At 45.0% G+C, this 288,358-nt stretch overlaps 5 protein-coding genes, 1 long non-coding RNA gene, 5 other non-coding genes and 1 pseudogene across 24 annotated transcripts; 5 read left to right on the top strand and 7 right to left on the bottom strand.

Moving 5' to 3' along the window:
- Positions 1-21,976: 21,976 nt before the first annotated feature.
- ARHGAP40 (Rho GTPase activating protein 40) lies at positions 21,977-69,142 on the bottom strand. Its single transcript, XM_010346865.3, has 15 exons — positions 68,970-69,142; positions 47,553-47,755; positions 43,899-44,119; positions 42,308-42,383; positions 41,624-41,772; positions 36,861-37,026; positions 36,141-36,232; positions 35,495-35,572; positions 34,279-34,438; positions 31,410-31,492; positions 29,389-29,595; positions 27,157-27,297; positions 25,898-26,067; positions 24,370-24,419; positions 21,977-23,351 (listed from the first exon to the last, which is right to left on the bottom strand). Exons 1-15 carry the CDS (start codon positions 69,104-69,106, stop codon positions 23,260-23,262), a joined length of 2,025 nt encoding a protein of 674 aa, XP_010345167.1. The 5' UTR covers positions 69,107-69,142; the 3' UTR covers positions 21,977-23,259.
- A 5,370-nt stretch (positions 69,143-74,512) lies between these two features.
- Positions 74,513-84,658, bottom strand: ADIG (adipogenin). Its single transcript, XM_074406529.1, is given in 3 exon segments — positions 74,513-77,382; positions 79,584-79,698; positions 82,302-84,658. Coding segments are annotated over 3 exon segments (675 nt in total). The 5' UTR covers positions 82,507-84,658; the 3' UTR covers positions 74,513-77,027.
- Positions 84,659-84,752: 94 nt separating this feature from the next.
- RALGAPB (Ral GTPase activating protein non-catalytic subunit beta) lies at positions 84,753-182,730 on the bottom strand. Of its 13 annotated transcripts, none has more exons than XR_012519353.1 (31): positions 170,713-170,928; positions 166,873-167,075; positions 161,944-162,107; positions 159,323-159,509; positions 153,992-154,123; positions 147,819-147,997; positions 146,209-146,357; positions 145,867-146,083; positions 143,587-143,622; positions 142,165-142,366; positions 138,694-138,861; positions 138,113-138,227; positions 137,589-137,736; positions 132,325-132,389; positions 131,030-131,168; positions 128,735-128,868; positions 123,927-124,109; positions 122,758-122,909; positions 117,353-117,540; positions 115,074-115,180; positions 113,120-113,272; positions 110,259-110,468; positions 105,632-105,790; positions 101,722-101,887; positions 99,010-99,132; positions 97,235-97,371; positions 94,425-94,533; positions 93,607-93,685; positions 89,301-89,449; positions 88,152-88,838; positions 84,753-88,044 (listed from the first exon to the last, which is right to left on the bottom strand). XR_012519353.1 is itself a non-coding variant. In XM_074406521.1 (31 exons), exons 2-31 carry the CDS (start codon positions 170,896-170,898, stop codon positions 88,645-88,647), a joined length of 4,533 nt encoding a protein of 1,510 aa, XP_074262622.1. In that variant the 5' UTR covers positions 170,899-170,928; positions 182,486-182,730; the 3' UTR covers positions 84,753-88,644. The 13 variants fall into 13 exon arrangements, 12 of the variants coding, with proteins under 12 accessions (XP_074262622.1, XP_039335419.1, XP_039335420.1 ...); XM_074406521.1 differs by adding an exon at positions 182,486-182,730 and having other exon boundaries at positions 84,753-88,838; XM_039479485.2 differs by lacking the exon at positions 143,587-143,622 and adding an exon at positions 182,486-182,729 and having other exon boundaries at positions 84,753-88,838; positions 99,010-99,129; positions 131,039-131,168.
- A 15,231-nt stretch (positions 182,731-197,961) lies between these two features.
- Positions 197,962-203,462, bottom strand: LOC101046040 (uncharacterized; the record flags this gene model as incomplete). Its single annotated transcript, XM_074406528.1, has 4 exons — positions 197,962-198,368; positions 198,454-201,300; positions 202,639-202,801; positions 203,247-203,462. Coding segments are annotated over 3 exons (450 nt in total), but the record flags the coding sequence as incomplete, so codon positions are not given.
- On the bottom strand, positions 200,127-200,260 carry LOC120367980 (small nucleolar RNA SNORA71). Its single transcript, XR_005582212.1, has one exon. It is a non-coding gene; the product is annotated as a small nucleolar RNA SNORA71 (small nucleolar RNA).
- On the bottom strand, positions 202,030-202,162 carry LOC120367981 (small nucleolar RNA SNORA71). The gene has a single exon (XR_005582213.1). It is a non-coding gene; the product is annotated as a small nucleolar RNA SNORA71 (small nucleolar RNA).
- Positions 203,463-203,491: 29 nt separating the features above from the next.
- Positions 203,492-214,898, top strand: LOC141585561 (uncharacterized; annotated as a pseudogene). Its single transcript, XR_012519093.1, has 3 exons — positions 203,492-203,769; positions 211,886-212,130; positions 213,106-214,898. The product of XR_012519093.1 is annotated as an uncharacterized LOC141585561 (transcript).
- Positions 213,700-213,833, top strand: LOC120367977 (small nucleolar RNA SNORA71). Its single transcript, XR_005582210.1, has one exon. It is a non-coding gene; the product is annotated as a small nucleolar RNA SNORA71 (small nucleolar RNA).
- Positions 214,899-215,913: 1,015 nt separating the features above from the next.
- On the top strand, positions 215,914-216,047 carry LOC120367979 (small nucleolar RNA SNORA71). Its single transcript, XR_005582211.1, has one exon. It is a non-coding gene; the product is annotated as a small nucleolar RNA SNORA71 (small nucleolar RNA).
- A 1,016-nt stretch (positions 216,048-217,063) lies between these two features.
- On the top strand, positions 217,064-222,249 carry LOC101030555 (uncharacterized). Its single transcript, XR_005582148.2, has 4 exons — positions 217,064-217,157; positions 219,484-219,561; positions 220,935-221,014; positions 221,120-222,249. It is a non-coding gene; the product is annotated as an uncharacterized LOC101030555 (long non-coding RNA).
- Positions 217,620-217,753, top strand: LOC120367976 (small nucleolar RNA SNORA71). The gene has a single exon (XR_005582209.1). It is a non-coding gene; the product is annotated as a small nucleolar RNA SNORA71 (small nucleolar RNA).
- A 30,139-nt stretch (positions 222,250-252,388) lies between the features above and the next one.
- Positions 252,389-284,038, bottom strand: LBP (lipopolysaccharide binding protein). Its single transcript, XM_003936375.4, has 15 exons — positions 283,831-284,038; positions 281,413-281,527; positions 280,527-280,655; positions 276,214-276,369; positions 275,016-275,079; positions 269,971-270,034; positions 266,729-266,820; positions 265,733-265,909; positions 263,692-263,751; positions 260,744-260,911; positions 258,828-258,895; positions 258,307-258,349; positions 256,212-256,275; positions 255,348-255,424; positions 252,389-252,778 (listed from the first exon to the last, which is right to left on the bottom strand). The coding sequence occupies exons 1-15, from the start codon at positions 283,952-283,954 to the stop codon at positions 252,734-252,736; spliced, it is 1,446 nt and encodes a 481-aa protein (XP_003936424.2). The 5' UTR covers positions 283,955-284,038; the 3' UTR covers positions 252,389-252,733.
- Positions 284,039-288,358: the final 4,320 nt, after the last annotated feature.

Below are 288,358 nucleotides of genomic sequence, written 5' to 3'. Positions count from 1 at the left end.
TTTCTTTCTTTAAGGTTTCACTCTGTTGCCCACACTGAGGTACACTGCCACAATCATTGATCATTGCAGCCTCAAACTCTTGGGCTCAAGGGATCCTCCCACCTTAGCCTCCTGAGTAGCTGGGACTACAGGCACACACCACCATGCCCAGCTAATTTTTTTTTTTTAAATTGTAGATACAGGTGTCTCAGTATGTTGTTGCCCAGGCTGGTCTTCAACTCTTAGCCTCATGTGATCCTCCCACCTTGGCCTCCCAGAGTACTGGAATTACAGATATGAGTCACCATACCTGGACTCAGAAAAGGTTTTTACAGATCCATTTATTGGAGCGGAGTTTCTCAAACTTGAAAGTGCTCATTAATCGCCTGGAGATCGGTTAAAGCGCAAATGGTGATTCAGTTGGTCTGGAGTGAACCTGAGCTTCTGCACCTCTCACCAGCTCCCATGTGGTGCCAAGCCTGCTGGTCTGATGCTGGTCCAGTGCAGCCCTTCTCACCAGCCTTGTCATGAGCTGTGGCTGTGCCTGCCTCTGGTGATGTGGTGTGCCCACTGTGCCTCTCATTATGTCGAGTTGATGGCTTGAAATTAGCTATAATGAAAGTATTTACATCACAGAAATCAGCAAATGCTAGAAATTAGGCTTCTTTTCCATGAACAGAGAAACATTTATCAGCACACAACTGCCTCCTACTTACCCCCGACTCCCCACCCCAAACCTAGACTGCTTCTTGAGAATCAAAACTTTCCTTTTCTCAGCTGTGTGTCTCCAAAGGTTAGGCAGCTATTTTCTCCACTGTGGCTGCATGTTAGAATCACCTGAGGAGCTGTAAAATAGTGACGCCTAGGCGCAAAGGGGGTGGGTGGATAGATCCCAAACATCAGTATTAAAACAAAAATTTAAAACAAAAAGAGGCTGGGTATGGCTCACGCCTGTAATCCCAACACTTTGGGAGGCCGAGGTGGGCGGATCACCTGAGGTCAGGAGTTCGAGACCAGCCTAGCCAACATGGTGAAACCCTGTTTCTAACAAAAATACAAAAATTAGCTGGGTATGGTGGTAAGCACCTGTATTCCTAGCTACTCGGGAGGCTGAGGCTGGAGAATCGCTTGAACCCGGGAGGTGGAGGTTGTGGTGAACGAGATTGTGCCATTAGGTGCAAGGGCAAGTCTCAAAACTCCGTCTCAAAAAAAAAAGAGCCAGGTGAAAGTCTGACCCAAGAACACAGAACAAGATGATGGAATTTTTAACTAAATTGATTAGGAGACATTAAAAAAAAAAAACGGAACTAAACTAAACTCAAAACAAACCCTCTGCAGCTGTCCTGCAGGTCTATAAGGAGGTCTGTAACTCCGGTTTGAAAAGTGTGAATACCTGCCTAGGGTCCTCTCTGCTCCAGCCCCTACGAAGCCTGCCTGAACAACCTGTTTCCAGCCTCTTTCCTTGTCTAAACAGGTTGTGGGAAGTAGAAAAGCTCCTTTTTAAAGTTTCCTTTCTTGTTAAGAATAAGTGTTTTGATAATTCTTTGTTAAGCCCTATTCTACGTAGCTGTTAAACATGCCATGCTTACAGGCGTGTAGTACATTCTATGTCCTTGTACTTTAACCAAGATATCTGTGCTGGACGTGCTCACAGGCATGTCCCAGCTCTCCAGTGCTTTTAACTGTTTAGAAAAGTTTTAAGTTGTTAGCCAATGGGGTTTTAGTTTGGATTGTAAGGTCTGGCTCCAGCCAACGGAGAACAGATACAGCAGTAAGGACAACCCCAAATGGGTAAGGGATAAATTTGTGTGTTTTCCTTTGTTCATGTACTCTCATGGCATGATGGCTAGTGAGAGTGCCCTTCTTGCAGTACAGGAAGTAAAAATTGCATTGCTGAAAGATCCTTTGTCTCCGTGCTAATTTTTCTTTGCAGCACCGAGCATCTATTTCCGACATCTATTTCCAATACAGTTGCAGAAGAGTTAGTCCCAGAGGCAAGCAGACAGCATGAGCTCAAGAAGCACGGGTGTGACACAAGTCCCTGCATTCTCCTCTCCCCACCCACTGTCGACACCATGAATCCATCACCCCAGAGCTAGGACTTCACCTCAGAATCCTTCACATGTGGCCCAGGCACCCATTTCCAAATATGCAGAGTTGATACCTAAATTTAACACTGTGTGGTCTGAGCAGCAACTGAAACTGCCTTCCCCACCTTCATTTGTGACCCCTTTAACTGTAGGTGGTTTCCATTTAATTGTCTGCTCTTATCTCTGGGCTCTGGGTTCTGCTCTCTGCCTCTGGGCCATCTCCCGATGCCTTCAGCTCCCCAGTGTGAGTGGCCTTCTGCTTTGGAGCTTGGCACGGGACCTAGCATACATTAGGTACACCATGTGTGTTGATATTTGAGACTCTATGAATGAAACCTAAGCTCTCTTGGTGTTTTGGTTATCTGTTATCATATAATAAGCTACTCCAAAGTTTGCTCATGATTCTGTGGGTCAAGGACTTGGTCAGGGTTCAGCTGGAGGATTCTCCTGCTTCATATGATATCATATGGCCTTACTCAAGTGACTGGTAAATGATACAGACTTACAGAGGGCCACTCCACGTGGCTGCTTAGACTTCTTCACATCATGGTGATTGGGTTCCAAGAAGGAGCATTTCAAGCTGTAAAGGTAGAATCTGCTAATTTCTTACGGCTCAGTCTCGGAGTTATACTGTGTCACTACTGTCACATTCCACTGGCCAGACCAACCACAGAACCAGCCCCAATTTAAGAAGAAGGGAAACAGACTCCACTTCTCCATGGAGCGGGTGGCAAAGAATTGGCAGCCATCTTTAACCCACCAAATCTGGGTATAGGACCCAGTAGGTGCTCAATAAACATTTCTTAATGGTTGAATAAGTAAATTGCATTGCCAGGACTGGCTGGGCCCCGCTAGTTCATGCCCTGTTACCCAGATCCCAGGCCTGTCCATATCCTCCTGAACAAACTGAGACTTCACCTCTGACCCAGCTTCACACTGCTGCAGTAGGGTAATGGATGAACTCCTACCCCCAGCCTGGTATGGGTGAGGCAAGAGGGGGATGAAGGCCTTAAGCATGGGGAATCCCACAGCAGGGTATGGGTTGGGGCTTCCTACAAATGAGCCACACTTGGGGGAAGGGAACCTGGACTGCCCACGGCCCATTTCCATTTCATGGAGTTGGAGAAAATGCATTTTTTTTTTTTTTTTTGGAGCACTAAAGGCAGAGAGCAATCTGGGTTGCTATGCAACCAGAGCCTGTGCCCAGCTGATAACACCAGAGGAATTAACTGTCCTTGTCCTGCTCTGGCTCTGGAGGAGGGGCTGACAGCTTCCCAGTGCCTCTGCCTCTGCCCTGCCAGCTGAACCTCTGGCCCTGTTATAAATGGGGGAGCCTGGAACCAGGTCCCAGCCCCCTCTCCTTGCTTCACAAAGAGCAGCCAGGGGGATCCCCTTGTCTCCTGCCAAGGGGGCACCTTGTTGCAGTGTGAGGAGGGGGCTGCCTGAGGGTCCCTTAGACTCAGGGTGTCTTTGTCCTCTTTGATCTGCTAATGAGCTGTGAATTAAAGACAAACCTGAACTCAGAGGGAGTGTTTAAGAAGGGGCGGGCCTGGAGTGAGGACAAGATGGCAGAATGAGGACAACTCCTGGGGCAATGGAGACACACAAGTATAGCTTCAGCAGGAACCAGCCAGCATCGACCACACAACCCCCGAGGTCTGGGGAGAAGCAGGCCTGGAGAAGGCAAGACGTCCTGGTGGGTTGGGAGCTGTTTGCAGGGCGGCAGGACTTTGGCATCATTGGAAGACCAAGGACACTCACGTCCAGTGTCTGAACAGCTGAGGGCAGCCTGTTGGGGAGGATTCAGGGAGCGAGTGGGTGAGTCCCTGGGGCCATATTGAATGTGTTTATCCCTACACTAGACCGGTACACCTTAAAGACAAGAAACATGTAACATATGGGATTCAGAGTCAGACCTGTGTTCAAATCCAACCACTCGCAGCTGTGTGGCCTTGGGCCAGGCGCTTCACCTCTGTGAACTTCATCTTCTCAGCCACAAAATGGGAATAATCATATCTACTCTACAGACTTGCCATAACGATGAAAAAGATGATGTATCAGGTTGAACTGTAGTAAGCTGTGTTCTGTGGGTAAAAACTGTGGAATCTCAGCTCTTTCATTTGGTTCAGCCTAAAATGGCCAGCACTGAGTACAGAAGATGCATTCAGTAAACAGAAACAGTTATTGATGGCTTTTGTTGTGCTAGGTGGTGGTCCAGTGTGCATGTTCAGTGAAGGAACGAATGGAAAAACAAAACGAAACAAAACAGGATCAGGGCTGAGCAGAGGCTAAGTTGCAGGTGGCTGCCCCCAGGACCCAAAAGACGCTGATAGGCATTATGGGAATCCTCCCCTGGGCCGGGAGAGTGACCCACTGACTCCAGGAGGCTGAGATCACAGCCCCCACCGATCTGCTCTGGGCCTGGAAGAAGCATCACTCCCCACCCCTTGCCCTCTGTGTTTCTTTTTCTTGCCCCGCTCACTGGGCGAAAGTCTTGTTTTCAGGTCACCATGGTTACCATTTGCTTGCACACGTACACAGGCCAGGCTCCGAGCTAAGCACTTTGCAGGCATTGACTCCTTTACTCCTAACAGCCACCTAACTTGAGTCTTATTTTTTAACCCTTTGAGGTAGGGTTTTTGATTCTATTTTAGCAAAGAATAATTTACATATTATTTTCAGCATCCAGTTCAATGAGTTCTGGCAAATGCATATTTCCATGCGAACACGACCACAATCAAGAGGCAACATTTTCATCACCCCCAGAAAGTCCCGTTGGAGTTAGTCCTCCCACAGACTGCCCCAAGAATCCTCCCCTCCCCCAGCCCCAGGCAACCACAGCTGCGCTTTCTGTCACTGTAGATTCGTTCTGACTTTTCCAGCATTTCATATAAATGGAATCAGACAGTGTCTACGTTTCATGTCTGGCTTCTCTTGCTCATTGATGGCTTGTTCCTTTTAATTGCTGAGTAGTTATAGACTGAATTGTGTCTTCCTCACCCCCTCAGAATTTGTAGGTTGAAGCCTAACCCCCAAGGTGAGTGCATTTGGAGATAGGACCTTTAACGAGGTAACTAGCTGAAAAAGGAACATCGTAAGTTTTGGGCCCTGGTTCATAGGACAGGTGTCCTTATAAGAAGAGGCGGGGGACAGCAGGAATGCATGCACACAGAGAAAAAGCCATGTGAAGACACATCTGCAGGCCCAGGTGAGAGATCTCAGGAGAAACCAGCCCTGCCGGCACCTTGACCTTGGACTTCCAGCCTTCACAACCGGGAGGAAATACATTTTCTGTTGCATAAGCCACTCAGGCTGTGGTGTTTTGTTATGGCAGCCTGAGTTGGTGAATGCAGCAGTGTTCCACCAGGTGAGCACAGTTTCTTTATCCACCAGAGGGAGTGGTTTTATAGGCAAGGACAATGAGACTTAGAGACCCCCCAGCTAAGGTCTCACAGATCAGCTAAGAGCTAAGCCCAGGTCTGTGGGACTCTGGGACCTGTGCTCCAACTGGACAGAGTGCAACACGGGCAGGGAACTCGTTTGAAGGCTGGGGAAGCGGAGTGCCCTGGAGGGCAAACTTCTGCCTGCCCCCGCTAGAGCCCAGGGAGGACACAGGTAAAAAGGAGTTGCCCTGGGAGGGTCCTGCCTGACCTCTAGTCTTTGCCCTCAGACACCAGGACATATTGACTGGCACTCGGTAGGAGCCCAGCTGGAGGGGTGGCAGTGCCCCCAGCCTGGGGAGGCAGATCTAGTGACTTAGTGAGGGACAGAGACCATCCTGGGAAAGATGCTGGCAAAGACTCTGCCCTGTCTTCCTGATCTTCAGTCTACTCATCTGCAAAATTGTGTTGAAAATTTGCCTTTGCTGGTCTCACAGAGGAGGGAGGGAAGAAGAGGGTGAGAGGAACAGAGAACCCCATCCTGCCACACTAAGAGGTTGAGGGAGAGTGATCACTCCCATTTGACAGATGAAAAAACCAAGGCTCAGAAAAGCAAAGGGACACTGGGATCTGGGCCAGCCCACCAAGAAGCATCCCCACTGCCGATTGAAATGCTGCTTCCCAGGATGGGCTGCTGGGCCTTTAGTGCCTCAATACAGAGATGCCATGATCGATCTCTGCCACCCCTATGGGCAGGAAGGGCATGAAGGCTGGGGTTCTGTCCAGTTTTGTTCATCTTCATATTATCTAGTAGAGTTCCTGGCACATAGCAGATAGCCAGCCAATATTTGTGGAATGAATGAATGATAGCCATACTTTTCAAAGAGGTATGTCAGTGACCTGGCAGAGTACCAGAAAGTGCCAGAAGCCACAGGTGCCCCTTCCTGGAATGTCCACATTATTCAAAGAAATGTACAGGAAAAAAACATGTGATAGTTAATGTTGGACTTAAATATTTTTTGTGGTAAAATGTATAGTATAACGGTGGTATTTTCTGAAAAAAATTAATCATAGACTAACCATGTGATTCAGCAATTTCACTTTTGGGTATCTACCCAAACGAATGGAAAGCAGCCATTTAAACAGACATTTGTACACCTACATTCATAGCAGCATTACTCACAATAGACAAAATGTGGAAATGACCTACATGTCTACAGAGACTGAGTGGATAAAACGAAAATTGGGATATACGTACAATGGAGTATTATGCAGCCATAAAATGGGGTGACGTTCTGTTACATGCTACAACATGGATGAAACGTGAAGACAGTACAGTTTACTAAAGGAAATAAGCCACACACAAAAGGACACATTTTATATGATTCCACTTATATGAGATACCTAGAAACAGAAAGTACAGGCTGGGCATGATGGCTCCCACCCATAATCTCAGCACTTTGGGAGGCCGAGGTGGGCAGATCACTTGAGGTCAGGAGTTCAAGACCAGCCTGGCCAATATGGTGAGACCTCATCTCTACTAAAAATACAAAAAACTAGCTGGGTATGGTGGCACGAACCTGTAGTCCCAGCTACTTAGGAGGCTGAGGCAGGAGAATTTCTTGAACCCAGGAGGCGGAGGTTGCAGTGAGCCAAGATTGTGCCACTGCACTCCAGCCTGGGAAATACAGCGAGACTCCTTCTCGAAAAAATTAAAAAAAGAACAAAAGAAAAAAAGAACAGAAAGTACAATGATGGTTCCCGGGGGTGGGAGCAGGGAGGGAAGCAGAATTCGAGTTTAATGGGTACAGAGTTTCTGTTTGGGAAGATGAAAACGTTTTGGAGGTGGTGATGGTTGCACAACAATGTGAATAGACTTAATGCCACTGAACTGTGCACTCGGAAATGGTTAAAATGGTACGGTTCTTGTTATGCATATTTTACCACAATTAAAATATACATACCATAACATTTGCTGTTTGAGCCATTTCAACTGGGCAATCCAGTAGTGACATTAATTCCATTCATATTGTTGTGAAAAACATCATTTTAAAATTACAAAACCCAGCACAGCTACAGAGGGAAGTAAAATGTCAATTTCATCTGAATATTTAAGAGGAAATCATGAAATTTCAAAAAAGAGCAACTTGTGTGGCTATCTTGGAAGCTCTGAAGGGCAGCTAGTTCTGTCTGGTTTATGGCAGTATCCCCAGGTAGACAGAGGACACCATGAGAACATTTCATTTTAAATTTCAACTTGTATTTTTTAATTGGTTTATTTTATTTATTTATTTATTTTGATATGGAGTCTTGTTCTGTCGCCAGGCTGGAGTACAGTGGCGTGATCTCTGCTCACTGCAACCTCCAACTCCCTGGTTCATGTGATTCTCCTGCCTCAGCCTCCCAAGTAGCTGAGATTACAGGCACCCACCACCACCATGCCCAGCTAATTTTTATATTTTTAGTATAAGGTGGGGTTTCACCACATTGGTCAGGCTGGTCTTGAATTCCTGACCTCAGATGATCCACCCCCGTCGGCTTCCCAAAGTGCTGAGATTACAGGCATAAGCCACCTCGCCCAGCCATACCTCTAGGTATTTACCCCAGAAAAAATCGAAAACATACTTATATATAAAGATTTTTATACAGATATTCATAGAAATTTTATTTTTGATAGCCCCAAACTGAAAACAACTCAAATGTCACCAACAAGACTAATGAATAAACATTCACATCCAAATAACAAAATACTACTCAACCATAAAAAGTTGGCTACTGTTACATAACAGTGTGGATGAATCACAAATGCATTTTGCTGAGTGAAAGAAGCCAGAACAAAGAAGAGTGCGTCTACATTCTTTAATGTATAGAAAATTCTAGAAAATGCGAGCAAATCTCCAGTGACAAATAGCACATCAGTGGTTTCCTGGGGACCAGGGTGGAACACTGGCCTCCTTACTCAGGGAGAAAGACATATCAGGAGCCACCACATGGCCCCTGTGTTTCTCTGTTCCTGGGGACAGGAAGAGAGAAAGAGATGAATTGCAAAAGGGCATGAGGAAATTTTCTGGAGGTGATAGAATTATTCCATATCTTGATTATGATGAAGGTTTCATGAGTGTGTACTTATGGACCCAAATATATGTCATTTATCATATATAAGTTATGCCCAGTAAAATAGTAAAATATGTATCATTACATGCTGAAGTGTTTACGGGCGAATAACTTACTTTGAACTTAACGGCAAGTTACCTTTAAAATGTATTTTTGAAAGATGGATGGATAGATGGTCAGGTGTGTTTTAAGGCAAAAATAATAAAGTGTTAATTGTAGAATCAAGGTCGTGGGTGTAGAGGTGTTTATAATGCTTTTAACTTTTGTTTGAAATTTTTCATAATAAAGAGTTTCAAAGTATGTTATGAGTATCTTTCTGTACCACTGCTTTTTTGTCGTTTTATCGGGTTTAATGACCATTAACAGCATACATAATTCTATCACATAGGTGAACCATACTTTTCTCAATGGATCTTTAATTTTTTAATATTTACATTGCTTTGAACTTTACACTATTTTTTTTTTTGAGGCAGGGTCTCATTTTGTCACTCAGGCTGGAGTGCAGTGGCACGATCATGGCTCACTGCAGCCTTGACCTCCTGGGCTCAAGGGATCCTCCCACCTCAGCCTCCTGAATAGCTAGGACCACAGTTGGGTACCAACTATACCATGTGAGGCCAATTTTTAAATTTTTTTGGTAGAGATGGGGTTCCCACTTTGTTGCCCAGCTGATTTCAAACTCCTGAGCTCAAGTGATCCTCCTGCCTAGGCCTCCCAAAGTGCTGGGATTACAGGCATGAGCCACCACACTCAGTCTCAGCTTTTCACTATTAAAACAGCGTTACAGTCCAGGCATGGTGACACCAGCCTATAATCCCAGCACTTTGGGAGGCTGAGGTGGGAAAATCCCTTGAGGCCAGGATTTTAAGAACACCCTGGGCAAAATAGCAAGACCCTGTCTCTACAATAGGAAATTTTTGTTTTAAATAGTGGGGCATGGTGGTGTATACCTGTAGTCCTAGCTACTTGGGAGGCTGAAGCAGGAGGATCCCTTGAGCGCAAGAGTTTGAGTTTACAGTGAACTATGATCACACCACTGCACTCATGCCTAGGTGACAGAGCAAGACACTGTCTCCAAAAAAATTAAAATATGTAAAATAAAAAATTTAAAACCAGCATTATTGGCTGGGTATGATTGCTTATACCTGTAATCCCAGCACTTTGGGAGGCCGAGATGGGAGGATCACATGAGCCCAGGAGTTCAAGACCAGCCTGGGCAACAGAAGGAGACCCCATCTCTATGAAAAATTTAAAAATTAGCTGGGTGTGGTGGTGCATGCCTGTAGTCCCAGCTACTCAGGGGGCTAAGGCAGGAGGATCACTTGAGCCCAGGAGTTCGAGGCTGCAGTGAGCAGTGATCGCACTACTGTACTCCAGGCTGGGCAATAGAGTGAGACCCTGTCTTAAAACAAAAAACAGGCCGGGCGCGGTGGCTCAAGCCTGTAATCCCAGCACTTTGGGAGGCCGAGGCGGGTGGATCACGAGGTCGAGAGATCGAGACCATCCTGGTCAACATGGTGAAACCCCGTCTCTACTAAAGGTGCAAAAAATTAGCTGGGCATGGTGGCGTGTGCCTGTAATCCCAGCTACTTAGGAGGCTGAGGCAGGAGAATTGCCTGAGCCCAGGTTGAATTGCCTGAGCGGAGGTTGCGGTGAGCCGAGATCGCGCCATTGCACTCCAGCCTGGGTAACAAGAGCGAAACTCCGTCTCAAAAAAAAAAAAAAAAAAAAAAAAAAAAAAAAAAAAAAAAAAACAGCATTACAGTAAACATTCTATTGTAATTTCCCAGGTTTCAAAGGAATATTTTTACTCATTATTTTAAAAGCCTGCACAAAATTTCATCGATTCAGCCAGTCTATGTTTTGTTTTATTTTCTTTTCGTTCTTTTTCCATTCTTTTTTGAGATAGGGTTTCACTCTGCCACCCAGGCTGGAGTGTAGTGGCACAATTATAGCTCCCTGTATCCTAAAACTCATGGATTCAAGCGATCCTCCTTCCACCTCCTGAGTAGCTGGGACTGCAGGTGCACACCACCACGCCAGACTTAACTTTCTGACTTTTGGTAGAGACGAGGTCTCACTGTGTTGCCCAGGCTGGTCTCAAACTCCTGAGCTCAAGCCATCCTCCCAACTAGCCTCCCAAAGTGCTAGGATTACAGGCATGAGCCACCACGCTGGCCCCTATGTTTTGACATTAAATTGTTTCGTGGTTTTCCATGTTAACCATATTAGTTATGATGAGTTAGGAAGCAATTTGGCCTGGACCCTGACATCCTAAATCCTAGACCAACACTTATAAGCCCTGCAGAGTCACCTTGGAGATACAGGCACCAAGGACAAGCCAGGTCACAGTTAAATTTTATAACTCGTGGAGGCTTTGGTCCCAGTGTCTTATATGGAAACCCAGATCTGCCTCCCAGCTCTGGTCTAAGTCTACTTCTGCCAAGGGGATCTCTCTCTTTCTTCTACTCTTGGGGTCCTGCAGACACCACTCTTCCTGGCAATGGAGTACAGAGACGTTGGCAGCCTGGGCCTTCTCTTAAACTGTGCAGCCAGCAATAAACAATGCTGAAAGAATTATCTTCATGATCTAGCCTTTCCACAATTAGAGATTATTTCCTTAGACTACAAATCCAGATCAACTGAGAGGGAGAATCTGAATGTTTTAACTGCCCTTTGAATGTAGTGAAATTCTAATAGAAATGAAAAGAAGAGACATGTCTTGTCAGTTGCTTTTCCCAATAACCCACCTAATCCGCCAGCCTTGTACTTCACTTCCTTTACCAAGCATGGTGAAGAAGACAGAAGCCAACCAGGCCCAGGGGCTGGTCTCTGAAGCACCCAGGTTAAGAAGAAATGTGGGCACCCAGGTCTGTGAAACTCACTTCATGAAGTTGAAAGGGAGGAAAACTGAAAAGCTCTTCCCGCAGTTCCTGGTCCATGCTGGGACGCAGGAGATGCTAGCCATTGCTCCTTGCTCTTGAATTTTTAGCTCTCTTTAGAGGCTAAAGCGGGTCTAAGTCAGGGGGCCATAGAGTGTAGGGTTCTTTTGATTTTTTTAGAGGCAGAGTCCTGTTCTGTTGCCCAGGCTGGAGTGCAGTGGTGCGATCATAGCTCACTGCAGCTTTGAACTCCTGGGCTCTAGTGACCCTCCCACCTCAGCCTCCGGAGTAGCTGGGACTATAGCTATATATGTGCCACCACGCCACACTGATTTTTAAATTTCTTGAAGAAGTGGGGTCTCCCTCTGTTGCCCAGGCTGGTATCAAAGTCCTGGCCTCAAGCCATCCTTCCATCTCAGCTTCCCAAAGTGCTGGGATTACTGGTGTGAGTCACGATACCCAACCAGGGTGCAGGATTCTGTGAAAGGAAAAGGCGGACAGAATTTCGGGTATTTTTTTCTTTCCAATGGAGAAGAAAAGTCTCATTGATGGAGGAAAGTGGGGTCTTGGCTAATCATAACCTCTCTGCCTTTCCCCATCCCCACCCATGGTTTAACATCAGCTGCCGCCCCCACTCCCCCTCATCTCATGTGCTTTGTGCCCCCACCCCCGTGACTCATACTCCTCATATCCATCAGGGCCCAATTGTTCTCCAGGCCTCCAGTCCAAAGCTCTTGATGGATTTAGTAATTGGGGTAATTACGGTAATTTTACCTTAAAGACAGACAGCTGCAGATTTTCTATTGGGGACCCCCCTCCCTGGGCCTCCTGCCAGCCAGTATTCAGGAACAATGACTGGTGGCTCCCACTCCCCTCCCCTAGAATGCAAAGTGGTTGGGGATGGGGGTGGGGAGTTCTCAACAGAAGGCATCTCCCACTGTCTCAGCAGCCCTGGGAAGGAGGCAGGGGACAGCAGCATGGGTTTGCCAGGAATCATTTTTCCTTTCTATCACCCCAGCCTTGAAACACCAAGACAAGAGGACCCCATAGCCCCCTCACCATCATTCCCTGCAAGTCTGTGGATGAAGTCCCTTATGGATCCCTAAAAGCTTCAGTTTGACATATCCTGTGATCTCCAAGTGTGAGAGGCAGGCAAAAATGATGGGCCCTTGGAGGTGGTGGCCCACACCTGCCCACAGCCAGGTACCAGGCAGCGTCCTCCACTGTACCTGGAGCCAGAGCCTAGGCTGCCCTTGTACTTCACTTCCTTTACCAAGCATGGTGAGGAAGACAGAAGCCAGCCAGGCCCAGGGGCTGGTCTCCGCGGCACCCAGGCCAAGAGGAAGTGGGGCACTCAGGTCTGAAGAACCCACTTCATGGAGTTGAAAGGAAGGATGCCTGAAAAGCCCTTCCCACAGTTCCCGGTCTACGCTGGGACACAGGAGATGCTAGCCATTGCTCTCGGCTCTTTAACTTTTAGCTCTTCTTAGGGGCTAATGCAGATCTAAGTCAGGAGGCCATAGAGTGTAGGGTTCTTTTGATTTTTTTTTTTTTTTTGAGACGGAGTCTCGCTCTTGTTACCCAGGCTGGAGTGCAATGGCGCGATCTCGGCTCACCGCAACCTCCGCCTCCTGGGTTCAGGCAATTCTCCTGCCTCAGCCTCCTGAGTAGCTGGGATTACAGGCACGCGCCACCATGCCCAGCTAATTTTTTTTGTATTTTTAGCAGAGACGGGGTTTCACCATGTTGACCAGGATGGTCTCGATCTCTCGACCTCGTGATCCACCCGCCTCGGCCTCCCAAAGTGCTGGGATTACAGGCTTGAGCCACCGCGCCCAGCCTTTTTTTTTTTTTTTTAAGACTCAGAGTCCTGTTCTGTCGCCCAGGGTGGAGGGCAGTGATGTGATCATAGCTCACTGCAGCTTTGAACTCCTGGCTCAAAGTGGCAGAATAAGGCATATTCACCCCCATCCCCGGGCTCTCAGATGACAAAGAGCCAAGAGCTAAGGAGGACTTGGAAGGTGGAGGTCTCTTCTGACTTCAGCTTAGAAAGCTTCTCGGAGAGAAGGAACCTGAATTAGGCCTTGAAGAATGTATGAGACCCCTTTGGAGTGCCTGGGGCAGTGAGTCCCAAGCCAGTCTCTGGAGCAGATGAGCAACACAGTCTCCTAAAGGAGGATTTGGGGGCTGGATTTAGGCGAGCTGAGGGTAAACCTAGGGTGACCTCAGAATTCCCAGGCAGGGAGGCTTGGTAGATTGAAACCTTTCCTGTTTCCCAAATCTCTCAGGGTCCATTTGCAGCCCCTGCCCATCTGCCCTCTCTCAACTCCAGCCACCCCAGCTGTGCAGGGTTCATCGCAGCGCCAACATGCTGTCCCTTCTGTCCGGAATGCCCTTCCACCTGCTCGCCTCTTAAGTCTCAGCTGGATGTCACTGCCCCAGAAACATCCTGGGAAACTCCAGACCCAGTCCAGTCCCCGCCTGTGTATTTGTGGCTCCCTGTCCTTCATCGCATTTACTGTATTGTAAGTATAGAAACATTTGTGTGACGACTGATTTCTTTTTCTACCCGAGTGCAAACTCCGAAAGGAAGGTCTGTGTTGTGTTGATTCAATGCTTCCATCCCCAGTACCTGGCTCTCAATAGACGTTTTCGTTGATTGCACGGTGAAACTTTTCAACAGGCAGAAACTGGAGAGGTGGGAGTGTGTTCTAAGAAGAGGGGCCAACGCACGCAGAGGCTCTGATGCAGGAGCAGACAGCACATTCAGAGGACGCTGGGGCCAAAGAGGGGAGGGGAGGAGGAGGAAGGAGGCAGGCAGAATGGCTGGGAGGGGCTGTCTCTGCTTCATGGGAGTTAGGGCTGGGCTTCTGGGTGGCCCCTGCTAGTGATGAGGGGCCGTGGTGGGCGTGAATCCCCTTCGACAGTGCCTCCTGGGGACATGGCGCCTTGCAGCAAAGGGAGGCTGGAGTTGGGGAGCTAGGGGCTGGGAGAAGGGCTGAGGGATCAAAGGTCAAATGAGGGACATGGCACCCTACATTAACCTCATGGGTTTGTGGAAATTACTGAGAATGCAACTCTAGTTAATTGAATTTCTAAATTAGTGACATAATACTGTCCACCTGATCCAAATCTCTCAAGCTTGTGACTTAAGTGTGCTCCAGCAAGTTCCAAGGAGGGGGTCTTCCCTCCAACACACACAGGCTGGATATGCAGGGGAATGACCACCCCCAAAGCAGCCTTGAGCAGTAACTGACCATAGCGCTTTTTTTTTTTTTTTTTTTTGACAGTATCTCACTCTGTCACCCAGGCTGGAGTGCAATGGTGTGACCATGACTCACTGAAACCTTGACCTCCTGGGCTCAAATGATCCTCCACCTCAGCCTCCTGAGTAACGGGGACCACAGGCATGTACCACCACATTCAGCTAATTTTTAATTTTTTTTAATTGTAGAGACGGGGTCTTCTATATTGCCCTGGCTGGTCTTGAACTTCTGGACTCAAGTGATTCTCTCACCTCGGACTCCCAAAGTGCTAGGATTACAGGCATGAACCATTATGCTCAGTCCAGAGTGGGGTTTTCAGTACTCCTGCTTCCCTGCTTCCCCGGGGTGACCAACCCCGAGAAGTGTCTCCACTGTCTCCCTGAGTTCCCAGTGGAATTCAGCTCCAGTCACCCATGCAGTAGCTGGTGTGATGCAGTAGGTAGTGTGACATCGTAGGCGGTATGACACTGTAGCTGGTGTGAGGCGGTAGCTGGTGTGAGGTGGTAGCTGGTGTGATGATGCTGCAGCTGGTGTGAGGTGGTAGCTGGTGTGAGGCGGTAGCTGATGTAAGGTGGTAGCTGGTGTGACGCAATAGCTGGTGTGAGGTGGTAGCTGGTGTGACGTGGTAGCTGGTGTGATGATGCTGTAGCTGGTGTGAGGTGGTAGCTGGTGTGACGTGGTAGCTGGTGAGAGGCAGTAGCTGGTGTGAGGCAGCAGCTGGTGTGATGATACTGTAGCTGGTGAGAGGTGGTAGCTGGTGTGTCGTGGTAGCTGGTATGATGATACTGTAGCTGGTGTGAGGTGGTAGCTGCTGTGACATGGTAGCTGGTGTGATGATGTGGTAGCTGGTGGTCCCTGTGTCCTGGGGCTAACTGGAGTTGCTGGGGACAGGCCACTTTGGGCCACAAGGAGGCACGACCAGCATGACATGGGAGCATCACTGAACGGCCAGGGAGGGCGCAGCCCTGTCCTCCAGCACTGGGGAAGTGAGGGCAGTCATCGCTGCAGAATTTGTCGACTTGTCCTGCTTCTCACCTCCCTCAGGAGCGTCCCATTTTCCACCTCGCCCCTCCCACAGGGGCCAATGAATGGCCCGGATCCTCCTGGGATTGGACCCCAAAGGCCCACACACCAGGCCAGCCAATCACTGCCTCCATTGAAGATGGGTACAAAGGTCTGGGTGGAAATAAGGAGACAGAGTGGGAATAGAGAGCTCCTGGGGAACCTGATCCACCCTGCAGCCCACACTGTCCCGACAGCCTCTCTGACCTGCACACAACGAAAGCGTTGATAAGGGCTTTAATCAAGATTTTCTGTTCTCTTCATCTGTAGATCTCCTCTCCCAGCTCAACCTGTGCCTGGGCCCCTTCTCATCATTTTGGTGTCAGTTCAAGGGTTGCCTCCTCAGAGGGATCACATCTGCCCTGCCCCATCCCCTCGGCACCCATGGCTGCTGTCTGTGCTGGTGGCTTTCTATTGCCAGCACGTGGGACTCTGCTTAGGGTCTTCCTCTGGCACAGGAGGGTGCTGAGCCTGCCTGGGGGACCAATTAGAAATGCCGAGGGACAAACACCCCTGGGAGCAGCCCTCCACCAGTAAGAGGTGGGAGGTGGTGGTTAACACTCTCCCTTCTTTACTCCTCGGTTGGCACACATCAGAGGCATATTCTACACAGCTTCCTGGGAACCCCTGCAGCGTGGAGCCTCCGTTGTCTGAAGCCGTAAACTGCTCTTTAGCACATCTTCACTGACTTCTCCTCTCCCCACCTCATGTCCCCATTCCTCCACTGGGTCTTTCTGGGATCACCTCCCAACCAAGCAATTTGCCCTCTGGTTCCTGGTTCAGGGTCTGATTCTGAGGGCCCTCAATCCAAGACCCTTCCCTAGGCCCTCAAAGCAAAGATTCGCCCACATTCCCCACATCCTCTTCTGTTTTATTTTTCTCAGCAGAACTGTATCACAATATGAAATCTTTTCATTTCTAGGTTAGTATATCTCTCACTCCACCAGGGCTGGAACCTTCCCTGTTACGCTCATCACAGTGGCCCCAGCCTAGCCCAGTGCCAGCCACACAGTAGGTGCTTGAGAGAATTGTTGAGTGACTGTAGGTTCTCTCATTTCATCCTCACCATCCTCTTTGGTGGTGTAGAAACAGCAAACTGAATCTCTAGGAGTATAGAGATTCAGTCTGCAAATTACCTGCAAATTTCAGTTTGGGCAAATCACCTGCAGCCTCACTTAATGCAGCCTCTCCCCAGAAAGCACTCACCTGAGGGCCAGGTGAGACACTGCCTCTGCTGAGGCTTATTTCTACTCTTCGTCCAAGGAAACACTCCTGTTTGAAGAAATCTTTACAAATTCCACCCTCTTTCCTCCCAGAAGATAAAGGCAGCAAGGAGCTGGTATTAGTTTGCTGACACTCCTATATCAAACACCACAGGATGGCTTAAACAATGGAAACCTATTTTCTCGCAGTTCTGGAAGTAGGAAACCCAAGATCAAGGTGTCAGAAAATGTGGGTTTTGCAAGGCTTCTCCTGGCTCGCAGACGGCCGCTGCCTCACTGTGTCCTCACACCGCCTATCCTCTGTGCTCTTGTGGGGACAGAGAGAGACCTCTGGTGTCTCTTCCTCTTCTTGTAAAGACACCAGTCCTATTGGATTGGGGTACTACCCTTAGGACGTCATTTGACCTTCATTACTTCTTAAAGGCCTTATTGCCAAACACAGTCACCTTGAGGATGAGGGATTCAACATATGAATTTTGGGAGGACAGGATTCAGTTAATAACAGAGCTCCTTAAGAGAAACATGATGCCAGCCCATGCTGGCCCAGACTGCAAAGAGCCCGGAGGAGCTGGGCACCAACTGTGAGCTATGCTATCCCGACAGTGGAGCTGGTGCAGGATCATCAATCATGATGATGCCACAGAGTAGAAAAAGATGAGCCCTCAGATAGCACCGAAGATGAATGGGGAAACTGACATGTGATTAAACTGGGATCCTCTGCTGGTGGCTGACAGACCACTCTGGGTACGAAGTCAGCACAGCCAGGCCTGGGCTCTCAGCACCCACAGAGGCACCTGCCTCACCTCCTGCCATAGGTAAAGGATTTTCCCTCCAGCCACACAGCATCCCGTCATCCTGACCCTGGGAATGAGTGAATGAGGTGTGCAAGGGGACCAGCGCAGGCGCTGGGAGGCACAGGGGGATAACACCAGTAGTCACTATTTTAGGCCGTCTGGCCTTTGTTAATGATAATAATAATGAGAGCACTGGCTGAGCACTGGCTATAAGTACTTTAGATGCATTTTTTCCATTTTCATGTATCAGCCCAGGGAAGTGAGAATTAAATCAAGTGGTGAGGGCAACAGTTTCTGGAGCAAACAAAGGGACAGAGAGGGATCCATCCATCCATCCATCCATCCATCCATCCATCCATCCATCCAATTATCCAGCCAGTTTTTATTGAGCACCTACTAGTACCATTATAGCCGCATCCTATCCATCATGTCCATAGAAGTGAGAAAAGCTCACATGGTCTCTGCCTTCATGGGGCTGCATCCTAGTCAGGGAGGCGGACAATAAAAAACTGACTCGATAAGATAATTTAGGATAGTAACAAATGCTAGGAAGAAAATGAATTAAGGTGATGCCAGAGAGCGCGATGGAAGAAGCAACTTCAGATAGGGTGGTCAGAGAAGGCCTCTCGAAGGAAGGGGCATCCCACAGTAAAAGGGGATGGCCATGGAAGTAGCTGGGGGAAGAGTGTTGTGCACAGAGAGGACAACAGGTGCAAATGCTCAAGGCAAGAAGGAACTCGGGATGTATGAGGAATTGGAAGGAGGCTCATGCGGCTGGCTCTGCACAGTGAGGGGAGGGGGAGTGGTGTCGGAGACACGGGGCTTCATAGGCCAGGGTAAAGAGTTGGAATATTGGTTTCATGAGATCCTTCTCAAAGGTTTTCAGTAGGAGGGCTTTCAGTAAGATTGATTTTATATTTTTAAAGGCTAACAGTGGCTGGTATATGGAGAGTAGAGAGGAAGGCAAGAAGGGAGAGCAGCTGAAAGGCATTGAGGCCATCAAGGCTTTGCACCATCTGGTGTCAAGATGTAAGCTCTTAACTGTTTTAGACAATTATCATTCTTTTTTTTTTTTTTTTTTTTTTTTTTTTTGAGATGGAGTTTCGCTCTTTCCAGGCTGGAGTGCAATGGCGCTATCTCGGCTCACCGCAACCTCCGCCTCCTGGGTTCAGGCAATTCTCCTGCCTCAGCCTCCTGAGTAGCTGGGATTGCAGGCACGCGCCACCACGCCCAGCTAATTTTTGTATTTTTAGTAGAGACGGGGTTTCACCATGTTGACCAGGATGGTCTCGATCTCTCGACCTTGTGATCCACCCGCCTCGGCCTCCCAAAGTGCTGGGATTACAGGCTTGAGCCACCGCGCCCGGCCCCCAGACAATTATCATTTTTATCAGTCACCACCACCACCAACCATCATCATTACCATCATCATCTCCATTACCATCACCACCACCACTACCATCATCCTCACCATTATTACCACCACCACCATCACCACCATCATCACCACCATCACCAGCACCATCATCCCACCACCATCATAAAAATCACAATCACCAGTCAGATGCTGTGGCTCACACCTGTAATCCCAGCACTTTGGGAGGCCCAGGTGGGCAGATCATGAGGCCAGGAGTTCGAGACCAGCCTGACCAAGATAGTGACACCCTGTCTCTACTGAAAATACAAAAAAATTAGCTCGGTGTGGTGGTGCATGTCTGTAATCCCAGCTACTCAGAGGTTGAGGCAAGAAAATTGCTTGAATCTGGGAGTTGGAGGTTGCAGTGAGCCGAGATGACATCATTGCACTCCAGCCTGGGCGACACAGCAAGACTCCATCTCAAAAAAAAAAAAAAAAAAAAAAAAAATCATAATCGCCATTATCACCACGGCCACCACCACCAAAATCATGATCACTACTATCCAAGGCATCGAGATGACAGTTGTTTGATTAGGATGGTGGTAGGAACAAAGGAGTGAAGTGAGTGAATCGGAGTATATTTTGGAGGGAGGTCCAAAAGGCTTGTAGATAGACCATGGAGGTAGGGAGGACATTGGTGAACAGAAGTGGCAACTCTAGCTGAATCCCTTGGTATCTCCCCAACTGGAATAATTTGTCCAATTTTCCTACCGCTCTTCTTGACTCTTCTTACTGTCACCTACCAGGCACTTGATCCTGCTTCAGGAAATCATGGTACGACTCAAAAAGCCCTGGATCTGGAATCAGGCATCCAAGTTTCTCATCCTGTGTGTGACTTTGAATTCATGGTTTAACTTGTCTGAAACTCAGTTTCATCTGTAAAGTGGAACTATGGTAACACTCACCTCAGGATTGTGGGGCTAGTGCTGGGCTAAATACATGCTTCATTATGTCCTGATTCTTCACATGGGGTTGCTGGGGAAACTGAGGCCACTTGGAGCCTCTTAACCAGCTACAAGCTTCAAATGCCCTATTGAGGAATTCTAGGTCAAACATCAACCCTCCTTACTAGGTCTTCTTGGTTTAAGAGAAGTATCTTCTCTCTGATTCTGAGATTATTCATGTTGTGGGATGGGGGAGGGAAGAAGGGACATTGAGGAAGATGACTATTACCAGAACACTTTTAAATCTGGGTATTTAAGGCAAAACCATTCAGATTTATGGTATAAAATAGTAGAGCTTGCATCTTGACACCAGACTAACCTGTCACTTATCAGCCATGCAGACAAGTAATGTTAACTTTCTGAGCCTTGGTTTTTCCTCTCCTATCAAAAGGGAATAATAATGTGTCACATAGGGTTGCTGTGAGAATCACAGGAATTAGTCTGTAAAATGCCTGATGCATAGTAACTGCTCAGTGACAGCTGCCATCATCACCACCATTGCCCAAACGAAGACACTGGATTATTGTGAAGATTAAATTTGTCAAGCTCTTGGCATCATCACCATCAGCAACAGCAGCATCACCATCATCACCATCATTATCATCACCGTCAGCATCATCATTATCAGCATCATCACCATCAGCAGCATCACTATCGTTATAGCCATCAAAACCATCAGCAGGATCACGACCAGCAGCAGCAGCATCACCATCAAAATCACCATCATCACCATCAGCAGCATCACCATCATCATCATTATCACCATCAGCATCATCATTATCACCATCATCACCATCAGCAGCATCACTATCGTTATAGCCATCAAAACCATCAGCAGGATCAACAGAAGCAGCAGCAGCAGCATCACCATCATAATCACCATCATCACCATCAGCGGCATCACCATCATTATCCCCACCATCGTCACCATAGCAGCATCACCATCACCACCGTCAGCAGCACCACCATCGTCATCTCCATTATCCCCAACATCAGCAGCATCACCATCATCATCATTACCATCACCAGCACCACAGCAGCATCAGCATCAGCATCACCATCATCACCTTCAGGAGCAGCAGCAGCAGTACCTCACCATCACTGTCTCACAGGCCATGTCGATGCCCACCCATATCCCTTCAGCACTGCCATCTCAGAGTACTGTGGCCAATGTCCAGTTGCCAGCATCCACATCTCTTCTTGAGGGCTTTCTGTGAGTATTGGAGCACACTGTGCCTGTGCTCTGGCAGGCGGAAGTACCAGGAAAGAAATACCTATGCTCCTCAGGAGGAGCCCTCAACCAACGACTCACAGGAGTTGAATAAACACACCGGCTCCTGTGCCACTTGGGTAGGGTAACTCTAAGGGGCATCTTGCACATTGTTTCTCAGAGTGCTCCAGTGGAATTAAACTTGAGTTGCCCCCAGCGGGAGTTTGCTTGATTGGGCACCATTTTATAGGCTGCCTCCCCTCTTCCTCTCATCTCCCCACTCTTGCCTTTCTTAGGACCGCTATTTACGCTTGAATCTTTGCCTCACATTCTGCTTCTGGAGGAACCCAAACCTAACACACCGGATTACTGTGAAGATTAAATTTGTGAACCTCTTGGCACATATTAAATGCTCAGTAAACTCACTGTCACGTGAACAAATAAGCGAAGCCTCACCTGCCCTGAGGATACAGACCCAAGGCAGAGGAAAGGAGGAAGGGAGAGACCTGGACTGCAGCAGATGAGAGTTTTCCCAGAGAGGTGGTCCCTGCAGTGCCCCTACCTGTCAGCAACTGGTGTCATTCCTCCATGCCTCCCCATTCTCAGTTCTCTTCCTGCCCTTCCAGTGGTTGCAGGTTCAAGGTGTGGCTGGACCACACTGGCCAGAGTCCTTTGAGCAGCTCAGCAAGATGCTCTCATCACCAAGCTCCCGTGTCGGCTCTCTGGAAGGACAACATCCACCGAGCACTGGACTGGAGAGAAAAACACTTAAGCAAAGTAAACGTGACATTGAACTTGTTGTGCCTTTAATGTTTAAACAATTTAAATATCGTATTACAAAATGACAAGGTTGTACACATCAACGTTTAAAACATGACAGCCTTGAAGAGTCTTCCTCTGTCCAGTTCTCCCAGGGCTGATCATGGCTACTGTGCCGGCTCCCCGTCCCTGAGGCCCCAGCCCCTCTTCCTTGAAGGACTCTGAGAGGCCAAGGGACGTGTCCAAGGTCACAGAGCTCTCCTGGTTTTGTCTCTAGTGCTGCTGCCACTACACATTGTAGGGCCACTTTCAAACCAATTTTCCCTGGGGAAATAAAACCCAACTACCTCTTGATAGAGGTGCTGCATTTTAAATTTTCCTCCAGTCTGGAAGCCATGGAGAGAAGTCCACGGAGATCCAAGTGCCCCAAGTGGTGTTGTCATGCAGCAAGCCTGGTGTCCTGTCGGAGGCGACTCTCTGGATGGCCAGGGGGTGGAGGGGAGTGAAGGCTTTGTGTGTGTGGTTAAAACCTGAAAGCTGTGAAGTGGCTCACATCTGCAATCCCAGCACCTCGGGAGGCCAAGGTGGGCAGATCACCTGAGGTCGGGAGTTTGAGACCAGCCTGACCCACATGGAGAAACCTCCATCTCTACTAAAAACACAAAATTAGCCAGGCATGGTGGCACGTGCCTGTAATCTCAGCTACTCAGGAGGCTGAGACAGGAGAATCACTTGAACCCGGGAGGCAGAGGTTGCTGTGAGCCGAGATCAAGCCATTGCACTCCACCCTGGGCAACAGGGGCAAAATTCCATATCAAACAAACAAACAAACAAAACAAAACAAAACAAAAAAACCATGAGAGCTGTGAAGGGAAGTCTTCCTCTGTCCGGTCCTCCCAGGGCTGATCGTGGCTATGGTGCTGGCTTCCCCTCCCTAAGGCCCTAGCCACTCTGAGTGCAGAGAGCAGTAGCTCCGAGTTCATTTCTGAGGGGCCTAAGAAGCATTTCAGAGAAGGATGCCTTGGAAGAAGACTCAGACCTTCACCCTGAAATAGCTCTGTTCTCATGCTGGGTACATGGAGACAGAGCCAGCAGGGGAGAGTAGGAGGCCTCCGGGCTGCTCCTGAGAGTCGCAGGGTTTAGGTGGGGCTCTGTTTGAGGACCCACTCGCCATGCGGGTTGGCACGGTACAGATCTAAGAGGTAGGCATCTGGGTCCAGGCGATGCTCATCTGTGGGAAGAAGGGGTGAAGGGGTTGAGTGGAGGCTGTGGGCCATGCTGCTGCCCTGCCCAGGGCCCTTCTCCAGGCACCACTGTCCCCTGGCTCTGTGCGTCTTGAGTGCTGCAGCTCACAGCTACCTCTTTCGCTGGAGAACTGACCTCACTGATGGAAGATGCCTTGCCAGAAAAGTGACTCCCCCCTCCCCCGGGGAAGCCCACAGTTGATGACTGACTGACACAGACGTACAAAAGACCAGTCTCCTTGCCTCGACATGGAACAGCTCTGATGTAATTTGCACTCTAGAGCCCCCTTGTGGATCAGGCCAGGCTCCAGGATGTGGACACTCCCAGCCACTGCCCCTGCCTGATGCTCCTTCACTCCTTCCCTTGGAACCCTCTTCCTGAGGGCACCCCCTCAAAGCATCGTGTACTCCTGAAGCCATGTCTTAGCCTCTGCTTCTTGGCCAGTGGCCCTCAAAGTGTGGCCCCTCAACTAGCAAAACTGCAACTCCTGGGAACTCATCAGAAACGTACATTCTCAGTCCCCACCATCTGTGTCTTAGCCTTCCAGAGGATTCTGAGGTTCTGCTAAAGTCTGAGGATCACTGCTCTAGAGAATGCAAAGGGAAACAGCTTTCCATCAGAGCCAGGGACCTCCCAGAGCCAGACATTGTTTGCAGAATTCCTTAAGGACTCCTTGGCCCCTGGGCCAGGGATGAGTTCCATCTCGGTTAGGGTGTCCCAGAGGCGTTGGTTTCACTGCTGGTACTGCCAGGCTTCACACTAAACAACATCCTGCCTCTCTCTGCAAGCCTGAGGTCAGTTCTAGGCAAAATCCAAACTCCAGGATAGATTCCTAAGACTTGCACAGGCTGGACCCCACCTGGTTTCACTGGAGACAGAGGCCTGAGGGGAAGGCTTGTCTCCAGGCAGACTCTGGCCTCCCGCTGAAGGGGCCAGTGAGTCTCTGAGGTGGAAGAACTCCCAGGGACCCAGGCTCTGCTGCCATTTCCCACAGCGGAACTTACTGATATTCCCTCCAACTTCATAGAGAAGGACTCCGGCTGACTCCATGCACCTGTGGCACAAGACAGAGAGAGGAAAAAAACTGCTTCCTTTTTCTTCTGGAAACAGTAAAAGCAACAACCATGCATGGCCCCCAGGCCTGGAAAGGGCAGTCCTCACTGATTTTTGGTCCCACTGGGGAGAAGAAGCATAAGGACCCTCCTGAAAGAGCCGGAGCCAGTGACAGAGTCCAGCACCCAGGGTCTGGGGAGAGGCAACTGGAGGGCACGTGGTGAGGCGCAGCCAGGGCGCACCCCGCTGCGAGGCCCCTTCCTTCCGGGCATCAGAATGGAGACTGTGAGGGCAGGGAAATGAGTGGTGACAGATGGGGACAGGAGCCTACTGTGAGGGGCAGCTTTTGAGTCAAGATGGATTATGGACGTTGTATGATTACATATGATAATTATGCGTATCATGTAAGAATCATAATTGTTACATGATCATTATGAGTATCCTGAGTTCAATTCCATGGCTTCTTATCTGCCATGTGGCCTGAGGCAAGCACCTTCTCGTTTCTGAGTCTTAGCGCTCCCATCTGTTCAAGGAGGACCTGGACCAGACACTTGCTGAAGATGACAGTCTGAGGGCCCCTTGTGCCAATGCCAAGACGGAAGCTCTTGAAGGCTCAGGCTGTTTCCTGTACCCTGGGAATGACGGCTGCACATCAGCCCCGACCTTCTTCCAGCTCCTTGGCCAGGCTCTGCTCCTTGCTGCAGGACCTCGGCCTGGAAGCCTCACCTCGGCCCCAGACTACACCAACCTCGTCTTCCAGGCACACTGTTCCCCGCATTTCTTATGAAACAATACAGTTTGTAACTTGAGCTTTGATTCATAACTATGTACTTTTTGTCTAGCTCTTCCATCAGGTCTGTGAGCTCTTAAGAGCAGGGCCTCTGTCTGTTCTTTCCATGACTAGTCTACAATTCTATTAATACACTATGGGCCAGGTGCAGTGGCTCACACCTGTAATCCCAGCACTTTGGGAGGCCGAGGTGGGCAGATTACTTGAGGTCAGGAGTTTGACACCAGCCTGGCCAACATGGTGAAACCCTGTCTCTACTAAAAATACTAAAAAATTAGCAGGGCATGGTGTTGGGCGCCTGTAATACCAGCTACTTAGGAGGCTGAGGTAGGAAAATCACTTGAACCTGGGAGGAGGTTGCAGTGAGCCAAGATTGCACCACTGCACTCCAGCCTGGGCGACAGAGCAAAACTCCGTCTCAAAACAAAACCAACCAAACAAAAAATGGTGCCTGGTGGTGGGCGTTCATTAAATATCTATTAAAATGAATCAAGGAATGAGCAAGTGGTGGTCATGATGATGATTACTTGGAGCCAAGTTCTCTAAGGTTGGAGAACCCATCTGACCACCCCAGAAAGGGAAGGCCAGGCCAACAGCATGTGTAACTCCCTGGCAGCCTTCAGCTCTGGGATGCAGAACCCTCCCTGCAGGGCAGAGGCTCCCGCCTCCAGGAAGTAAGTGCTCCTTACTGTAGAAGGAGGCTGTCCGTGTCCTCACTGCCTTCTTGACCCTTGGAACCAGGGCTGAGGTGCTCTGTGAACTGCCTCAGGACGTGGGCCACTTTGGTGCTGGGGGTGAGAGGCACCTTCAAGGGGTCCTTGATAGGCCAGACCACCTGGATCTTTGCCACCTTGAGAGTCTGCAGAGAGAGAGAAAGTCCATATACACAGGCGCCAGCATGCCTGGAGCTCAAACATGGATGCATAAACACAAACATGGCACTTACACAAATGCCCACACTAAAAATTACAAGATGCATACATGTGCACACACACACACGCAGGCCACTTGGGCACAGATCACAGACACACACATTTCAGATGTGTGCACACACGAACACATAGAAACATGCCTGTGTCTCTACGCCTGTTTTGCATTCGTACACATAGCAGGAGTACATGCAACGCACCCACAAACAGATATGTAGGTTTGTATAAAGACCCATCACTCACACACCGTGCACGGTGCAGACTCGATGCTGATCAGTTTCTCTGATGGGGACTTTGATAAGGAACCGTATTCAGGACCTCTCCCAGGAATACTCAGTATTTTTAGAAGGCTCTTCCCTTCTTTTTTTTTTTTTTTTGAGACGGAGTTTCGCTCTTGTTACCCAGGCTGGAGTGCAATGGCACGATCTCGGCTCACTGCAACCTCCGCCTCCTGGGTTCAGGCAATTCTCCTGCCTCAGCCTCCTGAGTAGCTGGGATTACAGGCATGCACCACCATGCCCAGCTAATTTTTTGTATTTTTAGTAGAGACGGGGTTTCACCATGTTGACCAGGATGGTCTCGATCTCTTGACCTTGTGATCCACCCGCCTCGGCCTCCCAAAGTGCTGGGATTACAAGCTTGAGCCACCGCGCCCGGCCTGGCTCTTCCTTTCTACTATCGCCCTCCCAGCCCCAATCACCTCACACCCCTCAGAGCGATCCCCATTTTCCCAACCCCTGGCCAGGGTCTGCCTAAAAATGGGGCAGAGCTGATGGCGCCTGGGAGAAGTCTCCGCGTCACACCGTTTCCCTCCCCAACCCCCTTCTAAGCCCTGGTTTCTCAGCCACGCCACCTCGCTCCCCGTGATGGCGCTGCAGCGCCCCCTCGTGGCTCCACTGAGCCGTTGCTGGCAGGCCGGTAGCAGGGACCTAGAGGAAGGGATGCACCGCGCTCCAGGCTCCAGGTGCCCTCCTGTCGCCTCGGCCCTTCTCTACCTGTCTGGGGTCGGGGGCACTCACCGCCTCGAGGCCGTCCCCCGCCTTGTCCTTGTCTGTGTGCATCCTCCGCAGCCAAGTCTTGAGGCCTGCGTCGCAGAGCTGGGGGCGCCTGCCTCTGCTGTCGTTCAGTTTTCGCACCTGGGCGACCAGGAAAGAGGCGACCTGGCCAGAAAGGATCAAGTCTGGGCAGGGAGACAGGACTGCTGGGGTCGAGAGGCAGAACCCCCTCCACGGTCATCGTGGACTCTTCCCTGCCCCAGCGTCCCACAGGGCTTGGAAATCTGCGTTTTTTGGGCTTGGGACTGAAGCACTGGTTTGGCGGGATGAGGAGGGGGCATTCAGCCCCTAAAGTGGGCCTTGGAGTAGGGGACCCTGAGAGTGGAGCCCATCCTGAGGCTTAGTGGACAGTGGTCCCCCCGACAGAGGCTGGAGGGTCCTGCGCCTGCTAAGGGGTAGCTGCTCACTGACACACTCAGACAGGTGTGTCCCCAAAACACACCTGGAGCAGGCTCTGCTCTGAGAACTCCCAAGCAGACCACACTGGAGGATTCCTACAGAGACCTCCAGATCAACCCATACCCCTCTGTGGGATCCAAACCCAGCAGACAGAGTCAGAGAACCCAGGCTCCATGGACCCTGATAATAACACGTCTGTCTCCAAGGGTCTGATGGAACTGGGGTGGATTCTGAGCTTCCCTCTTTGCTACGTGTGTGCTATCTAAAGGTGACACACACAGGGAAGGACAAGGGTGATGGGGGCTCTCCCCTTTCACTTTTTCTACATCTATGTTGTCTGAAGATTTTCTAACAAAACATGCAGGCATTTCTTGAATTTTTAAAGCTCCCTCCAATAAAAAATGTATTACAATTCAATGTGTTCTAGTAGCAGCATTATCTTAAAGAGCTGAGTGCAGAGAAGAAAGGAACTATGGGAGTGTGAGGGGTGTATGAGAGAGGAGTAGAGGACTTTTGACAGAGGAGTTGACTCTTGAACTAGGAGGTCTTAAAGAATAAGCAGAGGGTATCAGGCTTCTGCTCTTTAAAAAAAGGTGGGGGAGGGAATTCCAGGCAGAGTGAACTGCATAAGCAAAGATTCAGAAGTGTGAAGTACAAGATGAGTTTGGAGTGCCAGCTGGCACTTGATGTGTTTAGAACACAGAAGAGTGCCCAGGCAGGGTCAGAGAGAAACTGGGAACAGTGAGAGAGGGCTTCACTTGCTGGTTTCTGGAATAGGAAATCTAACTTAATGACTTCATGGAAGGAGAGAAGGATAGGAGGAAGGACTGTGGGTGGATGGATGAGTGGATAGTTGGATAGATGCATAGTGGGTAGATGGGTGGGTGGATGAATGAGTGGATAGCTGGATAGATGCATAGTGGGTAGATGGGTGGGTGGACGGATAGATAGTTGGATAGATGCATGGTTGGGTGGATGGGTGGATGCATAGGTGAATGGTGGATGGATGGATTGGTAGATAAGTTGAAGGAGTTGATCGATGGATGGGTGGGTAGGTAGATGGGTTCGGGGACAGGTGGGTGGGTGAGTGGGTGGGTGATGGACAGTTGCATAAATGGATGGGTGGGTGGGTGAGTGGGTGGACGGATGGATGGGTGGGTGGATGGGAGACTGAATGGGAGGATGAATGAACAGGTGGAGGGAAGAGGCTACACATCTCTAGGTGAGAAAGTAGCCTGGTCAGCAGTGGTAGGTGACGCTACCTTGTGTTCACAGCAGTCTCAAGAGCTGGAGGGGTCTCAGCGCTGGGGGCACCATGCATGCTGACACTGCAGAGGGGGCCTCGCTCCTCCTCTGGCTCCTCCCCTTGCTGTCACTTGTCACTCAATGCAAAGCTTACGGTGGGGGCGGGAGGCAGGGGTATCTGCTATCTGGCTCCGGGCTCCGTGTTAGGCAGACCCTGGGATCCTGAACCTCAGGGATGGGGCTTTCTCAGCAGCATAAAAGCTTTGATGTGAAGGAATTATTTGCGCAAGTTGGGAGAACTCTTACAATCTGGGGTAGACCAGATGGCAGTAGATTGACTGAGAGATGTGGCAGCAGAGACAGAAAGTGAAGATGCTTCTTCTTGGTCACTAAAGCAGGGGGAAGAAGAGATCACAGGCCTGTGCAGAGCCCAACGAAGGTCCTGGCAGGGGCACACGAGGGAACCGAAAGGACAATGGCCAGGTTCCTGGAGGGCAGGGCGGCAGGGCAGCTTTACACAGAGGAGGGGTGCCAGCACCCAGCAGCACTCACCGTCCACAGCAGATCCTGGTAGTGCACCATTATCTGCACCACCTCAGCTGCCCCCTCTGCCAGCTGCTTCTCCTTGCCTTTGGGGAGCTTGGGCGGCCGCCCTTGGTGCAGAAAGAGGTTAGGGGCCATCACAGTGGAGACATTCCACAGAGTCATCTTGTTGTGCTGTTCCCGGGCCACCACCTTCCTGAGGAATTCCAGCAGTGCCTGGGGAAGGGTGCAAAACATCCCTCAAGTCTCAGCCTGTCCCTGGCGCCTCCCATCCCTATCCCCAGGACATCCTGATGCATGCCGAAGGGATGCTAGGAAAAAGCCAGGAGCTGTGAAGGCAGCGAGAGGGGCTCCCGTTCCAGCTGCACCACCAGCCCACTCTGTGATCTCTACGTGTCTCCGTTTCCTGCTCTGCAGTGTGTCCAATACTGTTTCCCTCCCCTGCTCCTTCAGAGACTAATGAGACATCTGGGTCAGACTTGAACTTCCCGGTAGAAAAGGGCCACAGGTCTGGAATACAGGCCATTTCCTGGTGAGGCCCAGGACAACTCCTTCTTTCTGGAGTCTGGATCTACCCAAAAACAAAGGAAAGAATAGGGAAGCAGAGATGGTGGGAAGAGCAGGAAGGTGATGAGAGCTACCATTTACTATATATTCTTTGTGTTCCTGGGCATTTAGTTGGTACATCTCATTTAATCCTCACAGCAACTCTATAAGGTAGCTCTTTTTTTTTTTTTTTTTTTTTTTTTTTGAGTCAGAGTGGCATGATGTCGGCTCAGCTCAGTAACCTCTGACTCCTAGGTTCAAGCGACATTCTCGCCTCAGCCTCCCAAGTAGTCGGGATTACAAGTGTATACCACCATACCCAGCTAATTTTCATATTTTTAGTAAAGACAAGGTTTCACCATGTTGGCCAGGCTGGTCCTGAACTCCTGACCTCAAGTGATCCTCCTGCCTTGGCCTCCCAAAGTGCTGAGATTACAGGCGTGGGCCACTGCACCTGGCCACGGTAGCTCTTACTATTATACAGAGAAGGAGACAAGCTTGGAGAATGTGCCAAGGGTCACACAGTCAGTAAGGACAAAGAGATGGAGGGAAGAAGGGAGGGAAGGAGGGATGGATGAAGAACGAAAAGATGAATACGTGAATGGATGAAGATACCTGGGTAGAGGAAGGAAGAATAAATGGAAGGGAGGAGGGAGGGAGGGAGGGAAGGAGGGAGGGAGGGAGGGAGGGAGGGAGGGAGGGAGGGAAGGAGGGAGAAAGGATAGGAAGAGAAGACGCACTGAGTATCTGGCAAAGCATCTTCTACCCCATGATTCCTCATAGATTAGCTTTTATAATTTCCAAAAAAATTAGACAAGATGCTATTAAAGCTATTGTCATCCTCTGTTTACTGAAAAGGAAGCAGAAACTCAAACAGGAGGCCCCAGGGCTCCTCACAGGCTGACCCTGGAGGCTCATCTTGAGTCTGAGGAAGGACAGCCAAGAGGATCCAGGGAGCTGGGCCAAGGCCAAGCATCCGCTCCCATACGACAAGGGGAATTTGGTAAGGGTTTGTTTCCCAAACTGGTTCCACAAGGAACACCAGTTCAATGCTTTCCACAACGAAAGAGGTCCGTGATCAACTGCGTTTGGAGAGCGCTGCATACGCTAATCCCACTTGGAGATTCTCTCAAAGCCTCCGTATACCAAAGGCTCCGAGAGGTCCTGGCGACGAAAATATTCTTTTTTTTTTTTTGTGGGGAGGGGACGGAGTTTCACTCTTGCTGCCCAGGCTGGAGTGCAATGGCACAATCTTGGCTCACCACAACCTCCAACTCCCGGGTTCAAGAGTCGCTGAATGAATGAATGAATGAGCACATTTGGAGCATGACTGTGGCTGTGGGCTGAGGTGGCAGAGTGGCTGAATGAATGAGCACATTTGGAGGCTGAGGTGGAGAGTGGCTGAATGAATGAATGAATGAATGAGCACATTTGGAGGCTGTGGGCTGAGGTGGAGAGTGGCGGTGGTGCATGGTAACTCTTACCTTCAAGGCATTTCTGTTGGGTTCTGGGAGGATGAGGATGAGCAGGTGAAGAACCTGTAGGCGCTGCTTCAGGTTGGGGATGTCTGCGGGAAGGGAGGGGCGTCAGTTTCCATGGGAGGCTCAGGGAACTCTCCCTCCCTCAGTCTGGTCTCTTCCTGGGGAAATTCCAGAGCTGGAAAGTCAGGGGACAGCCAGGAACCCTTTTTTATAAGGTATGGGACTGTTTCCTTGTCTAATGTTGGTTCAGACAGAGCCCTGCACAGTGCTGGTGGAGAGGGTCACTTGCTATACTTTGTGTAATGACATAAACACGCAAATGCTGCACACACCCAGATATGCAGTCCAAGGCTACAGCCCAAGGTCAGAAATGCAATCAACCAGCAAATCACCCTTAGGAGGGGAGACAGATAGCTCAAAGGGCTGAGATAGAAGGTTTCTTGAAACCCTCTGTGTTGTGAGGGTTGAAAAGGAAAAGCTGTCTCACACCTGGTGTTTGGATCTCCGGGGAGAGGACGTGGGTAAGAGGAGGTAGTAGTTATAGATTCAGAGAAGGAGTTCACCAGAGCCAGACAACACCCAGCAGCCGAGAGATGGCTGGAACCTGGAGAGGAGTGGCATAGGAGACACGGCGGCTGAGCACCCTGGGCACCAAGCCTACGATCCATCCTTCCTTCCTTCCTTCCTTCCTTCCTTCCTTCCTTTCCTCCCTCCCTCCCTCCCTCCTTCCTTCCTTCCTTCCTACAAATATCCATCAAGTACCTATCAGGTGCCTATGATCCCGTATGACTTTTTTCCTTCCTTCTTTCCTTCCTTCTTTCCTTCCTTCCTTCCTTCCTTCCTTCCTTCCTTCCCTCCCTCCCTCCTTCCTTCCTTTCTTCCTACAAATATCTATCAAGTACCTATCAGGTGCCGATGATCCCGTATGACTAACCTTTTTTCCTTCCTTCCTTCCTTCCTTCCTTCCTTCCTTCCTTCCTTCCTTCTTTCCTTCTTTCCTTCCTTTCCTCCCTCCCTCCCTCCCTCCCTCCCTTCTCAACACATATCTATCAAGTACCTAGCAAGTGCTGTGCTCAAGTCCAGAAACCAGAAACACAATAGTGCAGGAAGGAAAGTCGCAGGCTTGTGGAGCTTACATTTCCGAGAGGAGACACAATATACAGCAAAGAAAAAATCAGAGGAGTGACGGGCATCCTTGTGTCATTGCAGAGGCTGGTAGGCAGCAAGGTGGCACATGGGGTCACGGATGGCCCCTCGCAGGCACTGACAGCCCGCTGAAACTTGAATGGCAGGAAGCAGCCAAATGAGGGCGGAGGGAGGTTCCACTCCGAGGCAGCAGCAAGGAAAAAGGAGCGGAAGAGCAAAGCAGGCAAGCCTGGCTGACAGCGGGGAAGAAGGGGGCCAGGAGGGAAGGGGGCCAGAAATAGGCAGGACGTCAGCCAGAGCAGGTGAGCCCAGTAAGGAGTGGGAGTTTATTACAAGAGTGTTGTGGAGGGCGGGAAACAGTGCAGCGAAGGGATCTGATTTATGTTTTACAATGAGGTTGAGGCCGGACCTGATGGTTTACGCCTGTAATCTCATCCCTTTGGGAGGCCGAAGTGGGAGGACTGCTTGAGGCCAGGAGTTTGACACTAGCCTGGCCAACATAGCGTGACCCCCATCTCTATAAAAAAAAAAAAATGTGAACAAGTATGTCAGGCATGGTCTCATGTGCCTATATTCTTAGCTACTTGGGAGGTTGAGGCAGGAGAATCACTTGAATCCAAGAGTTCAAGGATGCAGTGAGCTAGGATCATGCCACTACACTCCAGCCTGGGTGACAGAGCAAGACCCTGTCTCCAAAAACAAACAAACAAAATGAAACACTGAGGTTGTCGGAATCAAAGGACATTGAGGACCTCTCAGGATCCCTGTCCCTAGCTTGGGGGTGTAAACCAGACTGCCAGAGCCTTGAGGTTTTTGGAGAATTCAGAGAGACAGGGAGAACCTCACAGTCATGAGTGAGATCTCAGGACAGTTGCTTTACTTTTTTGAGAAAAATAGAAGTGACTATGTTTGCACACTGTGGGTTGTGAAGAAGTCCAGACAGGAACATATATATGCAGACTACAAATGCAGCAAGGTCCATGCAATACACGCTGATCTGCAGACATGCACACAGGTGGACATCCACGTACATGTGCGCCCACAGATACACAGGTAGACGACACTGATAAGCTCAACCCTCTGGATATCAAGATGTGAAGGAGCCGGGCGCGGTGGCTCAAGCCTGTAATCCCAGCACTTTGGGAGGCCGAGGCGGGTGGATCACGAGGTCAAGAGATCGACACCATCCTGGTCAACATAGTGAAACCCCGTCTCTACTAAAAATACAAAAAATTAGCTGGGCATGGTGGCACGTGCCTGTAATCCCAGCTACTCAGGAGGCTGAGGCAGGAGAATTGCTTGAACCCAGGAGGCAGAGGTTGCGGTGAGCCGAGATCGCACCATTGCACTCCAGCCTGGGTAACAAGAGTGAAACTCCGTCTCAAAAAAAAAAAAAAAAAAAAAAAAAAGATGTGAAGGAAACTGATCCGCTCATCCATGTGGGAACTAATAGGGACTCGGTATGCAAAACCATAGCCTCCTCTCCTCATACACATGCACTTGCACACATGCCATGCAACTCACACAGGACACGCATGCACATGCGTATGCACACACACTGGGCGCACATGCTCAGACCTGTTTCTTCCCCATCAGTTGGACATTTCTGGAACAGACGTTTCCAGGAACACGGAGTCCTCCCTTTGCACGGCTTCCCCTCTCTAACCAAGGCCAGTGACATCCAACCCTCCATCCCCGCACTGGCTAAGGGCTCGGGCACACTCACTGGACACCACGGCGAAGGCCGGGAGGTACTCAGCTGTGAGCAAAGGCGTCGGCAGCTTCCGGATGAACCTTTTGAGCAAATCAGAGGCGTCGTTGTGATGAACCTCGTCCCAGCTAAAAAGGCCAGCGTAGAAATCTCTCTCCAGCTTCTGTTCCAGCCCCTACAGGAAGGAGGGGCATGAAAACACAGTTGACCCAGGGCTTCCATAGAATAGGAACACTTTTACACTGTTGGTGGGAGTGTAAATTAGTTCAACCATTGTGGAAGACAGTGTGATGATTCCTCAAGGATCTAGAAATAGAAATTCCATTTGACCCAGCAATCTCATTACTGGGTATACACCCAAAGGATTATAAATCGTTCTTTTAGAAAGACACATGCACATGTATGTTCATTGCGGCACTGTTTACAATAGCAAAGACCTGGAACCAACCCAAATGCCCATCAGTGATAGACTGGACAAGGAAAATATGGCACATATACACCATGGAGTACTATGCAGCCACAAAAAAGGATGAGTTCGTGTCCTTTGTAGGACATGGATGAATCTGGAAACCATCATTCCCAGCAAACTGACACAAGAACAGAAAATCAAACACCACATGTTCTCACTCATAGCTGGGTGTTGAACAATGAGAACACATGGACACAGGGAGCGAAGCATCACACACTGGGGTCTGTTGCAGGGAGGGCTAGGGGAGGGACAGCAAGGGGTGGGGAGGTAGGAGAGGGATAACATGGGGAGAAAATTCAGATATAGGTGACAGGGGGATGGAGGCAGCAAACCACCTTGCCATGTATGTACCTATGCAACAATCCTGCATGATCTGCATGGACCTCAGAACCTAAAGTACAAAAATAAAATAAAATAAAAAGAAGTTGCTCTGCCGCTTTTCTAGGGCTCGGTTTCCTCATCCGCAAAGTGGGGACAACCAGAGCACCTCCCTCATGGGGTTGATGTGAGGACGAAATGGCCTAATGTGTGTGCCACTGAGCATGGAGCTCTGCTCATTAAATGCTGGTGGTCTGACTCCAGGGCCCACAGTCTCTGCCACCATGCTAATCCTACCACCTTCAGCCTCTCAAACCCTCAACCCACACAGAGACCAAAGACAGATCACTGGCAAGCCAGGGACTGGATTCTCTCCCGGCTTAACACACATATGAGGATCGGGGAGACACAGCCTCGGTGAAGCGGGGAAAGCCAAATCATTACCTTGACCCTGGCCTGGGATCCGGGCACCCTGAGAATGCCTTCCATGTCCAGTCCTCTCTTTTCCAAACAGGACAGCAGCTGTCAGAGAGAGAGAGAAACCAGCATTTAAACCAGGAACTGCAGGTGTGTTTGTCTCCCATGAAAATCGGAAAGGGGAGTACCAGGAGAAGGGTTTCCCTCAAAATAATAATATTTTCGTGACCACTTCCATGAGCCAGAGAGCTTTATATGCATTTTTCTCATTTGGAGGAGGATACTGTTATTATCATCCCAATTTACAGATGTTGAAAGGGAGGCTCATGAAAGTTCAAAAATCCACCCTTGACTTTAAGATTCAGAAGTTAAAAAGAAAAGAAAAGAAAAATCCACTCTAAGGATTACTTGAGACCAGGAGTTCGAGACCAGCTTGGGCGACATAGTGAACCCCGTCTCTACAAAAAAGTTAAGACAAAAATTTATCAAATAAAAACAACAACAAAAATCCACTCTAGGTCTCTGAGCTAGCAAGTAACAGAGCCAGAATTTGAACCCAGGTCTTCCTGATTCTAAAGCCCATCCTCTCACCCCTTTGCTAGCTGTCTCCTGACAATGTCCCCCAGAGCCAGCCTCTGATGGATTAAATAAACCCAAGCTGGGGACGACTTACGGCTTGAAGGACCAGCGGGACCTGCACGCTGGGGAGGACTTTGTGGTCAGCTTCCAGCAGGCTGTCAAGGGACACGCCAAAGAGGCGAGTTTCTGCAGGAAGTCAAAGAGCAGAAGGTGTATTTCACTTCCTGGAACCGCCATTGGGCTCTGACCTGCAAGACCTTCTGGGCAACTAGAATCAGACCTCTTTTCCTGTGAAAGGACTGAGCTCTCTAGAGAATGGCTGGACCCAAACCTCTCCTCTTGAGCAGAACATCTGGCCTCAGCAGTAACGAAAACACTACTGCTGAGGAGATATGTCTCAGAGCAGAAAATCTCAGCTGGATAACGAAGTATTGAAAAGGTTGGGCATCATGGCTCACGCCTGTAATCCCAGCACTTTGGGAGGCCGAGGCGGGCAGATCACGAGGTCAAGAGATCAAGACAATCCTGGCCAACACAGTGAAATCCCATCTCTACTAAAAGCACAAAAAATTATCTGGGCCTGGTGGTGTGTGCCTGTAGTCCCAGCTACTCGGGAGGCTGAGGCAGGAGAACTGCTTGAACCTGGGAGGCAGAGGTTGCCTTGAGCCGAGATCTCACCACTGGCGGCAGAGCGAGACTCTGTCTCAAGACAAAAAACAAGCTGAGCATGTCTTGGTGGGAGAGTCCGGGTGCAGCTCCCTATGAGAAACCAGGACTGCGGCCACAAGGCTTTCCCCGGGCGGGGGCCGCTCACCTGCCGCTTTCCACTTCCCAGCCTTGCTCCTCTTCAGGTCCAAGCCAAGGACGTCACACAGCGCGGTCAGCTCTATGAGGGCCAGAGAAGGCACCTTCCTCATATCCTGCAGGGACAAGTCCCCTATCCTCGTCACACCAAGTCTGCCTTTGGGGATGGTGAACTTCTATTAACAGAGAGGGAAGTTAAAGACAACTTGTCAGGCCACATGTCTGATGTGTATTTTGGGGCTCCCTCATTTCCCCTGGGCATTTAGGCAGAAGGAAGAGCAGCGTGGATAAGAATGGGTGCTCAGGAGTCCATCCTCAAGTCAAGTCCAAACTTCACCTCTTGCAAACGAGCTCAGACATTCTGAGCCTTTGATTCTTCGTCCATAATCATGAAATAGAGCCTACCTCAGGAGGTTTTTGCGTGTTTGTTTGTTTGTTTGGAGACATAGTCTTGCTGTGTTGCCCAAGCTGGAGTACAGTGGCATGAACATTGCTCACTGCAGCCTCAATCTTCTGGCATCAATCGATCCCCCTGCCTCCACCTCCTGAGTAGCTGGGACAACAGGTGTACATCACGACACCTGGCTAATCTTTGTATATTTTGTAGAGACAAGGTTTCCCTATGTTGCCCAGGCTGGTCTCAAACACCTAGGCTCAAGCATTTCTCCCAGTCTCCCAAAGTGCTGGAATTACAAGTGTGAGCCACTGCAATGGCCTCATAAGATTTTTGTGGGACCAAATGAGCTAATGGATATAAAGTGTTTAGCACAGTCCCAAGCACGTGGCAAAGCCCCAGGAAATGGAGGCGGTTTTCACTGCCTGCCCTCCCACAAGAGGGCCTGGAGGAGAGGGATCACTCCAGGGGCCTCTTATTATTATTGTGTCTACTCTTGCCTCTGTTCCTCTCCCTCACCGGGTCTGTCCCCATCCTTAGCCATGCCACCCGCAGAAATAAAGAGTGCTCAACTGTGCCATCTAGAGGCCACCTTGGGAATCGGCAGGCAGGTCCAGGCTTTCCTCCACCCAAGGTGAGAGCGAAAAAGCAGGAGGGCAGGGCTCGCTCAGCACTGCTTGGAGGGCGTGATCAGACCACTTCCCAGCGCTCAAAGGGAGAGGAATAGTAATTGATACTTATAATACAGCCTAGTGCTTGGGGCATGGGTTACCAAGTCATACCTCCTGGGTTCAAATCCTGACTTTACCTCAATGTGGGCAAATAATTTTACCTGTGTGTTCATCTGCAAAATGGAACTGATAACAGTATCTACTTCACAAGACTGTTGGTGAGATTAAATTCAATAAACCATATGAAACATGGTGCCTGGCACGTAGTGAGTACTCAATACTTATTATTACCACTTTTTCGTTTATTTACACAACTATCACCAACTTAATAGAATGAAATTAAATCAAACATGTGAAGTAGTTGGCATAATGCCTAATGTGTGGTAAAAGATCAATATGTGATGTCTTTAGTATTATTATTACTCAGAGAAGGGTCTTGCTCTGCCGTCCAGGCCGAAATGCAGGGGCACGATCACAGCTCACTGTAACCTTGAACTCCTGGGCTCAAGCAATCCTCCTGCCCCAGCCTCCTGAGTAGCTAAGATTATAGGCACACATCGCCAAACCCAACGTTTTTTTTTTTTTTTGAGACAGAGTCTCACTCTGCTGCCCAGGCTGGAGTGCAGTGGCATGATCTCCGCTCACTGCAACCTCTGTCTCCCAGGTTCAAGTAATTCTCCTGCCTCCACCTCCCAAGTAGCTGGGATTATAGGTGTGCACTACCACACCCAGCTAATTTTTGTGTTTTTAGTAGAGATGGGTTTTAACCATGTTGGCCCAGCAGGTCTCAAACTCCTGATCTCAAGTCATCCACCCGCCTTGGCCTCCCAAAGTGCTAGGATTATAGGCATGAGCCACCGTGCCTGGCCCACACACAATTATTTTTTAAACTTTTTTGTAGAGATGGGGTCTTGCTATGCTGTCCAGGTTGGTCTCAAACTTCTGGCCTTAAGCGATCTTCCCACCTCAGCCTTCCAAAGTGCCAGGATTACAGGTGTATACCATCATGCCTGGCCCTTTAGCATGAGTAATTATCATCATTCATAATTTAATGGAGAAAAATTACCAAGGAAGAGACAAGGTAATTTGGAATATTAATTATCTCTGATGTTTTAGAAATAGAAACTCGTTATTTAAAAATTTTAGACTGGGTGAGTTGGCTCACACCTGTAATCCTAACACTTTGGGAGGCTGAGGTGAGTGGACCACCTGAGGTCAGGAGTTCAAGACCAGCCTGGCCAACATGGTGAAATCCCTTCTCTACTAAAAGTACAAAAATTAGTTGGGCATGGTGGCATGTGCCTGCAATCACAGCTACTCAGGAGGCAGAGGCATGAGAATCACTTGAACATGGGAGGTGGAGGTTGTGGTGAGCCGAGGTTTCGCCACTGCACTCCAGCCTGGGCAACGGAGTGTGATTGTCTCAAAAATAAACAAATTAATTAAATAAATAAAAGTGTTATTTGGTGTACTATGATTATGGAAGATATTATCACTGAGATAAACTAGGTGTAGAGTATGTGGGAGCTCTGTTTTTGCAACTTCTTGTGGGCCTAAAAGTATTTAAAAGTAAAAAGTTTAAAAGGAAATTCACAAATTCAAATTCAATTTGAATGAGTGAAAGTACTCTTACACTGGAACAGGGGCTACTGCAGGGGGTGGGGCCTATTTCCTAAGCAGTAGAGAGTAGTGATCATTTGGGAAGGCTCTGGGGTCAGGCTGCCAGGTGTTCCAGTTCTGGTCTTTGCATGACAATTCTGTCATTTCCCTCTCTGGGAGCCATGATATTGTTTGGCTCTGTCACCCACCAAATCTCATCTTGAATTCCCCTGTGTTGTGGGAGGGACCATGTGGGAGGTAATTGAATTATGGGGGCAGGTGTTTCCTGGGCTGTTCTTGTGATATTGAATAAGTCTCACAAGATCGGATGGTTTTAAAAAGGGGAGTTCCCCTGCACAAGCTCTCTTTTCTTGTCTGCCACCATTTGAGACATACCTTTCATCTTCCACCATGATTGTGAGGCCTCCCTTGCCACGTGGAACTGTAAGTCCATTAAACCTCTTTCATGCCTTTATCACAGCATGAAAACAGACTAATAGATGCCACTTCTCTTTTTGTTTTCTTTTTTTTTTTTTTAAGAGACAGGATCTTGCTCTGTGGCCTAGGCTGGAGAGCAGTGGTGCAACCATAGCTCACTGCAGCTTCAACCTCCAGGTACAAGTGATCCTCCTGCCTCCCGAGCAGCTAAGACTACAGACCTAAACCATCAAGCCCAGCTACTTCAAAAATTTCTTGTAGATATATGTATTGTTATGTTTCTCAGGCTAGTCTCAAACTCCTAGACTCAAGCAATCCTCTCACCACGGCCTCCCAAAGTGCTGGGATTACAGTTGTGAGCCACTGTGCCTGGCCCTGCTTCTCTTTTTTTTCTATCATACAGTCAGGGAGAAATGAGGGCACTGGAAGCCTTGGAAACAATGCCCTGGGTCAGGGCAGCCCTCAGTAAAATGTGACCTAAGATTACATCAACCACATCAGCGCGTAGTCAACGAGAAAACGCTTCCTTTAGTAACAGTGGGACTGCGAGAGACGATTTTCACTCCGTGAGAGAAGTCAGAATGGTGGTTATTCTGTGGAGAAAGGGATTACCTGGGAAGGGCATGGGGGAGCTCATGGGGTGGTGGGGCAGGAAGTTTCTTTCTTTTTTTTCCGTATTACAAGTCATCAAGCAAGGAGGGAAGTTTCTGTGCTGATTTGGTGGTATTTACACAGGGATGCCTGCCAAACTGTACATGGTAATTATCTGAACTATAACTCAGTTAACCGTGAGTTATAGTCCAATCTTTAAAAACCTATCAATGATTACATCCTGTTTGGAAGGAACTATGCTGGAATAGTTGAATATTTGGGGGAAATAAAACAGCCAGGTGCAGTGGATCACACCTATAATCCCAGCACTTTGGGAGGCTAAGGCTGGAGGATTGCTTGAGCCTAGGAGTTTGAGACCAGCCTGGGCAATGTAGGATGAACCTAACTCTAAAAAATTTTTTTTAATTAGCTGGGCATGGTGGCACGCAACTGCAGTCCTAGCTACTTGGAAAACAGATGTGAGGATAGCTTGAGCCTGGGAGGTTGAGGCTGCAGTGAGCTGAGATGGCACCGCTGCACTCCGCATGTGTGACAGAGTGAGACTTTGTCTCAAAGAATAAAGAAAGAAGGAAAAAAGGAGAGGGAAGGAAGGAAGGGAGGGAGGGAGGGAAGAGAGAGAGAGAGAAAGAAAGAAAAGAATGCAAAAGAAGGAAAGAAAGGAAGAGAAAGAAAGAAGGAAGGAAGGAAAGAAAGAAAGAACAAATGAACTAAAATGTTAGGTCCCTCTCTGTCACTCCAGGCACTAAAACTAATTTTAAAAGTATCTTGAAAACCATACGTTGATGGACAGTTATAAGCTTGCTGGAGGGAGGGCTTTCTAAGGTTAAAAACAAGAGCATGGAGACAATCCTGACAGGCCTGCCAGACTATAAGCACCCTGCTCCCCAATCCTTCACACCCAGCAGTCACTCAGTAAATATTTGTGGTACAAATTAAATGAATGAATGATTCAACGACTTCTGTGCTGGGTGCCTGTCAGTGTGGAAGGTGTGAAGAGATGGGTGCTGGTGACTGAGCACAGGTGGACCTAGCCACCAGCCCTCTGGACAGCGTCCTCACCGGCAGGGAACACTTGCCCCAGGCAGAGGCGCCTCCCGGCGATGAGCCGCTCCTCTGCAGGAGCACCGCAGCTTGTTCTGAGTAGGCAGAGTCCATGTTGAAGGCTTCTTCCCTCCCAGCCTGCTCCAGCAGCCCCCCAGGCTCTGCTGCTGCAGGGGAAACAAAGCAGAAAGGCAGTGAGAACTGGCTACCAGGAAGCAAGTGCTGGGGTTTGGGACTTAGGCCCTTAGTCCTAAGAAGTGATCTCCCAGGCTCAAGTTCAAAGCCCCAGGATCAAATCGTTAGGTTTAGGGCTCAGGCTTATTGCCGGGGAAGTGATTTCCTAGCTAAGACCCTCCCTGCTCCAGGAAGGGATTTCCTAGCTAAGGCCCATTGCCCCCAGGAAGTGACTTCCCAGCTAAGACCCCCCCCCCCACTGCCCCCAGGAAGTGATTTCCTACTTAAGGCCAATTGCCCAGGAAGAGATTTTCCCCATCTTGAGGCCCATGGGCCTGATGGCAACAGCTTACTTAAGGGCCCAACCTGTCCCCTCAGGGCTCCTCCCTACCGCCCTTGAGCAGGGAAGGCAGGCAGTCAGCAGGAAGAGGGAAATGCTGGGAGGTGCGCACCTTCTCTTACTTCACAGAGCAGCCCTTTGTGCAGCCTAGAAGATTCTCAGGGCCCTGGAAAATGAAGATCACTTACCTGGAAGAGATTTAGAGGTCCCGAAACTGAGCTGGGCCCATTTCATACTGGAGTCCCCATTCTCTGATGACATTTTCTATGCAAATTACAGACAGTACCCAATTAGTCGTGTGGGAAGCAGACAATGCTCACATAATCCTGGGAGATAGGAGCCACTCACAACCCCTTTACACAGATGGAGCCACTGAAGGCCAGAAGCTGAGTCACCTGCCCAAGGTCCCATAGCTGCTAAGTGGGGGAATGGGCACTGGGGCCCGAGTCTGGCTCACTCCAATGCCTGTATCTTTAATCACTGTGTTATGCCACTTCAGAGCTGCTCCTAGAAAGATGATGCCCACAACCTATCATCAGGCTTCAAGTGTCAGCAGGGCACATAGTGACAATAAAAAAGTATTTTGTACTGATAATGAGGTAAGCGGTGGGACTTTGTCTAAAACAGAGAAGAAGCAAAAACACCTCTCCATAAGACATGCTCATAGTGCCATGACAGTTTACCATTGCCATGGCAACGCTTGGAAATTACCGCCCCCTTTCTCGAAATTTCTGAATAACTCACCCCTTAATTTGCATATAATTAAAAGGCAGAACTGCTCCTGCCCTTCCACTCCAGACACACTGCTACAGGGTGGCCCTGCTCTGCAGGAGCAGTCACGGCCCTATATCACTGCCGCCTCCGTAAGTTGTTTTCTTCTACCACCAGCCCACTCTTGAATTCTTTCCTGAGCGAAACCAAAACCTTCCAGAGCTAAACCCCAATTTGGGGGCTTGCCTGCCCTGCATCAATAACAATGATACAGGAGGAACCTAGGCTTTCAGGCTCACCCAAGCACACACAGTGGCAAGAGGCATATATATATGCAGGGGCGTGCATGGCAGATGAAGACCTATGTCCCTAGGGCAGGAAGACATATATGTGCAAACCCATGCACTCTAAATATACACACACATACCAACACACACACCAACACACACATATACTAACACACACACCAACACACACATATACCAACATACACAGCTACATATGCACCAACACACACACACCAAGCACACACATCCCAACACACACACCCCAACACCAACACACACACCCCAACACGCACATCCCAACATACACACCCCAACACATGCACACACACCCCAATGCACACTCACCCCAACACATACACACCCCAACACCAATACACACATGCCAACACACACCCAACACACACATACACACTCCAACACACACACACACCCAACACCAACACATATACCCCAACACACAGCCAACACACACCCCAACACATGCACACACCCCAACACACACACAAACCTCCAACACACACCCCAACACACACACACCCAACACACACCGCAACGCATGCACACACACACCCCAACACACACACACACAACACACACCCCAACATACGCACACATCCAACACACACACACACCCCAACACACACACACCCAACACATGCACACACCCCAACACACACACTGCGACACAGCCCTGCGGCAGAATCACTGCATCTCTCAGGCTGCAGTGGCAGCACAGAGAGCCCAGTCAGACAGGGTCTGCAGCAACTCATATGCCACTCACCGTTGAATTGAAGACCCCAAAGACATCCCTGACATCTCTGACAGGTGCCTTTTGTCGTTTTCGCAGTGAGCGAGTATAGATGTCCAGCCGGCGACACACAGCAGCCACCTGGGTCTGTGTCAGGGTGGATAGGAGCTCCTGGTGATCACCGTCCAAGCCCAGGCCACCAAGGAGGCCCAACAGGCCTGTGTCCTGCAGCCACTGGGATTCAGCTTCCCCTTCTGCCAATGGAAGTGAAACCCAGATGAACACACACAGCTCTGCACTCGGCCACACATGCTAACCAAAGCTCCGCGTGGAAGCACACACTCACCTGGACACAGGAGTTCCTGCATATGATTGTGAGACCTATGAACACCAACCAGGCTCTTTGGGGAAGAAGATCTAATGAGCCACGTGGGAACTGGGGGTGTGGTGGTGGGGTACTGATGGCATTAGCCAGTGTGTGGATGTCAACCCATAACATAGCAATCCCGGGAAAACAGAGCTGGCTGAAGAAGGGCGCCACATGTTCTGATTTTGGACCCACTTCTCTCCAAAGTAATGAATCCACTTCTCCAAAATCTGGCAGAGACCACCACAGGGTCACATCGTGTCCCCTTGGGAAGTTGGTGCTGGGAGCCGATGTCCCCTTGGGAAGTCCTCCATTTCAAGACCTTGTTGGTGTTGGAATTGTCCCTTCAGCTGTGCTTCCTAAGGAAACTGTCATAGTCCCATAGCAAAACCATAATTGGAATGGGAGGATATGTTGAGACTGCAGGATCTCGGATCCTGCCTCCAGGGATTCTGCTCCAGGAATTCAGACCTCGAGCCTGAGAATCTGCACTTGGAATATCTTCCTCAGATTATTCTAACACAATAGGGTCTTCAGATCACACTTGAGAAACACTGGCCTTATCGTGGAAGAAATGGACCAGGGCTCGTACGAGAGTTCAACCGGAAGCTGAACACATGCGCAAGAGGATTGGTAGTTGCACCCAGTGCTGACCAAGTTAATCAACAAGGTCATAGTTGTTTTTAAAAACCCAAACAAAATGGCTTTTATGGCAGCCCAGGGTGTGCAAATAAGCCAAGTCTTCCCCCGACATGTTCCCTGCACTTGGGAACCAGAACAGACGCCTCCAGGGCAGCCACAGTGTTGCGGGTCCGTTCCTGACTTGTGCTTGCTGGAGGTACTGATTCTATCACGATACCAGACATTTTTTTGTTTGTACAGGATCCTTTCAATGAGCCACTGTTTCTTGAAATTCACCTACCACCTTTGTAATTTTTATCTGTATCTAATTATCCCTGTAAAATTCCTTACAAAATATATACCCTTAATCGGGGGCTACATTTTTCACTTAAAAAATCTATTTTAAAAGGAAACAAGATCCCCACCATAAATGGAGCATCTATCATCACCTGCCGTGAGTAGACATTGATGGGAAAAATAAATTATTAACAATCCTTCTGGTTCAAGTTGGTGTCTAAATAAAAAGAAAAGACGGTCGGGCATGGTGGCTCACTCATGCCTATAATCCCAGCATTCTGGGAGCCAAGGTGGGCAGATCACTCAAGATTAGGAGTTCGAGACCAGCCTGGCCAGCATGGCAAAACCTCACCTTTACTAAAAATACAAAAATTAGCTGGGTGTGGTGGTGAATGCCAGTAGTCCCAAGTACTTGGGAGGGTAAGGCCGGAGAATCACTTGAACCCAGGAGGTGGAGGTTGCAGTGAGCCAAGACTGCTCCACTGCACTCAATCCTGGGCGACAGAGTGAAACTCCGTCTCAAAAATCAAACAAATAAATAAATAAATAGGAAAGAAAGGGTGAAGAAAAACAATCTGGGCTCCATGCTACTCAGGATCCCTCTGCCCTGTGAGTCTAAAAAAGCTCCTGTGTTTATTTAATTGCCCAAAGTGGCTTCTCTCTGACCCACTCTGACTCAACTCCCTCCGTGTTGTTGGAAATTAGATTGCTGGCCACATCATGACACCAGACAGGTCACATGGAGGCCGTCTAACACAGGGCATCTCCTGAAACCACTTCTAGTGTCACCGTGGATATTTTTACATTCCACACTTGGCGGCTCTGCTTGTGGCTATTAGGCCCCTAGGAGGTCTGCATCACCACATGGTCTTTTTGCCAACCAGGGGCAAGCCCAACCGAGTTCATTATATGCCAAACCACGTGAGGGTTCCACGTGAGCCCTTTCATTCCCTCATGTGCTGAACAAGTGAGGATGGAGGACGGGAATGTGCTTGGCTCTGTTCTAGGCACTGTGGACACAGCAATGAAAAGGGCTGATGATGTCCCTGGCCTCATGGAAGTTACATTCTAGCGGGGGTCACAGATGCATGTACAGTGAAGTGCACTAGGTAATGTCAGGCAGTGATCATTGCTGTAGCGATGAATAAAGTAGGGGAGGGGCTACAGAATGATGGGCAGGGGTGCTATTTTATGTAGGGAAGCTTGTGAAGACCTCTCTGAGGAGGTGACATTTGAGCCCAGTCCTGATGGGAGAGAACAAGCCCTGCAGATGCCTGGGCAAGACCATTTTAGGCCAAGGGAACAGTGAAGACAAAGGACTTAAGGCAGGAAAGTGCTTTTATGGTCAACGACCGGCAAGGAGGCCTGAGGGCAGAAGTAGAGTGACAGCTAGCCGGGGTGGAAGGAGAAGAGGCTGAGAGGAGGTGTGAAGCCAATTTTGTAAAGCCTGGTAAGTTACAATCTGGTGGCTTTATTACACGTCCCCAAATTCTTTGACTCTCGCTCCATCAAAAGGTGGAGTCTAATTCCCATCCCCTTGAACCTAGCTACATGCAGGGCAATAGAATGCAGCAGAAGCAATGATGTCTTTCTTCTAAAACTGGGTCATAAACAGCAAGACAGCTTCTACCCAGCTCTCTCTCTTGGGCTTGTGCTTGGAACACAGCTGCCATGCTGTGAGGAAGCCCAGGCCACATGTGGAGGCCTCATGCAGGTATTCTAGATGATAATCCCAGACGAGGCCCCCTGATGATCACATCCACCACCAGACACATAGATGAGAAATCTTCTGAGATGACTCCAGCCCCAGCCACCATTTGATTGTAACTGCATGAGAGACCCTGAGCCAGAACTGCCTAGCTGAGCCCAGTCAACCCTCCAACAGTGAGGTTTAGTAATAGTCATAACAATTAATTATTGTTGCATTATGCTGCTAGGTTTGAGGTGGTTTGCTACATAGTAGTAGATCATAGGGGCACATAATTTTCCATTACTCTGAGATAGATGGAGAGATAGTTGAGGATTTTGAGCAGATGGCTTAGAATTTCCCTAGAATGTGAGCCCCATAGACGGGAAACTGTTTTGTGTCCATTGTTATATCCCCAGTGCTTAAACAGTGCCTGACACATAATAGGCACTCAATAAATATTTCTTGAAGGACTCACTCTAAGGAGGGACATAATCTAATTTGCATTACTGAAAGATTGTCTTGACTGTGGCATGGAGGACAGGCCGTGAGGAGCACAGGTGAAGTCGGGAGAGCAGTGAAGAGGATACTGCACCAGTCCAGGCAACAGAGAAAATGCTGTCATGTTCTGGTTCATGTCTGGATCCTCTCACATTTCTTTGCCTGGAATCAAGCCCTCACACTACCCCTATAGGCCCCAGCCAGGGTCCCTCACCCTCTGGAAGCTGGCCTTCATATCCGCCGCTGTCCTCTTCCCTCAGCTCATCCCTCTGTTGGATCCGTTCCACCTCCATCCAAAAGCTGTCCATGCTGGAGCTCTCCGCTGAGGACATCCGGGAGTGGGAACAGCCAGCAGGGCGTGGTTGCAGGGGATTCTTCTGGGGAAGCTGATTCATTCGGCCTGAGGAGGGGCCAGAGCTGTAGCAAGTGGGGAAGGTGCAGGGAGATCAGGTCTGTGCTGAGGCTTGTGGCTTTCCAGAAGTCAGCCTGGGGCCCCTGGGGGCTGAGAAAGCTTCCCAGGCATGTTTTTCAGGGTGATCTCAGCCAATTGACTGGTGACCCCTCACCCCTGCGGGATCCTTGGAAACCAGCGATGCTGCAGGGGACAGAGACCACTGCTTGCTTCTACCTTCTTGGTCAAGGCAAACAGGCTCGAACATACATATGGTAGAGGCAGCATTCACAAGAGGACACTAAACACCAGACCAGGCGAGGAAACAACAGGGCAGTGCCTCATGATCAAACTGAATTTTTACCCAGAGCGTCTCCTGTCTTCCTCCCTCACACCTCCTCCTTTGTGAGTCTGGCTGCCAAGCCCTGCTTGTATCACGGGAGCACCTCATCTCCTCCCCTTTCCCAGCCAGCTCTGATTAGAGCAAGTACCTGATCACAGAGGCACTATATATCACTGAGCCAATCTCATTCCCTCAAGGTGTTGAACCAAGGACAGAGGAGTCAGTATCAGGCACATGAACCAGAAGCTGGGTGCGGCTGGAGGGGCTGGAGTGGCCAGTCTTCCAAGAGAAGCAGAGAGGGGCCCCTCTGCAGCCATGGAGGGATGTGGGGTGAACTAAGCTTGATTTTCTAGGTCCCAGTTGCAGCCTCTCATGATCCAGGCTATGTGGTTTACCCCTAGAGCCCCAACTCCTACATCCTTCCCTTTAATCCCCCTCTTCTTCCCAAGCTACACTGAATGAATTTCTGCCTCGTGCAATCAAAAAGTCTCAAGAGCAAGACACTGCAGGTTTCCTGGTCCATATAAATGAAGTCCAGGACTTCAGAAGAGCTTAGGAACAAAATGTCTCTGCTGCCGGTCCAAATCCTTGAGAACTGGTGGGGTTGGTCATAATGACAAAAATACTAGACTGGAATCTCCTAGACCTTGCTTGACACGTTAGCAAATAGACCGCAAACTACCCCTGCCAGAAAAAAGGGAAGAAATCCATTTTCCCAGTATATGCAAATAGGAAAAATGTATATTCTACAAGTTCTATAGGTATTTAAGTGCCCACGTGGAAACAAACCAAAGGCAAAGGAAACCAATAAATACAGGTGGTTTGAACTGTCCTATTAGAAAAGAAGATTCGGCTGGGTGTGGTGGCTCACACCTGTAATCCCAGCACTTTGGGAGGCCAAGGTGGGTGGATCACCTGCGGTCAGGAGTTTGAGACCAGCCTGGTCAACATGGTGAGCCCACAAAAAATTAACCAGGTGCAATGGTGGACACGTGTAATTCCAGCTACTTGGGAGGCTGAGGCAGGAGAATCGCTTGAACCCAGGAGGCAGAGGTTGCAGTGAGCCGAGATTGCACCATTGCACTCCAGCCTGGGCAACAAAGAGCAAAACTCCATCTCAAAAATAAAATAAAATAAAAATAAATAAAAAAGAAGACTCATTGGATTAAAAAGGGAAAGGCATCCACATGCTGTTTTTTTTTTAAATTATGCTTTTCTGTTTTTGTTTTGTTTCTTCATTTTTGTTTTTTTGAGACAAGGTCTGCTTCTGTGGCCCAGGCTGGAGTGCAGTGGCATGATACGATTCACTGCAACCTCCGCCTCCCAGGCTCAAGCCATCCTCCCACTTCAGACTCCTGAGTAGCTGGAACTACAGGCACATGCCACCATGCCTGGCTAATTTTTGTATTTCTCATAGAGACAGGGGTTTTGCCCTGTTACCCAGGCTGGTCTCAACATCCTAGGCTCAAGCAATCCACCTGCCTTTGCTTCCTAAAGTACTGGGACTACAGGAGTGAGCCATTGAGCCCAGCCTTAAAACATACCTTTGTTAGCTTTATTTTCCATTATAAAATCAATATGCAGTAACTGTAAAAACTCCCAGCAATGCAGAAGTGAGGAAAGTAGAAAATCAATCATTCTCCTGTGACTACGACCGCATTTTCCATGCTAACGCTTTGGTGTGCAGACATCTCATATTTCTCCCCAGGCATACTTCACCTAAAGGCATACATATGGTAGAGGCAGCATTCACAAGAGGAGATTAAACACCAGGACAGGTATGGAAATGGCAAGGCAGTCCCTCACAGATCCCACTGAATTTTCACTGGAGCATCTCCTGTCTCCTTCCCTCACACCTCCACCTCCACCTTTGTGAGTCTCGCTGCCAAGCCCTGGTTTTCCTGTTGGTATTACAGGGGCACCTCGTCTTTTACCCCCTCCCAACCAGCTTTGAACAGAGCACGTACCCGAGCACAGAGGCGTCATGCATCACTGAGCCAATCTCATTCTCTCAAGGTATTGAACCAAAGGCAGAGGGGTCAGTATCAAGCACGTGAACTGGAAGCCGTGTGGGGCTGGAGGGGCTGGAGCGGCCCCTCAGTGGACGTTGTTTTAGGCTCATGTCAGCCAAGACACCAAACTCAAGTCCTCCACCAGCCCCACAAACATCCCATGCACGCTAAGCATTTGATAGCTCTTTGCTGAGGAGCTGGATGCTCACAGGAGGGTCCCCACACAGTGCGTTTACTTGAAATCCCCGTCTCCTTTTGATGGCCGTTTGGGTTGTTTCTATTCGTCAATATCACAAGTAATACCATCTGGTACCTTTGCTCCTTTGTACAGTAGAAGAGAATCGTAGAAGTAGAATTGCTGAATCGAAGGGTTTGTGAAATCTTGTCACAATGCCTCTAAAAAAGGGCTATTTTACTGGATTTTTGTTTGTTTGTTTTGACTCTACCCCTGCTGTCTGCTTAGCCCCCCTTGTGGATCCCATGCCCTGGAGTCCCTGAGGCTGTATTTTGCCCTCTGCCTATGACCTCACTTTTGTCTCCCAACTTTCCGGAGGTGTAACCCAGGACTTAGGGGCGGCTCCATGGCTGTGTGACCTGTGCAGTCACACAGGGCCCGGGTGTAGAAGCAGGCCGCACTTGGTTCAGGGCTTGACTGTCACCATCTCAAAATTCTTCACAACGTTTGAGTGAGGGGCCCATGTTCTCTTTGCGCATGGCCTGTCCCAGGATTTTACCATAGACCCTGGCTTATGGCTTCCTCCCAAGCACCCTGCCCACACGGAGCTCAACTCTACATCGTAAACAATTCCATCCCAAAACAGACTCAAAATGTAGGAAAGCAAAGACACCTCCGATCAGCCAAAGCCGGAAAAAAGGGACAGGGCACGACCTCCTGGCAACATCTCGAGCATCTGCAGAAGCTTCCCTGGAGACCAAGTCTCAGTTAATTATAAAATTGGCTGTTCCGCTCTACTTACGCTTTTCTTCGAGAAAACTGCTAGTCACTGCCTCCTGCGAATTTGTTTGGCACCCCATGCTGGGGGCACAGCTCTGTTTCTTTGGTTGCTTTGTGATTCGCTTTGAAATTACCGGCACCTGTGTGTTTTCATGACAATTTGAAAACTGCTGCAACTAAACCAAAGCCAAATTGTCAACACTATCACCATTTGACAGCTAAGCAGTGAGGGGGCAGCAATTATTTCTTTGGATGAACATTTCGAGGAGGTCAGAGAGGGGCACCAGAAAGAACAGAAACAAAATGAAACGCCCACAGTGCTGAAGGTGTAATTGCTCCAGCATCACACTTTGCAGCGTGGTGGTGAGCATTCCCCTTTTAGGAAAAGAATGATAGGAAGAGAACACATCCACAAAACGTGTTCAGAGCCTCACAAATACAGCTGACATTTTGTTGTTTTGTTTCCAGCGCTTTGTTGATGTGTAGTATATGCAAAGAAGTATACACGTCCTAAGTATACAGTGGGGTCAATTGTCTCCAGTTGTAATTTGGTTTTTAAAGCTTTACTGAGTACTTACTACACACCCAGCAGCAAACATTTCCAAGCATCAGTTTCCTGATTATTACTTTTTTTGAAAAAGGTCTTGCTCTGTCTGGAGTGCAATGGCGCGATCATAGCTCACTGCAGCCTCAAAGCCTTAGGCTCAAGTGATGTTCCCGCCTCAACCTCCCAGGTAGCTAGAGTTACAGATACATGCCACCATGCCCAGTTAATATTTTGTTTTGGTAGAGGCGAGGTCTTGCTATGCTTCTCAGGCTGCTCTCAAATGCCTTGACTCAAGTGATCCTCCCAAAGTGCTGAGATTCCACATGTAAGCCATCAAGCCTGGCCAAGCATCAGTTTAATATGTCAGTTTCATGAGGGGGTGCTATTGTCTCCAATTCACAGACAAAGAAACAGACCCAATAGGATTGGGGGACCCACCCAGACTTTTCCCACTGGCAAGTGGCAGAGCCTGGATTTGAACCCAGGTTGCAAGCTCCAGTGCCAGGGTGCTGAACTGCCACACTAGATGATTTAGGGAGCCCCCAGGTGTAAGTGAAGTAATCTGAATGCATTTCCTTCCTCACTGCAGACACTGTGCCCATCTCAGATGGCACCATCAAGCACTCTGAGAGCCACTCCTCACACCCGTTCTGGTGTCTCCACATCCCATGAACCCCTAATGAATTTTATGTTTCATACAACTCTTATATCCACTAACTTCCAACCATCACTCTAGTCCAAGCCACCATCGCTTCTCAGCCTGGACCACCTCGTTGCAGTCTTCCTGTGTTTCTTCTAGATATCCTTCTCTGGTTCAGAAAGATCTACCAAGCTCACAAAACTGGCCTGTCACCCCCTCTAGGAATCCTCATGGTATCCCAGGACGCTGAGGATAAAATCCAAATGCCTTCCGAAGGCACTGGATCGACCAGCCTGCACTTCTGGGGTGTCATCTCCCATCCCTCCTTCTTCCCTCTGCCTGGAACGTCCTTCCCTTGTTTGCCAAATATCCTTCAGGTTTCAGATGCAAAGTCACTTCCTCAAACACAACTTTTCTCATCCCTAACCTGGATTAGGTCCCTGCTATGTGCTTTTGTATAACACATTCATTGCAACTGGGACTATTTCTTTCTTGGCTTCTCTACTCACTGTTGCCTCCCCAGTGTCTCGAACACTGCCTGGAAGATAGTAGTTGTAAGCCGATATCATGTATGGTCCAAAAATCCTTTGATAGTTCTCCTGTGGGGAGGTGGGGCCTGTGTCTCCTCCCGCTGAATCTGGCAGGTTGTGACAACTTCAGCCGAGAGAACACAGCGGAGGTCAAGTGATGGGACTTCTTTGTCTTGTCATAGTGACCAAGCTGATCCCACCTGGCTCTCACTCTCTGCTTGCTCCTTGGAATGGGTGGCTACGCTGAGAAGTCCAGGCCAAGTGTAAGGTCACATGCAGGTGCTCCAGTCACCAGCCCTAGCCGAACCTCACCCTTGAATCATTTTCGTGTAGGTGTCAGACACATGAGTGGAGAAACTTCCAGACAGACGACTCCAGTTCCCCGCATGAAGTCACCCCGAGCCATTCAGTCTTCCCAGGTGACAGCCCAGACATCATGGAGCAGACAGCAGGTATCCCTGCCCCCTCTGTCCCAATTCCTCACCCATCAAATCACTGAGTAGAATAAAATGATGTTGTTATGTGCCACTCAGCAATAGATAAACAGATTTGTAAGTTTAGAAGTCAAGAACTTTGGCTCTAGTGTCAAACAGGTCTGAATTTGAATCCCAGATTTGTTGTTTATTAGCAAAGTCACCTTGGAGAGTCCTCAAACCTGCCTGGACCTCAGCTTCCACATTTTAATATGAAGCTAACAGAGACTTCCTGGGGCAGCGTAGCATAAAAGTCAATTCACTCATTCAGCAAATGCTTGCTGAGACAGTTACTAGGAAGCTAATGCACATAAGGGGCTTAGCATAGGAGGTCCTCAGTCAACGTTAGTTTGATCAATATATGTTGCTTCTGGGATCTTCCTATCTAAGATTCAGACAGGGCAAGCGACTCACCCAAGACTGCCCAGCCAGTCAGTGGCCTCTAGTTCCTGTCCTGCAGAGAGTGGTCAGGGGCTTGCAAGCACAGACCATGGAAGAAATATATTCCCCCCAGTGAATCAAAAGGCCAGAGCCCTCACAGTGGCTTAGAGCCTTCCTGAATGCAAAGCCCTTTTCTCCACACACATGAACTTCCCCCCGTTTCCCCAATTTCCAGGCGTCCTGGAAGATGAGGCAGGGCCTAGATGTCTTCAGCTCAGTCCAAGCTCCCTCACTCATGCTCTGTGCAGCTGTGGACATGTCCCTTTTCCTCTATGGACCTCAGTTTCCAAATCTGTAAAATGGGAAAACAGGAGTAGAGAAGGGGGCTTTGCAAGATGATCTTAGTGAGATCGTTGCCCCTGAGGTCACAGCAGGCACTGAGAATCATATGACAGTACAGCAAAGGCCTTTGCCAAAGGGCAGGGCTACAGAAACCCATACAAGGCTGACAGCCACAGAAGCAAGAGCCTTCGAAACCGAAAGCCAGCTTGACTGAGGGAGCAAGAATGTGAGCCGTCAGGATGAACTGGTGGAGGCGTGGCCAAGCCTCCTCTCCAGCAGCCAAACCAGGTGAGCTCAGCCTAGACCTGCTGGGGCAGGGAGGTGGCCTGGCTTCAGCAACCCAGCCAAGGGCTTCCCTCAAAAGTGGCAATTAGGGCTTTGGGGGCAGCCCTCGATTCCACTGAGACAGCCTGCCCTTGACTTCGTCACTCTCACTCTGATGAAACTCTGACAGCAGAGGGTGTGGCTCTACGTGTGGCATTCCAGAGTTTAACAGGCTGAGCTCCATCCGTCCGGACACCATGGCATCTTGGGTGAGATGTTTCACCTCTCTGAATTTCAGTTTCCTCTGCAAAGCGGGGGCCAATCAGAGCTATCCTCACTGTGAGGATCATAGGAAATGTAAAAAAGATGTCTGACAAAATATGTGGCGTAGGCCTGGCGCGGTGGCTCATGCCTGTAATCACAACACTATGGAGGCCGAGGCGGGTGGATCACCTGAGGTCGGGAGTTCGAGACCAGCCTGACCAACATGGAGAAACCCTGTCTCTACTGAAAATACAAAATTAGCCTGGCGTGGTGGCAGGTGCCTGTAATCCCAGCTACTCAGGAGGCTGAGACAGGAGAATGGCTTGAACCCAGGAGGCAGAGGTTGTGGTAAGCTGTGATCAAGCCATTGCACTCCAGCCTGGGCAACAAGAGCAAAACTCTGTCTCAAAAAAAAAAAAAAAAAAACAAAATCTGAACAAGAAATGGGAATTGTTATAATAATAGTACTTATTATGATCATCAGCAGCAGCATCACCATTATCCTCATCATAAATATTATCAGCTACAGTGAATGAAGGAAAAGGCTTTAGTCACAAGCTCAGATTCTGTGGCCAGAGGGACAAGTGACTCCAACACAGGCCCTGGAGTAAGCTGGCATTGACCATTCTAAGCAATAGGCATTAACACTGACTAGGTGCAAGGTAGTGCTCGGAACACCGCATTAAAGTTCCCCAGGCTCAGCACTAACAGCATTTCAGGTGGCTGATTCTTGGCTGTGAAGGCGGGCTGTCCTGTGTATTGCAGTAAGCTTAGCAGCATCGCTGGCCTCTACCCACTAAATGCCAATGCACCCCTCTCAGTTGTAACAACGACACATGTCTCCAGTCATTGCCAGATGTTCCCTGGGGAACACCATCACCCTGGCTGAGAAACACTGCTTAGCATGGATTAACTCATTTACTCTTCACAACTTATTATTATCCCATTTTACAGATGGGAAAACAGAGGTACAGCGATAAAGCAACTTCTGCAAGGTTACCTGACGAGTAAATGGCAGGACTGGTGTTGACCCCAGGAAGTCTGGCTCTGTAGTCCCTGCTCTCAACCACTGTGCAATAAGCCGCCTGTACAACTGTCTTTCCTCCATTGTGAATGTTTTCTTTTCTTTCGCTGGCTGGATGCAGCCTGTGATTGGTGAGGGAATACGACCGGCCGGATGTGGCTCCAGCTCTGCCTCTGATCAGCTGAGCTCCTGCTATCCCTAACACCTGAGCCCCAGGGTTGCTGCACTCTTTTGAACATGTCCCTTGTTCCAAAATTATTGTTGGGTAATGGTATGTTGTGGTGCGATGGACCGAGATCATCCCCAGGGGCGTGCTGGAGGAGCAATAGACAGCCACGGTTGGGCAGTGCCAAGCTTTACTTTGCTGAGCCGGGAGTCTGGGGGAAGATGAGAAGCTGGGGGTGAAGAGAAAGGAGGGAGAGAGGTGGTGAGAGAGCTGGCCACCATGGGCGAGTGGCTGTGTGGAATGCCGTGTGCCTTTGGCTCTGGGCAAGCCCGGGTATGCAGTGTGGCCGGGTGGTGAGGTGGCCCTCTCACACCTCTATCAACACCGTGAGAAGAACCATCCCTGGACAGCTGCCGCCTGGATCCCAGAATGAGCACATATGGCACAGACCATAGCCCGGTCCACAGGGAGAAATAAGTTCAGCCGGACCCATGGCTAGAAATGGAGCCCCCCAGCAGAGCCTAGGGTAGAGCAGCTAATCCCCAACCTCCTTCAGACACAGGAGCAGGAGTACATGACGTCACCTCAGGAAATGATAACTGCTGGGTTTGGGGATCATTTGTCACACGGTGATAGCTGACAGGGACAGCACGCTATTGCACAACCCCAGCAGCTCTGCCAGAGGAGCGGTGAGCCCACTCTCTGCCGCTCACATACATTCCCGGATGCCAGGTGCACATGCCACTGGCTGTGCGCACACTCCATGTTCCATGCTATCTCCAACCCCCAGATAAAGTGACACATCCGGTCCTGAGTCAGGAATCAATGAGAGTTAGGAATTGGGCCCCTTAGAGCAGAGATTGAAAGGCAATCTCAGGGCACAGCCATGTGTATACGGGTATGCCAGGGAACCGTGGGTGCACAGTCACTCAGGAATATGTACATAGCCATGTGTGCCTATGAAGAGGGTCTCTCCTCTGTTGCCTCAGGACTTGCCAGGAGGTTCGGATTCTTCATGCCCACCCATATAACTCACATAACTTAGCACATGACAATGATGTAAATGGTACCCCTCTGAGTGTAACACTCTGGTGCAGTGCACAACCTGAACATCAGGACACAGCAACACTTACATCTATGAAGCAACCCCTGTGGGGACAGAGTTGGGATGGGTGGGAATAAGATGTTACAAAAGACAAATCTGACCTTTACATTTTTGCGCATCATCTTAACTGAGCTCCTAAAATCCCTCTGTGGCTACAACTTTCCCATGAAGACAAAGAAGACTGGCTCATTCTGGCCAGTGTGACCATCCTCTGAATTGTTGAACCATGCTCGCCATATCTCTTTCACGTAACAATTTTGCTAGAGCTGATCTGCGAGTTATGAAAGTCACAAGCACGGCTATTTTGTGTTATAGACAACAAGAATAAAACATTCTGAAATGTAATTAATGCAATTTAGCTTCCCGAATCACACGGGAGGCTAGGCTGGGAGACAGGGAAAGGCAGAGCTATGGGTGCCCCCTTCGGCTGTTCAAGGTGGCACAAATCCGAAGAACAGAGGATTCATGCTGGGCCCAAGAAGGCCAGGCCCAGAGACGTGTGCTTCTCCACCCTGCCCATGGGCTGGAGTCCCCCAGGGAGCTTTGTCAGCCCATTATGCCCAAGTAATGCCCCGGCCAGACCAATGACACTGAAACTGCTGGGAATGGGATCTGGGCACAGTATTGTTGATTCCGTTGTGCAACCAGGGTTGGGAAGCCAGGAGTATCACCATGTTGCTGAGGTTCAGAGAATGACACAGATTTCAAGAGTTGGGTGGGAACTGATGAATTGCATCAAAATTCCCACATAGCACTTCTGGGAGGGGCAGCCTGCATTTCTGAGATGGCTGGAGGAGATTAAGGTACTGCTCATGAACTCCGAGATGACAAATATTCCCAACAGAACATCAGGATCTACCAATCTCCATCTGAGATAGCAAACTGCGTCCCCTCCACCACGTCCTCAGCACACACACTGGATTTTCACACCTTTTAAATAGCTTGCCATCATCTGAAAATGAGGAGGTCTCGCATTTTTAAATCCTCTAGTTTCAATTTCTCTCAGGAAAGAATAATCAGTGGAGATGATCATCTTGGGTCTCTCTGTAAGTGACAATTGGCTGAAGCCAAGTGGTGGCTGCCTCTGAAAATGGGCTCCAGCCAGCAGCGTGGCCCCGTGGTACCTGCCAGAGAAGCTTTGAAGGTCTTCGAGTTGTTTAGGCTTGCCCTCATCCTTCCTTCCAACAAGGTTATAGACCCTTGTGTGTCCCTTCCTGAGTCACTTACATTATCATCTTGATTTGTACTGCCCAGTATGGTAGCCACTAGCCACCTGAGCCCTTAAAATATGGTATTTAGTATGAATGAGGAGCTAAATTTTTAACTCACTCACTCACTCTTTCTTTTCTTTCTTTTTTTCTTCCTTCCTTCCTCCCTCCCGCCCTCTCTTTCTCTTCCTTTTTCTTTTTTCTTTCTCTTTCTTTCTTTCTTCTTTTCTTTCTTTCCTTCCTTCTTTTCTTTTCTTTTTCTTTTTCTTTTCTTTTATCTCATCTTGAGAGAGTCTCACTCTTTTGCCCAGGCTGCAGTGAAGTGGTGTAATCTTGGCTCTCTGCAACTTCCACCTCTCAGATTCAAGCGATTCTCTCTATTGCCTCAGGGCAGAAGAGTGAAAACCAGAGAGATGGTAGCTTGAGAAGGACTGAGCCTCTCAAGTAGCTGGGATTACAAGCATGTACCACCACACCCGGCTAATTTTTTTTTTTTTTTTTTGAGACGGAGTTTCGCTTTTGTTACCCAGGCTGGAGTGCAATGGCGCGATCTCGGCTCACCGCAACCTCCGCCTCCTGGGTTCAGGCAATTCTCCTGCCTCAGCCTCCTGAGTAGCTGGGATTACAGGCATGAGCCACCATGCCCAGCTAATTTTTTGTATTTTTAGTAGAGACGGGGTTTCACCATGTTGACCAGGATGGTCTCAATCTCTCGACCTCGTGATCCACCCGCCTCGGCCTCCCAAAGTGCTGGGATTACAGGCTTGAGCCACCGCGCCCGGCCTAATTTTTGTATTTTTAGTACAGACAGGGTTTCTCCATGATGGCCAGGCTGTCTCGAACTCCCAACCTCAGGTGATCTGCTTGCCTTGGCCTCCCAAAGTGCTGGGATTGCAGGCGTGAGCCACCATGCCCGGCCAACTTTATTTTAACTAATTTAAATTTAAAACTAGATACTTGTTTCAGTTACTGGAAAAGGTATAAATATGTTTAGAACAACTTGGATACAGAAATCTACTTTACCAACTGTAAATCGTATGAAATCTAAATACGCATTAAGGATTTCTGATGAAAATTTAGCATCCTATTGGAGATTGCTGGAAATGTAAAATACACACTGGATTTTGAAGACTTCACATTTGAAAATGTAAACTATTTCTTTCATGTTTTATACTGATTACGTGTGAAAATATTCTGGACACATTGGGTTAAATAAAATGCTGTTTTTATTAAAATAACATTAAGTATTAATGTTGTTAATCTGATCATATTAAAAGTTTTAGACCAGACACAGTGACTCATGCCTGTAATCCCAGGATTTTGGGAGGCCAAGGCAGGAGGATCATCTGAGCCTAGGAGTTGAAAATCAGCCTGGGCAATACAGCAACACCCTATCTCTACAAAAAGAAAAAAAAAATTAGCTGGGTGTGGTGGTGCATAACTGGAGTCCTAGTCATTCAAGAGGCCTAGGCAGGAGGATTGCTGGAGTCCAGGAGTTTGAGGCTGCAGTGAGCTATGATTGTGTTACTGTACTCCAGCTCAGGTAAAACAGTGAGACTCTGTCTCAAAAAAAGCAAGTTTTAAATAGGCTTAGTGTCCTCTGTAAACCAAAAATAAAGTCTTAAGTCCCCCAGCCAATTGAACAGACCCACTCACTTTTGCAGAATCCCAGGGAAATCTGCAAAATTGCATCGGTGGCCATGATGGGATGGGAGGTTGGACACACCTCATTATTCTCTCCTCCCTTTTGTATTTAGGCGCAGCATCTGACCAGCATTAATGTTAAAATGGACATCACAATGGCCAGGCATGGTGGCTCACATCTGTAATCCCAGCACTTTGGGAGGCTGAGGCAGGTGGATTACTTAAGATCAGGAGTTTGAGACCAGTCTGGCCAACATGGTGAAACCCCATCTCTACCAAAAATACAAAAATTAGCCAGGTGTGATAGTGTAGTCCCAGCTACTCAGGATGCTGAGGCAGGAGAATCGCTTGAACCTGGGAGGTAGAGGTTGCAGTGAGCAGATATCTCACCACTACACTTCAGCCTGGGTGACAGCGAGAGACTCGGCAAAAAAAAAAAAAAAAAAAAATTATAAACAGGACCTATTGCCATGCCAGACAAAGGTGAACTCACATATTCCTACGAGTAACTCTGACCCAGGATATTGGTTAATGGACTTCCTTCTCTGAAACATTCCTTTCTGCTGACTTTAAACTTTTAGACAAAGCTTTACTCTAACCAATTGCAAATTAAAGAATCTGTAAATCCACCTATAACCTGTAAGCCCTGGCTTCAAGATATCCCACTTTTTCCAGCCAAACCATTATACAGCTTCCATGCGTTGAGTTATGTCTGCCTGGAACGCCTGTTTACCCTAAAACGCATAAAACCAAACTCTAATCCAACTGCCAAGGACACAGCTTCTCAGGACCTCTTGAGACTGTGTTCCCAGGCCACGGTCACTTATATTGGCTCAGAAGAAACCTTAAAATATTTTACAGAGCTTGTGTAAAAGAGGTTTTCCCATTCACACCTCGGTTCTACCACAATCCTCACCATGCCCTAGATGTTACACTCTACCACGTGCTGGGAAAAGGTCTTGACGTGTGTGTGATGGACTCTATATTGTTGACTGAGAAATGATGGCAAGGAACACCAAGCTGTTCCCAGGCAGAAAACTGCTCAGGGCATTATATAATAGTGAGAAATATATACCGGTCATGCACTAGTTAAACCAGTTCGCAAAACACAGGTTACATGACCTGGTGCCCATTGCTGACTCGCAGAGTGCTTTCTAGCTGATTTTCATTTTGGTAGTGAACAGGCACTATCTGCCTGTTTAGTCCATCTTTATGAATAAACACTGAACATCCACTTATTAAAAATAATCACTTGAGGCCGGGCGCGGTGGCTCAAGCCTGTAATCCCAGCACTTTGGGAGGCCGAGGCAGGTGGATCACGAGGTCGAGAGATCGAGACCATCCTGGTCAACATGGTGAAACCCCGTCTCTACTGAAAATACAAAAAATTAGCTGGGCATGGTGTCGCGTGCCTGTAATCCCAGCTACTCAGGAGGCTGAGGCAGGAGAATTGCCTGAACCCAGGAGGCGGAGGTTGCGGTGAGCCGAGATCGCGCCATTGCACTCCAGCCTGGGCAACAAGAGCGAAACTCCGTCTCAAAAAATAATAATAATAATAATAATCACTTGTTCACAAAGAATAAATACATGGGTCAGAGTGTGCTCTGGGCCTTCAGCTGGGAAGTGCCGTCAGTCTCCAGATGTCCCACTCTGTTTCTCATTTTTGCACATTATCTTTGTGTCTGTTTCTTAATTCCTTCAGCACCACCTGGGTTGGGGTCTCCACGACCAGGCTGATCTCCGCAGCCACATGACTCCCTGAAGGTTCCACTTAACCCTTGCAGGCACCAGAGTTGACAGCTCCTGATCTATAACATCTGCCCAGCTGGTTTTGGGTAGGGAGCGGCACAGTGGGGAGAGCTTTTTAAAATCTTATGAAAGTTGTGGATCCTCTCTCTGGAAAACCGCACACACACACACACAGATGTGCAACATTTAGCAAATAATTTTAGTGGCTCTCGGATCTTTGAAGCTCCATACTTGAGCCCCAGATTAAGAACATCTGGTCTTTAATGCCTTCAGAAAAGACCCGCAGAAAGAGCCTCAGGCTGGTTGCCGTGGTTATACCTCCTCTCAGGCTGGCCTAGGGGTGAGGCACGGCCTCATTATCTCTATCTTTGCTGCACGCACCTTCAGGATCAGCATCACCTGGGAGCCTGTTAGGAATGCACATTTTCAGCCCTCGCCCCAGAACTACAGAATAGAAACTCTGGGGGTGGGGTGCAGCAGCCTGGGTTTGCGCAAGCCCTCCAGGTGACGCCAAGGTGCTGATCTAAGCCCCAGGTTGGAGGGAGGGAGGCAGGATGACACCTGGGGGTGGAAGCAGGTGCTTGAAGTTTAGAAAAGCAATATGGAAGAGAGGCTGCGGGTAGGCAGAATAACCCCCTCACCGCTACCCACACCTCCCTGGAATCGGTAAATGTGTATGTTACATGGCAAAAGTGGGATAAAGGTTGCAGATGGAATTACAGTTGCTAATCAGCTGACTTTGGGGAGATGATACTGGATTGCCTGAGTGGGCCCAGTGAAATCATAGGGTCCTTAAATGGGGAAGAGGGGGGCAGAAGAGTGAAAACCAGAGAGATGGTAGCATAAGAAGGACTCAGCCGGTCACTCTTGGCTTTGCAGATGCAGGCAGGCCACAACTTAAGGAAGACAGGTTGGCTTCTTGAAGCTGGAAAGTTGATTGTCCCCGAGAGCCCCCAGAAAGGATCACAGCCCTGCCCACACCTTGATTTTACACCAGTAAGATCCATGTTGGACTCCTGACTTCCGGAACTCTAAGACAATACATCTGTATTGTTTCAGCCGCCAAATTTGTGGCCATCTGTTATTGCTGCAACAGAAAACATTGACTACAGTGGCTGAGGACCAGGGCCCTGGAGTCGCACTGTCTGGGCCTAGGTCTGTCCTCTTATGTGTGGCTTATAAAATCAGGGTGATGGTGCGATAGTATACAGAAGACAGTCGCGATGAAATGAAGTAAGGGCTGTAAAACATTCAGCCCATAGGAAGTACCCCAAAAACATGAACACACAAGGCTGCTTTCCAACCAATGTGCAGACTATAGTCCACTTAAGACGGGCAAACGGCCTCGGGGGACAGAGCAGTAACTAGAGAACTGGAGGGGCAGTGGGCTGAGGAGAGGCTTCCTGGAGGAGGAAGTGTGGGAACTCAGTTTGAGTTTATTGTTTTTTCTGTTGTTGTTTGAGACGGAGTCTAGCTCTATCACCAGGCGGGAGTTCAGTGGTGCAATCTTGACTCACTGCAACCTCTGCCTCCCAGGTCCAAGCAATTCTCCTGCCTCAGCCTCCCAAGTAGCTGGGATTACAGGCATGTGCCACCACGCCCAGCTAATTTTTGTATTTTTAGTAGAGATGGGGTTTCACCTTGTTGGCCAGGATGGTCTCGATCTCCTGACCTTGTTATCTGCCCACCTCGGCCTCCCAAAGAGCTGGTATTACAGGCGTGAGCCACTGCACCTGGCCAGAACTCAGTTTTAAAGGAACAGTCAGTGAATGTCAGAAAGGAAATGAGATATGCAAATCTCCCAGGAAGGGGAGCAGGTCTTTATGATGGGAACTCCAAAGGAATTTCCCTGGTGGATAGAAATCTATATTAGGGTTTAGTGAGAACAAGGTCAGTAAGAAATAAATGGTAGTGGGGAACGTCTCTCCAAGCAAATTAAAATCCAGAAGCCATCACGGAAGAAAGCTGAGTTGATTACATCAGAACTTAAAACTTTTGTATGACGAAAGACACTATAAAAAATGTCATAAGAGCTTTTTCCTCAACTGAGAGGAAATGTTTGCACCAAATGATAAGGTGTTACTATCCAGTCTATGTAAAGATTTCCTGGAAAGCAACAAGAAAAAAAAATACTTAAAAAAATCTACTAGGAAAGTCGGCAGCAGATAGAAATCAACAAGTCACAGGAGATAAAACGCAAACACCCTATGTGAAAAGATGTGGAGCCTTGCAAGTCAGCAGGGAAATGCAAATTAAAACAAGGATGAACTACATCTATCAGTCTGGCAAACACAGAGGAGACTGCCAACGCCCAGGGCTGGCAAGTGTCGAGAAAAGGCGTACTCACACTTGGATGAGCATCTTCTGGTCAACTTGGGTAGACTTGGTGATGCCTAACAGGAGGGGAGGTGGAGAAGTGGCTTCCACGTTGCAGGCAGGGTGAGGACCCCAGGGTTGCAAAGGACGCAGCCTAACCACTCGTGTAATCACGTTCACCTCTGCTTCCTTGTGCGAAAAAGAGGGAAAATAGGAAGCCCCATCCGGAAGGACCTGCCCTTTGCTGGTTTGTAAGCAGGAGGGGCCTCCAGGGAGACCCCTCTTGCTGGAGGGCCCTGGAGGAAAGCAGCTTGCAAAGGCTTTTTCCTGCAAAGCTGATCAGAAGCTCCCAGCAGCAGCCTGGTTCCCGGAGCTGCGGTCCTCAGGTGGTTGTTCCGGGTTTTGATCCAGGAGGATGTGTGACAGCGAATGGCAACCATAGTCTGAGTGCCACTGATTCTACAAATGAAGCAGGCCCAGAGAAGTGAGGGAAACTTCCCAAGGATGAGTGGAGGATTTAGGACTCAAATGCAAATCTTTCTACCATGCCAGGGAGTCAGTAGTCCTGAATGTACTTGTCCCATGAAAACAAGCCTGTGCTATTTGGAGTCAGCTCAAAGAACTTCACCTTGGACCACTGACATCTGACACAAATTGTTCAGTTCCTACACGGTGGGCACTATACTAAGCCCTCACGCACATGATGCTCAGAGAGATTAAGTAACTTCCCCAGAGGCCCACAGCTGATAAGTGGTGAAGCTGGGCGTTGAGATTCAGGCTGTCCTACCCTTGACACATTTAAACCACGTGTGGGTGATTTATTAGTGCTTGGGTTCACATACAGGGGGGTGTATCTGGAGGTTTAAAGGGACATGATGTCTGGAGAGATCAGCTGGCATTGACAGCTGATCAGAGACTTGAGCTACACATGAGCAAAATATGAGTGAAGGTGAACCTTGTAAAGGTGATTGAGTCTACAAGCTATCTGTGTGCAATCAGCCAAGTCATTTAGCCTATTATTGATTAAGAAAATCTGCCTGATGCACTAGACTCAAAATGCATCTTTCTGCCTCTCTGATCTGCCTTTGAACTCTGCCAGACACTGAGCATGTGAAAAGATGCTCAACCTCGCCACTAATAATAAAAAGGGTGAATTAAAACAACAGATGGGTTTCTCTCAATCCAATTAGCTAAGACTAAAAAGAACAATAATGTCTGGTTAAGAATGTCACATCTACTAGGAAACAAGCTTACACCCCCTTGGCAAGTTTAATTGGGTACAGCCTTCCTGGAAAACCAACTCCCAAAATATGTTTCACAATGTTAAATGTATCCACCTTTAGATGCAATGATTCCTATTCTGAAAATGTATCATAAGGATAAATACGCAAAGATACATGTCCAAGAACATTGCAGTATAGCTTATGACAGCAACCAAAAGAGAAAAATAAACAATCTACAATTCCATCAACAGGAGGCTGGTTAACAAAAGTCCTCTTCAATCATAAAATGAAACATCACACAGTCTTTAAAGAGGACGGTGTAAGGGCAGGTGCGGTGGCATGTGCCTATAGTCCCACCTACTTGGGAGGCTGAGGCAGGAGGATTGTTTGAGTCCAGGAGTTTGAGACCAGCCTGAGCAACACAGCAAGACCCCTTCTCTGCAAAAATTTAAAAAATAGCTAGACGTGGTGGCACATGCCTGTGGTCTCAGCTATTTGGGAGGTTGAGGTGGGAGGATCACCTGAGCCTGGGAAGTTGAGGCTGCAGAGATTTCACCACTGCACTCCTGCCTCAGCATGGTCAACAGAGCAAGACTCTGTCAAAAAAAAAAAGATAATGTTGATTTCTATGTCTTTCCAGGAAAAGATATTATAAAGAGGGAAATGTCATTTATAAAATAGTATACATAATATAAACCAATTCATGTATATAAGTACAATTATGTACATGGATTGGGTTATATGTCTGTTTTACATATACATATATGTAAATATTTATGAAGCACAAATCCTATAGGATGTATACTTAACTTTTCACAATTGCTATTCTTGTGGGTTGGAGGTGGGAGGGGCAGGTGGATTTCACTGGCTACTTTTTTTGCATTTTTATAGCAATCATGAATTAACAGAAAATATATTTCTATTGGGGAGCAGGGATAAGGGGAATCCCAAGTCACCTCACTCCCACTGGGTCTCTGAGGCACCTCCCAAGGTCAGTGTTGCATGGTTTTAAGACTAAGTGACTTAGACATAGTGAATTCTGCATAGACAGTGAATTCTGCACCTCACTCACATTATGGCAAGTTCTGTTTGGTGGCAACACTGACTCTACCCATCCCTGCTCAGACCTTCCCAGTCAGTGTTTAGTGTATTACGTGATAGTGGACCAACGTTATGTCTTCCTCCTGGGCCAGCCTGTGGACACCTTAAGGGCTGAGAGAGCTTCTTATTCATGCTTATGCCCTCATGTCCATCGCGGGACTTCATGTAGAGGCAGTGAGCATTTCATTCATCGAGGAAATATTTTATAAGCACCTACAATGAGCCAGCCCTGTGCCAGTGCTGGAGAGCCGTGGGTAAACAGAACAGACCCAGGTTTGCATACTGAAGGTTGCAGTCCTGCTGAAATTTATTGAATAACGAAATGACTCACAAGTAAGTGAGTGGTGAGATGAACAGACTCAGAGGACTGGGGAAGCTAACCTAGTGACCTATAAGCCCACACACAAGAACACTGACCTGGAGCAAACAGACCAACCCTGTCCCAGGGAAGTGGTTTTCACTTTTTTTTTATTTGACCGTGGAATCTCTTCTCAAAAAACAAGAGTAACAGTGATATTATTATAAGCTGATTTTATAAGTTTAATTTAAAGCACTTACAGCTCATACAATCAAGATAATTTTGGTTGACAAAAAACATTTGGGATACTTGAGTGGAGGTAGTATTTTTACTAGTTGTTTAATACTTGAAAGATATAATAAAAATTAAATTCAAATAAAATATTTGCAGAAACTTCATTAAAAAAAAACACTGTTCTGGAAGGAAGAATGTTGCTTTTGTTGTTTTGTTTTCAGTAATAAAGAGAATGAATGATTCAAATTTTAAACTCTCTTAAGTATTATTCATTTGTTCATTCAACCAGTAGTTATTAAACACATTCAATTGGTCAGGAGCTCTTATAGTGAATTCAATATTAATATCCTCAAAGATCACAAGGAACCAGGAAATTAAGGGAGGGTGGTGGTAGGGTCAGGCGAACAGCCATAACAGATAGGTAGGTAGGTAGATGGATGGATGGATGAATGGATGGACAGACAGATGATTGGAAAGGTGGTGTGATCAGCTGAATCACAGCTCATCACATTAAGATGTTCTCATCCTAATCCTCAGAATTTGTGAACATATGTTATCAGGCAAAAGGGACTCTGCGGATGTGATTAAGCTACGATCTTGAAACTGGGAGATGATCCTGGATTACCCAGTGTGCCCAATGTAATCACAGAATCCTGATCAATGAAAGAGGGAGGCAGAAGAGTGACAGAAGGAGGCATGGTGATGACAGTGGAGGGCCAAGTCAGAGAGAGATGTGAAGGTGTTACAGAGCTGACTTGAAGATGGGAGAGGACCATCAGCCAAGGAATGTGGGCACCGGCAGAAGGTGGAAAAGTCAAGGAGACGGGTTCCTAGAGCCTCCAGACAGAATAGAGCTCTACAGAGTCCGCGATTCGGGACTTCCACCATTCAAAACTGTCAGATAACAAATTTGTGTTGTTTTAAGCTACTAAGCTTATGTGATTTGTTATAGTAACAACAGAAAATTAATACAGGTTAGAGAGAGAGAGAGAGATGATAGATAAGCTTATATAATTTGTTATAGCAGCAATAGGAAACATATAGATAGATACATAGATTAGATATAGATTAGATAGATGATAGATAGATAGATACACAAATTTGTCTTTGGCTTATTAAGGTTGATTCTCATTAAAATCATATCCTGAGTAATTCTGAGTAACTTTTGCCTGGGATAGGGCAGAGCCCCACGCACATGGGAACTCAGGAACATGATGTATGAATGAAATGGTCTCACCAAGCTCCCCCTCCCTTTCCTGAGCCTAGAAGTTGTTCCCTTAAGAGAAACCTAGGACTCAGTTGTCCTACAATCAGGATCACCTCCTCCCTGAATCTCGTCTCTGAGTACAGACCTCATCTAGTCTGCAGGTCCTTGGGTGGCAAATGAATGGGGCAATGGGGGTCTCCTGCTGCAGGTGTGTTCCAAGCTAGAACACTTTTGGAGGGCAGTCTGGCTTAAGATCCTAACATTCCTTTTAAACGTGCAACTACAAGTCTAGGACGTGAATTTTACCCATGCACATCCCCAGAGATGTTCACTGCTGTATTGCTTAGAATTATTAAAAATTGGAACCAACCTAAATGTCCATTAGCCAGGGACTGATTCAAATGAACCAAAGGTATCCACAAAGTTGGATCCTGGCAGGCCATTAAAGTGAATGAATTCCATCTTTAGGTTACTGGCATGTAAAGCTGTTCCAAACATGAATTAAGGGGTTGGGGGGAAAACCTTGCAAGCACATGAATACCATGATCCTATTTGTGTAAAATGATACGAGTGTAGGTTTGTATGTCAAAAAGTTCTCCCAAGGTGTATGTCAAAACTTTAGCAGTAGTAGGTTTTCAAGAATAAGCATGTGTATTCCTGTACTGTCTGACTTTCTATAATAGTCAAGTTGTAATGTGATGTAATCATAGTGGGGGAAATGACTATTTGAAAATTCCGTCTGGCTGTCAGTGGCAGGCTGAGCAGGAATAAGGGGTCACCAGTTCTCAGCGAGGTGACCACACGGCCACACTGACCCAGAATCTTGACCCAGAGACTCCTGAATCTTGAGCCCCTGGGCCCCCCAGTACTCTACATCCAGAGGAAGAGGAAATGGCACATACTGGTGTCATTGTCACTCACGGTCTCTAAGAATCTAAAAGTCAATGGCCCCTGCAGGAGGCCGGCAGCATGAGCCCAGGCAATGCTGTGTCCTAGGAAGGGCCTGGGTGTGGAGTCCCATGGACCACGGCTAGAAGCCGTCACCACTTGACAGACCGGTGACCTTGGGCCAGTCCCTGGACTCTCCAAGCCTCTGTTTCCTCATCTGTATGACAGAGGAAGATTCTTGCTCACAGGGATGTTGTGAAGACAGATGGCACATGTCCTGGCGCACAGTAGGGCCAACCTCCCTCCCGCTCCCGTGACTCCTGTACCTGCAGCCCAGGTCCGCCCAGCGCTGGGCGCAGCGCCTGGCAATGCGAGCCCGCGGGATCCGAGGACACGGTGAGGCTAGGGACGCTGGGGCCAGCCTCTCCATCTGGGCGGCCGGGAGGATGGCAGGCTCGGCCATGGGCTGGCACCTTGAGGATCCTGGGCCGCCGCGGTGCCGCAGCCGTGGGGCTGACTCCTCGGCAATGTGAGAGGGAGGAGGGAGGCAGGGCCCCCGTGGCACACCCACTTCCCAGACACCCTCAAGCAGGACGAATGTCCAGCCTTCTCCTGGGGCGGGGCTGGATTGGCCGGGGCCACCTGCAGGCAGGAACGCGGACGCACATTCACCCCTGAGTGCCGCCCACCGACACTGGAACTCCCAAGTGGAAATGGCGCTGTTCAAAAACTGTCATGAAATATGATCCGCATGCCCACCATTATTACCTACAGCCCTCCCGATTTCAGGGTAAGACCACTTGAATAAAGCACCTGGCCGATATGGGTGGAAGAAGTGCTCAAACCCAGGGGGTTTTATCTGGCAGGACCATTCCCTCTGAGGCTTCTCTGAGTCGCGGTTTCCTCCTCTGTGAAATGGGGATGGTGACATTTGCCAGGAGATGGGAAACTAGCAAGCAGGAAGATGTCAGGGTGTAAACAGAGCGGGACCTCGGCACTGGCCGGGAGGATAGGAAGGGAGCAGGAAACGGGAGTGGGGAAGTGAGGGGTGTCCAGAGACCCTGCCCGTGTTGGCCTTTTGGCTGGGATGTAAAGGAGGAGGAACTAGCTGGGAAAAGGCTGGGGGAGGGGGAAAGCTGGGGAATTTAAACCCCTCATCTGTAAAATGAGAACTCATTCATTCATTCAGCAAATCTTTATGGAGCTCTGTAGGCGCCCTGGGGGAAGCGACCAGAGTGTCTGAGAGCAAAGAGCAGGAGCAAGCGGACTCAGCTGAGAGGAGAGCAGAGGCTGAGCGTCAGGTAGGCATGGGGAGTGGGAAGGAGTTTCCAGGCACCAACAAGGACACATGCTAAGGTGTCGCAGTAGGGCACTTAGGGACATATGAGAAGCACTCCTGCCGGCTACCCTGGCCGTGTCCGGTTCCCCACATCCGTTTCGGACCATGAGCCCCTTCTCTTGTCCTCTGGCCAGGACGGATGCCACAGACTTCCCCAGATTGTTGTGGCCTGCCCTGCCCTCCTCTAAGGCTGCAGGTGTCTGTGAATCTTTCCAGGCAGTATATTTGCCTGTACTCTCAGAAGAGAGGCCTCAAAGTCCTCCTCAAGGAGGGACCCCAATTCTATGGGTCCCCACAGTCTGAAGTTCTGCTCTGGCCTGACGGAGGCAAGCATGGAGGCCAAGAAGCTGGAAACAGGGCCCCGCTGGAGCCACAGTGCCCAGGACTGTGCATGGTTCTTAAAGACGGGAAAGGCCTCGCAGCACACAGGGTCCTGCAAAACCCTGAGTCTCAGGCAGCTGTTGCTGGCTGGAGCTGCAGACTAGGGCTGTGCAGACGACCGCCTATCCACTTCTCCTGAACCTCCTCCCACTGGGAGGCCAAGGAGCTGGGGCTCAATATGTAAGTGAATTACCCATGGAAGTGGGTGCAAAACTACTTTGGGAGCCAGAGGGAGTTTTTGTGTGGGAAACATGGTAGATGTTTAATAAAGTTTGGGTGCGTGGGTGGATGGATGGATGGGTGGATGGATAGATGGGAGGAGAAAGAATGAAAGATTGGTTGGGAAAATGGGGGATAAAAGAAGGAATGCATGGGAAGACAACTGAATGAGAGGATGATGATTGGATGGATGGGTGGATGGGTGGGTGAATGATTAGATGGATGGGTGGATGGGTGGATGGGTAGGTGAATGATTAGATGGATGGGTGGATGGGTGGATGGGTGGATGGGTGGATGGGTGGATGGGTGAATGATTAGATGGATGGGTGGGTGGGTGGATGGGTGGATGGGTGGGTGAATGATTAGATGGATGGGTGGATGGGTGGATGGGTAGGTGGAAGAGTGAATGGCCGTGGACATGAGTATGTGAGAGGGAATGAATGAATCAGTGAGCCACTAGGTAAATGGGTGGAAGAGTAACTGAGTGAATAAATGAATAAACAAATGAAGAGTAAATGAGTGAATGAATTAGTACCTGAGTAAATGAACTTCTAGTCCAGAACTGAAAATCTAGCTCACTGTCATGCTCAGACCAGCTTGGCTGTGGAGACCCCAACCCAGGTGGCGCTGAAGGAATTAAGAAACAGACACAGAGAAAAAAAAAGTAAAGGTGGGTGATCAGAGTGGCGCATCAGGGGTCTCACAGTATTCCCAGCTGAGAGCCCAGAGCAGACTCTGACCCACATATTTATTCTTTTCATTTCAGTGACAACTTTAACAAGTGGATGCTCTGTGTTCTTTCATTGGTTAAAGGTAAACTAACCAGGCAGCTAGTGATGTTTGCCAGAGGTTAAAGATAGACTAGAAAGCCCTCTTTACCAGGGAACGGAGGAGAGTCACATATTCTGTGTTCAACGAACGAATTCATCTGGTGTGAGACATATTCATATTGGTTCCTGTTTTAAAACGCTTTGAGCAGTTTTCCACTTTGGGGAGCCAACTAGGTCTTCCTTGCTGCTGCTCTCAGCAAACAGTATGATATACCACACATGTCAGAATTTGCTCTCAACATTGTCACCTCCCTTAGGTGCGAGGAACCCTTCAGAAGAAAGCAGGAAGGAAGAGAGAGTGGCCTGAATCTTGGATGATCGTACTCTCCAGCCTCTGTAAGGAAGTGCCCTCTTGGCTTCCTGGAGAGCTGCGTGTACTCGGAATGAAGCCTGGAGAAGTGAGTGTACCTGCGTTCAGGGCAACATTCCTCAGCCCCAGCTAAGCCCCGTCCCAGCAACCCTCACCCCCCGGCACCCCCGCAGTATCGGCCAGGCCGGTTAGGTCACAGTGGAGTGGCTCAGACCTGTTGGCCCTGCACCCTGGCAGCCCGCCAGCACCTCCCTGGGCAGCCTGCCGTCAGCTGGGCTTCTCACTATTGAAGAGACTCATCCTAGGTCCCTCAAACCCAGAAAGCCCCCCAGGGCCTGCGTGTCATGTGCTCAGCACTTTTCTCCCTGCCTTTCTGCCCCCTCAAGCAGCCCTCACTTCCCACTACAGCGCAGTCCTATGCAGTGTGATGAGGTGGAGCCTCATAGGCTTGGGTTGATCCTCAGCTCTGCCACTTAGGCTGTGTGACTTCAGCCAAATGCCTTAACCTCACTGAGTCACAGCTTCTGCATCATTTAAATGAAAACCTTGTCTGGCTTGAGGGGTGATTGTGAGGATTTGGGGGCCCTGGCACACAATGTACACTGATCATCTAATTGCCAGGTGCTCAACTTTTGTGTTTTTCTTTTCTTTTCAGAGACTGGGTCTCACTCTGTCACCCAGGCTGGAGTGCAGTGGTGTGATCACAGCTCACGGCAGCCTCGACCTCCTAGGCTCAAGCGATCCTCCAGCCTCAGCCTCTGGATGGAGCTAAGATGTACAGGTGTGCGCCACCACACCCAGCCATTTATTTTATTTTGTTTTTTGTAGGGACAGGGGTCTCACTATGTTGCCCAGGCTGGTCTCAAACTCCTGGCCTCAAGTGATGCTTCCGCCTCTGCTTCCTAAAGTACTGAGATTATAGGCATTAGCTACCATGCCCAGCCAACTTTTTTCTTTGAAAAGCAGTTTATGGAATGAAGTGCCAGCCAAGCACCATGCTCAGGGCTTTACATGCCTTAGCACATGCGATCTGCGTGATAACCTCGCAAGAGAGTGTTATGGGTTGAATTGCTCCACTAAAAACATATGAAAAACATGTGAAGTCCTAACCCCAGTACCTCTGAAAGTGGCTTTATTTCGAAATAGGGTTTTGACAGAGATAATCAAGTAAAAATGTGGTCCGTAGGGTGGGCCCTAACCCAATCAGACTGGTGTCCCTCTGAAAGGGGAAAATCAGTCCCAGACACAGGCATGCATATCAGGAAGGTGACATGAAGATACATTGGGCCGGTGGGAGGGGGGACTCCATGGGAGAGGGCGGAGGCCGGGGCCGGGTGATGCTGCCACAAGCTGAGGCACATTGGAGCCACCAGAAGCTGCCAGAGGCAAGGAAGGCTTTTTCCTCTGCAGGGTTTGGGGGGAGCTTGGCACTGCCAGCACCTTGACCGTGGACTCGCCCCCAGAAGTATCAACCCACACAGGCTTCTGCTGTTCCAAACCACCCAGCTTGTGACACTTTGTCATGGAAGCTCCTGGAAACAAATGCAGAGGAGATTGGCCCTGTTTTGCAGACAACGGCACTGAGGCTGAGGGCCTTGCTCTCAGGAGTCCAGGCCTGCGGCCCCAGGGTCGGGGGTAGAAAATAAGCCTGCACCTAGAACATATGCTGCGACAAGGGGTGTGGCGTTGAGTGAGAGGCACGACAGTCAGATGGGCCCTGCAACGCTGACGCCCCTGTGGTGCTCCCACGTCATGCTGGTGACTGTCCTCGCAGGCTCCCTGTGCTCTGCAGCCTGGGGAGACAGGTTTGCTGTCCCAAGTGCACCTGAGTGTCCTACAAACATCAACCACACAGCCCTAACCTCCATCATTCAGCTCTAGGAAGAGCAAGGGGTATTCCTGTGGATCTGGAGACACGCATCCCAGTTAAGAGTCAGAAAAATGGGCCACCTCATAGCTGTGTGATTTGAGGCAAGTTACTTAACGTCTCTGTACCTGTTTCCTCATCTGAACATGGAACCATGACCTGACTGAGGAGGCTGTTGTGAGGATTCAGTCGGACAGTGAGTGGGGACTCAGTGAGCTGAGGCTGCTACTTGGGGATGTCTGATGTCTCTCAGGAGCCTGTGACCAGAGCGTTACAGGATGTGTTTACCAGTCACACGCCCATCTCCCCTGTGTGAGTGTGCATGCGTGTGCCAGGATGGGGACCTCGCCCGCATCCGCAGAGGCCCAGGGTCTCAGCCCCGACCCAAAGCAGGGAAGGCTCTCCCCGCAATTGCTCTCCAGAGCTGTCACCTGCCCAGGTCCCTGAGGAGAGGCCTCATCTGCCTTCTGCCTCAAAGGCTCCAGGGGGCATGGAAGACGCTCTTCCCAGACCCCAGCACAGCGCTCGCTGCACTCACTCTCCCCAGGTCGGGTCCTCAGCAGGTAGGGCAGGAGGGCAGGGTGTGGGGGGCTCCACTGGCTTTTCAAGGCCAGAAGGGAGGCTAAACAATGGCCCAGCAGCCCCTCACAGCACGGAGGGGCAGGGCTGAGTTACCAGGCAGGGCCGAGTTAGCAGCACACGGAGACTCCAAGGAAGCGAGCCCTTGTCGAAAATGCAGACACCAGGCAGAGGCAGAGGCCACGGGGAGGAGCTGCTGACACGGTTCATTCAATGCCACCCCTGGGGCTCCCAGGAAAACCCTGTGGTGACAAAAGTTCCTCAGTTGGGGCAAAGCTGGTGTGGAGGAGGGAGGGGTGTGTGTGTGTGTGAGTGCGTGTGTCTACACGTGTGAGTGCATGTATGTCTGTGTATGTGTGAGTGCATGTGTGTGAGTGCATGGCTGTGCGTGAGTGCACGTGTGTCCACATGTGAGTGCACGTCTGTGCATGTGAGTGCATGTGCCTGCATGTGTGAGTGCACGTGTCTGTGTATGTGTGAGTGCACGTGTGTGTGCATGTGAGAGTGTATGGGTGTGCATGTGAGAGTGTATGGGTGTGCATGTCTGCATGTGTGTAAGTGCAAGTGTCTGTGCATGTGTGTCTGTCTGCATGTGTATGAGTGCACGTGTCTGCATGAGTGCACGTGTGGGCATGTGAGTGCACATGTCTGCATGCGTGTGAGTGCATGTGTGTGCATGTGAGTGCATGCCTGTGTGTGAGTGCATGTGTCTGTGCATGTGTGTGTGTGTGCATGAGTGCACGTCTGCATGTGTGTGAGTGCATGTGAGTGCACGTGTCTGTGCATGTGTGTGAGTGCACATCTGTCTTATGCGTGTGTCATCTATCCCACATTTCTTCCTCATTCTCATTTAAATGCCACAGCCTGATTGAGAACAAAATATTTAAATGTGTTGAGTGTGTGTGCATGTGTGTCTGTGAGAGTGCATGATAGTGTGTCTGTATGCATGAAGTGGTGTATGTATGTATATGTGTATGTATATATGTGTATGTATGTGTATGAGTGTGTATGCGTAAACCGATATGTAAGGGTGCATAAGTGTATATGTGGTCTGTGTATGTATGCGAGTATGTGTGTGTGTCTGAGATAGTGTATGTTTCTGTGAGTGTATGAGAGTATGTGTGTGTGATAGTGTGTATGTGTGAGGGTGTCAGTGGATGTATGTGTGTGAGGGTATGAGTGTGTGTCTGTGATAGTGTGTGTGTGTGAGGGTGTGAGATTGAGAGCATGTGTGTATGAGTGTGAATGTGTGTGTATATGTGTGAGTGTATGAGCATGTGTGTAGGTGTGAGTGTATATGTGTGTATATGTTTGTGTGAGGATGTGTTTGTGCGTGTGTCTGCATGTGCGTGAATGTGTAAGTGTGTCTGACGGTGTGATAGTGCATGTGTGTGTCTGTATGTAAGAGAGTGTGTTGAGACTGCACAGCCAGGCAAAGGGCTGGGGAAACAGGTACTTCTAATACACCCTTCGGGCCACCTTTTGGTCGAGAAACTTAGCAGTATCTGCAAAATGTAAATGCATGTCTATAGTCTACAATTTCTCCTTTCAGAATGTGTTCTCTGGATAGAAGCACACTTATGTGCAAGGATTTCGGTTCAAGAGTGTTCATTGTTGCCTGTCGGTAAGAATAGAAACCTCATCCAGCAAATTCAGTAGGGCTCAAATCCCAAAGGGTGGCTTTCTGCACCTGACGAGGAGGTCAGACTTTAGCCCAGGGACAACAGAAAGCATGGGAGGCATGAAGATGGGAAGGGACGTGTCCCAATTTGTGCTTTGGGTGGATCATTCCAACAGGGAAGAAAGAGCAGAGACCAAGGCCAGGAGACCAGCTAATAATTTCGGGCTCAATTCTCTCTCCTTCGGACATTTAGAAGTCGTGGTGGCTGGCGAGGTGTGGAGTGAGGGAAAAAGAAGGGATAAAGATGATGCCCAGTTGGCACCTTGGAGGGCCTATCCCTTTATCCCCCCATCCCCAGCATCCTGCAGCCTCTGAAACCTGATGCTTCCCACCATACCTCCCCACAGTGTCCTGCCTGGGGAAGAACTGGAACGGTGGAATGGGACCTGGTTCTGGAGTCATGGGTTCAAATGCCAACCCTCCCAGTATGACTCTGACCAACTTACTTGACCGCCCTGTGCCTGTTTTCCTCGTGTCAAACAGAGGTAATCAAAGACCCTACCTTGCAGAATCCTTAAAGGGCTAAAAGTAATCGTATGTATGTGTTTTTTTTTTTTTATTTGAGACCAAGTCTCACTCTGTTACCCAGGCTGGAGTGCAGTGGTGTGATCTCAGCTCACTGCAACCTCTGCTCCCGGGTTCAAGCCATTCTCATGCCTCAGCCAGCTGAATAGCTGGGACTACAGGCATGTGCCCATTACACCTGGCTGATTTTTGTATTTTTAGTAGAGATGGGGTTTCACTGTATTGGCCAGGCTTCAAACTCCTGACCTCAAGTGATCTGCCTGCCTTGGCCTCGCAAAGTGCTGGGATTATAGGTGTCAGCCACCCTGCCCGGCCAGCAATCCTAAGTATAAAGCTCACAGAAAAGTGCCTGACATGTGTAGTAAGCACTCACTAAATGTGAGCTGCTCCTATAGCTATTCCTATTCCTACCAAACTAGGTACTTCTTAGACACTCTGCAGCTATTTATCAAATACTTTTTATTAAGATCAGCCTGAAATCCAATCAAGGAGTGAGTCTGAAATCAGAGAATGGAAGTTCAGAGCAAGCCCCGCTTCCCCTTGAACAGATAGGCATTTCCAAGAGGGTCCTACAATGGCTTGAATCAGGGCCAGGGCTGAGTCTCAGACCTACGCTAGTTGAATGAATGACTCGGTCAGGCCTGGTAAGTTTGTCAGGGGTCCCTCGGGCATGGGAAGCCCCTTGCTTCTTTAATATGGACCCACACCCTCCGGCTCAGCCCTGCTTTAAGACCTCTCTGAGCTAAATTGGCCAATTTCTCCCCATGGGCCTGCTTGCTGCTCCCAGGCCCTCCCAGCCCCTGGCGACTGCCTGCAGGGCTGGAGGTCATCTGTGATGCTAGAGAAGGGCTGGGTCCTCTGGAGGTTTTCGCAGGTCAGTCTGAAGAGGAGATGAGTTGGGGGTTCCAGGGAGGGACCACATTTGCCAAAGTCCGCTCGCCTCCTTGGCAAGTCTCTCCCATCCACTTCCGCCATTGCTACCGCCCTGCTGACTCCAGGAAAACCAAACTAGAAACAAAAGGAAGGTTGGGACTAGGGATGCCATTGGGATGAAAAGGTAAGAAAGAGGCGGGTCAGGCCGGGCACCGTGGCTCACGCCTACAATCCCAGCACTTTGGGAGGCTAAGGTGGGTGGACTGCCTAAGGTCAGGAGTTTGAGACCAGTCTGACCAATACGGTGAAACCCAGTCTCTAATAAACATATAAAATTAGCCGGGTGTCATGGCGTGCGCCTGTAGGTCCAGCTACTCCAGAGGCTGAGACAGGAGAATTGCTTGAACCTGGGAGGAAGAGATTGCAGTTTGCCAAGATCACACCACTGCACTCCAGCCTAGGCAACAGAGAGAAACCCTGTCTCAAAAAAATAAATAAATAAATAAATAAAAAGAAAAGAAAAAAGAAAAGAAGAGACAGGTAAGTGATCGGGGTGGGAAGCGCTCTGGATAAGTGGGATAGGGTTCTTGGGTAGGGTCTGAAAATCTTTTCTTATGCCACCAATGATATAAAAACAGGCCAGGCTACATGACTCACAAGGCCTAATAGCAAATTAACATGTGGGGCCCCTTGTATTTCAAGACAACAACAGCCAAGCATGAGACCCTTCTGAGCATGGGACCTTGTGGGTCCGCAGGTTACATATCCATGGAGCTGGCCCCGTACACCAACCTCTGAGGTCATGCATAGGAGTGAGTTTTCCTGGGAAAAGGGCCCTCAGTGTTCAAGATCATGACCCAAAAGGCTAAAAATCCCTTCAACTGAGGTAAGGGAGGGGCTTCTTTTCACCACCTCCTCCCTCTACTCAGGCAGGGCAGGGGCTAGTGAACATGCTGCATCAATCACCTTCAGAGCAGGGCAGGCTATGGTGGCCAGGGCGACAGAGAAAGGCGGACACATGAGAGATGGAGATTAGAGTTGGGAGAGAGAGGCGAGAAGGTTGTCGCCCAGGTGTGTGACTCGAGCAATAGAATCAGTCCCGGCTGGTGCTATTCACAGAGATGAAGAAAAGCAGCATAAGATCAGGGTGCTGTTTTGCTTTGCTGGGTGGCAATGGGAATCAAGATTCCCATTCTAGGCACAAGGGTGTCAAGCAGACAGGTAACAAAGCTCGGGAGGAGATTAGATGAGACACACACATTTTGGGGCCATTGGTATAGAGATGGCATCTAACCCCACTGGAATGGCTGAGGTCTCCTGGGTATTCAGTGGGTGTAAGGGCTCTTGGGTATAACATCTGATTGCCCTGACACCTCACGTGAGCTTATGTGTGTGTGTGCCTCATTTGTAAATGTTCTCATTTATAAATGGAGGTGAGAATCATATCCTCATCATAGGATTTCCTAAGTAAGCTTGTGAGAGCGGAATGCTTAAGACAGGCACTGGTACCTATTAAGCCCCCAAGGAATATTAGCCATTTTTTTGGGAATGTCAGCCATTATAACAATAATAATATCATATCATCCCTTCTACAAATATGTATTGAGCCTCCGGTGTATGTCGGGCAGTGTTTTGGGGCTTTGGATGCAGTCACGATCGAACGTGTTAGAAGGTGGTAAGTACGACGGTGAAAGGAAAGCAGAGCATGGTAAGAACAATGCAGAGGATAGGGTGGGGGCTTCAATATCAAATAGGGCGGCCAGGGGAGCCCTACTGAAAAAGCGACATAGGCGTCCCCAAACTTTTTACACAGGGGGCCAGTTCACTGTCCCTCAGACCGTTGGAGGGCCGCCACATACTGTGCTCCTCTCACTGACCACCAATGAAAGAGGTGCCCTTTCCTGAAGTGCGGCGGGGGGCCGGATAAATGGCCTCAGGGGTCCGCATGTGGCCCGCGGGCCGTAGTTTGGGGATGCCTGCATTAGAGCAAGGCCTCAAGGTGAGGGAGTGCCCCGCAGAGGAATGAGGGAACAGCTGGCAGAAGACCGTCAGGAGAGTGGTGGGTGGTGAGGCCTTAGGGTAAAGGGTAGGGGACCTTTGTAAAGGCCTCTTGTGGCACAGGGGGCTGGTCCTCCAACAGGGCAACACCAGATCTCCCCCACAATGAGGCAGAAGGCTGTCACATGCTGGAGAGAGTCGTTGTCCAGCATGGCCAGGGAGCATACCTCCAATATGGTAGAGACAGCCTCTTGCCCACATAGCTGCCCAAGGCTTTGGGTGGGCCCTGAGGCTCCCCCTGGCCCCTGGAAGGGCCTCCCCTGGCACAGCAGGCTCACCAGCAGGGCCTCTCCTTCTCTTGGCCTTGGAGTGTCCCTTTCCAGCAAAACTCGGCCGGGCCTTGGCTCCAGGGCTCCCAATCCAAGCATACATTGGAGTCATTTTCCTCTGAATCTGTGGAGATACAAGGCAAGACCTCCTGGGTGGTCACATCCTGTCTCCTGCCCCTTACCCAGGAAGGAGTCCCCTGGCAGGCCTGGGCATCCCTGCAGCCTTGTCTGAGGCTAGGGCCAAGGCAGAACCCCACGGGCCAGCCTTAAGGCCTCAGGAAGACTTCAGGGCCTTAAAGTGTGACCAGGGATCAAGAAAGAAGGCTGTTCCTGAGACCGGGAAAGTGGCCATATCCATCTATTAAAGGGAAGGACACAGAGGTGAGCCAATGACATACTCTACTGGGCATGGTCCAGGAGGAGGCAGTGAGGCGACAGTCATTGACCCATCCAGCCATTTGTCCACTAGTTGATTCATTAACAAATATCTGAGTACAAAGACACAATGATCTCCACTGCAGCACTGGTTTGTGGTGAAACACATACATACAAACAATAAAACACCTGGAAACTGTCCACATCCACAGCTCATGAGAGGTCTGGGTGACTAAGCTGTGGTGCCATCACACCACATGGAGACCCGGTCCTTCTGTCTGATGGCTTGTCATGAAGCTGTTAAAATGTTTGCATTGGCCAGGCACAGTGGCTCATGCCTGTAATCCCAGCACTTTGGGAGGCCAAGGCAGGCAGATCACCTGCGGTCGGAAGTTCAAGACCAGCCTGACCAACATGGAGAAACCCCGTCTCTGCTAAAAATTACAAAATTAGCTGGGCATGACGGTGGGTGCCTGTAATCCTAGCTACCTGGGAGGCTGAGGCAGAAGAACTGCTTGAAGCCAGGAGGCAGAGTTGCAGTGAGCTGAGATTGTGCAACTGCACTCCAGCCTGGGTGACAAGAGCGAGACCCTATCTCAAAAAAAAAAAAAAAAAAAGAGCAAGGATGAAATCTGAACCCATGTCTTCCAGACTCCAGAGAGACAACTTTTATTGCCAGTATGCAAACAAGTCTGACTCCCTATCAGCTGTGGGGCCCAGTGCCTAAACTGTGCCCGTCAGGGAGGGCTTTGGTCTATGCTGGGACTAGGAGAATACACTTTAAACATTTTCTAGAAACAAGAGGACATCCTAGGCTCTTGTCAGGAACTCCCAATAATTACACACAATGACTAGCCCCTACATTTGAGATCATGGAGCTAGTGGGGGTGTAGGGAGGGACTTCTCACCCTGCCTCAATGACATCTGACTACTGCTGGTAGCATGTGCTGCACCCTCCCTGCCTAGCTGGCCAAAGGTCATGGTGCTCAGCAGCAGCAGGTGGGACGTTAAGTGGTCCCCACAAAGAAGCTTTTTTTTTTTTTTTTTTTTTTTTGACACAGAGTCTCACTCGTCAGCTGCAGTACAGTGATGTGATCTCGACTCACTGCAGCCTCAACCTCCCAGGCTCAAGCAATTCTCCCACCTCAGCCCCCCGAGTAGCTGGGACCACAGATGCACGTGACTACACCTGGCTAATTTTTGTATTTTTTGTAGAGACATTGCCCAGCCTGGTCTCAAACTCCTGAACTCGAGCATTCTAGCCATTGGCTTCCCAAAGTGCTGGGATTACAGGCGTGACCCACTGTGCCAGCAGGATGAGCCCACTGGCTGAAGGGGATGCTGAGGGAGACACATGCCAGAGGAGCAGAAGTACCCCTCTCGTCACACAGCCAGGTCACATCCTGGCCCAGCCATGCCCAGCTTCCTCCACAGCCAGCTTTGTCCCACCTCTTGCTCCTCTTGGTGGCATGCTGAGGTCAGGATGAATGTCAGTTGGCTTCCATGAGCCTGTCTCCCAGAGAAGCCAGATCCTTTCTGATACATGGTCTAGGCAGAAAACAGTGAGTGGTCTGCAGTGCAGGTACCTGAAAAATGCCTAAGGATGCCATATCTCATTGTGCAAGCTGTTTACTGCACAAACACACCTAATTGAGGGAGTGAGTGGGGCTGAAATCCAGCCCACGCTCTGCTGACAGAGCCTCATGCCCAGCTATATCCACAGAAAGGGACACCCTTTTCTAGTTCATCTGCCTGGAGGGATAACCTCTTCCTTTGTTCAAAAGTTCATGCATGCTATAGGCATGCACACACATACTGCTTTGCAGTCAAACTTATGGACTCACTCTTGAACTCTAGGTTAAGAAACTCTTGGCCGGGCGCGGTGGCTCAAGCTTGTAATCCCAGCACTTTGGGAGGCCGAGGCGGGTGGATCACGAGATCGAGAGATCGAGACCATCCTGGTCAACATGGTGAAACCCCGTCTCTACTAAAAATACAAAAAATTAGCTGGGCATGGTGGTGCGTGCCTGTAATCCCAGCTACTCAGGAGGCTGAGGCAGGAGAATTGCCTGAACCCAGGAGGCGGAGGTTGCGGTGAGCCGAGATCGCGCCATTGCACTCCAGCCTGGGTAACAAGAGCGAAACTCCGTCTCAAAAAAAAAAAAAAAAAAAAGAAACTCTAAATAGCCAAACCAGTCCTTTCCACTTAAGAGCTGACTGGTTGTATCTGAGCCAGCAGTTAAAATGACTGAATGAAACTCCTTCTGCATTTGTTTCAGGACACACTGGTCTATTCGGCCCCCTGCCCAGCTCCAGGATTAGGGCCCTGCCTGGGCAGGGTAAGCAGCTCACCTTGGCTAAGTAAGGAGCGTAGCCAGATGATCAGTAATAACAACAGCAAACCCACAGGGAGGCAGAACCAGAAACCCAGGAAAGAAAATGTGAGGTCATTCACCAGTGTCACCAAAGGATACTTCATGGCGCATGTGTGGCTATGCTGGGCCAGCCTGGGCTTGGCTGGCAGGGCTGCCCCAGGAGACCTGGCAGGCTGGGCCATGCTCTGCTCTCAGCCCAATTGTGACCGAGCTGTGACGTAACAAGTACGTCACAGTGTCCTTCAGGCAAAGCATGTATCGGGGGGACACTTTGAGGGAGAGTTGTTCTGGATGAATGGGTGGGAAGTGATGGTCTGGCTAAGAATTTAAAAGCCCAGGCTTCCAGGCAGGCCTGGGTTTGAATCTCAGCCCAGTAGCTATTAGGTTCATGGCACCCCTCTGACCTTCTTTCTTGTAAGATGAGGATAATTCTATGAGTCAGAAAAATAGATGGGCCAAAAACTACTCCTAGGGTCGGTGTTAGATCTGAAGTCACAGACCCCTCCAGGAGCCAGCCAAGTCCCCAGGCCCTGTAATACCAGCTGTGTGTGCCTACATCCACACTTTGTGGGAGTGCTGGGGACTGCAGCAAACTGGATAAAGCTTACTGCATCCTAAGCACGCGGTGGTGGCAGCTCCAGCCAACAAATGCCACGAGTGAAAGGCAGGCCCATTATTGCCAGGACTCCTAACTTTCCCAAGACAGGCAAAAAGTCTGGATTTCTGTGAAATCTCTCAAATTTAAAATGTTGGATCAGACCTTGTTGAAGCACTGTTTGCAAAACAAAACGTCTGCCAGGCTAGATTGGTCACCGGGCTGCCACTTAAAACTTTTAACCTCACACATAGTGATTATTCTAATGATTATTAGAGTAAATGACTATACATGATTATTTCTTAATCTGGAAGCTGTGCCTCTCCTTATTGGGGTTTTCAGTGAGGGGCATCTAACGAGTTTAATCTTCATCTCCTGAGTGGGCAGAACACATCCTTATCTTCTGTCATCCGTTCTCTCATGAAGTATTCAGTAAACCTCCATGTGCCAGACCATGGCAGAAAAGAGGCTTCAGGCTTCCCACTGGAGGACTGGCTGCTGCATGGTATGAGGGTACTTGGGCCATCTGCCTGTGACTGCCAGCAGGTGGGTGGGTGCTGGAGTGTATTTATTAAACATGCCAATTCCCAGGCTCACCTTCTCCTCAAACCTCATGGGGGCAGGGGTGAGGCTTGGGAGTCAACATACTGGTAAGGAACCAGGATTCTGATGCAGGTTTGATTTTGAAACCACAGCATCTCATGACTTAAGAGCACCTGTTGGAAGTAAGGCAAACGCAGGTCCAGGCTGGGGGAGCAGCTGCAGGAAGTGGGTGGTTAACCTAGGGAGAAACACGGGGAAGGACCCCCTTAGAGGAAAAGACACCAATCCAAGGAGAAGGGACATGGGGCCAGCAACTGGAAAAAATGAGCATGGGAGGGGCTGGGAGAGTTGGGGCATGGTTTAAAGAGTCCTAGCCCAGCTCAGGGATGGCCTGAGTTCCTGCAAGAGGAGGTCTGGGAAAACGGGACTAGGATGTGTGTCCAAGAGGAGCAGTGCCCAGGCAGGGTGTGCCAGATGCAGGACCCAGAGGCCAAGAGGAGGAGGAGCAGGTGGTCTGGGATGGGAGTGATTCCCTGGCATTGAGTGCTGAAGAGGTTGGGGTCAGAGAGAGCTAGATAAGCAGCGTAGACGGGAAAGGCTACTGTGCAGTCAGATTTCCTGGCCACTAGGCCCAGTTGGAGGTCCTGTTGTGAGCGGGCAGAGCAGGCAGAGCACACAGTGCCAAGTAGGCAGCTCCCAGGCACAGTTCATAGGGTGGCACACGTCACACTGAGTCTGTGCTAGGTCAGAGGCATAGCTCTTGGCAGAGGCATGCACCACATGGTTCTCACAGTTGTTTCAAGTGGTCCATTCACTCCACTCTGTGATCTAGCCCTGAAGGCACTCATCTGACTCCAAGAAACCCTCTGCTGTCTGCCCTCCACAAAAGGGGGCAGTGGGCGGCAGGGGATGACCTCTGCACCTCCCCGCCTTCCTGTCTAGCCCTGGTAGGGCTCAAATTTTCTGCAAGCAGAGGGCACAGCTGGCACCTTCTTGTTCCTGTAACACGAGCATCTATCTCCTCAGCAATTCCCAGCCTCTGAAGGGTGAGCCTCTATTGGCAGTGTTTTAATGATACAAGCTCCTTCCAGCAGAGAAGGCCAAATATTTTTCTTAAAAATTAATCAAATTTTTGAGCATTTCATGAAATACTCACTTAATGTTCATTTAAACTACAGATCTAAATTATGAAGGGCAGCCAAAGCCCAGCAGACATCCCCTGGAAGGGTCAAATTAGGAGCAGCAGCGTAGGAGTAACCCCCAGTCTGGATCCAAAAGCACACACAGTCATTAGATAAGAATCGCCTTAAAATTTAATTGACTAAATGTATTACATTCAATATTCCATGGGTTTCTTCTGGACAAAGGATCGGCATAAATACAAACAAACCTCTGGACCGTCTTCCCTAACTGACGAAGATGAAACACAGGAGGCAAGGGGCACGGCACGCCTTCATATTTACACTTTGCCTCGACTTTACAGTGCAGCGCCAGGAATATTTACAGAAAATACAGTAAGAAAAAGATCATGTCTTGGCAACATATTGAAATTCATACAAACTGTATATATGATTTTCAAGCAAATAATGATACTGCTTATTTTTTAGCCACAACTGCCAAGCCCTTCGGAGGAGAAAGATGTCTTGGTCACTGTAAGAGATGAGAATTTGGGAAACTCGGTTTGCTTCAACATGTATTTATTGGGCGCCTACTATATGAAAGGCACTGTGGAATCCCAAATTACACCTTTTCCCTCACCATTAAAAAAAGAAAAGCATCTGAAGAACATGAGTTGATATTCGGAGAAAAACACTGTAAGTAATGGCTTCTTTAGCTACTAAGAAACCCACCGTTTGATTCCACATTGTATGGATGGACCACCTCCAATCTCTCCAACTCAGGAAAAGAGGCTGTCATGGAAATCTTTAAAACAGACCATCTGACTCCAATCATCATTTCATGTAAACACAGCAATCAATTTTTTAGGAAGATAGAACCTGAATGGGCTTGAAAATGGTGAATGGAGAACTACTGCCAGCAGGAGTGTCAAATTATCTCCAATAGGTTTTTTTTTTAACCAACTACCACAAAACACATCTTTGAGCAAGGCTAACTTCCGCTGTGGGTAAAGCTCCACCTTCCAGAAGAAATGAGTACTCTTAAAGACTCTGCCTCTCTAGAACCCAGTCTGCAGAGTCTGACAAATACTTCCCTAGTATATGGAGAAAGTAACCATTCACGAAGGCCTCATACACAGAACCTGCAAGGAACCAACATTACTGGCCAAAGGTGTGGGTATCTGTATTTATTAATGAGTCCAGAGGAAAATGGCTGCCCTGAAATAAAGGACTTGGAAATGACAGAAAATGTGCATGAGTATGCATGTGTGTGTGCAGCGTGTGCTGGCTAAAAAAGAGGGTCAACCCAACATGTAATGAGTCCTTTCAAAGGCCCAGTGGATGGAAGAGGGTCTCAAAGAGAAGTCCTAGGCAAAAAGGAAAGCTAGTTAAACAAGGAAAGGGTTAACAAGGTAAAAACCCTCCTCACTAACCTCAGTGCTCCCAATCAGAGAGGAGGACAAAAGCTCCCTCCTCCAATTTAAGGCAGCAGTAGATGGGCAACCTTACTTACCACCTTCCTCTTCACAGAATGCCACACTCATCCACCCTCTGGCATACCCAGCAGACATAGCGACTTAACTGTTTAAGCCACAGACAAAATTGGTCCTGGCTTTGCCCCAAAGGCTAGAACATATGCTGGCAAATTTATCAAACAGACTACTAAATATTAACATTAGGTACTAACTATGTTCCTCTGGTGCTATTTTACTCAAAGTGATTTTTAACACAGACAGGTAGATAAACATAGTGACCATGAACTCAAATCCATACTAGTGAAAGACTGGATCTAAGGGTTCTTACCACACTCCCTCCTTGGGCAGATGTTAGTTTGAGCAGAAGGAACCAGTGCCTGGTAGGTATGCGTATCCCACATTCCACTGGCTCCGTACACATTAGAAGTTTCATGCCTTCAAGGGCTGCACACCTCTCCTTCCCTGGAAGACCAGGGAGTCTCCCAGATCACAAATGCATTCAACATGGTTGTTCATTTATCAAATACATTGGAATTACAATGAGTTGCCAGAAATCAGAGCTAACTCAAGGGTCGGGAAGCCCAACCCTCATACACACACAGCACATTTTTCTGACATTAACTATGCCAAGGTAAAAGTTTGATCCGAAGGATCACACTGAAGAAGTGCATCTACATAGGTTATTTTTAACCTCTGGAATGTTAAGTTACAATCAATTTACAGCCTTCTTTGCTCACTTCAACTAAAACAAGAGCCCATTTTCCCCTCAAAATGTCAATCTACAACTACCTTAAAAGTTGTTAAACCTCATCTTCTTCCTGTGAACCACTAGAACATTTTTAGGGTAGAATTTGCTCATCTTTATCCCATTATGTCCTCTCCCAGGCTACCATCTGGAAACATCAATTTATTGCCCAGCTTAAAAAGAAAATCAACTATTGAATAATACTATAACCTGAATGGAAACTGGAGTCATAGAAAGAAGAGGTTATCTTTACCTGAGCTTAAAACAAACATGAAGAAAAGGTTATGGCAAACTTTAAACCAAGAGCTGCTATGCCCATATTTCTTGCTCATAGATGGCAAAATGCGTATTTCTGGAATAAGAGACATTTGCACAGGGAATTAGGTCCCACACTATCCCCGCCTCCTAAGTAAACTACCAAAACATCAACCCAAACAGATTGTTGTAGCTTTGACCTATAGAGCCTACTGACATCAGAGTTCAAGTGAGGAAGCACCTCTTATACAACTGTGATCATTCCTCTTTGGACTTCAAATATCACTTATTTTCTTAACATAAAATAATCTTACGAAAGAAGAAAGCACATGAGAATAGGGTAAATGAGCAGTGTATACTGTAGCACTGTAACAGGAATCCTTGTAAGGATGTTCTGGGTCTGGCCACCTCAAAAGGTTTATCCCTGCAGAAAAGTAGCAGCGAGGTAACAGAAGTATTTTCAAAACCTGGCAGGGATCTGTTGGCTGGCAAAGTCCAGAAAACATGACAACAACTGTTAGCCATTTCTAACAGTAGCCACCCAAAGAGGCGGTCACTCATGTTTGTCAATTATAAGGAAATCGAGTAGTTCTCTGGGAGAGATCTGAATAAGGAGCGTTGAGAGGCTATTCCTGAACCCCGAACTAGAATCCTTCATAAACTACTGCAGTTTGCTGCTTGGTCCTGAAATAAGAGATAATGGATGAAACCAAGTAATTTTCAACCCCTATTGTGAATTTACATTTCTTTAAATGATATTTAATTAATGAATCACAAATGTTTAACCTGTCATTATGTCACCCTGCTGGACAATAATGGAGAGAGTGGGAGTATCACTGCTGTCTTATAACTTTTAACCCCACAAACTTTATTTGCATCCCCATTAAAGGACAAGGCCATGCGCCATTTCTGATCTGTTGCTGGGTGGCCCAGAAACTGAGGCTTTCAGACAGATCTGTGCAGTGATGACAAGGACAACTTCCTGAAATCTGGAGAAAAAATATGACATATTTTAATGTCAGGCTTCTTATCTGAGAAAAAAACGTCTGCTATTTTCTTTTTGTCAGTTTGACAGCTGGATGACAAGTAGACCTACCAGTGAGTAGAAGGCTGAGACTTCTTTCCTTCTCCTCCATGCTATCAACACGAGTCTTTAAATGTCCTGGAAGATTCTGAGACAGATTTTTTTTTTAATACAACCTCCTAAAAAGTGAGGTATAAAACTAGCTTCAACTTCTATATTGCAAATTTGTTGATACTACCAATGCACGTGTTTAACTGAGATGCAGAAAAGCCTTTCTCCTCAAAAGGCTTCGTTTTAACTAAAATTGTCACTTTTAAAAGAAAGTTTATGGCTAAAATGTATGTCATCATTATCAGCAGGAATATGATTGTGTCTGGGAGGCTATTTCACTAGATAGCCAAAAGTCTTCTATCAAATGGGTTATAATGTGTTTCTTCTATTCTGGTGATTAAACAGTAAGCTCTTGGGAGTGATTTGTTTTTATTTTTACAGTGATCACCTATCAAACTTTCTGCTGTGTTATAGTTCCCAAACTGGGGTTCAACAGTCTTAGAAATTCATTGGTCTAAGAACTGCAGTTCTTGAGTCCAACCTCCTGGAAAAGTGAAGTATAAAACTCGGGCTCCAACTGCTTGTTCCGGTACTTGTTGACAATGTCGGTGATTTTCTGTTTCCGGCGGACATGGGGTGGACTGTAGGAGTCACTCTCCAGTCTCTTTCTTCTACAAATGTTAATTACAGTCTGCCTTACCAGAAAGCCTTGAAAACAGAGAGTTTTAAAATAAATGTTAAAAACTAGTCACTTCAGTAGGTGAACTATTAGTATTCAGGTGAACTATTCACATACTCAAACTATTTCATTCAATTTGCAAACCTCCCAGCCCCAGAGAGACAGACCTAAGATAAACCTGTCAGAAGAAATACAAAATGACAAGGAAAAGGAGAATCAAAACCTAGTCTAACAGCCTATTTTCCTTCCTGAATTACAAATAGCTATCTTCATTTTCTTAATACCAGAAGTTAGTGAGGTTCTACTTATATTTACTAGATTAAAGACAGATTAAAACAGAACAAAACATGCTTCCTTTACAACAGCCATACCATTTCCTACATGTGGAAGCTATTAATTATCATCATTTCCTTATTTTTATTTCTTTTTGGTTCATAAAAATAATAAAGAAAAAGAAAATTTAACTCTTCAGCCACTTTTGAAGACCTTACCAAGAGCTCGCCTGCTGACAATCATCCCATCCACAAGAGGGATGACCATGTTAAATTTTCCAGTGGCTCCTTGAATTTTTATCCGGAATAATCCCGTGTTTAAAGGATGGATGAAGATGACAGGAACTTCTTTTTCAAGAGTCGTAGATCTTAAGGAAAGAAAATTCTTTTTATCCCAGACACCCAAGACTTGAAGTCCCCCACATATGTAGCATAAGATTACTAAAGGGACTTGTTGTCTGGCAGTGGTCTGAGAAAAGCCAAGGGGTCAGTCTGCTCAGAATCTGCCTTCTGGGAGTCCATGTTGCTGCCCCCTATAACACCTGGTCCTAAAGGTCCATTACTGGGTCAGGCTTTCTAAGCCAACAGAAAGGAGCTGAAAAAATATATATACTTGGAAAACCACTAGGGACATGGAGTAGAAGGAGAGGCCAGAGAACTCTACTGCATGGAGTTAAGAATCTAGCAACCAGCTATGGGACTTTTACTTTAGTTCCTTTTCTTATAGGGAACACAAAAGTGTGGCTGGCCAGAGTACAGGGAATACCAGCATAGTCAAGGCTGGTAATACCAGAGCAGAAGCAGGAACACAGCTTAGTTAGGCCCATTACAGGAATCCCTGATATAATTTTTTTTCACGTGGGGGAAGGAGGTTGGGAGAGCCATGAATCTAAGCCAGTTTCAAGTGTCCTTCTCAGCTAAGGTGATAAATGACCACACTGTGGCAGGGCCAAAGCCCTTACAGCCTCTGGCCAGGCAGCAGATGCTAAAGTCAGCAACTGCCTCTATGGAGGGGTGAGTTATTCATTACACACCAGAGATAGGCCAACCCATCTAGAGGGAACTTATGTTATTTATGAGCTACCCGTTGGGGTCTTGCAACCCAGTGAGTGTTCTTTCTATATAGGTAAAGTGACTTTGGCCAAAGCAACAATGAATCAATCTTTCAAGGTATTTAAAAAAAAGAAAAATCAATCCCAGAGTAATTCTCTCCCCAAGGCAAATTATAAACTTTGCTAATCTACCAATAAAATATACATTTTACTGTCAAATTGTATTACAACTTTTGACCTAAAAACATAAAAACTTGAAAGGCTGAGGCAGGAGGACCGCTTGAGCCCAGGAATTGGAGATCAGCCTGGGCAACATGGTGAGACCTTGTCCTAAATTTATTTTTATTATTATTTTTTAAAATGAAAACAACAAAGACAGTAGAAGAGACTTTACCGTAAGTAAAGACTTTACTTACGGTAAAGTCTCTTCTAAACTAGTTCTAGAAAAGTCTACTCATGATGTAATAACCTACACTGGGCTAGCATCACTGACTCCACCTTAGCTGTAAACTCCAACCTGGCTTCCCCCTCCCTACCACAGCCCCTCTGAGTGCATAGCTGGGTCATGCTGCACTTAGAAGTGTTGAAGCACTGTTCCTAACACTTGTAACCACTGTAACCACATCCTGCTTGGCATACCTCCCCCCTGCTATTGTAAGAAAAAAGTTTCCCTTTGATCATTGTGTAGAAGGAGCCTGATGGCCCCCATTGTTGGTAATGGTATAAAAACCACCTGTGCCTGCAGCCCCTTCCTCTAACCTGCTTTTCTGCTTCTGTAAAATTCCACTTCAACTAGATTCCCCCTCCCCAACCTAAATCAAGGTATAAAAGATAATCAAGCCCCTTCCTCAGGGCCAAGAGAATTTTAAAGATTAGCTGTCACTTGGTCGCCGGCAAATCAATAAAGGACTCTTAATTTAGAACTCAGACGATGGCACATTCCTTCTAACTCGCTCAGTTACATCATTGAGTATTCCATACTCTCTTCTTTAGCAAGTTGGTGTCATAAAGAAAAAAGGACTGTTCCAGATTAAAAGAGACTGAAGGAATTAAAACCAGATACACAGTCCCGGAGTGAATTCTTTACCAATTGTAAAGAATCTTTTACTATGAATGAAGAAATTTGAATGTTGGCTATTAGATAATATCAAGAAAGTATTACTAACTTTATAATTGCAATGTTATAATGTTACGTTTAGCTATATGAAAAGTGTTCTTGTTTTTCAGATGCATACTGATATATTTGGAATGTTAAGATATCTGTAACTTGTTTTAAAACACCAAAGCATAGAAAACATGGAAGTTTTAGGAACGACCTGCCCTCTTCTAAAATTTTTTTTAAATGATAATGCTATTAAAATAAATCATTTTTACTGACTTCATTTCAACAACAATCATCTAACAACATTAGAATAAATTCATCTTATACGCAATTTGAACCAGCTCATATAACTAGAAGGAACTTAAAATATCAAATTTGAGGGTAGCTCTGTATGAGAAAGACGCAGGGCCAAAGCATTTGAGGTCAAAGGCCTGGATTCAGGTAGTTTCTCCTGCATTTACTGGATGTGTGATACTGAGGAATAACCTCCTTGAGCCTATTTTATCCTATCCCACTAGTAAAACAGGGAAAACAACTGTTGAACTCTTAAGAGTTATAAACCAAAAACAAGCAAGCAAACCTTGAAAACTACAAATCCTATACAAATACATTGTTACTATTCTTAGTATCAGATTATTCTCTTTTTAACCTTCTTGTATATGGGCAGGTAAAACAGAAATTTTAACCCAATTATAAAGTTAGTATTACATTTTACTTAGAAACACTTTTCCATTAAGTAGCTCATATGGTTTAGGATATTTTAACTGCTACTTTGCCACATTGTTTTGGCCAGTTTAACTCCATTATTTCAATCTAATATTGCTACCCTATTATAATACGGTCTTTATTAATATTTAATTGCCTCTACTCCATTTTTCTTTTTGCTCTAGATAAATGTAAAACAGCAATTAATTATACTATTAAAAATCTTGCTAAAGCACCCAATGTCACTAATTATCAGGGAAATGCAAATCAAAATCTTTTTTTTTTTTTTTTTTTTTGAGACAGAGTTTCGCTCTTGTTACCCAGGCTTGAGTGCAATGGCGCGATCTCGGCTCACCGCAACCTCCACCTCCTGGGTTCAGGCAATTCTCCTGCCTCAGCCTCCTGAGAAGCTGGGATTATAGGTACGCGCTACCATGCCCAGCTAATTTTTTGTATTTTTAGTAGAGACGGGGTTTCACGATGTTGACCAGGATGGTCTCGATCTCCTGACCTCGTGATCCACCCGCCTTGGCCTCCCAAAGGGCTGGGATTATAGGCATGAGCCACCGCGCCCGGCGCAAGTCAAAATCTTGATGAGATAGCACTCATTCCAGGTAGGATGGCCATTTTCAAAAAAAAACCAAAAGAAAACAAGTGTTGGCAAGAAAGTGGAGAAAAGGGAATCCCTTTCTATGCTGTTGGTGGAAATATAAACTGGTGCAGCCACTGTGGAAAACAGTATCGTTCCTCAAAAAATTAAAAACAGAATGTCCATACGATCCAGCAATCCCACTTCAGGGTATATATCCAGAGCAACTAAAGCCAGGATCTCAAAGAGATAGCAGCACTGGCATTTTCACTGCAGCATTATTCACAACAGCTAAGCCATGGAAGCAACCTAAATATCCATCAATGGACGAAGAGATATGGAAAATGTGGTGTACACATACAATGAAATATTATTCAGTCTTAAAATGGAAATCCTGCCATTTGTGACAACATGGATGAGTCTAAAGTACCTTATGCTAAGTTTAAGGCAGGCACAAAAAGACAAATTTCATGTGATATCACTTATATGATGAATCTAAAATAGAGAAGCTGAGAGTAGAATGCTAGCTGTCATGAACTGGAAGGAGGGGAAAATGAGGAGGTATTAGCCAAACGATATAAAGTTTCAGTTATGCAAGATAAGTTCTAGAGAGCAACAGTACAGTATAGTGGCTACAGCTAATAATACAGTATTGTGTACTTACAAATTTGCTAAGAGGGTAGATCTTATGTTAAGTGTTCTTATCACAAAGCAATAATGAATGAAGTGGGCAGGAGGAAACTTTGGAGATGATAGACACGTTCATGGAATAGATTGTTGTGACGGTTTCATGGATATATACTTATCTCAAAACCCATCAAGTTGTATACATTAAATATGTATAGCTTTTAACATGTCGATCAGTCATACGTAAATAAAGTGGCTTTAAAAAAATCCATGCTATAATAATTTGATAACTTTGTACATTACATACAAACTTCTTTCTTTGATCATTTTTCTCTACTTTTATTTCTAATTGTCTACAACTCTTTCATAATTATTTATTAAGCTACAATCAATATATTAAAAAAAAAAAAAAAAGACATGCTGATGAACTTCAAGCAAATAAGAGTGTACCTCAGTGAAGTGCTACTATTTGCAGTAGTTTCCACACCAGTACTGATCTCTGTCATCAGCTCTGAGAGGGGAAAGTTTTCTGGAAGAAAATGACAGCATTACAATTACTATCTCCCCCATTTTCCCAAACAGATAATAGGAAACCTAATTTTCTAATCTCTTTATGTAAATGAGTGGCAAATATATGGACTGTGCTGTCCTGAAATATCATCTTAATTAGTCTCTACAAATTAAAAAATTCTCCTTCAAGACATGTTTTAGCTAATTTCATTTAAAGCAAAGAGTTTTTAGAAAAATATGTTTTGTGGTCTTTGAGGGCTTGGTTGAAAAGTAACTATCACTCTTTCCCACAAACTCTGGGCTGTATGGGATTCTACACAAATTATACATTTCTAATGCTCTAACGTTGCCTACGTAAAAATCATAAAAAACTTACCCAGAGCGTAATTCTTAAGGACAAATTAAGCTTTATACTAAAACACGGCAATAGGTGAAGAGAGGGTAAGTGAAGTGCTTGACTTGCCCTTCCCCTTTCCAAAGGTCCTGGGATGACTGAGACCAAGTGGCAACAAACCACTGATTTTGATTTATATCTATTAGTCTCATCAAATCTTCACAACTATGAAAAAAGTACCAGGATTTAACAGAGGAGTAATCTAAGGCTTAAAGAAACTGACTGGTGGAGCTGGAGTGCAAACCCAGGCTTGCTGAACTCCAGGACTAGCTCCTGGCCACCACACCATGCTTATGTGCCCATTCCTGTAGACATTTAACAAGTCATTGTCATTTTATTTATGGACAGAGTCCTCATACAGTACCTATATCATCATAGCGCTCCACCCAGACTACAGAAACTCTTGTCTCAGGTCCAAGGGGAGGAACAGGGCGACCCTGAGGCAGCTTCCGCAATCTGGAACTGGGACTGAGCTGTATGGAAAGGAAGACGGAAAGCAGGAAAAAATAACAACAACAAAAACAACAAAACTGGCTTAATAAAACTACCCAGTCATTCATTTATCAAGATGCTCAGTGATATGAGTATCAGGTCATGGAAAAATCACTTTAGGAAAAAGTGTACACATTTGCAACAAAGCTCTTCTTTGGCTCCTGTTCATCAGTCTTAACCTAGGACAAGAAAATGAAGGCTTAAAATTGTCAAAGGAAAAAAATGAAAGGAATATTGAATAATTATAATTTGCATTAATAAAAACAGAATTTACACACAGTATCTTAATGAGGGCTTAAAGGATCTAAGTCTGTCTCTACTAGGGCCAGAGAGCAGTATGCTTCCCCATTACAGCAACATCACTACTTGCCTGGGGATCCTAATCTCTAAAATGTCCCTTCAGCAAGTTATTCCTAGTTCCCAGACTAAATGTCTCCTGCTGCAATCTATGCCTAATTCCTTTTTCTCGTCAGTAGAAAGAAAAATAGAGTTGTTTGGGCCTTCGCTATCATGCAGTGTGCTTCTGGCTTCCCGCCACCCTACATCAACTCAAAGTTTCACTGCAAGGCTAACAGGACTATGTGGCTCTTCTTTAGCAAACTGGAACTCTGAGCTGCACCTCTTTAGAGGCATGTAGCAGAGCAAAGTTTATGCTAAAGTCCTAATCAAAGCTCATGTGTACAGAGGGGAGAATCTCATACTTTAGGTGAATTTTAAAATTAAAACTGCTTTATCAGCACAGAAGTAAACATGTCTTTACCAGATGACCAGACTCCATGCCAAGTCCCCAGATGCTTTTATCTACTCTGACAGTCACAGAAAATGGCAGGAGCAAGAGATTTCTTCCAAACTAGTGACAGACGTTGGGCCACATTCACAGCCTACTTTCTTAGCATCAAGACTCCTAATCAGCTTTGACTCTCTGACTTCTTCCATCTCTGACCTCTAACCCTAGATTTAAAGAGCTCCTGTGATTAGGTCAGGTCTACCTGGAAAATCTCCCTTTTGATTAAGTCAAAATGACCTAATTAAACCCACAAAATTCCTTTGCCAAATGCTGTACCATAATCATGGATATCTTATCATAGTCACAGGAGAGGACATTATACACAGGCAAAGGTCACAGGGAATTATCTTAAAATTTTACCCAACACCCTGACTTTTTTCCTACAATCTTGTTAAACTCACCTCAATAGTTCTAGTGGATTTGAAAAAAAAAGATTCCTAAGGTTTTCTACTTACATGATCATGTCATCTGCAAATACATACAGTTTTACTTCTTTGTTTCTAATCTTTATGTACTGCAGCTCATTTTGTCTTATTTCTCCGTGTAGGCCCTCCTCTACCATGCTGAATGGAAGTGGTGAAAATACACATCCTTGCCTTGTCCTCCATCTCGAAGAAATGCATTCAAGAATAATGTATAATGTGTAAGTATAATCCTTAGCTGTAGGTTTTTAGTAGATGCTCTGTATCCACTTGAGAAAGTTCTATTCATAGTTGGCTGAGAACTTTTCTCATAAACGAGTATTAAATTTTTATCAACTGCTTTTTCCCCAATCTATTGAGATAACCATATAATTTTGCTTTTTTTTCTTTTTTAGTTTGTTAGTGTCTGCAAACTATAGTATAAGTGAGAAATAAAAACACGGTGCTTAACCTGGGTTCTGAGGAATAACTATGCCATCATTCAGAAAATGAGTATAAAGGCAGCTAATCACTGAATACTGGATCTGTCCACAAACAAGTCTCAAATAAAAAAAAAAATTTAAGTATTAGATTTAGCTAAAATCTTGCATTGCCATGCAATACTGACTGATCATCTCTAAATTGTATTCTGTAAAAACCTTTTAAAAACTCCTAATTTTCAAATCAGTCTACTCCAGGGACTATTACACCACCTGGCATTTTTTCCTAAATCAATTTTAAAGGTAAAAACTTCCCTGTATTCTCTTTGAAGCATATACTTACATTCAAAATAATTTTCACTGTGGAAGAAAGCCAACCTAAAATCCTGCACAATGGAGGAACATCTTTAATCAAGCTGACACTTCCATCTTTGTTATGATTTGTTCTAAGTCAATCTTCCTACACTTCTGACCTGATCCTGTACTTCTGCTATCACTTATGGGTATCGCTTTTCAGTAAAGATGAAGAGATAACATGAGGGTAAAACACAGATAAAGAAGTAACATAGGCTGATAAGGTCAGAAAAAAGATAAAAGCAAAAAACTCTTCTTGTAGTAGGAGTTGTGTTCCTCAGAATATTTATCCACATACTGAGTTACTCTCCAAAATGTTCCTATTTTTATATGCTCAGACTTGTTTAAGATGAACATTATAATATTAAAGACAAAAAACCCCACATAGTTACTACAGTAACTTTAGCGGATATTCAGAAACAAAATTTAAACCTAGGCTTAAAAAGGAACAGGTGAGAGAGATGGGACCAGAATGGTGAAATCAAAAGAAACTACAAAGGCTGTCTCACAATGAACTATTTGTTGCAGGCTGAAAAAGAGAAAATTGTGAGAATTTTATTTTAAAAAATTACATTACTAAGGAATCAGTACTCTAATATAATTACTCTCTGGGTTAAAGTTAAAAGCTTTTCAGGCAAGATTCTATAATTACCCCCATTCCACTACAAAATTTTGGAGACATATCAACAAAGTAACTTACCCTCTGTGAGGAATTAAGATTGTCTGTATGATTGGGGAAAAGCTCAAGTGTCAGGGATGGCTGTTTCAGAATTCCTGGCATAAGATCCATATTTGAATCACTATCTTGGTCTGAGATGTTACTTTCCAATGAATCAGCTACAGGGTAAATGAAAAAAGCAACTATAATACATACCACTTATTTGGAGCAAGAGTGTTAAAACTATGCTCACCAGTCTCACTGAAGTCACTTAAAGCACTGCTTCTAGAGCAAGAGCTGATGAACTTCAGTATTAAGTATTTTAGGCTTTGCTGGCCATACAGATCTCTTGCATATTCTTCTTTGTATTTTATTTGTAACCTTTTAAGAATGTAAAATCCATTCTTGGCTGCATTTGGCTTGTGCCACTGTAGTTTGCCAGCTCCTGCTCTACAGATAACTAAAATAAGACTAGAAAATATTTGACTTTTTAGATGTAGAATGTAATAAATGCCATTATTACTCTCTGAATTATTTTGATTACACATTCAATCATGTAGCATTGTGCCAAATAGGCACTGAGACATCCAGAAGCTACAGCAGACCTAGTCTCTGTGATTAAGAGCAATCTGGTTGGAGATAAGCACACAGGAAGTTATCCTCTACCCCATCCAATAAAATAAAATAAAATAAAATAAAAAACACCAAACCCCAAGTATCAGAAATAGGAGGAAGTTGAGCTGGAGCTGGAGTGGGCACAGTTGGCACAGGGGATGTTTCACAACAGAAGACAAAGACCCAACTGCAGGAGCTACAGTGAAAGGACAAGGCTCTAGCTCTGGGAGGACTTGTCTGGTACTAACAGGCTAGGCCAGAGAAACCAGGCAGGAATGTCCTCAAAGAGGACGGACAGGTTCTGGCTTCTGGAATTATAGTAGTAAACCAAAACCTTGACAGGAAGCCCAATAGCTGCTATAATACAAATCTAAACCATGGAAGGTCCAACCTTCCAGGGATACAACTGGCCCCAGAGAATAAGACAGGGAGGAGCCTAGAGTGAGAAATCAAGGATCAAAGTACAAAGGTTAGGAAGCTACCAAGGTAGGGCACAACAAAAGTCATTAGTCTGGAGATGAGACTGTGAAATCCTGATGTATAGTATTCCATCCTACAAATGATCTCAAAGAAGCAGCTGAAGTTTTCTACCTACTGCCTTACCACCTACTTGGTCAGACATGAAGAAACAGGCTTAATTTGCAAAAAGCAAAGGTTCTGGGCAAAACAAAACTGTGAGTTCAGACTAAGAAGTAATAATCACTCCCAATCCTTAAAGAGCAAATTCTTGACTACCAACTTTTCTAGACTACTTAAAAGTTTCTCTTGCTCAGTGTTAGAAGAATGGCCAGATGATATCATGAGATCCTTCTAAGTTGTAGGATTCTATGTGGTTCCATGCAAAGGCTGTCATATGGAAATAGAGTAGGTGAGGGATCGCTCGTAATTGGAGAAAGAAATGAACTGGAAAATAAGCCCATGTATTGATTAAACTAATTAGATTAAAGAAAGCAAAATATGGGTTGAAGTGGGATTCCTTCACTATTTAAAGATTATTAGAGGGTCAGTTTGCTTGTCTTTAACTACTTTCCGTAAGAAACTTAAGAGAAGATATCTTGTACTTCTGCGTAATCTGTTATAATGCCTTAGAAGCTAGAGAATGCCTCAGATCACTTCAAAATCTCTTCCAATGCAGTAATATCCCACAACCCAGGAATATAAAAATAGATCATAAAATAGGACCATGCAGAAAATGCTCTTACTTAAGGACTCCACAGGAGAAGGAACCACAAAAGCTATTTCCGTAAGGGCATCAGCATAATACAGCACCTTCTTCTGTCCATTGAAAATGCTAGCTCCAATATCTTCAGAGGAAATCACTTCTTCTAGGAAAAAGAAACACTACATCACTGCTTCAAAAAGTAGAAAAAAACCAGTATCATCTTGCTACATGAAATGTTAACTGGCTAATAAAGTGATAAATAAAACATATGTTTCCAACAAGAACCAATTAGTGTGAAAGAAAATATAATGCTTATTAAATGTCTTTATTTTTAAATAAAAAAAATCTGAATTTCATAATTTCTGAAACAACTATATATCAGACCATTTCTGATTAGCAGGGCTTTTAATTTATGAAGCAGATTAAGGGAGCAGTCCTTTGGATCAGGTAGATAAATAATCAAAAGGAAGACCAGCCGAGTCCCTCAGAAGGAAGCTGGGCCAGAGAGGCAAGCAGGCAGAGGCAGAGAGAGAGAAGAAAGAAGAAAGAATAAAAAAGAAGAAAGAAGCAGCAGCAGCAGAAGTAGCAGGAGGGAGGGGAAGGGGAAGGGAAGGGAGAGAGAGGGAGAATGCGCATGTGTATGTTGTTTCTGGACTCTTGCTTTCAAGACATTTGTATCCCTGGTCTCTCTCTATGGCTCCTCATATTGGCCTATGCTCCACCTTCCTCAATGGTCAGTGACATTGTATAAAACCGTACAGGCAGTTTTGGTAATAGTATCTGCTCTAAGCTAGGAACACTGAATAAACAAAAGAAATGCTCATGACAGCTATATAGTTCTCAATTAAAATGAACTGTGTCCTACCAGTAATACATAAAAGACCAATAATCTGACCAATATTGGGCAGGGAAATCAGCCAGTACTTCTCAGGAAATAAAAATATGATAAGATATGCTCAACCATTATTAAAAATAAAAAATTTCTCACCTAAAAAATGAAGATACTTAATGCTGGTGAAGGTATGGCAAATAGAAAGCTTAAACCAGAGGTTAGCAACCTTTTTCTGTAAAGGACCATACGGTTAATGTTTTAGGCATAGTAGGAAGGTCTTTGCCACAACTACTCAATTCTGCCATTGTAGCGTGAAAGCTGTCATAGACAATGTATAAAATGGAGTGTGATCAAGTTCCAGTAAAACTTTATTTACAAAAACAGGAATGAGCTTTAGTTTTCTGACTCCTAGTGTGGACTCCAGGCAGGCACTTTGTGTCTGCTGTAGCAGATGCTGTTGTTACTATCCCAACAGCCACTCTATCCACCCCTATTCTGCAGCAGGCAAAATGTGCAAGTGGTACTGATCCGATACTAGTTCTATCCTGCCTGTATCTCTCCACCAGAGTCATTCTATCCTTCTTGTCATAAGGACAGGCTTGGGATAGTCCAATTGCTATGTAGTTCTGGATTTGGGGAGTAGGGGGTTCTGAGATCTAGCTCATCTCTCCTCTTCAGGCTGCTGTGGTATGTGAATGTAAAGACTGCAATTGCCTTTCTGCACTATTAGAGAAGCCAAGCTGGGGAAAAGTCAAAATACAGAGAGCAAAGCTAAAGGAAAACTGAAAGAAAGAAAACAGGAATGCTGATCAAATGACACCAAAAACTTAACTAACCTCTGGAATTTTTAGTTACATGGGCAATAAACAACCTTCAAAATCTAAGGCAGTTTGGGTCACGTTTTCTGATACTTGCAACCATAAGTATCCAATTGACATACTTATCAAAATGAAAAATGTGCACTGGACATAGGCATTAACCACTTTAGAGAAGTAATATTAATTTTCCAGTGACCTCAGGAACCCAGGAACAGAAAGCATTAGCCAGGTGGGGCAAAGGTCTTAAGTTTAAATTTATACTTGCTCTGGTATGTGTTATTCTGATTACAGTTTCTCAGAATGGGCAACAATTCTCAGAGATGATTAGCTGTTTACCACAGTTTTTGGTATAATATCCCAAGAACATAACCTTTAAATGTGACTCTTTTGACAGCCACAGTTGATAAAACACACTGGTTAATAGAAAACTACTTATTAGACAAAACGTGCTTGTTAGGAAGCTGCATTGTTTTGTATGAACGACCTATATTTATCGCAGCATTTGTACAGAAAATTGAATCTTACTCATATTATAAAAAAGGAAATTATCAGCATGGTAATAAGCCAGTCATTTTGTGTTAATTAACTCTATCATTACGTATATATATGTATCTTTCATATACACTGAAAATGTCTAGAAGAATATATAAACTATTATTAAGTTACCCTGTCAGAACTGGGATTAGGGTAAGGATCATTTTCCTTTATATACTTCTGTTTGGTTTTTTGTTTTTTAGAGACAGGGAGTTGCTCCGTCACCCAGGGTGGAATGTGGTGGCATGATCATAGCTCCAGCTCCTGGCCCCAAGTGATCTTCCCACCTCAGCTTCCTGAGCAGGCAGGACTACAAGTGCATGCCCCTCAAGACTAGCAAATGTTTCCACTTTTTGCAGAGATGGTGTCTCGCTATATTGCCCAGGCTGCTCTTGAACTCCCAGCCTCAGCTGATCCTCCCACCTTGGCTTTACAAAGACAGGCATGAGCCACTGTACCCAGGCTGGTTTTGTGTTTTTAACAAGACTATAAATCATAGAAAAGGGGGGAAATAATCAAGACTAACAAAACAAGAAACAACTGACATATGAAACATTGTGAGTTTTACCTTGTTGAGATCCTTCACCATCATCACAACAATTAATAGACCAACTGGTGGAAACATGCCCAGTCCAACCAGGGTGTCTGCCCACATCAACTGACCAGCCAAGGGAAAGCAAAAATTCTAGGAAATGGGGCTGAACAGTTCTGGAAGATTCCACATTCTTTAAAATCTGAAATACATACCAATCATCAGCTATAATGAAGGAAACAAAAGAACATATCAAAATAAATCTTCATAAAAATTGGTTAGCCTTTGAAGCTTCTGACAAATCATGTCCAAGCTCAGAATAAACTTAAGGATATATCGCTATAGAGAAAAATGCATTATCCTGATTTAGACAGATTTGGATTGGCTGAGACTTGGGCAAGTTTTTTAACCCCACTGCCTCAGTTTCTTAATTCATAAAGTAGAGATAATAATAATTGTTGTGAAGTAATGCAAGTAAAGCTCTGAGCTCTCTTCCTGGCAAAACAATTACTGAACCAGGCATCTTTACTCACAGACACTGTGTCCCTGCCTTCACAGAGTTTACCGTCTGGTTAGTGAAAAATATTACACAGGTATGCAATTATTTAACTACAGATCTTGACAAATGCTACAAAACCTACTAAAATTCAATAAACATTATGTGTAATTAATAAATGGGTATGAAAATATCCTTTTCTTAGGCCAAAGAAGAGAATTCCAGGAAAAATGGAGTGACCAGAAAGTTCTCTCCTCTTTACTAAGCACTAAATGTAATGTGTGGGCTTTCAACAGGCCTCACAAAGAGTCCCTCATTCTAAAACAGTGATTCTCACGTGGACATCCAACACTTGGAGACATTTTTGGTTGTCATAACTGGTAAGGCACACTACAAGTATCTTGTGGTAGAGGCCAAAGACGCTGCTAAATGTTCTAAAATACACGGGACAGTCCCCATAACAAAGAACTTATCCGGCCCAAGATGGCAATAGTGCTGCTCTTGAAAAAATTCACTTCTAAAGGAAGGAAAACAAGGAATTCCTTTCCAAATTAAAAATGAAAGGGGGAGGGTGGCGAGCAGGGTATATCAAAATCATCTGGGAAATCTCCTAAAAATAAGGTTCTCTTCGCCTGCTCTAGACCTTCTACACTAAAATCAGTGAAGGCAGAATCCTGGAATCACTATTTCTAAAAATTCCTCCAAATGACTGTGATACAACCAGTCCACAGATCACTGATGTCACTCACACAATGCTAATCTATGCCAAGATCCTACAGAGGCCTGTGAAAGTCAAAATATAGGAAGTTACATCCATTGCATCTAAACCCACTGCAAGTCATTGAAAGGTCATTACCTCTTAAACACAAAACCAGTCTTTAGATGTGAACCTATTTAGTTTACCCATATCCCTTCATATTCTTATGAGTGCCAAGAAACTGACTTAACCACTTCTAGTTTTTGCAATTCAAATTTTCATCTAGAAGTAAAACTTTTAAATAAACAATTTCTGAAAATTTAGTCAAGAAGCAATAAGTGAATCAAACGTAACCTGCATGCCATTTGCTGGCAGCCAGAAATTAATATTAATCTACCCTGTGGCTAGGGAAGGCAGGTCTGAGACATTCCAAAGGAGGTCTCAGGAAATCTTCCTTGATTCCTAGTCACCCTCAGCTTCTAAAAACCTAAGGAAACCGAACTGGGTTAGGAAGTGCCTCAAGGGTTTATGTTTTCTTCTTGTACAGGTAGGAGAAAAGTGGCTTCATTATTCTCATACAAACAATGCACTGACTTCCTTCAAAACAGATCCCCAATCTCTATAATTAATCCAGTTTTACTGAGGTTTTTGTAAAACACTTGAGCCCATGGGTCTCATCTCTGGCTACCACCAGTCGACGTTCTCTTAAGCTCCAAGCATATTATATCCCACAATGAATTTCATGAAAATGTAATACTCTCTTTACCCTGATTATTACTTTGTCAGTGACAATCTGCTTCTGCCTCTTTACCTAGAGTTAATGTATACCTTAAACACCAGCTTATAATGTCTTTTCCTCCAGGCCACCTTCTTAAAATCAGATGAGGTTTTCCTGCTATGGCTCCTATAACATGCTTTAATGACCCTATTAGCACCCTTTACTATGGCTGGTTGCTTATTTAATCATCTGTCTTCCCCTCTATACAGTAGTTTTAGGGGGCCAGAAATCTTATAGATTTTGCTCACTACTATAACCCTGGTACCTAACAACAGACACTTATTAACTTTATTGACTCAGTAACATAAAATGAAAATAACTTTCTGATAAATCAATGTTCTTTTCTAGGAGCTCACAAATCATTTGAAACAGTGCTTCTTATAGTGTAAACATTTGGAAACTTTGATAAATTTCTTTACGTATGCTAATTTGATTAGCTGATGGTCTTACAATGACTACAGTAAAATTCCAAGATCAAATGTGAAGTGCCCTTCACATTTGAATACTACATTTTACAAGTCTTCCTTTGGCTCTTTCCTATTTACAGTTGGTAACTGCCTGCCTATTCCATATTTCAATTATTCCTTTCCAAAAACACTTCAAGTCTCCTGCCATTTTGCTCTCAGTTTTCCATTCTCACCGATCTTACACTTTTCTTGGTCCTTCTCCTAGTCACTCTGTTACACATATCCATGTATGTTTTACTTAGTCCTTCGGTTTTTGTTTTGATTTTTTTCTTTTTGAAATAAAATCTCATTTCTTCACCCAGGCTAGAGTACAATGGCACGATCTTGGCTCAATGCAACTTCCATTTCCTGGGTTCAAGCAATTCTCCTGCCTCAGCCTCCCAAGTAGCTGGGACTACAGGCACCTGTCACCACTTCCAGCTAATTTTTGCATTTTTAGTAGAGACAGGGTTCCACCATGTTGCCAGGCTGTTCTCAAACTCCTAACTTCAAGTGATCCCCCTGCCTTGGCCTCCCAAAGTGCTGGGATTACAAGTGGGGGCTACTGCGCCTGGCCAGTCCTTCTGTTTTTATCCTTTATTTCAGGTGTTATTTCCTCCATTGCACACTGCATTCCTCAACTGAAATGATTTGCCTGTGAAATTACTAGGAAGCTGAGCTGCTTCTCAAAAGGGAAACTATTGCTCCCTTCTGTATCCTGGTATGCAGAGCCACAGGGAAGATGTTCAATAAATATTTGTTGCTGTTGTTTTGTTCTTTTGAGCCTTACTTTAACTTTCTTATGACTAACCTTCTTTATTTCAGTTTCTTTTGTCTTATAAATCGAATTCCTTAAGGGGAAGAAAGACATGATAAAGCTCCTATCTAAATCACATTCCTTAAGGGCCAAAAGACTCAGGACTCCTAACATGGTTTTGATTAATTCTGTTTTCAAACTGGTTCGTGACAACTCTTTGGGCATTGAGAACAAAATACTTCTTAACAATGACAAGTGCATACCATGTAAAATTTTGTATACGAGAATGAAACTTTTTAAGAAATGTGAGTCTCCTTCAAATTATCACGCCCATAAAGGCACTGAAATTTGATAGCAGTCATATCTCACTCCTGCTTAAGCTAAGTAATCATTTCGAAGCTGCCTGCTAATATGGACTCCAGATTGAGTGTTGCCACAAATAGTTCATAAACTAATCTAATAGTGCTTGACATCATAGCTCATACCCTACAGTTCAATATTTTTTATCCACTCACTAATCAATGTTATTTCTGTAAACCAATGAGAATTCCTAAAAAACAACTTTTGTTCTGCTCTACTGACTCATTCTTTTTATTTTTAAACACTTGAGCCTCTCCTTTGTTCTTGGAAGCACTCTCCAGCATTTCCCAGGCTGCAGTCCTCAATGTTGGCTCAAATAAACTCTCCATATTAATTTTGCCTCATTTATTTTCTTTAGATGTATAAATTTACAGCACAAAAAATTACCAAAAAATAATTCCATAACTCTTACCTCTTGGTTCGTTTTCTGACCTGGCTTCATATAGAAAATAAAAACTGTGTCAAAAGGACGACATGGCAAGAGATCCAGATACCCAATGTCATCAAAAAATCCAGGTATCGTGGAATCAAGTGCAATAAGGTGAGGAGGTAGACGACTATTCGGAGGTTCCTGCCACCAAAAGTAGAAAGGAGCAATTACTACCTATTTTCACTGTTATAATTATAAAAACAGTACTTGCTCATGGTTTAATAAAAATTAAATTTAAAAATATAGAATGATAGGAATAAACACAACCATAATCTTCAAGAAATTATTTAACATATTTCCTTTTAGTTCTTTTATTTGCCTTTTTTAAAATTAAAGACAACTGAGATTATATTGTATATATAAATTTGAATCCTGTTTTCTCTACAATATTGTGCTCTCCAGAACTTACTTTTTTTTTTTTTTTTGAGATGGAGTTTCAGTCTTGTTACCCAGGCTGGAGTGCAATGGCATGATCTCGGCTCACCGCAACCTCCGCCTCCTGGGTTCAGGCAATTCTCCTGCCTCAGCCTCCTGAGTAACTGGGATTACAGGCACGCGCCACCATGCCCAGCTAATTTTTTGTATTTTCAGTAGAGACAGGGTTTCACCATGTTGACCAGGATGGTCTTGATCTTTTGACCTCGTGATCCACCCGCCTCGGCCTCCCAAAGTGCTGGGATTACAGGCTTGAGCCACCGCGCCCGGCCCCAGAACTTACTTTTAATATACCTTTTTTCTCATTCATTACTGGTGGAACGTGAAATGGGTATAGCTACTTTGGAAGACAGTTTGGCCGTTTCTTACAAAGCCAAACATAGGCTTACCATGCAATGCAGTAACTGCACATCTTGGTATTTCCCCACATACATCAACACAAAAGCATGCACACAAATGTTTATAGCAGTTTTATTTATAATAACCAAAATGTAGAAGCAACCAAGATGTTTTTCAATAGGTGAATGGATAAATCAACTGTGGTACATCCATACAATGGAGTACTATTCAGCAATAAGAAGAAATAAACCATTGAGTCAAAAAGACATATGAAGGAACCTTAAATGCGTATTGATAAAAGTGAAAAAAGCCAGTGTGACAAGACTACATACTGTATGATTCCAAATATATGACATTCTGAAAAAGGTACAACTATAGAGAAACAGTACAAAGACCAGTGGTTGATACGGGTTGAGTCGGGGAGTGAGGAAGGAGGAATGAAGAGGTGGAGTAAGTGGATTTTTAGGGCAGTAAAACTATTTGTATAACACTGTAATGATGAACACATGTCATTACACACTTGTCAAACCCCAGAGACCTGTACAGCACAGAGTGAACCCTATTGTAAATCACCAACCTCAGTGTGCAATGCACCAACATAGGTTCATCAATCATAACAAATACATCTCATCAATGCAAGATGCTGGTAACAGGGGAAACTGGGCTGTGGGGAAGGTGTATGACAGCTCTACCCTTTCTGCCAATTGTTCTGAAAACCTAAATCTTCTCTAAAACAATTAAGTCTACAAATTTTTCAAAAACGCATTTTTGTTTTGTTTTCCTTTTAAACTCGTATCTTCTTTGAGATCTTGATCTTGCCAAACAAGGTTTTGCTAAACACAGTGTCTTTTAGGAAAGCATCCTCCAGAGAAAACAAGAATGATTGTCTTTCACACTGGCAAGGATTGTGAGTCTAGTCTTCTAGTCAATTACATAACATTCCTAGCAAGGTTTATGGCAATATTGTGTAAAAGACATTAATATTTCTGCAGTCCAACAGAAGTGTATTCACACTAAGTGACATAAAATTACAAATAACCTCATGTCAGTTTAGGTCCAACTTTGCCACTAAGTAAATTTACTACAAATATATAAAAAATTTTCCAGTTTTCAGTTTTTACTTTGAAATCATGGATAAGAAATCGTGGACTTCAAGCATGTTGCAATACACCTTATAAGCCAGAATGTCCTCATCTTTTTTTTTTTTTAAATAAGATATTTCCTCACCTTGTTCTTCTGTATGATCTTCTAATCCAGGAATATAACGTACACATATTTTTTATCTCTTAATAATTTTTAAAAGTCTCTTTCTCTAGGTCTTGTACATAGTTTGTTAAGGTAACTTTTGTCAGTATCACAGCTGTACATGGGGCATTTTTGCATTGTATTTTTCAGTGAATATCATAGAGATAATCATTAATTTTTGTACTTTTTTGTATGGCAATCTTAACTCTCATTTATTTTAAATGTTTTATTGATTTTCTTATGGTTGTCTAACTAGAAGTCAGTTACCTACAAACTGCCTTCTAATTTCCAATGATTTTTACCTCTTAGTTTAACATTTCATTGACTTTCCTTATTTTGATACTGTACTATCATTATATAAGAATTTATCATCGTGGGAAGGTTGTCATATCTTTATTTTGCAATTTCCTGCTAATCTATAATTATTTAAAACTAGAAAGTTTAAAAAATTGCATTGGCTAAGAAATTCTCATTGTTAAATAGTCATCAAGGTGGATAACCTTTACCTCTGATTTTAACAAAAGATTCCTCTGGTTTACTCCTGTGTTATTTAGAGAAATCTTTTAAAGTAAGAACCTACACTAGTAGTGCTTAGTTTGTATTTTTAAAAAATCAGAATATATTTTCTAGTAAATACTAACTTACTGTTTCATTGACTGACTTGCTAATGGGAACAAATTATTTTCTTAATAGCTTTATTAATATTTCCCAATAATTAGTTGTTGAGTTCCTGACATAAACCTTACTTGATCATGGTAGACAATTCACTTAACATGCTATTAATTCAGAATCAGTTTGCTTAGCATTCCCTTTAATTCTTTTGTACATATATTCATAAGTAAGACTGGTTTGTGGTTTTGTATGTATGAGCTATCAGGTTTAAGTTATTAGAAATACGCTAAGGTTCATAAAATAAACGTAACTTTCTTTTTCCTATGTTCTCATGCAGATAAGAAAGCATGAGAACTACTTCCTTAAAAGCTTAAAAGTTTCAACTAAAATAGATAACAGAGTGGAAAACTATAATCTCAGGGACAAGGCTATTAGGGCCTTTCTTGTCTCCCTGCGGTCCATAGAAAGCATTAATTTTCTTTTAGTATATTTTTATTTACTGCTTCTACTCTGTTCAATTTTTGCCACTAGAAATATCTCTAATCATTTGCAGGCTGTGTCTTTTTTCTTTGCCTTCCATATTTACCACTAGAGTTCTTATAATTTTCCTCTCTGCTCTTTTATTCTGCATTTTAAGTTTTTATGTTCATATGCTGCATCAAACTCAATTTTCTACAGTGAAAAATATTTTCCCTTTACATGCTGAAATATGAAATCAAACAGCAATGTCTCCCTACTTTCCTACAAAGTTAAATGGCCTGTAACCAGGTAGTTCCTAGGGAGTAAGTGCATGGGACAACTTACAGAGTAAGCAACTTCTTGCTTGGCAATCTTCAGTTGTACTTTTCAAAACAAATAGGGCTTAAAATAAACTCCAAGTCCACCTCCAAACAAGTTATTTCACATTTTTGAGCCTCTATGTTCACATCCATAAAAGAGGAATAGCATCCCTTGTCTTGTATTTTTTTGTTTTCCAAGAGACAGGGTCTCACTCTGTCAACCATACTGGAGTGGAGTGACCATAACTCACTGTAACCTGGAACTCTTGGGCTCAAGCGATCCTCTTGCCTCAGACTCCTGAGGAACTAGGACTACAGGCATGCCACCACACCCAACTAATTTTTAAAAACAAATTTTTGTAGAGATGGGATCTCACTATGTTGCCCAGGCTGGTCTCGAACTCCTGGTTTCAAGTGATCCTCCTGCCTTGGCCTCCCAAAGTGCTGGATTATAGGCATGAGCCACTGCACCTGGCTGTAAAATTGTTTTAAGGCTAATGGAATTAAGAATAATGGCAATATTATAGCCTGTCTTACTCTGTGCTTAATACTATATACCAAGTATCTTCCACAAGTTAACATATTTAATCCTCGCATGATCAATGAGATGAACACTTTTATCATCCTCACTTTATAGATGATAGAGGAACTAAGAGAAGGTAACTAACTCACCAAAGACCACCTAGCTGGCAAGCAGTGATCCCAGGACATAAAGCCAGATAGATAGTTTGATCTCACAAACTGGACAACTTAAGAAGTGCTTGGCTTACAAATACTATAGTATTACTTCATTCCTTTTTAAACGTGGCATGAAAGAGCAAAGTTAATTACAGCTTATATTTTTAGTAATAACACTTACTAAGGGAAGATAGTTAACATTCTTTTTCTAATTACGTATAGATTTCATTTATCTGTATAATATGGGTGCTGCATTATCTAGGAAAATTCAGAGTTAGATGTGTTATCAAAGTAGTCCCCGCAGACAGAAGAACTCTGAATGCATTCATGGGGTGACCTATCCTGTACTACAAACTATAACCTACAGCAGCACAGAGTTTCATTTATTTGCATGCAGGGTAAAATTTTAATCAGTTTTTTTTTTTTTTAATTTGCTTCTATCCTCATAAAAATATTTTAGCTCTTGTCAGCTGCATGTTAACTTGTGAATATATTTATTCATAAAAGTTCATGAAAATTACCTTCAATGCTTCTAAGGACAAAAATCCAAAGTGTGAGAGGAAAAGGCGGGCTGTTTGGAATTCCTGGGCAGGAGGCGGTGGCTTGCAATCCGTAACTGGGTCAGGAAAACTTCTCTTCTGCAATTCCTCCTCACTCTGTTGCTCAAGGTGTATTTCATAAGCAATCTGCTGGGCCATGCCACTCCTTAATTTTTCATGTCTCTCTTCTAACTGAAATAAACCAGATGTTTCATTTCTTGAAACTATTATCAAACTAACAAGGCCAATCTTAATTTTTTTTAATTTTTTTTTATTTTTGAGACAGAGGTCTCTCTCTTTTGACCAAGCTGGTCTTGAACTCTTGGGCTCAAGTGATCCTCCTGCCTTAGGCTCCCAAAGTGCTAAGATTACAGGCATGAGCCCCACTGCACCTAAGTCAATCTTAATTTTAAAATAAAAATAAAGGTACAAGCAACAAAGAAAATGAAGATAATTTTCAGTGATGAATATTGTGATTCAGTCCAATATAGAGTATACAATTAAGCAAACATTGTTCAAGGTTAAAACAAATGCCAAAAGAACTTCCCTATACTATCAACAATTGCTCCTTCATGTCTTCACTGTAAATGAAAACATTCAGTCTCTGTTCCCCTTCAAATAGGCAAGAAAGAGGGCAGGGGCAGAGTTGCTGCTCCCACCCCTCCCTTCCAGATCACTGTCCATCTTTATTCACCCTGACGTGCTCTCTGTGTTTTGAAATCCTCATCTGTATGGATGACATGATTGTACTCTTAGAGACTCCTCCCACCTTTCCTCTTTTCCTTCCATCAATCCTTGTTTAAAATTCCATCCCCTGATAAGTGATGATCCTTCTAACAACCTGGCTCAGAATTCTACAAGCTCCTTAACCTTCACAACTTTGGCCATCCATGAAAACAAACTTGAACCTGAGCTCTGCTCTGCTTTCCAGGGCTGTAAGTCTGAAATTCACTCTCCAATCACAAGTGTCCTTGTGCGGCTCCTATCCCTTCCCTCCCTAAGCTAGTGCTCTACCGTCACTATGGCGTACTCAACCTCTCCCCCTGCTTTCCCACTCCATTAGCATCCTTCTGGCTTCATCTGCTTCCCAACTAAGCCAAAGCCCCCCATATCTAACAGCTAAATACCCTCTCCTTAAGCACATTAAATGGCTGTGTTGAACCTTCTCCTTCCAAACGTACATATCTGTGAATCTCCACACCAAATTCTTTACTTATGCTCCCAGATCCCAAGGACTTTTGAAGAAAGCCAGTAGAGTGAGTTAAATAACTTCACTATAGACAATGATACTTAACCTCAGCTGGACTGCCTGGTAATTCTTAAGAATTGTCTTGGATCCCCAATTACACTACCAGGAACCAGAATTACAATTTTCATAAGATTCTTCAATTACCCTCCTTTCCTCTCTAAATGTCTCTGAACATTCACCTACTCTCTCCTTCTGTCTTAGAAGTTCCTTTTTCTAGACTAGACTTGACCCTACTGCCTCTATTACTTGTAAGTCCCACTGCCCATCTTACAGTGTTAGCCAGACCCCTCTCTACTGGTTCCTTCATTTCAAACTATAATCATGTTCATAATATTCTCATCCTTGAATGTAAAAAAATATTAAAAACTAGCCTTTTCTGGCCAGGTGTGATGGTTCACACCTATAATCTCAGCACTTCGGGAGGCCAAGGCGAGCGGATCACCTCAGGTCAGGAGTTGGGAGACCAGCCTGGCCAACATGGTGAAACTCCATCTCTATTAAAAATACAAAAATTAGCTGGGCATGGTGGGCGCCTATAATCCCAGCCACTTGAGAGGCTGAGGCAGAAGAATTGCTTAAACCTGGGAGGCAGAGGTTGCAGTTAGCCAAAAACGTCCAGTTACACTCCAGCCTAGACAACAATATCGAAACTCTGTCTCAAAAAAAACAACTAGCCTTTCTTTCCTTAATGAGGCCATCTCCTCAAGCTATAGTATTACCCATTATTACCCTTCCCTTTACTGTTAACAGTATAGTTTCTATTAACTGCCTGTCCCTCAGTACATTCACTCCCCAGTCCTTTGAACTCTGCCTCCTACTACACACACCTGTTCTCAAAGGTCACCTACAATTTCATGCCAAAATCCAGGGGACTTTTTCTATTCCTTCTTCTCCCTGATCTCTCCAGCACTGGAGAGTGTAGCCCTTCCTCCATTCCTGCTCTTCTATTCTCTCATGTCCTGACATACCTCTGTCCTCGACTTCTTAAAATTCTTCTCCCCTGACCTAAGAGGCCAATTATCTAATTAACTCTCTAAATTAATCTACAGCCAAATAAATTTTTCCCATCTTCCCAAAACTATCCGCTTCCTAATGTCTGTATTTCTGTAAATGGCACTGATATCTCTTTGTCACTCAAGCTCAAAATCTAAAATTCTTTGGCTCTTTTCCTTACCTCATCAATTCAAGACTGCTTGGATCTACCTCCACAATACATTTTATATATTAAACTTTCATATCAGTGAAACGGTCCTTCCTTTCTTATAAGGACTTGGATTGTCATAATATCATAATAGTCTCTGAACTGGTCTTTCTTCACCAAATAACTATACTACCAGAGTCTGATCATGTCACTACTTTACTGAAACCTACCATGAACAGCCAGGCAGCCCAGTGACACCTCTCTCTAAGAGATGCGCAGTTCCTTTTGATCGGCCACAATCTGTATTTGTCTGAAACATGGTAACCTCCTGGATGACGAAGACCCTTGTTATCTTAAGAATCAACAACACTAAAGGCATTGTCTTGACCATGGAAGTCATTTAAGAATATTTCTATTCATTCCCTTAACAACAGCTAAAAATAATGTACTTACTTCTTCAGTGACTATTTCATGCAAATCTGGAATGCTGAGATCTGCTTTCACAAAAGGAATCTTGTCCACCTCTTCAGGAAATGGCCGATGTTTCACAGAATATTTAAATCCAACATCATTTTTAGGAACCGGGCGAGGTTCAGGCACAAAAAGCTGTTAAAACAAGTAACATTATGTTTATTACATAGGGTCTAAGACTCATCCATAATGACATGTATTTCCCTGGTCTCTTAGATGCCTGTGGTTCCCTAGGATTACATGTCACAAAAACTCACTGAGAATCTGCAAATGCTACAGATAACAGGAAAGGTAAGCAGCCTGTGCCCCTGTATATTTCATTTTTCTAAAAATATTCATCGACTTCTCATAGCTTTCATGACTGAAAAATAGGCTGTGGACCTCTACTGCAACAGATCTGAATCTCTCATATTCAGTGGTAATCCAGTGGGTAAAGCATTTTGGAGCTTTAAGATTCAAACTTTCTTCCCCAGGGGCTCTCTCACACCATTCCATATAATAAAGTACAAGTCAGGTCTCACTGCGCATCTCTACAAAGTGATTTCAACAAGAACTTTAGTATGGTTTAAGAGAGTATGGGCAGCAAATCTAGGTCTTCATAGCTCCAAATCCATGCTTTTAATATGTATATGGGCACACGATGAACCCTGAACAAATTTTAGCTCCTTTCCTGGTCCTCTTCCTCTTCAGTCTTCAGTGCTAACTGACTAGCTTACAAAGTTGCTGACAGAATGTGATCTGTACAACACCCTCAACAGAAAACAGAAGAGTGCTCCTCACTGGGTGATAACACATCTAACAGAGACATCTAGGATATTAAATGGTTTTAGGCACATGCTCCAATTTTGTGGTGTCTCTCAAATGCTGGTGAAATATTAAGTCATATTTTTAATTTTTAGTAGCAGAAGTAAAAGCTTACAATGTTATAAGTGAAAAGAGCAGTATACAAAATGACTCAAATTCTATTCAAGTGTTAGTGTGTATGAATCCATTAAAATATTAGCAGCTGTTATATCCCTCTGGATAGTGAGTACAGGTGATTTAAAATTTCTTCATTATATTCCCAACTTTTCAAGTATTATTCACATAGTTACAAATGTAATAAAGCAAATAAACTGTGCGCCTCAAAAGATTTCATTAAATTATACATAGCATGCGCATATATATATATATATATATATATATATATATTTTTTTTTTAATAAGGCTGGGTGTGGTGGCTCACATCCGTAATCCTAACACTTTGGGAAGCTGAGGTGAGACGATCACTTGAAGACTGGAGTTTGGGACCAGCCTGGAAACAAAGCAAGACCCTACCTATACAAAAACTTTTTTAAATGAGCTGGGTGCCATGGCATGTGCCTACAGTCTCAGCTACTCCTGAGGCTGAGGCAAGAGGATCACTGGAGCCCAGGACTTCGAGGATGCAGTGAGTTATGATCATACCACTGCACTCCAGCCTGGGTAACAGAACAAGACCCTGTCTCTTTAAAAAATAAAAATAAAAAATATACAGCATATTGCCAATTATTATATAAGAACAAATCATAGAAGGTAATTTGAAACTAAGTCCTGTTGCTGGACACATCAAAGGTCTCACCAAATTTTTCATGTATGGTATATATCTAACTTTCATTACATGTAAAATTATATGGAAAAAAACTGGGGCCATTGTCCACACAGTAATTATTCCTAAGTAGATGTCAGAATCACCTGGAAAGCTTTTTGAAAAGATACCTGCCTTGAAGATGTCTTTAAAGAATAATTGAGTAGATCTGGAATTCTAGGTTACTAGATGGTTCTGCTATGAACCCACCGACAGAGAATCTGGCTAGGGATCAAAAATATTGATTTGATCTGTGGTTTTTGTTGGAATAGCATCTAACCTTTAAATTACAAAACACACACACACTTCCCTGTAACTTCTGATGAATACCTTCTGATTTGCTTTTGCTCCTCTGGGTAAAAGACAAAGCTGTTGTGCCCAAGCAAGTCTTCCAGACATCCCCCGGACCAGCACAGTGACAGAGGGGAAAAAATCATCTAGAATAAAATGTGTATATAAAAGTTTTAATTTCAGACAACAACCATTTAAAATAAACTTGATATCAACTGCAGAGCTTCTCATCATCAAAGGTCCAACAGTGCTTCCTAAGCTTTGATCCTTTGTGCACCACCTCTGTGGTTTCTGCCATACCCTTGTACTCTAAGCACTACTACTTTGTATCAACCACTCTTGTGCATCATTTTTCTAAATGGAAAATCATGAATTTTGTCATGTTAATTATATAATTTTAAGGCACATGCTTAAAAATACATAATGTTCGCTAATGTATCAACTAAGATCATCTCACATACCTCCAGTGGTACATGTACACATTTGTGGGAAACACTGCCCTAGTAAATACTCCTAACCTCCCAATGTCGGGCGCAACTTAAGTGCAGAAAGATAGACTGGGTGTTTGCAGTGTTAGGGTTATATCTGCCCATGCCTTTGTGTACCACTGCCCACCACAGGCAGGCACTGCCCCCTCTCAGCGGAAGTTCAGGGGTGCAGTGGGGAGGGGAGTAAAAAAAACTCAGGATGGACTTCCTGAGTGACCCAGATCCTTCTTTTTATTCTTCTGTCTCAGGTGTGGGAATCAAACACCTTCAAACTTCTCTATAATTTCTTCTTCTTATAAACTATTAAAATGTCCTTGTAAATCTATACAATTCCAATTGCTTATATTTTTGGTAAACTTCGTATGCAATGAAATTATTTGGAATGAAAGTAGAAGAGTCTTTAAAAAGCAAGAAAAAGGCCAGGAAGCCTGAAGGGGACATTGGGATTTTGCAGACTCCTCAGCAGATGGCTTGGGAGTAGGAGGCTGGAGGAATCATGAATAGGCACAGGCCAGGAAAGAAAGCCAAGCAAACTCCAGGTACAGGGTAGAGAAGGATGAGATGCCTGTAGAAAAGACTTGGGAGCAGCACTTCTGGAGTTAGGCAATAATAAAAGGCATCATTCTTTTTCATATTAATGTCACGGTATCTCACCACAACACAATGGAAATTTATGATGGTATTCTTTCATCTCAAACTACAGGGAAATGTCTCACTTTTACTTTATGGATTTATGAGCTCCTACTCATATAATCAACAAAATTGGCACAGGATTCTGTTCAACTTTTCAAAAGGGAAAAAGGCAAATCTTTAATCACTCAGCAAATCCTATCACTATGTGACAACAGTAATAGAAAGCAACAATTCAGGGTTTAGAAAATGTGGGTTTTAGTCCCAAGTAACCCCGGGCAAGTCATCTGCCCTCTGTGAGCCTGAGCTTTTCCCCTAATAACTAAGGAAACTGTACACCAGGTGATTACTTGGGTCACTTTATACCCACAAATTCTGTGACCTTCACTTTCCTTCCCCTCTGAGAATATGCTTCTTTTACATACTGGCTGATGCCAATTACCATCAGAAAAAAAATGTACTTTTGAATAGCTTGGGTCGCAGTGATAATCACTTACTGTGAGATGGCTTATAACTGAGGGGGAGGGAAAGGAGGAAAACTGTGTATGTTGTGTTAATGAAAAATCACTGAAGGGTTTTCAGCAGGGCACTGGCATGGTCATTTGTAGTTGAGGATGAATACTATGGTGGCAGCAAGTAGGATAGAAGTAGGGTAAACATATGTTGGAACTGACAAGGGGTCTGGGGGTTGGGGAAATCAGAGTAGGTAGGAAACAACTGTGACAATTTAGGTGAGAAATAATAAGGTCCTGCACTTGGAGATGGAAACTTAGAAACGAATTATATAAGGGAATAACAGGAAGGAGCAAGTAAAGATAACTCCTCAAATTTCTAGCCTGTGTTAAGTAGCACCAACAACTGATACAGAACATGAGGAGTGAGAGGCAGGGGAGTAGAGGGGCAGGATCCAAAGTGCAAGGGGGAAGAAAAAGTGACAAAGGTAAAACAATGTATCCCACTAAAATGCCACCTTTCAGAAAACTACAGAGCTAGTTCAGACGTACATAAAGAGCCTTTAAGAGACTCTACTTAATACGTAGATTCTATTTTTTGGCTCCCTATTTTTCAGGTGCTATTGTCCCACACCTAGAAGTCTTTTTGATCTGCTTAGAATCTGTCCTTCCCTGATCCTAGAAACAGCTTCATGATACTGGTAACACTGATTTAGAAGTAGAGAAGGCTCAAAGTACTAAAACTTACTCTGCTCATTTCCAAGAGGTTGTTCCAGCATTGCCAGGATGACACTGTTATCCAAGACAAAGTACCGGAAACTATGCTTGTTTATGGTTGGCAGCCTGGAGTATTTAATCAAAGTGGTCTCATTCACAAGACTACAAGGAGAGGCAGGACCACTAGGTGAAGGAAATGCGCCAAGCAACTGCATAATGCTATGGAGAATGGAAAAGATAACAGTTAATTCCCAAAGCAAAATCTTCAGTTTACCTCGTGCATCAATGTGTCCTTCCACTCTTCTGAATTTTAATTGATCACAGCCATGCTTCTTGACAGGTCAGATTTACTCCTTGTGGTGAATGCCATGGCATGCTGTCCAGACTCTCCCCTCCAAGATTAAAAGATTACCCCAGATGCATATTTGTATGTCTTTATTTCAGAGACATTTATCTGCCTTTCCAGTCTGGTCAATATCCAGAAAAGAAAATACAGTTAGGCTGGTATAATGCAATCTCAGTGACCTTACCAACAACCTATTTGGTATCTTAGAATCTTGCATGGAACACAACAAACTCATATTCCATATGCTTTGTGACAACATCTCTGTCTCATTTTAGAAAACCAAAGCCATATTTTCTCATTATGGATCTCCTAGTGTTTCTCCTATTTTCTGCAAACCATGAGAGGCCTGAACTTAATGCCAAGTTTTCCTGGTCCCTGTAGTTCTTACACAGTTTTCCTTTAGAGAGAGAGGAAATGGAGAAAAAAAAATAATCTGTTGAGCAATGTTGCTTTCCATTGTTAGATATCTTTGGGTTCAAGCTTTAGAGTGAAAGAGGAGAGGCCACTCAAGTTGAGAGTTGAGAAGATAAATGTGGTGTTGTGGAATACTGGTTTTCCAAATGAGATGCATATGAAGGGTCAGGTGATATTAGAAACACAAGATAAAATCTTTGTTTTAATTGTAAGATACTTTCTTTCTGTGCAAGATAGTCTTCTTTCTTATGAAGATAATCTTTCTTCATTATAAAATGGGAATAAAGGTACCTATCTCACAGGATTGTTATGTGATATAATATCATAACATCACAATTCACATAATATAACAATCCTATGAGATAGGTACCACTATTATTCCCATACACCACTATTATTCCCATTTCACATTATATGAAATGTTATTTCATACAATACATGAACTTGTAGATAGATTTAAAAATCTCTGTGGACCTGAAGGAAATCCTCTGACAATGTGCTTTGTGAGTCTATCTGTTCAGTATTTTTATTAATGTATTTAGAACACATCGGACATGCTCATTAAATGTGCAGCTGACCAAAAGCTGAGTTGCAGAGATAATATACCATAGTAAGAGTTGAGATCCCAAAGAATCTTAAAAGATTAAAAATAATAAGGTAAATCTTAGATGATGAAATTTCAGGTTTAAATGTAAAGTTCTATGCATTGCATTCAAACACTCCCAAATAAGTACAGGATGAGAAAAACAGATGAAAGGTAAATGTGTGAAAAAAAAAAAAAAACTCAAAAATTTTAGCTGATTTAATGCAAATCACCAAGTTCCCAAAAATGCAATGCAGTCTGAATACATTTTAATGAAAACATAATATTATACAGAGTTTAAAGATCATAAAATTACATCTAGAACATTGTATTTAACCGGGTTTGGGTGGCTCACACCTGTAATCCCAGCACTTTGGGAGGCTGAGGCGAGAGGTCTGCTTAAGCTCAGGAGTTTGAGACCAGCCTGGGCAACACAAGGAGACCTCGTTTCTATTTCTTTAAAAAATATAAGGCTGGCCACAGTGGCTCTCACCTGTGATCCCAGCACTTCCGAAGGCTGAGGCAGGTGGATCACCTGAGGTCAGGAGTTTGAGATCAGCCTGGCCAAAATGGCAAAACCCCGTCTACTAAAAATGCAAAAATTAGCCAACGCATGGTGGCACGTGCCTGCAGTCCCAGGTACTCGGAAGGCTGAGGCAAGAGAACAGCTTGAACCTGGGAGGCAGCAGTTGCAGTGAGCCAAGATCATGCCATTGCACTCCAGCCTGAGAGACAGAGTGAGACTCCGCCTCAAGAAAAAAAAATAAAAAATAATAAGAGCATTATTCTCTGTAAACCACCTGTAAGAGGTGAACAGTCAAACCTATGCCAGCTGAGAATAACCAAGATGATAAAGGGACTTGAATCTTTGTAATATTAAAAGAAGAAAAACTGAAGATAATGGCAGAAATGAACCAGAGAGAACATGAGCACTGCTTTTGGATACTGCTACTGCCTGGACAAAAAGGATTTAATGATCAAAAGTATGAATGAGAACCAATGCATAGAAGTGGGAGAGATTTTAGCTCAATGTAAAGTTTCAAGTTTTCAACAATTAAAATAAAATGGGCAATCTTGAGGATTAGAAAATCCCCATATTAGAGGCTAAATAATTTGTTAAACATGTCTTAAAGGTGACAGGCAAAGGGGCTGTTGAAATGACTTCCAAGAGCCCTAATTCTGAATTTGTATTAATACACAAAGGGGAAAAAAAACCTAACCAGCTAATCTGTACTCCATAATTTTCTACTATGTGCTCAGCACTGTGTTGGCAAAAGAGGCAAATGTGCTCTCTACCCAGACCAGGAAGACAACACTAGCATGCAACGCATGTAACCAGGTACAATCATGATAGTATACAATTCCTTGCTGTGCGGTAGGGTCAGACACAATGAGCACAGAAGGGCAGAAAAGAGTCATCTTCAGAAGCAGAAAAACCAAAGGCCCCATGCAGGTAGCCAGATTTGCTCTAGGCACTAAATAGTAGAAGATGTAGCCAAAGGGAGAAAAGAGAGGTCCTGAAACCCAGGGGAAGAGCATAAGCAGGTATAAGCATGGCCAGTTCACAGCCACAGTGGTCTGTCAGGCCTGACAACGGCAGAAGGAACAAGCTGCAAAGCAGTGGTGGAAAAGATCAGATGATGCCCTTGAAAACCAGATGGAGGAGTTTAGACAACAAGGCAGGAAACAGATCTACTCAAGGTTTTCAATCATTCAAGCAGCAGGATCAAAACTGGGCTTAAGGATGATGAGTTTTGCAATAGAATACAAGATGAACAAGAAGGGCTAAGAGATTGAAAATGGGGCAATCGGACAAGAAGTGAGGAGGGCCTGGACTAGGATGCTATCCAGGTTGGAGGGGATGGAGGAAATACTTTACAAAAATAAAGTCTGTTGAACTCAGTCATGGGGAATGACAGAAAGATAAATTAGAGAAACAGCCAAAGTTCTGTTTACATAACCAGCAAACAGCAATGATACTAAAATAAAGCAGCAATTTTGAGAGAACAGAGAAATCTGGTTAGGGACATGTTTCATGATGTCAGTTTAGACTGAAAACTGGAGATACCATTTGCAGAGTTGCCAGCAGAGACAAGACAACTGAAGAGAAACAGATGAGCCATCTAGCTTACTGGCAAGGTTGAGAAGAAGCATCCCAAGACTCTACTCGCCCTGAGCACATATCTGATCCTCATGGCTGGTCATGCTCTCATAAAAACCCCATCCAGGCTAGGATGGAGCAAACTTATTTTTGTATAATAGAGTTTCTAGTAAAAAATGTCCTCTCCTTTCTCTCCATATCCTTCTTACTTTTCAAGGCACACATCGAGTTTTACTTCTATGAAACTTTTTTTTTTTTTTTAGACGAAGTCTTGCCCTGCTTCCAGGATGGTGTGAAGTGGCGCGATCTCGGCTCACTGTAACCTCTGCATCCTGGGTTCAAGCAATTCTCCTGTCTCAGCCTCCTAAGTAGCTGGGACTACAGGTGAACGCCACCATGCCCAGCTACTTTTTGTATTTTTAGTAGAGACAGGGTTTCACCATGTTGGCCAAGATGGTCTCGATCTCTTGACCTCATGATCCACCAGTCTCAGCCTCCCAAAGTGCTGGGATTACAGGCATGAGCCACTGCGCCCGGCCCTATGACATGTTTAAGGTTACTCTGGCCCACACACAGTCTTCTCTCTGAACTTAGATTACTTCTAGTATTCATCATCAGCATTAAGCACATGCTTCAGTAGCTTTATTCACATACATATTTTTTATTTTCTAGCTATTAGCCAAACCTCCATAAAATCACTGAAAGTTCAACATTTGCATAGTAAGCAGGACTAAATGACAGGAAGCACTCTTCTAAAAATTCACTGAATGACTTAAGCCCACAGGAACAGAAACAAATCCAACTTGGTTGTGCGTGTCCCAAGTAAGCAACCGGCCACTGAACTCACAGAAGATGCTGGGATCTTTGTAAGGGCGGACATACACATAAATTTTCAAGTGGCTTTGCCTGCCACTTTATACTAAGACCAAAATGAGCAAGCCCACAGACTTGACACTCCTCCTTGCTGCTTTTCTCTTGGAGCACTTATTTTCCACCATTTTCTGAGGCTTCATCTGCACATGTCCTTTCATAAGCCCCATCTTTCCATGTATACTATGGTTCCACCTAACCTCCACTACCTGTTCCATTCAGTCCAAAAATGTGCCTAGGCTGCCTTCCTTCTGTTTCCCCTATGCTCACTTACAAGTCAAACACAAACTCTCTCAACCTTCTCTGCTACTCTTTTTCAAGGTACCAAACTGTCTTTACTCCTTTACTACACCAAAATGCTCAAAACAGCAGTCTTGGTGCCTTCTTACCCACCCTATAATCTGGCTTGCAGCTCAAACTTGATTCATCCTCACACAATCAGGTTCAATGTCATTTTCCCTAAGAATGTTACTTTGACTTCCCCTTATCTGGAAGTATTCATTTCTTCCTTCCAACTCTCCAGCATTTTATTTATATCTCTTCTCTTGGAGCACTTATTTTCCACCTAATATTATAGTTATTTGTGTTCATATTTCATCTTCCCTAGCACACAAGGTGGTAAAGGTAGTGGTGACTAAATCGGATTTATCTTTATGATTCTATTCTCAGTTCTTCAGAGAGTTCATACATCTTGGTTGAATTAACCTATACTATGTAATATAAATGGTATAGCAGAGAACACAGACCACTGGGCTGGAAAGCAGAGCTCATAGTGTAACCACAGAGAGACAGACACCATCTCTGGACTTAGCTACTGAAGTGAGGGTGTGCAATAAGTCTCTCCAAGATCCATTCTAGCTGTAACACACTATGACTTTAACATCTAACGGTATAGAAAAAGAAGGACTCAAACTCTCAACCCCAAGTTCCTAGTTTCTTTTGGTCTAAAAAACTGGTTAAAAAAAAAAAATACATATATATATGTATTACTTCTGGAGAAAAAGTACCCTAAAGGGGCTGCATCACATAAAGCTGAACAATTGGGAAGGAAATGAAACAATGTGGATCACTGCCAACCCCATCTAATTCCTAGGCACAATTCCTATGCGGTCACTTCCATACCATGTTAGGGTGGCTTCAGCAGCATCCTTTACCCTCATAGATGCAGGGTTTGGCTCCTTATCTCCTTTGTACTTGACCTCTTGCTCGCTGTTCTTGGACTTACTTCCCGAGATACCCAGTTCCACAATCTCCAGTACTTCCTTAAGGCAGTCCTAAAAGCAGAAAAGGCAGATCCATTTTTGTAACACACCTTTCTCATGAGAAGACAAGGAGATCCACCCAAATGCTAACAGTAGATGCATTTTGGTAGAAGGGCTTCCAGTTTCTTGCTAATTTTTTTAATGGGTATATATTAACTTCATAGCAGTATCATAAACTTTACACCCCCGTCCCTCAATTTCTCTTTAAAGAACTCAATTTGGGTGTTTAGAGAGTTAGATAAGTAAATTCAATTCAATTTTCTTGTAAAATTACCAAAGACTGTAAATCAAAGCACAAAGAGATGAAATAGAAATTTAGTGAAACCTGGGCTGGTTTAAGACATGGTATAATATCCAAAGGAAATCTTGTAATTGACATTTTTAGATAATTTCTGGTATTATAACTACAGAAGCCATAATGAAAATGACTAAGATTTAATCAACAATATTATTTCTTAAACTACATAAAGGTTTCTATAAATATCCAATGATCTCTCCTTTTACTTGTGCTGTGAATTCCTTACAACACCTGCTTGCCTGTAAGGAAGACATTACATGAAACAATGGTAGAGAACACACGCAGACTAGTTATCTGCGCCCATTTGAGAGTGAAGAAATTAGTATGAAGTAACATTTTTTGACAGAAGCAACCTTTATGGACAAGCTGTGCTCTAGGTTTGCAGCCTGGCAATCAACTGCCCTTCTTTGTTTGGTGAAGGGTGACCAAAGTGCTTACTAGCTATATCCAGGCTACCATCCTTTCAAGAAAGAACAGTCTTGATAGTTCAGATAAATTAGTCAAGGTCCCATCTTTCTAAAGAATTTCTCTATGAGTTAATCTGCAACCAAATATAAGCAAAATGACAGTTTTCAAGTTGTACCCAAAAGGACAAGTGCTCCATTTTATCTAACATGTATTTTCAGTTTAAAGTGTGCAATACTGTATTTAAATTTAGATATTCTCTTTCAAAAGGCACTTTGCTAGCATACATTGTTTTTACTTAATCGTTTAAAATAAAATAAATTTACCTTTTCATCAAGCATATCAGGGTGCTCTGTCAGCCAGACACAGAGACACTGAAAAGCTGCCACTATCATGGAGTGCAGATCCCTGGAGTGAAGAGGAGCTGGCCGACTACACTGATAAACAATGTAGCTGCACACAGAACTGATGGCTCGCTTCCGGTCTCCTGAGTCAACCATCACCTTTACCTGAGCATATTCATTTGGAAAACAAAAACAATCAGCCAGGAATTACTGTACCTATTTCAAAGCATTTGCACTGAAGCTTGGCCTATTTGACAATGTGATACACTACAGGAAGCCTTGCTTTTTTATATTATTTATATACAGGAACAGAATATTTCAGATGTAGTATAATACTCTACAAAAAATGTGGCATTTTTCAAGTCCTGAAACAGTATTTCATTTTAGCATAGTTTTTTCATGCTCTAAAACCCAAACCCATTATGTATACCTGTTCATCATTGCCGGAGACTGAAAGAACATGGGCACATTTTTAAATCCCTAACCCAGCCTCACAGTGATGCTCTAGGCTCTGCACAAAGTTCTGTGTAGCTGCTCAGAGACATAATCATCATACAGTAAACGACCCAGTATTTCAAGTATACAATTGGTCAATTCTGACATAAGTATGCACCTGTGAACTATCACCACAGTAGACAGTGGACATATTTATCACCTCCAGAATCTCTTCATGCACCTTTGTGATCCTTCCTCCCACCCCTTTTTGCCGCCTCCCTAAGCAACTGCTGATCTGCTGTCACTATAGATTAGCTTGCATTTTCTAGAGTTTATATAAATAAAATCATATAAAATCATACAATATGTACCTTTTTCTGTCCTGGTTTCTTTCACTCAGCATAATTATTTTCAGATTTAACTACACTTTTAGTTGTATCAATTATGCATTCATTTCTATTGCTGAGTAGTAGTCCATTGCATGGATATACCCCAACTTATCTAGTTACCTATTACTGGACACTGGGTTGTTTCCAGCTTCTGGATATTATAAATACAGCTTCTATAAACATTCATGTACAAGGTATTTCTATCAGTTTATGTTCTCTTGTCTCCTAGGAGTAGAATTATTGGGTCATACATAGGTGTATGCTTAGCTTTTTAAGGAACAGCCAAGCTGTTTTCCAAACTGGTGGTTCCATTTAACATTCCTATCAACAGCACATCCTTACCAATATTTGGTGTGGCCAGTCTTTTATATTTCAGCCATTCTAATAGATTTGCAGTGGTATCTTATTGTGGTTTTAATTGCATTTCCCTAATAATTAATAATATTGAGTATTTTTTCATGTGCTTATTTGTCATCTGTATAATCATCTTTAATAAAATGTCTGTTCAAAACTTTTGGCCAATTTTTAATTTGGTTGTTTGTTGTATTAGTACGGGTTTTTGTTGTATTTTGCCTTCTTAAAATATTTTATTAAAGGTCTTTACAAGGCAACATCCAGACTCCAGAACCAGCTGCCAAGGAGACCCTATTATTCAGTTGGAGCTGGGTAGAGCATGGCTTCCAAACCATCTGTCCTGAGATAGGCATGGTGAATAGTATCTCATCTTTAAGGTCCACAGTGCTCACGTGGTCAGGCAGGGGATTAGCCTTAAGAAAGGCCAATCTTACCACTTGGTCCCAGGACACATGATCTTCACTCTGATGCCCAGCACACCTTCTCTGAGAAGCACATGGATGATGGTATCAACATAGTAGCTAATAGGGTCCCTGCTGTGGATCATGAGATCACACTCAAAGTTTATGGATTTAGTTCTCTGTCCTTAAGTATCCCTGACACCATGACCTCGTAGCCCTTGCCCCACTCTCCATAGCGCAGCACACTACCGAAGGATCTCCCCACAGAAAACCTAATAGTAGTTTATAGCACAGAATCTGTCTGGGCAATGGCATAGAGAATTCCTTCAGGCCACCTTTTCAGCATAAAGCTTTACCTGACCTCAGGGAAGCCAAATCTCTTCTGAACTACCTCAGCCAATTCACAGATAAAGTGGTTCTTTTCACCAAGAACATTCTGCATCCTGGATGCTAAGGTAGTGATTTCTATTCCGGCTGGTATAACTTGGACCTCAGCTCCAGAGTAGTCACCTTCTGCAAGTTTCTGAGTGAAGAACTCGCTCAGTTTATTTCTGAAGATGCTATCAAACTTCCTCTTCTTAGAAATTCTCACCATATTGCTGCTGTGCACCACCAAAAGGAAAGGCTCTTATTGAGTTTTGAGAGTTCTTTACGTAATCTAAATACACATCTTTCATCAAACATATGCTTTGTAAACATTTCTTCTCAGTCTGTGATTTGTCACCTCATTCTTTTAACAGTGTTTTCTAAAGAACAGCAGTTTAAAATTTTGAAGTCCAACATATCAGATTGTTCTTCTATAGCATAATATCTAAGAAATCTATCCCAAGGTCACAAAGATATGCTCCTATTTTCTTCTAGAAGTTTTATACTTTAGGTTTTCTATATTTTTTTTATGTAATAGAGATGAAAGGTCACTACGTTGCCCAGACTGGTCTCAAACTCCCGAGCTTAAGTGCTCCTCCTGCCTCAGCCTCCCAAAATGCTGGGATTATAGGCATGAGCCACTGTGCCCAGCCAGTTTGAGTTAATTTTTGTTCACAGTGCAAGATATGAATCAAAACTTTTTGTTTTTATGTATATGAATATCCAATTGTTTTTATAGTACCTCTGGTTGAAAAGACTATCCTTTCTCCTTTGAATTACCTTTGCACCTTTGTCAAAAATCAGATGACCACTTATGTATAGATATACTATTCTCTTCCACTGATCAATTTGTCCAACCCTATGCCAATACCAGGCTATTCTGATTACTGTAGCTTTATAGTAAATCATAAAATCAGGTAGTAAAAAAGATTTTAGAAATCTGTTTAAATGATTTGCCCTTTATGATTTGTAGGTCCAGAGCAGTGCTCCATCTAGGGCTAATTATTCCTTACTACTGAATGTACTAAAGGTCACAGGAAATAGTACCTTACTCTCAAAGACAGTGTGCTCCTGTATGTCTCATAAATGGCTGTTTTTATTTTCTGTACCAGTAACTGCTTCTCGCAAAATCATGATGTCCATCCTGGAGGATCTTTGAGGTAACCTCTAAGTGGCGATAAAACACCTTAGGTTTTATTGCTTATTTTGTTTCTAATAGCTTAGGTAAGTCACAGCCTCTGACACCTATTCCCACAATTGAAAAATCAGGGTCTAAACCATATCATCCCAGACAGTAGCACCTGTTTATCATCTTTTTGTTCACAAAATATTTTATTTATTTCCTCAATTATGTATTATATGTAAGATAATCCTGCTCATCTTACTGACAAGAAAACACTTAGATGTTAGAGAAAATGCAAGGAAAGTGAAACCTTCATACATTGGGAATGTTAAATGATTCAGTTACTATGAAAAACAGTTTGGCAGTTCCTCAAAAAGTTAAACATAGGGTTACTATATAACCCAGTAATTCTGCTCCTATGTGTACACCCAAAAGAACTGAAAAACTGGTATTCAAACAAATACATGTACATACATGTTCACAGCAGCAATACTGACAATAACCTAAAGATGAAAACAACTCAAATGTCCACTGAGTGATAAACGGATAAACTGGGGTATATATATACAATGAAGTATTAACCAGTCATAAAAAGGAATACAGTTCTGACACATTCTACAACGTAAATGAAACTCAAAAACATTACGTTAAGTGAAAGAAACCAGAGACAAAAGGTCACACATTGTATGATTCCATTTATATGAAATGTCCAGAATAGGCAGATCCATTGAGACAAAATGCAGACTGGTGGTTGTCAGAGGAGGAGGGGTGGGGAGGCTGAAGCAAAACTGCTTAATGGGTATGGGTTTCCTTTAGGGGTGATAAAAACTTTTTGAAACTAGAGGTAGAAGTTGCTCAACATTGTGAATGTACCAACAGTCACTGAATTGTTTGCTTTTAAATGGCTAATTTTATATTACGCAAATTTCATCTCCAAAGAAAGAATACGCTTAAGAGAAGCACAAATGACCACCCAGTTCTAAAGTTCCACGAAACTGAAATACCAGCCGTGAAAGAAATCTGTAAACTGTAGCCAAGGCCGGATGCAGTAGCTCACACTTGTAATCCCAGCACTTTGGGAGGCCGAGGTGGGTGGATCACTTGAGGTCAAGACTTTGAGATCAGCCTGGCCAACATGGTGAAACCCCAACTCTACTAAAAATACAAAAATTAGCTGGTCGTGATGATGTACACCTGTAATCCCACCTATCCAGGAGGCTGAGGCAGGGGAATTGCTTGGAAGCAGAGGTTGCAGTGAGCCGAGTTTGTACCACTGCACTACAGCCTAGGCAGCAGAGCAAGACTCCGTCTCAAAAAACAAAACAAACAACAAAAAAAGTGTAGCCAATTTTCACTTATCTCTGATCATAGAAGATGGCAGAGCCACAGGTAATCCCAAATGGCATACATTAAGATAATCACTTTTTACAGAATCAATATGTATTCTATTATATGCAAATAAATAAATGGCAAGTATTGAAATGTTTCCTATAATTTAACAGTAAAAACCTCATTCGTACTCTTTGAACCTATTTTTAAACAGTAAAGTTCATTTCGTAAAACTTCACTTGGAGGCTCAATTTTGCACACTTTGGATATAAACCAAACTAAACCAACACTAGTGATCAACACTGAAATACCCACACAAGGGGTCAAGAGATACAGTAAAAAGAGCCAAGGCCAAAGGCTGTTGGGTTAAAATAAAAGGACTGTCTTCCTCACCTTTGCAAGGCCAGAGAGGAGCTCTAGAGCTGCCAGTGATATGCTCATGTCTTGGCGCCACTGGGAGTTGAGTCTTTGAGTGACGAGATGAATGCTGCGAATCAGGAGCCCAGCAGCTGAATCTGTATTAAGAGCTAGGATATAACCCCAATGCCACATCCCACAGGGAGGGAAAACAACTAAGCATTAGTAACGAGAAGCACAGCATCCACTAGGCACAGACCATAGCAGCCACAGTGAGAATGACGGGCACCCATACAGTGCTACGCTCCCCACCCCAGTGGCCTGAGTGCCAAGTCCGACTAAATGGTACATAGGCACACGTGCTGGACCAGAGCAGCTTCTAGCTCCTGGTTCACGCACTTTCACACAACTGTGGGATTTGGCAGTTTCAGTGTCATTTTTATAACAATGTAAATCTTAAAGTTTATAAATTATCAACTCAGAGAGAGCTACATTTTCAAAAAGTGATGAAAAGGCTATCAATTATTTCCTTAAAACTCTATAGAGGAAAGAATTCAAATTTTATAGCCTCCTCAGATGCTGGGAATTACTCTAAAGCAAGCATCTGTTGAAATTACTTACAGAGTTTAAACCATCAAAACTCACATGCAATGCCTTTTCAAACACACTTTAACATTTAATTCTCTAAGATTACTTTAATGTTTCTTTAAAAAACTAAATAATCAAGCCACTGTATTTTTATTTGGGCTCCAATCTATATTTAAAAGTAATTACTAGTTAGCTAACAGAAAATTAGAAAAAAATTAAACAAGGACAAACTGAATTTATTTAAAAAAAAAAAAAAAAAAAAAGCTTTAGGGACATTATACCTGTCGATCCTATCAGAAAGAGGGCAGTGACAACAGAAAAAGGAATGATCATTAAAGAGAGACACTCATGCGACACTAACACAAATCAGGATTTCTTAGTAAAAAATATTTTACGACATTACAAGCAGAGCTCACTAACACCAGTTCAAAATGCTGAAACGAACAATAATCACTTAAAACATTTATATTAGAACACATGCAGTAATGAAAAACTTTTCTTTTCTTTTTTTTTTTTTTGAGATGGAGTCTCACTCTGTTGCCCAGGCTGGCGTACAGTGGCGCAATCTTGGCTCACTGCAACTTCTGTCTCCCAGATTCAAGCAATTCTCCTGCTTCAGCCTCCCAAGTAGCTGGGATTACAGGCACCCACCATCACCCCAGCTAATTTTTGTATTTTTAGTAGAGATGAGGTTTCACCATATTGGCCAGGCTGGTCTCAAACCCATGACTGCGGGTGATCCGCCCACCTTGGCCTCCCAAAGTGCTGGGATTACAGGTATGAGCCACTGTGCGCAGCCAGTAATGACAAATTTATTTAGCTTAAACATGTTTTAGAAAGCATGAACAATAAATTTTCAATCTATAGAATACCTAAATCTACATACACAGTGAATAAGATAATTTAAATAACTTCTTTACAAATATATTTAAATGTGTTATTCAAATATCCACATAATGGCTTTATATATCTGACATGTTCAAGGATACCTGTTGCAAACTTAAATCATAGAAACATGCCTCATGAATTCATGAATATGGCTCATGAACTCTCTAGGTGATTAAAAAATTAAGCTCACATCTAAGAATCTAGATATCACTCCAATCTAGTTGGATAAATGCTCAACAGATTCAATACACTGTTAATACTTGTGTAGAAAAACATAAAAGGTACTCCGCAAACTCACAGGACCGATAAAACAACTGCCCAAGGTAGGGGAAAACCCTGTATAGGATACTTGGCTGGCAAATGTTTTAGCTGGCAGAGCAAAAAATAAAAATGTTTTGGGACTAAAGAACCTAGTGAGTAGGGTACACAGGTTTTAACATGAAGAAATGCTCTCCTCTGAGTTGCTATCTAATGCATCGCCCATCACCCTCCTTGCCACACTGTAATAACTGGCTTATTGGACACCTCTGCCACTATACTGTGAGCTCTGAGGCAGAGCCCACATCCTATTTGGTTCTCTACCATCACACATAGTAGAGAATTCAGAAATGTTTTCAGATCACCCACTACTATCAATTATAATATCTAATATACTACCCCAAATCTAATATACTACACAAAAGCTATACAGCTAAATTAAAAAGATTTGTTTTCTTTCTCTTAGCTTCTTAGACTGACATCCTCTCTATCACACTTAAGTACATAAAAAAACATGAACATTAAAATTTTAATGTTTTTGTTTTATAAATGTGAGCGTTAAAATCATTGTATTAAACTTTGAATTTCAAAATAAACATGACTTACCATAATCTCTTAAGAGAGCTTGAGCGGGTCTCTCACTATCGGGAGTTGTGGGCTCCGTGCTCCCGCCACTTGCTGAACTAATACCACTATTAGTGCGACTATGACTCTTCAGGTTATTTTCTCCACCACCCTAGTTAAATGAAATGAATCAAGTGTTTGAGGGTTACATCACAGTTTACAAGTATAAATAAAAGTCAATCATTAAAAACCTTGTTGATAAAACAGAATGTGCCAACTGAATAGCACAAACTGATATTAACAGATAAAAACTGACAAAGGATTAAAACCACTGTGGTATTTTTACATAGACACATCTGCTGGAGGGTACGAAGGGTTTGACTACTACAGGTGCTCATACTGGGGGTCTTCTTTGCCTCTATTTACAAAGGGCTGGCCCAGCTTTTTCATCTTCACTAGACTTCACCAGCTACTGATTCTGGGTCCTTAAGGAAAATACCCTAGTGCCTCCTAAGCAAAACTTTAGAACAGAAATATAAGCTTAAAAAACATGAATAAACAAACAACAACAACTTTCAAATATAGTTATATCAGAAAACACAAACAATAAAATACTAGGATTAGTATGAAGATATGTAGAGGTGCTAATAAACCTATTAGACTTGCCTAATTTTTTCCTCATATAAACACAACTCATTATATTCAGATCAGTAAATTATTATTAACCACCTAGAGAGACATGAGTGTAATTTCCTTAATAATAATTTGATCACTCATTCTACCAGCTTATCCTAGTACACCCTATTAACCCACGATTCTCCCTCCTGCCTCTACTCCAAGTATAGGGATCACATAGCTTGAAGACAAAGCAGAGAGCACTGGAAGTCTCTGAGAAGCATTTTTGATTTAGAAGCATTGGTGCTTTGAGGGACCTTCAAACTTAGGTCTAGAGGGGTTAGAAAGAAATGATGAGAAAGAAAAAGTTAAACTAGATGCTTGCTGGCTAGAGCTTTTCCTAGGTTATTCAACCAAGTTCGTCACCACAGCAAAACAAGTAAGAGTTTTAAGTAGATACTGCTCAGGAATAAAGACTGGATTTAGCTGGAGTTTCTCTCATACAGAATCTCTCAGGGACCTGATGCACAGCTTTTACAAGGCACTGAAAAGTGATTCTCAAAATATACGTTATTTTTAAACAGAATCCTTCTAAGTCAATGACCAGGATTTATAAACCAAAGGCCTTTAAAATTCACAAAGATGGACATTTTGGTATATAATTTACATAAAATCCCAAAGTTATATTCTCTGACAGATTATATCTTACTTACCATCTCCATCTGGCAACCAATGGCTTCTAAAAGTGCTGAATCTTGAACAATATTTAACATTGCCCCTGCAACAACAAAAAAAACAGTATTTTATATAAAATATACAAGAACACTAAAATTGATAAGACATTTTATATGATTAATAGTGAGATAAGAATATCATTCTGGTTGAACATTCCTGAAATACCCAGGAAATTACAGTCGGCCCTTGAACAACATGAGCTTGAACTGTATATAACGCAGATTTTTTTCAATAAGTATGTTAGAACATTTTTTGAAGATCTGTGACAATTTGAAAAAACTCCCAAACTGTATAGCACAAAAGTATCCAAAAAATGGCTCGGTGCAGTGGCTCACACCTGTAATCTCAGCACTTTGAGAGGCTGAGGTGGGCAGATCACATGAGGTCAAGAGTTCAAGACTAGCCTGGCCAACATGGTGAAACCCCATCTCTACTAAAAATACAAAAATTAGCCAGGTGTGGTGGCATGCGCCTGTAATCCCAGCTACTCAGGAGGCTGAGGCACAAGAATTGCTTGAACCTGGAAGGTGGAGGTTGTAGTCAGCCAAGATCGTACCCCAGCACTCCAGCCTGGGCAACAAAGGAAGACTGCATCTCAAAAAAAAAAAAAAGAAAGAAAGAAAGAAAGATTTAAAAAATTATAAAAAGTTAAAATTGGCTGGGCAGGGTAGCTCATGCCTGTAATTCTAGCACTTCGGGAGGCCAAGGCAGGAGGATCGCTTGAAGCCCTAGACCAAAGTAGGCAACAAAGCAAGACGCTGTCTCTAAAAATAAATTAAAAATAAAAAGATACAATGTATCGAAACTTACATACACAAACTCTTACAGACCATACGAGATGCCATTTGCAATTCAGAGAAATATAAACAAAGATGTATTATTAAATAACTGCATAAAATTAGCTACAGTACATACTATACTTCTGTAATAATTTTGTTGCCTCCTCCTGTTGTTACTGGGGTGAGCTCAAGTGTTAATGAGTATCCTCCCTGAAATACAATGTGATGCTAACCATCTCCATGTGAGTAGTTCACCTCTCTAGCAGACTGAGTATTGCAGTAAATTGCATATCATGGTTCTCCCATATTTTCATCATGTTTAGTGCAATACCATGAACCCTGACTAACACCGTGGGACCCATACAAAGTGCCACTAGTGATGCTGGAAGTGCTCCCAAGAAGCAGAGGGAAGTCATGACATTACAAAAAAAAGGTGAGTTGCTTGATATGTACCGTAGACCACGGTCTGCACCTGTAACTACCCAACATTTCAGATGATTTATCTTGTAAACAGACAATTTACAGTATCAATAAATATGGTACAGTACTACAAATGTATTTTCTCTCATGATTTTTTTTTTTTCTGAGACAGTGTCCCTCTGTCACCCAGGCTGGAGTGCAGAGGCGTGATCTCGGCTCACTGCAACCTCCCCCTCCTGGGTTCAAGCAATTCTTTGCCTCAGCCTCCCGAGTAGCTGGGATTACAGGCACCTGCCACCATGCCCAGCTGAGAGGGAGAGTGAGAGAGACAAAGAGAGAGAGAAAAAGAGAGAGAGACAGAGAGAGAGAGAGAGAGTGTGTGTGTGTGTGTGTGTGTGTGTGTGTGTGTGTGTGTGTGTGTGTGTGTATTTTTTTTAGTAGAGATGGGGTTTTACCATCTTGGCCAGGCTGAACTCCTGACCTCGTGATCCACCCACCTCAGCCTCCCCAAGTGCTGGGACTACAGTCATAAGCTACCACACCTAGCCTTTTTTTTTTTTTTTTTTTTTTTTTTTTTTGAGATAGAATGACAGAGTTTTGCTCCTGTTGCCCAGGCTGGAGTGCAATGTCACAGTCTGGGCTCACTGCAACCTACACCTCCCAAGTTCAAGCATTCACCTTCCTCAGCCTACCAAGTAGCTGAGATTACAGGAAGGTACCACCACACCAGGCTAATTTTTGTATCTTTCGTAGAAACGGGCTTTCACCATGTTGGCCAGGCCGGACTCATGATCCACCCGCCTTGGCCTCCCAAAGTGCTGGGATTACACCATGTACTTCTTAATAAAATATTCTTTTCTCCAGCATACTTTATTGCAAGAATGTATATATTAATATGCATAAAATATAAAATATGTGTTAGTCAACTGTTGCTGGTAAGGTTTCTGGGCAATAGTAGGCTATTAGCAGTTAAGTTTTCAGGGAATCAAAAAGTTATATGTGGATTTCAACTGCTGAGGGAGTTGGCATCACTAATCCCCATGTTGTTCAAGGGTCAACTCTAATAATAAATCCACTGATTGATCAGAAGAGACTCTTTAAAAATTCCCTAAGTTTGGCTTATGGAATTAAAAAATTCCCTAAGTACATTGGCTCATGCCTGTAATCCCAGCACTTTGGAAGGCTAAGGTAGGCAGATCACTTGCGATCAGGAGTTCAAGACCAGCTTGGCTAACATGGTAAAACCCAGTGTCTACTTAAAAATACAAAAATTTGCAGGGCATGGTGGCGGGTGCCAGTAATCCCAGGTACTTGGGAGGCTGAGGTGGGAAAATCACTTGAACCTGGGAGGCAGAGGCTGCAGTGAGCTGAGATCATGCCACTGCCCTCTAGCGTAGGTGACAGAGCGAGGCTCTGTCTCAAAAAAAAAAAAAAAAATTTCCTAAAATAAATGTGGGCCAGGCACAGTGGCTCACACCTGTAATCCCAGCATTTTTGGAGGCTAAGGTGGGAGGACTCGGGGAGCCCAGAAGTCCAAGACTAGCTTGGGCAAGATAGCAAGACTTCATTTTTTTTTTTTTTTTCCCCTAAAAAAAACAATTAGCCAGGCATGGTGGCACATGCCTGTGGTCCTAGCTACTTCAGAGGCTGTGGTGGGAGGATCACTTGAGTCCATGATTGCACCACTGTGCTCCAGCCTGGGCAACAGAGCAAGAACCTGTCTCAGGGGGAAAAATAAATAAATAAATAAAACCTAAATAAATAAATTCTAAAAAATGAATGCGAGGGTCAAACTTTGCTTTATTTAAAAACATGCTCATCATCAGATTTTAAAACTGGTATAAAAGACCAGATGTAAGCATCTCAATTTCAAGGGTAATATAAACTAAGGAAAATATTATGAAATACTTCAAAAACTAGGTTCTAGTCTTAAAAATAAAACAAATTATCGTTTTTTTCTACAGGTAAAAAGAAAAATAAATAAATAAAATAAAACAAAAATTATAAAATAAAAGTCACAGCAATACTTTTCTGACCACACTGCTTTTTAAGAATGATTAAAGCCACAGTCTGGGGCTTGTCGACACCTGCATACCCTAAAGTAAGCCTCATTTATTTATTATCAAGGAATCCATTGTCCTGGAAAGGCTAGGACAGAAATGAGATGGTGAGCCTAACACACTGCTTCTCATCTCAATGGCAGGTACTCTTGCCCACTGTGGATAAAGAGAAGATGGAAAGAGCTTTGCCACTTTATGGCAGGAGTAACAACTGACTCTTCCTTGGAGAGTACATAGGGAGCGCCTCAGAGCAAGGGTATAACAAAACCAAATATGCTTCAATCGTAGAAATTATAAGATTTCAAGCAAAATTATGTTATTTAAATAACCTAAAACATTGTAACTTGGAAGTTCTCACATATCAAAACATCCCCCTCCACATACACCACCTTCTGTGTTCAGAATGCATCTGAGACCATTATCGAAGCCACTGGTAGACTCCTGTTCCAAACCTTGGTCAGACTGACCACATTAACTTCAGAAGGCCTCTAAAAGCCCAGCCTGAACAAGAATATAGCTATATATCATAACTGGGAATATAAAGAGCAAAAGACTCCATTTCTGAGTCTAGAAAATCGTGTCCACAATTAAATTAATGGCATTTGAGACTTATGGAACCCTGAAATTTTTTTTTTTTGGCCCAGCTACAGACAACACCAGTCAGCTACTAATTGGGTGTCTCCAGATAAATATGGTTTTTGGCCGTTGTGACCCATCTCTTCAGGATCTGCCTCTCTCAGTTTTAGAGGCCTTTCAGAAACCATTCCAAGGACTGTGTTCCTGTTGGAAGGACATATACCCCACCTCCTCTGGGAACATAAGGGCTTAAAGGAAACGTCTGATCCCACTTTTGAAGAGATAAAAATCTGAGATGCTAGGAAGAAGCCTAATCCTTGTCCTGCTAATGAAGAGAAGAAAGTAAGCCTCTAACCACTGCAAGGTCAAGGCATTCTCAGAGATCAACTGCTCCATAAGCAGGGAGTTCTAACTGTTACCCAGGTTTGAGGGCTGGGATGGTATTTGCAGTCACATAGTTCTGTGGGAACTCCTGTTAGGTGCTGTCAAGGGTGGGAATCTCAATACCCAGGGTTGCACTTCAGTGGTACTGAGCCCAGAAACAACAACTGAAACCCCTTTGCTTTCTAATATAATTTGCTGTTTCAAATATAAATATTACCATTTACCCAATTTGAACATCAGATCAGAGGAAGAAAAGAAGAGCTTCTTTGTTCATCAGGGTCTCTCTGAAGATTTTCAGGGAGATAAGACTGTCCATTAGTGCTAACACTAGATTTGTCAATCAACAAATACTTTATATTTTGAAAAACATGTCAAAAAGGGGGAGTTCAAACATTTAAATAAGACAATTTCAGGTTCCGTGCTATGAAAAAAAAAGATGAAATAAGATAATTTTTAGCAAGTTCTGTTAGGAAAGCTCTCTCTAAGAAGATGATGAAGAAAAGCCAAACAAAAATCTAGGGAAAGAACATCCTAGCAGGAGGAATACAAGTAATGCTCTGAAGAAATCATGAGCTGGATGTGTGCAGTGAATGAGAAAAAAAAGGCCAGTGTGAAGGAGGCACAGAGGACTATAAGGAAAATCCAGACCAATGAGACCTGTAAATAATAGGCAGGAGGATAAGAAAGAGGTACGAGGCAGGAGGGTAGAAAGAAAGGAGAAAAGAAGAAAGAGATGGGAAGGACAGGCAGAGTAGAGAAAGGAGAGAAGGGAGGAAGAGAAAGAGCAAGGGAGGAAGAAGCAAAAGCACAAATAAAATGACCAACCAAGACAAACTGTAACATTTTACCTCCCTGATCTCACCCCTTTAAATTTTTTTACATTAAAAAACTAACTGTGCCTCTGACTCAGAAAAGTAGAGCTACACTAGGTTTAGGCTCCCGTCACCGACTGCTGCCTCCTCAGCAGGCCTGCAGTCAACAGTACTTGGGTTTTCACTTGCAAAATAATGTGTGAATACAAACCTAATATCATTTGGGTGTTGTTGGGGTCCGTTTCTGTTTGCAAGGCACCTATTAATATATTCACAAGTCTCAACTTCAGGGACAGAAAAGTTATTGGTTTATCATAAGAAGAGCTTTCATCATTACTAAATTTTCCTTCCAGGACCACCTATGGAAAAAACAAATAATATTTAACATCAGCTGTTGCAGCTCATGATGCCCACGTGGGAACAGCTAGAGTAGAGGAAGAGATCAGTCTAATGAGCAAAGCTTTCAGTCTAGTATTAGCCGCTGTGCTAATTCTGTCACTAACACTATGTTAATAAATGTCCTTAGCCTCTAACTGCTTGAAAACTGGTAGAAAAACTGACAGGAAAAAAAAAAATCACAAATCAATTTTGTTAATTCACTTGAAATAACTTGAGTGAAATAACTTGAGTTTAAAAATAAAAAAGCTCCTGTTCCATTTTTAACATACGATTTGACTTAAATTAGTACACAAAACAGAATAATATACAATATAAAAAACTTTAACAAAACAATACCTCAGATTTGACTGTGCCAAAATGATGAGGGAGGGGCAACAAAGAAAGCAGGATATTAATAGAGGATCTTCTCAATTCTGTTGGATTTACATAGCTTTTGAATTTTGAGAGTTCTCTGCCAAAAAAATAAAAAGCTATTAGTATTTTTAACTAAAGTACATTTTTAGCTACTGCAAAATATATATAATGCCAATTTTTCCAAATCCAAGCATTGTGTATATGTGTATTGTGTATTTCTAAGTTAAACTGTTACCGAACTAAACTAGACACTTACTGATTGATTGATTGATTTCTTCATCTAAAATGTAAGGCCTACTCTACAAAGGTAAGACCTCTGTGCTGGATTTGCCCTTATCCTTCTAGACCAGGCCAGAAAGGATTCAACAACCCCACAGACAAATCAGAACTGAAGGAGTTCAGGGATGAGGTGGGTCTGGACACACTACATTCACTTAATGTGACCTGAGTCCCCTTGGACTATGAAGACAACTGGACAGAACACATTGGGAAACTGGGGAGGAAGCACCAACAGACCAGACCAAATCAGACAGTTGATTTAAAAGCAGAGAATGATAGCTTACCTGTCAGGCAAAATGGTTTCAAGAGCTGAAATAAAGTAAGGAACCACAACATCAATCCCTTTCAAGTCACAGCAGAACAAAGGAGGAGAGTTTAGAATAACGCTGGCCAAGACAGGATGGCACACATAATCATTTATCTGCAAACCTTGAATTAAAAGCATGTAAAATCTAGGAAAGCAAGAAAAAAATTTTAAACAAACTGCTGATCAAAAGTTTTCATAATTATTATTTGCTACATAGTTATCTGAAAGTCTATTTCTACCCTTCACTATTTTTACCCTTTAAAGGGTATTATTATTGGAATTACCGGAATTTACTGGAATTACCTGAATTTTACCCTTTAAAAATTATTACAGGAATTAAAACAATTCTGATTCATATACACTAAGACCCAAATCATCCTTCTTAATGAAGAAAAAAAAAATTCATGTTTATTACACCTTCTTAAAGCTTAAGCCTTGCAACTCAAAGTCACAGGGGGCTGCAAATAAGGCAACAGAACAAAACAAAACAGTAGGCTGCAGTACTTTTCAATAAACTGAAGGAATTGCTGAATTAAATCCCACAACAGAAAAATGTTGCAAAATGTAGCAATTCCTATAGAAAAAAGTATGTTTACATTTTTGTCCCTTCCCTATTATTTCTGGGGGTACAATGAAAGAAAGCAATCTGTATTTGATCCTCTGTATTCATCATGAAGGTCACCTGAATGAGATTCCTTTTAGGAATATACCTAAATAGACCTTAGTTTTAACTCCACTCCCAACCTCTAATTAACTAAACATTCAATCTCCTGTTATTCAAGAGCAACTATACTGTTACACTCCTCTACTGTGAAGTACTTTTCTCTTCTCTGCAAAACTCTTCAGAAACAACTTGCTCACCTACTGGTTACTGCTCAACCCATTTTAATCTATCTTCTCTCCCTAGAACTCAACTAAAACCATACTAGCAAGTAACTAACGGTCTCTTGATTGCCAAATCTAGAAGACATGACTAAGTCTTAACTCAGTGTGCCTTTTGAAAGCATTCAACCCTTTGATGACTCCCTTCTCTCCCTTGTTCTTCCCTGATTTCTATGACCACTTCCTTTAACAGGTCCTTTTACTCTATCTGCCCCAAACAGTGGTGTTCCTCAGGCTGACAACCTCAGTTCTCAACACTCTCTCTTTTACTAGCCTGATTTTAAACACTTCTAACGTCACTGAATACAATCAAATCATTTTAACACATTATCTCTCAACTGAGCTCCGTATCTATTAGCCAAAAGCTTACTGGATATCTGGATGCCTACTGATTACTATGGTACTTCTGTGCACAACATCTGGCACAAAGTAGGACTTAATACATATTTATTAATAAATATCCCACAGGCACTTTAAATTCAATTGATTCGCCAGGCACAGTGGCTCACGCCTGTAATCCCAGCACTTTGGGAGGCCGAGGCGGGTGGATCACCTGAGGCCAGGAGTTCTAGATCAGTCTGACCAACATGGTAAAACTCTGTCTTTAAAAAAAATAAATAAATAAATAATAAAAGAAATTCAATTCAAAACTAAACTGATCACTTGCCCTCTTACAAATCTGTTGTTTCAGTCTGTCCTACTACCACCCATTCAGTCTTATGGCTCAGTCAGAAAGCTCATGATCATAGTCTTCCCTGCTACTACTACAGTACCATTTAGGGTATCTCCCCAGCCCACAGTTCCTGAGAAATGTGCCCCCACAACAAGGGGTGAGCTCCAGCACCCTTATGTGAACCACCTTCACAACTGTAGCTGACTAGACCAGAGACAGGCAGATTAATTAGATCTTCCTTCCCAGGAATCTATAATTAAAATTCAGAGATACTAATTGGCTCTGATGGTCACCTAGACCAAGGCCATGAAAACTGAGAACTTAGAAGCAAACTACAATATAAGAAAATGATCTGCAGAGAATAGAATGAAGCAGTTCTGGGAGACCAGGAAGACAGAAAGAGAGAGGAATAAAACTGTTCTGGTCCTTGAGTACTTGCTCTTCATGAGGCCATGCTGTACTTCCTGATATCAGAATTTAATAAATTCTAGCTCTCACAACTTACTCTACTTTTGCTTAAGTCAGGTTGAAAGCAACAGAAGTTGCTTAAAGCCAAGCGCCTATAGTTAAGATAACCCAGGCTGGGCACAGTGGCTCAAGCCTGTAATCCCAGCACTTTGGGAGGCTGAGGTGGGCAGATCACGTGAGTCAGGAGTTCAAGACCAGCCATGGCCAACATGGTGAAACCCCATCTCTAAAAATACAAAAATCAGCCAGGCATGGTGGTGGGTGCCTGAAGTCCCAGCTACTTGGGTAGGAGACTGAGGCAGGAGAATCGCTTGAGCCCAGGAGGTGGAGACTGCAGTGAGCAGAGATCAAGCCACTGCATTCCAGCCTGGGCAACAGAAGAAGACTCTGTTTCAATTAAAAAAAAAAAAAAGATAACCCTGCCTAGTTGCCTGTATATACCATTCTTTCTCATCTATTAACTTCTGTACTTGATTCCCTCTGATAGAGTCACTTTAATTCTATCTCCTGAGAACCTAGCAAGTATGCAGATATCTAAACACTGTTGATACTAACTTCACTTCTGCACCTGTGTGAATGGTCAGTTAAGGAAGGCAAAACAGTGTCAAGATAAACAGGAGGCCACTATGAGTTGATGTAGGAAAAAAGTGACAAAGTCTAAAGCGTAATGGTGGGGACAGAGTAAAAAGAGAGATCAAAAAGAGGGTTAAGGAGCAGAAAGGCAGGAGTTGGTTGATCAACTAAAGATACAGAAGAGAAGGATTCTAAAATGACCTAGTTTCTGGACTGAGCAACTGAATGGATGGCAGAGGCATTCATAAAGATGGTTGAAGCCAGAGATTTGGAGAAGATGACCCTAACCACCTTCCTAACAGAGTCTAAATACTACCCTAAGTTCAGCATAATCATTCAATCCTCCATAACTCGTAGCCCTGGAGTAAATAAATGTGTGCTGCTTCTTCCCCTGAATGCCAACAGCACATTATCTGTGCCTCTCCCATCAACATCCTATTCCTGTTGGATCATTGTCATGTGTGTACATGGCTTTGTTCATGGCTTTGCCCAGAAAATAAGCTCCTTGGAGGCAGGATTTACAGCTGACTTATTTCTGGACTGCCTGCATGTGAATACTGTGCCAAAAATTTGTTAACAAATTATTGTGGTCCTTTGAAATCTCTCCATATTAAAAAGGTTCAAATAAGATGACATAAATAGCACTTCTAAAACAAAAAGGGTCTTAAGGGGTCTTTACCAAATCTGATGAGGCAGGTAAAATGAAAGATTTCAGACAAATGCCGATCACTTACAGACATCTGTAGGTATTTCAGACCAACATTCACTCATCGGTTCAGTCTGCCAAGCCGTGCTACAATGGCTTCACTATCAAAACTATATAAATGAAAAAACAAACAAAAATTCCAAGACCTGGATAAATAAGCTGGCAGAATCTCTTCTCCAGTCTTCTTGCTACAAAAAATCCTACACAGTGTCCCACAAGCCTCAGCTCTTCCTGCTTCATAGTTATCAGGAAATTCACTTGCATCAAACATAGGATTGGAAACCATGGTGTCTGTGGACATTTGTGACCCTTTCCGTCGAAACTCCATGCTAGCTTGTGTTGTAATGGCTGGGGAGAGAAAAGGAGGGTTTTATTATATTTGCAATATGCCAAGTAGGCTCATGGGACCCTGGACACAAAGATCAAATGTTGGTGTCATTAAATAGCTACTTGAATCCAAATAAGTGCTTTTGTTTAGCAACTATGTCTTAATGTTTTTAAAAAGGGCTCTCTGAAATCTTCTTTGAAAATAAGTTACAATTAATTTACAGTGGCATTGTCAGTTTAACAGTTTGTACAAGAAGCATTTTTTCAACTGAATTTTTGATCAGCAGAGTACATCTGTATATATCTGTATCCACATACAGATATATAATACAAAATTTGGCTTTTCTATTATTTCTTTCCTGTTTTTTCTTCCCCCTACAGAATAATGCTTAAACGTTAAGAAAAATAGCTACTGCAATTTACACATTACCCCGGATGACACCATAATTAAATGGGCAACCCCATGCCAATCTGTATACTTGAGGGAGAGGCCAAACTAAGGATGAGAAGTGGGCAGGGAGAAAAAGAGAGCATTCCCACCATCCACCCAACTCCAAAACACACACCAAAGAATTGCCCAACCAAGCAAAATGAGAATGAATTTTAACAACCACAGACAGCAGCTAACTTGAGGTTGATAAATCAGAAAATTGGATTGATAAGAAAGATTCCATGGTCATTCGTTATCACTGAAACAGAAGCCCTTCGAAAGTTGCTTTTATTTTTAACAAAAGATTTCACAGTGTATTGAAAATCACTCTGAAATCTTTCATTACTCTACATGAAATGCTTATTTTATAATAGATTTAATAGAATGCAGAGTCAAGAGTAAATCTTTATGCAACTTCCCATGAGCCATTTTTAATCCTGAATAAGCTATCCAGCAATAATACATTTGAAAAACACTACATGCAAAATGCATACAAATCAAACACTAAATCTGTATAAAAATAAGCTTAAAGCTTTAAAAAAAAAAAAAAAAAAAAAAAAAGCCAAAACACAGTTAGTGCAAAGTCCTTGAATTCATGACATGACCAGACTAGTATACAGAAATAATGGGACTGATTCAGGCAGATTAATTTGCTTTTGCCAACAATCTTCCCCATTCAAAACACAGAAAAGTATTTTTCTTCCCAAGTGCAAAAACTACAAGAGACAATGACAATCAAATTTTTTAATGGAATTATGAAAAAAATAAAAACATGACTGCAATTAAGGAGAAGCTTCTGGTTCCTACTTACAAGATTTATAAGAAAGAAGAATTTGGATAAAAGATGCTGCAAGATAATAGAAATAAATGGAAACAAATCAAAGGACAGTAGTAATTATAAAATACTTTAAAGATGGTGAAATTTTACAATAAATTAAGAAGCTTTTTAGCTTTTTAAAAGTTAAATTAAAAGCTTTACAATACCACAAGCTAGTTCAAAAACATAGGAAATTGTGCATTCAGGTCCAAAATTATGAGTTTTGTATCATGCAAAACAATGAACGAAGAAAATTACACAACTACAAAGAATTGAGGTTTTGAACTGCCCATAACGTGCATTAAAATTTTAGTTCATTAACCCTTCCCAGCTCAATGTTACTTTTACAAAGCGCAGTGTACTGTCATGTAAATCTAAAGCTAACCAGTTCAAAGAAGCAAACATTTTAAGTTAGAGGTGAACTGCATGGCAGAATTCCTTGATGGCAGCCAGTACTTAAAAAACAGTTAGTATACCCAAGCCTCCCACCAGACCTGAGACCTCAAGATTGGCACCTAGCATTCTAACCCCTTTAACTATTTGGGTATCTCCTGGGTAATGTAACAGCCTTTATCATCTCTGAAGACAATGAGGAGAAAAGGAACTTCTATCCTCTCCTCAGCAAGGAAAAATTTTAAAGACGTTTTTGACATATGATTTGAAGTCTGGTTTTTACCTTCTCGTACAAGAGGGTGAGCAAAGCTGTTACAAACTTCCTGGAGAGCAAAAAGATCTTTAAGTTCCCTTTAAGCAAGTCCACCAACCAAGCAGCAGGTTGAGCCATTCTAGATTCATAGATTTCAGTGTCAATAGCTCTATACCCAAAAGTTACATTGTTAAGAATTACATCTTAATAAAAATAAAAAAGAAAAATAGGACTGATTCATTCTAGAAAATACAAATTAATAAATATAAACATGGTACAGAAAACTCAAAATACAAGGTACATGAACATAAAGACAAGCATAACCCAAAAGTGATTTTTTAAAAGTTTTCACTTGTTTTAAGTAAGCACATTTACCTATACCAGACGCAAACAGTACTTTCAAATTATGAATAAAATTATAATATGAAAATGACAGAATAAAAAGTGTCTGAATTTGAACAAAATAAAGTAAGCAAAGGTATCCCTAAACTCAACCATGGCATTCTCAAATTATATTCCTAAAAGTGTTTATATTCACAACTTCTCTAAATTCTTTTAAAGATTTGTAAGAACATTCAAAATAATTACATGTGTATAATGTTCATATAGACCCTAGTTCTGAGATAATAATAATAATAATAGTTAAAAATGATAATAGCTAAAAATTCATTTCTGAGAGAAAGCAGAGACCCTTCTGGCCATTGTATTAGCTTTATCCTTGGAATTAACAGTCTCCCTAGAGACACATAAACTAATATAATTAGACATCTTTTTGTTATGATCTATTTCCAATCCTAGTAGAAAAGTGCTTTCTTACTAAACAACCAATACACTCATTAATGGATATATCCCAGTACCTGGCCCACAGTAATAGCAGCTCAATAAATGCCAGCCACTGTCATTTTTCAGCTAACACACATTATAAATATTCAAAACACTGTGCACTACCCCATCCATCCATCATGCCCCCATGCCACTACTTTCAAATATAATGGTTGAGATGACCAAAAAAAACACACCAGCTCTTATTTAGACAGTTTCCTTTTTATAATAAAATCTAAATGAAGGTATCAGGGTTGAGTTATTATTTCTCCACCAATCACGCTTATTAAGTTAAAGAGCAAATACTATTTTTGAAAGTGTGCCCCTGAAATAAAGTTCTCCAGACTAAAATCTGAGAGGTTATAGTGTAAAGCAAAACTTTTCTGATTGTTTACATGTACTAATGAGTGAATGGCTGTCAAAATCTAAGAAACCACTTCTTGTAAACTAAATTTCCAGTTCAAATTTTTAATTCTTTATATAAATGTTATTATCCTGGCTGACATGAAGGGAACTTCCAGGTCACCTACCAAAAGAAATATGATTCAACAAAATGTGGCTAACCTTAAGTATGTCTAATAAAACCAGACAAAAGGCCAAACCTCATAGAACATACATAAAAAGAACAGGTAGGAAAACTTGCAAAGTTCTGTTACTTCAGCTGGAAGGGGTTAAGCACAAGACACTGCCTGGTCAGAAACAGAGAGCTTTTTAAGATACATATTAATCTTGCAGGTAGGAAAGTCTAAAAAGAAAAAGAAAAAGGAAAAGGAATAAAATGGTAACATAAAATGAGTAATATTTACCAGTCATGCTGCTGTCTCTGTTTATCCCATTATGAAGTTTACAGTGAACAAATGCTGCATCAAATAACCATGATCCAAAGAGATTCAAGATGCTGTTAACCTTTGGTCTCCGAGGGGCAGGCAATGGCCGGGGTTCTGAACTAGTCTGATTTGGACTTGACAGAGGAGAGGTGGAGGATGCCTGGTGCTGAACTTTTGAGGCATGAGCAGTACTAACCTATTAGAAGAACACAAGAATATACCCATATCCATGAAAAGTTTGAGAAAACAGCAAGACTTTAAAAAACGGCAGATTAAAAAGCCAACCATATATAGCATAACAATGGTGACGTAAACTCTTACTGTGCTTGTCTTCATGGTGGCCTTATTCACAGTAACAGCCCGGTGCCTCCGGTTATGTGGTGGGGTGGTATTGACAGCAGCACTTTGAGGCATACTTAATCTATTCACAGGTGTTGGGGGAGCACTGTCTGATCGGGGTCTAGAAATGCCTTAAAAAAAAAAAAAAGACAAACGAAGTTATTCTTCATAAATCAAAATATATCATCAGAAAATTTTTCCCAGCAACCTAGTGCAGGCTTGGGACACACAGACAATAGCAGAGTGCTAGTTCCCTCTCAATATCCATTCACTGTTTCTTCCTAAGTAACAGAACACAAACTTTAGCTGGACATGGCTACCAAGAAAATAATGACTCAATTTTCAAGCTTCCTTTACAGCTATAAGAGGTCACATTTTAAACATAAGAAAGTTGAGTTGGTCTTCTAAGAAACCTTCTTAAAGGACCAATCATATGCAGACTCTCCTTACTAATTCCTGGACAGGATGTTTGGAACTCATTCAACCATCATGGCCCATGAGGCATTGTGCAAAGAATGGAGAGCCACCAGATGAAAGGGCCTCTGATCCCTGCTGGTGATGGAACCATTATACCAGCCCTGGACTGCCTTGCGCTGGATTTAGCATATGTGAAAATAAACTATCTTGTTTATATTAGGATTTTTGGTTGTTAGGTGGCAGCGAAACATAATCAGCTAATATATTAACTGTGTAATATGTTAATAAGTACACATAAATATTTTAGAAAATGACAGATACTATGTCACTGCCTTTCAACAGGTTAAAAAATTGACTTTTCATATATCTAAAATGTGAAAAGCAGCTTAAAAGAATGGTTCACAAAAGATATAATTTGCTTTTTAAATTATATACATGAGAATGGTCCCAAATGAAATGCACTGCTTTTTCTTTTTTTTTTTTTTAAGATGGAGTTTTGCTCTTGTTGCCCAGGCTAGAGTACAATGACGTATCTCGGCTCACCACAACCTCTGCCTCCCTGGTTCAAGTGATTCTCCTGCCTCAACCTCCCAAGTAGCTGGGATTACAGGCATGTGCCACCACGCCTGACTAATTTTTGTATTTTTAGTAGAGACAGAGTTTCTCCATGTTGGTCAGGCTGATCTTGAACTCCTGACCTCAGGTGATCTGCCCACCTTAGCCTCCCAAAGTGCTGGGATTACAGGCATGAGCCACCACGCCCGGCCTCCAAATGCATTTTTATCTGTATTTTCTTGGATAGCTAGTGTACATGAACACTCTTTTCTTTGCAATCATTTACTCTTATCCTTTGTCCATTTATCTACTAGGCCTAATTCTTGTTCTTAGTACTTTGTTTGATATATTAGGTAGGTGCAAAAGTAATTGCAGTTTTTGCCACATTACTTTTAAATGGCAAAAAATGCAGTAACTTTTGCACCAACTAAATATTTACATAAAAACAACAATAACCCTCTGGCTATTTTATTTGTTGTAAATAATTTTCCCTTGCTTGTTATTTGTCATCAAATCTGTTCATCTTTTCCTCTGGGTGTTTTCTAATAACTCCTAGGGTTAGCCTCTAGAGTTATCTAAATGAAGCTCTTCATACATGTAACAACATACACAAAATTCACCTAAGAATGCATCCACCAGACAGCTGATTCCACGCATGGCACGAAAAAATATTTGAGGCAGATGTTTAAGGCAGGGATACTGATTCAATTCTTGCGGCATTCCGCTCACGGTCAAGAACTGTTCCTGAAATTTGGGAGTAGAGCTTATAATAGCTGGGTTACTCAAATCCACAGGATTACTATCAAAAGAGAGAGAAGAATTAATCACAAATTTAGAAATTTCTATAGCAAAAAAATACATGTAATCTAATTTAAGAACAGGACTGTTCATATCTATTTATTTGATTCAGAGAAGAGACTGATTTGTATTTAATGGGCTAATAATTCAAATATCAACACTTCTTTACAGAAGATCTGCCGTGCGATTACATGAACATTGCCTATTCAGAGCATGAGAATCAAAGTAAGATTAGAAAAAGTTTTAATTTTTAAGAGTATATATAGATATTTTTTCTAATATGTTCAGAATTAAACAATAGAAGATGGACACGGTGGCACGTGTCTATAGTTCCAGCTACTTGGAAGGCTGAGACAGATTACTTGAGCCCAGGAGTTCAAGGCCAAGGTGGCAGTGAGCTATGATTATGCCAATGCACTCCAGCTGGAGTGACAGAGCAACAGGCCATCTCAGGATAAAAAAAAAATTTAAGCAATGGTATGGTAAAGCTATAAATATGTCAATAAGAAATCCAAGGAGAAAATCTTACTTTAATATTAACATTTCCAATTTTCTTTAAAAAAAAAAAACTAATTTGAAAATCAGGATTGGTGTTTTATAGTTTTATGTCATATTCATGTGTATGTACTAAAGCCATACATTTCAAAACAATGTATGTGTCTGAATTACATTTTATGTACAAATAGGTTTAAATATTTCCATTTAAAAACAGATTATGATTTTTCACTCAAATGGTCTGCTTAGCATTCCATTAAAATGCCTCTCCAATTCAAAGTAATATTGATAATCTAAAGCCAGTAAACAGAATTTTCACTAACTACAAGGCAAAAGAACTAGGCTGAGAAATAGAAATCAGTGATCTATGCATGCTCTGCCTTTCGAAACCCTTTTTTTCCACCCACCAAAAGACTTAGTTTCAAGTAACTATAATTGGGGAAAGGGGAATGTGTGCGCATGTATGAAAAATGGGGTTCCAGTGGTAGCGCACTGTTTTCATAGAACTGTAATCCATCACGTGAGGTAGAGGAGGGAAGATTCGTCTCTAGCAACAGTGCCTGCTGGGAGCTGTAGTTCAACTATTCAAAAATTAGAAGACCAAGGAGTAAGTTGAAATGGACTACACCTAAGTCCAGCAGAACTCAGCTAAATTCATGTCTATTATACATCAAAAACTAGAGAGAGAAAGGTTCATATCAGCTTCTCCAGAGGTCAACCAGGAATGATTTTATTGGCACCCAAATATTCAGAGAACAGATTCAAGAACATAAATAAAACTTGAAATGAGAATGGGTAACAAAGGCTACAAGAAACTAAAAGAAACTGCATCCCTGCAGTTCCCAATGCCCTGTGTACCTGACACATGTGGGGAACTTGTTGAAAATCCAGATTCCACTTAAATTTACTGAAACAATCTCCAGGTAGGGCCTAAAGGGCAGGTGGTCGGTCATACACAAGTCCAAATACAAGGATTTGAGAACAGTATGGGAAACAAATGAGAAACATTTTTTGGTTTTCCTGGAAAAAGATAAAGCACTAACATACAAGACAAAATGTTGATGCCTATCTCCCCATCATATTCCACCTTCATCCTAGGAAATCTACCAAAAATCACAAATAATCATAATCATAAATAATCCTCATGACCTGCCTTCTACCCACTCGCAGCTCATTTAAGAAAGGAGGTAAAATTGTCCTAAAGGAGTTATCCAGATGTCTTCCAGAGACATAGTTAACAAAGATAACTTAAAAAAAAACAAACAAACAAAGATAACTTGACCCAATTTTCCCTCTTGAGAAACTAAGCAAAGGGAAAGCCCCCATGAACTGAAAGCACTAAATTCAAACAGTATCACAGCTATTGACACCACTGGGCAGTTACCAAGAGACTGCATGTCCCCCTCTCAAACAGGGACTCAGGAGGAAGCCTGCTGGAAAAACAGAATAGTTGCTGTGTATGCACAAGAGAATCAAAAAAGCAAAGAAAGACAAATGACAGAGTGGCTTATCCTAAGGCTGCCTGGATCCCTCCCCAACATGAGAAAAGGTTGTTCACTGCTTCATGGAGCCTGTAAGAACGCTCTTAACGTCACATAATCTTTTTCGCACCTGCATTTGCTTAAGTAGTCTCCTATTTTAACATCCAAAATGATCCTGAGTAAAGTACCACAGTCGGCTCAACAAGAAAGATTATCTAAGAACTACCTCTAAAAAAGACTCTAGGACTACAGTTTTCTGTTATTTCAAATTCTTGAGAATATAAAACTTTGACACAACAGAGCATTAAAAAAACAAAGTTTTCCTATTCGTCAAAAAATAGAACTATAGACAATTCAGAAAAACATGAAAAGAAAAGCACTCTAAAACCAAGCAAAATTTTTCTTTCAGGAATGATAGATGGTTCAACATTGGGAAATTAATGAATATTTCACATCAACAGATGAAAGAAGAAAAACCACTTAATTGCTTAAATGGATCCAAAAATATTACATGAAACAATTCAGTACTACTTCTGATTTTATTTATATTTTAATTTTTTTTTTTTTTTTTGGATACACTCTTGCTCTATTGCCCAGGCTAGAGTGTAGTGGTGTTATCTTGGCTCACTGTAACTCCACCTCCTGGGCTCAAACAATTCTTGTGCCTCAGCCTCCTGGGTAGCTGGGATTACAGGTGCATCACTATGCTCGGTTAATTTGTGGGTTTTCTTTTGTTGTTGTTGTTGTTGTTTTTTTTGAGATGAAGTCTCACTCTGTGGCCCAGGCTGGAGTACAATGGCACAATCTTGGCTCATTGCAATCTCTCCCTCCCAGGTTCAAGAGATTCTCCTACCTCAGTGTCCCAAGTAGCTGGGACTACAGGCATGTGCCACCACGCCTGGCTAATTTTTGTATCTTTAGTAGAGATGGGGTTTCATCATATTAGCCAGGCTGGTCTCAAATTCCTGACCACAAGGTATCTGCCCATCTCAGCCTCCCAAAGTACTGGGATTACAGGGGTGAGCCACCATGCCTAGCCCAGTTTGCCCAGTTTTTTGTATTTTTAGTAGAGATGAGGTTTCACCATGTTTCCCAGACTGGTCTCAAACTCCTAAGCTTGTGTGATGTGCCCGTCTTGGCCTCTCAAAGTGCTATGATTACAGGTGTGAGCCACCATGCCCAGACTATATTTTTAAAATTTTTTAATTGCTTAGGAAACCAGGAGCATAAAAAAGAACGTCTAGTCAACAACCAACATCCTACTCAAAATTCCATATATTAGAGGCATTCCAATGAAAATCAGAACCAAAAAAGGTGCCAAAACAGTATCATTTTAATTCAACAGCATTCTAGAAATTCCGATGGATGCAGTAAAATAATATACAGACTTAGTTGTAATAATAGCAGCAACTTTTCAAGCACCTACCATGCACTAGGCATCATATCATTTTACATGCTTTTTCTTCTTCAGTTCTTATAACGAGATGGTACTATCATTATTCCCATTATGTAGATTAAAGAAACTGAGGCACAGAGAGAATAAATTGTTTGTTCAAGTTCACAAAGAAAAAACTAGCAGAACTCAAGTCCAAGCCTTACTACATCCAAAGTACTTTTAATTAGTCACCAAAACAGGTATGAATTATTAGAAAAGAGACACTTATTTGCAGATATGTGTCCATATCTCAGAAGAATCAGTGAAATACTCAGAGCTCTTTTAAATGCCATATATAGTATACAAAATAACATAAAGTAAAAAATGTTCTTTACAGCAGTAATAGCCATCTAGAAGACAGAACAGCAGAAAAGAGTTAGCTTTTCACAACATCAGCAATACCTAGAAATAATGGTAAAGAAAATATTAAAATCTTTGTGAAGAAAACTGTAAAACATTTCAATAAGATATACAAAATTCTAAAAAAAAAAAGAAAAAGATATACTCTTAGAAAGGCAGACTCAATATTAGATATAAGCTTTCCCTGAATATAAATACAGGCTTAATACAATTCTCATCTTTGGTAGAGTCTGGCTAACTGTTCACCACTTTCTCTTTTCTTCTCTGTTCTCTTACAATTAAGTGTGGTGTGTGTCTTGACTTCTGGCCAATGGAATATGAGTAGCAGTGATTTATATTACTTCAAAGCCTGACACATAAAACCCTCCTATAAAATTTTCCTTGCTCTCTGTTCCCCATCTGCTAGCCAGATACAAGACTCCTGCTTATAACACTGAGGCCCTAATGGAGTCATCTGTTGAAGATGAAAAAGCCTCTGCCAGCAGGGTCTCTTAAGACTATGTAAGCAGAGCCAGTCCTGCTCCAGACTTTATAAAAGATTTTCAGGTTCATTTGCTAAAGCAGAATGTATTCTTTACCCTAATTAATATACAATCCAAACCCCAGAAGGTTGTGTTGAGGTTTTTCTTTCTGTTTGCTTATGTTTTGTAACTTGAAAAATTAGTTCTAAAATTGATTGGAAATGTTAAACAGGCAAGAAGAGATAAATATTCCAAGAGAAGAAGAAAGAGAAAAACATTAGGCCTACTAAATATTAGTAAAGATTATAAAGTTAAAATAAGTAGAAGTGTGACTCTGATATAAAAGTAAATGAAGAAATTAATAAAGTTACTAAAGACAAATCCCAGGCTGGGCATAGTGGCTCAATGCCTGTAATCCTAGCTCTTTGGGAGGCTGAAGCAGGTGGACTGCTTAAGTTTAGGAGTTTGAGACCAGCCTGGGCAACATAGGAGGACCCCATCTCTACAAATTATGTGTGTGTGTGTGTGTGTGTGTGTGTGTGTGTGTGTGTGTGTGCGCGCGCGCGCGCATATATGTGTGTATATTTGTAAATGTGTATATATGTGTGAGTACGTGTACGTGTGTGTGTGTGTGTGTGTGTGTGTGTATAAAGACAGATCCTGAGGTATATAAAAGAACTTACTATTACAAAGGAAATAAAATTAGAAGAAATCATAGGTGACTACCTATCTGATCAAAGAGCACTATAACTACAAAATAGGAAGAAATAATAAAAAATGATGAACATGCCTAACTTATAAAAAGGTCATAAAGAGTAATTCAGAATAAATGATACACAAATAGAAAAATTAGGCCAGAAAGAGAAGATATGCAAGAAAGAACTTTAAGAATCAGATCATTTACAACAGAATAAATGTCCCACAGAGCACATGGATGGGGTTAGAAGAGGGATAAGAAAAAAGTGATGAAGCTGAACTGAAGAGAATTACTATAAAGACAGGGACAGCAGGAAGTAGTAGTATACTCCTCTATGATATTTTAGGGTGTATCTCTCACTGACACTTTTTTTTTTTGAGATAGAGTTTCACTCTTGTTGCCCAGACTGGAGTGCAATGGCGAAATCTTGGCTCACTGCAACCTCTGCTTCCCAGGTTCAAGTGATTCTCCTGCATCAGCCTCCTGTGTAGCTGGGATTACAGGCATATGCTGCCACACTGGGTTAATTTTGTATTTTCAGTAGAGGAGGGTTTCTCCATATTGGTCAGGCTGGCCTCGAACTCCCGACCTCAGGTGATCCGCCTGTCTCAGCCTCCCGAAGTGCTGGGATTATAGGTGTGAGCCACCATGCCCAGCCTGAAACTTTAAACAGGGTACTGGAGGAGGGCTCTGAGAGGCCGACTGACCAGTCAGTGCTGGACAGAGGAGCAAGGCAATCTCCAGTCCCCATAGAACGTGACAAAAATCCCGAGACAGAGATCATCAGCCAGACTGCAGCAACAGGCAAGAGAAAAGTGCAGCATTTACCACAGGGAAAACATTCCTAGAGAGTGTAAACCAAGGGCAGCTGAGGACAGCCTAACCTTGCTGGGATGGGGCAAGCAGAAGGCACAGGACAGAAATGTGCTTGTCCAACTGGGTTCGATTTGATGAATGGTGCTTAGCATACACATTCTGAATTCAAACAAGAGACTTAGAGTATGGTTCCTGCCCTGAGACACTTACTGGGTAAATAGCACATGAAATAATTAAAAAATAGTAATACCTTAACATATGTAAAAAGCGAAACCATGTCTGTGCAACACACTCATTATCCATTTCTGGAGGGATCAGACTAGCATCTTCATCGGCAACTTTAAATGGAGGAAATGAAGGACCATACGTAAAGCGTAGCAATCTAGAAAATAAATGCACACCAAGTCCATTTCTTAACAGATTGAAAAATACACTCAAGCATAGAAACATGAAAGAGAAAATACATTAAACATGTGTGCCTCACATAAGTGAATAAGATATATGGAAACTCTCATTTATAAAACAGACAAATGGAAAGAGGATTTCTAGTTTTTTATGTTTGGGATGATAGATATGCTAATTACTCTGATCCAATCACCATACATTTTATATATATCAAAACATATCACTATGTACCCCACAAATATGTCCAACTATTATGTGTCCATTAAAAAAAAAGTTTTACATTGAAAACAAATTGGAGACTTTCAAAATGATTTCTAATAAAAAGAAGCTGGGAAGTGGAGAGTATGTTCTGGTATATATATTTTCTATGTTATACACATGTGTTATCAGCATCACACATGAGTTTTTGGATAAAATAAACAAATACACAAAAAAAGAATGTTTTAAATTATTTAAGACACATAATTTAAAATTGTATTTAAATAATTACATATTAGAAATCACATATATATTACATATTACTTATAAAAAATTATACTCTTTATGTAATTATATAATCATACAATATTTAAATTTTTAAAGATTCATCTTACTGCAAATTTCTGCAATATAAGTTATAAGAATTACATGAAGTTTAGAATTTATGACATACCATAAAAATAACTAAATTCAACAACTCAATTACTTAATAGTAATTTTCTAAATGTATTAGTATTCAAAGTCGTTTGACTCAATTATTCTCTATCTAGAGATAATAGAATCAGAATATATATAAAGACTGTGTATAGCCTGGGCGAGGTGGCTCATGCCTGAAATCCCAGCACTTTGGGAGGCTGAGGAGGGTGGACCAGAAGGTCAGGCGTTCGACACCAGCCTGGCCAATATGGTGAAATCCTGTCTCTACCAAAAATACAAAAATTAGCCAGGGTAGTGGTGGGTGCCTGTAATCCCAGCTACTTGGGAGGTTGAGGCAGGAGAACTGCTTGCACCTGGGAGGCAGAGGCTGCAGTGAGCTGAGATCGTGCCATTGCACTCCAGCCTGGGTGACAGAGGGAGACTCCATCTCAAAAAAAAAAAAAAAAAAAAAAAAAAAAAAACTGTGTATAAATCATTCATATTGGCCGGATGCGGTGGCTCACGCCTATAATCCCAGCACTTTGGGAGGCTGAGGCAGGCGGATCACCTGAGATCAGGAGTTCGAGACCAGCCCGGCCAACATGGTAAAACCCTGTCTCTGGAAAAAAAAATAAAAATCATTCATATCACCAATATTTTTTAAATAAAACAACGGGAACAACATAAATGTCAAAACAGCAGCAAGGGAAGATGGAAGGACTGCTTGAAGTCAGGAGTTTAAGTCTGCAATGAGCCATGACTGCACCACTGTATTCCATGCTGGACAACATATCTCAAAAAAATGCTGGAACAGTGGTTCACGCCTATAACCTCAGCACTCTGGGAAACCAAGTCCAGTGGATCACTTGAGTCCAGGAGTTTGAGGTCTTCCTGAGCAATATGGGAAAACCTCGTCTTTATAAAATATACAAAAATTAGCCGGGCATGGTGGCATGCACCTATAGCTCCCAGTTGCTTGGGAGGCTGAGGTGAGTGGATTGTTTGAGCCTGGAAGTTGGGGCTGCTGTGAGCCCTGATCATATCACTGCACTGCAGCCTGGGTAACAGATCAAGACGAGCAAGACACTGCCTTAAAAAAACAAAAATAACAACAAGTAAATTATTAAATGAATAATTCAATTATATAATGGAAAACTACAAAATCATTAAAAATATGATCTCAACAGCTATTTAAGAATGAGAAAAAGTATGTATAACTGAAGTGACAAGAATCAGGCATCAAATGAAAGCAGCAGATAACAATATTATATCGATAATGTTAAACTGGTACTTTTAAAAAGGGAACTAAATGAAAAAATACATTAAAATGTTAACATGGGTTGGCTCTAAATGGTTAAGTATTTGTCCCTACATTTTCCAAATTTTCTATTATAAGCATGTACTATTTTCATAATCAAGATAAATGTTTTATTTTAAAACAGATCCATAATTTTTTAAAGCAATCCTCCGCCTGTGCATCCCATGGTATTATGTATTCCAGGTTTACAGTATTGTATTAAACATGATGAAAAATAAATGAAAACTGTGAGATCACTTTTTATTGAGACACACGATTTACTGGAGAGATTAACTGCTCTAGCAGAGATCATTAGTGTCATATGGAGTTTTAAGTGAATATTCACAACACTTGAGCTCATTGCAATAGCACCAAGAAGTGGCTATAAAATTATTACAGTAGTATAGTATGTCTCTCAGTTAATTTTATGCAATTATGATTTAATACTGCAGCTTTTATGTTTGTTTATATTTCTTTATTGTTTACTGCAAATGGAACCATGTATATAGTCTATAAGCATTTGTATCTATAAGTTTCAATAAATTTTAATTTAGCATAACACACTTGTGTATATTTTATGGTAGTAAATGATACAAAACTAGCATCTACATATATTTTATATGACATACCTAACTTTATTTTTTTTCAATATTTCTAGGCTACACGACTCATCTGCACATTTTTTTTCAAATTGTCTCAAATCTCAAAAAAAAAAAATTCTATTTTTAATTAAGAAAAATCTACATGTAAGTGGACTCACACAGTTTAAATACATGTTATTTAAGGGTCAACTGTATTCATAAATAAAATTTGAAAGTCAGGCCAGGTGCAGTGGCTCATGCCTATAATCTAAGCACTTTGGGAGGCTGAGGTGGGTGGAGTATTTGAGGCCAGGAGTTTGAGACCAGCCTGGCCAACACGGTGAAATTCTGTCTCAACTAAAAATACAAAAATTCACAGGGTGTGGTGGCGCATCTCTGTAATCCCAGCTACTCAGGAGACTGAGGCACAAGAATCTCTTGAACCTGGGAAGTGAGTTCTACAGCCACAAGCCACCACACCTGGCTAATTTTTGTACTTTTTGTAAACAGGGTTTTGCCAAGTTGTCCAGGGTGGACAAGTGATCTGCCCACCCCGACCTCCCAAAAGTGCTGAGATTACAGGCGTGAGCGACTGCACCCAGCCAGAATAAATTTAATATCATTCTTAGTATATATGCTGCCGAGGAGAGCACAATTTTAACAACATTCTTAAGCACTCTAGGATTTTCCAAATGGTAAATCAACACTGGTTTTGGCTTGCCAGGCATTGACTTCTACTCTTTAGCTATAGAAGTCCTAGATTATGTCTTCTCCCAATACAAGACTGTTTAATGCACAGTGAAGATCTGTTGTTTAGTGAAGCCACCTTCATCAACGATCTTAGCTAGATCATCTGGATCACTTGCTGCAGCTTCTCCATCACACTTGCTGCTTCAGCTTGCACTTTCATATTATAGACACACTTCTTTCCTTAAATCTCATGAACCAACCTCGGCCTGTTCCTAACCTTTCTTCTACAGCTTCCTCACCTCTCGAAGCCTTCATAGAACTAAGACAGTTAGGGCTTGATCTGGACTAGGCTTTGGCTTAAGAAAATGTTGTGACTGCTTTGATTTCCTATCTAGACCACTCAAACTTTCTCCATATCATAAATCAGCCTGTTTTGCTTTCTTATCATTCCTGTGTTCAGTGGTGTAGCACTTTTAATTTTCTTCAAGAACTTTTCCTTTGCATTCACAACTTGGCTAACCAATTGGTGTAAGAGGCCTAGCTTTCAGCCTATTTCAGCTTTCAACACACCTTCCTAAATAAACTTAATCATTTATAGCTTTTGATTTAAAGTGAGAGACATGCAATACTGTCAGTGCCATTTTTCCAACAGCATGTGCTCAGTTTGTGCCTTTCACTCGAACACTTTTTTGAGGCCACTGTAGAGTTACTAATTGGCCTAATTTCAGCATCATTGTGCCTCAAGCAGGGGAAAGAGATGGGAACAGCTGGTCAGTGGAGCTGTCAAAACACAAACAACACTGATCGATTAAGTTCACCATCTTATATAGCTGTAGTACATGGCACTCCAAAACAATTACAATGGTAACATCAAAGATCACTGATCCCAGGTCACCATAACAGACAGAATCGTAATAAAAAAGTCTGAAATATTCAAGAATTACCAACATGTGACAGGCACAAAGTGAGCACATGCTGTTAGAAAAATGGCACTGACAGACTTGCTTGGTACAGAGTCACTACAACCCTTCAATTTGTTTAAAAAAACAACAGAAAAATATGCTATCTGTGAAGCTCGACATAGTAAAGTGCAATAAAACAAGATATGGCGGGCCAGGTGCGGTGGCTCACCCCTGTAATCCCAGCACTTTGGGAGGCCGAAGTGGGTGGATGACCAGGTCAAGAGATCGAGACCATCCTGGTCAACATGGTGAAACCCCATCTCTACTAAAAATACAAAACATTAGCTGGGCATGGTGGTGCATGCCTGTAATCCCAGCTACTCGGGAGGCTGAGACAGAAGAATTGCCTGAACCCAGGAGGCAGAGTTTGCGGTGAGCCGAGATCGCGCCATTGCACTCCAGCCTGGGTAACAAGAGCGAAACTCCGTCTCAAAAAAAAAAAAAAAAAAAGATATGGCTACATATTAACATCAGGATGGAAATGAAAAAATAAGTCTGAAAAAAAAATGAACCTAAGAGTATACTTATAGAATAGTGATGGTATTATATGTAAATGGTAAAAGGGTAAAATTATTATTATAAAAAAAACTACCTACTTTGGTTATAAAGTAGCATGTATAGTAGGTTCCCATTTCTGTAAAATTATATCTAAATATACATGGTAGGATTTCAGGAGAACTTAACTTTTCTACTATACCTTTCTATGGTTTGTTTCTTTAAAATAATGATTATGCATGTTTTAATAATCAAAATTAGAATGGAATTTTTTTGTCGGGGAAGTGGGCTATAAAATTTATGTTTCTCAAAAATACTTGATTATTCTGAAAGGTTTTTTAACAGGCATTATCCAAACTGTTATATCTATGTTTAAAAAGTGGCTCATTCATGGAATACATTATTAAAAAGGCTGGGTCTGTATCTAAAGTACAGTAATAACAGACCCAGCCTTTTTAATAATGTACTCCATGAATGCCAGAAAGCTGCCTAAGGTCAGACAGGTGAAGGAGGGCAGAGCGATGACAATAACCTACCTGGAAGTGAGCGCACAAATGACCTTGCTCCACTGCTCCACCACTGCTGGGTGATGCCTCCAGTTAGCCACCATCTCCTTGGCTGTTTTCCAATAAGGAGGTGTTGGGAAGCACCGAGTACAAGCTAGTAACCACACCTCAAAGAGAACACCGATCAACTTCTCTGCTAGATTCTCAGCAATGCCACCTTACCAACGAAAAGAAAACACATCTTTGGCAAACTTGGTTTTAAAGCAGAATCTTTTAGTCACTGATTGGGGAGAACTGGTCAAAAAAATAAAATAAATGCAATGTTAAGTTTTGACTTCCAAATAATCATTTAATAGTAAAAATGAGAAGCAATTCTTAGGAGTTCCTGTGCCCAAAATCATAGATACATCAAAAAACTTTTACTTTGAAAGATTTCAAGTTGCCCTGTTTAATTCTTATTGAAGGCCTTAATCCTCCAGCAAGGGGACAGAGGGACACAGGGAAGAAGGAAAAGGATGACTGTCTATGATAACTGACCACAGAGAGTCAGTTTCTACACCAAATAGTTCATACAAGTGACCTCATAAAATCCTCACATTAATTCTGTAGGATAGGTATCTGTAATACCTAATATTAACTGCCAATTATACCCATTTTGAAGATGAGAAAACTTAGATTCAGAAAGTTTAAGTAACTTCATGCAGCCAGTAAGTGAAGGAATCAGAACAAACACCCATGTCTTTTTACCTCCAAACTTTGCCATACAATGCTCCAAGTATCTGAAAGCCACCCTTCAAGGGAGAGAGAGACCGAGAGAAATAATGGAGCAAAAGGACTGGTGCTGGGAAGGACAGAGCCTTAACCATGAAAATGTGGCTGTTCCCCTGTTCTAAGCCCTGGAACCAGGAGGAAAAACAGCAGTGGTCTTTATACTGCCTAGCTCCAGAAGGTAAAGTTGGGACTCACAGGAAAAGTTCTAAGAATGTGTGTTTCAAATGAGCAAAACCAAAGTTTCAACAACAAAGAGCCCAAGAAGGGGATGAATTGTCTGCCTCATGCTGTTGAGATCCCTGGCATGGGGAATAAGTAGCAGAGAGGTGATGAATCAATGACTGGCCAGCTACTGTCAATACCAGACAGAGTATTCCTATCATGGTGTCCCCTCCCACACTGAAATTCTATGCTTCCTTTTAAATATTTCCCTGAACACTGCATCTGTGTGAGAGCACAAGCACACTCATATGTGTTAGAAAAGAGAGTACACCGATAAATAAGCAAGAGAACTTGGAACTAGATGATCAACTTATAGTTTACATATATTGTGCTATGACATACAAAGCAGGGTTTCTGAAATACACTGTAAAGTCTTATAAAATTGGAGGCATTGTAAGGGCTAGCAAACTGGCACACTTCCAAATAGAAAAAAGACTTTGGAGGTTTCATTTACTGAGTAAAATATCTTCTGTCACTATCAAGTTTTCAGACTCTACTTTGATAACTACTTTGTAATACATGATCTATAGGTTCTAATTTAATTGGTTTTTTTTTTTTTTTGAGACGGAGTCTTGCTCTTGTTACCCAGGCTAGAGTGCAGTGACGCGATCTCGGCTCCCTGCAACCTCCGCCTCCCAGGTTCAAGCGATTCTCCTGCCTCAGCCTCCTGAGTAGCTGGGATTACAGGTGCCTACCACCATGCTCAGTTAATTTTTGTTCTTTTAGTAGAGACTAGATTTCACCATGTTGGCCAGGCTGGTCTCGAACTCCTGACCTCAGGTGATCCACCTGCCTCGGTCTCCCAAACTGCTGGGATTACAGGTGTGAGCCACCATGTCTGGCCAGTTGTTTCTTATATAGGCTCTATCCCAGGCGTCCCCAAACTACGGCACGTGGGCTGCATGCGGCCCCCAGAGGCCATTTATCCGGCCCCCCACCGCACTTTAGGAAAGGGCACCTCTTTCATTGGTGGTCAGTGAGAGGAGCACAGTATGTGGCGGCCCTCCAACGGTCTGAGGGACAGTGAACTGGCCCCCTGTGTAAAAAGTTTGGGGACGCCTGCTTTATCCTAATATTTTGTTTTGTTTTGTTTTGAGAGACAGAGTTTCACTCTTGTTGCCCAGGCTGGACTGTAATGGCATAATCTCGGCACGCTGCAACCTCCACCTCCCAGGTTCAAGCCATTCTCCTGTCTCAGCCTCCTGAGTAGCTGGGATTACAGGCACACACCACAACACCTGGCTAATTTTTGTATTTTTAGTAGAGACAAGGTTTCACCATGTTGGCTAGGCTGGTCTCGAACTCCTGACCTTAGGTAATTCACCTGCCTTGGCCTCCCAAAGTGCTGGGATTACAGGCCTGAGCCACCATGCCCAGCCTATCCTAACATATTAAATAAGCTACTGTTCCCATTATTATTAAACATGCAAAATTCACTAAGTTCTTTCCTACATTAGCAAAATCATTACTAAAGGTAAAATAATTTAATTAGTGCTAAAGTTATATTGTGCCTGAGGGTTTCCATTCTAAGAATTGTTAACCTTCGTTTGTAAACTGTCATGCCAAAATCTAAATCCCCAATGAGTCTACCACTCACTAAGTTTAAAGATGAACTGTATTTGGAGCTCAGAAATAAATCGGAAATAAAATAAACAAACCTTGAACAGTTGGTGGGGCCAGAAGTATGTCATTAATCTGCAGAAGAAACAACAGTAATACTTCCCAGGTTTCTCGGGCCATGAGAGATGACTCACGAGCCAGTTTCTGAATGGCTCTCAGGACCTGTAAGCATAGTCGAATCTGACTGGAACCCTGTTCCTGTCTGAAGAAGACAGACAGATATCACTGACAAGCCTGGAGGAGAGACAGCAACAGCTTTAGGACAGGTGACTCATGGACGTGGCAAGCAGTGGTCCAATGAAGCTCCCTAATAGTATCAGCAGAGAGAGCTAGGCATACTATCTGCAGTTTAAAGCTACTACTTACTCGTTGTACAGTTCAGCACTCCAGGATCTAAACCTACCACTCCTATGAGAACTTGGAAAGCTTCTGGGAGGACAGCAGGAATTCAAACATAACCTTCACTTCTGGATTTTCTATGTCTAGCATGTGCCTAACGCGGATTAGCAGGTACTCAATAGGTTTTTGTTGAATGAAAGAGTAAACATCCACAGCCATCCTTGCTGCTCACACTGAAGCAGAACAGTCTTTGTATTCTTTTAAAATTTTTAAAATACATATTTGTAAGAATTCTGCATGAGATTTTATAGTCTTCACAGTCCCTCTGAAGCTAAGGTCTGCTAGAGAAGGGCCTATGGGATGGACAGAATAGCCTAATAGATCCCCAAAATTGATGAGGTATGTAGGCTTTGCTTCAGAAATAAATACCTGCTACTGCTGCTCTAATTTTAGAAAAAGACACTTAGACAAAGATGGAAACTCCAAGGTTCCCAGGATACCCAGAAACAACAGTTTTAAAACTCACTGCAGGATCGTTTTTTCCAGGGGAAATCTTATAAACAAGAATGATCTATAAAACACAGAAGACCAGATGTGGTGGCTCACGCCTGTAATCCTAGCACTTTGAGAGGCCAAGGCGGGCAGATCACGAGGTCAGGAGTTCGAGACCAGCCTGGCCAACATGGTGAAACCACATCTCTACTAAAAATATAAAAATTAGCCGGGCGTGGTGGTGGGCACCTATAATCCCAGCTACTTGGGAGGCTGAAGCAGGAGAAAGTTTGGCCAGGATTGAAGAGGAAGATAGAAGTCCAGGTCCAGGCCCTACCACCCCTTACCCACCCTTTTCAAAGTAGACCACTGAGAATCTTGAAAACAGCAGGAAACCCAATGTATTAGCAAATGATAAGCTGACCTCCAGACCTCTTACAGAAAACCCATCAGAAGTATCTAATATTACTGAAGTAAGTCTTGAGGTCAAGTTTCTACATATTGTCATTTGTCACAAAGAACTGATAGAAACATATCTGAATCAGATTGGGGAGTTTGCTCAAGAAATTCCAAAAAACAAAGTGGGTTCCCTTAGAACTCTCAACCCAACCTTAGAATAGAGATTATCAGATTCTGGGCTATGATGCAGAGAACTGGACACTTACCCTAGAGTTGCAAGCAAATGACACCACTAAATTTTCCCTAAAGTAGTCAGTTCTAAGGCAAAATGATGAGAAAATTGCCTAGGAAGAGTCAAGCACCCCCAGGAGCAGGGAGATGTTCCACATTCAGCTAACAGTGGATCTAGTCCATGTAAAGCTTTAAGGTTCAAGCTTGTGTCTATTGCTCTGGCTTACTTGAAGAAGAATAAAAAACTACATAATAGCCCCAAATCTAACTAAGTAATATAAGAGGAAGCCCAGAATAAGAAATAAATATACCACTAATGGCCATGGGACTGACACTCTTCTAAGAGTGCATGCCTCCTTCATTGTAACTTAGGCCTACCTACCATTTCCAGGTATTTGCCCAATGGCAGGAAAGGAAATACCTGCTCCTCAGGTACTGAGGCTCCTCCACACTCAGAAGGCCTAAATTCAGGCACAGGGTCCAAAGTTCTAAAGCTAAAAGAAATAAGGTAACCTTTACATAAAAACAAACAGAAGAGCTAAACACCAGGTATTTCCCTGTCAAAAATATCAAGTTACTTTTTTTTTTTTTTGAGACAGAGTTTCGCTCTTATTACCCAGGCTGGAGTGCAATGGTGCTATCTCGGCTCACCACAACCTCCACCTCCTGGGTTCAAGCAATTCTCCTGCCTCAGCCTCCCAAAAAAGTAACTTGAAATCTTCAGAAAAACTGCTTTGGCCGGGCATGGTGGCTCATGCCTATAATCCTAGCACTTTGGGAGGCCGAGGTGAGTGGATCACCAGAGGTTAGGAGTTCAAGACCAGCCTGGCAATCATGGTGAAACCCCATCTTAAAAAAAAACAAACCAACCAAAAAAACTGCTTTAGAAGAGTGATGGTGAATGATGGCCAATGGGTCAAATCTGGCCTGCTATCTATATTGTAAATAAAATTGTATTGGAACATAGTAATGATCATTCATTTACAAATTTTCTATAGCTGCTTTCATGCCATTCTAGCAGAACTGAATAACTACAATACTATATGACCTGCAAGGCCTAAAATGCTACCGGGCTCTTTGTTAACCCTGCTTTAGAACAATATTATGTTTTTTTAAAGTACAGTATAGGCTGGGCATGGTGGCTCACGCCTGTAATCCAAGTACTTTGGAGGCCAAGGCGAGCGGATCAACTGAGGTCAGGAGTTCAAGACCAGCCTGACCAACATGGTGAAATCCCATCTTAAAAAAATAATAATAATAAATAAAGTACAGTATAGTATATGTGAGCAATCAAAACTTTAATCAACTTCAAAAGATGATTTACTCTTCAATCAATTCCAGATAAAAATCAAACTGATGGGCACAAGAGAAAGGTTACATTCATTCTGACATAATCTCTAGCAAAATGGTAAAGGCAGTTCCCTCTAATTTGACTGTCAATTTTTATTAAAAACAACTAATTAATTAAACTTAGATGATAGTTTTGTGAACTATCAGAATCAAATAAATAACTAAAACTTCAAATAATGGGAGATGAGATCATAACACCAATACTTAGCATTGAAAATATTCAGCTAATTTTCCTAAAACATTGGCCAGGAAGAGAACTCTTATTCTCAGTTGAGTACCCTCTCAGAACTTACTAACACTTATGCAGACACAGTTTTGAGAAAACAAGGTAATTATTAAGCAGCAAAACAATTTATAAGGTAGTCATGTTTCTCAAAAGAGTAAAGTAAAGGTGCAGGCCTAATTAACTCAAATGCCATTAATTTTTGCATCTATATAAATTAACTGAGCACTGAGAGGTAGTGGTGTTACAAAGAAGAAAGAGACACAGTGACAATACTACTCATGAGACTGTCCCGGGCACAAAGAAAAGCCCAGTAGTCTGCTATATAAGATAACAAGAAAGCAGTACAACTATTATACCATTTTAGAAGAATCTGCTTATAAACAATATTCTAAGTATTGTCAAACACTTCCTGTTTCATTTGGGTTTTTGTTTTTGTTTTTGAGATGGAGTCTCACTCTGTCACCCAGGCTGGAGTGCAGTGGCACGATCTCAGCTCACTGCAACCTCTGCCTCCTAGATTCAAGCAATTCTCCCTGTCTCAATTTCCCATGTAGCTGGGATCATAGGCACGTGCCACCACGTCCAGCTAATTTTTGTATTTTTAGTAGAAACAAGGTTTCACCATATTGGCCAGGCTGGTCTCGAACTCCTGACCTCAGGTGATCCATGGGACTTGGCTTCCCAGCTTTTTGGGATTACAGGTGTGAGCCACTGTGCCCGGCCCATTTCCTGTTTTTAATTCCATTTGAAATTAATAAATACTAGCAACACGCATTTAATTCACACCTAAGATAAGTACTAAGTACTAAAATACCAATACTGATGCAGGTACTGTGGAAGCCTAAAATATAGACAACACAGTTCCTGCCTTCAAGTTGGTTAGATGGGGAAAGGAGACACACATTTTAAAAGATAATCAACAAAACAGTGAGAGGTACAAGAGTGATGCAGAAAGTATCATACAGGTTCAGAGCCGGTGCAATCACCGTGGGACTGAGTGGTCAGGTAGCACTTCTCACAAGGCAGATTTAAAGAACCAACGAAAATGAGATGTAGTGATGGAGAGAAGAAGGAAGAAGACAAAAAGACATTATGATGGGAAAGATCTTTAAGAGGTCTTAAGGGAATGTTTGATGTGTGAGTCTGACTAAAGAGCAGCACTCATGTGGAATTAAGAACAGTAGTCTGTTCAGGAGCCACACTACAGCAGGCATTTCATGCTGTTTACCCCTAAGCCTACAGACCAGAGTTCTTAATGGAGACTTCTCTTTTAATTCAGATTTTCCAAAGTAATCTTCCTTTTATATTTATAAAGTTAAAAACTTACATAGCTGGTTTTCAAAGTCCCTCACCATATGACAAACCAAAAACCCTAACCAGAACTTTATCAAGAGGAGACATGCCCTACTGCTCCTTAAAGGTATCCTGCATTATGATACTTAAGGCCTTTGCCTCAGAAGATGAAAAAAAAAAATCAGTAACAAACTATCAAGAGGAATCTCTTGGCTTAAAACGAATTTGCCCATAATAATTTCAAGTGTCTTCATTCTCTCATAGGAAAGATGCCTGTTAAGGTAGATGCATTTCCCTCAGTTCTTTAGCCTAAAGAGAGATAAGAATTGTGATAGGCAAAATTATATATTTTTTTTTAGTAGAAGGGAAAGATGTTACAGTATTTTAATACCTAACAGTTAAGAGATTTTAGAAGCAAAGCCGAAAACCTTTAAAGAACCCATACCTGTTAAAAACTCCTAGTAAACATTACGTAAGCCCATCTCTCCTAACATTCACATTAATACAATCTTTAATTGAACACATGGAGTCACTGTTCAGATGATGAACAGTGAAATCAGCTCCTTATACTACAGTAACATTTATGAATATTTTACTATCACCCTGTTAATGGGCAAGATAGACAGGTATAGCTTACCTTGGTACAAAAAGATTTTGCAGGTGTTTTAGTATACTTTGAACATATTGATTAGGCTCTTTAATAACTGGCAATGGAATAGAATCTTTCGGCAACACTAAAGCCATAATCCAGTCTGTATATACATCAACGCAGTATTTTACAGTCTCTCCATCCAATGGAAGGGTCAGTCCATAGCAAATTACTTCCATGGTCCATTTTACCTAGACAAAAGAAAATATCCACATAGAATTATGATGCATGCCTATCTCAGTAGACTGATTTAAAATGTTAACCTCTTTTACTGCGAAAAGCCCCTAAATTGACCGTATATTTGTCTCAATGTAAATATCAGATTTATTCTAGAGAATGCGTTTTTCACATATCAAACATACAATTTCCCAGGCAAAAGATTTAAGAAGAAAATAAATTACTTATTTTTAAATATTAAGCCTATGCTGGTTTTTACCCTTTCGATAATATTATTTGCTCTGTGAACCAAAAAGTAAATACAGGTCATTTCAATTTTCCATAGAGATTAGAGATGCAAAACCAGAAATTTTTTTAGAGTTTTTTTCTCCACGTAATGTGTATGAGTATACGTAGCATTTAGAAAATCATATAAAGTCAGTCACATTCCATCTCCAGATTATACAAATGAACAAATAACAGGAAGAAAGATGAACTGTTTGACTCTAATTTTACAACTGTTTTCTATGCCAAAAAAATACAGCTGAGAAAGGATTCAAGCTGGGTAAGATCCTAACAAGACATTTAGCTGCACTGAATGAGTCTCAGCCTCCTGACCTACCTGAATCAAATCCTAGGGACTGAGAGAACTTGTCTAAGAGACTGCTGAACCACTGCCTGCAGTTGTAAAGAACTGTAGAGATTAAGTAATCTGGCCCAAGTTGCTGGTGTATAAAAGGTGGAGCTGGAAACTTGAACCCTGGTCTTCCAATTAGAAGGTGCCATTGGGCGCCTTTTTCCAAAATGATTTTGGCACATTAGCCTACTATTATTCTGTCATGTAGTATCCTGACCAGTTATAAATCCAGCCATTCTATCATCATCTGAGCTATATGTTTCCATCTATGAGAAACCCTAATTTGCAAAAAAAAAAAAAAAAAAGGAGGAAACTGCATTCCAGACATTGTAAACTGGAAAGCTTAAGTGAATTCCAAACAAAACTTTGAGACAAATTACTAAGCAATCAGTGAACACTTATAAAAGAGAAGCATGAGGCCGGGCTCATGCTTATAATCCCAATACTTTGGAAGGCCGAGACGGGTGGATCACCTGAGGTCGGGAGTTTGAGACTAGCCTGGCCAACATGGAGAAATCCCGTTTCCACTAAAAATACAAAATTAGCCAGGTGTTGTAGTACACGTCTGTAATCCCAGCTACTCGGGAGGCTGAGGCAGAAGAACCACTTGGACCCGGGAGGCGGAGGTTGCAGTGAGCCGAGATCACCCCACTGGACTCCAGCCTGGGCAACAAGAATGAAAACTCTGTCTCAAAAACAACAACAACAAGAAAGAGAAGCATGATCCAAGACCCAACTTGCTCAAAAAGATCAAGTCATGCCAAATGAGCTTCATTCTTTTATTAATAGGGTTACTATTTAAAGGGCTGACAACGATGTAGTCCTTGCAGTTTGCAAGGCACTTTCATAAATATCACCTAGCCATTATAATAACCCTGTGCAGACAGAGTAAACTAGCCTTACTTTATACATAAGAAAACAGAAGCTTAGCAAGATTAAGCAATTTGACACAAGTCACTGGTTTATAAAAAGTGGAGCTGAAAACTTGAACCCTGGTCTTCCAACTAGAAATCTGAAGCTATTCTCACCATGTCATTAACAGAGTTCTCCGGCAAATGGGTATCTGGGTATTGGCAAGAAATCTGAACAGACCTAGGATCTCCTTGTGGACAAGATGGAAACATATGGCCGAGAGAATGGTAGAATGGCTAGATTTACAATAGATCAAGATATCACATGACAGAGTAACAGTAGATTAATGTGCCAAGATCATTTTGGAAAAAGGTGCTCAGTGGCATGCCAAAGGCTCTGCTAAGATTTTAACTTAAGGGAAAAAAAAGAAAAACAGTATATGTTGATCATCTGTAGTCATCACAAAGCTAAAAAGGATGACCAACTTATTGGACAGAAATTCAGGATTCAAAAAGACTTCGACAGCTTAAAACCAAAATCAAATCTAACAAGATAAATATATGCATTAAAATTTTAAGCTCAAAAGCAACTACAAAGGCTAAGGGTAGGAAATATATGGTTTAACTGCATAAATAATAAAGAAGCCTACAACAGCACACTGAAGTTATGACAAATTTGGAGCAGGGTGTAGCAAGATTTAGCCACATAAGAGATTCTAAAAGATACTGCAGGTCCCTAATTATCAGATGAAAAACCAAGGAGAAGATATCTTTGGTGATATCTTCACACAATCGTTTAATTTTATAATTCTAGAGGACACATTAATTCTCATCTCTTTTCAAGGGCAAGAAAGGAGAAAAACAAGGGCTGTACCAGAGCACCTCTATCTACTCATGTACCATCTCATCCCAGGAGAAGGCAATAAGGGATCCCAAATGCACCAGGAGAACCACTAGGGCCTGTGCTAATCCTCAGGGATAAATCTAGGGTCCTCTGAAGAGAGAAAATGCTGAGGACCTTTACTCTTCAGTGACCCATGCCTGAGGGATAACTGCACCTAGAACTACAAGTTTTAGTCTTATATCTAAGTCTAATTTCTCCTTCATAAGAAACCAAAAAGCAAACAGAAAAAAGAGTCTGAGGAATAGGGTACAGGTTTTGCTAAACATGAACTCTGAAGGTTGCATGAGCTTCTTCAACACAAGGGACAAAGTTTTAATCCTGCATCTTAGCCAGAATTTATATTAGCAAGCTCCTCTATCACTCCGTTCTCAGGGCCCCATCACACCTTCCCAATGGCAATCTAACTTCAGCCCAGGCTGCTGAACCCAAGAAAGAACAAAGGGCCAGCTTCAGGGCAAGCCATTCCAAGAGCCCCTACCTTTAGAAACAGCAAACGCCCAGCCTGGGCAACATAGTGAGAACACCACCTCTATAAAAAATTTTGTTTTAATTAGCTGGGTGTGGTGACACATGTCTGTATGTAGTTCCAGCTACTTAGGACTCACTGGCATGGAAGAATCATTTGACCCCATAAAGACTGAGGCTACAGTGAGCTGTGGTCATGCCACTGCATGTCAGCCTGAGTGACAAAGCAAGACTCTGTGTCAAAAAAAAAAGAAACAGCAAACACAACCCCAATTCCAATCACCTAGGCTTAAGCCAGAAGGGTTTGGCTTCTCTGCATCACTCTTAAACCTGGAAGCCAGGAAGGGGTAGGCAGGGACAGGGACAGGGAAAAGCTTAAGCATAGCATACACGTTTTCAACTCGACATAAGATGGTCTTCAGTCAGAGGCCATCTCGAGGTAGGGATGACGTCTTCTAAACACACTCTAAATGGAAATCAGAAGACTGAGGCTAGAGCTTTGGGGAAACGGTTTGACATTGAAGTCTTTGTCTTGGCCTTTAAATCAAGTGGAGAATTAACCATAACTAGTAAAAAGTCCCAGCAGCAACACAGTACAACTCATTTCTCATAACCTCCATAAACTCTGAGTCCCAGCCCTCAATTCAAACAAGATCAAAATTGCAAGTCACACTATATTGGGCAGAAATCCATTAGAAAGCTGATGTTATTCTATTACAGCTCTTTTCAAAGGAAAAAAAAAGTCAACATTAAACAAATTCTTCAAGAACAAATGTGCATTTTCTTATAATAGAATGAAATTTAGAAACACTTACTTCTTTGTCAGTTTTTAACAAACTCTCACTACCAGCCACTGAAGGGGTACCTAACACCTGCCCAAGAGGACGGACTACAGCATTTGCCACCTCTCGCCCAACGTTCTCTGGATAGCTGTGCAGCACACTGGTATGGCCTTTATCATTCTGAATCACCAAATGCAGTGACCTCCACTCAGAGTACATTGTGCCACTAAAGTACAATCCAAATGGCACCTGAAAAGACAAAACAGAAATGCATGTCAAATTATACTACTGGAAATTAACAGAAATAAGTAAAACAGATGTATAGACTTTTGGCCTGATAAAGAATGCTGCAAACATCTTGCCTCTGAAGACAGAAAAAATGTATCTAAATGTTTTGGGAATGTCCCAGAACCTCAGGGTGAGATTAGATAGGAAGGCAGATCCTGAAGCTTTCTGAAGCTACAGGAGCCCTCAGAAGCCCTGGGGCAGAGCTGGAGAAAACTGCAATTGGGCAGGGAAATAACAACATGATCAGACACAGGACATTCATAGCATGAAGGAACCCTTGAATTCAATGGTTTCAAGATAGAAAAACACGGGAGAATGGAATGGCCTAAGTAGGAAGGGGAAGACAGAGGAGAATTTACTGAGACCCAGATTTTCAGTCAACAGTTTCAGAGTACCCACTATCTGCTGGATACATATCCCTGCAATGTCTCAGCACTGTCCTCAAATTGTACTTAAAAATTCTTTGAGACTGTTTCATTCTCCGCAATAGTGGTGCTGAAATGTTCAGTAGTGGAACACTGGGAAGTCACAGTGTTCTTCAGGAAACATATTAAGAGCTGCCACTTATTAAGCATTTACTACATGCTACTCATATCACTAAAACCCTATGAACATTCAGTAACATTATCCCTGTTTCACAGATGAAGATGCTAGAGCACAGAAAGGTTTGCTTCTTACCTAAAGCTTCAAAGTTATAACAGGGTACAGCTAGGGTTTTTTGTTTTTGTTTTCGTTGAGACAGTCTTGCTCTGTTGCCCAGGCACACTGAAGTGCAGTGGTGTAATCTCAGCTCACTGCAACCTCTGCCTTCCAGGTTCAAGCAATTCCCCTGCCTCAGCCTCCCAAGTAGCTGCAATTACAGGTGCATGCCACCATGCCCAGCTAATTTTTGTATTTTCAGAAGAGACAGGGTTTCACTATGTTTGCTAGACTGGTCTCGAATTCCCGACCTGAGGCGGTGATCCATCCACCTCTGCCTCCCAAAGTGGTGGGATTACAGGTGTGAGCCATCGCAACTAGCCAGAGCTGGTTTTCAACCCACATCTGTTAAGCTCCAGGGCATGGTCTTAGCCATGACACATGCTGCCTCTCCCTATTCTATACACCGTCCAGGGCATGTACTGCTCTTGCCTACACTGTACACACTCCATGAAACGATATGCTAAGTCTACTGCACATATGAGGGATGTCAGCAGCAGAAAACATATCTGTATGAATGCAATGTAAATATTACAACCATAAATGCCATACTCGTAAGAAGAATAAATGATGGTTAGCCCTTTCCAATTCACTTCTGTTAACTTCCACTTTCTACTTGTTCTGAAATCTGTTTGCCCAGCAAGCAGTTTAAGCAAACTACACAGTTATTATTAATGTTTAAAAAGTTCTATACTTAGCTGGGCGCAGTAGCTCATGCCTCTAATCCCAGCACTTTGGGAGGCCGAGGCAAGTGGAATGCAAGGTCAGGAGTTCGAGACCAGCCTGGCCAATATGGTGAAATCCTGTCTCTACCAAAAATACAAAAATTAGCCAGGCGTGGTGGAAGGCACCTGTAGTCTCAGCTACTTGGGGCATTGAGGCAGGAGAATCACTTGAACCTGCGAGGTGGAGGTTGCAGTAAGCCAAGATCACACCATTGCACTCCAGCCTGGGCAACAGAGCAAGACTCCATCTCAAAAAAAAAAAAAGTTCTATTCCCAAAAGCTACTTTTTCCTTAAACTGGAAAGAGACTGGCGTTGTTTAATTTTATCCTGAGAAACCTCATCCCAGCTCACCAAACATCAACAGTATATGACATTTTTCTAAGACTAACTCTACTGAAGTATAAAGGAAAACATTTAAAGATTTTTTTTAAAAAAAAGAAGAGCATACAACATTTGAGAATCACAGGCATAAAGAATGAAAATCAAACTCTTTAGTATGAGAGTCAAAGTCATTAACAGTATGGTCCCAAACTATCTTTCTTTCTCCTTTCCATACACAGGAATCCATACATTTTCCCTCCCATCCAATTCAATCTATTTAGCTTCCTTTGGAATCTGAGGGACCTGGGCCCAAGTACCCTTCAGTGACCCTATAAAGATCTTGTAATCTCCCTCCTCCTCCTCCTCCTCCTCTGGATTTTTCCCTGAAAATGGGTAGGCAGGAGGAATGGACCATCATCTAACAAGGCACTCACAATTCAAAGGAAGGACAAATGCATCTGACTACTAAAATTGCCTCAGTTTCCTCATGATTTATAAGGAATTCCCCAAAGGATATCCTGGTGTCCCCCTGAAATAAGTACTCTCAACAATATAAGGGAGAAAAGAGAAAGCTCTGATAGGGAGCCATCACCATCAAAAAACAACTAATTTCCACACATATTTTTTCCTTGCTTTTTAAAATTAACATACATACACATACTTACGTATATACTACATACATATACATATACATATACATATATACACACTGTATGGTCTCTTACACAAATGCATAAGTATATTATGCTACAGGGATTTCTGTTTTAGTGTGGTTTTTCACCCTTTTCATTTTTTGTTAGGTTTCATTCCCTGTCCAAATAATTTACTTCCTTAACAGACAACCCTGTTAACATCTTTTTTTTTTTCTTTTTTTCAGCTTCCTTATGTCATTGTCAGAGAAGTAACCCTATTAACATCTTTTTTTTTTCAGCTTCCTTATGTCATTGTTAGAGAAGTAACCCTGTTAACATCTTTTTTTTTTTAAATTGTAGTTTAGGTTCTGGGGTGCATGTGCAGATCATGCAGGACTGTTGCACAGGTACATATATGACAAGGTAGTTTGCTGACTCCAACCCCCTGTCACCTATATCTGGCATTTCTCCCCATGTTATCTCTCCCCAACCTCTCCACCCCCGCGTCCCTCACCTAGATACCCCCCCAACGGACCCCAGGGTATGATGCTCCCCTCCCAGTGTCCATGTGTTCTGATTGTTCAATACCCGGCTATGAGTGAGAACACGCAGTGTTTGATTTTCTGTTCTTGTGTCAGTGTGCTGACAATGATGGCTTCCAGATTCATCCGTGTCCCTACAAAGGACACGAACTCATTGTTTTTTATGAGTGCATAGTACTCCATGGTGTATATGTGCCACATTCTCCTTGTCCAGTCTATCACTGATGGGCATTTGGGTTGGTTCCAGGTCTTTGCTTTTGTAAACAGTGCCGCAATGAACATATGTGTGCATGTGTCTTTATAACAGAACGATATATAATCCTTTGGGTATATACCCAGTAATGGGATTGCTGGGTCAAATGTGATATTTTTTAAAAACTATAGACAAGATACCATGGAATTTCAAAGGAAAAAGACCACCTTTGATTGAAAAATATGCTGAACTGGAAAACAACAGAGTAAGCCCAGGAAGACTACAGATACAGGGCATATGAACTGTGCACTGAAGGAAGGTTTTGACAGGGGTAAGAAAATTGAGGTGATAAGAGTGAGAGTAAAAAGAGGCAGATAAAAAAGAAAAGAAAATACATTTAAAAAAAAAAAGACACTTGCTTCAGGTAGGAAAAAAAAAGCTAGAAACTGAAAACCCAGAGTGAAAGGATAGAATGTTCTATGTAGAAGGTGGTAAGGTTTCAAAGGTAAGCAGTGACCAATTTTGAAGGACTCTAAACGCCAGGATTGAAAATTTGTAATTAATGAGCAAAAATTTAACCTTATCTTATCCGGGCATGGTGGTGCACACCTGTAATCCCAGCTACTCAGGAGGCTGAGGCTCTAGAATCACTTGAACCCAGGAAGTGGAGGTTGCAGTGAGCCAGGGTCACACCACTGCTCTCCAGCCTGAGCAACAGAGCAAGATGCTGTCTCAAAAAAAAAAAAAAAAAAAAAGACAAGAAAAGAAAAGAAGAAAGTTTAACCTTATCAGAGGAATGACACATCAGGAACTAAATTTCCATTCAAGCAATTTGAGGGAAGTGTTTAAGATACACTGAAGGGATAGCAGAAGGGAAAACTCCAATGTGGCTACCAGTAGGCTGGGGTTGAGGGCAATCAGGGAGGTAACTGGGAGGAGGTGGGCACTGTAGTGAGATATGAAGATATAACTGAGGTTAGATGATAAAGGACTTCAACTGCAAAGTTAGGTATCTTGAGTCTCCTCCTCAGTGGACTGTCTACTACCAACCTGAGCTGCTAGCACAGAAATCTCTATCTTCAATGCTCCAGAAGTAAATATGATGGGAAGAAGGGGAAGAAGTCAACAGTGCTCCCCTGCAGATCCCTTAATTTCCTTCACAACTCTATATGTACTCATTTTCTAGGAATTCTCTCTGGAGGTTCTGTGTGCTGGGTAACAGCTTCTGGCTTGTAAGCTCCACCACAAAATAACATGCAAGTTTGGTTTAAATGACAAATTACCCAAATAATCAATACAATGGTGGACACTCTAAGACCACAGCCGGACATTAATTACATTAATTGATTCAACCTCTATTTATTATATGCCTTCTATGCAACAAGCACAGAAAATAAACATCATCCCTGTTCCCAAGGAGCTTCAAGTCTAATTACAGAGAACAATTCTTTAGAACTTTGTAAAGCATATCCAGACATCAGCTATTTCATGAAACAAACATTAAACACCAGCTACATGTCAAATTTGTCCTAGATTTAGAGATATAAATATAAACAAAACACAATGGCTGCCCAAGAGAAAGTTTCATAGTGAGGAAGACAAGAGAAATCAAAGATGACACCATGGTACAGTAGAATTCGATATGGTAATTCATGAGTTATGACAGCAGCTAATACAACAAAAAAACTACTTGAGGCCAGGCATGGTGGTTCATATCTGTAACCCCAGCACTTTGGGAGGCCAAGGCAGGTGGCTCACTTGAGGTCAGGAGTTTGAGACCAGCCTGGCCAACATAGCAAAGCCTCATCTCCGCTAAAAACACAAAAATTAGCCAGGTGCGGAGGTGGGTGCTTATAATCCCAGCTACAGGGTAGGCTGAGGCAGGAGAACTGCTTGAATCAGGAGGTGGAGGTTGCAGTGAGCCAAGATCATGCAATGCACTCCAGCCTGGGCAACAGAGCAAGACTCCATCTCAAAAAAGAAGGAGGGAAGGAAGGGAGGGAGGGAGGGAGGGAGGGAGGGAATCTACTTGAGATCTTGCTTGGGCACAACATACTTTTGCATAATTGACCATTTTCAAAGAGCTTTCACATGTTACTTCATTTTATTCCAACAACAACCTTAGAAGCTTAAGTAAGACAGACGTCACCAACCACTAGGTAAGGAAACAAAGTAAAGCTATGACTTGCTCAGCATCACATCAAGTAACAGCAGAGCTGGGACAAGAAACTCCACCTCTTGCCTCAAAGTCCAATGCTGCTTCCCTTTGTCCAGACTCCATACCTCACCGTATGACCTTGGATAAGTCAACGGGCATTTATCTTTTTGAGACAAGGTCTCACTCTGTTGCCCAGCGTGGGGTGCACAATGGCACAATCTCGGCTCACAGCAGCCTCCGCCTCCCAGACTTAAGTAATCCTCCCACTCAGCCTCCCAAGTCACTGAGATTACAGGTGCATGTCACCATGCTCTGCTAATTTAAAAAAAAAAATTTTATAGAGACGAAGTCTCATTATGCTGCCCAAACTGGCCTCAAACTCCTGAGCTCAAGCAATCCTGCCACCTCGACCTCAAAAAATGTTGGGATTACAGGTGAGTCACTGCACCAGGCCACCTGGCATTTCTTTGTCATAGTTTCCTCATCTATAAAACAGGGAGAATACCAGCAGTGCCTATCTAGAGTGGCCTGGGAGAAGGATCAAATAAAGGAACCTAAGTTGACATACTTTAAAATGTACCAATGGAAGGTATACATTATAAGGCATACCTATTTCTCTTGGGAAAAATAGGGTACAGGGTGCTAAAACATTGAGCAAATAAATGAACTGTGCTGGACTTTACGGTACACAGGTCCACCAAGTTCATCCATATAACCTCAGGACTAATAAAGGCAAAAGGACTATAGTTCATTTTTCTGTTGCAGTCCTACTGACCCCATAAGGCAAACATCAATAAAGCTGGCAAAAAAAGGAATGTATTCGCCTGTGTACCAGATGCTATTAGAGATCCCATCAAACACCTGAATTACAGGAAAGAAAGACAGGTTCTGCCTGCATCTCTCCCCCACTCAAGAAAATGGAAAGCAGTAGTGTTTGCTAATCTAACCAAAGAATATTTGTTTTGTTTTTTCCCCCGAGACGGAGTCTTGCTCTGTCACCTAGGCTGGAATGCCGTGGCACAATCTTGGCTCATTGCAACCTCTGCTGCCGGGATTCAAGCAATTCTCCCCCTTCAGCCTCCTGAGTAGGTGGGATTACAGGCACGTGCCAACACACCTGGCTAATTTTTGTATTTTTAGTAGAGATGGGGTTTCACCATGTTGGCCAGGCTGGTCTTGAACTCCTGACCTCTGGTGATCTGCCCGCCTCAGACTCCCAAAGTGCTGGCATTACAGGCATGAACCAACGTGCCCGGCCCCAAAGAATATTTGAATACCCTGTTTGTCCCCACCAGCACCACCACAGTTCTCATATTTTATGCCTCAGGCCTCCTTTGTCCAATACAGTAGCTATCACCACATGTAACTATTTAAATTTATTTTTTTAAATTTTAATAGTTTTAATTAAAACAGTTTTAAGTTTAAACTATTTGAATCAAACTCCACTTCTTTAGTTTCACTAGTCAGTTTAAGTACTTACGAGTCACATGTGGCCAGTGGCTACCATATCAGAGCAGATAAGATTTAGTTCCATGATTGCATAAAATTCCATCTCACAGAGCTGCTTCAGATACTACACTATTATTTTTATTTCAACTTTGATTAGACTCCTTGAGGAAAGGGGCTGTGTCTTATTTATCTTTTTATCCCCAGTTTATATAGCTAAGTATGTGAAAACACACCAAGTATTCACTATACTGACAGTCCTCAACTTACGATTTTCAACTGTACCAGGGTGTGAAAGCAATATGCTTTCAGTAAAAACTGTACTTTGAATATCCACATAGCCATTCTGTTTTTCACTTTCAGTACAGTATTCAATCAATTACATGAAATATTCAACACTTTATTATAAAATACACTTTGTGCTAGATAATTTTGCCCAACTGTAGGCTAATGTAAATGTTCTGAGCATGTTTAAGGTAGATGAGGCTAAGCTATTCTGTTCAGTAGGTATATTAAACGCATTGAGCTATTATGTTCAACAGCCATGTTAAATGCATTTTTGGCTTATAATCTTTTCAACTTTGATAGGTTTATTGGAAAGTAATCCCATCATAAGTTGAGGAGCCTCTAGATATTTAATTGAGTTTCTCAAACATAAGCAGATCACTCTCTCCACTTTCCTATCCCATACACACACACAGACGTGCAAACACAAAACAACAATACACAAGACAACCTTTCTCATGGGGCAGGGGGCAGGGGAGAAAGGGGACATTGTCAAGGGGAAGGAGGGCTACATTCTAACACTGGAGGTGCTGGAAGCTAACCATGTAGCCTTGGCCAAGTTATTTTCCACATCTATAAAAAGTTAGAATGAAACTCCATGCAGCTTAATTTTAAAACTTAAATCACCTTGCACCAAAGAAAATCAAGTATTCTGCCCAAAAAGTCTTTGCACATGTCAGGAAACACATCTGCTAACACTGACGAGCACCTTGTATTAAACAGAACCCATTTCTAGGTCCCAAGCTATCATGATTAGAGTCACTTTTGTTCTCTGAGCATGTGGAATTTTTCACCTTTACTTTGGGGCTCAACTAAAGACTTAAACTTTCAGGCTTAAAGATTAAGCTTCTTCCATGTGCTAAAGCAAGAACTGGATACTGTGTCCATAATCAGAGACACAAGGACAAGTTTCTTATCTAAATCTAACATAAATTGTCCCATCAGTTGTTATTAGTGAAAACTGAGCAAATAGTACAAAACAGAACAAAGAAAATTTTTATAAAGAATATTTTATAGGCCAGGCACAGTGGCTCATGCCTGTAATCCCAACACTTTGAGAGCCGAGGTGGGCAGAATACTTGAGGTCAGGAGTTCGACATAAGCCTGGCAATGTGGCAAAATCCTCTCTCAACTAAAAATACAAAAAAATTAGCCAGGCATGGTGGCGGGCACCTGTAGTCCCCGCTACTCAGAAGGCTGAGGCAGGAGAATTGCTTGAACCCAGGAGACAGAGGTTGTAGTGAGCAGAGATCATGCCACCGCACTCAAGCCTGGGGGACAGAGCGAGACTCGGTGTGTCTCAGGAAAAAAAAAAAAAAAAAAAAAAAAAAACAACGGAGGCCGGGCGCGGTGGCTCAAGCCTGTAATCCCAGCACTTTGGGAGGCCGAAGCGGGTGGATCACAAGGTCGAGAGATCGAGACCAACCTGGTCAACATGGTGAAACCCCGTCTCTACTAAAAATACAAAAAATTAGCTAGGCATGGTGGCGCGTGCCTATAATCCCAGCTACTCAGGAGGCTGAGGCAGGAGAATTGCCTGAACCCAGGAGGCGGAGGTTGCGGTGAGCCGAGATCGCGCCATTGCACTCCAGACTGGGTAACAAGAGCGAAACTCCGTCTCAAAAAAAAAAAAAAGGAATATTTTATAAAATGTGTTCTTAATTCAGTCTACATACTTTGTCATGTTTAACTGCTATAAAAATCTGTATTGTCCAAAAACCTCTTCATAATGACCTTCACACACATATTCACTAAGATTTGCAAACCCTTAGATGGTTTTAAGACCAGCCAAGAACAAATCCAATCTGAATTATTGGCCTGCCTTCCTTTAAAACTTGTAAATATGGCCGGGCGCATGGCTCAAGCCTGTAATCCCAGCACTTTGGGAGGCCGAGGCGGGTGGATCACGAGGTCAAGAGATCGAGATCATCCTGGTCAACATGGTGAAACCCCGTCTGTACTAAAAATACAAAAAAAGTAGCTGGCCATGGTGGCACATGCCTGTAATCTGAGCTACTCAGGAGGCTGAGGCAGGAGAATTGCCTGAACCCAGGAGGCGGTGGTTGCGGTGAGCCGAGATTGTGCCATTGCACTCCAGCCTGGGTAACAAGAGCGAAACTCTGTCTCAAAAAAAAAAAAAAAAACTTGTAAATATGGCAAACGGACCAATGGCAGTTCAGGCATTCTGCAATAAATATGTGCTACATCTGTCAATTCCTGTGACATCATGATTTTACCCCTCATTAAGTATTTACATCATCTCTCTCAGTGAACAGAATTAACTATTACCAATGGCAATTCCATCTACTTGTACTTCCCAAATACCAACAAGGCAGTGCCATTTAGTGGATGACAATTAAACACTTTTTTGGACAATGAAGTAGGGAACATATGCAAAGGCCTAACAATAGTAAAAAGACTTTCCCTACAGACATGATTGCATCTGTGATAAAATCAGACACTAAAAATCAAGCAATGTTGATTGCACATGGTTAGTCCTACCAAGTGCCTTGGAATTGGTAAGAACTCAGTGTGTGTGTTCAACTGCTGGACAAATGACTGAACATAACTAAAATGTTCATTCCTAAGCAAAAAGAACAAAACTCTGTAAGCTGGAAACTACCAAACATCTTTTACAAAAATGGAAATAGAGAAGAATCTGTTTCCAACATGATCTATCTATAACATAAAGGGACCCAACCATTCCATCAGTAAAAGCTTTGTGAGTCTGTATGTCAAAGCACTGGAAGGAATACAGAGATGAAGAAAACATGGTCCCTGCCCTAAAGCTTCTCATAATCTAGAAGAACGGACAGAATTACAACCCAGAAAAATAACTGGTAAGTTTCACTATGATGTTGCTAAAGAGCAAACTGAAAGGACTCAAGATGGGTGGGGGTCAGGGACAGAGATACCTTGAAGGGAATATTTAAAGCTATGTAGCCAGAGAAAGGAAGAAAAGGGTATGTAGGCCTGGAACGGTTGCTCACATCTCTAATCTCATCACTACAGCGGGCCAAGGTGGGTTCGGGACCCTTCAGCCCAGGAGTTTGAGACCAGCCGGGGCAACATGGAGGAACCCCAACTCTAAAAAATTTAAAAAAAAAAATAATCAAAAATTAGCCAGGCGTGGTGGCACACAGCTGTAGTCCCAGCTACTTGGGAGGCTGAGGTGGGAGGATTGCTTGAGCTCAGGAGGTGGAAGTTGCAGTGAGCCAAGATCATGCCACTGCATTCCAGCCTGAGAAACAGAGCAACATTCTGTATAAAAAAAGAAAAGAAAAGGGTGTGTATATGTATACAGGAGAGAGCAGAAGTGTAGGCGCTGGGATGGAGTGGCCAGAAAGCTCAGAGGATGGTCTAGGCAGATGAATAGCATATGTAAAAACAACCCAGAGGTTAGAGATGCTACACCAGTAAGTACTGTGTATTTAGGAAAATTGCAAACGAACAGTTTTGCGTAAGATGCATATACTTCAAATGTTCCAGATGACTCTGAATCCCTGCAGAGAAAGTTACTTCCCACCCTCAACAGTCTTTCACCAGGTGTAGTGGTCAGCGGACCTAAAGAAAAGATCTCTGCGGTGGAACCTGCATGTTTAACAAGGTCGCAGACAATACTCCTGCACATTTAAGGTGGAGACGCAGAGATGCATTTCGAGATGCAGAATTATCAAATTATATGCGGTTCTCAAACTTTGCTGCATGCTGGAATCACTTGGGCATCTTTAAAAAATACAATGAAGTCTGGCTTTCACCCGCTAGACATTCTGACTGTATTGGTCTGGGATGCCACATGGGCATCAGAAACCTTCAAAAGTTCCCCCAGGTGATTCTACGGTGTAGCAAAGTAGGAGAGCCACTGCCCTAATTGTTAAGCACTTGGAACTCTGGAGTCGGACTGCTTCGGTTCAAATTACTAGCTATGTGACCTTGGGTAATTAAGTCACCCAACAACCCAGGGACTCAGTCGCCTCATCAGTAAAATGGGGACAATAATCCTACCTCACAGGGTTGCTGTGAAGTTAGACGTGGTTAACGTAATGGCCTGGCATGACGCCTGGCGGATAAGAATCGCTTAATGGGGGTCAGCTGTTTACTCTCATTATCAACTCTTCCTCATCAGCGTCACTGTGCAATGGGCACTATCGTCCCCACTGGGCGGCAGCAACTCGCCTACCCTTTCTGCCGGACCAAATTCTTTGCCAGAGTTGTCTCGCTCCGCTCCAGACCCGCCCCCTCCCCCAGGTTGCCAGGAGAGAGCTTGGCACGGCCGGGCCAGCTCCTAAGGATTAGAACCGGTTCACACAGACTCGACAGCAGCCGCCCATTCCAGGGCCGAGATTTCCCCGCCCCCGTGGGTCTCCCAAAAATTTGGAGATGCGCTTCCAAAGGCCGGGTCCCTGGAGCACCCAGGGTCGTGAAACAAGCCTCAGCCGTCCCCAGACCGCCCGGAGAGGAGGAAAGGAAAGGAGAGGGGAGGGTCCGGCCGCGGCGGGGCCGGCTGCCCAGTTACCTGAGGCTACGGGCGGGGCCCGCATCGCTGGGGCGGGCGCCGCCGCCGCCGCCGGCTGCACTCGGCCTTCCGCCTCACGCGACCCGTACCATAGGGCCGGCGCTTTCAGTGCCCTGGCCGGCCGTCCTCAGGCAGTCCGTCGTCCACTGGTCAGCCACTCTCCCAGGGCGCCAAGGGACGACGAAGGCCAGTCGGGCCAGCCGGCTGGGCTGTGCTCAGGCAACTTCCGACTGCCAGGGGCGGCGGCGTCAAATAACTCCCGAGCCAAGTGGGCCACTACGCGTGCGCGGTGCGCCCGATCAGCGCCTTCTGCGGGGCTGAACCGGTGGCGTCAAATAATTCCCGAGACACGGAGCCGGAAGCTGCGCCTGCGCAGCTATCCCAGATAGCCGCGCGGGGCGCATTCCGTCCTCTCTTTCCGGATCAAATGGCGAGGGAGGAGTGAAGTGACGGATGTACCTACCTCATCGCAGCACAGAGGAGGCACTCCACCTGCGTCTTTAGGAATCTTACGGCAATCCACTCTACCTGTTTTCGGTGCAGGCGGAGTAAGGGGCTTCTCTGCAAGATTCTGGCTCCCACCCAGGCTTTAGGAATTTCTCCCATCCCAAAATTACAGCACCCTTTCTCTGAAATGATGTTCTTTACTCGCCGCCCTCTTATTACATGGGCACATCATTAATTATGAACAGTGCTCTATTCCAGGTCTGGCGTGGGTTACAAAGGTGAATGGAACATAAGATTTAGAGCCTCTCATTAAAGAGCTGAATCTGATAGAGATAAGGCAGTAATAATAATAGTAAGAGATACTACTTTGAGCACCTGCAATGCTCCAGACATTTTGTAAACGGTACCACTTTCAATAACTTGCTTTCACTTCGACGAAGAAAATAATTAGTACCACTGGAGAGGTACAGTTTAAGTGCTTTGAGAGTGTAAAGGAGGAAACTTGGACTGAGCGAGAAGAGGAGGGAGGAATGGTGGAATTCTTCACGAAGGACCTGGCCTTGAGGCTGACCTTGGATATTCAGAGAGGAAGGGGTCAGGGTGTTGAGTAGAGGTGAAGACACAGGTATCTGAAAAGCAGAAAGGAGCAAAGAAGATTCTGACTCCTCACCTCAGAAGTCAGTCTCTTCTAACTGAGGTGAGGAATGGGTGATAAGGGAACTAGTATCCTCATAGAAAGGGTAAAATTGAAGAGTGTTTCATCAAGACCACACCTCAGCCCCCAGGAAAATAGCTACAGGAAGGAAGAGGAAAAAGAAAAGTTAAGAATGTGCTAGCATGGGAACAAGGCTATGTCCAGGACACTGTGGATCCAAGCAATACATTTCAGTTCAACACAGTGTGACGAATTATGTAGCAGGCTAACTCAGTATCTATTTCAACCACTCCCTTGCCTTCCTACACTAAAGGATCTGGAAAGCAAAGCGCACAGTTCTCAACCTTCCTTGCTGCTAAGGGTGGCAGTGAGACAAAGTCCTCGCCAATAAGATGTAGGCAGAAGTATCAAAGGAGACCTTCCCTTCCTTCTTCCCTTGGAGAAGTTTGTATCCTTCACTTCTCCCCTGCTTCATGCTTGGAACTATGCGACACCTGGCACACAGCAGCCTAGGGGTCGTGAGGAGGACTGTGCTAAGGAAGGTGGAGCAGAAAGACAGGAGCCTGCTTGTTTAGGTCATACTCAAGCAGCTACACAAACCCTGTACTACCTTCCTGTTTTATGGGGGTGAGGAATCTTATGTATACCAGAGTTTGTTGAATTTTCTGTTATTTGCAACCAGATGCATTCTAACACAATTAATACTGAACACCTGTCACAGACAGGGAGCGGTGACTAATTGGAAGAACAACAGGTGATGGGAATTAGAAAAGTGACAGGCACAGAGGATGGGAAAGCTGTCCAAAAGCTCTTGGGGAGATGACGAAACATACAGCTATCACCCTCCTAGGGGTTTTATTTCATTCCTGAAATTCTGCTTCTAGGAGGAAAGCTGTTAAATTTTTTCCATTAATTAAAACGGGCAAAATTCTGTTCAATTCCAACCTAAGGCACCTAAATATTTTTAATAGAAAAAAATATATTGATTCAACAGAAAAATATACAAGCAATAAGTAACTTTGCTTAAAATATGGCTTTTACATAAAATGTAAGACATTAGGACTTATTACACTGGCCAGAAAGACAAGATTTAATATTAGGTGCAAGTTGGTGGAGGAGAGATGCAAGTGCGTCATTCTTTAAAAGATGGTTTGTTTTTTAAGAGACAGGGCCTTGCTGTGTTGCCCAGGCTGGCTTCAAACTCCTGGGCCCAAGCCATCCACCTGCCTCAGCCTCCCAAGTAGCTGGAACTAAAGGCACACATCACTGTGCCTGGCATAAATGATACGTTTTTTCTGCGCTCTTTGCTAATTTTTAAAATCTTTTGAGGGCTTCACTTAAACCAACATAAAAATAAAACACACATACACACATATACCTTAAGGGAAAATTAAAGACTAAACATTAGAACACTTTAAAACATATAAGAAAAGCACGCATGTACAATAAACTTAAGAGACACATGAGATGCAAGACAGTAAAACATTTGGGATTCTCCATAGTGCACAATTCAAATTTGTTCCACAGCATGATCTCTGACTAGAAACATTAACTAAATTGGAGAATGTCTTCATCTCAAACCGTAATGTCAAAATATCACTTTGTATAGTGTCTTTGGAAAGGCACAGCATTGGAAAAAGGAGCAGCAGCAGTATAAGCTTTCGTGACAGACTTTTTTCCCAAAGATGACTACACCAGTCTGTTTTGTTTTGTTTACATTGAAAGCATCAACCTGGGAGATGCCACACCAATCTATATGATCCATCCCATGCTTCTCCTTACAAAGTAACTGACGCTTCTCTTACTGAGAAGTGGGATCAATATTCCTTCTCCTTGATTCCGGCTGAGCCTGTGAGCATTCCAACCAATAGGGCCAAAGTGATGCTATGTGATTGCTGAGGCTAGGTCATAAAGAAGACACAGCTTCTACCAGGCTTACTCCCTATTACAATGCTCACTCTTGGACCCCAGCCACCATGCTGGGAGAAAGCCCAAGCCACATAAAGAAAACATGAAGAGATGTTCCAACTACCAGCCCTAGCTAAGGCTCTGCTGACAGTCAGCATCAATAGCCAGACAAACAACTGAGGAAGGATTGCAGCCCCAGCTTCAAGCCTCCACCCTCACCAAGCTAAGCAGGGACAAACTAACCCTATTGAGAGCAGACCGTAAGAGATGTAGATCCATGAAAAATATTTTAAAAAAAAGAAAAAAGAGACTGAGCAGAGTGACTCATGCATATAATCCCAGCACTTTGGGAGGTCAAGGCAGGTGGAACACCTGAGGTCAGGAGTTTGAGACCAGCCTGACCAACATGGAGAAACCCTGTCTCTGCTAAAAATACAAAATTAGCTGGGCATGGTGGCGCGTGCCTGTAATCCCAGCTATTCGGGAGGCTGAGGCAGGAGAATCGCTTGAACCTGAGAGGCGGAAGTTGCAGTGAGCCAAGATTGCACCATTGCACTTCAGCCTGGGCAACAACTCCATCTCAGAGAGAGAGAGAGAGAAAAAGAGAGAGAGAGAGAGAGAGAGAGAGAGAGAGAGAGAGAGAGATCCATATAGCAGATTCATGAATAAAATAAATATTGTCATTTACCCCAACCAAGTTTTGGGGTAAATTGTATACAGTCACAGTAATTGGAACACTTTTCAAGAACTGTAACTGAGAAAAGTTTCTAACTGAACAGCTGTATGTGAAATATATCTATAGCCAATTTTTTTCTTGTTTTATTTTTCCTTCTTTTTTAATTGTGCAGTGCCAGCTTGGGGTAGAAACACTTGGTCAGACCCATTGCTGTTTCTCCTGAACCTAACACCATACTGGCATGGTGTAAGTGCTCAGTGAACATATGTTAGATGAATGGATGGATGGAGGAAGGGTGGGAGGGAAGGAGGGATGGATGGATGGGTGGGTGGATGGATGGATGGAGGGAGGGAGGGATGGATGGATGGATGAGGGGATGGATAGAAGCTTCTTTGAGTCAGTGCTGAACCCACCTTCTTGCTCCTACTGTTAAGTCTTAGTAAACAGTATGCAGCAGATGGTAGTAAACCATTAGATTCAGGAAAATGGGGTCCCTTGTGCCAGACCCTGTGCCTTAAAAGGGTCCTGCACTTTGGGCTGTATTCCTCAAAAGTTTTCAAGTGCCCTTCTGGGACTAGCAATGCCATTTAGGAAGGGTGTCTCCATCGAGATCAGGTCCCATGGAAGTCTTGTTGACCACAATTTTCCACCTTGAAATGTTCTGAGTCTCTCTCCAGTGGTTGGGACTGGCTAGGGTGAGTGGTGCCATCTAAGCAGGGCAACTGAGTCCATTCCCTGTGGGTCCCATTTGCCATTTCTCCTCTTCAGGGTGCCCTCCAACCCTCTCCCTTACTCCTACCCATCTCTCACACATATGTAGGGTGGACCATATGCCCTGAGGAGCTCCAGGACTCATGTTTGTGGAGTCATCATGGCCAGGTCTGGTTCTAAGAGCAGCCTTACAAGCAGCTCACGCCTGCTGGCTGGCCTAGAATTTCTTTCACCAGATTATATGAGATTAGGCTGTGAAAAATGGTGTTGACATGCTGATTTGGGGTAACTCTCACTCACGTTGGACACAGCATGAGTTCAAGGCTCTGGGCTCTGTGAATGCTTGCTCTTGAGCTGCCTGAGTGGGTATATGCTTTGGCTTGTACCTCTGTCTTCAGACCAGAGTGCTACCTCTGGCTTAGCACAGCCAAGGTGATCTTGGGGAGGGGGGTACATGTGGCAGGCATCCTTTACCTGTGCACTCCTTCCCCAGCGGGTTCCAGGGCAGTCACCTCACCACTTTGGCAGACTCCGGATCCCCTGTCAGTCTGTCCTCCTGGATTGGCTGTGCCTGTCTCCTCTGTCTTAGTCTGCTCAGGCTGCTATAACAAAATACTACAGCCTGGGTGGTCTAAACAATGGACATTTATTTCTCACAGTTCTGGAGACTGCGAGGTCCACGATCAAGGTGCTGATCTTTTTGGTTCCCGGTGGGGGTCCTTTTCCCCTCTTGCCTTCTTGTTATGTCCTCTCGTGCTGGAGAGAGGAAGCTTTGGTGTCTCTTCTGCTTCTTATAAAGGCATTAAACCCAGCCAGGCTCAGTGGCTTACGCCTGTAATCACAGCACTTTGGGAGGCCAAGGCAAGAGGATCACTTGAGGTCAGGAGTTTGAGACCAGCCTGCCAACAGGTGAAACCCTGTCGCTACTAAAAAATAAAAAAATTAGCCAGGCATGGGGGTGCACACCTGTAATCCCAGCTACTCAGGAGGCTGAGACAGGAAAATCACTTGAACCCAGGAGGCGGAGGTTGCAGGGAGCCCAGATTGTGCCATTGTACTCCAGCCTGGGTGATAAAGCAAGACTCCATCTCACAAAATAAATAAATAGGCCAGCATGATGGCTCACGCCTGTAATCTCAGCACTTTGGGAGGCCGAGGCAGGTGGATCACAAAGTCAGCAATTCAAGACCGGCCTGGCCAATATGGTGAAACCCCCTCTCTACTAAAAGTACAAAAATTAGCCGGGCATGATGGCAGGTGCCTGTAATCCCAGCTACTCAGGAGGCTGAGGCAGAGAATTGCTTGAACCTAGGGAGGCTGCAGTGAGCCAAGATTGTGCCACTCACTCCAGCCTGGGCGACAGATTGAGACTCTCTCTCAAAATAAATAAATAAATAAATAAACCCATCATGGGGGTTCCACCCTCATGACCTTATCTAAACCTAATTACCTCCAAAGCCCCACCTCCTAATACCATTATAATTGGGGGTTAGGGCTTCAACATATGAATTTGGGGCCGGTAGGTGGGAGGGAACACATATTCAGTTAATAACATCCACCAAAGATTTCTGAGATGTTGCTCCCCAACACCAACATACACTTCCTATTGATGTACTTCCATGCCTCCCATTGATGTGGTGACATTATTCTCTCATTGGTCTTAAGCCATGGAGAACAAGAGATGGAAGTATCTTGCTTAAATGAGCTTCCTCTTCTCACTCTGCTCACAGGCCCCTTGCTGTGCTCCCTGCTAATGGTGGCATGTGGAAGGCAGGGTGCAGTCATCATTGAAAGCAACCACATTATAGGAATGCAGTGATTTGGGCCTAAAAAAGTCAAGACGTGGTTGGAAGAGACATTGTCCTACATTGAAGAAACAAAATTCCAGCTGGGTGCAATGGCTCATGCCTGTAATCCCAGCACTTCGGGAGGCTGAGGAGGGCAGATCACCTGAGGTCAGGAGATAGAGATCATCCTGGCTAACACAGTGAAACCCCATCTCTACTAAAAATATAAAAAATTAGCCAGGTGTAATGGCATGTGCCTGTCCCAGCTACTCAGGTGGCTGAGGCAGGAGAATCGCTTGAACCTGGGAGGCAGAGGCTGCAGTGAGCTGAAGAGGTCGTACCACTGCACTTCAGCCTGGGTGACAGAGTGAGACTCTGTCTCAAAAAAAAAAAAAAAAAAAAGAGAGAAAGAAAGAAAAAGAAAAGAAAAAAATTCCCAATGGTAAATTTAACATGACCAGAAAATAAATTATTCACATTTTCCTGCATACTCTGGGCAACATCTGTATTTGTAGTTCTCATCAGTAAGGTACAGTAACTATCTCTGAGAACAAGTCAGCCACCCATGGATGATACAGCATCATACATAATGATATATCCAGCATTAAATAAATGTATTGGGGAACTACAAAACCAAGATCTTCAATAGTAACAGGTTCCAAATAATATACCTTTTTTTTGTGATGAGAATATAAGAGTAAGCAGGAATGGCACATTTTACATTAAAAAAAAAAAAAAAAAAAAAAAAAAAAAAAAAAAAAAAAAAAAAAAAACCAAAACAAAAACGGTGAAGAGATGGTTCCTGGACTGGAACAGAAAGAGGCAGGGGCCATGCCAAAAATCTGTGTCCCAGGCCTTGCCCACTCTAGGACTGCCTTGGCTGCTGTCCTGTGCTTCCCCCTAGAGCCTCCTCAAGTGCCTTTGAGCCCACTTCCTCCACTCTTGAAAACACCATTTTCCAGGTGTTTTCCAGTCCTAATTGTCAGCCCCAGCCCTCACTGGGCCTTCACTCATACCCCAGAACACCCCCTCCAATTAAAAAAAAAAAGCTCAATTTACACACACATACTTCTCCTTCTTGGAGGGAGTGTGCCTGCTGTTTTATTTTTAATGGCAGGAAATACATTTAGGGACCAAAAAATAAGGGCAAGCCACTGATAATGGATTGTTGTCTGAATACTGTGTGCAGAGGCTATCATAACATGTTTATTTTGAGAACTCAGCATGCCACTCTGTTTGCTGGGATCCCTCATTAGGTAGGCCAGTGTCACAGATGGGAAAGTCAACCTGGATAAGCAAAATACCCGCAGTGCCTCATCCAACGGCCAAACCCTCAGTGGAATTCCATAATAACTGGCCATTTGGGGCAAATTAAGGAAAAGACTCAGGCTTTTTGCCAGAATGCGTTGGTGACAGAAACCTAACTTAAGCTAAAAAGAAATAAATAAAGAGTAATATAGATTGGAAACCTTACATAATCAAATGAGGGGGAGGGCAGAGATCAAGTCAGACTTGCAAGACAACACCAGGGACTGGAATTCCACTGGGACTCCCTATCCTGTGTTTCTCTCCATCTGCGGACTTCTGATTTCACACTCACTCAGCTTTCTTGCATATGTGAGGAATGTGTTCCAGGTTTACCTCAGGACAAATCTCCATCCATCTTCGCTGTATTTTTGTATTTTTAGTAAACGTGTTTTTCACCATGTTACCCCGGATGGTCTCAATCTCCTGACCTCGTAATCCACCCACCTCGGCCTCCCAAAATGCTGGGATTACAGGTGTGAGCCACCAAGCCCTGCTGATGTTTGATTTTTTAAGATGGAGTCTTGCTCTGTCACCCAGGCTGGAGTGCAGTGGCTCAATCTCACTCAGCTCACTGCAACCTCTGCTTCCCGGGTTCAAGCAATTCTCCTGCCTCAGCCTCCCAAGTAGTGGGGATTGCAGGCGTGTGCCATCATGCCTAATTTTTGTATTTTTAGTAGAGATGGTGTTTCACCAGGGTGGTCTCAAACTCCTGACCTCAAGTGGTCCACCCACCTTGGCCTCCCAAATTGCTGAGATTACAGGCGTGAGCCACCACACCCTGCAATGAGCAGCTTTATTTTTAAAAATGAACCTTTTATTTTGGAATAATTTTAGATTTACAGAAAAATTTAAAACCTGGTACATAGAGTTTCCATATCCCCTTCACCCAGCTTCCCCTAATATTAGCATCTTATGTGACCATGATACATTTGTCAAAACTAAGGAATTAACACTGGTACATTAGCATTAAGCCTATCTGGATTTTGCCAGTTTCCCACTGATGTCCATTTTCTCTGCCAAACAGATTGGTATGTTACATATAGTTATGTCTCCTTAATCTCCTCCATCTGGAATGCTTTCTCAGTCTTTCTTTGTTTTCCATGACCTTGACAGTTTTAAAGTGTTGGTAAGATATTTTGTAGACTGTCTCTCAATTTCTCATATGTTAGCTATAAGCTCCTTCATTTGCCTTGTTCAGACCAGAATGCCCATCTGAGAGCAAGGCCCAGCACATAGTGATTGTCCCATAAGTATCTGGAGTGTGAATTCATATAACTCATTATCTATATACATTTTTTTTTTTTTGAGTGATCTCAGCTCACTGCAACCTCCACCTCCTCGGTTCAAGTCATTCTCCTGCCTCAGCCTCCCGAGTAGCTGGGGCTACAGGCATGCGCCACCACGGCCAGCTAATTTTTCTATTTTTAGTAGAGATGGGGTTTCATCATGTTGACCAGGCTGGTCTCAAGCTCCTGACCTCATAATCTGCCCGCCTCTGCCTCCCAAAGTGCTAGGATTATAGGTGTGAGCCACTGCGCCCAGACTATCTACAGATTTTTATGCAATCCTCTTGAGGGCAACAACTTTCTTGCTCATCATGGCATACCTATTCCCAGTACAGTGCCTAATCAGTATTTTTTGGATGGACCAATGAGCCTTCTTTCTGTCCAGCTCTCCATTCTCCTAGCTCAGTTCTGCCATGGAATCTCCCACTCACTGTGTCACTGGGGCTCTGGTGCCAGGCAACAATTTCCTGGTAGGGTCATGGCTCTTTTTGATGCTAATCCTGGGTCTTGGGCCACGTTGGTGATACCCTTCTCAAGTTTCCTCAAGTTCTGGAGGCCTGGGATGACTCCTGCTACAGACACAACAGTAATGGGAAGACTATTTGATATTTTGGTGTTGGCTAAAATGTGGCTATTGTCCCTCTATGTGTCAGGTTCATGGAATTCAATCCACAAAACTACTGATTTAGATGGGGACTATTTCAGAAAGCCTGAATACTAGGCAATAATTTGAAGCAGATGGAACAAATAGTAAAATATCCTAATTTCCAGTTTTCCAGTACAAACAAGCATCTGACAAGCTTGATATGCTTATGCTATTTATGAAATCACCCTGAAACATTTTTCACTATTTAATATACCAGGAAATGGAAAACTAGCTAAGCCCCTCATTAGGTGTGAGACAGGTCTCTCCGTTTTTTTTTTTTTTTTTTTTTTGAGACTTGGTTTCCTTATTTGTAAAAATGGAAGATAATTAAATCTACCTCACTGGGTTGTTGAGAAGATTAAGTGAGGTAATTATATATACAGGCTTAATACAGTGCATGGCATTTAATAGAAGTTCAATCAATGTAGCAGTGATTAACACCAACCCCGCTGGGATGTCTGCAAATTAGCAAACAATAAAGAAGAAAGTATTTGTAGTGCTTTAATAGATGAACCTGTCATAATGACATTTTATATTTGTTCTTCTTTTTAACTATCAATAAGCTATACGTGCTCATCAAATAAAAACAGCAGATATTTGTCGAGCACTCAGTGCAAGGCATTTACTGTGTTATGCATTTAACATGCATCATCTTATTTAATCATGGCTATTTGGGGTAACATCTCTTTTGATGGTCAAATTAGAGAGCTGGAAACTGAGTTCAGGGAGGCAACATAATGTGCTCCAGGCCCCATAGCAATTAAGCGACCACATCAGGTTTTTGTGGTTTTTTTGCTTGTTTGTTTTGTTTTGTTTTTTGAGACAGGGTCTCACCGTCGCCCGGGCTGGTAGCTGGGACTATAGGCACATGCCATCACGCCCAGCTAATTTTTTGTATTTTTTATAGAGATGGGTTTCACCATGTTGCCTAGGCTGGTCTCAAACTCCTGGGCTCAAGCAACAACCCCCTATCTCAGCCTCCCAGTGTGGGGATTACAGGTGTGGGTCATCATGTGAGTCTTTTTTTTTTCTTTAAGAGACAGGGTCTTGCTCTGTTGCCCAGACTGGAGTACAGTGGCATGATCATAGCTCACTGGAGCCTCGAACTGGGCTCAAGGAATCCTCCCTCCTCAGCCTCCAAAGTAGCTGGGACTACATGCATATGCCAATGTGCCCAGCTAATTTTTAAACATTTTTTATGGCCAGGGGCGGTGGCTCATACCTGTAATCCCAGCACTTTGGGGGGCCAAGGCAGGCAGATCACCTGAAGTCAGGAATTCAAGACCAGCCTGACCAACATGGTGAAACCCTGTCTCTAAAAAAAAAAAAAAGAAAAAGAATTTTTAAAAAAAATTTTTTTAGAGACAGGATCTCACTATACTGCCCAGGTTGGTCTCAAACTCCTGGACTCAAGTGATCCTTTCACCTCAGCCTACTGGGTAGCTGGGATTCCAAGTATGAGCCACCTTGCCAGCCACATCAGATTCTTAATGACTTCACCAGGCCCACCCGTCATCAGTTGTGGCCACAGAGGCAGAGGGGTCTGCATGAGTCATTCCTGTGCACACTATTGAGGCATCTGCTGGCCTCATTCCTCATCCCTAAATGTCGACTGAGCACATTCCATCCCTCAGACATTATGTTGGTATGCTTTTTCACTATAATGAGAAAAGGCTCATTTTGCTCCCTTTAGTAATGGGCACAGTAGCAGTGAATGTAAGGTCTTTCAAAAAAAAAAGAGGCCATGTGTAGTGGTTCATACCTGTAATCCCACCACTTTGGGAGGCCAATTTGGGAGGATCAGTTGAGACCAGGATTTTGAGACCAGCCTGGGAAACACTGCAAGACCCCATCTCTGCAATAAATACAAAAACTAGCCTGGCCTGATGGTGCCAGTACTCAGGCGGCTGAGGCAGGAGGATTGCTTGAGCCCAAGAAGTTGAGGCTGTAGTGAGCCCAGATTGCACCACTGCACTCCAGACTGGGGATAGAGTGAAACCTGTCTTAAAATACATAAATAAATAATTAAAAATAGCCTGCCCATTGTGGCTTATGCCTTTAATCCCAGACTCTGGGAGGCAGAGGTGGGAGGATCACTCGAAGTCAGGAGTTTGAGGCCAGCCTGGCCAACATGGTGAAACCCCATCTCTACTAAAATTACAAAAATTAGCTGGGTGTGGTGGTGCATGCCTATAATCCCAGCTCCTTGGGAGGCCAAGGCAGAGGAATCACTTGAACTCAGGAGGCAGAGGTTGCAGTGAGCCAAGATCATGCCACCAAAGTTCTGCTACCGTCTCAAAAAATAAATTAAAAAAAAATTTTCTTAAAAGGAAGAGGAAGGCCAGGCGTGGTGGGTCACACCTGTAATCCCAGCGCATTGGGAGGCCAAGGCGTGTGGATCACCTGCGGTCGAGAGTTCGAGGCCAGCCTGACCAACATGGTGAAGCCCTGCCTCCACTAAAAATACAAAATTAGCCATGCAAGGTGGCGCATGCCTATAATGCCAGCTATTTGGGAGACTGAGGCAGAAGAATTGCTTGAGCCTGGGAGGCAGAGGTTGCGGTGAGCTGAGGTCACGCCATTGCACTCCAGCCCGGGCAGCAAGAGCAAAACTCCACCTCAAAAAAAACAAAAAAGGAAGAGGAATCTTGGTCACATGGCCACACCTTACAAAAATTCAGGAAAAACTGAACACCCGAGCCTCATGGCAAGTCAGAATACTGCTCACAGTCATGCCTGGAGGAGCAGGAATGTGGTTTGGAAACTGGAATATCATTCTCCACCTATGAGTTCTAGAAACAGATCTCTCACTTGCAACAGCGGCTCGATGTTCTGTGCTCCTAGGCGCTGCTGTTAAGGCTTAATTGCTCTGTCTCTTCCTGTTTCTGCAACCAATTTACTCAGTCTCTTGACATGCAGAACTCTCCCACAAGGAAAACTGCAGGGCTGGGTGATCACTGCTATGGGTCCTGAACCAAGGTGATGAGTTAGGCCTCTCAAGCTGTCCTTGGGTGACTGAGCTTCCCTAGACCACTGAGCTGTGTTTGGAGGTGTGGGGGAAAGCAAGCTGACAGGTGCTGACCCTGGCCTCTAGACACACCCAGCCAGGTGCTGACTAGTTAATCCTGGCTTGATTCAGCTGCCACCCTCACAACAGGGTGAGACGTTCATGTGAGACGTTCATAATTAGAAGCAGCATTGTTCTGGGAGAACAACAGATGCCTGTTGTCTCCCCACTTCACTGGGCCTGGTATCCAAGGGAAAAGCTTCTACTGTCCATGGTCCCTGTGGTGATGCCACTCCCTCTGCTGGTCCCCAAACATCCTGTTTCCCCACTTTATGACCTTTTTCCTTAACGTTTCTCAAGCATTCTGCCTATTTTAGTACCTTGTTTTGTTTATGATTTGTCCTTGTCCTCTAAAATGTAAGCACAAAGCAGGGATTTGCTTTTTGCCTGTTTTGTTTAGCAGTTCCTGAATTGTGCCTGCATAGAACTGATACTTGATATGAATGGAAGGAGGGGCGGGGAATCCAGTCTGGGTGGAGGTTCCGCAGGCAAAGGTTTCCTGAAAGAAGTGACCCAGGCTGAGTCAGCCGAGCCTGAAGCAGAGGATGCATTCCAGGCACACGAGCCAGGAAAAGAACATGTTTAGGAGCCTTAAGCAGAAGGGTGGCTGAGGCTTGGGGTGCTTGTGTGAGAAAAGGGTGGACAGGAAGGCCACGGGCAGAGTGAGGAGAGCCTCGCGTGACTGTCTGGAGAATGGGAAGTCTAGGCTAGAGGCTGAAGGCAGGGTCGGGTGAGGGTGGCAGAGGGCAGAAGGACCTAAGAGGCTGGGCCAGCGATGAGGACCACTTTCAATTAGAAAGGAAGTTCCGAAGAGCGAGAAGAGCTGTCCTTATCAGCACTTCCTGTGTGCCAAGTGCTATGCTAAGAGCTTCTAACCCAGAAGTTCACCGACCTTCACATCCAGCCTGCAACCACTAGATGCATGAGAACAGGGTAATAAATGAGGGAACCCTCCACAAATCAACCAGTCTGGCTTAGTAAGGAAATTTTTATCCCAAGGGGCCAGGCCACAGGAAGTGGATATCTCTATAGCTGACACTTTCTTCCCCCAGTGTGGCAATCTCGCCTCTCTCCTTGTTTCTCAGTACTCTATCACCGTCACCTCCTACAGAACAAACTAAACAGGCGTAAGAGACCCCTGGGTTGCAGGATTGATGTAGTGGGTCAAGAAGACCATGAGAGAGAGAGAGAAAGAGAGGTGAGAAATTAAAGAAGGGAGTCGGGTGTAGACACTGCTCCTATTAGCTGACAGGAACCTGCTTAGCAGTGAGAGGGTCAGTCAGTTTGCTAAGACAGGTCTACCAACTCAAGGCACCAACCAGTGTAAAACTTCACTAAAAATAGTGGACTCAGAAAAGGGGAGAACTTTGGCCCCCTTTCCTTTGTGGGGGAATGTGGTCATTTCTCACTAAAGGACAAGGGCCACAGTTGAATAAAACTGGCCAGAGAGGGGCTGAGACAGGTGGGGGGGAATCTTCAAGAGAGAAATGGGAGGTGTCAGGTGGTCCTTGGGTAGGAATTAAGGAGAAGGGCAATGCAGAAATAAGGCCCTCGCCAGAAACGGCTGGCAGAGTGGACTCGTCAGCTCCCCAGAGTGTCTCCTGCTGGCAGAGGTCATCAGAGGTGCCTGACAACCTGGTTTCCCTCAACTCTAGTCAGTGATTTTTCATTTCTTTTTTTTTTTTTTTTTGAGAGAGTCTTACTCTGCTGCCCAGGCTGGAGTGCAGTGGTGCAATCTCTGCTCACTGCAACCTCAGCCTCCTGGGTTCAAGCAATTCTCCTGCTTCAGCCTCCTGAGTAGCTGAGATTATAGGCACCTGCCACCATACCCCACTAATTCTTGTATTTAGTAGAGATGGGGTTTCACGATGTTGGCCAGGCTGGTCTCGAATTCCTGACCTCAAGTGATTCGCCTGCCTCAGCCTCCTAAAGTGCTGGGATTACAGGCGTGAGCCACCATGCCCAGCTTGGTCACAGTGATTTCTATTTCTTTTTTTTTTTTTTTTGAGACGGAGTTTCGCTCTTGTTACCCAGGCTGGAGTGCAATGGCGAGATCTCGGCTCACCACAACCTCCGCCTCCTGGGTTCAAGCAATTCTCCTGCCTCAGCCTCCTGAGTAGCTGGGATTACAGGCACGTGCCACCATGCCCAGCTAATTTTTTGTATTTTTAGTAGAGACGGGGTTTCACCATGTTGACCAAGATGGTCTTGATCTCTTGACCTCGTGATCCACCCGCCTCGGCCTCCCAAAGTGCTGGGATTACAGGCGTGAGCCACCACGCCCGGCCCAGTGATTTCTATTTCAATTGAAGCAGTGGGACCAACTGACTCCAACTTTTTACCATGGCCTTTGGGAGCGTTCCTGTGTGTGAAATACTCCTGAAAAATGAGGAAAGAGTAACATGTGCAGGTGGTGATATACATGCACACTGGGCACATCACTGCGATCTTTGCGACCAAGATAATCTCCAAAGACCAAACCTAACTCATGCTAACAGAAGCCCCAACAGTTGGCATTGCCTGCCACCCACCCCCCATCCCCAGCTCTCCAAAGGCAGCTGTTCCTCATACACTCCACTGTCTCCTCTGCTCAAAACCGACTCCTAAATCCATTCACCTGCAATCCACCAGCTGAACTCAGGGAACTTGCATTTCTCAAGGACTCCAGCCCCTGCCTCCATCTCTAAGTCACTCCATCATAGTTTCTCTCCCAAAGACCTGGCTCAAATGTCCCCTTTTGCTCCTAAACCTGAATCCACCCACCCCCAGATGCACTTCGGATTATGGTTCAACCCCAGTTGAACATTCCCTAGGTGTGTATTAAGGGGAAAAACTCAATGAGTGAGAACCAGAAGACTTGCCCTTGTGACCCACTTTCTCTACACCCAGCCTTGCTGGCACATGGAGATACTGATAAAACACACACACACACACACACACACACACACACACACACACACTCTCACACACAAATCAAAGACCAAGTAGCAGGGCATGTTTCAAGATTTATTAAGTGGGTGAGAGGACAACGGTCCAAAGCACAGAACAAGTCAACAGGACCAAATTCTTGGTTTTCAGAAGTTACACCAGGTGGAGGTGGGAGGACACGGAGGATGGCCACTGGATGGCCTGGCCTGGATGGAAGAAAACCAGTCTTCCTGGGCCATGGGTCTCTATGGCACTGGCAGAGCAGAGCCAGCTGAAGAGGCTTCAACTCTGGACCCCAAGTCCCCAGAGCCACAGGGCTTTTCCTCTGCCCACTCACACTGAGGGAAAAGTCGATCCATGTTGTGCTGGAGGCAACAAGGGCCAGAAGGTCTGGCCGTGCATCACGGGGTGACATCACTCATCACTCTTGGCTATGCCAGTGTCTGCTATCAACCCCAAACAATCTAAAGGAGAAGTCAAATGAAGTCAGCAGTTTGGAATTTCCACTTTGGAAACACAGGCTGACTTAACCTCTTGGCATTCACTTACCATGAGGAGGTCCCTCCAGGGAGCTGGGTCCGCAGGTCACTGTCCTGAGAGGCTCAGTGCCTGCACCTCTTGGGGTTTCCTCCAACAGTCTCCAGCCCAAGGTGACATCCCTAGAGTGAAGAGAGGCCACAGAGCAGGAAGCTACAAGTTCTTTGTCTCCAGTGTTCTGTCATCTTTCCTCAAGCTGATGTCAATGGGAATGCCCCCAGTTAATCAATCAGTTATGAGTTGCCAGCTTTTTCATACCAAACTCATCTCAAAAAGGAATCTCAATGCTCTCAAAGAATAGCCAAAATAAAAACTGTCTTAAGAGTCTCGATGGGCAACCAAGGAGATGTGCAAGTGGCAGAGAGACAGCTGAAGACCTCTCAGGGCCCTCCCATGGTGTCCCACCTCGCCTGCTGGGAGCCAAGGACCGCCCCAGCAGCTGTCCCTCCATGCTCTCATTACTTGTCTGAACATCTGTCTCCCTGGTGGGACTGGACACGCTTGCTCCCCCCAGCCTCAAAGGCCTTCTCACATAGCTACCCCTCCCTGGAATACCTTTCTATTGCCCATCACATCCCACTCCTTGACAGACCTGCCCAGGCCCATCACCTCCAATGGGCCGCTTCTCTTTGAAAATCTTAAGGCAGTGACTATATGCCACCCAACATCACACTTCGTTAAAAATAATTCATGGGCCAGGCGCAGTGGCTAACGCCTATAATCCTAGCACTTTGGGAGGCCAAGGCGGGTGGATCACAAGGTCAAGAGATCGAGACCATCCTGGTCAACATGATGAAACCCGTCTCTACTAAAAAGACAAATATTAGCTGGGCATAGTAGTGCGTGCCTGTAATACCAGCTACTCCGGAGGCTGAGGCAGGAGAATTGCTTGAACCCAGGAGGCGGAGGTTGCGGTGAGCTGAGATTGCGCCATTGCACTCCAGCCTGGGTAACAAGAGTAAAACTCCGTCTCAAAAAAAAAAAAAAAAAAAAAGGCTGGGCGCGGTGGCTCACCCCTGTAATCCTAGCACTTTGGGAGGCCAAGGTGGGTGGATCAGGAGTTCCTGAGGTCAGGAGTTCAAGACCAGCCTGGCCATCATGGTGAAACCCCATCTTTGTATTAAAAAAAAAAAAAAAATTTATAAAAAATAATTAAAAAAAATAAAAAATAATAATAATTCACGGCTGGGCACAGTGGCTCATGCCTGTAACCCCGGCACTTTGGGAGGCCGAGGTGGGTGGATCATAAGATCAGGAGATGGAGACCATCCTGGCCAACAAAGCGAAACCCTGTCTCTACTAAAATGCAGAAAATTAGCCAGGCATGGCAGCTTGCACCTGTATTCCCAGCTACTTGGGAGGCTGAGGCAGGAAAATTGCTTGAACCAAGGAGGCAGAGGTTGCAGTGAGCTGAGATCTCACCACTGCACTCTAGCCTGGGCCACAAAGCGAGATTCTGTCTCAAAAAAAAAAAAAAAAAAAAAAAAAAAAAAAAAAAAAATCAAAACAAAACAAAACAATTCACTCTGGGTCTTTCCACCATCTAGTACCTAACTGACAGAGACTGCTCTCTGATAACAGGAGGCTAAGCTGACAAAAGCCACACTAAAGCGTCTCCCTTCGCTCACTCACACAGCAGCCTGCAATGTTCCTGAGACCAGAAGGTGTTAGCCTGAGAGAAGGAGTGTGTGAAAGCGCCAGCATTTGAAAGGGACAGGTGTGAACCCTCCAAACACGGGAAACGGCTTTCACCAATTCCTCTCCCTGCATTATCGATGACCAGAGCACAGGCAGCCCGTGATCATTTTTGAATGCAGGTATACACAAGGCCAGAGAGAGATCCATGAGGAGAAACGGATGCCAGCAGCCTGTGGACTAGGTCCAGTCCAGGAAAACAATCTAGCCACGCACAGGACCCCAAAAGTAGCCCTGCTTGCCTGCAAAAGCCCCATAGAACCTCCCTGCCAGGAGGAATCAAAGAGAAGTTACATGGGGCAAAAACCATGGGAAAATACTCGTTGGTAATGATAGGTATCATGTGGTCTCAGGTACCACAAACGTCACCTCTATTAGAACGTTATTTTCTGGCCAGACGCGGTGGCTCATCCCTGTAATCCCAGCACTTTGGGAGGCTGAGGCAGGTGGATCACAAGGTCAGGAGATGGAGACCACTCTGGCTAACACGGTGAAACCCTGTCTCTACTAACAATAAAAAAAAATAGCCAGGCATGGTGGCATGTGCCTGTAGTCCCAGCTACTTGGGAGGCTGAGGCAGGAGAATTGCTTTAACCTGGGAGCCGGAGGTTGCAGTGAGCTGAGATCGTGCCACTGTACTACAGCCTGCAAGACAGAGCAAGACCCTGTCTCAAATAATAATAATAATAATAATAAAAGACGTTATTTTCCAAATGAAGAAAGCAAGGTTCTGAATCAGTCCTTGATTGGGTAGTGGCAGAAGGCGATTCAAAGCCAGGGGACCAGAGGCTCTAATGCCTAGGACCATTCATTTTCCATTACAACGTCCTGCTGCCCAGAGAGGAAGAGCAGAGACCTCTTATTACCAAAGTGAGACTCTGGAGGTTTCTCCAGAGTAGCAAGCCCTAAAGCACATGAAGGGCCAGAGGTGATCTGGGTTGGCTGGGTGGATGGCGGATCTGGAGACCCACAGTGCCATTCTTATATCACCTCTTAGCTACCCTACATCAACCCCAAAGCCCCTGGGAACATGTACAGGACTGTACTAAATAGAAGGAACCAACATTTCAGAGAAGGAACCAGAGATCTTACCTCAAGGACACTGAGGTCTGGCATGTTTGCGACATGGCAACTTCCATGATGCCTCTGCATACAGTGGATTATCTGCAACAGGTAAGATGCCATGAATGAGCACCAAGCTTGACCTGCTCAGGGATGGCAGGTGACAGGGAAAGGCTGGGCACAGTAGTCACCAGACAGTAAACATTCCTGAGCAAACATACTATTTCCTCATAAAAGAGAAAACAGTTAACTCTACAGAGGAAGACACTGGATGGTCTATGGCGGGGTGGCCAACACTGACCAACGTGTAGTTAATCAGCAAAAGATGGAAAAGGAAATCTAGCCGGGCGCAGTGGCTCACACCTGTAATCCCAGCACTTTGGGAGGCCGAGGCGGGCGGATCACGAGGTGGAGAGATCGAGACCATTCTGGCCAAAATGGTGAAACCCCGTCTCGACTAAAAATACAAAAATTAGCTGGGCATGGTGGTGCACACCTGTAGTCCCAGCTACTCAGGAGGCTGAGGCAGGAGAATCACTTGAACCCAGGAGGCAGAGATTGCAGTGAGTTGAGATTGCGCCACTGAACTCCAGCCTGGTGACAGAGACACCCTGTCTCAAAAAAAAGAAAAGGAGATCAAAACCAGGTTTACAGGAGTGTGCCAGGGCTGAGCAGCAGTGACTCTACTGGTCATCAAGGGGAGTTTAAGCCACACACATAGCCTGGTTCCCAAAAACAGGGAGCAGGAAGTGAAAGCGTTAATGACATAACACACACAGCAGCCCCCAATCCCCTGGACAGCCAGGTGTGTGCAGCGTTGAGAAGCAGGAGTGCAGGAAACTTCCTGGGACACGAAGGTGACAATGTGGACCCTCCAAACACCGGACAACCTTTCCCACATTTCCTCTGCCTGCACTGTCAATGACCAGGACATGGGCAGCCGTGATCACTTACGCATGCAGGCGCAGAAAACAGCGGAGGGTGATCCAGGAACAGAGGCCAAAGCGAGCTGCCTGGAGGTTGCCGAAGCGCCAAGCCCAAAGGACCTGAGTGCTATCCACTTAAAGCAGTACAAAGCTCTATCTGCCCCCATCAAGAAAGTCACAGAAGACGAATTTCTGGTAAAAATGCCTAAATTGTTAGCTCCTCCTACAAATACTGAATATCTGCAGGTAGCAAGACATCATGGGTTCAAAAGCAAAAAAAAAAAAAACCCAAAAAACAAAAAACGTGCAAGGCCTCTCCCCTCACAAAGCTTTTGCAGTTTCCTTACCTTACAGAAAGCCAAGCTCAGGAAAATGAAAGAACTTAGCTAGGCTGGCCTCTACAACCGGCTTTGCCAGACAGTTCTCGGAATTCATGACCATGCCCTTTGCTGGGGTTCCCCAAGGGAAATCTGAAGTGTCCCTCCATAAGGTGCTCATAAGCAGCAGCACTTACCCAGGGACATCCTCATCCCGCGGACAGAGCCCCTCAGGGCGTGCAGATCAGGGTGCTGCAGGGAAGACGGGGTCGCTGGCTGGTGCAGCTGGTGGGGGACCAGCAAAGCCATCCAAGGGAGAGCTGTCATCTGCCTCCGGGAGAGCCGCACAGCCCACGAGGCCTACGCAGAGAAAAGCGTGGGGCTTTAGTACAAGGACCCGGCAAAGGAGCCTGGAGTTAGCCCTTCTGGAGCCCCGAGAGCGTCCTCCATTTAAACCTCAGCCAACTGGTCTGTAAAATGGAGGTTTAACACCTACTTCTTAAAGGTTATTGAGGGGAAAATGAGTTAACGGCTCCAAGGGCGTGGCACAATGACTGACTCTGCAAGCAACCGACAAACAGCTGTGGGGGCTTCCAACGTCAGGGGTCGGAGTTCGGGGTCGGGGGAGTGAAAATTCCTGGGGTCTCTCGCGCCCCTCAGCCCGCGTGCAAGGCCCCGGGCACAACGTTGCCGAGCCGTTTCTCTAGGGGCACTAGGTCTTCCCGCAGGGACGGTGCGCGGACCAGGGGGTCTGACGTCCGCATGGGGTTGGCTCAGCCCAGCGGCGGCCGAGGGCGCGGCTCACCCGCCAGTCTCTTTCCCGAGGCCACGCGAATCCCGAGGAGCCCACCCGGCGCGGGGGACGGAACACTGCACCAGGGGCTGGGCCTGGCGTCCGGCCGGCTCTCCCCACTTCACTCGGGGCCTCAGTTTCCCCTTTTGTCAGGGAGGAGGTACACAGCACAGGCCTTAGGAGGCCGATGGGGGTTCCTGGAAAGATCACGCCTCGGGAGCGGCCTCTTCAGTGACTCATCCGGGGCGCCAGGACGGATGGCGGCGGGTTCAGAGGTAACCGCGCGGCCGGGGGGAGCCGAAGGGCAGAACGCAGGTTGCAGCTGCAAGACACTCTCCAGCGCTCAGCGCCAGCGGAAACACAGCGGGGCGCGCGGCTGCAGCCTAGAGCGGCGCTTCCGCCGGCCCCCGCCTGCGCAGACGTGCCTGCAGCGCCCCCTGGCCGGACGGAGCTGCAATTATGTCCCTTTGCTAACAATCTTTCCAAGCATTCATTACATAAAGGAGCATCCCTTCCATGAAAACACCCAGCGGTCGTGAAACATCAGCTTCCATTTGAGGACACAGTGAAAAGATGTATAGCCATCAGTCTATAACCCAGGAAGTGGGTTCTAACCACTTCCTGGTTTACCAAATCTGCTGGTGCTTTTGATCTTGGACTGTTAGCCTCCAGAACTGTGAGAAATAAATTTCTGTTGATTATAAGCCACCCAGTTGATGACGGCGCTTTGTTATAGCAGGTCTGCTGGCAAATAGGTCATCCTGGACCATGGCCAACCTGGTGTCAACACACCTTCCTCTCCAAGCAAACAAACAAACATAGAAAAAAATCCTCTTCAAACATACATCCCTTCTAGCATTGGCAAGAGTGTGTCTGCAGTCTTGTTTTGTTTTTGACGTCAGCAGACAAAGGGTTAGCCACTGAGAATATAAAGGATCATCCATTGAGAATAGACTGTTCTTTGAATGCTGTAACAAAGGCTGTCATAACACATGCATTTCAAGAGCTCATCTTGCTGCCCTGTTTGCTGGAATCCCTCACTGTGTAGACCAGTGTCACAGATGGGAAAGTCAACCTGGATAAGCAAAATGCCCACGAGGCTGTATGCAACCGCCAAACCCTCAGTGGAATTTCTTAATAACTGGTCATTGAGGACAAGTTAAGGAAAAGGCTTGGGCTTTCAGATACAATGTGTTGGTGACAGAAACCTAATTTATGCTTCAAAAATAAAATACAAGATTGGAAAATAAGTTTTCTGGCCTAGAGCGGTGCTTCCACCGGCCCCCATCTGCAAAGATGTGCCTGCAGTGACCCCTGGCCAGACAGGGCTGCAATTCTGTCCCTCCACTTATGCCCTTAATCCAAGCGTAATCTAGTGAGGGGAAGGGCAGAGGTCAAACTGGGCCTCCAAGACAGCAAACGCCAGAACTGGAATTCCATCCCTGTCCTGCAACTCTGCCTCTCTTTCTGAGTGGACTTCTGACTTCACATTCGCTCTGGTTTTGGCTTACAATGAGGGACATATGCCACATTGACCCAGGGGAACATCTCCATTCTGCTTGCACTGAGGGTAGGCAGGACTGCCACGTCTGGTTGTGCAGGTCGTGTACTGCACACCTCGTGGGAGCACCATTCACGTCCTAGCCTACGGTTGAGAAGCAGAGATGCCAGGGGTGCTTGGGCAAGCTGATGACACAGAAAACACTTGACTTAAAGGAAAGAAGGTGTTTTCTCTAGCATCTTCTTCTCTGGTGCAGCAGAGTCACCCTATGTTACACCATCTAATCCTTAAATGATGGTCCTTCTAATAAAGGCCCTTGAAAATATCTCTGAAGGGCCACACTTTCGAGGGATTCTTTTTCTCCAAGCTACTTGAGATCAAGTGGAAGACTTTAATTAAAGCTGTGACAGTGAAACCTTCGCAGGCTCATTAGACAAAAAGAAAGGTTTGCAAGCAGTAGGGGGCTTTCTGAGAACTGCTATTCTGAACTCTACCAACTGTTGCCCAGGCTGGAGTGCAGTGGCACGATCTCAGCTCACTGCAACCTCTGCCTCCCAGGTTCAAGAGATTCTCCTGCCTCAGCCTTCTGAGTAGCTGGGATTACAGGCATACATCACCATGCCTCACTAATTTTAGTATTTTTAGTAAATTAGCCAGATTGGTCTCAAACTCTAAACTTTGGGTGATCCACCTGCTTCGGCCTCCCAAGTGCTGGGATTACAGGTATGAGCCACCGCGCCCAGCTTGATTTCTACAACCTTTGAGACTCGAGCTCTCCATTCTCAAAATTGCTTTCTGGGCCAAGGATAGACGCTTTCACCCTTTCTGAAGCTCTGGGAGGAGTCACCCATCTCTGAGGTCCCTCATCTAATTTGTCTTGAGTGTGGGCTAGGACGTGTTGAGGCTATACACCTCTCAGGGTGTCTGTGCTTTGCTTGTTCCTGGGATGCTTGGCCAAGTCCCCACTCCTTCCTGAGTAGGCTCACCGGCAGGCCCTATCCAGCAAGGCTGCGTGTATGGTGGGGGTGGGAGGGCAGGCTGCAACAGAGGTAAAAGAAGGGGGAACAGGTGTCAGGGAGCCTGCAGGTGGTCACATCCAGCTGTCCCCATTGATGAAGATGCAACTGATTTCCACCTGCCCGACTCTCGTGTCCACCTCCCTGCAGTGGTGGGGTCAGAAGGCACTCACTGGGGCCAGGACTTTCCACCTGAAGTCTGTCAATTTTTTTTTTTTTTTGAAACAGGGTCTTGTTCTGTCATCCACTTGCATTGCAGTGGTGCAATTATGGTTCACTGCATCCTCGACCTTCCAGGATCAAGCGATCCTCCTGTCTTAGCCTACTGAGTACCTGGGACTACAGGTGCGTGCCACCAGGCCCTGCTAACTTAAAAAAATTTTTTTTTGTAGAGATGGGAGCATTCTATGTTGCCCAGGCTGGTCTCCAACTCCTGGTTTCAAATGATCCTCCTGCCTTGGTCTCATATTCAGTCCATAACATCTAGCAAAGGATTTTGAGATCCTGCTCCACAGCACCAACGTATACTTCCTATTGATGCACTTTCAGCTGAGATCACAGGTGCAAGCCCCCAGGCCTGGCCCTGTGCTCATGTTCTGCTTTTGGTATTTCATTAATTTTATTTGTTTTGTTTTATTCTGTTTTTTGAGTCAGAGTCTCACTCTGTTGCCCAGGCTGGATTGCAGTGGTGCTATCTCAGCTCACTGCAACCTCCGTCTCCTGGGTTTAAGTGATTCTCCTGCCTCAGCCTCCCAAGTAGCTGGGATTACAGGTGCCCACCACCATGCCCAGCTAATTTTTGTATTTTTAGTAGAGACGGAATTTCACCATGCTGGTCAGACTGGTCTCGAACTCCTGACCTCAAATGATCCACCCACCTCTGCCTCCCAAAGTGCCGAGATTACAGGCATGAGACACTGTGCCTGGCCTGTAATCTCAATTGTCCTGTTTTGTTGTTGTTATTGTTGTTGTTGTTCATTTTTTTAAAGCCCTCAAGAGCCCGCAGCAGACTGGGACACAAGGAATTTTTTTTACATTTCAGAATTAAGCGAGTGCTCTCCTGTTGCTACAATGAGCATTTCTCTTTCTTCTTTTGTATCACATTTAAAGATCATCTATTACAGGCCATGTGATGAGATGGGAAATACTGCCCCATCCGGTTCTTAACTCATCCACATACCAGCGAAGGGGTCCACTCCCCATCCCTGCCGCCTCTTCCTCTTCTTCCTCTTTCTCCCCTAAACCCTTAACAACCTTTCTATTGCAACTGTGAGGGACTTCTATTTGAGCACTTCAAAAACCCACCAACAGCCAGATGCAGTGGCATGCAAATGTAGTCCTAGCTACTGGGGAGGCTGAGGCAGAAGGATCCCTTGAGGCCAGAGAAGCATAGCAAGACCTTGTCTCCAAAAAAAAGAGAAACCCACCAAGGTCCAAGCATGATGACTCACACTGGCAATCTGAGCACTTTGGGAGGTTGAGGTGGGAGGATTGCTTGGGCCCAGGAGTTGGAGACCAGCTTGGACAACATAGTGAGACCTCCTCTCTACAATTTTTTTTAATTAGCCAGGTGTGGTGGCATGTGCTTGTAGATCCAGCTACTTGGGAGGCTGCGGCAGGAGGATCACTTGGGCCCAGAAGGTTGAGGCTGCAGTGAGCTCTGATTGTGCCACTGCATTCCAGCCAGAATAACAGAGCAAGACCATGTCTCAAAAAACAATAACAAACAAACAGAAAACCACCAAAGGACACCACCTCCAAAAAGCCATCTGTCTTTGGAAATCCTATCACCATCACTATACATACCCAATGTTGTATGTATTCATATGCTCAGTTGTTAATTTCTGTGCAATTCACCTGGCTAGTGAAATGTTACCTCTTCTGTGCAGGGCTCATGCTCTGTGAGCCTCAGCCATCCCTTGAGTAATTAACCTTGTCCTGGGGAACAAATAGTCCTAGATACACACAGCCTAATTTTTGCTAAGTCAAGCCAAGGAAGGCCAAACAAAATGACAGCTCATGATGCCCCAGAGGCTTGAAAGTGTTCACAGAAGTCAAATGTGAAAAAAGCACAAGGGTTTCCAAGGATGGAGATGGACCCTCCAAAAACAGGAGTGCTCTGTGCAGTTCCCCACCCTGTGCTATTGATGACCAAGACTCAGGCAGCTGATGATCACTTTCTAATGCAGACACAGAGAGAGAGCCATGTGTGAGACAGGGTGGGAGGCAGATGCCCACGGCCAGCGTAGGAAAGAGCAGCCCAGTGAGCATGGAGCCCAGCAGCAGCCACCCCGACCTCCAAATCCGTCAAATTTCCCTGGTGGGAGGAATGAAAGGGAACACACTTCTGGTAAAAGAGAGGGGAGAATCTTGGCTCTGGAAAAGATCAGGATTGTAGTTATGAGAACAATGGCAACAATGGTGGGAACTCCTTTCCCTCACAGCTTCATTTTTGGGATGATTAAACTGAGGTTAAGAATAGGACACAGAACTAGATCACGGCAGAGGGGATTGGGACCCAAGTGTCTCTAATGCTCCATCATTGTTATTTTATTTTTAAATTTTTATTTTATTTTATTTTATTTTATTTTATTTATTGAGACAGAGTCTTGCTCTGTTGCCAGGCTGGAGCACAGTGGCGCAGTCTCTGCTCACTGCAACCTCCGCCTTCCGGGTTCAAGCGATTCTTCCACCTCAGCCTCCCAAGTAGCTGGGACTACAGGCGCGTGCCAAATGCCCAGCTAATTTTTGTATTTTTAGTAGAGACGGGGTTTCACCGTATTGGCCAGAATGGTCTCCATCTCTTGATGGCGTGATCCACCCACCTTGGCCTCCCAAAGTGCTGGGATTACAGGCATGAGCCACCACGCCCTGCCTAAAATTTTATTATTTTATTTATTTTTAAATTTAATGTACTTTTATTGTTTCATTTATTTCATTTTTTGAGATGAAGTCTCACTCTGCTGCTCAGGCTGGAGTGAAGTGGTGTGATCTCGGCTCACTGTAATCTCTGCCTCCTGGGTTCAATCGATTCTCCTGCCTCAGTCTCCCAAGTAGCTGGGATTACAGGTGCCTGTCACTACACTGGACTAATTTTTGTATTTCCAGTAGAGATGGAGTTTCACCATGTTGGTCAGGCTGATCACAAACTCCTGACCTCAAGTGATCCACTTGCCTCATTTTCCTGCAGTGCTGGGATTACAGTGCTCAGCCACCTTGCCTGGCTCATCTACCTGTTTTCTTTTCCTTTCTTTTCTTTTGAGACAGAGTCTTGCTCTGTCACCCAGGCTTGAATGTTGTGGCACGATCTTGGCTTACTGCAACCTCCACCTCCCAGTAAGTGATTTTGCTGCCTCAGCCTCCTGAGCAGCTGGGACTACAGGCAGGCACCACCAAACCCAGCTAATTTTTGTATTTTTAGTAGAGACAGGGGTTTTACCGTATTGGCCAGGCTGGTCTTGAACTCCTGGCCTCGTGATTCACCCGTCTCAGCCTCCCAAAGTGCTGGGATTACAGGCATGAGCCACCGCGCCCAACCCATCTACCTGTTTTCTAAAACAGCATGCTGCTGCCAAGCTCCATAGATGCCCCCATCGCGCCCCCAGGAAGTGCTCATCACCCACATGGACTCCCGAAAGACACAGTAACAGAGGAGCAGTAGGAAGCTGAGGAGGAGAATGGACAGATACAACAGAATCTGCAGCATGGTGGTCACTGGTAGCCTGGGGGTGGGGTCTGGAGCACCCGCAGGCCTTGCATGGTCAGTTGCTGACTTCCCACCTAGATTTTGGGCGCCAACTCCTTGGAACAAGCTGTCCAGCCAGCCATGACTTCATCTCTTTTGGCAAGGGGCTCCAGGCTCCAGGGATGTCTCAGCAGCCACTATGAGGTCACAGACTTCCCTCAGTGGAATCTTGTCTTCCCAGCTACAGTCCAATCCTCCATTAATGCAACCAGTATGTTGAAAGCAGGACTTCTGATATGTCTGCTTAGACTTGCTAAGTGGAAGTATCTCTCCCCTGCTCCTAGAAAAATATCAGGCCGAGGCCTTAGAATTTTTCTGATCATTCTTAGTAATAAAAAGTCTTGCAATTGCTAAAAATAGAAAACAGTTTCTATTCAACAATTTTATTTTATTTTATTATTTTTTAATAGTGCACCAGGAGGGCCAGGTGCGGTGGCTCACACCTATAATTTCAGCACTTTGGGAGGCCAAGGTGGACAAATCACAAGATCAGGAGTTCGAGACCAGCCTGGCGAATATGGTGAAACCCCGTCTCTACTAAGTAATAAAGAAATTAGCCAGGAGTGGTGGTGCACACCTGTAATTCTAGCTACTTGGCAACAGATCGAGACTCCATCTCAAACAAACAAACAAACAAACAAACAAACAAAAACTAACCCACCAGGATTAGTTCAGGATCTGTTGTTGAATCCATTCAAGTACAAATGTTTAGTCTAGTGCATTGTTATGTTTTCAGTGATCTTTCATAGGCAAGACTTCCCTCCTCTTCACCAGCTTTCTCAGAAACACTGAAACATGGCAACTACTAGGCCTTGGATATTTGTTCTGTGCTACGGTCTTGATAGAAATCATTTTATTTAATTGTCACAGCAACACAATGAGCAGGGAACTATGACTTTGCCTATTTTCCAGAAGGCTGGACGGAGAAGTTAGGTCACTTAGCCAAAGTCACATGGAGAGTGACAGCAAGAGCAGGAGGCAAAGAGGACACCAGGGCTGTGTGACCACAAGTGTGTCACCTGACCCCCTGCCCAGTGTTCTCTTGGTCACAGCATCTGTGTTAGTCCATCCTCACGCTGCTACAAAGAACCTCTCGACACTGGGTAATTTATAAAGGAAAGGGGTTTATTTGACCTACAGTTAAGCATGGCTACGGAGGCCTCAGGAAATTTACAATCATGGCAGAAGGGGCAGCAAACACGTCTTTCTTCACATGGTGGCAGCAAGAAGTATCCAGCAAAAGGGGGAAAGCTCCTTATAAAACCATCAGATCTCATGAGAACTCACTCACTCTCATGAGAACTCACTCACTATCACAAGAACGGCAGCACAGGATAACCGATCCATGATTCAGTTACCTCCCATAATGACAACACGTGGGGATTATGGGAAGCACAGCTCCAGATGAGATTTAGGTGGGGTCACACCAAACCATAGCAGCATCCCACAGCCCCTCCGCATCACAGAGACCCCCAATGTTCTCACAGTCTTGGAATTCCATAGGCTTCTCCCAGGTACAAAATATGGAGCGGATCTCCCCTCACGGACTCCCATTTCCTTCATGATTGCATAGGTCAGGCCTGGATTTCCTCGTTCTTCTGACCTTTTGAGTACCAAGAACCTGACTGCAGGGGTGGGGGCTCCTGCTCAGGCCCGAGGGTAGGCTGCTTGCACTCCAGAACATGGGCAGAGGCAGTAGCAGGGCTGTCTCAGGCGCAAGAGGCTCACCCTGCCCAGGATGCAGGCAGTGCCAGTGCTTATGAGGATCTGTGGGCCATGAGTCCCTTCCCAAGATGGTCTCCAGTACGCTGTAGGGAACATGGGATATCTGTCTATAGTCTCCGTCACTGTGCAAATCTGATCAGGTTCCTCAAATGCAAATCTGGTCAGGTGTCTTCTGCTTCAGAGATTCTTTCCACCCTCCCCGTGTACTTTGAGGCTGGTGTTTAGCAAAGCAATGATCCCCTGTGTACCTCTCTGGGCTCATCTTCTCACCCTCACATTCCAGTCTCAGGCCAAGACTCAGTCATCTCAGTCTGACATTGTTCAGAACAAAAAGGAATGCGAGGGTGGGGGTAGAATTCATTCATTCAACTGTGCCAGCCACTGAAGTAGGTATTGAGTACAGTGGTGAATCAAAGGCAGATGCGTTTGGAACCTTGCAGAAAGAAGTCCAAACTAAGCACAGTCCCCTTATCGTAGTAACAGCGCCTATCATGGGAAATTGGCCATTCCTACAGAATAATAATGAACCAGTAACCGAGGAACATCTTCAGAACAAACAGAAAAGCAAAGCAAGTGAGGGAAGTTTACTTCTAAACTTTCCACACTGCTTTCAGAAATATCCCAAGTCCTCCAGAGTCTGACGTTGAGCTCCTTTGCCCGCCAGGGGACGCTGCAGGGCTGCTCGCGTCGGTTCCGCCCGCTCTAGGCCGCAGTCCGCGCTCTCAGCTGTATTTCCGCCCGCGCTAAATGAGCGTGGTTTCCTAGTCTTGTGGCTGTGGTCCTTCGCTGTCCCGCGCCATCGCACGCCATCGCAAGCTGCCGCACGCCATCTCTCGAAATCTGCAGACATCCTGATTTTTCCCGCGTTGTCTGCCACGCCTCCGCAGCCACTCGACGCCAGGGCGCCGGGTAAGTCAACAGCGGGGCGCGTTGTCTGTGTTACTCTCACCATCGGGGAAACTGAGGCCCCGGGGAAGGCGGCCAGAGAGGTCAGGCCCGGTCCCTGGTGCAGTGCTTCGTCCCCTCTGCCGGAGCGAGCCCCCCGGGATTCGCGTGTCCTCTAGAAAGACACTGGCGGATGAGCCGCGCCCTGGGCCGCAGCTGTGCTGAGCCGGCCACGTGCAGACATCAGACCCCCCTGTCGGCGCAGCCACTCTGCGGGGAGACTTAGTGCCCCTGGGTGGCGGGAAACAGGGCTCGGTGACTTTTCGCTGCCCGCCCCCGACTCCTGGCATTGGAAGCCCCAAAACCACTTGTCGGTTACTTACAGAGTGTTAGTGATTGTGCCGTGTCCTTGGGACCGTTAACTCATTTCCCCCTGAATAACTCTTTTTTGTTGTTGTTGTTTTGTTTTTTGTTTTTTTTTGTTTTTGAGACGGAGTTTCGCTCTTGTTACCCAGGCTGGAGTGCAATGGCGCGATCTCGGCCCACCGCAACCTCCGCCTCCTGGGTTCAGGCAATTCTCCTGCCTCAGCCTCCTGAGTAGCTGGGATTACAGGCACGTGCCACCACGCCCAGCTGATTTTTAGTATTTTTAGTAGAGTCGGGGTTTCACCATGTTGACCAGGATGGTCTCGATCTCTTGACCTCGTGATCCACCCGCCTCTGTCTCCCAAAGTGCTGGGATTACAGGCCTGAGCCACCGCGCCGGGCTCCGTGAATAGCTTTTAAAAGTAGTTGTCAGATGGAGTCAAAGAAGATCACTTCGGAGCTTTAGAAAATAAATAAATAAATAAATAAAAGTAGTTGTTAGAACCTCTGTTTAACAGGCCAGTTAGCTGAGGTTTAAATGGGAGACGCTCCCAGGACCCTAGTGGGACAGTCTGGATTTCTGTCCCTGGGCCTTGTACTAAAAGCCCCTTCCCCGTGCTTTTCCCTACCTAGGCCTTGTGGGCTGTGCGGCTCGTCGGACGGCTTCGCACCAGCCAGCGCCCCGTTCTCTCCTGCAACACTTTGGTCTGCACCCCCTCAGGGGCTTCCAGTGTCCCTGCATACATGATGCAGCTTATGCACACCTTCGGGGCCCAGTAGAGGGGATAGTCAGAGCTCAGCCAATTCTGGGTTCTGAGAACTGTCTGCCAAAGCGGATGCAGAGCAAAGCTGATGTAGGAGATAGGGGCTGGGCTTGGGGGTCATATCCTGGCTAAGTTCCTTCATTCTCCTGAGGTTGGTTTTCCGTAAAGTAGAGAAACTGCAAAAGCTCTCTGAGGGCAGAGGCTTGGCTATTTTTCTTGATTTTGAACCCATGGTGCCTGGCCATGTGTAGCTAACTCAGAATTGGTGGGCTGAATGTACAGCCGAGGCATTATTACTGGAAGTCGGTTTTCCTTTGGACTCTGGGTGGGGACACATGGTATCTGTCTGTAAAGTAATGATGGCTCTCAGGGTCCTGGGTACCTTTCTCTTCCCTGGGGGTGACCCCCCCTCTGGAGATCTGGCAATTAACACGCTAAGGTGGGCTCACCTCCCCTTTACTGCCCCTGTATTCGAAAGTGATCGTGGGCTGCCGGTGCCCTGGTCATTGATAGTGCAGGGAGAGAAATCGCTGAAAGCACTTCCCCGTGTTTGGAGGGTCCACTCCTGTCCCTTCCAAACTCTGGAGTTTTCTCACATCTCTTTCTCACCATCTTTCAGATGCCTCCTGGCACTTGGTGTCTGATTATTATTGAGTGCTCAGTGCAAGGCTGAGCAGGGCCCATTGCAGGGGTCTGGGAGGCACTCACCAAGTTGTATGGGGGTGAGTCCCTGCCTCAGGGAACGAATGATCGGTGGTGGAGCCACAGCCCCTGCGCCCCTGTGCCCGTCTCCCCCCCCCCCCCACTAGTCACACCCTGTGGCAATTACTGGTTTGATTGTCTTTGGTTCTTTCTATTGTGACCTTGAGGGCAGTATCTGAGTTTTTGTTTAATATTTTATTGTATTTTATTAGAGACAGGGTCTCACTCTGTTGTCCAGGCTGGGGTGCAGTGGTGTGATCATAGCTTGAACTCCTGGACTCAAGTGATCCTTCCACCTCAGCCTCCTGAGTAGCTGGGACAGACAGGGTCTTGCTCTGTTGCCCAGGCTGGTCTTGAACTCCTGGCCGCAAGTGATCCTCCCTCAGTCTCCCAAAGTGCTGGAATTACAGGTGTGAACCACCTCGCCTGTCTCAGTATCTGAGTCTTGGTCTCTTGACTTAACTGGTGCTTGGCAGATGGTTGATTTTCAGCAGTTACGGAACAAATGGAAATCAGGAGTTGGGCCAGGTGTGGTGGCTCACGCCTGTAATCTGGGAGGCAGAGGCGGATGGATCACTTGAGGCCGGGAGTTCGAGACCAGCCTGGCCAACATGGTGAAACCCCATCTCTACTGAAAAATAGAAAAATTAGCTGGGTGTGGTGGCAGGTGCTTGTAATTCCAGCTATTCTGCAAAGTGATGACAGGCTGCTTGTGTCTTGGTTATTAAAGGAAAAGTTGGTAATAAAGGAAAAGTTATAAGGTTTTCCTCTTGTGTAGAAGAGCTGTTGTCCATTTCAGACGGGGTGGCGTTGGGGCACTGTGTCAGTGACCCAGGGTGGGCTAGACAAGCTGTCAGCACGTTCACCTCCTGACACCCTGATTCCCCAGGTATGATTTCTGTGGGTGAATGCAGTGGGTTCCTGGACTTGTCATAAGTAGTGCTGCATGCATCAGTCACATGTTGGCTTTTTCTTCTCTCAGGAGTGTCACACGACTGCTGCCCCATGCATGTGAGATAAGTCCTCTGGCATGTCATGGATCCTGAGGTTCCAGGTAAGTGGGGTCCTGACTGGTTCTCTAGAGCTCAAGTTCTCTGCAGGCTGTGAGGCCAGAGGTATTTGGGTGCTGGGGAGTAGGGGGTAAGGACACAGGTGAAGGTGGCTTCCCTTTACCATCCCCCCACCCCCGTCTTTCCCCCCTCAGCAGGCAGGGACAAGTCTGGGCCTTCTTCTGCCTTCATGGGGTTGCTGCTGAGAAGGTGCTCCCTGAACTTGATTTGAGAGTCCTCGAGAAAGACGCTGTGATGTTGAGAGGAAAACTGTTGGAAGGGACAGAAGGAGCTGCATTTCAGATTCAAGCCTGGAATCCAGTGGCTGGCTGAGTGGGCTTCTGTGAGCCTCAGTGGAAACAATGTCAGATAGTCAATATTGGTACCCCTCCAACCCACTCTTTTATTTATTTTTGAGACAGTCTTGCTGTGTCGCCGAGGCTGGAGTGCAATGGCGCAATCTCAGCTCACTGCAACCTCCGCCTCCTGGGTTCAAGTGATTCTCCCCTCCTCAGCCTCCCGAGTAGCTAGGATGACAGGTCCCTGGCACCATGCCTGGCTAATTTTTGTATTTTTAGTAGAGATGGAGTTTGCCATGTTGGCCAGGCTGGTTTCAAACTCCTGACCTCAGGTGATCTGCCTGCCTTGGCCTCCCAAAGTGCTGGGATTATAGGCGTGAGCCTCTGCACCCGGCCAGCCCAGTCTTCTAGAAGAACCCCAGGATTCTCAATATCTCTACCCATGTTTGCCTCCCTTTCAGCTCCTGGCAGGGAGTGGTAAATGATATCTGGGAATCATTAGCAGCTCCTATAATCTTAGGCTGTAAGTCTGGTCATTGCCCTCTTAACTGTTCTGTTCCAGGTAAGTCCATTGCCCAGAATACTGGCATTGCCCTTCTTTCTGGGCTTGGCCTCTGCCCTTTCTGCTCCTGCATTCGAAAGTGAGCATGGGCTGCCCGTGCCCTGGTCATTGGTAGTGCAGGGAGAGGAACTGCCGAGAGCATTTCCCTGTGTTTGGAGGGTCCACTCCTGTCTCTCCCAAACCCTGGGGCTTTCCCACACCTCCTCCCTCCCACCGCCTCTTAGATGCCTCCTGGTGCCTGGTATCATCTAGTGGGTTGTGTTGCTCTTCTCCCTGGCTCAGGGCAGCTTACTGTGAGACATGAGGGAAGGGTGTGGGGTGATGGGTTTGGCTTCAAGGAGTGGAACGGCTGGGTGTGGAGCTGAGGCTGGGCTGCCCTGCGCCTTCCTCCCAGAAACGTTTTCCGCCTCCACGCGTCTCCTTCTGCATCCTTAGCCAACCCCCTCTACACCGCGCTGACCCCGTGGAAGTTGTGGCCTGACTTGTCTCCTGGCTGTCTTTGCTGTGGTCTTAAGAGCAGGGTCTGAATTTTGTTCCCTGCTTTGTTCTGTCTGCCAGATGGTCAGTGCTCTGACAGTGTGGGACAGGAAACACAGCAGCCTGGGCAACCTCGCCTCCATAAGAACTAAACAATTGGCCAGGCATGGCTGTGCTGCATGCCCCTGTAGTCCCAGCTACTCAGGAGGCTAAGGCAGGAGGCTCTCCTGAGCCCTGGAGGTCAAGGCTGCAGTGAGCCGTGGTCACGCCACTGTCCTCAGCCTGGGCAACAGAGTGAGACCCTGTCTCAAGTAAGAAACACAAGAAAGGGAGAGCCCCTCCATTGTAAGGTGATTGGGTTCACTGCATTTCGGGGTGTTGGAGGGAAAAGCGGAGTCAGCACCTGTGTGGGATTGGCGGGAGCAGATTTGGTGTTTTCTGCCCCTTAGAGAATTCTGAGGAAATGCATTGGCGTGAGTTCCCAGCTCTTAATTCCTCTGCCTTTTGTGCTGGCCTTCATGCCTCCCCTGAGGATGACTGGTTCTCAGGTTTCCCCTGGAGGCCTGGGGAGAGTTGTAAGATCAGGAACGAAGCTGGAGAGGGAGGGCCAAAAGGAAGTCACTGAGGCAGCTGCCTTCCAGCTGGTCTACCCTAGTGAGAGGTCGTTATCTTCCTGCTGAACGTTGGTTAGTGGGATGTGTTACAACAAGTAATGTGTGCGGCTTCTTGTCATTGCAGGATTGTCAGCTGACCTCTGTCCTGTGTGCCCAGCGGCCCCAGCGGCCCCAGGTGATGTGTCTTCAAGAAAAGGCTGAACTGTGGTGCTTGTAAGGTCTGACTCCTGGGTGCTTCTCTGGAGAATGCATGATGCATGGATGTTCAGGCTGCAAGGACAAAGGCTTTGAGGTCACTGGAGGGGAGGCAGGGGCTGCTTCCCATTGCTTGCCCCTCCACTGAGGCCTCCGGGGACATGTGGCCCTCCCGTCTTTTCCTCCCCTGGCACTCTACCGCTAGATTGTGCCACTGCACTCCAGCCTGGACGACAGAGTGAGACTCCATTAAAAAAAAAGGTGCAAGTTCTTAGACCCTGTCCCGGGCCTACTAAATCAGAAGTTTCGGGGCTGCAGCCAGCAATCTGGCTTAACATGGTCTCCAGGTGTGAGAATCAGAAGCAGCTGCTCCAATTCTAGGCTGCAAATCTGGTCACTGGCTTATTTCCAGGTCTCTTAGTTTGGGCCCTTCCTTAGCTGCTGGCAGTGCCTCCCCTCTCAGCTCACTCACTGCCCTGTTTTGCCCCTGTATTCGAAAGTGATCATGGGCTGCCCGTGCCCTGGTCATTGATAGTGCAGGGAGAGGAGTCAATGAAAGCGCTTCCCCGTGTTTGGAGGGTCCACTCCTGTCCCTTGCAAACTCTGGAGCTTTCGTACATGTGTTTATTCTCACCAGTGATGTTACCTCTTGGTACCTGGTTGTCATGCTAGACCCCTGTTGAGACGGAGTCTTGCTCTTGCCCAGGCTGGAGTGCAGTGGTGCAAACGTGGCTGACTGCAACCTCTGCTTCCTGGGTTCAAGTGATTCTCGTGCCTCAGCCTCCTGAGTAGTTGGAATTAAAGATGTGTACCACCACGCCTGGCTAATTTTTATACTTTTAGTAGAGATGGGGTTCCACCATGTTGGCCATGCTGGTTTTGAACTCCTGGCCTCATGTGATGCACCTGCCTCAGCCTCCCAAAGTTTTGAGATTACAGGCGTGAGCCACTGTGCCCAACCTGTTTTAAAATTTTTTATTGTCTATATTTGAAGTTTACAACATGTTACAGAATAATGGGACAGATAGAGATAGCACAGTGGTTACTGTGGTAAAGCAGATGAACGTTATCTGTCATCTCACGGTCACCGTTTTTAGTATGTGTGAGGAGCAGCTGAAATCTACCTGACAGAAATCCCTGATGTTGTGCATGAGACCTCCAGGCTTACACATCCTGTGTATCTGCTACTTGGTGTCCTTTAACCTACATCTCCCTATTTCCTCCCACTCCTGCCCATGGTAATCACCATTTTATTCTCTATCTTTGTATATTTGACCTTTTTTTAAAAAAAAAAAAAAAACATCGTACACATAAGTGAGATGTGCACTGTTTGTCTTTCTGTGTCTAGTTTATTTCATTTAACATCATATTCTCCAGGTACATCCACGTTGTGGCACATGACATGATCTTTCTCTCTCTCTTTTTTTTTTTGAGACAAGGTCTCCTGTCACCCAGGCTGAAGTGCAATGGTGCGATCACAGCTCACTGCAGTCTCGGTCTCCTGGGCTTAAGTGATCCTCCCACCTCAGCCTCCTGAGCGGCCGGGACTGCAGGTGCATGCCACCATGCCTGGCTAATTTTTGTATTTTTTGTAGAGATTGGGGTTTTGCAGTGTTGCCCAGGGCAGTCTCCAACTCCTGGGTTCAATCCATCTCCTTCTGCCTTGGCCTCCAAAAGTGCTGGAATTACAGGCAGGAGCCGCTGTCCAGCCAGGCTGGAGTGCAGTGGCGTGATCTTGGCTCACTGCAGCCTCCACCTCCCAGGTTCAAGTCATTCTCCTGCCTCAGCCTCCTGAGTAGCTGGGATTATAGGTGTGTGCTACTATGCATGGCTCATTTTTTGTATTTTTAGAGATGGAGTTTCACCATGTTGGTCAGGCTGGTCTTGAATTCCTGACCTCAGGTGATCCACCCACCTCAGCTTCCCAAAGACATGCCCAGCCAAGGGTCTTCTTTTTAAGGCTGAGTAACACACAAGGTTCTGGGTGTGTGTGTGCACGCGCATGTCACATTTTCTTTTTCCATTCATCTGTTGATGGACACTTAGATTGTTTCTGTGTCTTAGTGTTTGGGAGTAATGCCACAGTGAATATTGGAGTGCAGATATCTTTATTAGGTGTGATTCGACCTTCTTTAAGTATGTGTCCAGAAGTGGCTGGGTCTATTCAATATACACTGATAAGCAGCACACAGTGGGCACATAGGATAGCATAGATGCCATTTCTGTCACAGATTGTCTGCAGACCCCTTCCTAGAGTTACGTTTTTCTTGTTCCTGAGACAGTAAGTACTAATTGAGGCAGCTGTGTTTGTGGGATGCTTAAGTGTTAAGTGTTCTCTGTCTGTTGCAGATGGGCCTGCTGTGTGCAGAGGCTCCGTGGGATGTGTTGTCTTCATAGCAGCAGGGCGCTGGACCATGGGTCCCTGAGGTGAGATTTTTGGACTGTTGTCTGAAAGACGTTTTTTTGCATCCTACAAAGTCATGTGCTTGTTCCCTGGGGCTTGGATGATGTAGGGCAGGCGTCCCCAAACTTTTTACACAGGGGGCCATTTCACTGTCCGTCAGACCCTTGGAGGGCTGCCACATACTGTGCTCCTCTCACTGACCACCAATGAAAGAGGTGCCTCTTCCCGAAGTGCGGCGGGGGGCCGGATAAATGGCCTCAGGGGGCCGCAGTTTGGGGACGCCTGATGTAGGGGAATCAAGGTGAAAGTGGTATCCTATGGTTTCCCGTTCTGTCCTGCTGCGGGGCAGTCCCTCACATGCCTTCAGTGGCTGCTGCAGAAGAAGGGCCTCCAGAAATCTGCATGGGTAAAGTGAGCTCCCTGGGGGGGACCCTTCCTTCCCCGAGCGCTGGTGTGTCTGCAGTGTGCTGTGATCTGGATTAACAGTGAGTTTTTATTTCGGTGTGTGTGTGTATGATGTTAGGACCACATGCTCCTGACCTTTACCAATCCAAAAGCATTTCCATTTTTTTTAAATGCTGGAAGTGTCTTTTGATTCCTTTTGGGGTCTTAGAAGGACACGGTGGCTGGGGCTCTGCTCAGCTGGGCTGCTCTCCCTGCCTCAGGCCACCTCCCAGGCTCCTGGTGCCAGCCTTCCTCCCTTGCTGTCTTTCTGTCCTTCCCTGCTCTTGTGTTGGAAAGTGCCCGTGGGTCGTGCCCCGAGGATTGATGGTGCAGGGCTGGGAGAGCTGAGAGACATCTTCCCTGCGTTGGGCCAGCCTTTCCTTCCAAACCGTGGAGTGTTCCCACACTGCAGCCTTTCTCCTGTTAGCGCGTCAGAGTGTGGGCCTTTGTGGGCCCACGTGATGTGATGGCTAGACCCGCCCCCTGACTACTGAGGGTTCGCTTTGTCTTTCATGTTAAGGATTCTCCTACCAGAAACCAGTCTGCATTTCTCTGTGGGCCCCACACTGGAATGGATTCAGGTAGCAGTGAAGGGCACACGTGAGAACTGTGAATCATGGGCTCTGCTTCACGGAATGTGAAATGTGCATTCCTTCAGGAGCCGTCGTAACGTCGAATAGATGGAGAAAGTTGTAGGTGGGGCTAGGAAGGCTGTATGCCTGTGGATTACTCTAGCTGGTCAGTTGCCCTGATTGTGAACTGCTTGAAAGAAAAATGGAACTTCTAAGAGGTTTGTCCTTTGGTGCCCTTTCTGTTGGTATTGCAGTTGGGTGTGCGTGGATGAGGCGCGTCAGCCGGCCTGCTTGTAGGGGACCCGTCTCAGCGGTGGCAGCTTGGGGAGGAGGAGATGGCCTTGGAGACTAAATACTTGTATGTTTTCTTACCCTCTTAGGTCTCAGCCGTAGATCCAAGGATGGTCCAAGGAAGTCCTAAGACCCTGGAGTTCTGGGTTTGCTGATACTTCTCACCATGGTCAGTTGAGGCCAAGAGCCAGAACCCACAGCCAGAGGCTCAGCCGGTCTGTGTTTATGCAGTTGGGAACCTCAAATCACTGGTCTCACCTGTCCTTTGTTTCAGAATCTCTTGGTGGTGTTTGTGGACACCAGAGGGGCAGAGACTAGTGAGACCACCACATGAAGCATTTCCAGAGCTGCTCCCTGCTGCCTGCTCAGAGCAGCCTGGATCCACTATTCACTTTGCACAAGATTCCAGGTCCAGACATGGAAGACTTCAGCTGCCTCAGAGGACTGTGGACAGGGAAGGCCTGCCCCGCATCCCCCTGTCCATTCCTGGAGATCTACCTGCCTCAGCCTCCCAAAGTGTTGGGATTACAGATGTGAGCCACCTTGCCTGGCTGCTAATTTTTCTTTTAATTAAGAGACAGGGTCTTGCTACGTTGCCCAGGCTGCTCTCAGACTCCTGGGCTCAAGCTATCCTTTCCCCTTGTCCTCCCGAGTACTGGGATTGCGGGTATCAGCTACCACGCCTGGTCCTGTTTCTGGAATTTTAATGTCTCTAGTCCTTTGCCTCCAAAGCTCTCTGATGCCTTTAAAATGATGGTTTTATATTTTATCTACCCTTTCTAATTCTCAGCAGGAACATTGGCTTGTCAACTACTCCCTTCTACTTAGAAGCAGAAGTCTTGACATTAGCAGATTTTATTTAAAACTTTTTTTTTCTTTCTGTTTGGAGAACGGATTATAACGGCAAGCAGGGTGGAAGCAGGGTGACCAGTTGGAAGATTATGGCAGTTGTCTAGGTGAGATATTGGTGACTTGGACTAGGCAGGTAGAAATCTATCTTGGACTAGACAGACAGCAAGATGGATTCCAATATGTCAAGATAGAAAGGTGATCATACAGTTTTAGGTGAATGAAGCTCAGAACAGGGAAGTATGTAAAACGTGACACCAGTTTTTTTTTTGTTTTTTTGTTTTTAAAGACTTATTTGAAACCAGTCTGGCCAACATGGTGAAACCTCATTTCTACTAAAAATACAAAAATTAGCTGGGTGTGGTGGCAGGCCCCTGTAATCCCAGCTATTCAGGAGGCTGAGGCAGAAGTGCTTGAACCTGAGAGGCGGTGGTTCCAGTGAGCAGAGATCACACCATCACACTCCATCCTGGGCAACAGGAGCAAAACTCTTGTCTTAAAAAAAAAAAAAAAAAAAAAAAATTTTATATAAATATATATATACACACACACAAATTGGGGTGATGTATTTTTTATTTTAACGTGCTTTTCTCTTGTTCCTTTCCCAGAACATCATAGTTTCTCTAATAAACCCCAGGCGTCCTTTTGGCTAGGGGCAAATTCGAATGCCAAAGAAGACCACAGTGTCGGTCAGCCCTGACTTTCAAAAATAGGATTATGCAATAGGACAACAGCCTTGCAAGGCGGGATTCTTCCATTTTTTTTGTTGTTGTTCCTTTATACCAATAAGCAAACTTGGAGAATCTGTTTCCATAAAATTATTCAGGGATACGAAGTAGACACTTTTGTCTACCATTAAGGCTTAGCTGAAGTCAGAAAGAATAAAGGTATAATTAGGGGTCACAAAAGGTTTTTACCTGCTGCTGTTTTTTGACCTTGAGCGATTGAGCAAGAAGGGGAACAGAAGCAGATGACAAGAGGCTAACATGGGTGTCCCCATTTCCTTTCTCTGGACTTGGAGAGGGTGCAAGTACATTAGAACACTGAGAACAAGAGAGGAGACATTAACTTTGCTTCCCATTTACCACTGCAAGAGGCCACCTCTTAAATTGCCCCCTACCCTAAACTGTTGTATAGCCATGGCAACTGGACAGCTTGGCATCATCGGGCAGAGGGAGGTATCTTAGGTATCTTAGCTTGGGCTGCTATATGACAAAATGCCATAGATTGGGTGATTTAAACAGAAAATTTTTTCAAAGCCTTGGGGGCCGGGAAGTCCAAGATCAAGGTGCTGGCTGATTCAATTTCTGGTGAGAGCTCTCTTCCTGGCTTGCAGATGGCCACCTTGCTGTTTCTCTTCTTATAAGGGCACTAATTCTATCAGATTATGGTTCCACTTTTATGACCTCATTTGACCTTAATTACCTCCCTAAAGACACTGTCTATAAATGCAGTTACGCTGGGGGTTAGGCTTTGTATTAGTCTGTTCTCATGCTGCTAATAAAGACATACCTGGACTGGGTAATTTATAAAGGAAAGAGGTTTAATAGAATCACAGTTCCACATGGCTGGTGAGGCCTCACAATTATGGCAGAAGGCGAATGAGGAGTAAAGTCATGTCTTACATGGTGGCAGGCAAGCGAGCTTTTTCAGGGGAACTCCTATTTATAAAACTGTCTGATCTGAGACTACCACAAGAACCCCGATGGAGGAAACCGCCCCATGACTCAATTATCTACATCTGGCCCTGCCCTTGACACATGGGAATGATTACAGTTGAAGGTGAGATTTGGGTGGGGACACAGACAAACCATATCGGGCTTCAATATGTGACTCGGGAGTACAAAGTTGAGAGCTGCACTGGGATCCTGAATGGTCTACAGCAGCCCAGAGGTGGCTGAGGATGTGGCTGAAGCACTTCCTTGCAGGGGCCACAATACCAGAGTGAGATACCAGATCTGCACCCTGCTTAAAAATCCAGCATGTGCCATGGTGGATTGCTGGCACGTGGCAAATGTTTATTGAAACGAGCTGTTGTGCGTCTTCCTTTTGCGTGTGTAATAGGAGTGTCCTTTGTTCTCCAGTCTTCAGAAGTCACCCTTGAACATTCTCTGAATATCAGCTCCAGGTCTGTAGTAAGTCCATTTGAGTCTTCGGTAAATGCTGATACGTTTGTTCTCTTTTTCTTTCAGATGGAGTCTCACTCTCAATGCCCAGGCTGGAGTACTCTGGCTCAATCTCAGCCCAGTGCAACCTCCACCACCCAGGTTCAAGTGATTCTCCTTCCTCAGCCTCCTGAGTAGCTGGGATTACAGGCATGCGCCCCCCACACCTGGCTAATTGTTTTGTTTTTAGTAGAGAGAGGGTTTCACCATGTTAGCCATGCTGGTCTTGAACTCCTGACCTCAGATGATCTGCCCACTTTAGCCTCCCAAGGTGCTGGGATTATAGGCATGAGCCACCGCACCCAGCCAATGCTGATGTGTTCTGACAAATCCATCCTGGTGGCTGTTTGTGGTGTTTTTCTCTGAATAGCTCCATTGCTTCAGGCCTCTCTGTGGTTACCTATGGCTTCCACCTTTTCTCCCACTGCTGTTCTTTTCCTACGCTTTTTTGCTCCAAACATTCTTATGATCAACTAAAGCTGGCTCCAGGACAGCACAGGCTCCAAACTCTGGCCCGGATTTGTCTCTGCCTCAGAAGTATGTGCTGTTATGGCCATAGATGGTCATCAAGATGTCTCCTAGCTCATACAGGCAGGTCTGCTGTCAGAGGTTCCACTGGGAGAATGTAACGGTGTTCTGGAGCTTGGTCATCTCCTATCTTAGCGATCTCTCAAAAGGTCTTGCTACTCACCTGAGCACTTAGATCAAATCCTCCAGTGGCCTGAGAAGGTGTTGCTGCTTTGTGAAGGAGAAGCGATGAGAGAGAATGGGGAGAAAGAGAAGATGCTAGGAAGTGAAATAAGAAGGAAAGAGGAAAAGATGCTACAATTTAATTTAACTCGGCGCCGGGCATGGTGGCTCATGCCTGTAATCCTAGCATTTTGGGAGGCCACAGTGGGTGAATTGACTGATGAGACCAGCCTGGCCAACATATGAAACCCCGTCTCTACTAAAAATACAAAAAATTAGCCGTGCGCCTGTAATCTCAGCTACTCGGAAGGCTGAGGCCTGAGAATCTCTTAAATCCAGAGGCAGAGGTTGCAGTGAGTCACGGTCACACCACTTCACTCCAGGCTGGGTGACAGAGTGAGACTCTGTCTCCAAAAAAAAAAAAAAAAAAAAAAATTTAATTCAACTCAAGCTCGAGCGTGTATCTGAATCACCTACGTTTGTTACACACAGATTGCTGGGCCCCTCCCCTGAGTTTTTGTTTTGTTTTGTTTTTTTGAGACAGAGTCTCTTCCTGTCTCCCAGGCTGGAGTTCAGTGGCTTGATCTCGGCTCAACCTCTGCCTCCCGGTTCAAGGGATTCTCCTGCCTCAGCCTCCTGAGTAGCTGGGACTAGAGGTGCGTGCCACCAGGCCTGGCTAATTTTTTGTATTTTTAGTAGAGACGGGGTTTCACTGTGTTAGCCAGGACGGTCTCGATCTTCTGACTTCGTGATTCATCTGCCTCAGCCTCCCAAAGTGCTTAGATTGCAGGCGTGAGCCACCACGCTCGGCCTCCACTGAGATTTTGATTCAGTAGATTTGGGATGGGGACCAAGCACCCTCACTTCTTCTTTTTTGTTTTTTGAGATAGAGTCTCACTCTGTCACCCATGCTGGAGTGCAGTGGCAAGATCTCAGCTCACTGCAACCTCTGTCTCTTGGGTTGAAGCAATTCTTCTGCCTCAGCCTCCTGGGTAGCTGGGATTATAGGCACTTGCCACCACACCCAAGTAATTTTTGCATTTTTAGTAGAGATGGGGTTTTACCATGTTGGCCAGGCTGGTCTCAAACTCCTGACCTTAAGTGATCCACCTGTCTCAGCCTCTCAAAATGCTGGGATTGCAGGCATGAGCCACTGCGCTGGGGCATATTCTCATATCTAACAAATTTCCAGGTGATGCTGATACTGCTGGTCAGAGGACCACACTTTGAGAACCACTGATCTCACCCCCAAACCGGTTGAGGATGATGCACCCCATCCCAGTATAATATTTTCCTCTTCATGATGGGTAGGCAGACCTTCTCTTTCCAAAATATCCTTGCAGCCAGCAGCCAGATCCATCTGTTTGTTCATACAGTAGCAAGATGTCCAACAACTCCCTAAGGAACTTAATGAGCAACTTGGATCCAATTCTTCATTGTCTGTCAGAGGAAAGGCATCCATGCTTGGTAATGAGCCTCTGGTCGCTCTAACAGGCTCTGTGGCCAGAACAAAGCGCCTTGTCATCTCCATGACAAGGGGCCTTTTTTGTGGTGTCGGACAGAAAACCTACCGAGTCACATTCTCCCAAATAGCGCAAACTCATACCCAATGAAACAGGGGGAGCAATGGGGGGTTTTTCTACTCTCAGAAGCCTGTTTGTTTCCATCTTGGTGGTGTGGAGAGGGTGTGTGTCCCACAGGGTGCAAAGGCCTGGGACATGATGGCCACTGCTCCCTCTCACACCTCTCATCAGCACGTCGTGGACACCTGCAGAGTCCTAGACTGAACCGAGCATGCTGAGGAGTGGGGGGCCTCAGTGATGAAATGCATCCAGAACCTGCTTCAAAGCCAAGCCTGTGACACAGCTCCAGTCTACTTGCAGAGTGAAGGCTCAGGAAATGTCAGCCATGATTTTTTTTTTTTTTTTTTTTTTTTTTTTTTTGAGACAAAGTCTCACTCTGTCACCCAGGCTGGAGTGCAGTGGAGCAATCTCAGCTCACTGCAACTTCTGCCTCCAGGGTTCAAGCCATTCTCGTGCCTTAGCCTCCCCAGTAGTTGGGATTACAGGAGTACTTCACCTCACCCAGCTGATTTTTGTATTTTTAAATTCTTTTATTTAGTAGAGATGGGGTTTCACCATGTTGGCCAGGCTGATCTTGAACTTCTGGCTTCAAGTGATCTTCCTGCCTCGGTGTTGCAAGGTGCTGGTATTACAGGTGTGAGGCACGGTGCTCTGCCAATTCTTATGGGTCTGATTAAGAAGAGCGTCCCATTCATAGCCTGGGATAGAACTCTTTCGTGATACAATTCACAACCTCCTTCTGGGAGGATATTAGCATTCCTGATAAATGCTTAAGCAATGTTCTGATAAACTTTAACAAGATTAAAACCTCTTTGGGGAAATTAGCTACCCAAACACTTGGGTGATTATCGCACTTTCTTTGTCTTGTATTCAGTTTAATAATGATTATCCAACCATTCTCTTTTCCTTTGAAATATCCTTAACGAAAGGGAACTATTGACTTGGCTTTGTGACAAGCTTAAAGTAAAACTTCAACACGTGCTTATAACTAATTTTTGTGGAAAAAATGTAAAACAGTCATTATGGAGACAGGACATAAAAATAGTAGCTAACACTTATTAAGTACTTGCTGCTTGTCAGATGTCATATTAAATGCCCAACAACTCTTTATAATGAATTGGGTTAAAATGCCTCTTTTTTTTTTTTTTTTTTCTTGAGATGGAGTCTGGCTCTGTCACCCAGGCTGGAGTGCAGTGGTGCGATCTCTGCTCACTGCAACCTCCGCCTCCCAGGTTCAAGCGATTCTCCTGCCTCAGCCTCCTGAGTAGCTGTGATTACAGGTGCCTGCCACCACACCTGGCTAATTTTTAGTGGAGACAGGGTTTCACCACGTTGGCCAGGCTGGTCTCGAACTCCTGACCTCATGATCCACTCGTCCTGGCCTCCCAAAGTGCTGGGATTACAGGTGCGAGCCACCGCGCTCAGCCAATACTTCTGTTTGACTTAAAAGATGCTGATACGGTTTGGGTATTTGTCCCCTCCAAGTCTCACGGTGAAATGTGGTCCTGAATGTTGGACATGGAGCCTGGTGGGAGGTGTCTGGGTCATAGGGATGGATCCCTCTGTAGTGGCTTGATGCCCTCTGCATGGTAACGAGTGAGTTCTTGCTCTGTTAGTTCACAAGAGAGCCGGTTGTTTAAAGGAGGCTGCACCTCCTCCTCTCCCTCTTTGCTCCCTCTCTTGCTATGTGATGCACCTGCTATTTTTTTTTTTTTTTTTTTTGCTTTCTGCAATGATCGGAAGCTTCTGAGGCCTCACCAGAAGCCAAGCAGATGCTGGTGCCTGCTTGTACAGCCTGCAGAACTGTCCAAAGAAACCTCTTTTCTTTACAGATTGCCCAGTCTCAGGTAGTTCTTTATAGGAAAGCACAATGGACTAATACAGATGCTAAGAGAGGCTGAGTGACTTGCCCAAGATCAGAAAGCCAGTGATGGGAAGAGCCAGGTTTTGGATCCAGGCCTGGCTGAGTCCCCAGCGGAGCTAGCTACAGCTGCACTCTTCTGCTTTGCTGGGGGAATTGCAGCAGGAGATGAAGAGTGAGATAATCTGCCGGGCACGGTGGCTCGCACCTGTAATCCCAGCATTTTGGGAGGCCAAGGCGGGCGGATCATCGGAGGTCAGGAGTTTGAGACTAGCCTGGCCAACATGGCAAAACCCTGTCTCTACTAAAAATACAAAAATTAGCCAAGTGTGGTGGCACACGCCTGTAATCCCAGCTACTTGGGATGCTGAGGCAGGAGAATTGCTTGAACCTGGGAGGCGGAGGTTGTGGTAAACTGAGATTGCACCATTGCACTCCAGCCTGGGCAATAGAGTGAGACTCTGTCCCCACCTCTCCAAAAAAGTGGAATAGTCCTTGAGAAAGGGACAGGTATAGGGCTGAACCGCAGAGCAGGGAGAATGTTCTTCCAGGTAGAGCACTTGGGAACGGGTCATGGGGGAAAAGATAGTTTAACGCAGAAGAGGAAGTAGGAGAGGGACCGATGGAGACAGTGAGCAGGACATGCCAGGAGCAGCTGGAGGGTGGGCAGAGGCACAGCAAAGGCCCAGGCACATGTGAAGGTGCTTGTAGAGTTCAATTGCAGCCATGGGGTCAGTCCTCGGTCCTCTGAACAGTGCAAGCCCTGCCATCCAGTGTTGTGGACCCTACGTGCTGCTACTTGGACTTTTAAAATTACTCTGGATTCAGAGAGCACAGCAGCCCAGTTTCATCACTTACTGGCTGTGTGACCCTGAGCAAATCACTTCACACCTCTGAGCCAGAGGGTTCCTCATCTGAAAATTGGGGGTAATGATAGCATCTCCCTCATAGGATTGCTGTGAGGATTCAATGAGATAAACCTGAAATTAGCACATGCCTGACAACTCCCAAGGGCTCCATGGAAAGGTAAGATATTACTGCTTTACTGTGTAATTGAATTCATGGTGGCATTATAACATTATTTTTTCAGGAGACTTGTGAAAAAAATCAACTTTTCATAAAAAAATACTTTTAGACTTTAAAAAGTCACAAAAGTAGCACAAAGAATTCCTTAAAAGCTTTCCCTAATGTTACAAATATACACATAAAGAAAAAACCCAAATATATACATAGACATATACGTGCACACATAAAGATCTAACAGGAATATACATATTCCCCCTGAACTCTTTGTGAGTCAAATGCAGACTTGTTGGCCCTTTACCCCTAAATACTTCAGTGTGCATTCTTTAAAAGCAAGGACATTCTCCTATATATAATTATAGCATCATTGTACAAATATAGTACAATTGGTATAAATTAGTACAAATATACAAACATAGTACAATTATCAAAATCCTGAAATTAACATCCGTATAATACTGTTATCTAATGATCAGACCATATTCAGATTTTGTCAATTTTCCCACAATGTCCTATATAGCAAAAGTGAGTCTCCACTCACCTCTTGCATTAGTTTGCTCTGACTCTGAAGTCTCCTTAAGTTGGTAACATTTCCCCAGCCTTTCTGTGTATCTCACAACCTTGACATTTTTTAAGAGTGAAGGCTAATCACGTTGTAGAAAGTTCCTCTTTGGGTTTGACTGGTGTTTCCTCATGGTTAGATCCAGGCCAGGCATTTTGGGCAGGAGCACCACAGTGACCTATTCAGTACATCACAGCCTCATGCACATTTTTTGTTGACAACTTTATTTTTTAATTTTATTTATTTACTTACTTTCTTTTTTTTTAAAAGATGGGGTTTCACCATGTTGGTCTGGCTGGTCTTGAACTCCCGACCTCAGGTGACCCGCCCGCCTTGGCCTCCAAAGTGCTTGGATTACAGGCGTGAGCCACTATGCCTGGCCTATTTATTTATTTTTGAGATGGAGTCTCACTCTGTTGCCCAGGCTGGAGTGCCATGGCATGATCTCGGCTCACTGCAACCTCCACCTCCAAGTGATTCTCCTGCCTCAGCCTCCTGAGAAGCTGGAAGTACAGGTGCCTGCCACCACGTCCAGCTAATTTTTGTATTTTTAGTAGAGTCGGGGTTTCACTATGTTGGCCAGGCTGGGCTTGAGCTCCTGAGCTCGAGTGATCCAACTGCCTCGGCCTCCCAAAGTGCTGGGATTACAGGTGTGAGACACTGCTCCCGGCCCTTTAACAACTTTAAAATACGGTGTCCAGATGGGAGGAGGAAGGTAATTACTGAACCACCTTCACGTGGTATCAAGTCCCTCAGGTATAAGCAATCTACTATCTCTGCATTAACCTTGCACTTATTTAGTAACTTAAATGTCCCTTGCATGTGTGTTTATCAGTATACCCTGTGTGTTTATCAATACCCTGATGGACTTGATAAACATGTGAATTCCCCAAACCGTCTGAGTCAGTACCTCAGCGTGCCTAGGAACTTCTAGGGTTCATGTGACATTCCCAGGCGTGGCCAAAAGATGGCGCTGCAGGCTGCACTTTCAACGCGGTTTACTTTCTGGAGAAACAGCTGGGCTTTGGTGAATTCAAGATCACTTCTACGAGGAGCACTTGGTACCGCCTCTTTCCTCCTTCCACTTCATGGTGGACTTTTCTGGATGCCCTAGGACCTCCTAGGAGTTAGAATTCACTTTGTGATGAAAAAGTAATTGTGGTTTTGGAAAAAAAAAAAAAAAGAAAGAAAGATTCACTTTGCGATTCCTAAGCCAGAGATGATTCACTCCTTGAGGTAAAGAGAAAACCCCTCCCCAGTTTTCTGAAGAGCAAACCAAGAACTATGAAAGTAGTAATAGGCCTGGCACAGTGGCTCATGCCTGTAATCTCAGCACTTTAGGAGCTGAAGCAGGAGGATCACGAGCCCAGGAGTTCCAGACCAGCCTGGGCAACATAGCAAGACCCCATTTCTACAAAAAATAAAATTAGCTGGGTATGGTGTGTGCCTGTAGTCCAAGCTACCTGGGAGGCTGAGGTGGGAGGATCGCTTGAGCCCAGCAGGCAGAGGTTGCAGTGAGCCAAGACTGTGCCATTGCATTCCAGCCTAGGTGGCAGAGAGAGCCCCTGCCTAAAAAACAAAAGAAAAAAATAAAGAGCAGCCACCATTTTTAGGGCTAAGATAAAGTCCCCCACCAAGTCCCTACCCCCATTCTTGCAAGGCTGAGATCCAGACTTTGTTGCAGAGGGCACAGCTGTGGTTCCCTGGATGGCAGAGAAGCCACTGTGGTCTTTGATGGTAGGCTCTGCTAGAGATCTGTTCTCTGGAACTTGTAAGAAGACTGTCCTCTATGGTGTGAGAGAAAGTCATTCACAGAGAGGTGTCTTACCAGAGGCACTCTGCTACAAAATCGCCAAAGGCGGGGACACTGGGGGAAGTTGCTGGCCTTGTGGTGCTGCTGGCTGCTGTGCACCACCAGACCGACGTCCTGGAGCAGCTGCCGGCATGGCAGGAGGCTGCTGAGCGACCACACCTGAATCAGGAAAAGGTGGGCTCCTGGAAAAACCCTTTAAAAGGGATTAGACTTGTCTAACTTGTCCATTTTGCACTTTGATCTTCTCTTTTTCTTTTCTCCTGGAATGTCATAATGACTGGAGTGCAGCATCCCTCTTGTGAGCATGAGGAAAAAGGCCACATTCTCAGGATGGTGGAGGGAGAAACTAGGAGACTGGATATGTGATGTCCCACTGGGGCTCCCCTGTTAACTCTGATCTGCCTTTCTTCAGATTCCTCATTAAGAAAAACAATCTCTGTCTTGACTGGGACACTTCTATTTATTTATTTTTGGTTTTCTGCAGTTGAATTTAATTCCCACTGATAGAACTATGTTTAGTGCAAAGACTCATCTGGGTATGATTGTCATGAGATTGCTTTAGCCAATAAACAGAAATTATGTGAAATCTTTTTTTTGTGTGTGTAACAGTCTCACTCTATTGCTCAGGCTGGAGTGCAGTAGTACAGTCATAGCTCACTGCAGCCTCAAACTCCTGGGTTCAAGCCATCCTTTCACCTCAGCCTCCCGAAGTGCTGGGATTACAGAAGTGAGGCACCACGTCCAGCCAAAAATCGCTTTTCATAGTTCACACACATTGACTTTCTTAGATGACAGGCAAGTAATGATTGTAAAAACAGTATTTCTGAGCACTTTTTTTTTTTTTTTTTTTTGAGACGGAGTTTCGCTCTTGTTACCCAGGCTGGAGTGCAATGGCGCGATCTCGGCTCACCGCAACCTCCGCCTCCTGGGTTCAGGCAATTCTCCTGCCTCAGCCTCCTGAGTAGCTGGGATTACAGGCACAAGCCACCATGCCCAGCTAATTTTTTATATTTTTAGTAGAGACGGGGTTTCACCGTGTTGGCCTGGATGGTCTTGATCTCTTGACCTCGTGATCCACCCGCCTCGGCCTCCCAAAGTGCTGGGATTACAGGCTTGAGCCACCACGCCCGGCCTTTCTGAGCACTTTTTACCCAATATGTTTTTAAAAAGTTTAACTGATATCTAACACCTGTACAAAAATGGACAGTCATATGTTGTAGAACTGAAAGAATTTTCACAAGATGGACACAAACATGTAACCACCCAGATCAAGAAATGACATTACTCACACCCTGGAAGCACCCCCTCACTCCCCCATTCAGTCAGCACTTCTGCAAAGGAAACTGCTAACTGACTTTTAACGACATAGATTAGTTTTGCCTATTTTTTTTTTTTTTTTTTTTTTTTTTTTTGAGACGGAGTTTCGCTCTTGTTACCCAGGCTGGAGTACAATGGCGCGATCTCGGCTCACCGCAACCTCCGCCTCCTGGGTTCAGGCAATTCTCCTGCTTCAGCCTCCTGAGTAGCTGGGATTACAGGCATGCGCCACCATGCCCAGGTAATGTTTTTTTTTTAGTAGAGATGGGGTTTCACCATGTTGACCAGGATGGTCTTGATCTCTCGACCTCGTGATCCCCCAGCCTCGGCCTCTCAAAGTGCTGGGATTACGGGCGTGAGCCACCGCCTAGTTTTGCCTATTTTTGAGTGTTACATTAAGTGGCATCATATAGCACGTGGTTTTGGTGTCTGCCCTCTGTCAACATGTTTGTGAATTCCTTCATGTCATTGCCCTGGGAAGACACCGGCCAAGCTCAAATCCTGAGGAACAGCGAGGGAAATGATGCATGTGAGATGAACAGGCATTGCTTTTCACTGGTGCACGCTGGGAGGAAGCAGTCCGTGGCCAGGTTGAGTAGCTGCCAGCCCGTCACATTCATCAGGAAGCTCATCTGCAACTCTGATACACAGAGCCGAGGTTCTGCGGCCAGAAGGACGGCTGAGATTCTCTAGACAATAACTATCGTTTGGACTCACAAACCTCCTGAATCATTGTAATGTTCCTTTGGCACTTTGCAGAAAATAAGTTCTATCCTCTGTACATAAAAAGGCCAGGTGCGGTGGTTCACCCCTGTAATCCCAGGGCTTTGGGAGGCCAAGGCAGGCAGATCACCTGAGGTCGGGAGTTTGAGACCAGCCTAGTCAACATGGAGAAACCCTGTTTCTACTAAAAATACAGAAATTAGCCTGGCATGGTGGCACTCACCTGTAATCCCAGCTACTCGGGAGGCTGAGGCAGGAGAATTGCTTGAACTCAGGAGGCAGAGGTTGCAGTGAGCTGAGATTGCACCACTGCACCACTGCACTCTGCCCTGAGTAACAGCAAGACTTTGTCTCAAAAAAAAAAAAAAAAAAAAGAAGAGAAAAGAAAAAAAAATGTTGTGTTCAGCACCTTGAGAGGCTGAGGCAGGCGGATCACCTGAGGTTGGGAGTTCAAGACCAGCCTGGCCAGAATGGTGAAACCCCATCTCTACTAGAAATACAAAATTAGCTGGACATGGTGGCAGGTGCCTGTAATCCCAGCCACTTGGGAAGCTGAGTCAGGAGAATCACTTGAACCTGGGAGGTAGAGCCGAGATCACAACGTTGCACTCTAGCCTGGGCAACAGAGCGAGACTCTGTCTCAAAAAAAAAAAAAGACGAAATAATTTTAAAAAATAGATATTTTTGTAAAAGACACACTGTGAGGAGGAGATAAGAATTATAACAAAAGAGCTAATAAGGTCTTGTTCAAGGGAAAGTGGAGTCATAAAATACCTCCTGGACATTAGAAATACTGGTGCTTACAAATTTGTTACAGAATCAGGAGACAGAATAAAAAGAACAAAATGGAAAGGAGAAAGTGAAATGTAAAACATTAAAGGAAAAGCAAGGAAATTTTGAAAACACTGTGTTTACTTTTTAAATTTTTAAGTTAAAAAAATTTAAATTATTTTGTAGAGATGGGATCTCACTATGTTGCCCAGGCTGTTCTTAGACTCCTGTGTTCAAATGATCCACCACCTTGGCCTCTCAAAGTGCTGGGACTACAGGCATGAGGTACCTCGCACAGTGAGAATACTGTATTTATATACAACTCGATAAACTGCCTGGTGTTTCAGAGGAAGTGAAAAACAACATCATTAAACCAGTAAAGCCTGGTTGCTGCTCACCTGGAGGCCACACAGAGTCACCCACGTGAGACAGGACTGGCAGCATCTCTCTATCCTTGTAACTTATGATTTGGAGCCACTGTGTTCTCTCCTCACCACACCTTTTTTTTTTTTTTTGAGATGGAGTCTTGCTGTCACCCAGGCTGGAGTGCAGTGGTACGATCTAGGCTCACTGCAGTCTCTGTCACCTGGGTTCCAGCAATTCTCCTGCCTCAGCCTCCCAAGTAGCTGGGGTTACTGGCATGTACCACCACATCCAACTAATTTTGTATGTTTAGTAGAGATGGGGTTTCTCTATGTTGGTCAGGCTGCTCTCGAACTTCCAACCTCAGTTGATTCTCCCCCCTTGGCCTCCCAAAATGCTGAGATTACAGGCGTGAGCCACTGCCTTTTTTTTTTTTTTTTTTTTTTTGAGGCAGTTTCGCTCTAGTTGCCCAGGCTAGAATGCAATGGCATTATCTCTGCTCAATGCAACCTCTGCCTCCCAGTTCAAGCAATTCTTCTGCCTCAGCCTCCCAAGTAGCTGGGATCTGAGCTCACTGCAACCTCCGCCTCTTGGGTTCAAACGATTCTCCTGCCTCTGCTTCCCCAGTAGCTGGGACTACAGGTGCATGCCACCTGGCCAGCTAATTTTCGTATTTTTAATAGAGACAGGATTTCACAATGTTGGCCAGGATGATCTCTATGCCTTGACCTCATGATCCTCCCGTCTTGACCTCCCAAAGTGCTGAGATTACAGGCGTGAGCCACTGCGCCAGGCAAATGTTATTTCTTAATTACATAAATAATGCATGGATATATGTGCATAAGAAACAAAAGTCAACTAAGAAAGAATAGATCAAAAAGCTTAAGTCCTCTGTATTAGTTTGCTAGGACAGACCTAACAAAATACCAGATGGGTGGCTTAAACAAGGGAAATATATATTCTCAGAGTCCTAGAGCCTTGAGGTCTGTGATCAAGAGCTTGACAGGTTGGGCTTTTTCTGAGGCCTCTCGCCTTGGTTTGTGGATGGCCACTCTCTTGCTGCCTCTTCACAAGACTGTACCTCTGTACACAAGTGCCCTGATGTCTCTGTGTGTGCCCAGATGTCCTCTTCTTATAAGGACATTATGTCCAGGCATGGTGGCTCATGCCTGTAATCCCAGCACGTTGGGAGGGAGGCAGGGGTTGGAGTGAGCCGAGATTGCATTTGGACCTACCGTCGTGGCCTCATTTTCACTTAATCACCCCTTTAAAGGCCATAACTCCAAATACAATCACATTTGGAGGTACTGGGATCTAGGGATTTGACATGTGAATTTGGGGTTACATAATTCAACCCGTAACACCCCTTTTCTCCTGTTTCCCCTCAAGTCCCAACCTCTCCCTGGAAGTAACATGATGAACAAGATGTGCTTGTAACAGTGGTGGGGTAATCAAATAGAAGTTGGGAAGGTTTCTGCAAACCGAACTGACGGACAGTTGAATAAAAATGTTCTATCCTCCTATCTGGACAAATATACCTTTATAATGACCTGGAAAGTCAGATTTGGATTTAGAGTATCTGGACTCTCCCCCCGTTCCTTGCCAGAATGTGGCAGTAAGGCCTCCCTTTCCTTCCCATGCCCAGCTCTGTCTGCATCACAAAGGCCTCCTTATGCATAAGTATATGGAGACTCCAACCTGCACATTCAAATTCCTCCGCACCCTCCTCAAACAGCCACCTATTAGTTATTGGTCGGGCCTAGCAGTGGTCATGATAGTGGTACGCTCCGTCCCCAAGAGGACATACCTGGGGTGAGCCCCTCACAGGCCTGGGAAAGAAATTCTAGGGTTCCAGGCATATGAAGCCTGTTCTGGGAGGAGGGTGGGGCTCTAGACAGGCATGTTCCTCTGGCATATCCCCTGTGGGATATGGTGCCTCTGGAGGGAAACTGGAGTGGGTTTCTTCAAAATCAAAGCCCAAGGCAGGGATCCTCCTGACTTCTGTCTAAAGACGGTACTGCTATCAAGTAGTTATTCGTGGGTACATTTCAGACTCCTTTACATCAATTTCGTATAAAAATTAGAGTTCTAACTTCAAAATAAGATTTTCTGTTAAAAAATGGATTCTCTATTTTCCTGAAATGTGCTTTTAAAAATTACGTCTTGTAGATCTTTCTGTGTCAGCATATATAGTTCCACTTTTTCTTTTTTAACTATTGCATGATATTATACAGTATAAAGGGGAGAAAAAGAATTATGAAAACATATTGAACACAATTCAGTGTTAGTCCCCTTGAAAAGTATAACTTGATTTAAAACCGAAGTAAGCTTAAAAAATGCAAATTAGCAAAATTGACTCAAGAAGAAATAGAAAACCTAAACAGATTGATAACTATGGAATTAGTCGAGGAAGCCATCCAAGAGGACTTTCTAGTTTCTTTCAATAAGGTGATTCCAAAGCTCATCAAACTTCCAGAGCACAGAGAGAAATAAGATAAATTGCCTAGTTATTTTTATGAAGCTACAAATATGCAAACCTGACAAGATAGCATAAAGAAATTCACAGGCTAGTTTCATCTATTGAAGCAAAGCTTTTCTATAAAATATTAATAAACGGAATCTAGATGCATAGTAAGAGAATAACAAATTATAGTCAGATGGTGAGAGGTTGATGTATAAAAATCAGTCATATTTCTGTAAACTAGCAACGAACAATTGGAAACTGAACTTGATAATGCAGTGCCATGTATAATAGCTCCAAAAGATGCAGTACTTAGGTATAACCCTAACAAAACATATGCAACATCTGTATGCTGAAAACTATAACATGCTGTGAGATCAAAGACCCAAATAAAAAGAGAGACAACCTACATTCACAGATCGGATGACCAACACAGCAAAGATGACAGTCCTCTCAAATTTATTTATATGTTTCATATAATTCTTATGAAAGCTCCTGCAGGATATTTTGTAAATGAAGACAGTGGCATAGGAGGAACAGACTCACAAATCCAGGTAACAGAGGAGAGAGTCCAGAAATAGATCCACACAAATATGTCTGCCAGGAACTCTTGACCAGCAAGAGGGTTCCAACCTGAATGAAGAGTGGGCATAATAAAGAAGACAGAAAGTGGAGTTAGGAGGGGTGAGGAAAAACCTCATCCCATTTATTTTTCAAGGCTCAGAATATATACATTTTCAGGGTCTGATTGACGTCATGGTAAGGAGAAATCAAGTAGCTAAATCATCAATTCTATACAATAAATTGACAGCTAAGCAATGAGTGGTTATAGAAGATAGTAATATCTTTGGTGCTCATAAGCAAGTTTCTGTAGCAAAAAATACTGTTCCTCATGACTGAGGGGCCGTCTAGTTTTGCCCATCTGGTTATCTTTTAACTAGATTCTCCTTTTTTCTTTGTCCCCAGCTTCCCTATCTCGACTTCCCTCTGCCTGGGGCTCTGCTCCTGGGCTCAGCCTCCCATATAGTGAACAACTGCTCTGAGGTGCTCACACAGAAGGGCTCCCAACAAGTATGGGCAACTGATTCTTGAAAAAGTTTCAAAGGCGACTCCACAGAGAAAGAATAGTGCTCTTGACAAATATTGGTGGCACAATTGGACATCCGTAGGTCAAAAAATAAACCTTCACCCAAACTGTACACTTATGCAAACATTAACTCAAAATGAATCACAGATCTAAATATAAAATGCAAAACTATAAAACTTTTAGAAGAAAATACAAAAGAAAACCTAGGTTTTGGTAAAGATTTCTTAGATATCACACCAAAAGCACAAGCCATGAAAGAAAAATAACTAGTAAGTTGGACTTTATCAAAATAAAAAACATGTAGTCTGTGGAAGGCCTTATTAAGGGAATGAAATAGCCACAAACTGGGAGAAAACATTTGCCAATTCACGTATCTGACAAAAGACTTGTATTGGAATATATATGCGCGTGCGTGCACACGCACACACACACAAACACACACACACAAAATCTCTCTAGAGTCAACATTAATATAATAAATAATTCAATCAGAAAATGTGTAAAAGACTTGATTAGATAACTCACCAAAGATGCTCAACATAATTAGCCCTTAGGATAATATAGATTAAAGCTACAATGAGATACACTCCATTTAGGATGGCTAAAATTTAAAAAGAAAAAATGTAATACCAAATGTGCTGGTGACTACACTTTTGTACAGCCTTGACTGTCAGAACCATCATAATGTTTCACAGACCCAGTAAACAAATAAATCATCAAAACCAACCAGGATATGTGGGAGAAATCCCAAATGGCATATAAGCTATAGTGAATGAACCTGTGTTACAAATGAATGAGACAATCCCACTGAAGGGTGTGAGGAATAAAAGAACTAACCTCGGCAACTTTGGAAGACACCGTTTTGGCTGTATACTGTAAGGCTAAAGATAAAACAGAATTGCATGCAAATATTGTGCTCTATTTAGTCAATATGCGTGTACTAGGATTAAACAGAAAGGAAAGCAGATTGTGGATGAGAGCCAGGGTTCTCCTTGTTTGGAAAAAAGTTAGAAATAAGGAAAGAGCTAGAATGGACCCTGTGTGGTGCTGGATGAGAATCAAAAATATCAATATGAACCTATGGTTTTAAACATATATACAGATGCAAAAATACAGAAATAAATATGGCTGTATGTGTATGCTCGTTGGTGTACACAGATATTGGTTTCCAAATACCATTTTCCAATAAAAAGAACTAGAGCTCCTTGGAGATGGCAAGTCCTGGGCAGGGGAAGTAAAAAATACAACTGGCACATATTATGATGCTAGAATGAGGAAGTGCTCAGAAAATAATGGGGCCTGATACGGTTAGGCTTTGTGTCTCCACTCAAATCTCATCTTGAATTGTAACCCCCATAATCCCCACGTGTCAAGGGAGAGACCAGGTGGAGGTACGTGAATGATGGGGGCAGTTTCCCGCATGCTGTTCTCATGATAGTGAGTGAGTTCTCACAAGATAAGATGGTTTTATAAGGAGTGCTTCCCCCTTCGCCCAGCACTTCCCCTTCCTGCCACCTTGTGAAGAGGTGCCTTGCTTCCTCTTCGCCTTCTGCCATGATTGTAAGATTCTGGAGGCTTCCCCAGCCATGCCAAACTGTGAGTCAATTAAACCTCTTTCCTTTATAAATTATCCAGTTTTGGGCAGTTCTTCATAGCAGTACGAAAACAGACTAATACAGGGACATAGCCAAAGGATGCAGGGGCCATTCTGAAGTCATTTCTAATGACGAAGTTAGGACTATTTGAGGAACAAAATGGAAAAAGATTGGATTATAACCCTGTTCTATTTTCTCCCATAACCATTATTATCTCTTAACCTACTATCTAATTAACTTTTGTTCTCATTTATTGCCTGTCTCTTCCCACACTAGAATGTAGGGTTTACAAAGCTGGGAATATTTTAGGTCTGTTTTGTTTACTGATAAATCCCGAGCACAATGACAGCACTTGGCATACAGTGATGGCTCAATAAATATTTGTGGAATGAATGGATTTTCTCTCCCCACCCCCAAGGGCACACAGATTGGGGAAACTGAATGTTCTAATGGAAACAAAAAGAATTTCTGCAGACCATTGGGCACCAAACATCAGCAGCCACTGCCGTCTGATTCTCTGCTTCGGCACATCCGAGACTCATATACAGGCGCAGGAAAAGTCCCAGGGGAGCGTAGTCTGGAACATTCCCTCAAGAAAAGGGCTTGGCAACCTGGGAGCCCATCTCCCAGGGAACACTTTTAAAGGTTTTCCTCTCAAAGGGATACTTGAAGCAGTTGCAGTTATTTTGGAAACTCAGGGAGAAGCTGAATTCTACACGGCGAACTTCAATCTTTATTTCAGCTAAAACCCTCCCGCTCTTGAGACATTGACATTAGGTGTCCCTTTGTGAATATGGGAAAGGATGCGTGGATAAAGGGAAAGTAGGTGTATTCATTTTCTTGGGCTTCCATAAAAAATACCACAAACTAGACCAGGCACAGTAGCTCACGTCTGTAATCCCAGCACTTTGGGAGGCCGAGGTAGGAGGATAGCTTGAGCTCAGCAGTTTGAGACCAGCCTGGGCAATACAGGAAGATGCTATCTCTACAAAACACTAAAAAATTAGCTGGATGTGATGGCACATGCCTGTGGTCCCAGCTACTTGGGAGGCTGAGGTGGGAGGACCACTTCAATCCAGGAGGTTGAGGCTGCTGTGAGTCATGATTGCACCAGTGTACTCCAGCCTGCTGGTCGGCAGGGTGAGACCCTTTCTTTACTGTGCCCCTATCCCCACAAACTGGGTTACTTAAAACAACAAAAATGGATTGTCTCCCAGTCCTGAAGGCTAGAAGTCGGAAATCAAGGTGCCCACAGACCATGCTCCCTTTGGGACTGGGTGGAATCCTTCCTCGCCTCCTCCCAGCTTCCAGCAGCCTCACACATCCCTGGGGTGGAAGCCGCATCAGCCCAGTCTCCGCCTCCAGCATCTCACAGTTGACTTCACATCATCTCCCCTCTGTGTATAGCTTGTCTGAGTCCACATTTTCCCTTTTTGTAAGGACACAAATCATACTGGATTAGCGCCCACCTTAATGATCTTATTGTTATTTCATTACCTCTGTCAAGAGCCTATTCCAAATAAGATCACATTTTGAGTCCTGGGGGTTAAGGCTTCAGCTTTATTTTATTTATTTATTTATTTGTTTATTTATTTATTGAGTCTTGCTCTGTTACCCAGGCTGGAGCGCAGTGGTATGATCTCAGTTCACTGCAACCTCCACCTCCCGGGTTCAAGCGATTCTCCTGCCTCAGCATCTGGCGTAGTTTGGATTTCAGGTACCCGCCACCATGCCTGGCTAATTTTTATATTTTTAGAAGAGAGAAGGTTTCACCATATTGACTAGCTGGTCTCAAACTCCTGACCTCAAATGATCCACTTGTCTCAGCCTCCCAAAGTACTGGGATTACAGGCATGAGCCACTGCTCCTGGCCAGCATATCTTTTTTGGGGGTACCACAACTGAATGCATAGCGAGAAGTAATTACAAATATTGGACTGTTAGATCGACAGGGACTATTTCAGTTGAAACCACCCCACTCTCTACTCGCTCTCTGCAAGACCTCGTCCATGCCCAGGTTCTTCAGAAATGGGAAATTGTTAGGGAAACTCACCAAAATGTTAACTACAGTAAAGGTCACCTCAACCTGCCAGGGACTCCCTTCCCTTCGGCCCTGGATCACCCTGTGAAATGTAGACTCTCAAGGTCCTCTCTTACTTCCTGCTGCCCCGTGTTTCCGCCCTCCTGAGTTATCATTTCATGGCTCATTTACCTCCCAAGTACCTTTCGAAGCCCCAGTGGATAGCTTAGAACCATCAGCCGTGAGAACAGGGAGAGATATCCTTTGTGGGCAGCTCTGCGATCTGAACAGGAGAAATTAAAGTGAAACGTGGGGACAGCTGAGCATGCACAGAAGCGCAGCAGCAAGGATCTGGAGATAACTACAACTGGCTACAAATTGAAGGAGCTATATGATAAAGGCCTAGGGCGGCCCATAACTGGGGAAAAGATTGGAGCACTAGGTTAAGTGACAAGAGACTTCAAATCAAATCACTGAATGCATATTAAGTGCCCAACTCAGTACTGCATTGAGCCGTGGGTGATACAAAGACATGCAATAACTGTTTCCTGCCTTCAAGGCAATTATAATCTACTTAGGGAGGTTAGACATAAAAGTAGGAGAAGTTAGATAGCAAAATATTTAAATGGCACTTCAAAATATCACATGATCAGTTGCCAATTGAACTATGGAGCTGAATTCTGAACAAGGAGAGATTATTTGGTTATTTACGGTGTTAGATAGGCACATATTTTCTTGCTGCAGGAAAGGAGGAGTTAACTGAACAGGGCAAACTAGAAAGGCTCTCGAAGGGAAAGCAGGCGAGAAGCCTGATGTCTAGGGAGTGTGTTACTACTAATAATAGCTTCCATTTGTTGAGCATTTACTGTAGATTCAGCAACTTACAAACCTTAATATACTTACATACATGTATTCAACAGTCTTGTGGGTTGCTCTACTTTCTGTGCCAGTTAAAACCAATACTAGCTCCTGTTTCATGTTTAAATCCCCAAATCTTAGTGACTGTGACAGGTTTATTTCTGCTCTTGTAAAGTTCAAATGCCGGAGTTGGGATTTGTATGGGAAAAGCTCTGCTCCATACAATCATTCAGGGGCCAAGGCTGCTGCTGGAGGCTCTGCCATCTTCAATACATTTATCCCAAGTCACCTTGGGTGTCAACATATTGACATCCAGCTGGTCAATGGGGAGCTGAGGTGGGGGGAGGGGGATCATACAGGTGATGTTTATGGCTTTGTCAGAACTTAGTCACATAGCTAACAATTAATTGCAAGGGGTGCTGGGAAATGCAGTTCAACCATGTGTCTGCGTGGAAAGAGAAATAGTTGGTTTTTTTTTTTTTTTTTTTTTTTTTTTTTTTTTTTTTTGAGATGGAGTTTCGCTCTTGTTGCCCAGGCTGGAGTGCAATGACGCAATCTCGGCTCACCGCAACCTCCGCCTCCTGGGTTCAGGCAATTCTCCTGCCTCAGCCTCCTGAGTAGCTGGGATTACAGGCACGCACCACCATGCCCAGTTAATTTTTTGTATTTTTAGTAGAGACGGGGTTTCACCATGTTGACCGGGATGGTCTCGATCTCTTGACCTCGTGATCCACCCGCCTCAGCATCCCAAGCCTCTAGAACTGTCAGAAATAAATGTTGGTTGTTTAAGCCACCCAGTCTATGGCAATTTGTTGTAAGCAGCCCAAAATGATGGAGACACACTCCCACCAACAGGGCACACGGTTTCCATTTATTCCATGTTCTTGCCAACACTTTGTGTTTTTTATTTCAGCCATTTGACATTGACTCTCAACCGGGCACTGTGCAGGGGCAGTTCTTAGAGAAGTCATTTTTTTTCTTTTCTTTTTTTTTTTTGCAGATGGAGTCTTGCTCTGTCGCCCAGGCTGCAGTGCAGTGGTGCGATCTCAGCGCGCTGCAACCTCTGCCTCCCGGGTGAGAACTACTTTTGATTGAACTGCAGGTCCTAGAAGGCTAGCTGGGGGGCGGAAGCGTGGGACTGAAAGCTGGGCTTGATGGGGTCTGGAGGATGCAGGTGATTGCTCTGGGCCGAACGCTCCACCCTAAGGTGAGATGGTGAGAACGTTCTTTTAAAAACAGCCTACCTGGCCCTGGGATTTCTCTGCTCTGTCTGTATTAATGGCCCCATGAGATCACTTGAGACAGAAGGAAAGCCTTCTCTAAGGGAAAGTAGAGAATTGAGCCCTAGATTCTATAGTGGCCCCAGGTGGGAAATCATTTTCTTCTGGCCCATAAAGCAGCCGTCTGTTCTGCTGTGTTTGATTACCAGCGTTCCTCTGCGGACTGGGAGAAGCAGGCCCAGGTGGATGTGCTGTGGGGGAATTTATGCACCAGACTCTAGGAGCAAACCCCAGGATGCCTCTACCTTTTCCCTGGCACACCAGCTGGGTACAGTGCCCCAAATCCAGTTAGCCTGACAGGGACATCAAGCATGCAGTTAGGGGATAGGCCGGCATCTCACGAGAGAAGGCTGGACTGGAAACAGGACAATCGGGGGTAGTCTTCAAAGTTTTGCAGGCTGACATCCCCTAGGAATGTGAGAACATATATCCTTTTAGAAATAGCCAGATGGCAGAAAAAGAGAAGAGGGCCCAGGTTTGAGCCTGAGAGACCTTCACGGAGCCCTGCATCAGGAGCAGAGAGATGTCTGGAAGCCAGGAAGCAGCCTTCTGGAGCATAGCGGGAGGCCTGTGGGGACCAGCCCTGGTGTTATTTTTACTAGGTGAGGAGTCTGAGCTGGGGACTTGCTTCCCTGATGGGGATTTTTTTTTTTTTTTTTTTTTTAAGAGACGGATTTTGCTGTGTTGCTCAGGCTGGTCTTGAACTCCTGGGCTCAAGCAATCCTCCTGCCTCAGCCTCCCAAAGTGCTGGGATTATAGGTGTGAGCCACTGCTCCTGGGCCTGATGAGGACTTTAAATTCTTCAATGACAGCATTCTGAGGCTGTTCATCAAATACCAGTCACCCACCAAGGTGTCAGACAATGAGGATTTCATTCCTAGAGAAGACACACTGAAGAGGAAAACCTAAACCCTCTTCCTGCATCTGTGATACAAGATCCATTCTGAAAGGCATTTGAAATCCTATTATGTAGATTCTGTTGGCTCCCGAGTTCAAAGTAGCCACCAACAAATCGACTGCTATTGCCATCTACTGAGGAGGACTGCGCTGATGGCCTTTCTGGCCCACGATTTCCTCTGTAGATAATTGGTGACTTCTGATCATCAACATTCGCCAGTGGATGAAAATTTTTTCTAAGTTTAAAAGAATTTTTTTTTTTTTTTTTTGAGACGGAATCTCCCTCTGTCTCCCAGGCTGGAGTGCAGTGGTGTGACCTTGGCTTACCGCAACCTCTGCCTCTTCAAGCACATCTCCTGCTTCAGTCTCCCAAGTAGCTGGGATTACAGGTGCCCACCACCGCACCCAGCAAATTTTTGAATTTTTTTTTAGTACAGACAAGGTTTCACCATGTTGGCCAGGCTGGCCTTGAACTACTGACCTTAGGTGATCCACTCACCTTGGCCTCCCAAAGTGCTGGGGTTACAGGCATGAGCCACCATGCCCAGCCTAAAAAAAAATTTAAATGAACTTTTTATTTTGGAATAGTTTTAGATTTACAGAAAACGATTTTATAGTTTTAGATTTAAAAATGAAACCGAACCAGCACTTTGGGAAGCCAAGGCATATGGATTGCTTGAGCCCAGGAGTTCGAGACCAGCCTGAGCAATATGCTGAAACCCAGCCTCTGCAGAGAGCTCAAAAACTAGCTGGGCGTGGTGGCAAGCATCTGTGGTCCTAGCTACTCAGGAGGCTGAGGTGGAAGGATTGCTTGAGCCCGGGAGGTGGAGGTTGCAGTGAGCTGTGATCATACTATTGCACTCCAGCCTGGGTGACAGAGCAAGACCTTCTCTCAGTAAATAAATAAAACACAATTTTTGATTTCTTTACAAAAAAATTTTAAAAAATAATTTTAGATTTATAAAGATTATAAAGAGAATTCCCATATATCCTGTCCCCAGTTCTCCTACTATTGGCATCTTATATTAATATTACGTTTATTGTAACTAATGATTGACATGTTCTTATTAACTCCGTAACTTTATCCAAATTTTATTATTTTTCTCCCTAATGTCTTTTTCATTTTCCAGGGTCCCACCCAGGATGCCACACTGAATTTAACCCTCGAGGCTCCTGAGGCTCCCCTGGCCTGTGCTAGTTTCTCACACTGTCCTTGCTTTTGATGACCTTGACAGTTTTGAGGGGAACTGGCCTGGAGTTTTTGTAGAATGCCATTGCATTTGGGTTTGTCTGATGTTTTTCACTTTGAGTGTAGGAGGAAGACCATTGAGTGCCATTCTCATCTCACCACGTCAGGGACACCTCCTGCACTGAATATTTGTGTCCTGCCCAAATTCATATGTTGATATCTATATAGGATACCATCAGGAGGTAGGGCCTGTGGGAGGTAATTAGGTCACTAAGGTGGAGCCCTCAAGAATAGAATTAGCACTATTAAAATAAAAACTTTATTTTATTCATTTATTTACTTTTATTTTTATTTTATTTCATTTTATTTTTTTGAGATGGAGTCTTGCTCTGTTGCCCAGGTTGGAGTGCTGTGGTGTGATCTCTTCTCATTCTGACTGCAACCTCTGCCTCCCGAGTTCAAGTGATTTTCCTGCTTCAGCCTCCTGAGTAGCTGGGATTACAGAGGCACGCCACCATGCCCGGCTAATTTTTGTATTTTTAATAGAGACCAGGTTTTGCCATGTTGGCCAGGCTGGTCTCCGACTCCTGACCTCAAGTGATCTGCCCGCCTTGGCCTTCCAAAGTGTTAGGATTACAGGCGTGAGCCATGGCATGCAGCCAAAAGAAGAAACTTAAGCAGAATTAAATTTAGAAGAGTTTAACTGAATTAGCTAATTGGCAGCCTCCAGAGCCACAGCAGGCCCAGAGAGTCCAGTGCAGCCATGTGGTGGTAGAAGATTTACGGACAGAAAAAGGAAAGTGATGTACAGAAAATGGAAGTAAGGTACGTTTGCCTTATTTGAATGATTTGAACAGTTGGCCACCTTTGATTGGCCAGAACTCGGTGATTGGCACAAGAGTTACAACTCCATTTGGGTTACAGTTCACAATATACAGAGGAATCTTTAGGTTGAGCTTCAAAATAATGTAAGGCAACTTTAGGTTAACCTGGATGAAACAGTGCCATGAGAAGACAAGACCTGAGAGAGTTTGCTTCCCTCTCTTTGCTCTCCCCCATGTGAGGAGACAGTGGGAAGTCAGCAGCCTGCTACGCAGAGGAGAGCCCTCGCTGGCCATGCTGGCATCCCAGTCCCAGACTTCCAGCCTCTGGAACTGTGAGAACAAAGGTTTGTGGTTTAAGTCCCTCCGTCTGTGGTAATTTGTTATAGCAGCCTGAACTGAGATGCCTACTATCAACATGACTTGTCTCTGAGGATTTTAACCTTGATCAGCTGGCTAATGGAGTGTTTGTCAGGTTTCTCGATAAGTCTACTCCCCCACCACTCTTCCATACTCTTTTCTTTGGAAGCAAAGCCCATACATAAGGGGTAGAAAGTTGTGCTCCCCATTTCTTGCGGGGCAGTATTTACATACATTACTCAGAATTTTTCTATATGGGAAATTTGCGCCTTCTCCCTGCAAGGGGGTTTTTCATTGAGACCTCACATGATCTAGCAATATTGCAAAAATTGGCCACTTGACCTCAGCAAGGTGACTGTATTAGTCTGTTTTCACAGTGCTATGAAGACACACCCAAGCCTGGGTCATTTATAAATGAAATAGGTTTAATTGACTCACAGTTTGGCATGGCTGGGAAGGCTTCAGGAAGCTTACAATCATCACAGAAGGAGAAGGGGAAGAAAGTTACCTTCTTCACAGGGTGGCAGTTAGGAGAAGTGCTGAGCACAGCGGCAAAAGCCCCTTATGAAACTGTCAAATCTCAGCCGGGTGTGGTGGCTCATGCTTATAATCCCAGCACTTTGGGAGGCTGAGGCAGGTGGATCACTTGAGGTCGGGAGATCAAGAGCAGCCTGACTGACATGGTGAAACCCCATCTCTACTAAAAATACAAATAGCTGGCCGTGGTGGTAGATGTCTGTAATCCCAGCTACCCTGGAGGCTGAGGCAGGAGAACTGCTTGAAGCCTGGGAGGCCCAGGTTGCAGTGAGCCAAGACTGCACCACTGCATTCCAGCCTGGACAACAGAGCAAGACTCCATCTCAAAAAAACAGACAAAAAAATCCCATCAAATCTCATGAGAACTGACTCACTGTTGCAAGAACAGCATGAGGGTAACCACCCCCATGATTTAATTACTTCCAACTGGGTCTCACCTACAATACGTGGGGATTATGGGAACTACAATTCAAAATGAGATTTGGGTGGGGATATAGCCAAACTATGTCAGTGATTGAATCATTTTGTCATGACTTGGCTTTTGAGAAATTTCCAGTTTTCTCTTCTGGGCTCCTGATTACTGGAGATTCTGAGGACCAACAATTCACATAGTGCTAGATGGAGGGGGAAGCTGGGCCACGTGTGATCTATGGGCTAAATCCATTCATGTGTGACAAGTGTTTAACTGTGCACCTACAATGTGCCAGGTGCTGTTCTAGGGGGTTACATGGCAGTGAGAAAATTCTTATTACCACAGAGTTTACTTGATCTTGCTGCTCGAGGACCAGCAGCATTGGAATGCCCTGGGAGATGGTTAGATTCTCAGCTCCTCCCCAGACCTGCTGCATCAGAATCTGCATTTTAATAAGATGCTCAGGGGATTCATAGGCACATTAAAGTTTGAGAAGCACTGGGCTAAGAGGTATTTCACAAACAGATAGTTGAACATTAACTGAGTGTTGCAGTCTCAGATAGTTAAGACAAGGGGACCTTATAAGTATATGTTGATCCTGGTGTATGATAGAATACCTTAAAAATCAGTGGGGTTAATGAGAAAGTGAGATATGTCCTGGTGTGGTCTGCATCTGATTACCCCGTGACCAGTTTGGAAGCTCAGCCTCAACTCTGTTTATCCTCCCAACCATTTGTGAACAATCTAAGTCTTTTAACAACCCCCCTTTCTGCCTATACTAACCAGAGTGGATGCTAAAGTTTGCAAGTAGGAAGGCTGATCAATCAGGGTCTGTAGCACCAAGAGCAGATTTGAGAATGAAGCAGCTGGGGGCAGGAGGTGAGGGACCTTCAGTGAACAGGCCTCTGTGTCAATGGCCTCACGCTCAGGCAGCATCTCTGGCCGGTGAGTGAGGGAACTGGGGAGGAGAAGACTCCCTGTGTGAAGTTAGAGGCAGCACTGTCCACAAGGCCACTCGCACTTCTGACGGCAATTGCAAGTTCAGGAGAGGGCAAGACCACCCTTAAGTTTGAAAAATTGCCAGAAAGATTCACAGAACTCACTTAAAGCTGTTATACTCATGATTTCATTTTATTACGGCAAAAAGACACAAATTAAAATCAGCCAAGGGGCCGGGTGCAGTGGCCCAAGCCTGTAATCCCAACACTTTGGGAGCCTGAGGCGGGTGGATCACCTGAGGTTGGGAGTTTGAGACCAGCCTGACCAACATGGAGAAACCCCCATCTCTACTAAAAATACAAAATTAGCTGGACGTGGTGATGCCATGCTCTTAATCCCAGCTACTCGGGGGGCCGAGGCAGGAGAATCATTTGAACCTGGAAGGCAAAAGTTGTGGTGAGCCAAGATCGAGCCATTGCACTCCAGCTTGGGCAACAAGAATGAAACTCTCTCAAAAAAAAAAAAAAAAAAAAAAAAAAAAAAAAAATTCAGCCAAGGGAAGAGTAACACAGGGCAGAGTCCAAGAAAATTCCAACACAGAGCTTCCAGCTGCCCTCTCACCCTGGAGTTGTGGACAGCATCATTTTTCTAGCATTGATGTGTGACAATACGCATGAAGTATTGCCAACTGGGGGCACGCAACCGAACCTTCTTTCCAAAATAAATGCAGTTATCTTAAGACCCCCTTCCTAATCTCATCAAATAGCTAGGAAATATTAAGCAGACGAAAGACTTGGAGTAATCACCATGCCCAAACTTCTCCACCTATGCTTTGGGTGCAGCTCAGAGATTAGCTGGGGGACTTCATCTGCATAATAAGACAACCTTTGTTCATCGTGAAGTTCTGTCCCTCACCTTCCCACCATCTCCCACAGCACTCATAGGAACTTCCTTCCAGGCTAATTGTTCTTTGAACTCAGGCATTTCCCCTGAGAATCATCTGGAAATCCCCAGAGTCTTTCTGGGGCTTGATCATGCCATCCTAGTTTGGCTGTCCATGTGGCTGGGCTCGGTCTTCAGCATCTTCAGAGGTTAAGCTGATTTGATATGACCAAAAGCCCTACCATGGCTTCCCACGTTAGACTATCTCTCATGGACCAAAGTCCCAGATAAACAAAGACACTCTTACCAGGCAAGCATTCCAAGGACTTAGAGATGACCTTCCGGGGCCGTGGACAAAAGCCAGGTCTCTCTATGAGCAAGGTTAAATTCTTTACTATGCCCTGCTTCACTCCACTGCCACGATGCCATGTGGACCCCTTAACATCCCTGTATGCCTAGGCACCACCTCAGGAGAAGGGGAAAGTCTGGAAAGAGGAGAAAGTGAGCAAATGCCAGTTTGCCAAATTAACTGAAGAGTCAGTTACTGGATTTGATTTCTGGGCATTTATCCTAAAATGTACCTGCACATATATGAATTGGCATATGAATATAGCTATTCATTGACACATTATTTATAAAAGCAGAAGTTTTAAAACAACCTGAAGACTCGTAAGTAGGGATTGGTTAAATAAATTGTATATCTCACCAGGAGATGCTATGCATCTTTAAATGCATGAATGACAAATCTTTAATCTTTTGTACATACACAAATGTGGAATATTACATAGCTGTGTTAAATCCTAAAAATCAAATGCAGAAGATCTCTGTGTACTAACAGGGAAATGTCTTTTGGACTTTTCCAGTGAAAAAAGCGAAGTGCATTGGCTGTGCTAGCCCCTGCCTGACTGTCTGATGGCTGGGGCCCAGTGCTATACTTAGTGTTGGTTTGTTTCGTTTTCTTCTCCTGCCCTTCCCACACACGAAGACTTATTGATGGTATTGTTTGCCTAACCCCTTGATACTATACCTTGCAACTCTCATCTTTCCACCTGCTCAGACCTGTGGCTGCCCCTGACCTTGTTACCTACATTGCCGGGATTTCTCCATGCTGTTGTCACTTACAGCACAATATGGACGATCCTGGCATGCTAATGTCTTTTCTTCTAAGCTACCTCTTGGGATCCTTAAAAAGAAGAAATGCAGGTGGGACAAGGTGGCTCACGCCTGTAATCCCAGCACTTTGGGAGGCCAAAGAGGGTGGATCACCTGAGGTCAGGAGTTCAAGACCAGCCTGGTCAACATGGTAAAACTCGGTCTTTACTAAAAATACAAAAATTACATGGGTGTGGTGGAGGATGCCTGTAATTCCAGCTACTCGGGAGGCTGAAGCTGGAGAATCACTTGAACCTGGAAGGCGGAGGTTGCAGTGAGCTGAGATCAGGCCATTGTACTCCATCCAGCGTGGGCAACAAGAGCAAAACTCTGTCTTGGAAACAAAAAAAGGCTAAACCGTAAACCTAAAATTATCATGTGACCCAGCAGTTCCATTCCTAGGTATAAATCCTAAAGAATTGAAAGCAGGGACTCAAACAGATGCTTGTATATCAGTGTTCACTGCAGCCCCAGGAAGTGACTACTACAATCATCATTTCGTAGATGAGGACCCCAGGGGAAAGTGATCTGCCCAAGCTAGTACCGGATGAAGTCTGAGCCCTTTGCCAGTCTGCCGTAGGGATGGACAAAGGTGGCAAACAAATGAACAAAAGCAGAGAGGAGAGAGGAGGTGGGGCCATAGCTTCCCCTTCCACCAGCTGGGTGACACACATCGTCCCATCTTGGAACACATCTCTGTCACACACAGGGTAAATGGGACTATTCCCTGTGAATTAACTGCTAGCCTGAAGCGCCATCCATCTGCTCATTAACACGATTAAAAAAAAAATACATCAAAGGAGTCTTCTGACTCCCAGTCCCTGGGAGCCCAACTACATAACTTGGAAACAACTCTTTATTAAGTCTGATCAAAGTCTCATTGTTCAGTAATTAGAAATCATGGCCTCTCCCTCCAGGCTTGGGACTCATAAACAACAGTTGGATGAGCTTTTTATTGGGGTTGGACCAAAAACCTAGACAGATCCATTTCCTCCTAATTTACACCTGCTTCAATGGGGGAAAGCAGTGGGAGGCTGAGTTTTTGCTCCCGGAGATCACTGGCTCCCCTGGCAGGCAAGAAATGAGGGAGGGAGAGATGCTGAAGTGAGCCCCTGCCTGAGACAGGACAAGGGCCTTAGGGACGGAGCATCAGCACCAGGTCCAGGGCTAAGTGACATACAGAATCCCTACTTCTCTCATTGAGGCTCCTATAGCAGCAGCGACGAGAAAGGGGCCTTGGAGACCACAGATGGGGCTGAGTATCCAAAGACCCCTGAGGCCAGAAGAGGGCGGGCAGTGATGAGGTTCAGCTAGAATACCAGGTGATTCCTTCATCTCATCATTTAATAAATATTTATTGAGGACCTACTAAGTGCCAGCACTCTGCTAGGCATGGAGATCAGATTGCAAATAAAAAATACAGTGCCTGCTTGTAAAGATATCCCAGGTCAGTGGGGAGGGTGGTCCCTCCTGGAGGGGAAAGCAAAGTCCAGACTCAGAGAGGGCACGCATGCATCTGGTGAAGAGCGGGAGGGTGGAGGCGGAGGCCAGGCGGACCTCACCCCCAGAGCTGAGAACAGAAATGTCGTCCTTTTCCAAGAATCTCCGAGATGTGCCGCACAGCTGGAAATGCAACATGCAGACCCAGCTGTAGCCTCCAAGCTTCATCTTTCTTGTCCTCAATCTCTCATGTAATGGACGTTGGCACCCAAGAACAGGAAGTTCTAGGAAAAACAGGACAGGACAGGATGGTGAAGGGCATTCTCTATTCCGAAAAGATGCATCTGCGATTGAAAGGGAACCCACGTCTTGGGAAACACAAGCTCTGCCAGAATCCAGGTCAGTGCATAAATTGCGGGTATGCCTCGGTCCTCAAGGTCTCCATAAAGCACAGCTTTTCCCGACTGCCTTCTCTAAGGCAGGGATTGATCTGTCATTCCCCGAGCTGCTGCTGCCTGACAGGCCTCTCAGTGTCCTTTGTGTCACCTAAATTTTCTCTTCTTAGCAAATAACGAAAAATTGCGAACTGCTAGGGTATACTCTCCTGCTCTTCTTATGCTTCTGTCACCCAGAGGGGCAGGAATTCTGAACCAAAGACCAAGTGCAGTTCTTTCCCACAGTGATCCATCCTTTGTTTTTGGTGGTTTGACACCTGGGCAGAGTTGACCTCAAAATTCTAATGAATATGATAATATATAACAAATCTAATTACTTTTCACGTGTCAGACATTGAGCTAGAAGCGATTGCACTTGCCCTTTAATCATCACAAAAGCCCAGTGACGTTTCTAGGTTCCTAGTCACCCCCCCCGCCCCGTCCTTCATTCCCTTTAATGCCTATTATTTTCTGATGTTAACGATGTACCAGCCACAGCGAAGCATGCCCTTCCTGCTAACGAGTCTGCCAACCCAGTACATTTCACCTCAAAAGATAACCTGAAAACTGGGAGCACAGATAGATCACAAAACGCTTGGTCGGAATAATAGTTTGAGCAGTGAAAAATCAGACATATTTCTTGATATTAAAATAGTTTTTAAGTTAAGCTTAAAAAAGAACCTTAAGTTAAAAAAGTTTTTAAGTTTAAAAAAAAGGGAAAGAAAAAACCATTTATGAGCGCTAGTAATGCAACTGGGCAAAACAAACAAACTTAAAATCCTGAAAAAAAAAAAAAGCACTAGAAGCACACCAGAATTCGAACTGTGGTTGTAGCGGAGCGATAGGTTTACAAATAACTTTTTCTTTTATTTTTTGGAGACGAAGTCTCACTCGGCTGCCCAGGCTTGAGTGCAGTGGCGTGATCTCGGCTCACTGCAATCTCTGCTGCCCAGGTTTGAGCAATTCTCTTGCCTCAGCCTCCTGAGTAACTGGGATTACAGGCACCTGCCACCGTACCTGGCTTTTTTTTTTTTTTTCTGAGACAGAGTTTCACTCTGTCACCAGGCGCCAGGCTGGAGTGCAGTGGCACTACCTCGGCTCACTGCAACCTCCACGTCCCGGGTTCAAGCAATTCTCCTGCCTCAGCCTCCTGAGTAGCTGGGACTGCAGGCGTACACCACCACACCCAGCTAATTTTTTGTATTTTTAGTAGAGATGGGGTTTTACCATCTTGGCCAGGCTGGTCTTGAACTCCTGACCTTATGATCCACCCGCCTTGGCCTCCCAAAGTTCTGGGATTACAGACGTGAACCACTGTGCCTGGCCTATGAATAATTTTTTAAAGTGTATATAGTGTTGGCTGGACACGGTGGCTCATGCCTGTAATCCCAGCACTTTGGGAGGCCGAGGCAATCGGATCACTTGAAGCCAGGAGTTTGAGACCAGCTTGGCCAGCATTGTGAAGCCTCATCTCTACCAAAAATACATACAAAAAAAAAAAAAATAGTTGGGAGTGGTGGCAGGAGCCTGTAGTTCCAGCTAACCCAGAGGCTCAAGCACAAGAATCTCTTGAACCCGAGAGGCAGAGGTTGCAGTGAGCCAAGATTGTGCCACTGCACTCCAGCCTGGGTGACAGAGCGAGACTCTGTCTTAAAATATATATATATATATATATATATATATATATATGGTAGTAGTACTTGTTTAAATGGGGAAGCATGCCAAACATATATTTATAATAACGTCTTCAACCTAAAAATTTAGAAGAAAAACTTAAAACTTACAAATGGCTTTCAGAACCTGACCTAATGCTATGTCTAGGACTTACGGTATTTTCTTTTTGATGGAGTCTTGCTCTGTTGCCCAGGCTGGAGTGCAGTCGTGCCATCTCAGCTCACTGCAACCTCCACCTCCCAGATTTAAGCAATTCTCCTGTTTCAGCCTCCCAAGTAGCTGGGATTATAGTTGCCCACCACCACACCTAATTTTTGCAGTTTTAGTAGAGACAGGTTTCACCATGTTTGGCCAGGCTGGTCTTGAACTCCTGACCTCAGGTGACCCGCCTCCTCAGCCTCCCAAAGTGCTGGGATTACAGGCGTGAGCCACTGCTCCCAAGCTGCAGTATTTTCAAAATGAGCTGGTCTTGAGCTTCCCTCACGCCCCTCATGGTGGGGGTGAGAGGTGGTGGTGGCTCAGGGCTGTGTCAAATGCCGCCTGCAGTGGCAGAGGGGCCACTTCTGAAGGGCATATGGTCTGCTTTGTGGTATATGGCAAGGCCCAGGAGCACTGGTTCTGCCCCGGCCAGACTTTCTCAGCTGCAGGGCTGGGCTGGGTGTCACCCATGACTCATAGCCTATGAAGCTAGCATGTGAACCACCTGCCCCCTGACATAGCCTCAGAGCCCCCTGAACCCGCTGACCTTATGGATCTGGAGCCCAAGGTCGTAGAGCTGAACCTGCTTCAGCAGAGGGAGGAGGAAGCCTTCGGCCAACTTATCTGGAGGTTGAAGCACAACATTGAGAGAGATTGGTGAATACGTAATGATTAGAGACAGATTTTTACCGAAAATGTTGTTCTCTGCAAACTATATTCAGTATATTCCCATTTAGCGATTACCAAGACTATGAGGTATGTGTGCTTATTCTTTCCATTTTATAGATAAGGAAACTGAGGCACAGAGTGGCCAAGTAACTTGTTCTAGGTCACACAGTTAGGAAGTGGCAGAACTGGGATTTGAACCCAGGGAGGCTGACTTGGGAGCCTGAGCTGCCAGGCATAGTGCTGTCTGGAGAAAGCACACATTCATGATAAGTTAAGGAACAGGGCATTCACTCCCTGTCCTTTGCCCTGTCCTGCTCTCTGTGGCAGCCAAAAGAAGCAAAGCTTCATGGAAACAGGGTTGAAGTCTTTTGACTAGGCAGTTGGGCAATTGACTGGGAGATGTGAGATCAGAGGCGGCTGCCTTGTGCCTTCTATATTAACTTGGTCCTCAGTCTTTCAGCTGCCTCTTCAGGATATGGGGTATTTCCATGTGTCCCTCTTTCCCACTTATAAGGAGGTTTCCCATGCCCCAAAGAGCTGTCCCAGCCCCCAACCCTCATTAGAGCCCTGGAGGGAGCGGAGGCCAACTTCCGTGATTCCATGTCACAGGCAGGCTGCTAAGCTCAGAGAGAAGTGACTTGCCCACGGTCACATAGCCCCCAGGAGAGCCCTGTTTTCCAAGTCCAACTCTCTTTCCTCCAATGTCTGCTTTTGACTTGGCAAAATCCACAGTGATTCTTACCGTTGAACTTGGGGTAGAGGTTGTTGAGGATGTAGTAGTTGAGGAGCGCTTCCAAGAGCTCTGCCTGGGGGAGAGCAGGAGAGGCACACTGCACATCGCCACGAAGCCACCCTGGAGGTGGGGTGGCTCTGTGTGTGCCAACATAGCAAAACGCTTGGAAAAGCGAACTATTAATACCTCGTGCTACTATTTCATAAGAGAAAATTATTTAGAGATGAACATTTAGTATGCAAGTAAATAGAAAAAGTTTAGAAAGTTACACACCCAACTGTCTTTCCTCTAAAGAAAGAGCATCAACATTTGACTTGTCCTTAGCCTTGTCATTAGTATTCAATTTTATTTACAGTGAGAATGTTTTTCCTGAACTACTTGTATAATTGTAAAATTTTTAATAAAAACAAGATAAGCTTTTCTACCAAAATCATGAAACACAACTTTTAACCTCCACTATCTGCCAGGCAGAGAACTCAGTGCTTTATGTGTATGTCTGATTCAATCTTCACCACAACCCCTCAAAGTTCATATTAATGTCCCCATTTCACATATCAGGAAACTGAGGCCCACAGAATGAAAGGGACTTACAAGAAACTGGGTGGCAGCATCAGGACTTGAATGTAAATTTATCTGAGTCTATAGTTCTTGTTTTTACATTTCACGTTCCGAAAACCCGATAGGATGGATTTCGGTGAAACTTTTTACTTGCATGTTTTACTTTGCAGTAACCATGCACAGATACAATACGAATGCACCATTGTTCACGCCACCCTTTATTTTCTGAAAGGAGTCATCCTCAGTGTCCCTGTGTCTCTCCCCACAGCTTCTGTGTTGTAAGTCTGGGAGGCAGGGCACGGGTGGAGGTGCACATTAAAGTCTACGCGGATCCTCCTTCCCTCTTTCCAGAAAGCTCTTCTCCACCACTTCAGCTCACACTGATCTTCACATTCTCTTTCCTCCTTTTATTTTATTTAATTAAAAACATTTTTGAGACAGAATTTCCTTCTTGTTGCCTAGGCTGGAATGCAGTGGCGTGATCTTGGCTCACTGCAATTTCTGCCTCCTGGGTTCAAGTGATTCTCCTGGCTCAGCCTCCTAAGTAGCTGGGATTACAGGTGCCCGCCACCACGCCTGGCTAACTTTTTTGGATTTTTAGTAGAGATGGGGTTTCACTACGTTGGCCAGGCTGGTCTCGGTCTTGAACTCCTGACCTTGTGTTCTGCTCACTTTGGCCTCCCAAAGCGCTAGGATTACAGGTGTGAGCCACCTGGTTGCTTTCCTCCTTTTATATGGGGCCATCTACTTCACCACTTTTTCTACCTTGTGGAAATCACTTCTTGCTTTTACCTGCCCAGCACTCAATTCCTCTTGTTTTGGTAACAGTCTACTTGCCCCCAGGGAACAACCCTCCTCGCCAATCTTAGTCCATAGGATTTGGATGTAGCTGACTGCAAAGCCTGCCTCTTGGAGTGTCGATGAGATCCACACTGAGCCAATTGGCCTTGTTCAAATTCTGGCCACAGTGCTTGGCTTAAGACTGGGTGCCTAAGATTAGTCCAATGAGAGCTAGCACAGGGATTTTTTTTTTTTTAATTTTGTTAATTTTTTTTTAAAGGAACTGAAACTGTAGGACACTCTGGAGCTTGCTACCAATTGGAAGAGGTGCCTGAGAGTGAAATGAACACAAATGAAAACAGAACAGAGAGATGGAGAGAGAGTATTGATGCACTAATTTGAACACCTGGATCCAGCTATGCCTAAAACCTCTGGTCTTCGTTTTCTTGTTGTTTATTTTTACTTTTCAGTTATATAATCCTATATATTTCTCCTCTTTGTGTAAGATGATTTCTATTGGCTTTTGTCTCTTGTAGTTAAAATAATTCTGTCCAGTAGATGACTTAATTATATATTGTTTTATATTAGGATATAACTGTTCTTTGGCCCTGTGTCTTGTGTTTTCAAGACCTTCTACACTTCTCCAGGGGAAAAAACCAACTCGTCTCCTTTTGTATTTCCTATTATAGGTGCCATAGCAATTGCTTAGGAAACACCCCAAATTAATTAACATTCTAATCGTGTCATCAGTAAAACAAAAACTTACATTGAATACTCCAGCTTTGGATTCTTTCAGTTCCACTTTTACCCTATAATGAATTAGAGAAAATTCAGAGGTGCGGGCTTAATGCAAGTCTAAGCAATATGGGGGTCCCCAGAAGTGGGAAAGGATGGGCTTGAGAAGGCACAGGGCCAAAGGCCGGGTGGGAGCAGGAGTGGAAAAGATGACTGAGTAACTAAAAGCAGTAATTCAATGATATCGGGAAGACTGTCAGAGGGCAATGGGGTAGTGTCAAAAAGCTCACTCTATCATTTCAGTAAGTTAATATAGCTGGCGTCTAAAATTCATAGATTAAGAAGTAACAGTCTTAGTGAATTCTTTAACGATTTGAAATTTGTAGGGGCAGGACCAGTGGGGCAGAAGAATTGGGCCAACTGGGGTGAAATGTAAGTGTCTTTTCCAAATGGTGTCCCCCTCATTGCCCTGCCACCAGATACAGAGAAGCAGCTACAGTATACAGATGGAGCCCAGCTGGGCACCCCCTTGTGGGCAGGAGACCAACTTACTTTCCTGGCTTCAGGAACCCAGTGATCTTGCTGGTGTTGAAGGTCAAGATGGTGGACACATTAGTGGCCTGGAAATGCCGGTAGAAGGAAACAGGTGTAAGTGATGGAGGTTGTATGTGTAGAAAGGGTGATGACGACGGACCAACTGTCTCCTCTCAACAAACAGCTCAGTGAGCTAAAGCAGGTAATTTTCCCACTAGATTACAGAAGGCTCACTGTAGGTGCTCAATCAATATTTGAACTTGGACTTGAACATTTTTATTTGAAATTATTGTCCATGATAGCAGTTAAACGTTGAACAGACTACTAAGAGAAGGTATAGAGTACCTACCCCTGAAAGCTCTAAAAAGGATCATTTCTAGTTATCTCAGGTCAAGATTCAACCCTAGTAACAACAATAATAATAAATTACCATTATTATTTTAGAATCTCTCTAAAAGTGAGTGCAATCATGGCTCGCTGCAGCCTTGAACTCCTGGGCTCAAGTGATCCTCCCATGTCACCCTCCTAAGTAGCTAGGACTACAGGTGCATGCCACTATGCCCAGCTATTTTTTTTCTTTTTTGTAGCAATGGAGTCTTGCTATGTTGCCCAGGCTGGTCTCAAACTCCTGGCCTCATGCGATTCTCCTGCCTGGACCTCCCAAAGTACTGAGATTACAGGTGTGAGCCACCACGCCCAGATGATAAATTATATTTTAATTCAAAATATATTAGTAAAGACACTTTTGATAACAATAACAATATTAAATTGCAGATATAGCATCTAGGAAGAATTACCCTGTCAGAGATTTGACTTTTTTTTAAAAAAATTTTTAATTTTTCTTTTTTGAGATGGAGTTTTACTCTTGTTGCCCAGGCTGGAGTGCAATGGTGCCTTCTCAGCTCACTGCAACCTCTGCCTCCTGGATTCAAGCGATTATCCAACCTCAGCCTCCCTAGTAGCTAGAATTACAGGCGTGCACCACCATACCCAGGTAATTTTTTGTATTTTTAGTAGAGACGGGGTTTCACCATGTTGACCAGGCTGGTCTCGAACTCCTGAGTTCAATTGATCCACCCTCCTCGGCCTCCCAAAGTGCTGGGATTACAGATGTGAGCCACCAAGCCTGGCCAGATTTGACTTGTTGATTTCAAAAGTCAAGAAACAAGAGAGCAGAGTTCTTCATCCAGCGAGCAGGGCCCCCAAGGACTCAGCATCTCTTCCCTATTAGACAGAGTCCGTCGAAAAAGGAAAACTCACTCTCAATGTTTAATGCAGAGGGAATTTAATGCAGGGAATTGGTTATACAAGTGATGAAATTGTTGAGAAGCTAGTAAAGCATTGGTGAGGCCACCCGGAGATTAGCAGAGACAGGAGGCTGTACCCACCCCAGAACTAGAGGAACAAAGAGTGGAGTTGGAATGATGGAAGTCACCATGGAGGAGACACAGTCACAGCCTGAGCCTCTGCCTGCCGCAAAGAAAGAGGAAAAAATACTCTGGCTTCATCTTTCCTCCCCTCCTCCATTCTCCTGACAGTACCTCCCATTGGCTGACCTGGGTGGAAATCAGAGTGCAAGGAAGCATGGGAAATGTAGTCTTCCAGAGTCAAATATAGACAAAGAACAGAGCAAATCGAGAAAGACCCGTATACCTTTCTCCCCACAATAGCCCAGACTCATGTAGTGAGAGATACATGCGTTAAACAAATACACCTGCAGACAGCTACAAAGTACCTTTGTAGTAAACACTCAGAAAAAAGATAATGGAATGCTAAGAAAAAAGTGGCAAGGGGTGTAAGGTAGATTGGGAGTAAGAGCCAGCCAGAAAGGCCTCTCTCGGGAAGTAGAATTTAAGTTGAAAACTGGAGGAATTATCCAGGAATCAGGCACGTGAGGAAAAGGGAACAGCATTTGCAAAGGCTCTGAACCTTACCACACTGAGCCGAAAGACAAGCTCCTTGCTGGAGCTGGGCGTGAGTACAAAGGCGTCTATCTCCATATAGGGCTCCACAGACAGATTCCCAGGGCTGAAATTCAGGATCGGGGCAGAGGTCACTGATCCCTGGAGCTCCAAGTTCATGTTGGGGTAGAGCCTGGCTAACTGGGAGCAGAATTAGGAGATTACATCAAGAGAAGAAAATAATGTAAGTCTGCTGGAGATGGCTGTGGGAGTCAGATCAAGCTGGGAATTGCTTTTGGTTGATTTTATTTCCCACAAAATTCTCTGTGCCTTTTTCTCTTAATTGCAACACTGGCCAGCTCTCCACGTCAGACACAGAGTCTGCACCATCGACTTCACAGCTGCGTTGTATTCCACTGTATATGGGTCCTGTGGTGGATTAAACGCTATTGGGCATCAAGTTGTCTCCAAGGTTTTGTCATTATAATGACCACCTCCTTGTGAGTGCCCTTGCTGTTATTTTCAGGAAAACATTCCTAGAGGAGGAATTGCTGAGTTGAAGGGCAGCAATTATTTATTTTTAGTTTTATTTTTTTTGAGATGGAGGTTCGTTCTTGTCACCCAGGCTGGAGTGCAATGGCACCATCTTGGCTCACTGCCACCTCTGCCTCCTGGGTTCAAGAGATTCTCCTTCCTCAGCCTCCCAAGAAGCTGGGATTACAGGCAAGTGCCACTATACCAGGTTAATTTTGTATTTTAAGTAGAGACGGGGTTTTACCGTGCTGGCCAGACTGATCTCGGACTTCTGACCTCAGGTGATCTGCCCTCCTCGGCCTCCCAAAGTGCTGGGATTACAGGCATGAGCCACCGCACCTGGCCAGCAATGCTTTTAGAGCTTTCAGCAGGTATTGCCAAATTGTCCTCCCGAAAAGTGGGGCCCATTTTTTTCTCCCTGCCAATCTCTCCCGAGGCCATGGGGGAGCCCTGCTGGTTCTCCATCCCCTCATCACACTCTGCTAATTGGGCATGCAGAGGTCAGAAGCCAGTGTTTTTGAAATATGACACAGCTGGATTCCATCTTTTCTTTTAAAAAATATTTAATTTTCTCTTATTACTCTTTTAATATGATATTCCACAGAACATTTCTGTGTTCTTTTTAAACTTTCTTTCTAAAATAGAGATAGGGTCTTGCTATGCTGCCCAGGTTGCTTTTGAACTCCTGGCCTCAAGCAATCCTCCTGCTTTGGCCCCTCAGAGTGCTAGGATTATAGGCGTGAGCCACCACAGCTGGCCCTAGATCCCACCATTTCAAAAGTGCTCTTAAGCTTCTGTGTAACTAGAGATAGGTACAGAGTTTTATTTGGGGCAAGACTCTTCCTTTTTAGGAGGATATTGGTGGAAAAACGATATTCCCATGAGCCTTTTGGTTATGAAAACCTAAAACCTACATCCTTTTCTAGAAGGGAGACATTTGGAAGGCTGAGGGGGTAAAATGCTTCACTCAGCAGAGGGGCAGAGTTGCTTTTCCAAGCATTTGGGATAAGAGATACTGAACCTGTATATACATAGAATATCAGAAGGGTATGCATAATCTTTTAATACTGGCAAACTTGAGATGGGAACCGGGTGGCTAGGGGACAGGAGTGGATGTAAGACTCTACTCTATAACCTTTTCTATCTTTTGAATATTGAACCATGAGAATTTATTATCCATCCAATACACACACACACACACACACACACACACACGCATGTATATATTATTATTATTATTATTTTTTTTTTTTGAGACAAAGTCTCGCTCTGTCCCCAGGCTGGAGTGCATTGGTGTGATCTCAGCTCACTGCAACCTTCACTTTTTGTGCTCAAACGATTCTCCTTCCTCAGCCTCCCGAGTAGCTGGCTCTACAGGCTAGTGCCACCACCATGCCTGGCTAATTTTTGTATTTTTAGCAGAAACGGGGTTTCAGTATTGAAATTGGTCAGGCTGGTCTTGAACTCCTGACCTTGTGATCCAACTGCCTCACCTTCCAAAGTGCTGGGATTACAGGCATGAGCCACTTTGCCCATCCCAAAAACTAAAATTTGTAATAATTTTTTTTTGAGACAGGGTCTCACTTTGTTGCCCAGGCTGGAGTGCAGTGTCGCAATCACAGCTCACTGCAGCCTCAACCTCCCAGGCTCAGGTGATCCTCCCACCTCAGTCTCCCTGGTGGCTGTGGGCTAGTTTTTTTTTAATTTATAGAGATGGGGTTTTGTTATGTTGCTCAGGCTGATCTTCAACTCCTGGGCTCAAGCAATCTGCTCACCTTGGCCTCCCACAATGCTGGGATTACAGGCATGATCCACCATACCTGGCCAAAAAGTAATTTTTTAAAGCACGAAGAACATGCCTGGAGCCTAGGAAGCCCTCTATTATTGTTAGCTCCTATTCATAAGGGTACTTTTTTTTTTTTTTTTTTTTTTGAGATGGAATCTTGCTCTGTCACTGAGGCTGGAGTGCAGTGGCATGATCTCAGCTGACTGCAACCTCTGCCTCCCAGGTTCAAGCGATTCTCCTGTCTCAGCTTCCCTAGTAGCTGGGACTACAGGTGCGTGTCACCACGCTCAGCTAATTTTGTGTATTTTAGTAGAGACAAGGTTTCACAATGTTGGCCAGGATGGTCTTGATCTCCTGACCTTCTGATCCACCTGCCTTGGCCTCCAAAAGTCCTGGGTACATTTTATGGAATATGCCAGCATTCCTTGGGATTCTTAGATAACACCAATAAAAGATTAGACAAGCTGTGGTTCCACAAAATGTGGGGCTCAGCCTCTGTTATTTGGGCTTTAAAGGGAACAGTACCCCAGCCTTCAGTGGGAGTCTCATCCCGGCCCTCCGACTCTTGGCCAAGCTGAGAGAAATGCAGAGGTTTTAAAGAGAAACCTCTGGAATCTAATGGGCTCAGTCTACACTCATGGGGAACTGAGGGATGCCTTACCCGTGGGACGAAGGGTCGGAAGGACTTGGTGGTCAGTCGGATATTAGAGTCGGGCGGTATCTGCAGCAAAGAGACACGAAGAAGTGTTAGGGTGATCCTGCTGGAGCTGAAGGTCTAAAGAGGACTGGGGAGGCGCCGGGGCGTGCAAGCCTGTCGCTTCTCCATGGCCTGGGTTACCCTGGCAGGGCTGAGATGCCTGTCCTGCATTCACCCAAGCAGAGCACATAGGTGCCCAGCGTCCTGCCTGCTCTCCCAGGGTGGAGCTGAGGTGTAGGTCCCACTCAGAGGGTCTGCAAGGGTGAAGTTTGCAGTCACACAGACCTTGGTTTCTGTCCTGACTTTGTGATCTCAGTCCAGCCCTTTCATCTCCCTGAACCTCAACTTCCTCATCCATAAAATGGGGATAACAATAGCTCCCACCTTCAAGTCACTGTGAGGGCTAAATAAATATCTAGCACAAGGCCCCGCATATGGTGAGCGCCCCATGAAACAGCTGTTATCATCCCACGGAAAGAGAGGCCTGCGGCGCAGGTAGGATGGGTAAACCAAACACCATGCCACAAGCCATGCCTGTGCAGGCGTGGGAGGCCATTTGAAGGACAAAACGACCCTCCATCTACCAGACAAGTCCCTGATTGACACCAGGGGAGGCTGGGCCGTCCTAGCCCAGCCACACGGTTGCTCCCACTCTCCTGACGTTGTTCATGAGGCCTCAACTTTGATGAAGTGCTTCAAGAAACAACTTTTTGAAACCCAGAAGTATTAGATAAACTGCAGAACCATTAAAGGCATGACCCGCTATAACGTTCAGTCTTCTCTATACAAAGCCACACTGGAAAGGCTTGTTTTGGGGGTGTGAGAAAGACTGTCTCTCCTTTTCAGTATGAATCATGAAATCATATATCCTTTTCGTTTTAGCTACAAGGAAGCTCCCTGACAGATTTGAGATGTTAAAGAAATTAATTTATGGGCTCAGTGTCTTCATAATTGTGCTTTATTTTTCAATTGGTCTTTATTTCCTTTTCTCTGAAACTAAATGCATTTATCAGTGCATGTATTATCCTGCCTCATTCACTGAAATATATGTATATATATATACACATATTTTGGAGACAGAGTCTCACTCTGTTGCCCAGGCTGCAGTGCAATGTGAGATCCTGGTTCATCACAACCTCCACCTCCTGGGGTTAAGAGATTCTCCTGCTTCCGCCTCCCATGTAGCTGGGATTACAGGCATATGCCGCCATGCCCTGCAAATTTTTGTATTTTTAGGGTTTTGCTGTGTTGGCCAGGATGGTCTTAAACTCCTGACCTCAGGTGATCTGCTCACCTCAGCCTCCCAAAGTGTTAGGATTACAGGTGTGAGTCACTGCGCCCGGCCTCATTCACTAAAATATTTTTAGATAAACCTCCAGAAATCATCAGGATGAAAGGAAATATAAATTAGACTAACAAGTCTAGACTAGAAAACAGGCCTAGAAAAGTAAAACACAGAAAAGCAAGCTGCAGAGTCTCCCACGGTTGTTATAAGGCAGAAAGAACTTTTTTTTTTTTTTGAGTCAGAGTCTCACGGTGTCACCCAGGCTGGAGTACAGTAGCACGATCTTGGCTCACTGCAACCTCCACCTCCTGGGTTCAAGTGATTCTCCCACCTCAGCCTCCTGAGTAGTTGATATTACAGGTGTGCACCACCATCACACCTGGCTAATTTTTGTATTTTTAGTAGAGACGGGGTTTGGCCATATTGGCCAGGCTGGTCTCGAACTCCTGACCTCAAGCAATCTGCCCGCCTCAGGTTCCCAAAGTGCTGGGATTACAGGCGTGAGCCATGGTGCCCGGCCAAGGGAGAAATAACTTTGGCTTTGAGTTTCCTGGCCGCTGAAGTAAAAAGGGAGATTGTGTTAACGTACTTTTCCTGGTCTTGATTTTTCTCTTAGCTATAACTTACTATTTTACTGATGTCAACAGAGGTGAAAAGGAATGAAGGAAGAAGCGGTAGGTCACATGCCCATTCGAGAGACCTATTTGCCACCATCCTCACCATGTCATCTGTGATGGAGAAGTTCAGATGCCCTTCCTGGTGGTAAACCAGGCTGGCTGTGTTGAAGACATAATCCGAGACAGCGAAGTAGACCATTTTGTCGTGTTCCTCAGGAAGGCTCATAACGGGAGCAAGGAGGGTAACTGGGGAACGGTGGTTACGATGGAAGATTTCACCCTGGAGAGGAAAGTAGGGTCCAGCTGGACTTTTCAAAGCCTGTCCCGGGGCTGGGGCTAGGTGTTCCCCTACACAGTCTGATGAAAGGATGCTGGCTGGGGCACTGCCTGAAACTCCACCATTAAAGTAGTGTTGTCTTTTTTTTTTTTTTTTTTTTTTTTTGAGACGGAGTTTCGCTCTTGTTACCCAGGCTGGAGTGCAATGGCGCGATCTTGGCTCACCGCAACCTCCGCCTCCTGGGTTCAGGCAATTCTCCTGCCTCAGCCTCCTGAGTAGCTGGGATTACAGGCACGCGCCACCATACCCAGCTGATTTTTTGTATTTTTAGTAGAGACGGAGTTTCACCATGTTGACCAGGATGGTCTCGATATTTTGACCTCATGATCTACCCACCTCGGCCTCTCAAAGTGCTGGGATTACAGGCGTGAGCCACCGCCCGACAGCAGTGTTGTCTTTTAATGAAGAGCTCCCTAGAAGCTTTTCTATATTAACCCACAGGACGTCCTGGCCAGCCCCTCTATATGCCCTAGGGTCATCTACACTCCCTAGGCCCTGCTCTGATTGGCCTTTTCTGCGTCATGGGCAAGGCAAAGTAGGGGAAGGAGGAGGGAAGCGTTAAGACCTGAGAGGTGTAAGGCACCCGTCGGGGAATCCTAGCTCTGGGAACACTCCCCACCACTCCATATCGCCCAGCCCTCGACACAGTGGGAACCACTGGGAAGACAAGGACAGATCTGAAGTTAGGGGGACAGCTGGCCTAGGGAATGGCTGATCCTGGGGGAAAGCCTCACCCACCCAGCCCGGCTCCAGGGCGCTCACCTTAAACATCACCTCCAGCATCTGGGCTGTTGCTCGAGGGGCTTCCACTAAGCTGTAATCAATGCCGGCGAAACTGTCAATCTCTTTTGTGACTGTGAACCAGGACAGGGCAGAATTAGGGGCCAGGTGCCACTTTCAGCTGCTGGAGGAGGGGCGAGGGCTCTGGCTGACTCACATTCCCTGTGACTTTCTTCAGACTCCCCTTACCAGCTGGGCCCGAGGCAAAGAATTGCTTCTTCAAGAAAGAGACTGGGTTCCCTTGGGGGAGTTAACAGTGATGGGGTGTTATGCTCAGCTTAGGGCCTAAGCAGTTTCCAGACACACACACACACACACACACACACACACACACACACACTCACCATGAGTCCAGGCTTCACCTCTCCAGCCACACCTGGAGCTTAATGCTGAACCAGGAAGGTCAGGCAGGGTGTGTCCAGAGGGCCCAGACACTCCCCTCCAAAGCCCTGAATGAACGAGTGTTCCAAGTCTCAGTACCGGGTTGCCGACTTGGACTTCTAGTAAAGGTGATGTCAACAAGTAACCACATGGGGGCTTGGGAGCCCAGGCATCAGAGAACACCTGAGATAATTGATCAGGGTCTCCCCGTCCACACTGAATGTGTGCACCCTGGATCCAGGGACTCCACTTGTAAATGGCTCCCTGCAGCCCTGTTGGCATCAGCAAGGGAAAGGCAGACACCGAAACGTCCGTCAGCAGGGACTTATTAAATAAACGAAGACACGTCCATATGATGGAATGCTACGTAGCTGTTAACATAATACAACCACTTTGGGAAACTTTTTGCCAGGATCTGATAATACTGAATTTGGGCATGTCACACGAGCCTGCAATTTCACTCCCAGGTATATACCCGAAGACATATGACCAGAGGTACTAGGATATTCATAGCAGCGCATGGGCTGAAACTGAACACCGCCCCCAGATAGCCTTCAATAATAGAATGGACAAAGACTGGAGCAACATCTACTCGGTGGTATAGTACACAGCAAGGAGAACGAACCGGCTACACTACACGTGCATGCAACAATATGCATTGACCTCATGTTTGATTTTATTTCAGTTTTTTTGAGATAGGGTCTCACTCTGTGGCCCAGGCTGGAGTGCAGTGGCACAATTTAAGCTTACCACTGCCTTGACCTCCCGGGCTCAAGTGATCCTCCCACCTCCCAAGTAGCTGGGACTACAGGTGCATGCCACTACGCTTGGCTAATTTTTGTATTTATTGTAGAGACAGGGTTTCACCACATTGCCCAGGCTGGCCTTGAACTCCTGAACTCAAGTGATCCTCCCTCACTGGCCTCTCAAAGTGCTGGGATTACAGGTGTGCACCACCGCTCCTGGCCTGATCTCATATTTTATTTTATTTATTTATTATTTAACAATATTATTATTTTTGAGACAGAGTTTCGCTCTGTCACCCAGGCTGGAGTGCAGTGGTGCAGTCTTGGCTCACTGCAACCTCTGCCTCCCGGGTTCAATCAATTCCCTGCCTCAACCTCCCAAGTAACTGAGATTATAGGTGCCTACCACCATGCCTGGCTAATTTTTGTATTTTTTGTAGAGACAGGGTTTTACCATCTTGGTCAGGCTGGTCTTGAACTCCTGCCCTCATGATCCACCCACTTTGGACTCCCAAAATGCAGGGATTATAGGTATAAACCACAGCTCCCAGCCTATTATTATCATTATTATTATTATTATTTTGAGACAGAGTCTTGTTCTGTTGCCCAAGCTGGAGTGCAGTGGTGCGATCTCGGCTCATTGCAACCTCTGCCTCCCAGATTCAAATGATTCTCCTGCCTCAGCCTCCTGAGTAGCTGGGATTACAGATGCCCACCATGATGCCTGGCTAATTTTTGTATTTTTAGTAGAGATGGGGTTTCGCTATGTTGACCAGTCTGGTCTCGAACTCCTGACCTCAGGTAATCCACCCGCCTCGGCCTCCCTAAATGCTGGGATTAAAGGCGTGATCCACCGCACCCTGTCCTGACCTCATATATTAAAGTTGAACAAAGAAAGCCTTCTGGCTTTTGAAAAGAGACTCAAAGTATGTCTGATTCCATTCATGTGCAAAGTGCAAATCTAATCTTTGCTGGTAGAAGTTGGGATGGTGGTGACCCTAGAGGGCTGGGTAGTGATCGAGGGGGACACCAGGGGCTCTGAAAAACCAGCCATGTTCTGTTTCTTGATTGGGAGCTGGTTACATGCATGTGAAAACTCTTTAACTATACACTTATGATTTGAGCACTTTTCTCTATAAAATATACTTCAATAAAAAGTTTTGAAAAATTAAATCAGGCTGGCATGGTGGCTCGATCCTGTCAGTACTTTGGGAGGCTGAGGTGGGTGGATCACTTGAGCCCAGGAGTTCGAGACCAGCCTGGGCAACACAGAGAAACCCTGTCTCTACAAAAAATAAAAAAAGTAGCTGGGTGTGATGGCAAGGAACCTGTGGTCCCAGCTACTCAGGTGGCTGAGGCAGGAGGATCACTTGAGCTCAGGAGGTTGAGGCTGCAGTGAGCCGAAATCACACCACTGCACTCCAGCCTGGGCCACAGAGTTAGACCCTGTCTCAAAAAAAAGAAACCTGGAACAATGTCTATCCTATGTATATGAACATAGATATTTATAATTATGCAAATACAGATAGATTCATGAACAAAATAATACATATGTGAATGTCTATTCATATGCTTACATATATTTATATTTGTACATGTAAATAAGTTATCTGAAAAGATACATTCAAACAAGAGGTTACTTCTTGGAAGAAAAGTTGGGGAGAAAAAGCAACTTTCAATTTTTACTTTTTTTCCTTTTTTTGAGACGGAATTTCGCTTTTTGTTGCCTAGGGTGAATTGCAATGGCGTGATCTTGGCTCACCGAAACATCTGCCTCCCAGGTTCAAGCAATTCTCCTGCCTCAGCCTCCCGAGTAGCTGGGGTTACAGGCATGTGCCACTATGCCCAGCTAAGTTTGTATTTGTAGTGGAGATGGGGTTTTGCCATGTTGGTCAGGCTGGTCTCGAACTCCTGGTCTCAGCTAATCCGCCCATCTCGGCCTCCCAAAGTGCTGGGACTGCAGGTGCGAACCACCACGCCCAGCCCTTAATTTTCATTATCTATATTTCTGTCCCATTTGCTATTTTATAAGGTACACATATGATGTTATAGAAATTAACAGAAATAAATTATCCCGGGGTGGGTGGGGTGTCCTACCTGGCAGAGTTTGGAGATAAGGCTGTAGATTGGAGGACACTGATTTCTGGATCATTTCACAGATCTGAAAAAAATGGGAAGAGAATGCCTGAGTGAGTTCCCCAGCTCTGGTCTGGCATGGTGCTGATGACTGCAGCCACATTATTTCATATGCATGCTATGTGATCACTGATTTACAAATATTTATAAGTGCTTGCCATCAACCAGGTACCAAGGAAATGGAAACAATAAAAATATGTAGGCTCCCATGTGGACTCCACTAGGGTCAAAGTGGACTTTTCAAAGTCTGTCCCAAGAATGGACTTCTAAGCTAGGGAGTCACTGACACAGCCAGAGGATGGGGCGCTGGCTGGAGACAGTGCCTAAAACTCCACCATTATAGAGAAAGTTTTCCTTTGGGAGGTCCTGGCCTCTCGGAATTTAGAGTTTAATAGTAGAACTAGACACTAACTAGAAATAATCACACAAATGAACATACAGTTAATGTAGGTAGCTCTTTTTTTTTGTTTGTTTTTGAGATGGAGTTTCACTCTTGTCGCTCAGGTTGGAGTGAAAGGGCGTGATCTCAGCCCACTGCAACCTCTGCTTCCTGGGTTCAAGCGATTCTCCTGCCTCAACCTCCCGAGTAGCTGGGACTACAGGTGTGCGCCACCACGGCCAGCTAATTGTTGTAAATTTAGTAGAGACAGGGTTTCATTCATCATGTTGGCCTGGCTGGTCTTGAACTCCTGACCTCAGACAAACCAGCTGTCTCTGCTTCCCAAAATGCTGGGATGACAGGTGTGAGCCACCGCTCTCAGTGTGTAAATAGTTCTTAATGGTCATCCTGAACAGGTTGGCTGGATTGATGAGTATTCCCCATTCCTGCCGGCACTCCTGGAAGACTGAATCGGGGGTTTGTAGGCTACTCACACACAATTACCACCAGTTGTGTGGCCAGCTTCTCAAGAGAAGGAAATGGGCATTTCCAAACTTGATTGCTGTACTTGCTACTGTAATTACCCGAATTATTTATTATCCAGCCTTGGGATAGATTTTGAAAAGTCCAGCTGGACCCTGCTGGGCTCCACATGAAAGCCCTGCAACCTGTTTGCTGCACGTGCTTTTGTAAGCACTAGAATAATTTATTACGTAAACTAATGCAATATAATTGAGAAAAGAGTTGTTTGTCTGGTTTATTTATTTATTTTTATTTATTTATTTTTTATTTTTATTAAGACACAGTCTTGCTCTGTTACCCAGGCTGGAGTGCAATGTGCAATGGCATGATCTCAGCTCACTGCAACTTCCGGCTCCCAGATTCAAGTGATTCTCCTACCTCCGCCTCCTGAGTAGCTGGAATTACAGGCATGCACCACCACACCCAGCTAATTTTTGTATTTTTAATAGAGACGGGGGTCTCACCACGTTGGCCAAGCTGGTCTCAAACTCCTGACCTCAAGTGATCTACTCCTCTCAGCCTCCCAGAGTCCTGGGATTACAGGCTGAGCCACCATGCCCGGCCCCAGCTAAAAGAGTTCTTTCTATGAAAACCTAAGACGAATACTCTGCAAGGGTACGGGTGCTTAAAAACAAAACAAAACAAACAAAACAAAACAAAACAAAACAAAAAACAACCCTCTAAAAACATAGTTAAATTTGGACCAGACAACAGAAAATCTTAGGAGGAAAAAAAGTCATAAGGCTCTAGAAGGATTCTATACTGGGATGACTTTGCAAGTGTCTTTAAATTCTCATTGCGGTCAAAGAAACCCAGGATGGAATTTGTAGCAGGTCAATGTTTTATGAGGAAAGACCATGGCAATGTCAATCAAGAGACCATTTTCAAAGAATAACTATGGGCATTCACTGACACAGCTCGACGAGGAAGTATTGGCTGAAGACGCTGCCTGAAACTCCACCATTAAAACATTTGGGTTCGGCTGTGCGAGGTGGCTCATGCCTGTAATGCCAGCACTTTGGGAGGCTGAGGCGGGTGGATCACCTGAGGTCGGGAGTTCGAGACCAGCCTGACCAACTTGGAGAAACCCCGTCTCTACCTAAAAAATACAAAAATTAGCTGGGCGTGGTGGCACATGCCTGTAATCCCAGCTACACAGGAGGCTGAGGCAGGAGAATCGCTGGAACCCAAGAGGTGGACGTTGCAGTGAGCCAAGATTGCGCCATTGCACTCCAGCCTGGGCAACAAGAGTGAAACTCCATTAAAAAAAAAATTTTGGGTTCATACATCAGTATTGTCTCTCTTTATGTGCGATGAGAAAGTCCTCACTTTAAACAGCTCCTTTTGTTAGCCAGCTACCTCCTATTGTGCAAAGAATCCACATATGTAGTGAAGGAGAGGGCTGTGCAGGGGTCACAGATGGCTTCTGTGCTAATGGGTGAGCAGGCATTATTCATCAGGTATTGGGCTGTGGGGAGGGGGGATGCTGGGGGCTGGGAAGGCAAAGCGGTATATCTTAACCCTTTGCAGCTGCTCTACTTTCTGGGAGAGGAGTTTAGTAGCGAGGAGCTGTCAGAAAGCAAGGTCAAACGTCGTGAGGAACATTCGTGGTTGTTTGCAAGGGAACCAAGAAACTCTGTCTACCTCCATACTCCTTTCTTGCCTTTCCTTCAGACAACAGCCCATCAGATCATCCTGAAAGCCTGGAGCCTGGATGCCCCAGGCTTTAGGGACCCCACACAGCAGGGCCTCCTGGAGAGGCAGCTGGGGTAGTGGTTGGGGCATGGCAGGAAAGCCAGGCAAACTTGAGTTCGAATCCTGCCCAGTGCCCAATGGCTGCTTGACCTTTGCTGAACCTCTCTCTACTTTTTGGTTCTCACCCACAAGATATAATGGCAAGGCCAAGTGTTTCCCAGGGTGTTTTTGTCAGTGGTGTTTGAACTAGAGTGACTACCTTGAACAGGGGCAAAATGAGGCTAAGACCTGCTGGGCTGCGTTCCCAGGAGGTTAGGCATTCTTAGTCACAGGGTGAGCCAGGATGTCAGCAGGACTGCTTCTCCGCCTGACTTCTCTAATTAACTTGCTTTCACCTTACTCACCCCAAATTTGTTCTTAAGTGAGATCCAAGAACCCTCTCTTGAGGTTCTGGCTCAGGACCCCTTTCTGGTAACATTTTGGGAAGTTGGGGAATGAGACAGTGAGTATATATCACCCGGAGAGCAAGCATTCCGTGAGTGCTTCTTCTTCTCCTTAACCCTGCCGGTCCAGGTAACACGTCCCACCCTGAGTGGAGAACTGGAAAGGCCCTACACCAGGCTCTTAGTTTTTCTGGAAGGAAGAGAATTGGAAGATCTAGAAAGATCAGGGGTCCCGAGACACCCAGCCCTAGAAGGCTTTTGGTATGAGCTGCTCCACATCCTAGGAAGCTCCAATCCTGACTCAGCCTCTCACCAGCAAGGTGACACTGGGCCAGCTACTCCACCCCTCAGATCTGTCCATGTGGAAAATGGTGCCTCCTTCCAAGGTCAAGGTTAAGATCGAATGAGACTGTACACATGAAGTACTGAGCCCACTATCCCTGGCCAAGCCACAGGCTCAAGAAATAGCAGCCTTTTCTGTTATAAATCAGAATAGTTACACAAGAATAGATTCTGTATAGCATTAATTATATTCATTTATCAAAACAATAATTATCATGGTCCGTGACTACTATGATAATTATAACTGTACTACATTACTATTGTTATGCACAGCAATATGGCAACAGGGTGCCTGAGTAGGTTGGCATGTTTCTCAAGGTCACTTAATCTCAGGGCCCCAGAACCGGAAAAGAAACGACACAGCTGGCCACACCCAAAATGTGGGGGTCTGCTGGCCGTTCCTGCTTCAACCACGAGGGGGCACTCAAAGACAAACCAGAGGCTGGACCTACAGATGGGTCCTACAGACCGGTGTGTGTGTGTGTGTGTGGGTGTGTGTGTGTGTGTGTGTGTATGGTGTGGAGTGTGTGCGATGTGTGCATGTAGGGGTGTGAGTGGTGTGTGTGTGTGGTCTGTGTGTGTAGGGTGTGTGTGGTGTGTGTAGTGTGTGCGTGTAGGGGGTGTGTGTAGTGTGTTTGTGTGTATGCAGGATATGTAAGGGGAGTGTGTGTGTAGGGTATGTAGGCTGTGTGTGGTATGTGGGGGGTGTGTGTTTGTGAGGATGTGGTATGCGTGTGGGATGTGTGTATGGGGGTATGTTTGTGGGGAGTGTGGGGGTGTGGTGTGTGAGGTGTGTGTGTATGTGTGTAGTGTGTGTGTGTGTGCATGGTGTGGTGTGTGCATGTAGGGGGGTATGAGTGGTGTGTGTGTGTGGTGTGTGTAGTGTGCACGTGTAGGGAGTGTGTGTGGTGTGTTTGTGTATGTGTAGGATATGTAGGGTGTGTGTAGTGTGTGTATGTGGTGTGTGTGTGGTGTGTGTATTTTTCCCTTTCCTCCTTCATCACTTTCTCCCTTCCCACGGTCGTTGCTACAGACACCCTTTGGCTAATATCTCAGAAACGGGATTTTGAGGTGATGACTGTTTAGAGGAACTGAGAGTTAACATGAAATCTTTGTGATTTAGTTGAAGACGACAAAATCTGAAGATTTCATATATTCTTTTCTAACAGGAAAATCTGACAGTATTGCTGCCTCCCCATCCAGGGCTGATGCTCAGGAGCTTGCCCGGTTCCCACCTGGCCCACCCACGTGCTGAGGTTTCCTGCCTGGTCTCTTGCAGGCACCTGAGGAATGATCTCCTTTCTGACCTTGGTGGAACACAGGGCAGTTTGAGGCACTGAGCAAGGCTGAACAGAGGGAGGGGCTGGAGTCTGTGCTTAGCCCCTGCTGTTTAACCCTTGGCAAGCACTTGACCATTTTCTGCCCAACTGAATGGACTTGGAGTTTTGCCCCCAGCCTGCTCCACAACGGCCCCATGACCTGGGCAAATGATTTGTCTTCCCTGGGCCTTAGGCCCAAGTGCACCCAAACCAGCCCCCATGGCTGGTCCAGGGCCAGTGGGCAGTGAGATCTTCCATTCAGCAGTCACCAAGCTCAGCAGAGGCCAGAGGCTTGGGCCTTCTTACCTTGCTCTCCAATACCTTCTGGAACCTGGACTCGATCTGGTTGTGGAAGAGATTCAACAGCCACCTAGGGAGAGAAGCACGGTCTGCCACTGAACTCAGCCGGGTGTCTGGGAAAGCCCGGCCCTGGTTCCTGGCGAGGCCAGTCCACAAAGGGAGCCCTTTCCACCGCCTCCTGGCGCCCTGCTGTGTCCCAGCACACCTAGCCTGATTCCGAGCATCTGGCTTCTCAACACCTATGGCACCGGATCGGATGATCACATTCAGAAGATTTGGGGAAGGGGCTAATCTCAGCTCACTGCAACGTCTATCGCCTGGCCTCTAGCCATCCTCCCACCTTAGCCCCTGAAGTAGCTGAGACTACAGGCGTGCACCATCATGCCTGGCTAATTTTTTCTTTTTTTTCTTTTTGAGATGGAGTCTCGCTCTGTTGCTCAGTCTGGAGTGCTGTGGCGCAGTCTCGGCTCACTGCAAACCTCCTCCTCCCAGGCTCAAGTGATTCTCCTGCATCAGCCTCCTAAGTAGCTGGGATTACAGGTGCCTGCCACCACACCCGGCTAATTTTTTGTATTTTTAGTAGAGACGGGATTTCACCACGTTGGCCAGGCTGGTCTTGAACTCTTGACCTCAGGTGTTCTGCCCGCCTTGGCCTCCCAAAGTGTTGGGATTACAGGCGTGAGCCACTGCGCCCGGCCATGCCTGGCTAATGCTTGTATTTTTTGTAGAAACAGCTTTTCACCTTGTTGACCAGGCTGGTCTCAAACTCCTGAGCTCAAGCGATTTGCTGCTTTGGCCTCCCAAATTGCTGAGATTACAGGTGTGAGCCACTGCACCCGGCCACACTTTTCTAATCGAGGAAACTGAGACCAGAAGAGATGAAATGACTCGTCCAAGGACTTGTATATATATATATTTTTTTGCAAATTCTCCTTCAACCAAAGCTTCTGTGTTCCTCCAATAGCCAGATTTCATTCACCTGACAAGGGTTCCCTGAAGCTTATTGTTTTAATGAAAACGACGCATCAGTATTCCTGGCTTAAGTCTGTATCTGTTCATCTCAACAGGGTTCCCCAAAGAATAACCTTCATGTGCCTGTGCCATCCACCTAGATCATTGCAATTACCGGAGGCCAGGCTGACCGTTGGACGGGCCAGGGGCTGCAACCAGGAGTCCAGTTGGCAGTGCTCCGAAGGGGACCTACCCCAAGTCTCCTGACATGTCCACCTCCACGTCGCCGATGTTGCTGCTACATCTGGAGGCAGTAACTGTGGGCCTCCCTGAGGGCTCGCTGCCCAATAGGAGGTTGACGGAAATGCTGATGCCCTTAACACTCACATCAAAGGAGCCTTGTAGTTTCCTGGAGGAGATGAGAGAAGCCACGGTTGGTTCCTAGACCAGGGTCTGCCACCATTTGTGGGGAGAATAGCACGCTCAATTCTTACCCCAAAATAAATGGAGCTGAGTAGAGATTTAAGAATAACAACTAAAGCCATAAAAGATTTGAAAGAAAGCCCAGGTCCAGTATTTACAGTCCAGGGATGGACGAAGGCATTTCTAGGCAAGATCCAAGTTTCATAAGCCATATCCTTTATATATTTATGAGATCCGAGTCTCATTAGTATATAAAGGAAATACTTGATAAACTTGCAGGCATAGAAAATGAAAACTTCAGTGGACAAAAATGCCATATGTAAAGTAAAAAACAAATCGCATTATGAGACATCCAAAGAGCCAATTTCCTGAATATATGAACTAATTTCCTTAATATACAAAGAACAAGCCAATATCAGTTAACAAGGAAAGACAAACAACTCTAAAGAAAAAAAGATATGACCAGGAAATGCAGTAGAAAACAAGCATTTAAAGTGATTAAAAACGAAAATAACAATGACACCAGTTCTTGCCTATCAGATTCAAAAAACTTTTGAAGTTTTAATACCCAGTGCTATTGAATGTATGAGTAAACAGAAGTCCCAGACACTGGGGCTAGGACAGCACACTGGCACAACCTTTCTGAAACATAAATCAGCAGGATATCTCCTTGTTCTAACACACATACTCTTTGGCCCAGTAATTTAACTTCTAAGCCTTTATCCTATAGCTCTTCCTACCAAGATATACGTGTGGTGTGCGGCAGTTCACTAAAGCATCATGGGTAGTAGAAAAAAAATTGAGGAGACAACCTGAATGTCCACAAGCAGTGACAGGTGACAGGCTGAATAAGTTGTGGGCACCTATATTATGTAGCCTTTGAAAACAATGGGGCAAAAATGTGCTCTATTCTAGGGGTCTCCAACCCCAATGGCAGTTGTCTGGAGCTGGGGAAAGGGAAAGGGGGAATACTGGAAACAGATGCTCAGTGCCGCAAAGAAAAGTCAGCACTGAAACAAAGTATCTCTCAGCAAGGTAGTCTTTACTTCCTGCAGAAAGGGTACCCTCACCAGCAGTCTTGCCATGAGAGTACAATGAACAAAGGAAAAGGAGACATATTTATCCCTTAGGCATTTGGGGGTCATCCTTATTGCTGTGTCTGATCTCTGTTGGCTGGAGCCAGACCTCACAATCTAAAACTGAACTCAATTGGCTAATAACTTAAAACTTTCTTGAATAGGCAGAGAGGAAGTCCAAGTAAGGAAAGGACAGGAAGTTGCCTGCAAAAGGACTTAGAAAAGTAATAACAGAAATATCTTGGTTAAAGTTCAAGAACATAGAATGTACTATGTGCCTGTGAGCATGTCTAGCACAAATATCTTGGTTAAAGCACAAGCATATAGAATATGCTTATTCCTTTATATCTAATAGCTACATAGGATAGTGCTTAACAAAGAGTTACCAGCAAAAAGCAAGAAGGCTTTGAAGAAAGTCTTTAAAACAAACTATTATTTCTAATGCTTATGAGTTATTCGTTAACAAGAAAGGAAACTTTGAAGAGGAACTTTTCTACTCCCTACAGGGGATGATTGTTTAATGAGTAAGGAGTTTTCTCTTGCGATGATGAAAATGTTTTGGAACTAGATAGGGGTGGAGGTTGCGTAATACTGTGAATGTACTAAATGCCACGGAATTGTATACTCTCAAATAATCAATTTTATGTTCTGTGAATTTCTTATCGATTTTTAAAAGCACAGTCAAAAAAGTAAAAAAAAAAATGAGGTAGATTGTCATATGCCCATCTAAAGAGATATTTAAGATACTTCAGTGACAAAAGCCAAGGTAGTAGAGTACAGCCGATTCCTTTCATGGAACTAGAATGAATGTGCATATGTAAGTGACATATAAACTGGCATCTTTTTAAATCCATAGAATGTGAGCCACACATGTAATTTTAAATTTCCCAGAAGACACATTAAAAAAGATAGAAAGAGCTGGAATTAATTTTAGTAATACATAATATCATTTCAACATGTAATCAATACAAAAATTATTAATGAGATTTATGGTTTTTTCTTTCTTTTTGAGACAGGGTCTCACTCTCTTGCCCAGACTGGAGTGCAGTGGTGCAATCTTGGCTCACCGCAACCTCCAGCTCCCGGGCTCAAGCAATTCTCCCACCTCAACCTCCCAAGTAGCTGAGATTATAGGTGTGTGCCACTACGGCCTGGCTAATTTTTGTATTTTTAGTAGAAACAGGGTTTCATCATGTTGACCAGGCTGGTCTCAAACTCTTGACCTCACATGATCCACCTGCCTTGGCCTCCCAAAGTGCTGAGATTACAGGCGTGAGCCATCGTGCCCGGCATCTGTTTTTTTTGTTTGTTTGTTTGTTTGTTTTTTGTTTTAATACGAAATCTTCAAATCCAGTGTTGCACATTTAGAGTAGATCTCAACTTGTACCAGGTACTTTTCAAGTGCTCAGTAAAGGCATGGCTGGTGGCTACTATTTTGGGCAGTGCAGGTCTGAAGTATAAATAAGGTCATGTCACTCAGCAGAGATTGGCTGTTCCTTCTGTTGTGGGCTGCACTGTGTCACCACCTGCTTCCCAAATTCAAATGTTGAAGCTCTGATTCCCAGTACCAGAGAATGTGACAGCATTTGGAGATAGGTCCCTTGAAGAGGTGATTACATTAAAATGAGGCTATTAGGGTGGGCCCTAATCCAATCTGACTAGTGTCTTTATGAAAAGAGATTAGGACGTACAGCGAGAAATGGGGTTTTTCTTTATTTTTTCTTTAGAGATGAAGTCTCACTCTGTCCCTCAGGATGGAGTGCGGTGGCATGATCTCAGCTCACTGCAACCTCTGCCTCCAGGGTTCAAATGAGTCTTCTGTCTCTGCCTCCCGAGTAGTTGGGATTGCAGGTGCCCACCACCACACCTGGCTAATTTTTTATTTATTAAGGCTGAGGTTCGCTATGTTGGCCAAGTTGGTCTCGAACTCCTGACCTCAAGTGATCTGCCTGTCTCGGCCGCCCAAAGTGCTGGGATTACAGGTGTGAGCCAACGTGCATGGCCTCAGAAACAGGATTTCTTGAGCACAGACGAAAGACCATGTGAGGACGTTGCCGAAGGGTAGCCGTCCACAGGCCGAGAAGAGTGGCCTCAGAAGAAACTAGGCCTGCCAAAACCTTAATCTTGGCCTTCAGCCTCCGGAATGGTGAGAAAACACATTTCTGCTTAAGCCACCCAGTCTATGCTTGTTATGACAGCCCTAGCACACGAATACCCTTCCATCCGAGTGCCTCTGAGGTCAGAGATCTGTTCAAAGTGCCTGAGAGCCAGAGCCCCTGGAAGCAGCCCTTGACCAAAGGCAAGCAGGAGGAAGGGGCGACCGGGCGGGGCTGGAGTAACTCAGAGGCGTGTTCTATGCTGTCCTCACTCACCCACTGGGCTGAGTTCCTTCCCTTCCCTTTCTCATTTCCCTGCTCCCCTGTGGATATTTCCTCAGATCACTTCCAAGATAAAGTATTGCACTGAGATTCTTGCCTTAAGGTCTGTTTCTGTGGGAACCAAGGAGACTTGATATTACTGCATTTAGCCTCCCATGACTCTATAAAGGAAGCAGGCCCGTCCCCTCTGGGAGATGAGGAAGTAGAGACTCAGGGAAAGACACCCCAGAGCCAGGACTCTATTCCCAGGCCACCTCTGGGCTTGGGCTCCACCTGTCCATCACCTGGCCTTCCTTTTTTTTTTTTGAGATGGAGTTTCATTCTTGTCACTTAGGCTGGAGTGCAATGGCGCCATCTCAGCTCACCGTAACCTCCGCCTCCTGGGTTCGAGCAATTCTCCTGCCTCAGCCTCCTGAGGAGCTGGGATTACAGGCACGCGCCACCATGCCCAGCTAATTTTTCGTATTTTTAGTAGAGACGGGGTTTCACCATGTTGATCAGGATGGTCTCGATCTCTCGACCTCGTGATCCACCCGCCTCAGCCTCCCAAAGTGCTGGGATTACAGGCTTGAGCCACTGCGCCCAGCCCACCTGGCCTTTCTGATGAGTTAGGAACACCTTGGACCTGAGAAGGATGGGGCGAAGGCCGAGGCCAAGAGCTCCAGGGCCTGGGAGCAGAGCCAACTTACAAGAATGACTTGCGCACCTTCCACCTGCCCTGGACCCTGATAGAGGAGTCGGAGATGCTGAGACTCAGGCCCTGGCCAGGGACGGGCCTCATCGCAGAGCGAAGCAGCTCGCAGCTGTGGATGTTCAAGCTGAAGGGAGAGACACGGAAGGAGGTGTCAGCCCTGGGCCTGGATCCAGCTCCCACCTTTGCAACCCTCCCTCTCCACAGTGGGGACTAGGTGAGCACCAGCTATGTCCCAGGCACTGACCATGTGACCATGCTCAGCACAATAATTCTTCATGCCATTTGGGTCGCACCGAGGGGGTCAGCACTGTTCTTATTCCCTTTCCACAGAGGGGGAAATTGAACCTCAAGGAAGGGATGCAATTGCCTGCAGGTTCACAGTCAGCATCGGAACCCACGACTCTGATGACCGCAGGCGGCATCCTGAGGAGGTTCACAGACACGTCCCTTTGGGTTTGCAGCTCCCTCTCTCAATACATCCAGGTAGGGGAAACAGATTTAGGGAAGATGATGGCAGCCTTAAGAGAAGACCCAAAAAGGGTCAGCAAGGTTGTCAACAGTGTGAAAAGAACGGTCAAGTTCTGTTTTATTTGCTTGGCACATAGTAGGTGCTCAATAGATGTTTGCTGATGGACTGAATAAAAGAAGGCAGGAATGAAGGAAACACTCAATAGGAATAGGTGGGGAGGGGTGCAGTGTGCTTCGGGCCTGATTGTCCTTCCAGAATTTCCTTCTGAACGTCTCAGGGAACTATCCCACCGTCTGCCCCAGAGAGTTCCCCCGCGCAGCCCAATCCTGAGGCTCTCCCTCCCTCACTCTCCAATCCTCTCTGACTGTCAGTTCCAGCCACCTCGGAGCCCCAGCAGAAGGGAGAGCCACACCTGTGGAACTCATAGTGTCCACGGCCGATGTGGGGGATCCTGACGTCCCCGGTGAAGTCAGGCAGCGTGATCTTGAGCAGCTCACTCTGCAGAGCCAATCGCCCCTCCTGGGCCGCTGTGGACAGGAAGCAGCTGGGAGTCAGTTTGATCGACCTGCCTCCTCCCCTGCTCTAAACCCTACTGTGGCTCCCATCTGCCCTGAGGAGAGAGCCCAACATCCTTATTGGCATTAAGTGCAATGACAGGATATGAGACCCTCTGCGAGCCAGGTAGCATGAGGGACATTCAGAGGCATCCCTGCATTTCCTGTGGCATTGTTATGCTCACGTCCATTTTACAGACGAGGAAATGGAATGCCTTTGCCAACAACTCCCTGAGGACAAAAGTGCTGTGCGCTTTGGCATGTGGTCCTCCTTCTGGTCCTTCATGGCATCTGGCCTGTGTAGAAGAAACTGGAAGCATTGGGGGCTAGAGAAAGTGGGCATCTTTCTAGCTGGGTGACTTTGACAAAGTCCCCAACCAACCTTCACTTTGTTTATCTGTCGAATAGCAAGACAACAATACTTTCCTATCAGGGTGTCATCTCAACTGCAAAGCAAAGGGGGCTGGGAAGATAACAAAGCACCCCAGCTTGGTGCCTGGCACACAGCAGGCACTCAGTAAATGCCTGGAACAGCAAACAGGGTTTATATTACTAAAAATGTGGCAAGGACCATGTTTTGGTTACGTAAACATGGTGTGTGTGCACAGCGCCAAGGAACAAAAAGGCACAAAAAGGCACAAAAGACAAACCCTCCTGATATAGGGTTGCAGTGCAAGTAGCAGTTACCAGATCCCACTGTTCCAAGATCTGAGGGACCCAGGTTTCTGCCCGCAAGGCAGGCATGGGTACACAGATGACCAGTGGCCTCCTTTTTCACCTCTTTCCAATTTGCTCTTCTTCCTCTAGCAAACGCACATGTTGCGGCTCCTCTGCCTGGAACGCTACCCCTTGTCCCTGTGTAATTCCTACTGTCTTTTCCACCTTACTTCATCCTGGAAGCCTTCCCTGATTTCCCTCTCCCTGCCTCAAGCCAGTCTGGGCTCCCAGCAACCCTACCTAAGGGAATATTGTTATCTCATTTCACAGGTAAGGCAATTCAGGCTCTAGGAATGCAAGACGCACCTGTGGCCAGTGCCTGTCCATATCCTTGAGTCTTTCCAGTGAGTGACAGTTGACTCCCAGCTGCCAATGTCTGCCTCCCTGAGCCTCAGTTTCCTCATCTGCAAAACCAGGCCTTCCTAGCTGAGCTCTTAAGAGACTGGCTGAGATGAGGCAAGATGAATAGTGATGAATGTGGGGGTCTGAGGCTCTTTGTCCTGGAACTGCAGAAAGCAGGTACATGCTACAGGACAAAAATGCTGGGGAGCTGACATCCCCCTGCCTAGAAGCTGTCAATCAATCACTGCAGTGTATAAATGTCCCAGCTCCCTTGCCACCGGGCTAGTCTGGGGGCTTTGTTTCAAGTACAGAAATAGTCCTACTTTTGCCCATTCTTTTTTCATATTTATTTATTGATTCATTTTTTGAGACAGTCTCCTTCTATTGCTCAGGCTGCAATACACTGCCACCTCCGCCTCCTGGGTTCAAGCGATTCTCCTGCCTCAGCCTCTTGAGTAGCTGGGATTACAGGTGCCTGCCACCGCACCTGGCTAATTTTTTATTTTTAGTAGAGACAAGGTTTCACCAATTTGGCCAGGCTGGTCTCGAACTCCTGGCCTCAAGCTAGCCATCCACCTTGGCCTCCCAAGGTGCTGGGATTACAGGCATGAGCCACTGTGCCTGGCCTGCCCATTCTTTAAAACTGAGGAATAATATACATAAGGTGCCTAACGGGCACTAATTTTAAAGGCATTGCTAAATAATTTTTAATGTTTATACAGTCATGTGACCACCACCTGAATCAAGATGCAGCATCTTCCAGTACTTCAGCAGGCTCCCTCATGCCCTTCAGGGTCTCTGCCTGCCTCCAGAGGTGACCACAGTTCTGTCCTCTAGTTCAGAGGCATGTGTTTCCCAGCGGAGTGGGTCCCATCCTCGGAGGTGGTGCGTTGAATCCCACACTCTCTCCTGGCTGTGTTCTCTTCCTCATCTCAGAACCGCTTCCCCACAGCGTTTCCTGGGATAATGTCCCAGATCAACCGCTTACACGCAAAGCTGTGCTCTCTCGGCTGGTGGAGCGCCTCACTACCACAAATAACCTGCCCAGGACACTCAGCTGGTGGGCGGTGAGGCTGGAATCGGAGCCAGAGCCCCCAGAAGATGGCACTGCCCCAGGGAGACAGTCCAGTCTGTGTCCCCTCTCCCTGTCCCTGCTGTACCCAGAGCGGCTTAGGGCCTGGGTTTGCCAAGTCCAGCCAGCAGCCGTGGCTTCTTACCGTATTCCAGGCCCTTGTTGGTGATCCTGGCTACCAGGCCGGGGTTGGCACCCAGAGCCTCTGGGGTGAACGTGAGCAGCAATGCCAGCAGAATGGACAGCAGGGCCCTGGCCAAGGCCCCCATCCTAGATCCCCAGTGCAGGGCGCCGGGACTGTCCCAGCTGTGGGGTGGATCCAGGTCCCTTAAGTAGTCAAGGCCGGAGGGCTAGGGGAAGTTCCTGAGGCTGGGCGGGCTCCTGGGAGCGGGAATGGGAGGCACAGGGACTGGAACCTGCTTGCGACATCACTGGGATCATCAGGTCATACTTAGAAGCCAGTTTTCACTGCCCAGATCAGAGGATGAGGGAGCCTGGCCCCTGTGATCATCCCTACCCACCCTCGCCGCAGAAGGACCCCACATTCATCACCATTCATCTTGCCTCATCTCAGCCGGTCTCTTAAAAGCTCAGCTAAGAAGGCCTGGTTTTGCAGATGAGGAAACTGAGGCTTCCTCAAGATCTCACACCCAGCAGATGGCAGGGTCAAGAATGAAGCCACGTCTGGCCCCCTCCAATCGCTCTTTTTTAAAAACATACCTGCTCTGTTTATTTAAAAAATAAATGTTTCCCAGTCAGTGCAGTGGCTCACGCCTGTAATCCTAGAAATTTGGGAGGCCGAGGCAGCCGGATTGCCTGAGCTTAGGAGCTTGAGACCAGCCTGGCCAATGTGGTGGAACCCCGTCTCTACTAAAACACAAAACATTAGCATGGCAGCGGGCGCCTATGGTCCCAGCTACTCAGGAGGCTGAGGCAGGAGAATCACCTGAACCCAGGAGGTAGAAGTTGCGGTAAGCCAAGATTGCACCACTGCACTCCAGCTTGGGTGACAGAGGGAGATTCCGGCTCCAAAATAAATAAATAAATAAATGTTTTTCCCCATGGGAAAACAGCCTCTCTCAAACCTTGCTAGTGGTAATATTTTCTGGAAGGCAACTGGTAAATGTTTAAACAGCTGCATGCCCTGTGACCCAGCAATTCAATTTCAGGGACTTCCCCTGAGTACACAGTTAAGTTAGTGTGCCAGCAAATCACGGCTCTAAGACACCATCGCTATGCTGTGTGAAACAGGACAGAAGTGAGACCCAACCTCATGTATCCTACAGAAGGGCGTTGGTTAAATGAATTACGACACGCTCTTTAAAGTGAGGCTGCAGAAATAAAAGGTATTTCTTGGCAAGGAAAGAGGTGTCATGAGGCTTCAGTCTCCAGCGGCACCAGAGAATAAGGTTCTATTTTGGGGGTTTCAAAACAGGCTTCCATATTCAACAGTCTGGGAAATACTTAGCAAGGAGTTCTGAGCCATTGTCTCTGGTTGGTGGATAGAATTATAAGTGTTAAAAAAAAAGTTTTTGCTTGTTGATATGTAAATTTTTTTCTTTCTTTCTTTCTTTCTTTGTTTTTTTGAGATAGAGTCTTGCTCTGTTGCCCAGGCTGGAGTGCAGGGGTGCGATCTCTGCTCACCGCAACCTCTGCCTCCCAGGTCCTAATTCAAGCTATTCTCCTGCCTCAGCCTCCAGAGTAACTGGGATTACAGGAAGGCACCACCATGCCTAGCTAATTTTTGTGTTTTTAGTAGAGACAGCGTTTCACCATGTTGGCCAGGCTGGTCTTGAACTCCTGACCTTGTGATCTACCCACCTCAGCCTCCCAAAGTGCTGCGATTACAGTCATGAGCCACCTTGCCTACCTTTATTTTTATTTATTTATTTATTTATTGTTTGAGACAAAGTCTACTCTCACTCAGGCAGGAGTGCAGTGGCACGATCATTGTTCGCTGCAACCTTGACCTCCTGGGCTCAAGTGAACCTGCCACCACAGCCCCCTAAGTAGCTGGAACTACAGGTGTGAGCCACCACATTCAGCTAATTTTTTGTATTTTAGTATTTTGTATTTAGTCTTGCTATGTTGCCCAGGCTAGTGTTGAACTCTTGAGCTCAAGTGAGCCTCCTGCTTTGGGCTTCCAAAGTACTGGGATTACAGACTTGGGCCACCAGGCCCAGCCTCTAAAATTTTTATATTCTTTGGGTCATGGTCCTAGGCATGTATTTGCCGTAAGTAAAGATAGTAAAATTTTGTTTTGGAAAGCAACATTTATAGTAGGGACTGTGCTTAATTTTTAGAGTTTTGCCCCAGTAATGCTTACATTTGTGAGTTCTGCTCTGCCCTCACCCCCAGGAAGCCTTCCCTGACCACTCCCATGCTTCTCTGGATTCTAGAAAGGGTCTCCTCTGAGGTCCCAGAAGCCCTTGTGCTTTCACCACCGTAACATTAACCACCCTGCTTTTTTTGTAATTGTGGTCCTTTAAAAATCTGCCCATGAGGGCTGGGCGCAGGGGCTCATGCCTGTTATCCCAGCATTTTGGGAGGCCGAGGCAGGTGGATCACAAGGTTAGGAGATTGAGACCATCCTGGCCAACATGGTGAAACCCCGTCTCTACTAAAAATACAAAAAAAATTAGCTGGGCATGGTGGCATGTGCCTGTAATCCCAAGTACTTGGAAGGCTAAGGCAGAAGTATCACTTGAACCTGGGAGGTGGAGGTTGCAGTGAGCCGAGATCGTGCCATTACACTTCAGCCTGGTGACAGAGCAAGAATCCGTCTTAAAAAGAAAAAGAAAAAGAAAATATACCCACAGATTCTTTGATACTCCTTCCATCAAAAGGTAGAGTTTCTGTCCCCTTCCCTTGAAACTGAGCAGGTCTTTGTGATGCTCCCAGCCAATTGAATGTGGTGGGATTAACTGGGTGACTCCCAATAGGTCACAAACAGCATTGGCAGGCACTGAGGTTAAGATCAGAACGTCCCACGTGAAGCACAGGGAACCCCACAGTCCGGGCCTCTCTGCTCCTCTGTACCTCATTGCTCCTGTCACTGGGGCTGTTTGTTTGGGGTCCTCCTCTTTCCCTCCCCCCAGTCCCCACCCCACCCATCTGACTGCTCCTTGCAGGCCGGGCTGAGTCTTCCATTTCCTGAGAACCTTGTTGCACCCAGCAGGAACTGGAAATAAACTGATATTTACTGAGCACCTACTATATGCAGGCACTGTGCTGGTTAAGCTGCACGTCCCCCTCATCCCTGCGTCAGCAATTCCAGGTGGATATTTTCGTCTTGTCTTGAGATGAGGAAACTGAGATTTGGCGGGGTGAAGTGATGTAGGCTGCAGTCACCCAGCAGGAATTTAAGTCCAGGCCTGTGGGATGCCATTCCAAAATACTGGTCGGGGCAGGCATCTCCTGGCAGGCAACAAGTTGAGCAGGGGCCTCAGGGTAAGGAACTGGCCTCGGGAGGCTTCAGAGCAGGAAAGGGCTCACAGGAGCATCCCTAGCGTGCCTAGGGGCCTTTGCTTCCTGGACCTCCACCTGCCCAGGAGGGGAGGAGGGTAGAAGGAGATGTTCTGGAGCATGGGGAGCTTATGGGGACATGAATGCCACTCTTCCTCTGACACCAGTTTAAGGATGTTCCTGGCTGGGGACCAATTGCAGGGGTGGGAATTTCCCACTGCAGCAACCTTTGGACCTTAGAGCTGCCTCGTGGCCCACGACCACCCTCCACCCCTACAGGTGCCCACTCCTAGCTAAGGGCTCTGCTGATGACCCAGGACCCAGCAGAAGCCTCAGGGAGCAGCGTGACCCCAGTGCTGGGTAGAACCCCTGGGCCTTTTCTCCTACCAGGCTGTCCATCCGATTCCACAAAAGCCACAGCTGCTGCCACCTGGCCACCACCCAGTCCTATTGCAGTGAAATAGGGCACTTTTTAAAACAAGGATGTTTATTGTGTTCTTGAGCAGGAGAGGGCCCACAGAAATGGCAGTGCACTGAATGATGGACAGGCGATCATAAAACTGTCCCTGTGACATGGTAAGCGGCCACTGAACGGTGCCAGGAGGGAGAGGAGGTCCCTAGCAGATAGTAGACGTCATCTAGAGCCAGCAACCCGTGCTTCCCTGTTAAGCTCTTAATTAAGCATGCACAGTTGGGGCGAATGGTGGCGTTTGACCTGTAAACGACATTTCTGCTGGGGCTCCGGACCAGTAAGGGAAAATCGCCCCAAGTGAGCATGCGCACAACCTCAGTTAAGCACACGGGGCATGCGGCGCCTCCCAAGTGCTCGCCATTGCGCCTGCAGGAATAGAGCAATAGCCTGCCCGAGGGAGGAATCAAGCAGGAGGAGAAACCCCAGAACCAAGCCAGTCTATAAAAACGCCGAGCCCAAGGCTGAGCGGGGCACTTGGTCTCTCAGCTGTACTTTGCTTCTTTCAATAAACCTTTGCCTCTGCCTCTCCGCTGAATTCTTTCCTCTGAGAACACGGGCTGGGAGTGCTACGGTCTTGCTGCCGGTAACATGCTGACTACAAGAGTGTTACTGGAAAGGTTTTACAAGACCCAGAATTTGGAATCCGTGGTATCTAGATCACTGAGTGGCAAATAATAAATAATTGCCAAAGGCATAAACAAACCTTATGTTTTTCTTTATGGACTCTGGGGCCAGA

This window comes from Saimiri boliviensis, chromosome 9 (assembly GCF_048565385.1).
Source record: "Saimiri boliviensis isolate mSaiBol1 chromosome 9, mSaiBol1.pri, whole genome shotgun sequence".
In the NCBI taxonomy this organism is placed as follows: Eukaryota; Metazoa; Chordata; class Mammalia; order Primates; family Cebidae; genus Saimiri; species Saimiri boliviensis.
The sequence above is the reverse complement of the archived record's forward strand: the minus strand, read 5'-3'. Positions and strand labels throughout refer to the sequence as shown.

Bases quoted from the DNA above. Each gene is read 5' to 3' on its own strand.
- ARHGAP40 (XM_010346865.3), bottom strand. From the start codon at position 69,106: ATGGCCGAGCCTGCCATCCTCCCGGCCGCCCAGATGGAGAGGCTGGCC. The intron at 41,773-42,307 runs GTAAGTGATCTT...TTTCCCCTGCAG, and splicing joins GACCTCTAAATCTCTTCCAG to CAGCAGAGCCTGGGGGGCTG. The intron at 36,233-36,860 runs GTGAGCGGCCCC...GACTTCCTGCAG, and splicing joins TGGGAAGTGGAAAGCGGCAG to AAACTCGCCTCTTTGGCGTG.
- LBP (XM_003936375.4), bottom strand. From the start codon at position 283,954: ATGGGGGCCTTGGCCAGGGCCCTGCTGTCCATTCTGCTGGCATTGCTG. The intron at 258,896-260,743 runs GTAAGGTTCAGA...CGGCATTTCCAG, and splicing joins TTGTCTTTCGGCTCAGTGTG to GCCACTAATGTGTCCACCAT. The intron at 252,779-255,347 runs GTCAGCGGGTTC...TGTTTTTCCTAG, and splicing joins TTGGGCTCCAGATCCATAAG to AACTTCCTGTTCTTGGGTGC.
- RALGAPB (XM_074406521.1), bottom strand. From the start codon at position 170,898: ATGTACTCTGAGTGGAGGTCACTGCATTTGGTGATTCAGAATGATAAA. The intron at 159,510-161,943 runs GTTTGTTTATTT...TTCGTTGGTAAG, and splicing joins GGCCCCACCAACTGTTCAAG to GTGGCATTGCTGAGAATCTA. The intron at 131,169-132,324 runs GTAAGTAAGATA...TCATTTAACTAG, and splicing joins TTGGTTGCCAGATGGAGATG to GGTGGTGGAGAAAATAACCT.